This window comes from Euprymna scolopes, chromosome 2, assembly GCF_053919585.1.
Source record: "Euprymna scolopes isolate OS-2025 chromosome 2, ASM5391958v1, whole genome shotgun sequence".
NCBI lineage: Eukaryota > Metazoa > Mollusca > Cephalopoda > Sepiida > Sepiolidae > Euprymna > Euprymna scolopes.
In genome coordinates, this window is record NC_136483.1 from 146,038,770 (window position 1) to 146,293,929 (window position 255,160).

The 255,160-nt window shown below is 33.4% G+C and overlaps 1 protein-coding gene, 1 long non-coding RNA gene and 2 pseudogenes across 15 annotated transcripts; 3 read left to right on the forward strand and 1 right to left on the reverse strand.

The window, feature by feature from the left end:
- Positions 1-30,679: 30,679 nt before the first annotated feature.
- Positions 30,680-233,234, forward strand: LOC145297068 (protein FAM110B-like). Of its 13 annotated transcripts, none has more exons than XM_080143312.1 (5): positions 30,680-30,830; positions 106,332-108,006; positions 203,550-203,685; positions 210,103-210,153; positions 231,634-233,234. In XM_080143312.1, exons 2-5 carry the CDS (start codon positions 107,904-107,906, stop codon positions 232,448-232,450), a joined length of 1,107 nt encoding a protein of 368 aa, XP_079999438.1. In that variant the 5' UTR covers positions 30,680-30,830; positions 106,332-107,903; the 3' UTR covers positions 232,451-233,234. The 13 variants fall into 13 exon arrangements, with proteins under 13 accessions (XP_079999438.1, XP_079999444.1, XP_079999442.1 ...); XM_080143316.1 differs by lacking the exon at positions 30,680-30,830 and adding an exon at positions 41,829-41,846; XM_080143314.1 differs by lacking the exon at positions 30,680-30,830 and adding an exon at positions 56,947-57,009.
- Positions 112,935-113,053, forward strand: LOC145241989 (5S ribosomal RNA; annotated as a pseudogene).
- Positions 221,196-240,602, reverse strand: LOC145297194 (uncharacterized). 2 transcript variants are annotated; one of them, XR_013870112.1, is made up of 4 exons: positions 238,317-240,602; positions 236,504-237,302; positions 229,667-229,798; positions 221,196-222,471 (listed from the first exon to the last, which is right to left on the reverse strand). It is a non-coding gene; the product is annotated as an uncharacterized LOC145297194 (long non-coding RNA). The 2 variants fall into 2 exon arrangements; XR_013870113.1 differs by lacking the exons at positions 236,504-237,302; positions 238,317-240,602 and adding an exon at positions 235,244-236,486 and having other exon boundaries at positions 221,243-222,471.
- LOC145243031 (U2 spliceosomal RNA) lies at positions 231,192-231,410 on the forward strand (annotated as a pseudogene).
- Positions 240,603-255,160: the final 14,558 nt, after the last annotated feature.

Sequence of the window (255,160 nt, forward strand, 5' to 3'; positions counted from 1 at the left end):
CCAAAATTTCGTCCCAATAATGTAAAAGCGCCGAAAATTGTTTTTATCTAATACTAGCGGCTGGGGGGGGGGGTACCCGGCGTTGCCCGGGTGTTTTTGGGGGTGGGGGTATTAATGAAAACCTAAGAATAAGCGAAGTAAAAAAAAACAGAAAAACGAACGTTAAAAAATCTGAAAAACACGTGAAAGATGGCTTAAATAACCCTGCTTCAATATTAAAATTTAAAAAATCAAAAAAAAAAAAAGAAGACATCTCACACCACGATTCGAACCCAAAACGTTTAGATAATGAGGCCACGCTCTAAGCAACTGAGCTAAGACAACGTCGCCAAAATTGTGTCGCTTTTTCAAATATTTAAAGTAAATCAGGGGTTATGACGTCACATGACGCAAGCGTAGAAGCGAACTCGTCATGAAAGGACGGTTTTTGCTGACCCTTCCCTGTAGAAAACTACTGATTTCAGGGTGAAGGAATTAATGTTTTTGGACAATTTTTCGATATTTGTCGGGCGAATGTTGGAAGTTTAAAATGATACCGATCTGGTGAAAATCCGTGACCCGTGTGGAAAGTTTTTACGAGACATACAAACACACATACATACATACATTTTCGCTTTTATATATACCCTAGCGGGGGTACCCGGCGTTCCCCGGGTGTTTGTAGGTGTGTGTGGTGTTAAATAAAAAAGAACCCGGGGGGGGGTAAAAGTTGGTAGGATCGAACCCGAAGCCCTGAGGCGAAGTTTGAAAATAAAATCGGCCAGCCAGAATGAGTTACTGAAAGATATTTGACTTTATTTAAGTAAGAACCAAATTGACAGGTGCGTGCACGGAAGTCGTAGAGCAATAGCTATTCAGCAAATGAGGTCAGGTTTGTTTGTTATAAGCGAAGTAAAAAAAGAAAACAACGTTAAAACTTAAGGAGGGGTAATAAAACATTGAAATAAAAACACAAAAAACACTAATATAAGGCAAACGACGATGCTAAATGTAAAAATCGAAAAAACAAAAAAGAAATGGCTTAAATAAGCCTGTTTCGATATTAAAATTTAAAAAATCGGTGGATACCAGGTTGTTTTTGGGTGTGTGTTCGGTCGGGGGTGGATAAGCGAAGTAAAAAAAAAAAAACCCCAGAAAAACGAATGTTACGTGAAAAATAACACTGGTTCAATATTTAAATTTAAAAAATTGGAAAAAAAAAAGACATCTCAGACCACAATTCGAACCCAAAACGTTTATATAATGAAACAACGCTCTAACCAATCAAAACATCAAAAAACAACAAATGAAAACTAATGTAAGGCAAACGAACGATGTTAAATGTAAAAATTGAAAAAACAAAAACAAAAAATAAAAAAACGAACGTTAAAACTAAAAACAAGAAAAACATGTGAAAAATGGCTTAGATAAGCCGGTTTCGATATTAAAATTTAAAAATCGGTGGGTACCTGGGTGTGTTTGGTCAGTTGGGGGTCGATTCGAACCCAAAACATTTAGATAATGACCCAACGCTCAAACCAACTGAGCTAACACGACGTACGTGAAATTTAGTCAGTTCTTCAACTATTTAAACTAAATCAGGTCATGACGTCATCTGACACATGTGTAGAACCGATCTCGTCATGAAAGGACGGTTTTTGTTGACCCCCCCCCTCCATAGAAAATTGTTGATTTCAGGGTGAAAAAATTAACGTTTTTGGCCAAATTTTTCGATATTTTTCGGGCGAAGGATGGAGCTTAGATATGATACCAAGTTTGTGAATTTTTGTTGTCTGTCAAAAATTTTTAGCGGACACACAAACACACATACATACATACATACACACATTTTCGCTGTTATATATATAGATTAGCGGGGGGGGGCGGGTACCCGGCGTTGCCCGAGTGTTTGGAGGTGTGTGTGGTTGTTAATGAAAAGCTAAGAATAAGCGAAGTAAAAAAAGAAAACATGAAAACAAACATTAAAACTTAAGCGGGGGGTACACGGGATAGGGTAATCAAAACATAAATAAAAAAACACAAAAAGAACTAACGTAAGGCAAACTAAAGATGTTAAATGAAAAAATTGAAAAAAGAAAAAAGAAAACAGAAAAACGAACGTTAAACTAAAAACCAAAAAAAAAAAACACATGAAAAATGACTTAAATAAGCCTGTTTTGATATTAAAATTTAAAAAATCGGTGGGTCCCCGGGTGTTTTTGGGTGTGCGTGGTCGGTCAAAGGTGGGGGTGTTAATGAAAACCTAAGAATAAGTGAAGTAAAAAAAAACAAAAAAAAAACGAACGTTACGTGAAAAATGGCTTAAATAATCCTGCTTCAATATTAAAATTTAAAAAATCAAAAAAAAAAAAAGACATCTCACACCACGATACGTTTAGATAATGAACCAACGCTCTAACCAACTGAGCTAACATGACGTACATGAAATTTAGTCAGTTCTTCAACTATTTAAAGTAAATCAGTTCATGATGTCATCTGACGCATGCGTAGAACCGGTCGTCGTCACGAGAGGACAGTTTTTGTTGACTCCCCCCCCCCCTGTCGAAAATTATCGATTTCGGGGTGAACAAAATTAATGTTTTTGGCCAATTTTTCGATATTTTTCGGGCGAAGGATGGGTCTTCAATATGATACCGAGTTTGTGAATTTTCGTTGTGTCTGTCGAAAGTTTTAGCGGACACACAAACACACATACAAACATACATACATACATACATACATACATACATACACACATTTTCGCTTGTATATATATAGATAGAAGACTAGCGGGGCGGGGGGTACCCGGCATTGCCCGAGTGTTTGGAGGTGTGTGTGGTTGTTAATGAAAACCTAAGAATAAGTGAAGTAAAAAAAGAAAACCGAAAAACAAACGTTAAAACTTATCTGAAAAATAAAGCGAGGGGGTACCCGGTCGGTGGGGTGGGGGATGGGATTGATGGGCAATCAAAACATAAAAAAAAACTAACGTAAGGCAAACGAACGATGTTAAATGTAAAAATCGAAAAAACAAAAACAAAAGAAAACAAAATCTAACGTTAAAACTAAAAACAAAAAAAAACATGTGAAAAATGGCTTAGATAAGCCTCTTTCGATATCAAAATTTAAAAATCGGTAGGTACCCGGGTGTTTTATGGTGTGTTTGGTCGGTCAGGGGTCGATTTGACCCCAAAACGTTTAAATAATGATCCAACGCTCTAACCAACTGAGCTAACACGATGTACGTGAAATTTAGTCAGTTCTTCAACTATTTAAACTATATCAGGTCATGATGTCATCTGACACATGCGTAGAACCGATCTCGTCATGAGAGGACGATTTTTGTTGACCCCCCCCCCCTGTAGAAAATTGTTGATTTCAGGGTGAAAAAATTAACGTTTTTGGCCAATTTTTCGATATTTTTCGGGCAAAGGATGGAGCTTAGATATGATACCAAGTTTGTGAACTTTTGTTGTCTGTTGAAAATTTTAACCGGACACTTTTAACCGGACACACAAACACACATACATACATACATACGTACACACATTTTCGCTTTTATATATATATATATATATATATATATATATATATAGACTAGCGGTGGAGGTACCCGGCGTTGCCTGAGTGTTTGGAGGTGTGTGTGGTTGTGAAAAGCTAAGAATAAGCGAAGTAAAAAAAAAAAAAACATGAAAACGAACATTAAAACTTAAGCGGGGGGTACCCGGGGTGGGGTAATCAAAACATCAAAAAAAAACACAAAAAGAACTAACGTAAGGCAAACGAACGATGTTAGATGTAAAAATTGAAAAAACAAAAAAGAAAACAGAAAAACGAACGTTAAAACTAAAAACCAAAAAAAAAAAAAAATGTGTAAAATGGCTTAAATAAGCCTGTTTCGATATTAAAATTTTAAAAAATCGGTGGATACCCGGGTGTTTTTTTGGGTGTATGCGGTCGGTCGAGGGTGGGGGTGTTAATGAAAACCTAAGAATAAGCGAAGTAAAAAAAAACAACAGAAAAACGAACGTTACGTGAAAAATGGCTTAAATAACACTACTTCAATATTAAAATTTAAAAAATCGAAAAAAAAAAAAAAATCTCACACCACGGTTCGAACCCAAAACGTTTAGATAATGAACCAACATGCTAACCAATTGAGCTAACATGACGTACATGAAATTTAGTCAGTTCTTCAACTATTTAAACTAAATCAGGTCATGACGTCATCTGACGCATGCGTAGAACTGATCTCGTCATGAGAGGACGGTTTTTGTTGACCCCCCCCCCCCCTGTAGAAAATTGTCCATTTCAGGGTGAAAAAATTAACGTATTTGGCCAATTTTTCGGGCGAAGGATGGAGCTTCAATTTGATACAGAGTTTGTTCATTTTTGTTCTGTCTGTCGAAAGTTTTTAGCGGACACACAAACACACATACATACATACACACATTTTCGTTTTTATATATATAGAAGACTAGCGAGGAGTACCCGGCGTTGCACGGGTGTTTGGAGGTGTGTATGGAAACTCCGGGGGTGGGGGGTAAAAAAAAGTAAGTATGAGGATCGAACCCAAACCGTTGAGGCAAAGTTTTAAATTAAAGTGTTAAAAAAAAAGTGCGACGTTAACCATTACCCCACCGCGAGATGCTAACGGAAACACATTTGAATTTATTTAATTACTTGGATTTGGCAGGTGCCCGTTTTAATGAGTTAATGAGGTCAAGTTTGACTGCGGGGTGGGAACGCTTCCCAAAATGTTATAGGAAAAACACTAACCCACATGCGGCGAGCGACAAATGTTGAATATTTATCTTTCCGAAATCGAGCAAATTAAATAGACAGGCGAGCTTCGTTGTTAACTGTGAGATATTACGATTCATATGTGATATAAAAAGTTTTAAAAAGTTGTGAACCGACCGACCGCTTCTCTGAAAAAAACCTTTTGTAGACATACAGAAAAAGCGAACACACATACATACATTTTCGCTTTCATATTTATAGATAAGACTTAACTTAAATTGGGTATTTCTACACTTTATCGCCGAAACTGGAGATGTCATTTTATTTCGCGCACCTGCCGTTAAAATCCAAGGGAGAACTAAGTATTTTAAACTATGGCCGAAGCATGAAATAAATAACAAAAAAAAAATAAACTGGAGAATGATTGCTTCCGGAAAGAATAAATTAACCTAAAATTAAATGAAAAACTTTCCCGTTTTAAATTAATTAAATCGAAACATTTCCAATTAAACAATTATGGATATATGTTCTCTTTCACTTTATTTACTTTTTTCATAGTTCTTTCCGGAAGTTTATCTAGTTTAATTTTTTTGTTATTTATTTCTAATTTCGGCCATAAAATACTGATTTCTCCCTTGGGTGTTAACAGCAAGTGTGCGAAATAAAATGGCGTCTCCAGTTACGGCGGTAAAGTGTAGAAGCACCTTAAATTGTTACATTAAAAAAGTAAATAAATAAAAATAAAGATACAAACATTAAAAAAAAAAAATGTGGCTGACGTACACGGGTGTACCCGGACACCTCTAGCGAAATACGCATCGGCTCCGCTGTTGTACGCAGTTCGACTTAGGAAGCAATCATTATTGTTACAAGGAAAGAATTTTGGCATGTGTGGCCTAGTTTTTATTTATTTATTTTGGCTTGAACTTTGCGCTTTGCGAATTATTTTGTTATTATGATTTTTTTCTGTTTTTTTTTTTCTTTTTTTTTATGGATATTTTTTTTAGCCGGAGATTATAGTTATAGGTAATTATTAACAGGAAAATTTGTGTAAGGCCAAATAAGCACTTGTGGCGCTAAACAAAAATAAACAAAAAGCTTTAGCGTGTAAGTACCTCTCATGGAATGTTGTAGATCGAAACACAGTGAAATGATATTGGGTGCTAATTTTTAAATAGTATTTTCAAGTTTAAAGTTTTATGATACCTGTTTTTATTAAATTGTTAGGTGAAAGTACAGAATAGGTACATAACCACGGCTACTGAGAGAGTAGGCCAGTGAACATGACAGTGTGACGTCATTTCCTGATACACTTGTAGGTATAGAAAGTTTCCGGTGTTCAACCACGTGGTCACGCGAGCAGGCATAAAAAATATGGCTGTGTTACCGAACTTCCATGTATGTTCTAAAGAGAAAGAACAATTCTCCATTTGAATAATTTTTATAATTGCACATTGGGATAATTTTAATCTAATAAAATATAGTAAGTGAACTCGTTTTTTAACTTTTATTTCTATTGGAGAAAGTCGAATATTTCATTTTATTCTATTTTATTTTATTTTTTTTGCTGCAAAACAAAGAGTTTTTATATATTTTTCAGTCCGTTCTTTTAATAATAAATAAAACTTTTCACTGAGTATTTCCAAATATTTTAAAGTTAGTATTTTTCATGACAGCTTTTTTTTTTTCTTTTTTTTTTTTTTTTACGATCGATGAATTTTCAATATTTTAGCACCGGGCGTAATTTATTATAATAAACATGTTACATGAAATAAAAACACTAAAAACATATCCAGTTAGGTAGAAAAGTAACTTATCTTGTCTTTGATAACATTTATTTGTTATATATTTGTTTTTTGGCAACTTTTTCGAATCTATGTGTACCATAATACAAACCCAAAATTTAATTTAACTTGGAAATACTATTTAAAATACATGTGCATACACAACACAAGCACGCTTATTATTATCATAATAATAATATAAAAAAAAAAACTGGTGTAGATGACATTGGCTGACGCCACACCAACTAGTTCTGAAGGGTCAGGTAGGATGGAAAGACTGAGGTGGAAGAGTACTAACCAAATCTCCACTGGAAGATCGCCATGGGCATGGAATATGTACCTAAATTAAAGATGGCTTTCCATGTGGTAGGGACATCTCCAGAGAAGATCCTAACTTACCTTATATGTGCTTCCGGGTTGCACTAGCTCACACTACTGCATTTATATTTACTCCCTATCGCCCCCACAACAGCAGAGTTACTATCTTTAAAAGCATATCTGAGAAAATTGACCCACTCAAACAAGACCGATGATGAGGGGAGGTTCTGTCATGATTTCTCCATTGTTTATGACCTCACTCAGATTGTTCACGAACCCACCCATGTGCCCAACAAATGACTGCCAGTATGTGAGTCTCCTAGACCTTTTTCTCACAACTTGCCCTGAACTATGTTCAGTTTCCGTTCTGTCTCCTCTTGGATCTTCCGGCCACTCTGTTGTATAAGTTAAGATAAAAATGAAATGTAATAAGTCCTCAGACGTACCTCTCCATCGTACGGTATATCGATACCCTATGTCTGACTGGGATAGCTTCCGTACATATATATCGGATCTACCTCTGCGTTCCATGTTTATAAAGGATGTATCCTCTATAGTATCAGACCTGATGGAATGGTTAATTGTAGACAGTCCATTTCATACTCTCAAAAAAGTTCCAGCAAAAACCGAACAGCCAGCCATGGTTCTCTCCAGAATGTGCTGCTGCCATTGTGCACAGAAATCACTTTTTCCACTGTTTCCAACGTAATAGATGTATAGAAACTAAAGCCGCTTTCAGGACTGCCAGCAACTAATGTAAGAAAGTAATAAAGAATGCAAGAAAGTTGTATGCTCAGTCCATCAAGTCCAAAGTAGCTGAGCAGCGGCTTGGTTTCCACCAGTTTTAGCAAATAGCAAACAGAATCCTGAACAGAAGCGTGTACTCTATCCCAACTATCATCAATGGATCTAAGGTAATCTCGTCAGCATCAGACAAAGCCAAACTCTTTGCCAAGAAGTTTGTAGCTAATTCTACCCTTTGCGACCAAGGCCGCCAACCCCCAATATTTCCTCCTGTATCAGAAAACACACTATGTGATGTACAAATATCTGTACATGATGTTGCCAAGCTAATCAAAAACCTTGATTCTAGTAAAGCAACCGGCCTTGACGGTATTCCAATTATAGTATTCAAAAAACTTCAACCAGAAGTAGCGCCTATACTCAAAAAACTGTTTAAACGTTGTCTTAAGGAGAATTGCTTCCCATCACCCCGGAAAATCTCATCAGTATGCCCTGTATTTTAGAATTCAGGTGATCGCTCATCCCCCTCTCAGTACAGACCAATAAGTCTTCTGTGCATCATGAGTAAGTTGCTGGAATCTGTGTTAAATACAGAAGTAATCAACCATCTCAGTAAAAATAACCTTCTTAGTGACACACATATGGTTTCCATTCTGCTAGATCTACAGCAGATGTGCTTACAGTTATATCTCATTGGATTAGCGAATCTCTCGACGGAGGCAACCTTTCTAGGGCAATTGCTCTTGACATCCTGGGCTCAACTCTTTTCCTGATCTACATTAATGATCTTTGAAATCACATCCTTACATCATTCGTAGACATTTATGCTGATGACACTACCATCTATGGTAGCACATCTAAGACAGTAAACGACCAAGTTCTCTCCGATTCTCTCTCTTCTGATCTTGAGCACATGGTACAATGGGGAAAGGAGTGGCTGGTTACTTTTAATGCATCTAAAATCATGCTTCTATCTTTACATCATCAACGTTCGGATCCCCATCTGGCATCAATTGAAATGAATGGCTCTCGTCTTGAGGAGGCTTCAAGCTTTGACAAGCTTCTGGGCTTGACCTTTACTCCTGATCTTAAATGCCAAGGCCACTGGAAAAATGGTTGGATCCTTCTATTGATCCAGTAGAACTTTAAGTTTAAAAGCAACGCCATTTCTGCAAGTCATTACTGGCAGCTTTACCAGATTTCCAACACTCTCCATCTCTTTTGATAACCTTTGCAAATAAATTTGCATTATCGCAACAGCCGCTGGCAATGACCATTTGTTATCATTAGAATTTGGGTGGCAATATTCCTGCCCAATGTCCCAGTCCTCTTCGTAGTCATCCAATGGAGGTCTGGTTAGTGTTTCCTCTCCTTAGTCTTTACATCCTCCCTGACCCTATTTAGTGTGGTGCCATTTGATGCCGGCACTACATTTTTATTTGGGGTTGGGGGGTAATTTACGATTATAAAATCTCAGCTTTCTTGGTTCTATGTAGTGTTTCTGTATCTTTTTGTTTTACTTCTGTTGCACTTATTATTTGTACCTTATGCGTATTAGTCTCTGCATTCAAGAGTTTTTCTTAATATTTCAACCGTTTTCATTATTGCTATTCGTTGTATCTTCTCAGCTATCCCTTTGATTCCAATTTCACCTATTCTTCTTTAAAACATTTTCAGAATTGTTCCTAGTGCTCCTACTATTATTGGTGTTATCTTGACTTTCTTTATCGTCCATATCCCTTTTCAGCTCTCTGGCCAGTTCTGTATATTTGCTTCGCTTCTCCGTCTCCTTAGTATTCAACCTGTGGTCTGCTGGCAGAACTTCTTGTTAACTACTACGACATCTGGTCGCTTTGCTTGGATGAGTTTGTCTGTTTGTACATCCAAGTCTCATAGGATTTTACGATTTCCACTTTCAAGTACTGTTACCGGTGTTTGTGCCATTTGTCTGGATGTTCAAGATGCAGTTGTTTGCATAGTTCCTAATGAACTGCCTTCCTCACCTAATCGTGTCTATTCTTATATCATTTTTATATTATTATTATTATTATTATTATTATCATTATTATTACAAATACTCAAATGAATGTTTATTAACTGTTAGGTGAAAGTTCAGAATAGTTTTTAAAAAAATCACCCCTTCCTCATATTAAAAATGGCTTTCTAAATAATAACGTTATTATTTAGAAAGCCATTCTTAACATGGGAAAGAGGAAAATAATCATAATACAAAAGGGACCGTATCTGACGTGTCATAATCGTTCCATCTGCGGACCAGACTCCAGTAATAAAAAAAAAATCATACAATCTTGACTATAACCATAAAAAAAAAATTGTAATTTAATGAAAAATTTTAACTTTCAACTGAGCTAGATGAGGGTCGAGGAATGCTTTTTTTGTTTATATAAAACTAGCCTGGGTACCCGGCGTTGCCCGAGTGTTTGGAAGCGTGTTTTGAGCAAAAAAAAAAAAAAATATGGTAGTAGGCAGGCTCGAACCCATACCACAAAGGAGGAAAAGAATGTGAAAAAAAACGTGACGTCTTTGCTGTGTCGTCCATCACAAAACCGAAAGTGACAAACGTCAAAATTAAGGATAGGCAATCGAAAAGAGTGAATGACTTTCAAAAATATCTGCGTGAAAGTGACCTCCTCCTTGTAAAAAACTGCCCTGTTGAGGGTGAAGGAATTAATGTTTTTGGCCAATTTTTCGATATTTGTCATCCAAAAGTTTAAAGGTTTAAAGCGATACCAGTTTCGTCACATTTCGACGGGTCTGTCAAAAGTTTTAGGCTGACATACATACATACATTTAAACAGACAGGTGAGATTTGTATTAGACTAGCGGGGTACCCGGCATTGCTCGGGTGTTTGGAGGTGTGTGTGGTTTTGGGAAATCAAAACTCCGGGGGGAGGGGGGGGGTTAAAATAAAAAAAATTTTTGGTAGGTTAGTATGAGGATCAAACCGGAACCCTTGAGGCAAAGTTGGAAATTAAAATGTGAAAAAAAAACATGCAACGTTAACCATTAGGCCACCGTGAAATACTAATGGAAACATGTTTGAATTTATTTAACTATTTAGAATTGCCAGGTGCACGTTTTAATGATGTCAACTTTGACTGCGGGGTAGTATTTCATTTACTGTGGAAACGCTTTTTTTATTTTTGTTTTCCCAAGATGTTGGAGAGGGGGGGACCAGCTCCCTATAAAAAGGGATTGCCCAAATTGAATAGCAATTGTCTGATATAAGGAAAATATTTCCACATTGATCAAATCTGATTGCTTTCGGACATTTCCAGCGAATGCGACCGGAAAAATGCCGCCAGAATTAGTGTCACTTTTATTATACGAAAAAGCCTAATCCACATGTGGCGAGCGAAAAATGTTGAATATTTATCTTTTCAAAGTCGAGCAAATTAAATAGACAGGCGACCTCCGTGTTTAACTCGTAGATATTATGATTTATATGTGATATAAAAAGCTTTAAGAAGTTGTGAGCCGACCGACCACTTCTCGGAAAAAAGCCTTTCTTGGACATACACAAAAAGCAAACATACATACACACACACACACACACACACACACACACACACACACACACACATTTTCGCTTTTATATATATATATATATATATATATATATATATATATATAGACTAGCGGGGGGGGGTACCCGGCGTTGCCCGGGTGTTTGTAGATGTGTGTATGGGGGTGGGGGTAAGTAATAACCCTGTTTAAATATTATAAAAAAGACGATGTTAAAAAATCGGAAAAACCAAAAAAAAAAAAACGGAAAAAAAATGGCATCGGATCGAACCTGCAATCTTAAGATAACAACGCTGTGTGTATAGAGGGGGAGGGGGTAAACTAAAGAATAAGCGAAGTAATAACGTTGCCCGGATGTTTAAAGGTGTAAAAAGAAAAAAAATAGTTTTGATCGGGAGGCGGGATTGAACCCAGAAGCCTTGACGCGGAGGTGGAAACAAAAGCCAACCACTTAACCGTCTCGGCCACGAGTAAGAGCAATTGATTAGGGTGTTAAGTTAAGGCTTATAAAGCGAGTGAAATAGGTTTGATTTGACAGGAAGATGCTAAATGAGGTCATCGCGGAAGCGTTACGATGACGTAGCAGTATTTTTAGTTTTCGCTTCCCCAAGATGATGGTGGGGGGGGGGGGCAGCTCTCCATTTAAAGGGGATTGTCCAAATCGAATAGCAATTGTCTGATATAAGGAGAAATTCCACATTGATCAAAAGCTGATTGCTTTCTGGACGTTTCGGCGCGAAAGCCGAGAACACAAACCGTTTGAATTTAGTTTCACTTTATTTATACGAAAAAGCCAAATAAACAGGCGACAGAGCGAAATAGTGCGAATCTTATAAAAGTCGATGTAAATAAATCTAGACGCAACGTGCGTTCGCAAATCTTCAATATTATTATTTAGACGGTATATAAAATGTTCTAAGACATAGTAACCCCGTCGAGAATGGCGGCGAAAAAAGCCTTTGCGAGACATACATAAAATGATCACACACATTTTGCCTTTTATATATAGAGAGAAAGAGAAGAGAAGACTAGCAGGATGCCCGGCATTGCCCGGTCATAAAATATGCATAACTATTATATTTTAATTAATGCAGAATTCTTATTTATTATAAACAGAAATACCATAGGTATTAAACATAACATTAAATTCTTGAAAAAAAAAATGAAGTAAAAAAAAAATAGAATAAATTGAGACATGTACATGCGCGTACCATATTTTTTCTAAACAATTCACTTCTTGTAAGTAAAAAAATAAAAATACTCGAGCTGAGATCAAAACCAAAACCTAAAGTCAATGCGTCAAGTACAATAACCATTAGGCCAGCTTGATATGACCTTTAAAAGTTGTTTTCAAACCTAACTAATTTTTACATAAGTAATCTGTCATGTAAACGATTCATGCATGCACATTCATCAAACAGTTGACAAAGAGATAAAAATCTGATGACCCGCACATATCAATTTTTCAATTTTTACTCCTTAGCAGCCCCTTTTTCCAGATGAAAATTGATTAGACACAGGGTGTCCAAAAGTTACTAAAGGGTTTCTTTAAATTTGTCTCTTTATTTTGGGGTGACTTTTTTGGACACCCAAAAACTCTTTTTTTGATCTCATCTGTAAGTCTGTTTTCTCTTGATGAGTTAGACTTCATTCGTTGTCTCTGCAAGTTTCTGCTACCCATGTTTTAATTTGTCAATCTCAACCATCCCGTATCTTCAGTCACAGTTTCCAATCCCTTTGAGATCCAAACATTTTTTATGGACGACCTATCACCATTAAAAATAATTTTTTTGTTTTAAAAAAAAAAAAAGTGGTAGTAGGCAAACAGGCACAAACCCGTACCTTGAAGGAGGTAAAGAATGTAAAAAAAAAATGTGACGTCTTTGCTGTTGCGTCCATCGCCAAACCAGAAGTGGTGAAGGTTTAAATTAAGACTAGTCAATCGAAAAGAAGGGTGACTTTTGAAAATATCAGCAAAAAAAGCTACCTCTCCTTGTAGATAAGTGCCCAGTTGAGGGAGAAGGAATTAATGTTTTTAGCCAATTTTTCGATATTTGTTGTCTGTAGGGTTGAGCTTCAAAACAATACCGATCTCGTGAAAATCCGTCAACTCTGTCGAAAGTTTTAGGCATACATACATACATTTAAACATTAAAACAGGTGAGATTTATATTATAGACTAGCGGGGGTACCCGGCGTTACCTGGGTGTTATTAGGTGTGTGTAGGGGGAGGGGGGGGGTAAGTAATAATCCTGTTTAAATATTATAAAAAAACGATGTTAAAAAAATCGGAAAACCCAAACAAAAAAAAATACAGCGAAAAGCAGAAAAAAAAATGGCATAAATAACCCTGTCAGATCGAACCAGCAATCTTAAGATAACAACGTTGTGTGTGTAGGGAGGGGGGCGGTAAACTAAAGAATAAGCGAAGTAATAACCCTGTTTTAATTAAAAGAAAAATAAAACGTTGCCCGGGTGTTTAGAGGTGTAAAAGAAAAAAAAAAGTTTTGGTCGGGAGGTAAGCTTGAACCCGAAGCCGGAAAAAAAAATCACCTACGCCAAACAGACAAACAACTGTGAACTGATAAAATGAAACGTTTAAAAAACCAGCAAGTTAAACTCATATCAACGTTTTCTAGGTCAAACATGACGTCATCGTCGCAGTAGTCGTAGAAAAGGGGAAAATGAAGGAACGATTTTTTGCTACCCCCTCCTTGTACAAAACTGGTCATTTTAGGGTGAAGGAATTAATGTTTTTGGCCAATTTTTCGATATTTGTCGTCCAAGATGTCGGGCTTCAAAATGATACCAATCTCGTGAAAATCCATCACCTCTGTTGAAAGATTTTGCGAGACATACAAACACACATACATACATACATACATACATACACACACACATTTTCGCTTTTATATATATAGATGTTAACGGTTGAAATCTACATGTCAGATGGCATTGAAATATGCATCCTTCAACTCTGAAGTTTATAATTTTAAGAAACCCAAGTAATTGAAATAAAGAATAATAACAAACGAAAATTGGCTAGTCTGAAGCAAAGATGGATTCGTCAATTAAATACTATTTAAGACCAATTTTTAAAAATCTGCCTGATTTTTCTTTATATACTAGCATGGATACCTGGTGTTGCCTGAGTGACAGGAAGTTCGGTTTGGACACAGCTGCTATACTTGAGCAAACCCCCAGAAAAGAACAGAAGCCCCACCAGATATTTTGGCAGTCTTTGCGCTGGTCACTGCTCCCCTCAGAAAAAATAATTATTAATCAAAACAACTTTTCTTTCAATCAAAATAGCAGCAAGTACCCGTGTGACTGAAAAAAAAAAAATTAGCTGCCGTAAGCAGTCTCGAACCTGAAAAGAAGGCAAAAACGTTTCTGGCAACCGGGCCACGACGACAAATGATGTCAAGGCCCTGCAAAATAACGTTTTTAAACATGCTTACAGTTTGCTATGCATGCATGACTTCTGAAAATTACATCGCAAAAAGTGACCCCCACCTTGCAAGAAATGATCCAGTTGACCATCACAGAACAAACCTTTTTTTCTAATTTTCAGATATTATACATCTGAGACATCACTGTTTCAGATGGTACCAGTTTCAACCCAGTCTGATGCGGCTGACAAAAGTTTTCAGTTGACATACAAACACACAAACACATCCACAAACACATGCGCAAACACACAAACTGATGTTTAAGATTTATATAATAGACTAGTGGGGGTACCTAGCATTGCCCGGGTGTAGGTGTGTGTGTTGGGGGGGGGGGAGGTAGATCAAAAAATTTTTTTAAAGTTTTAGTAGAAAGGTAGGCTCGAAAACAAATTGGCCGGGTTAAATATTAAAAAAAAAAAAAAAAAAAAAAACCAGCAAAAAGAGTTTTGGGAGGGAGGTATGCTTGAACCCAAAGCCTTGAGATCAATAGTCTGATGACATAGCATGACGCCATGAAGCCAGGAAATTTAAAAATAGTCGAAAATAAGCATTTAAAAACGAAGGTGGCTTTCTAGGTCAAATCTCACACGGCAGCAGAAGCAGAGAAAACGAATTCACAGCGCGAATTTTGTTGTGGCCGAAATAAAAGAAATTTACAACGTCGTTTCATAAGTGTTAGATATTATCATCTTGGTAGCTTATAAAAAGTTATAAGAATAATCTCTATATATAAAAGCGAAAATGTATGTATGTATGCGTGTATCTTTGTGTGTCTGCTAAAAACTTTCGACAGACAACAAAAATTCACAAACTCGGTATCATATTGAAGCCCCATCTTTCGCTCGAAAAATGTCGAAAAATTGGCCAAAAACGTTCATTTTTTCGACAATTTTCGACGGGGGGGGAGGTCAACAAAAACGGTCTTCTCGAGACGTTCTACGCAAGCGTCAGATGACGTCATGACCTGATTTACTTTAAATAGTTGAAAAACTGAACAAATTTCGATCGTTTTTCTGGGTTTTTGTTTTTACTTCGCACCCCAGACCACACACCCAAAAACACCCGGGTACCCACTGATTTTTTAAATTTTAATATCGAAACAGGCTTATTTAAGCCATTTTTCACGTGTTCGTTTTTCTGTTTTCATCGTTCGTTTGCCTTATGTTAGTTTTTTTTTGTGTTTTTTTTTCCCGCTTAAGTGTTAACGTTGTTTTCTTTTTTTACTTCACTTATAACAAACAAACCTACATCGTCGTCGTCGTCGTCGTCGTAACGCTCAATGACTTCCGGGCGAGCACCTGTCAATTTGGTTCTTACTTAAATAAATTCAAACATCTTTCACTAACTCATTCTGGCTGGCCGATTTTATTTTCAAACTTCGCCTCAGGGCTTCGGGTTAGACCCCCCCCCCGGTTCTTTTTTGTTTAACACCACACACACCTACAAACACCCAGGCAACGCCGGGTACCCTCGCTAGTCTATAAAGATAAAAGCCAAAATGTGTGTGTTTGTGTGTCTCGCAAAAACTTTCCACACAGGCCACGGATTTTCGGCAGATATGTATCATTTTCATGATCGAACCTTCGGCCGACAAATATCGAAAAATTGGCTGAAAACATTAATTCCTTCATCCTCAACGGCTCGCTTTTTTACAAGAAGGGTAGCAAAAATCCGTCCCTTCATGACAAGATAACGATTTACGCATGTGCCAATGACGTCGTTGATTGAACCCGTTTAAATATTATAAAAACCAATCCCAATATCTCTGACGCTTTCTTAGCTCAGTTGGTTAAAGAGCAGCATCATTATCTAAAGGTCGCGAGTTCGAATCGTGATGTAGGATATCTTTCTTTTTTTTTTTGTTTTTCCGATTTTTTTAACAACTTTTAACATCATCTGTTTCACGTTTACACACACACCTTGATTTTTTCAATTATTGAAACAGTTCAGTCTTTCTTTTTCCATCACGTACGTCGTTTGTTTTTTTTTTTTAAGATTTTCTTAAGAAGTTTATCATTGTTTTTTTAATTGTTTTAATTAACCCCCCCCCCAACACACACGCCTCGATTTTTTTTTTTGTTTTCGCTGTTTTGTTTAACATCGTTTTTTTTTTTTTTTTATATTGAAACAACCCATTTTGTTTTGATTTACCCCCCCCCTCCAGCACACACACACACACACACACACACACACACACACACCTCTAAACATCCGGGCAACGCCAGATACCCCTACTAGTGGTTTATAAATCCTTTTTTTTTTTTTTAAATACTTTAATTTAGCATAAAATGAGATCTCATCTATTATATAAAATTCGTATATCTGTTTGAACGTCTAGTTAAAACTTGAAAAATAAACAATAAACACCCACAAATTCTTCACAGACGTCACTGGACAAATAAAAATGAGACTTCAAATAGCGTTTAGTTCAAATATGAAAAGAAATTGCTGATAAAAGTCTGAACTGAACGTCACGTGTTTCTTTTAATTCTTTGGGTTCAGTTTCGTCTCAGTATATTAAAGAAAAAGGATTTAATTTGAACTCTGAGTATTAGACATTTAGTAAGTGAACTCTCTCTCTCTCTCTCTCTCTCTCTCTCTCGCTCTCTCTCTCTCTCTCTCTTTCTTTCTATCTATCTTTTCGAAAACTGTTACTTTATAAAGACTATTCCTTATAAGCCGAATGGACACATCTTGACAGGTAAATTTGTTTCTTTAACCTTCTCTTTTCAGAAAATTGCATGTGGAGATTTGACAAATCACTGTACGGTCTGAGGCAGAACGGTCGAATCTGGAATACAGTATTTCATGATTATATAATTGAACAACAATTCAAACGACGCCCAGTGGACTCCTGTTTGTATACCCATATATCCAGAACCATCTATGGCAGCACATCAAAGGCTGTAAACGATCAAGTTCTCTTTTATTCTCTCTCCTCTGATCTTGAGCACATGTTAGAATGGGGTAAGCGTGGCTGGTTACTTTTAATGCATCTAAAACCGAGCTTCTATCATTACAACATCAACTCAATCAAATCAATGATCCCCCATCTGGCATCAATTGAAATGAATGCCTCTCGTCTTGGGTAGGCTCCATGTTTTGACAAGCTTCTAGGCTTGACCTTTACTCCTGATCTGAAATGGAGCACGTACATCAAATCTGTTACTAAGGTCGCTGGGAAAATGGTGTGATCCTTCTATCGATCCAGTAGATATCTCACTGCTGAAGCAATTTTCTACCTGTATAAGAGCCAGGTACATTCAAGGATGGAGTACTATTGCCACATCTGGGCAGGAGCTGCTAGAAAAGACTTATCCTGCCTTGACAGAGTTCAAAATAGACTTCGTAGCCTAGTGGGGAAGGCCCTTTTCTCTTCCTTGCAACCTCTTTCTCACAGAAGAGATGTTGCGAGCCTGTCTCTGCTTTATCGTTATTTTCATGGCAAGTGTTTGTCTGAACTCCTTTCTATGGTCCCGCCTCACCAAACTTTCATGAGAAACATTCGTCTAGCTGAAAACACTATCAATACTTTCCCCCACTCTTTATCTGTGCCTAAACCTAAACGTAGATTCCATGAACAAAGCTTCTTTTTAAGAACTGCACTCCTATGGAACTCTCTTCAGTTTACCTGCTTTCCAGCTGATTACAATATGGCCGTCTTCAAGTCCAATGTGAACAAGTTTTTGATGAGCCGTTCCCCTTAAGTAATCCAATTTACCAAATTTCCTCTAACAATTACTACAATATTGTTCCATTGACTACTGTACACACTTTAACCCTTATCCTCGAGTGGCCTCTAGACCTTGATAAGTGGTGACTCCTATGTAAAAAAAAAAAAAAAAAAAAAAAAAAATTCAGAATGTAAACTTGTTGAAATATATTGTAGTATTGCTTTAGAAAAGTTTTTTGTGTTCATAATAGCATCCTCATTCCAAAGACATTTTCAGCATATTCCTTTTTTATGAGTAATCTCGTTTTCCATTTTTTTTTAAAGCAAGCTTTAGCACCACATGTTTTTTTTGTTTTTTTATAAACTTTATTGCATGAATTCTCTTATGCTCGTGTAGCATACCTTCACAATTCCTTCCTCCAATATTATATATACCAGAGAAGAAAACTAACCGAATTAGTCCAAACAATCCTCGCTCTCATAGATGATGACTAGGGCTATGACAAGAGAATATTCTTTTCATTATTTGACTCTCGAGTTTATATCAGTTAATATCTCATATGTTTTTAGATAGAGTGAAGTGGTTCTTGATTGATTGACTGTGTCTAACTGTGTTGGATATATACTCGAGAGTCAAACAAAACAATGATAAGAATAATTTGTCATAGGCCTAGTGATAACTAGGGCTATGACAACAGCATATTCTTTTCCTTGATTTGATTCTCAGGTATATATCCATTGATATCTTATATGCTTTTATGTAGAGTGATGTGGTTCTCGGTTGATTAATTGTGTCTGACTGTGTCGAATATATACCCGAGAGTCAAAACAATAAAAAGAATATGCTGTTGTCTTAGCCCTAGTGATAACTACAAGAGAGCAGTTCTTCACGTGTTTCGAACAATCTTCCTCTCAAGAGGATCAGAAAGGATAAGTTTCCAGGTTCCGGCAAAATTTCTTAGTCTTTTTTTTTTTTTTCTGTTGCTTAGAAAACTTCTTCAGACGAATTCTTGATTCCATGTTCCATGATTATTCCTTCGAGGTAATTAAATATTCACATCTCCTTGCTGTAATTCAAATTTTCAACTAATTTTTAGGTTTTAGTTAAGACAGTGTTGCTGATTGTCCTCGATAAGCTTTCTGGTCTCTTTTTCCTTGCCCAAGATCTTGACAAAATATGTCAGGCAACTTAGACGTATTTAACATGCCTTTCTTTTAAGAGATACTTTCAGCAACTAGTTTTTTTTAATTCAAATTCTTCACCGTTGAGCAGTAAAACAAATGGCTTGTCCAATCAGCAAACCAAACGGGATCACATGTTGTTAAAGAGGAGAAAATAAAATAACTAAGAGCGAGGGGGAATAGAAGAAGAAAAAAGAATAAAGGGTGTAAATAAAATTTCTACAAATAAAGCACAACTTTTTATTTCCATCATCATCATCATCATCATCATCATCATCATCATCATCATCATCATCGATGGCATCATCATCATCATCATCACCATCATCATCATCAGCAGCAGCAACGGTTTAACATTTGTTTTATCTGACCGCTTTTAAAAATTGACTTCCAAACTAACCTCTCTCTGGTCAGGTCTTTGTTCATCCCCTGTTTTCTCAAATCAATCGTTATCAAGTTTTTCCTTGGTCTTCTTGTAACGTTACACACATGCAGACCCAACACGTTGTAGCAGAGTATGTCGCAAGGAACATAGGACAAATAATAACTCAACTCCTTTTTTTTTTTTTTTTATAACAACGACATTTATTACCGGCTACTTTCCCCGAATAAAATGTGATCGTGCTCCTTCTCTCTGACCTCTGTCCTCTCGAATGTTCTCCACGTCTTTAATGTGATCGTCTTCTCTAACATGCTTTTTCTCCTTTCTATAGTTTTTTTTTGTTTTCTTCAGTGACGTTATTTCGCACACAGCTCGGTACATGCATATAGCCACCATAAATGCATTCCTGCTCCGTTACATGGTCAACTGACCTCAGCTGTCTTATATCTATTAATCCAAGAACTCTCAACAAATCTGTCAATGTGACCAAACCAACAAAGTATTCTGTTTTGCACATGTCTCCCTATATCCGTCCACATTTATTTTTCTCTGAGATCAACAGATCTAAGGGTCTGTCTTTAAGACTCGGATTATGCATTCATCGTCACGTAGTAAATATTCAGTTCTAGTCAACTAACGTACTTCCTAACTTCTGGTGTGGCTATTACCAGAAGCAGTGAGAAGGCAAATCAGTTCTTTCACTTTTACTAGCATTTCAGCCCGGCGTTGCCCGGGTGTTTGGAGGTGTATGTTGAGCAAAAAAAAAAAAAAAAAGCGGTCAATTTTTTAAATTTTGACCCCTATTATGACACCTTAACATTTATTGTTTTAGGCTCTAATCAAGTTATTAAGTTAGATCCATGTCAAAGGAACGTATATCTAAAAATTTCAAGTGTGTAGACCCAAAATTGTCGGAGGAGTTTGGTAGAGTTCTCAAAGGTCAAATCGTTGAACTTTGACCCTTTAATCGCCAAATTTCTAGCCAAAAACCGATCACATCGATTTTTCCCTAATCTCAGTACCCTGTATATCAAATTTCGAGTCTGTAGACTAAAAATTAACAGAGTTATTGCGTAGGGAAATGTACACACACAGACACACAGACAGACAGACAGACACTTTCACTTTTATAGATATATAGATAGACTAGCATTTCAGCCCGGCGTTGCCCGAGTGTTAGGAGTTGTATGCTGAGCAAAAAAAAAAAAACAGGTTAATTTTTTTTAACTTTAACCACTACTATGGCCCCTTAAAATTTATTGTTTTGGGCTTAAATCAAGTTATTAAGTTAGATCCATGTCCAAGGAACCTATATTTAAAATTTTAAGTGTTTATACCAGAAATTGGCGGAGGAGTTTGATAAAGTTCTCAAAGGTCAAATCTTTGAACTTTGACCCCTTAATCGCCAAATTTCTGGCTGAAAACCGATCACATAGATTTTCCCAAATCTCAGTACCCTGTATATCAAATTTCGAGTCTGTAGACTAAAAATTAACAGAGTTATTGCGTAGAGGAATGTACACAGACAGACAGACACACAGACTCGTTCAGATAGATAGATAGATAGATAGATAGATAGATTATTGTCTTCAGTGTTTCTATTGTGGAGCGATTTATTAAAATAAAATATAAGTAAAGGACATTATTGAAAAGTATACAATAAAAATGAAAACAAAATATGCAGATAAAATTAACAACATTAGTCTTTATTTGCACTTTTAATAACAAAATTATGGAATAAAAGTTTTTATTTTATTCAACATTTTATAAGAAATATATATTTGAATTTATGTAATAAGTATATGTTTATGAAAATATAAAAATAAAATTATTGAAAACAAAATAACAAAATTGCAAGCATCAGAAAAGAAAAAACGTATCTAATACATAATACTCCCAAAATAGTTTTAAAAGATTTTAAAAAGTGTTTTCAATAATTCTTTTTTAAAAAAATGAAACTAATTTCAATAATTCTTAATTAAAATAAGACCGAAAAAAAATTTCAATGATTATTAAATAATAACAAAAAAAAAAAAAAAGATCAGAAAAACGTAGTAAAAAAGAAAGAGAGTATATGCACAGAGGAAATATAGGCGGGAATGAAAAAAAAGCAGGGGAATTGATTTGCCTTGTCACGTCTTCTGATAACAGCACGTCAAAAGTTAGGAATTATGTTAACTAACTATAACCTATATTCTCAATTCTCAACAAAAGGTAAAAAATGAGAAACTGTTATCGTGCAACCAAAAAAAAAAAGACGTGTTCATAAACACAGATAAGGAAAAATTAAGTACATAAAAAAAAGACTCAATTCTTCAAAGGTTATCAAAAATGAAACATTTGACATGTCATGTCTGCTTGGTCTAACTTCGCTATATAATGAGATATGATTAACACAAAGGTCTAGATTTATCATGTGCTAGTTTGTATCATCTTTTTTTTTTACACAGGTGAAACTTAGCCATTGCAACAGGAGAATCTGCACAGGCTACAGTTTTTTTGTTTTTTTTTCACAACCATTAGAACAATAGACGATCAAGGAGAACTAACTTCTTTTCTGTTTTAAGTGGAGTTACCCCCCTTCCTTTCACCTCTTTTATGGGAGTTCTCACGTGGAGACGTGAGAACAGCATAAGCTAGATGTTGGCAGGCACTAATGAAAGGGTGACTTAGAACCTGAGTAAATGAAGATGGAGATATATTACTTCTGTCTACGATAGTTGTGACACACAAGTTCAAGTTATCACTAGGGCTATGACAACAGCATATTCTTTCCATTGTTTTGACTCTCGAGTATATACCCGACACAGACACAGTTAATCAACTGAGAACCACATCACTCTGTATAAAAGCATATAAGATATCAATGGATACTCGAGAGTCAAAACAATGAAAAGAATATGCTGTTGTCATAGCCCTACTGATAACGGACTAAGACTCATAGATGTAATTTGTATCATTCTATACCTCTTTGTAAATAAAACGTTTACATCAAGTCAACTGTGAGTATTCTCATTTCTTCCACTATTTTCTGTCATCCATGTGCTACACACATACACACACATACTTGTCTTCAGGTTTTATCTTCTGCAGGGCATTAATAGTTATGATATGCCAGCATCCCCATTTGTAACAACCGTTTGCATTGACTCCTCCACTTCACACTACTGGATAGAACTTCCAATGTTGAAGTCCGACATCATTGCCACACACATCCTCTCTCTCTCTCTCTCTCTCTCTCTCTCTCTCTCTCTCTCTCTCTCTCTCTGTGTGTGTGTGTGTGTTGCATGCAAATAGATGTCTTCGTTAGTCACCTTCTCTGATGCAAGGAAAGATAACTCATACACAGAGCTATGAATCCTGTCCTATGCCCGGAGAGTGAAAGCATAGGAACAGACAGTTGAAAAATGGCTTGCATTTGTCAAAGCAGATGCAGAAACTATGGTCACCAATGTTGGACAGGAGACTGACTCCAAATTATATAGGCTGTAGACAATCGATCTCAGTGATCAGAGATGTGCTGTATTTTCTGGATGCTAGTTAAACCCACTTTTTTTTTTTTTTTTTACATGGAGGTCACCACTTATCAAGGTCCGGAAGCCACTCGGAGATAAGGGTTATTGTGTGTACAGTAATCAATGGGATAGTATCGTAGTAATCGTTAGTATTAGAGATTTGATAAAGTATCTTTTTTTTTTGGTTGCACGATAAGAGGGCGATTCATCAGGAATTTGTTTATGTTGGACTTGAAGACATCCAAGTTGTAGTCAGGTGGGAAACAGGCAAACAAAAGAGATTTCCACAGGCGTACACTTCTAAGAAAGAAGCTTTGTTCATGGAATCTACGTTTTGAAAACGGATTCAAGTACATGGGAGACGCTTGTTATATTATTTTTTTATCATCTTTATTTGAAGTCCCTCTTCAGTTTTTCTTTGCGTGAAAAAAACTCATGTATGTTTATGTAAGTGATGTGGACCCAAAGTTGGGACATTGGAAGGAAAACACAGAACACGGATTAGGTGTAAGAAAAATATATTAACCAAAAAGGTTACAAGGATAAGATAAAAGGTAAGCGGAGCTTACTATCCGGTGGTGTCCATTATGGGTAGTTGTACATGCTGTGTACTGCTAGTACTTTTGCTTTTACTATACTACTCCCTGAGAGGGTTATCTCACATCATAATATAGAGAAGAGTCTATGATGCAGGTAAGTTTCAGTCTCACAACAGTAAGCAAAGCCAACCATCTTTTTACTATCACCATTTCATCATCATTGCTCTTAGCCTTTTATAGTCTGATCTTGTGTTATCCACAACAATAAAACATATCCAATGTGGCAGCCACTTCTAGGAAAAGGGGCCAACATGTGTGTTGCTATTAAAATCGTCAATAACAATTCCTACTGTTGTCACATGCAAATGTATATAATATATACATACATAAAAAAAAGTTGCTGAAAATGTTGATCACCTCAGACAAATTCTGGTCCAGTCGACCTCCAAAAAATGATTTTATTTTATTTTTCTATGGTAACGCCAATTAGGAATATACCAACTTTGTGAATAAGTTTTGTGTAGTTTTTGAGTTTTAGTTTGATATTCAACAACTATGATCATGTGTGTATGTTCAACTCTAACTCTTACATTTCATCAGATGGTTGCAGTTTAGATGCGACTCACAAAGAGCTCACCATCTTTTCTATTGCTCATAGCATTCGTTATCAGAATAATTTTCAGGCACTATGAAAATAAATCCTATTTATTTTACACATCCAATGCATTCTCTATAATTTGTTTGCCCTGGCAATTCATGTTTATTTCTATTGTGTTTAGAGGAATTAAGCTTTAGCAACTACGTTTTGTTACTATTATCTGTCTTCTTGTCATGATATCATCCTCCTAGGCATTAACTCCCCCTTTATGGAGAGGAGGAGGCGTTCACAATGATACCTTCATCTCAGTTATTAACTTCTTCTTTGGAGGTTAGTATAATTCACGATGACCTCTTCGCAAGTTATCAAAAATATTCAACCAGAGATAGCACATATTTGCTAGTTACTGCATAAATACATATAAAGTTGCTGAAAATGTCGACTCCCCTTCTCAGGTGAATCTTACTCAAATTGATACACAAAGAGTGATTGTTTTTTTTTTTGTTTTTTTTAGATATTATTTTTGCTAGGAATATACCGGCTCTGTATTTTTAATATACCGGCTCTGTATTTTTAATATACCAGCTCTGTATTTTTACTTGTGTCAGTATGGTCTCATGGAAGTTTCATATTGTATGATATTTCAAGAAAAATTTTGCCAAGATCGCTGCAAAAATGGTTAGATCACTCACTTGGGTATCTCACTGCCGATGCAATCCTCTATCTGTATAAGAGCCAGGTACACTCTAAAATGGAGTACTACTGCCACACTTGGGCAGGAGCTGCTTGGCGTGCACTATTCAGCCTTGATAATAAGTGATTCCCTTTTCTTTTCCCTGCAACCTCTTTCCCCACGGAAGAGACGTTGGGAGCCTGTCTCTGCTCTATCGTTATTTCAGTCTTATGTAGTTTTTTTCCTTTGAGATGGACACACAGACACACACACACACACACACACACACACGCACACACACACACACATGTACACATACACACATGTACACATACACACACACATGTATTGGACATGTTCAACTTTAGTTCTGAAGTTTTACAGTGTTTACACCGCTGATACGTTGTCACCAGATTTTGCATTTAGTTACAATTTAAACAGGAATCGCAGACAGCTCATCATCTTTTCTACTGGTCACAGCATTCATTATTTGAATAGTTCCAATGTAGTATCAAACTAAGTATTTAAAGGTCAAAATATAGATTTTAAAACAAAATAAAATTAATTTCCAGGCCAATTCAATTTCTGAGAAACTGTTCACATTTAAAATAGAACCCCTTGTGCACGTTTGAACTAAAGTCTTCTTTTACTTCAGAATCACCACTTATCAAGTCCTTAAGGTCACTGGAGAATAAGGCCACTCGAGGATGAGGGTTAATGAATGTAAGGTGATAGTGTAGTAATCGTTAACAGTGTAAGATGAGTAGAATTTGATTATTTATGGGGACGGCGTAACAAGAACTTGTTTACATTGGACTTGAAGGATACTATGTTGTATTCAACTGGGAAGTAGGCCAACAGAACAGTGTCCCACAGGCAGGCAGTTCTGAGAAAGAAGCTTTGTTCATGGAATCTGCATTTAGGCACAGTTGGAGAGTGGGGCGAGGAATCGTATATAGTGGTTGTAGCTAGTCGAGTGTTTTTTTGTGAAAGTTTGGCAAGGAGGAACCATAGATTGGAGTTCAGTCGAGTACTTGCCATGAAAATAATGATAGACTCACCACTTATCAAGTTCTTAAGGTCACCACAGGCTCCCAACGTCTCTTCTGTGGAGAACAAGGTTGCAGGGAAAAGAAAAAGCATAAAAATAATGGTTCTTCTGAACGTCAACCTTTGCTTTTTCAGCCATGGTGAAAGTGCTCCTTCAGAAAAGCTATGTAAGCATTTGACATCATTTTTACACCTTCTGGGACTCTTCATTGGCCAACTAAAGTACCTCCCATAATCTCAGTCAAAATCATTATTCCACACCCACTTGTTGGTGCATTAAATGCTGATGATGTCGTCCATTTAGGATCCATCCCTTGCTCCAGCCATCTAGGCCAGCAAGAGTGACATGCACTCCATCCCTGAGCAAAACTTTGGAAAAATCTGTTTTCATGTTGTTCTTTGCCCATTTCAATCGGTTTTGTATGTGATGTTGCTTTAATGGCGGCTTTGTCACAGGTTTAACAAACTTTGCCACTTCTTTCAGAAGGCGATATTGAGTACTTTTTGAGACATTCTTTAATCCGGCTTAGTCAAAGATTTCTCGACTTGTCTGGACAGCGTTCTTAACAACTTCACGTTTAATTTGGAGTAGCGAACGACGTGAAACAACTTTAGATTTACCTTTATCAGCTCTCTTACGTACATTTGTAGGGTCCTTTACAAAGTTCTTCACAGTTTGATGGTACCTTCTGATCATTTTCGATATTTCGAGGGTAGTTTTACCTTTTGCTAGCTGTTCTGTAATAGTACTCTTTTCAGAACTACTCAAACCACCTTTACGACCCATTTTATTGACGAAACAAACTGCCTTCTCAATAATTTGACACACCTCAAATACCATGGATTCAGCAATTACGATGGCAAGTTGTTTACATTGCGTGGAACAATATGAAAATTTCACTTTACGCGCAGCTCAGCATTGCCAACGTTTCCGAAGCTTTTGATACGAAACTACCAGTAAGTTTCTGAAGCTGGTACAAAAATGTTATCTCGTGAATAATTTGACACGCAGTGTACATTAACCTGTGTCTAACTCTGCCCTCATGGGGATGAAAATAGATAGGAATTGAATGTAACATAAGCTAGGATTTTTAATCTTATATCTTTTAATCCAAGAACTCTCATCCAATATTTCAATGTGATCAAACCAACAAAGTATCCTGTTCTGCACACGCCTCCCTATAATCGTCCACGTTTAATTTGCCTCTGAGGTCAACAGATCTAACTCTAACCCAGACTCATATTACACGTTCATCTTGGACATCATTACTCACCATGTAATTCATGTTCTGGTTATAGTCCGCTAAACATACTTCCTAATTTTCTACAGGGCATTACCGGAAGTGGTGACAATGCAAATTAGTTCCTTCACTTTTATTGTTCTTCAGTATTTCTATTGTGAAGCGATTTATTGAAATAAAATATAAGGACATTATTGAAAAGTATACAATAAAAATTAACAAAATTATAAAAAGATAAAAATAACACAATTATTCTCTATTTACATTTTTAATAACATGTTTTTATAACATAATTTTTACATATCTTCTTGTGGTGGGGAAACCTCTAGAAGGCTTTAAAAATAGCCTTACCGGGCCTTCCATCATTCCCCAGTTTCGACGCCTAAGGTGATCAGCAATACTCTCTCTTTCAAAGGAAGGTATAATGCCTGAGAGCATGCACCTCCTAGAATTGAATAGAATCATACCTTACTTCTTTTTTTTTTTTTTTAGACTGAATGCTTTATTTATTCAATCTTCTGACATAAGCACGATAGGATGGCACAAGGATGTTTAACATCAGGGTCTCCTCGAAAGGTGCACTTTAACTAAGAATGAGCTCATCAGTACTTCCTAATAGGTGCGCCGGTACTAAGTTAAAATAGATATCCAAAGAATTTCAGTATTTGTGGAGATTCCCAAGTCTTGACGTACATAGCTACACGAACGTTCAGTAAACAGAATAACTGTTTTTGCAAGAAATTTATTGTCTATATTTTTGATTGCCAGAAAAGGGCAAATTTTTAATTGTTTTATTTTTATATTTGTAGTTTTGTATTTATTTAATTTTATTTTTGTTGAATAGGAAGACTGCAAATAGATACAGAGGTCATCGTTGTCATCATCATCAACAACAACAACAACTATTATTATTATTGGCTCACAAGTTTTCACATTGGTCTTCGGAGATCTTTCCCTGAAAACAGCCTGTGGTGTTCACTGGAAGCTGAGTGACAACAACTCTCCCCAGGTTTCCAGTACTCTCCTCCTCTTTTGATAACATTTGCAAATAAATTTGCATCATCGTAACAGCTGCCTGCCATTGGTCTTTGCTGGGATTTGAGTGGCACTAAGCCTCCCCAAGATCCCAGTTCTCTTCGCACTTATTCGGCTGAGGCCTGGTCAGTTCATCGGTCTTTTCTTCCTCCTTGACTATTTGATTATTTGGTCTCGCTCTTTGGAGGTGGGCGATGATGTGGCAATGGGGATATGATTGGGTTAGAGAACTTATAGATACGCGGTTTCAGTGTTCTTGGCTCCATATAGTGTTTCAGGTTTTGCCTTTGTAGCAGTTTGTCTGGCCCGCACTTGTAGCTCCTGTGTGTTAGCTTCCACAGTCAAGGGTTTTTCTTAATATTTCAGCTGTTTTCATGGTTGTTGTTCGTTGTATTTTATTATTATTATTATTATTATTATTATTATTATTATTATTATTATTATTATTTCGAGTTTTTTAGGGGAACTTTGCCACCTGAACTTAGGGTTAGTTATAGTATTCCAGTGTTTTTTGTACGAGAAAGACGGCTGCAAATGGAATTGGAATTAAGTCCACCCATTTACAAAATATTAAAAGCAAAAGTAGGTGGGCGAATGGGCGATGTTTCAAATTTATCATCTACGTGTCTCAGCTACGCCCAGAATTTGTTGTTAAAACTCGTGAATCTTCGTTAAATTCTCGTATTTTTGTTCTACCCAAGTACCTGAACCTATCGGCATCCCTTAGTGTGTGTTCTTAATGCAGATACTGATTGCCTTGGATTGCCTGGAGCCGAATGCAACCCTGACTGGACTGGACTGGACTGGACTGCCAGTGCCGCTGCCGCACTCTCTTGAATAAAGTTGTCATCACGCTTGCTCTATCGTTCGCTTCTGATTTCTTAACTAAATGCCAACAACTATCACTTCAACGATGTGTGGGTGGGGTTCAAGCGAGCACAATAAATTATCGAGTTAGTTTTACTATACACATAGATTCGAAAAAGTGGTAAAAAAAAACAAAACAAATATATAACAAATAAATGTTATCAAAGGCAAAATAAGTTACTCTTCTACCTAACTGGGAAAGTTTTTAATGGTTTTACTCACTTTAAAACGTGTAATCGGTTCGAAAATCATACAATGTTTATCGATATATTTTAGAAAGAAAAATGGCGGCATGCTCGCTGTTGAACATCGTAAGTTTGGGGAAATGAGTTGAAACAAACAAATTATACAAAGTACTGTTAGAAACCTACCGAATATATGTCCGCCTATGTGACGGTAACATATTGATTGAGTTTCTAACAGTATTGTGTACATTTTTTTTTTTTTTAAACTCGTTCACTCAAACTTATCGTGTTCAACATCGAGCATGCCGCCATTTGCATTTACTGTATGTTTTTCGAGCCAAATAAAGATGTTACATTAAATAAAAACACAAAAAAAATTATCCAGTTAGGTAGAAAAGTAACTTATCTTGCCTTTGATAACATTTATTTGTTATATATTTGTTTTTTTGACAACTTTTTCGAATCTATGTGTATAGTAAAACAAACCCACCGCCTTTCGAAGGAGGAGGTAATGCCAGGAAGGATGCACCTCCTAGAGCTGAAGAGAACCATACCTACGAACCGTGCTGAAATAATAACGTTATTATTTAGAAACCGATTCTTTAAGATGGGGGAAGTGGGCTATATTTTGTTAGTTTTATTTAATTCTATTTTTAAACTATTTTGGACTTTCATCTAACAATTTAATAAACAAAAGATACTGTAAAAATTGAATTTAACTTGAAAATCCTATATAAAAAAATAACACTGTCCGTATTCTGCATAAGTATCCCTGTTTTTAACCTGAAGCCTGTACCAGGTAAACAAACAACAAAAAAGTCGTGTCGGACTTGTTAACCAGTAAGATCACTTGTGACAGCAACAAAAAAGTAAATAAATACGAAAAAGTAAACGCCGACAGACACAAGTCGTTATTCTAAGCATGGCTTGAGTCGGGAAGCATCAGTGACAATCGTTAATTAACGTCCGTTAATTCAACAAGCTGTAGTTAGCGAACCAGAGTGAGCTTAATATTTAAGGGTTCCCCTCTACCAGGAGAAAAAGTCAAGATCCGCAACTGAACACAATTATTAAATCTCGGGTAGATCCTATTTTTGCTTCTCTCCATCGATTTATTTAGGTTTGCTTAAGAAGACAGGCGACAACGACTTGCTGTGGCGAGCATTTTTTTTTACTTGCCCCCCCCCCCCCGCTCGCTCTCTCTCTCTCTCTCTACTTTTCCCTCGCACCTGCCGGTAACAACAATTTAGCAACGACACTCGCACCTGTAGTTATTATTTACCTCGCACTTTTTTTTTAATACCTCATATCGACACGGACACAGGTAAGTCGTTTTCTTTCCATCTACTAAAAATAAGAATTATTACTTAAGTTTTTCTTTCTTTTCTTTTCTTTTCTTTAAAGGCAAGTTTTAAACGACGAAACAAACACAGTCTTCTTTTTATTTGATTCGATTCTAAACTTTGATAAATAATTAAACAATAATAATAAAAAAAAAAACTTCTGGTTCTTATTTCTTTTTCTAATGAAACAATTTGAAAAACTAAAAAAAAAAAAAAAACTACAGAAAATTTTTTTCGTCACGGAACAGAAAAGTCATATTCACGTAAATTGATCAAGTAGTTGTATTTTTTATAAAGAAAATCGGTTTTAAACGACCTAAAGCGATTAATGTGAAATCAATAGCATTACAAGTCTGATTTCGTAAGTTTGAATTATTGTGGACTTATCTGCTCTTGTATTTTTTTTTTTCATGACGGCGACGTGAGACAGTTCCTTTTTGCTTAATCATAAGATGTTAGTTAAAATAAAAGTACTTGTTCAATTTCCGTGATTGTTTGGATATGAATTCCGTGATGAAACAAGATTCAAAATTTAGTCATGTTTGTAATTCGGTGTTTCTACAGAATTTGAACCGAACCAAATCAATTTTTTGTCAAACTAAACCTAAAACTTAGTTTTGAGTAAGGATACAATAAAATTAAAAAAAAAAAAGAAAAAAAAAGAAACTGTTTAAATTAAGCACCATATTTTTTTTTTTTTTTTCATATAACTAAAAAAAATGGTTTCCCTTATTCTCATTTCGATAAATATTCAATTGATAGTAAATAAAGTTAAAATAATTTACGGTTAATTTATCAAAGTTACGTACAGGCGAGAAACTCACACAAGCACACCAAATCTTGTTTGATAGTTTCGTTGTGGTGACAATAGTTAAAATAAACACCTATTACGTTCTTTCTTTAATATTGCTAATTATCTGTGACCATTCCAAATGCATTAAACGATTAGCTTCCCCACCCCTCTTTATATATATATATCGAAGTTAAAACCTGTGGCTTAGCAAATGGAGTGTAAAAACAAAACAACAAAAAAAAAATCGTGGCTGGGTTTCAATCTCCCGACCGGCAGGAATTGGCATCCTACACTGATGATTGCGTAAGCATAAAACACTAGTGTTTTTACGTATAAAAGATATAAAAGCATTTCAAAATTTCATCTTTTTTTTTATATTTCAAAAATAAAAGAATTTTAAAATTTCATTTTATATTTTATAAAAGAATAATTACTAAAATATAAAATCAAATTTTGAAATGCTTTCAGATCACGGATTGTATAATACTGTAAACATAAAGTCCATACTAATATTTATTAGTATCACTATTTATAAGGCGATCGCGACCAGATAAAAAAAAAAAAAGCTCAATATACGAGATAGATCAATAATATAAATACAAAGTTTTAATTAAATTATGTAAATTAAAAATTTGTAACAAATATATTGTTTGACAAGGAACACAGACACTTATAGTTTTTAAACTTTAAATTAATTTTCTTGTATTCCTTGTAAAACAACAAATGTGTTTTAAATTCTTAATTTACATAATTTAATTAAAAATTTTCATTATATATATATATATATATATATATATATATATATATATATATATATACTAGCATGGGTGCCCGGCGTTGCCCGGGTGTTTGGAGGTGCATGCTGAGCAAAATAAGAAAGAAAAAAAAAAACGGTCAATTTTTTTAACTTTGACCCCTATTATGACTCCTTAACATTTATTGTTTTGGTCTCAAATCAAGTTATTAAGTTAGATCCATGTCCAAGGAACCTATATCTAAAATTTCAAGTGTTTAGACCCCAAATTGTTGGAGGAGTTTGGTAAAGTTCTCAAAGGTCAAATCGTTGAACTTTGACCCCTTAACAGCTAAATTTCTGGCCGAAAACCGATAACATAGATTTTCCCAAATCTCAGTACCCTGTATATCAAATTTCAAGTCTGTAGACTTAAAATTGACAGCTATTGAGTAGGGAAATTTACACAGACAGACACACAGACACGTTCACTTATATATATATATTGTGACTCCCTGTATTGATGATTTCTGAGGGGATGAAACACTAGTGTCCATAAGTATTAAAACATTAAAAATAATTATCGTAAAGAAATACGTTTCTTATAGTTGAGCACTTTCTGTTGAATAAAAAGTCGGTCAATTTAGCTCTTATGCGTAGATCGTCGTATAACGACTTGATCACTGTCTGTCTGACGTAATGAACATTTAAATTAAAATGTTTAAAATTCAACGATATTTCACACGATTAATGGTAGCCGAATGGATACGGTCTCCGCTAATCGAGCCAGAGATGTCTCGTGTCGCGGGGTTCGAATCGTTCGACTGGTAGTAATTGTGACACCCTGCACTGAAGAATCCCGAAAGGATGAAACACTAGTGTCTGTAGGTATTTAATTATTATAGTAAAAAAATAATTATGACAGCCCCTTTAAGAAATACGTTTCTTATAGTTGAGCACTTTCTGTTGAATAAAAAGTCGGTCAATTTAGCTCTTATGCGTAGATCGTCGTATAACGACTTGATCACTGTCTGTCTGACGTAATGAACATTTAAATTAAAATGTTTAAAATTCAACGATATTTCACACGATTAATGGTAGCCGAATGGATACGGTCTCCGCTAATCGAGCCAGAGATGTCTCGTGTCGCGGGGTTCGAATCGTTCGACTGGTAGTAATTGTGACACCCTGCACTGAAGAATCCCGAAAGGATGAAACACTAGTGTCTGTAGGTATTTAATTATTATAGTAAAAAAATAATTATGACAGCCCCTTTAAGAAATACGTTTCTTATAGTTGAGCACTTTCTGTTGAATAAAAAGTCGGTCAATTTAGCTCTTATGCGTAGATCGTCGTATAACGACTTGATCACTGTCTGTCTGACGTAATGAACATTTAAATTAAAATGTTTAAAATTCAACGATATTTCACACGATTAATGGTAGCCGAATGGATACGGTCTCCGCTAATCGAGCCAGAGATGTCTCGTGTCGCGGGGTTCGAATCGTTCGACTGGTAGTAATTGTGACACCCTGCACTGAAGAATCCCGAAAGGATGAAACACTAGTGTCTGTAGGTATTTAATTATTATAGTAAAAAAATAATTATATATATATATATATATATATATATATATTACATAAGCAGTAATTTGTTGCTACTCATGAGCATGTTACAATCAGCAACTTGGCCTTCGGGACAAGATCAAAGTGTAGTATCTATTCTTCAGATGCTGCACTTCTATTTCTTGTTCTCTTTCGGTGGAGGAGAAATCCTTCACGACTGAGACAATTTTTATTTTTGTACCTTTTCTCCACGTTAAAAAACGACCCTGGTGTCTAACTCTGTCCCGTGGGGAGGCATAGTAAATAGGTACAGTAATGAGCATGTTTTGGTCTTCTAGTATTTTTAGTAATTAGAGACTTCTTCAGGCAACAACGCTTATTTTCAAAATCAGAATTCTTAATGAAAAACGAAAATCAACTTTCAGCAAAAGAAGGCCTTTTTTTTTTTTTTTTTTTTTTAAACGAGTCATGGGGGGTGAAGGTTCAAGGGGTTGATTGGGTGCGAATTTGTTAGTTTATTTATTGTCCTATTTGTTTATTTACTAATTTACCCGTGTCTTTATTCATTCATTTTCATGTTGGTGTTAGGGAATAGTTTGTAGGGTTAGGGGGTTGAGGAGTTAGGTTCTAAAGCCAAAGCGTATGTAGATGTTATCTTAAACAAGTATGTGGTTCGCCTGTCTACTGCCCGTCTGAGACTTCAAGGGTAAGTGTATCTTAAATTCCTTTTTTATTAATTGTTTTATTTTAGTATTCCTATTTGTATCTGCTAAAAGGTTAGGATTTACCCGGATCTGTTGACTATTACTTGGGCTTCTAGTGAACGGTGAAGGGAAGGGGAGTGAGAGGCGTAAAAAAGAAAAGAAAGGAGGGAATAGGGGGGGAGATGGAAGAAGGAAAAAGGGGAAGAAGAAGGAAGAAAGAGAGAAGGGGAAAAGGGAGGTGGCATCATTTTTTTTGGTAGTGGTAGATTTGTTTTCTCTCAATTAAACAAAATCTGTTTTTACTAGACCACCCTTAATGTTAGAGTTTTTTTTTTTTGACAATGTAACTTGCTCTTCTTCCGTATTGAGCACTCTTGTATTAATCTCGTTATATTTCACTGGTTACCCTACTTTTGAAAAATAGCAATCTCAAATTATATATATATAATTCAGTTCAGGTATATTGTTAACATGAACTAAAAATCAATATTTTTCAAAAGTGCTGAATACATGTGTAGAGCTTATGAATAAAAAAACATTGTAAAGAGTCTATGCAGATCGACAACGTTTCAGCATTCCATGTCTCTTCATTCAGAACTCCATTGTGTGTGTGTGTGTGTATGTATATATATATATATATATATATATATATATATATATATATATATATATATATATATGAGATTACTTCATTTAATCACATGAAGTAATATACGAAGATATAATTTTATTTTGAAAGAACAATAGTTGCTAGGAAGGCGTACCTCAACATGCTGAGAAAACTTTTTAATGGATTAAATTGAGTGCGAAAGAGTCTGATGGCTTTATTTTCCAACAGGATGGGGAACCATACACTGGAGCCTCCGGGTTAGACAGTTTCTGACATAACACTGCCAGACGGATGGATTGGACAGTCTGGGTAAGATGATCACAATCCCATTCCCTGGCTTCCCAGATCTCCAGATCTCACACACTGCGATTAAATTTTTATTTATTTATTTATTTATTTATTTATTTTTTGTGGGGATTTGTGAACACGAAAAACACCTGTCTCGCTAAAACCACTGTCAGTAATTTTTCCCCACTCTTTATCTGTGCCTAAATCAAAACGGAGATTCCATGAACAAAACTTCTTTCTTAGATGTGCACGCCTGTGAAACTCTCTTCCGTTTGCCTGTTTCCCACCTGACTACAACTTGGATGTCTTCAAGTCCAACATAAACAAGTTCCTGATGAACCGCCCCCTTAAGTAAGACACTTTATCAGATCTCCATTACTAACGATTACTACTATTGCCCCATTGATTACTGTACACGCAATAACCTTTATCCCCGAGTGGCTTCCGGGCCTTGATAAGTAGTGACTTCCATGTAAAAAAAAAAAAAAAAAGAAGACTGGTCTATGTGCTTCCCATTCAAAGAGATGTAGATGATCTAAAAGCTCAAACAACAGAAGCTGTTGCAACCATTGACAATGCAATGCTTGGACGCGTTTGGCAAGAATTGGATAATCGGCTTGATGTGTGTCATGTGACCAATGGTGCTGGTGCTCACATTCAACATCTTTGAACATTCCATGAAAAACTTGAGTTGTTTACAATTACAAGCTTTCTGAATATACCAAATGCGTTTTTATGTCCTTAATACTTCTCGAGATATTCAATGTCAAAAATGTGCTCAAGACTTTTAGAACACCTTGTATTATATATATATATATATATATATATATATATATATATATATATATATATATATATATATATATAACAGCCGGATTCTCACCATCTTAAGAACCGACCTCGTATTTAAGTCTGCTCTCATGAGGAGGCAAAGTAACTAGGGATAGTCCAGAATTTTACATACCCTCCCCAACAAATTTTTGTGGGTACTTGTTAAGATCGTTGACAGATCGATTTTTTAAAAAAAATATGTCGTTTTAAGCTAAAACAATATTATGTACTTGTCATGGCGAAAATAGTAATATATCCAAAAATTCATAGAGTAAAAAGTTATTTATTGTTGAATGTAATTTTACAGAAAATTAGGTAAAATTGCATTTTTCTTGGACGTTATAAAGTAAACTGTAAAGAGTTCACACACAGGGGGCATAATTCTGAACAAATATTTTAGATTACTTGTTCATGGCATGTAATATTTGTTGTCTATAGTGATAGATTTTTTTTTTTTTTTTAATGAAAACACAATAGCAGTTGTTCTTCTCGATGAATTTTCATCATGGAGGATTTCTCCTCCACTGACCGAGGACAGAAAAGGTGATGTGTAGCATACTACACTGTGATCTTGGCTCAAAGTTGGGCTTTTTTGTGCTTCTATATTATAACGAAAAAATATTAAATTTCAAGTAAAACAAATGTCACCTGCATAATTGCCATGTCCCAAATAGTAACATATGCAAAAATTATGGAAAACAATAAGGTCTAAAAACAATTATTCATGAAAAAGTTTTCGATAAGTTTCATATGGAGAATAACATTTTTCTGACATTTTGAATTACGTTCATCACGTGACCTAAGCAACAGAACTTAATTATCTCCCCTGTCAATTACCTCTTTTTTTTTTTTTTTTTTAATAAGCGTAATACTGTGATTCCATAAATTTCTTTTTTCATTAATAATTATTTTTCTATCTCATCGTTTTTCGTAAATGTTTTATTAGGTTACTATTTGAAACCTGACAATTGTATAGGTACCATTTGTTTCACTTGAAATTCGATATTTTTTTCGTTATTATAATATAGAAGTGCTGTTTTGTTTTTTGTTTTTTTTTTATATAAAAATATTAGCTGACGAAATTAAGTCCTGCTTAATAAATAAAAAAAATCAATAAAAGCAACTAATAAATTACTATTATGTTGGTTAATTAGAAGCAACTGAACAATTATCAGATTGACACCTGTTAATTTATTTTTATTATCTTTGGATTTTCCAAAAACCGTTTTCTATTTTTAGTTTTCATTGAAAATCACTTCCTTGCTTAAAGTTTCAGTAAAATTCATTGGTCCAGTAGTTTGAAACTTAAAGATTAAGTTTCTTTCTTTTCACTCAGTGAAGTAGGTTAATTCTTATTTCAGTCACATAAATTATTTAAAGTAAATTTGTAGATTAACACCATTTGTTGAATATCCAACACCCTCCACACACAAAATGAGATTCTACTTTTTTTGGGGTGAGGGAGTTAATCTGAAAAACTTAGTGAAAAGAATAAACATACACAAACAAACAGAAATACAATTATTTTAGAATTTAGAGTGGGGATCAGTTTCGAATTTGACTTAAGCTTAAAATGATCCTCCATTCAATCTCTTTAGAGCAGGTTACCAAGTTTACTTGCTACTGATGCTGGGTCCGACTGACAAGGTCGTAAAACCACAATAATCGTCCACAAGAATACTAATCCTCTCTCTTAAAAAGCAAAAAAATGAACAAAAAAAAAAAAAACGCATAGAATTTATCCCACCCTCCACATGAAAAACACTAAGTTATAGCAAGTTTCATTGTACTCATGAAACGCCGAAAATAAAAACTAAACTAAAAATTATAGTCACCAATTATATAAAAAGTCTAGAGGATGTGACTAGTTAAGGAAGACCGATAACTCAAGCTTATAATTTTCTGGTTAGAGGACAGTGTCATGAACTTGAGTTATCGTTCTTCCTCCTTAACCTCTTTCTTGACTAGTTTATAAAGATGACGACGAAGATTTTTCATAATTTAGGTGACTGAAATAAGAATTTACCTTTAAAAAAATCTTTGTCCTCTAAAGATACCATTCGACCTTGATAACTGAACTTCATACCGACGTTTCGTTTCAATTTTATTTTTAGATCAATGACTGAAACTTGCAACTTTAGTCAGAACTATTTTTAGAGTTGATAATTTGTTTTGAAGTCATCAAATGGATCTTTCTTTTCATGTTGGACTTTTTAGTTTTAAATATGATTAGACGTACCCATGAGCCGTTGGGTCACAACCGTTACTAATACTATTTATTTTACTTTGCAATATTTATTTGCAGAATATATAAAGTGAAAGTATCTGTCTGTGTACATTTCCCTACACAATAACTCTGTCAATTTTAAGTCTACAGACTCGAAATTTGATATACAGGTTACTGAAATTTGGGAAAATCTTTGTAATCCGTTTTCGGCCAGAATTTTGGCTGTTAAGGGGTCAAAGTTCAACGATTTGAGCTTTGAGAGCTCTACCAAACTCCTCCGCTAATTTTGGGTATAAACAATTGAAATTTTAGATATAGGTTCCTTGGACATGGATCTAACTTAATAACTTGATTTGAGCCTAAAACAAATGTTAAGGGGTCATAATAGGGGTCAAAGTTTTTAAAAATTTGACCTCTGCGGTCTCTACCAAATTACTCAGACAATTTCTGGTCTAAACATTTGAAATTTTACATAAAGGGTATTCAGAGATAGGGCAAGCTTTTTAATCGGTTTGAGTCGAAAATTTGAGCTACCAATATATAAATGCATGTATGTATGTTTGCATGTCTGCCTAAAACTTCCGACAGAGGCAATGGATTTTCACAAGATCAGTATCGTTTTGAAGCTTGATCTTTCAGACGACAAATACCGAAAAATTGGCTAAAAACATTAATTTCTTCACGCTCAACTGGGCACTTTTCTACAGGAAGGGGTCGCTTTTTTCACCAATATTTTCGAAAGTCATCCCCTCTTTTTGATTGTCTAGCCTTAATTTAAATCTACGTAACTTCTGGTTTGGTGATGGTCGTAACAGCAAAGACGTCACGTTTCCCCCCCCCCCCGTTCTTTTCCTCCGTCACGGTACAGGTTCGAGCCTACCTTCCTACTACCACTTTTTTTTTTTTTTTTTTTTTGCTCAACACACACTTCCAAACACCCGGGAAACGCCGGGCACTCATGCTAGTATATATATATATATTTTGAAATATGATTTATCAATTATATTTCATTTTTTCATATATACAAATCCTTGATTTAAGAAGCTCAATGTGATTACAGAGCATATAACAAATAAATGACAAAAGTCTATATTCCAAATTTCATGATGTTGACCATCTTACAATTTATTTCTTTAATTCCATTGACACTTACGGTTCTTGACTAACTATTTTGTAGGACAAAATTATTCATTTAATTATTATATCTATATATATATATCTATATATATATATATATATATATATATATATATATGGTAAGTTATGAAAATATATATGGCAATTAAGCTACACAGAATATTCCACATTCGAATTCTCACGAGAATGAAACGCAGAATATTCTGTGTATCTTAATTGCCATATATATATTTTCATAACTTGCTACCTAGCTCTACCTATGTATCGAGCACTGAAGTAAATACTGAAAAATTTATGCATAAAATTATATCTTTGTATATTAATTTATGTGAGTAAATGAAGTAATCATGTATATATATACAACAACTGATGATCCCTTGAAAAATAAATTATTGGTATTATAGTAAATTCGAGAGCGAGTTGATGCAGTGATTGCAGGTGATTAAATGACTTACTGACTAGATGGTTTTCTAACGAATGATAAAAAATATTTTTTTGTATAGTTTTAAAGGTTAAAAACTTCAAAGACTATATATATATATATATATCTATCTATATATCTATAAAAACAGATGTGTGTGCCACAGACGGTTTCTGATTGGTTAATCCAATAATCACATCGCCTAAAAAAACTATGGTTCCTACGTTCTTAACTTTACCATAAAATATTATGCCCTTATTTATTGTCCATCTTGGAAGGGTCTATTTTTCCCCTAACTTGCCATTTACAAATTACAAAATTACGAAACTTACACCAGCCATCACAATCCAACCTCCAACACCACGTCCGCCATTCTGGCGCTAGCCGCACACACGTACACACAACACGAAAACAAACGCTGTCCTCCAAAGGACAGACTATTAGTACTACTACCCAGCACACGCGCACACATGCACACATACATACGTTCACTACCGTCCTTGTGTACGTCACGTTGTTATGGCAACCAAGCCCGCTGACTTTCACACCATAAACACACACAGTAAATCTGATTTTCTTCATTTTCCCATTTTATTACTTTGGTATGTTCCCGTTTATCCATTCATTTGCTTATACTTTCTTTTACTACATTTTTTATTTATTTTTTTATTTATTAAAGGTAAGAGAGTAATTCGGATATGCATACTAAACTGTTAACCGTTAGTTTGCGTGTTCGATCCTGATCGATTCTACTTTTTTTTTTAATTCTATTTGTTTATTAAATCCTATCCGAAGCGGGGAGGGGCTATACCCTTTCCTTCCACCTCCCCCCAAGGGTGGGTTCCTAACGGAAGGGCGTCCGATCCTCCACCCACCTACGGGCAAGCAGGGGGAGCTGGCCACTATCCCCCCACCAAAAGGGGAAGCCTGGCATTTTCTCACCCGAAAGGGGGGAGCTTGGCAGTTTCTCCCCCTAAAGGAGGGAGCTGGTGTCCTCCCAAGGGTGGTAGGGGGCGAAGAGGCCAGGAGGAGGTGACTTTTTCTCCTTGGGAGGGGGGGGGGAAGAAGCCTCCAGGCACCCTCCTCCCTGAAGGTGGGGTTGGGGATTATCTCTCCCTGAAGGGGGGAGGCCGGCACCAAGCATGTAAATCCAGAGGGGTGACTTTTTTTGTTACCCCTCAGAGTGGGAAGGGGGCCGATCACCCAGGCAACGCCGGGTAACCCCTGCTAGTATATATATATATATATATATATATATATATATATATATATATATATATATATATATAAATAAATTAGATACAAGACCATTCCAAAAGGTGGAAAAATGGGTGTCGTTAGTCATCTTTTATCACCATGCCTAGAAAATATCTATCCTACTCTTAACTAGAATCATGAATCACCATAATACTTCATTTACTCAGGGGGCCGTCATACTTAAAGTTCTCTAAAACGTTCAAAGTTTTATTGGAAATAAATGTGTCTATATAGACATTTATTTTCAATAACATTTTTTTTTTCTTCCAATTTCATTGGTAATGTTTATTTTACTTTGAATGCAATCATTACATTCAAAAATTCAAAAACTGTGACATATTTATTTTTTTTTTTTTCATTCACCTCCAAACAAGACATATTTCGACTGATATGTATGGGTATACTATGAATTAGGCGACATACCTACAGAGGTAAGTGGGGAGTTGTGCACCAACATGTTTTTTTTTTCACATACAACTGAAATTTCTGCATGCTAATACGGTCAGGGAAACGAGAAGCAGGAAGGGAATTTCAACAGTAAACAGCTTGAGCAAAGAAATTCTGAGAGTAGAGGATTTTTTTTTTTTTTTTTTTTGTCAGGTCAAGTTTGGGATAGTTACGTCAAGCGGGGGTGCACAGGTGTAGCAAGTTCGTCAAAGGCCATTTCGTTACTTGTAAAACAAGCACAGGGATGCAGCATGGCGGTGATGGTACAGATGCTGGAGCTTGGTAGACAGTAAGGGATCTAATAGATTCGAGTTTATTGTTTTTTGTCAACTCTTCTTGCATGACTACAAATAAGTCTCTTCACTTTTATATCATTCTTATATAGAAGTAAAAGACTTGCCATCTAATTTACATCTGTGTTCTTGTGGTGTGTACAGATACGTGTATAATATATATAAAATAAATGATCATGCTGGAAAACAAAGAAAGAATCTTGTTCCACTCGTTGGTCTAGAAGTCTCCATCAATTCATTGTTTTAATACCTCGTTGTTATACAACTGCCTTTCCAGTAGCTTCTTTCCAAGGACTGCAAGGTTGTGGAACTCTCTTCCTGCTCCCTGTTTTCCTTCTACCTATAGCCTTGGTCCTATCAAGATTAAGGGCAATAGGCATCTCCTGTCTTTGTAATAATCAGCTTTCATTCTTGTTAGCTTCTTACATCTAGTGGCTTCATGCCTTGTCTTGAGCGATTTCCATAAATATATATATATATATATATATATATATATTCTCAGACATTAAGAAATATTAGAGAATGGTGAGAGAAATACACAGAGAGCAGAGAGGGATTTGTGTCGACTTATTCAGTTTGTTATAACTAGGGATAGGACAACAGCATATTATTTTCATTGTTTTGACTCTCGAGTGTGTATCCGTTGATATCTTATATGCTATTATATAGAGTGACGTGGTTCTCGGTTGATTAACTGTGTCTAACTGCGTCGGATATATACTCGAGAGTCGAAACAATGAAAAGAATATGCTATTGTCCATAGCCCTAGTCATAAATTGCAGTTAATCGCAACAATTAAAGCAGAATGTTTTTTTTATATAAACATAACTCAATCCTAAAACTAAAGTATATTATGCCATGTATTTTGTGTGATAAAAGTATATATAAAAAAAAACACATAAGGAAACAAGTATTGATTAACTCACATTTAGCATAATAATAAAATGGATGGTGATAGATAGTGCAGATGGACACCAAACAATGTGTTTTATCTCCATGTTAAAACGTTAAAGCAAAACATATTTTCTGCCAATAGATTTGCACAGCTTGGATCTTAACGAATTAGGGAAATAATACCTACATTTCTCCCACACACACAAACATCACTGATCAACATCTACCATTGCTAATCACACCCATACAGGCAGCAGTGTACATGATCAAATTAGTTAGTATCTCAAATGACCCATTACTCCTTATGATAACACATATACATGTGCATTTGTCTACGTTACAAACTTTTATTTACATGAGACGAGTTTGAAAGGCAATTTGCCGCCTACAAACAAACTCGTTCATACTCCCAAAATAAGGACCGATATGTTTTTATTAGTAGCACCATCTACATGTAAGACTCAGGACTTATTAAGTGATATGTTATCACAACCAAGATGAGAATAGTAGTCTGATTAATTCAAATTATAAATCCTCGTCTCAAAAATTCCAAAATATAATATCAATTCGGCAAAGATGCAAAATAATATCACAATGGAAAGAAATACAACAAATCAAAAACTATGAAAAAAATCGTTAACCACTTGAAATTCTTATGCAGCTTGAGCAAAAGAAACTCTGAGAGTAGAAAATCCTCCAGTATCTGGGGTGGGAGTGAAGGGGCGTCTAAAGTAAAGGAGATGGGATTTTTTTTTTTTTTTTTTTTTTGTCAGGTCAGTTTGGGATAGTTACGTCAGGGGGTGGGGGGCACAAGTGTAGCAAGTTCGTCAAAGACCATTCCGTTACTTGTAAAGCAACCACAGGGATGCAGCATGGCGGTGATGGTACAGATGCTGGAGCTTGGTAGACAGTGAGGGATCTAATAGATTCGAGTTTTTTTTGCTGTTTTTTTTTGTCAACTCTTCTTGCATTACTACAAATAAGTCTCTTCACTTTTCTATCATTCATATATAGAAGTAAAAGACTTGTCATTTTGCCATCTAATTTACATCTACATCTTATGCAGATATTGTGATTGAATGCTGGTCCCATTAGGCTTAACCTTGAAACTGCCAACTGAACGCAAAGGGCTGCAAGATGGGTACAGCACAAGCATTTTCTTATGTGTACCTCCCCTCTTAATGTCTTACAAGTCAAAAACAACTGAAATATATGAACGCTCATAACATACCTTGCTAGCTGGTTGTTTCCTTACTGCCATCTTGCCCGACCAAGGAAACGCTGCCTACAAAGAAATTCGTTCATACCTAAGAAATAAAGACCAAGAAGAGACAACGGTTAAAGACAGGAAGAAGTTTATTCATCTGAGATCGTTTGTTCTCAATCACTGACCAGTGAGTCTGTTGCACAGAGAGGGGTTGACAATAACTGTCTAATCATATCTTATCCGGGCATTTCTAAAACTCCAAGTTTACACATATGTGCTTCCAAATGAATTGATTTGAAGACTTCTCTCCCTCACTCTTTCCATCTGAGCCATGTCACATCTGCTTCCAACACACAGGAGGTCAATTGATTAAAATGCATAAACGTCTATGACATACCTTGCTGAATGTTCATTCCGGATTGTATCCTTTACTGATTTTTGCCTGATTGAGGAAACGTCGTCTGCTAACAAATTTATTCATATCCCCAAAATAAGGATCATGACAAGACAAACGGTTGAAGACAATAAAAGTTTAATTCCTCTAGGATCATCTGTTCTCAATCACTGACAAGAATAAGAAATAGAAGTCGATAATTACTGCTTAATCAGTTATCAAGACATTTTTAAAGCCACAGACTTGAAAAGTCCTTGAGTTTTGATTTTTGCCTTGAAAAGGCCTTATTTCTCTCATTACCTTGAAAATATGGAAAATGTCTTAAAAATTTCTTGAAAATTGTATTCTTTATGTCCAGTAAAAATTTGTGTTGAAAGATTAAAAAATCGAAATAAATACTATTAATTTTTAAATGTTAATAAAAATAACTTCTACAGAATTAGGATGAGATTTTGTAGTTGATAAATGGAGTTTTCAGATAAAAAACAATGGTTTCAACTGATTTTTTTTTCAATTCTAATAAGTTATAATAGTAGCTTCCAAATTATGCAGTCGAAATTACCTGAATATTACTGAATTGTTAAACAAAATAACTTTTAATCATATTAGCGAATGAAAAATTTCTGTCATCTTGTTTAAAAGCAAAACAAAAAATTACCTCCCTTTTAAATTCTGTGTTTTACGATCATTTTCATCAAATTCTATTTTTTATTTTCTTTGATAAATAATTTTCTACCTTATGGATTTTCGTAATTTTTGCGTGCAATCATCTTAAAAATATGAGGAAAACGTAGTTACCATTGTTTTCGTGTGAAATTCATTATTATGATTTCCGAAATTTCATCCCAATAGTGTAGAAGGGCCAAATATTGTTTTAATATTGAAAATAAAATCGAAATACATCATTCTGACACTGCAAAATAGTATTGTGAATATAAGTTACGTTCCTTTATCACGAAACTACCCAAAATAATAGTTTCATGATAAAATACTTTACTTGCACGGACGGGACTCTCCAATGGCAACCCCCATCTCCAAATAGAAATTCTGATAATTTTAAATTAGGCTGGTCGGGCTAAAAAAAATGGACAAGATGGCAGCCATCTTGCTTGGAAATTTAAAAGCCATAAAGAGAGTTAATATTTTAGATGAATTAAAAGCATTTAAAACTATGTAAAAGCACCAAAAAATGATGCAGGTATGTTGCAAAGTAATTTTTATTGAACATGGTAACATATTTGTTGTATATTTGATTTTTGACCACTTTTTTGAATCGCTGTGGATTGTAAAACAGAATGCAAATTATGTTTTGATGACTTGAATTTTGTCTGGAGAAAGCCTTGAAAAGGAACATTGAAAATCTGTACGAACCCTGGCGATCATTGCCAGTCATGTATCAGTTTTTCAGTGCATTCTGTCCAAACTTTTTCGGATGGATGAAATGGAGACTATGGATTCATAGACAGGTCTGTATTCACTGTCCATGTGATGGAGGCCTGACTTAACAAGTCATTGACATGTTGAGAGACTGGCTTTTCCAAGTTGATATTTAAAAACAGAAGAGTCTGCGTGGGGTACTACTGTTGAGAGCATCCCCACCCCCTACAAACTCGTCATTTAGCTTGTATTTTTTTTCTTTTGAAAAAAAAACAAACAAAAAAACAAAAACAAAAAAAACAATAGCGCCATTCTTTTTTAAACAATGTATATTTCTTTTGAACCGACTTAACTCGCAAGAATATTTTTCTTCAACTAGTTTAAGTTATATTTTTAGAAAAAGAAAGTGATTTATGAGAGTGCATTTCTTTTTCCTTTTGTTAAATCTATTTTATTTATTTATTTATTTATTTATTTTTTACTAGTAGGAGGACAAGACGTTTGAAACCTGGGATTGAATGAGGATCAACAAATGTTCCACCTTCCCATACTTTTATTGTCATCGAAATTGGTGAAATCGATCATTTTTCAATCAAATCGATTGATTTTTTGCTCTAGTTGGGGGTCCACCGTGGTGCATAGGGAGGAAGCTTCACATGCCTCCCCGCAGTGACTTTGTCCACAGTACATTGTAGTCTACATTGCACTGTAGAGATCTTACTATTAATCGTATAAATTTATTTTTATATAATAGCCTGATTTAAAATGCAAAAGTCAAGTATCCTAGTTCAGTTGTACTCTAAGCAGAAACATTCATTTCAAACGCACCTCTGTCTTATCAAAGAAGCTGCGTTTGATTTGATACACCAGGCCCTTCTGTTTGTGCGTTGATAGAACTTTTCAAATGCACTTGTGATATGAGGCTCTATAAGGGTGTTAACATTGATCAAAGTTGGACTGTTCCTTCTTTAATTAGACGTTTTTGATTATCACTTTTGAATATTTAGTGGGGGGGCATTACGATAAAAATCCATGTAAGAACACTCGCAGATGCATAAATTACATTTGTGTAATATTTTTAAAAAAATCGGCCCAACGGTATCGAAATCCATCAGGAACAAACTAACACAGACACAGACACACACACACACAGACACACACACACACACACACACACACACACACACACACACACACACACGAAATGTCTTTTATATATAAGTAGAGATTTTTTTCAAATTTTTTTTACTATTGGATTGCTATTATTTAAAACTTTCTTTTTTTTTTACTATCCACCTCTCTTAAAATGATTGTAAAATGTCTTTTTCTAAAAATTTGACTTTTGACCTTGAGCAATAACTCTTATTTCCCTTATTTTGTTTTAGAAGTAGTTCAGAAGAAAAAGGTGAAAAGTGAAAGGTGAAAATTAGTTCCTGGTTCAACAATTTCTTTATGATAAACAACAAATATGGCTGAAATCTTGAGAAAGTGATTTAAGCAGCTGCCTTTTATAAGACTTAATTCCTGAAACAATGACAGTTTGCAGATATTAAAATGGTACTTGGAAGAGTTACCCTCCCCATGTTAAGAATAGCTTTCTAAAGTTTCACAGAGATGCTAAAATGCACAAGTGTTATTAGTATCTGGAGACAAAACAATATTTTCGTTATTAAATGTGTATGTAAAAGAAAAAGAAAAATATATTGAAGTCAATAACATAATGGAAGGAAAAAAAATAGGTTAGTTCCAATTAAATATCAATGTCAGACTGATCACTATTTGGGTCTGACTTTGAAAATGTGACAAGATAACTTTATATGTTAAATTGCAGATTTAATGAACGTTTAATTTTCTGATTTATGTTGAAGTTTTCACCTTCTGGCTGTATTTATATTGGCCATCTTTTCCCCCCTCTCAGTTGATTTGTGTTTTGCAAGTATGATTAAACTTGTTGTAAACCAAGCTTCTCTCTTTCCATCATAAACTCTCTGACCCCCATTTGTCCCCAATCAAAATGAATGGCTCTAGTCTTGGCACCATGCTTTTACAAGCTTCTGGATCTGACCTTCACTCCTGATCTGAAATGGAGCACATACATCAAATCCATTGCCAAGGTCGCTGGAAAAATGGTTGGATTATTCTACCACTACAGCAGATATCTCATTTCTGATGCAATCCTCTACCTGTTTAAAAGCCAAGTACATCCTAGAATGGAGTACTGTTGCCATATCTGGGCTGGAGCTACTGGACTTTTTATTCTGCCTTTACCGAGTTCAAAACTGGCTTTGAAACCTGGTAGGTGATGCCCTTTTCTTTTCCCTGCAACCTCTTTCCCACAAAAGACATTTTGCTAGCCTGTCTCTACTCTATTGTTATTTTCATAGCGACAGCTTGTCTGAGCTCCAATCTATGGTCCCCACTTGTTAAACTTTCACAAAAAAAACACTTGTCTTGCTACAACCACTATCAACAATTTCCCCCACTCTCTATCTGTACCTAAATTTAAACGTGGATTCCATGAACAAAGTTTATTTCCTAGAGCTGTGAACTTGTCTGCCTGTGGAACTCTGTTCCACTGGCCTACTTTTCAGCTGATTACAATATAGTTGTTTTCAAGTCTAATGTAAACAAGTTTTTACTGAGCCGTCCCCTTAAATAACTAAATTGCACTAAATTCCCACTACTAACGATTGCTATGATGTTGTCCTGATGACTACCGTACACCCATTAATCCTCGAGTGGCTTGATAATGTGAGGACCTCCCCCCTCCCTTGTAAAAAAAAAAAAATACTTACTATGCTTAATGTTTTTTTTTCTTTTTTAATATCAATACATGGCATTAAATGCATGGTAGTTTTACAATGTTTCGGTTGATATAATCTCCGACCTTCTTCAGATATATTTTGCCAAACTTTGGAATTTGTACAGAATTTTGAACTGAATTCTTTATTTAATCTAAGAGGGTAGCTTCTGGCAGGCTCATCGTTGCTTAACTTTGATGATCTGGCGAGAACCAGTGTGTCGACGTGATTGTGCCACTTATTTATCTGGCAAACGTTGCGAGTCTATCTGCTCTATCGTTATTTTCATGGCAGGTGCTCAGCTCAACTCAGTTTCAATCAATGCCCTCCTCCCTGTATAAAACATTTTTTTTGTTTTTTTTTTGTTTTTAGTTGTTTTTTTTTGTAATTACATTTTCATCCCAAACAAGGCACAGTGCCACTTTGATGTAGGGGGTTACTATCAGGGACATAAGTTGCAGGGATACTATGTAGGGAGTTGAGCAGCAAGATGTCTGTTCACAGTACATTTGAACTTCTACATGTCAGTACAGTCGGGGAAGCAGGAATCCGGAAGGGAATTCCACCATCTAGCAGTTCTAGGGAAAAAACTATGAGAGTAGAAGGCTTTCTTACATCTAGGGATCTCAACACTCGTAGAGTTGCAGCTACTCTCTATCTGCGTTTAAAGTTAAACAAAATTTTCATGAGCAAATTTTTCTCTCTGAGAACTTTTTACCTGTGGAACATAATATCATAAAGCTGCTTCCCAGCAGAAGATGGTTGCTTTCAAGTCCAATGTAAAGAAGTTCTTGTTGAGCCGTCCTCTTAACTAATCAAATTCTGCCCAATTACTGATCATGAAGATGTTGACTGATTGGCACCTTACTATCATTAACCCTTATCCCTGAATAGCGGTTACTTCTTTATATATATATATATTTTTTTTTTTATTTATTAAAATAGAAAAAAATACTATTCCCTTTTCTTTCCTACTTTTTGGCTGCCTTTCACTGAATAATGACTTTTTTTTTTTATCAAGAGGTTACTGACCCCTGCTGAACTTTTTAAATCTGTTTAACAATGTGTCATTTTCTTTAATCTCCTCCAGCACTGGATTAGACCAGCTTTCCATACTTTCATGATGAAATCCTTTTTTATTTTTTACTTTTATTCTTATAGGGTAGCGGGACAGCACTACTGTCAAAGGAAAAGTAAGGCGCCTCCTTCCCTCCGCTAGTTTATTTAAGACCTTTGGAAATGGTCAAGAACCCATTTAGTCCCCCCTCTCCCGATTAAAGTAACGTGAAATCATGGAAAGCAGATGACTGAAGGTAACAGAAGCAAACAGAAATAATTCTGTTCATGGTTTCGTATTTTCTTGTGTTGAGCAGAAGATACCTCTGGGTACAATTGTCAGGACAATCACCCAGTATAAGCACTGCTCGGACAGATAGAAACTACAACCTGCAACTGCAAAGAAAACTATGGCAATACATCAAACTCTTTATTCGAGAAACCGTGTTAAAAGGATTGTGAATCAGAACACTTCGCTCGGTAGGGATTACCATGATAAACAGGTGGCACCTGATCGTCATCAAACTACTCTCCAACAACCAGCAAAGAATAAACTAAACAAGATAGCAATGTGGAGCAACAATGAATTCATAAATGCCTTGAGAGAGAGAGAGAGAGAGAGAGAGAGAGAGAGAGAGAGAGAGAGAGAGAGATGGAGAGCCATAACCGTCAATGCCTGTACCAAGCAGGACACCATTTGAATGAATAAATGAAACTCTTATTCACCCCCAAGCAAAGCATATTGTCGCTTGCATGTAAGGGACTACTATATGAGATCGTGTCTACAAGGGACTATGTGGAAAGTTGAGTTGCAAGATGTTGCAGTACGAGAACTAGGAAGAGAATTCCGAAATCTTGCGATTCAAAGTAAGAAACTGCCTTCCGGCATCTAGGAACCTCAACAGTGAAGGGGTAGGATTTTGCTGCTTATTGAGTTTGTCGGCCCTTTCCAAATGACAACTTTAGTCTTAGTAACAATAAGAAAAAAAATTAATGCAAGGTGCTTGACCGAGCTCCAATCTCCAGTTTCTTTTTGTAAGGCATTCACAGCAAGAACTTGATTTTCTTCCTTTGTGTGCCTAACATCAACCGGAATTTCCATGAACAGTTTCCTTCTCAAAAATTCTTATCTGTGTGACACATTACTATGGAGCTGCTTAATTGCAGACTACAACATGGTAAACAAATACTTGTCATAAATCATCCTCATAATTGAATTTTGTTCGTTTATGTCATAATTTTCAATCCTCTCATAATATTCATCATCATTCAATTACTTCGTTAATCCTTATCCTCACGTGGATTTTGAGCTTGATAAGTGCTGACTCATTAGTGTAAAAAAAAAAAAAATAATAATAATAATTCATTTGAGCAACTGTTTAGTATTTTTGTAGTTGTCATTTTTATTTTAAGTAACATAATTGGCTAAGAGTTAATTTATAGTCTAACGTAGGTATGTACATAGGTGGTATTAGATCTATAACATAAAAGTAAGCCTACTTGAGTCTGCTTCTTTTAAAGCTTGATACTGGTCAACAATTCAGAATTCAGTTTTTAAACTGTCATGTTGGCTGCTGCTGTTTGTTGGGTTAGGGTTTACAAAGGACTATGTAGAGAGTTGAGCTGCTGTTACTCCTGCTTTGAATACTCGGTATTACCTAATATTTTTTTTTTTTTTTTAATACTTGATTGGTTGCTAAGTAAAATGAAAGCTTTCTCTGTTATTTTTGACTGAATGTGTTTCACATGCACGTTTAACCTATGAATATGCCCTTGTGTGTTTATTGCACTGACTATGATTGGCCCACTTGTTGTGCCAATCCAAAGTTGTTGCCTTAGGAAGTGTGGAGCCACCCTTTAATTGCCATTGCTCCCAGGTCCACTCTGCCCCGGAGTGCTAGCACCTGTTAGGGTCCCAACTATGGGTTAAATAGAATACGACTTAAAAAAAAAACAAATATACTATATTAAAAAATCGTTCTTCAAAATCACCAGATTCGGCATTAAATAACCTGAAAAGGGTTGATATGCCGTAAAACAAAACAACCAACCAACCATGATCTAGTCAGTCCTGCAACAAAGGAACTTTCATTTCAAAACAAAAACCTTAAGCCCAATTTATAAGCAAATAATGTTGTTTTTTTTAATTTATTTATTTTTTATTTATTTAATTTTTTTTTTGTTTTTGATGTTACAAGTAGTATTCACCTTCTCATGGTTAAATGACAGATTTATGGAATGAGTTGTTTTTTTTTTTTTTGTTTTTTTTATCCCAGCCAACTGAAAACCACTAGTCCAATTCTATAAAACAAATCATCTGCTTCCGGGGAACTACTAAAACGTTCGGCTCCCGCTTCCTTCCCATCTCTTGGAATCTTTTCACCCCACCCTCCTCACTTATTCCGTCTTTTTGTTAGCGGTCACTATTTGGCCACCCAGAGATTGACTACTCAAGACATCAATTGGAGATAATATCTAGACAGTTTCCATTCATGAGGGCGTCTGCAGATAACCCTGGACATAGCTTTTCTCACAAAGACCGATTCCAGCATGGCTTTCCAATTAAATGAGATACTTGTTTTTTTAAACAAAGAAATTATCTCTTGGATGATATGACTCTGACTAGAGATATTTTTAGTTTTCAGTGCCACCTCCTCTTCTCTCATCTACGCATCTGTCATCGCAGTGTATACCTTTGTATTCACCAGCAAAACTTGCTGTGTGGCGCATGTTTACATTCAATCTAATCTATTTTATATCTCATTGAAAGTTTTGTATTCTTGAGAGAGGGGGGGCGCTTAAGTTTGAATTAGCAATAGCAATATTTAAATGAATTAACATCTTATTCACCTTTTTTAAAGTTGAATCAAGATTTTATTTATATTTTAGAATAATTTAAATTTCACTGCTCAAAAGATGTGACATTTTATTAGTGTGTATTTGTATGTGGATGTGAGAATCAAGCTTTAGATAGCAATAGTTTTGTCTTTTTCTTATTTATTAGTTTTGTTTCATTAGTTTCAAGCAGTGAATAGAAATTTACTTTCGATGAGTGACAGCTTTTGAAAAGTAGTTTTTTTGGGTTTTTTTTTTCTTTTTTTACTTACAAGGCAACATTTATTTGTTTTGAAAATTGTATTTTAAACCTCTTTTTTATTGCTTACTTGCACTCCACAAGGTGACACCATTTTTGCAATACTACTGATTCTGTTACAAATATATTACAACCACAGTAGCTCATTCTCAAAACCGAAACTTAAACACAAAACGTTGCAATATTTTTTATATAATTAAGGATAGAGATTTAAATGCTGCCCACTTCAGCATTGTGACACAAGGTCTGGAAAGTGGAGATGTCAACAAACTCCCCTAAAGGAAGGGCACTCTTGCCAAACAAAAATTACCTGGGCATCCTCATCAGCATTCCCCAGTCGGAGCGCTTTAGGCAGCAAGTAATAAATTTACCCCACCCAAAAACCGGATGGCAAAGCCTGGGAGGGTGGACCTCCTGGATGATACTCAGATAGCATATGTTAGTCCAACAGGTATTGAGCCAGTTCCAAGCCCAACACCTGTCAGACTGATTGTCAAGAACAGATTCTTGATTGGTACTTTTCTACCTAGACTCCAAGCAACCGAAGCAGCAAGGAAACTCTTCCCCACAATTCTGAAGAATAGAATGGAGGTATAATGAAGGGTATGATTAAAGAAAATCGGAAGGTTCTATTTATAGACACTGGCGAAAGGAACTGACTAATCAAATGGAGCCACACTCTGCTAGCAACCAATTAGAAACCAGAATCACTCAATAAAATATACTGGATATTTTTAGAATTCCCACACATAATTTTTTGTGTCCACACGAGAATGAATCTTGCTCTTTGTAGGCAAAACTTTTACAGTTCAAGACTTTACAGATTAGCTACCCACCGAAAACTTTATTTTTCATCTCTGGACTTGTACAAATTAGCTACTCATCAGAAACTCTTCTAAAATTAAACATGCTTTTCAATTCAAAAGTTTTGTCTATTGGCCATTGAAAGAGAGGAATTTTACATCTATAATCTCTTTGTTGATTTTATGTAAGATACAAAAGCTTTATGTAAAGCTATGTTTTGAAGGAAGGAAAAAATAAGAATCATAATTTAGGAAAATTGTCATATATTAAACCAACGGAACAAATTAATATCTAGATGCCAACACAGAAATAAATGCAAAATAGCATAATGTTACACACACACACACAATATGCTGTAAACTGGCCTTGTGTCAAGCTTGCCCTGGGGGTGGGGTGGGAGCAAAACAACTGAACACTTTTCTCTAAATACACAACCTCAACCAAATATTATAACCGGAAAAGTCCTGAGCAGTTTTGCTCACTTAAATTCCCAACCCTTACCCTCAAGTGGCTTTTAATTTTGATAAGTGGTGATAAGTTTTCTTGAAAGGTCATTTTGAAGGTTGGCACAGTTGCTAAAGAGAAAAAGACTATCTCTTCTTATCTAACAATCGAACGAATAATGCAGATGGCAAGATCAACACTTAACATGTTGTAATTGTGACTCATCGCTTAGCAAACAACTTGTAGCTTTCATTTTGAGTTGACGGATCGATACACCTCACAAGTCATATTTCATAAGAATCTGACTTTATACTCATAATTGACCCAAATGGTCTTTCTAATCTTGTACGTTTCTCCTGCTCTCCTAAAGCTCATCCTCATCTAATACTAAATCAATAAGCATGGAATCTAAACTATTAAATACAAATTTGTTGGCATAGTGTAGCAAAGTGCAACAAGCCATGTAAAAGGGTTGTTAGGTCATGTATACGTTGAAAGTTTGGTACAAGACGACTTTAAACTTGGATATGATAGGCATCGCTATTTTTTTTTTTTTTTTTTTTTTTTTGGTGCTTGTGCAGATTAGTGATATTCTAAACCAACTCATTTCAGGTGTAAACATTATTACCTACTTGCGTATCATGTCGTAATTAGTATAAATTTAAAAAGTTATGAAAAATTATCCAGTAAAAACAAACTTTATCAAATTATTGAGTTTTATTGTACGTTTTAATATGAAAGAATTGTGTGACCAATTCTACTGATTTATCTCCCTTGCTTTCTTCGAAATCCGTTATTGAAAAAATAGAAAATATCCAACCATTGTATTCAGACGATTAAACTGAAATCACCTAAGGTACAAGTGTGTGTGTGTGTGTGTGTGTGTGTGTGTGTGTGTGTGTACATAAATGAATATTAACATTAATATTTTATATATTCTATAAAAAAAATAATAGTGATAAAGTCCCTTCAAGAAGTTGAGCCCTCTTTAAGGATTTTTTTTTTTTAAAGTGGTCAAACGTATCATTTTGACTTCCTGTCGTTGAATACTCTCCCTAACTACTTACTGTGAATGCCCACCGACATAGCATTCATAAGTACTTAATTTCCTTCCATTCATGTGTTAATTGCCGGTGGCCTGGAGGAAAGACACTAGCTTACAAAGTCAAAGGTGCCTTTGTGACTGGGTTTGGATCTCCAAACCAGCAGTAATTATCACTTACTTTTTGCACTGATGATTGCATAATCATGAAGGACTAGGGTCTGTGAATATAGAAATTGTTAATGTTTATTAAAAAATATCATAGCTATATTTATTATAAATCTGAGTTAAACAGACTTGTATTCATTTACGTACATTCCAAAAAATTCAATATAAGCAGTAGTTTCATGTACAATCATTTCTGAAATGATTATCATGTATATGGCTGTCAGAATGAGAACAAGTTACCTTCATAGATTAAATAAAGAGTCCTGTTCCAAAATTACTTATAAATTTGTGAGTTCAAGAAAGATTTCACAGTACGACCTGATATACCCGAAGAAGGTTGGAGGTTATATCGGCTGAAGTGTTGAGAATAATATCTAAATTGAGAGAAGTAGTCTGAATAATTCAAATAATACTGCATTTGCAAGTTTTCAACCAAAGATATATATATACTAGTTGTCAGCCTGGCGTTGCCCGGTCATACAATACACTTAAACATGATATTTTAATTTATGCAAATTGCATATGAATTATTAACAAATCAATCCTCTATTGAATATCATATATTACAAGGAATAATTTGCCCGGTGGACTAATTCGCAAAAGAAATTTTTTTAAGAAATAATAATGATAATGTCGTTCATCAAATTCCACCTGTGTTTGTTTACAATATCACATCAGCTGATATTTGGCCTTGACGATGAATGCCCTGGAAAAGTCCCTTCTGATTAATGTTTTGTTTTAAAATATGCAAATGAAGAAATGATTTGCAGCGATTTTAAATGGTACCTTTTCTTTTATTGTAAATTGAACTCATTAATAAGAAATGAATAAAATAAAATGGTAAAGTACATCAGGGCTTGAACAGGGGGTTATTCGAACTGTAGTAGGATGCTTTACCACTAATCTATATCTCCAGATGACAATAAATCTGGGGTGGGTTGTTTTTTTAAAGAAATGATTTGCTAAGATTTTATCTTCCTTGGCTGGTGTAACGTAAAATATTCCCTGTAAAATACTTTTTTTTTTTTTTTTTGTCTATAAAAGAGAAAGCTATCTTTAAGTTTGGATTTTTTTTTTTTTTTTTCGATACTTATCAGATAAATTTCTGTACAAAACATATCTAAGAACACTGCCAGACATATAAACTAGCTTTGTGTGAAATTTGCCAAACATATGTACAGCTGTTTCGGAACCTATGAGGAAGGAACTCACATACACACACACACACAGGTGGAAACAGGCATGCACACTGTGACTTTTATATAATAAAATAGAGATATGGGAAAAATAGGCCTTTTCAATTATATTTCACTCTTTATTTATACCAATCCTTTTATTTATGAAGCTCGATGTATGTTAAATTTAACTACAGAGCATATACAAATGGATGACAAAACCGCTATATTTCAAATTCCAAGATGTTATTCATCTTAACATCTTACCATTTATTTATTTCAACATGTAAAAATAACCAATTTTTTTTTTTTTTTTTTTTACAGTACCTGATTGTTTCTGCGCTACGAAACAGGTACTGAAAAGAGTGGACGCTTTGACATGTTGAAAGATATAAATGGTAAGATGAATAACATCTTGGAATTTTGAATATAGCTGTTTTGTTATATATAAGACTAGCCTGGGTGGCCGTCATTGCCCGGGTGTTTGTAGGTGTGTGTTGAACAAAAACAAGAAACAAAAGTGGTAGTAGGCAGGCAGGCTCGAACCTGTGATACGAAGGCGGAAAAGAAAGTCAAAGAAAATCTGACGACTTACCGCAACTCCATGACGCGACCGGAAGTTCGTAATGTTAAAATTAGGCAAAGTCAATCCAACCGATACAATAACTTGCAAAAATGGCTCGCAAAAAATTGACTCCTCCTTGTAGAAAATTGCCCAGTTGAGGGTGAATGAATTAATGTTTTTGGCCAATTTTTCGATATTTGTCATCCGAGATATCGAGCTTCAAAATGATACCAATCTCGTGAAAATCCGGCGCCTCTGTCGAAACTTTTAGGCGGATATACATACATACATACATACATACATGATAATATCAACATCTTGCCAGACGAATGCCACTCCCTCGGGCACTTAAAGTCCATGAGCCCAAATGCCTGAGGGAGTATCTATACAAAGATGATGTTACAGAGTCTTAGCTTTGTACGACAGCTAAATCTCTCTCTCGGTTCAAAATGTTGAGATCTAGCAACAAGCAAGAGCTAGATAGCCAGCAACAAGTTAAACTGCAGACCAGCTTAATGCGGGTACTGGTCTCCCGCTTTATGGTTTTTTAAATCAGAGATTTGCTTCTCCTCGAAAGGTTGCCTTCACCACGGCTTACGGGAGCCCTCTCCACCCCAACACATATATATATACACACAAATATACACAGTGCTAGTTGGCTGTTGACCCCGAAAAAGGGTTCATTCGCCCTTTGAAAGACATACATACATACATATATTTAAACAGACAGTTGAGATTTATATTATAGATTAGTGAGAGACCCCCAGCAGAGTACTCTATTATTAAGAAAAATTTAAAAGATAAAAGCATTAGATCTATTTATATATGTGTTACAGAAGACCAGAACGACACTGGTACCGTCGGTTTTAAATCTTAACAAAGGACGAATATCTCATCGCCTATGTCAGACTTTCTTTAACGTTTGTATCAGTCTTTACTCATGTATTGTTTTCTTTTATAAATAATTGATTTTAAGAAATATTTTTTCATGCTAAGAAACAACAAAAAATATACGAGAGAAAGTAGGGCAAATGTTTACTTTAGGACCCTAAATCGGTAATGGTTTAAGCCCATTAAAAGCCAGTAAAACTTATAGATCATTGACCTATAATGAGTGCTGTATGGCAAATTGATAGTTGAATATGGTTAAACATGTGTTTATTTTTGCATTAAATACTTATTCCTATCAATCCATCGTATGGCTGTCACAATACTTAGTTTGCTGCACCTTATCATAAAAAAGGTTCAGCCTAGTTATTTCCAAGAAAAAGTGGAATGGACAAATATATATGATGTTAAAAGTCCACGTGTTGTTCTAGAATAGTGATTTTTAAAGGTTATGGAGGTTTTTTGTATTTTATATTTTATTTTTTATATTTTATGCCGTCCTCCGCTCTTGGTCACAAACATTTTTGGATACTTTTTGTGACCAAGAGTGGAGGACCGTTTGAAATATAAAAAAAATAAAATATTAAATACAAAAAGTTTCATACTTCAAAAAACCTCCATAACCTTTAAATCACTATATATATATATATATATATATATATATAATATATATATATATATATATATATATATATATGAACGTGTCTGTGTATCTGTGTGTGTGTCTGTGTACATTTCCCTACGCAATAACTCTGTACATTTTAAGTCTACAGACTCAAAATTTGATAAGCAGGGTACTGAGATTTGGAAAAATCTTTGTAATCCGTTTACGGCCAAACATTTGGTCAAAGTTCAACGATTTGATCTTTGAGAACTCTACCAAACTCCTTCGCTAATTTTGGGTATAAACAATTGAAATTTTAGATATAGGTTCCTTGGACATGAATCTAACTTAATAATTTTATTTGAGCCCAAAACAATAAATATTAAGGGATCATAATAGGGGTCAAAGTTAAAAAAAATTGATCTCTGCGGTCTCTACTAAATTACTCAGACAATTTCTGGTTTAAACATTTGAAATTTGACATAAAGGGTATTCAGAGATAGGGCAAGCTTTTAGTTACCAATATATAAATGTATGTATGTATGTATGTTTGTATGTCTGCCTAAAACTTTCGACAGAGGCAATGGATTTTACCAAGATCAGTATAGTTTTGAAGTTCGACCTTTCAAACGACAGATATCGAAAAATTGGCTAAAAACATTAATATCTTCACCTTCAACTGGGCACTTTTCTACAGGGGTGGTCGCTTTTTTCGCCAATATTTTGGAAAGTCATCCTTTCCTTTTGATTGTCTAGCCTTAATTTAAACATAAGTCACTTCCGGTTTGGCGGTGGTCGTAACAGCAAAGACATGTCCCCCCCCCCCCAATCTTTTCCTCCTTCGCGGTACAGGTTCGAGCCTGCCTTCCTACTACCACTTTTTTTTTTTTTTTTTTGCTCAACATACAACATACACATCCAAACACCCGGGCAATGCCGGGCTGAAATGCTAGTATATATATATATATATATATATATATATATATATATATATATATATATATATATATATATATATATATAGTTAACAAAGATTTTTTATGTTAACAAACAACAAAAGATAAAATAGATATATGAGAGAAAGTAGGGTAAATGTTTACTTTAGGGTACTAAATTGATATAATTGGTGCCCTTTATGAACCCAACCATAGGGATCACATATAAATTAAACATAAAATGATTTCGCATTTTGGGGTCATTCCAGATTTAGATTTGAAATCGACGGTACCGATGTTCTCATCACACACACATACACATATATGTGTACATAAAATACTAATAAAATCGATACCAGACAAGTTAATACTTGTTCTATTCTTCCAAGTTCTTTGTTTTTCTCACATTGTAAGGTTTTTGTTGTTTTGGGGGGAGAGTGGGGGTAGGTAAGAAAAAAAATGGTTGAAAAAAAATCATTAAAACCTGCTTTCTTTTTTTTATTATTTTCCTTTTTCTCTCTATTTTTCTTAGCCACTGACTATTATAATTATGTTGACAAACCGGTTACCCACCTCCCCCTCAGCCCCATAAGATCACTTAAAGCAAGTAAAGCCACACTGAATTTGGTCAGTACTTAGATGGGTTAACCTTTGGGAATACCAAATGCTATAATGTAAAACCTGGTCATACTAATTGTGCAAGTCAGAGACGCCAGTGAACTCTAATAGTTTCTGCCCTCCAACTGATAGACTTTAGAATTTCCTCTCTATTTCCTGTTTGCTCGACTGTACTAAGTTTAAATGCAATATGAACAGATATCTTACTGCTCAACTCCCTACTTAGAGTGTCTCTATAGGTATGGCCCCAATTTACAGAAGCCTTTTACGTCTCGATGACAATTTGCCTTGTTTCGGGTGAATATGAGTAAAAAGAAAGATTTTATTTGGGCTTTGAATATTATATTGTTTTGATTATTTGGTCAGGGTTTACTTGTAGGGGAAGCATATTTGTCAGGTTGTCATAATAAACAACTGCTAAGCTATTAATTTCTTAAAATTAATTGTATACCTTAATACTAGGTAGAAAAGATCAAAGACACTCCAGTATAGTAGGTATTCAAACTCTTTCTTGTTTTAATTTTCTTATTTTATTTTTGTTGAGGATGGGGCATCCTACTGGATGCTAGACATTCACCCACAATTTCAGTCTCTCTGAGAGGTCTTTTTAAGATTCTGATATTTCCTTTTTAGTGCAATTGTTTGTATTTCTTTTGCACTTGGTTCACTGGGTATATTCACTAAGTAATTTTGAATTTCTTGTTCCCATAATTACTGGAATGATGAAGATCTCAAAATTCTAGTTTCTTTTTCTATCATGCATAAGGTTTTGGCATTTCGTCATCTTCTCCCTTTCAACTCTATTAAGGCCAGCATCATTAGGGACACTTACTTCAACTAAGTTTATGAATTTTTAAATGAAATCAAAGTAAAAATAATTGGGGTAGTAGTTGTGACCAAACAGGTCACGAGTAAGTCTAATAGCATTATAAATCACTGTATAAATGAAAGTTAGATTGAATACTATTCTATCTAATATTATTGTATACAAATAATTTTAATAAATTAATAGCTTAATAGTAACTGGTGAAAAAAAATTTGCAGCTTTATACAATTCCTAGCAACAGTTATTTACAAGAAATCCTTCAGAACTTTGAACATTGTATGGCCGATCCAAGAGTCTGTGAGAGTATCCACTAGGTTAATTGTGTACATGTCTTTTCATTGATAATTGGCGTGATTAAATCTCTGTTCACTAATCGATGAAATCAAAGAAATACAAAGAACAACACACAAAAAATAAAACCACAAGCAAAATACAAAAATAAGTTTTAAAAATAATAATCGAATTGTTCGTTATTGCAGTTAATGGGGCAGATTGCCGAAACAATCTTTCAATTGGTGATACAAGCACCAAAATTGAAATTTCTCAGGTTTGTTTCTGCAGCCATCTTGAAAACTGGCAGCCATCTTGAATTTTCTGTTGGCTAACGTTCTTTTCTTAAAATGTATGTTATGAACGTCATTTGTGCCAATTTTGGTGCTTGTATCACTAAGTGAAAGATTCTTATGGAATATTGAGATAAGTGGATTGGTAGTGGATTGGTAGCCGACTCCCTGGCTTGCAAGTTCTTTCCTTCTTTTTTTCTTTTTTTAGACTTGGGGAAGTTATATTTTTTAAAATAAGAATCCAAAACAAATGTTTCCTCAAATTAAAACAAAATATTATTCATTTCCTTTTTCTTTTTTTTTTTTTTTTAATCATTTTTCATGGCAAATATAGGAAAATGAAAAGTAAATATATCAACAAACTATTTAATTCCCTCAAATTTAGGCACAACAAATTGCTTTTGCCATCTTCTTCTCCTAAAATCTTTGTAAAAAAAAAAAATAAAATAAACAATATATATATATATTATTTTAAATACGAGTTCAAAACAAATGTTCCCTTATGTTTAGAGAAAATATTATTTATTCACTGCTAGTCTTGGTGGGAGAAAGACAAAAAAAAAAACTTGTTTATTTATTTACAACGATTTTGATCAACATACTACTCCGTCTAAATTAAAATCAGTTGTTTCTTGTTTTTGACATAAGAATCTCCGGTTTAATCTCCAAAAATACCGTTAGGGCTTACAACATGGCCGCCAGAAGAGTCACGTGATCCGGTTGATTTTAGAGAAAGCTACACACGGATTAAAAGAAAGTCACACACTGTTAGTATCAGTTCACAAAATATTAGGGAAATTGTTTGCCAACATTTTGTAGCAGGAGAGAAGAGAAAGAGGTATAGATCTACAAAATTGTGGCGGTTAAAAAGGAACCAGACTTAAAGAAATACTCCCCCTATGTGCATATATATATATATTATTCAATGGATACCATACATTATTTTGATCATACATGGATACCTTCAGTTTTACAGAAACACTGCAAACTCAACGTTAACGGTAATCTCCAAAAATACCGTTAGGGCTTACAACATGGCCGCCAGAAGAGTCACGTGATCCGGTTGATCCAAAACATGAATCGTGCAAATGGAAAACGCAGCCTTGAAGGCAAACTTTGACAAACAATCACAATTTGTTTGTATTTAATTTTTTGTTGATATAATGTTGTTATAAAAATAGGCAAACTTTGAGAAACAATCTTAGGTTGTTTTTAGTTAAAACGGTGTTTATAAAAAGTATTTTATTCAGAACAAACAAGTGGTATGTGCCTAAATATCACCCAGATAGAGAATCATCAGGAGCAGTTGTCATGCTTTGTCGTACATTTTTCGTGCCTTAATTTGCCATAGTAAAACTCGTTATCATTCTTTCATTTATACAGTGATTTATAGTTGAAACGGTGAAATATTTCAAGTTAAATGTATATACACAGGGCAAATGAATAAGCCTGATATTTTGAAGCAGTTTACAAAAGAAAAAAGACAGCTTTTTTTTTATTCTCTTGAGAATCTAAAACGTTAATAATGAATATTTATCATACCAAATCACTCCTGTTATCATTAAGTTAGAGATTAAGAGAAAACTAAATGCGTAAAGACATTTATAAAATGTTTATTACTGTTCCATAATGGAGAGACACGTCATTGAATTATTGGCAAAAGTGCATGGAGAATGGTGGTAACCATGTAGAAAATTAAATTTTTACAGCACAAATGGTTGCTCGTTTTAATAGTACCACTCCCGTCTTTGTAACTCTTCAACTTTTAGAGTTAAAAAAAATATAGAAGGCTTTACTTTTGGAATGATCCTCATAATATGGTGCTATGATCATAATGAAAAAATACATAGTAGTTATTGTCATTCAATTCTGAGCAAGATTGGGTCTTTCTGCTATTTAATTATAATTCTAAGGAAGCCAACGATAAGGTAGACCTTACGATTTAATTGTTGCTTTGTAACTAACGATGGGATGATGTGATCGTGAGATTAAAAGGCCAGCACTCCAAAGGAAGAGCACTCTGGTCTGCAAAGAATGCCTGGGCAGCCCTGTTGGCATTCCCCAGTAGGGGCGCCTCAAACAATTAGCAATAAACTAATCCCTTCTTAAAGGGATGAGAAGTGAAAGCCTGAGAAGGTGGACTTCCTAGGACTACACAGGACCAAAACCATACCTCAGCCAACAAGAAAAAAAAAAAATTTCAACAATGGTCTTGTGCCATTTTGAAAATAAAAAGTAAATTTTAAATTTGTAGGTAGGTATAATTTTTTTTTTTAATATCCCAAAAATTTAAAACTAATCTGCCCAGGCATTCTTTGCAGACCAGAGTGCTCTTCCTTTGGAGTGCTGGCCTTTTAATCTCACTTTCCAATCACATCATCCCATCAAAACAATAACGAAGAACTCAAATTTTTCTTGTGGAATTCTAATTTTCTCTGATAAGTTCAGAATAGTTTGTTTCTTAGGAAAGAAATAAAATCGAATTAAAAAAAAAAAATAGGCATGTAGCTTTGTAATATGACACATTTCCCAGGCTTCGTGTAATTTCACATGTTAATCAACAAAGGAAGAAGCTATTCCACTGAATCCTCCCAGCTTATAACTTGAGTTAAGATTGAAACTGTGTTAAACAAAGCTGAAAAGATCTCTTAGATTTTGTGAGCCTACACTTCAGCTTACTAAACATATAGACAAATTTGAAATTGCCAGACAAGTTTTCCACCACTCAAAAGATATGGAACATAATCATCTTAGGTCATTATTTTTACACACTTCCCATTGCAGCAAGATTAGATGTTAATTCAGTTTGACATGAGGGAGGATCAGGAAATCCAGCTTCCCCTGGGGAAGCACTCTGAAAGGAAACAAAGATTGATGAAAACGGACCTGTTGATATTCCCCAGTAGGGATATCTCAGATGACCAACCAACAATAAACTAATCCCCTTTCCAAAGGAAGAGGTCAGGCCTTGAAAGAACTACCTATTTTTTATTAGCAGCACATCCTTTTATGGATTTGAGTTCTTCGTTATTGTTTTTTCTTTCTTTTTTTTCACAAGAAAAGGGTGAATTTTTTTTTTTTTTCCATTTCGACAGTTCTCTCTGAAAACTGAAAATGAGACTTTAAATGATTTCTGATAGGTTTAGGGAGGATTAGATAAACTTTTATTAAAGAATGCCTTCCTGTCTCTTTTCTTTGGCATGTGAACTCTGTCTTTTTCTTTGAATTTTGAATTTCTCAGTTGACACGGATTGGAGTGTTTTAGAAAAAAGTTGTTTTTGTTTGCTTTTTTTTTTTTTGGTGTGTGCTCCCCTCTCTTCAAGCATGCATGCACACACACACACACACACACACACACACACACACACACACACACACACACACACACACACACACACACACACACACACACAAGGCAGTGTGTAATTCATCTCAATTTCAGCTTATTTTCGATATTGGCTACTCGTGTAAAACTGAAAAAAGAAGCAACCTTAGGAGAAGACAGAAGAAGGCTTGATGACCAATGCTTTAAAGAAGAGGAGTGGTCTCAGCAATGGCAACAAATGCAGAAGTAGTGTGAACCACCTGACCTCACGCTATAAGGTTCTTCTGACAGCTACTATACAATGCACCACAATATACTGTGTGTAAATATCTCCACTGGACCATCTGTTAAAAGTTGAACAGCAAATGCAGTAACAAGTCCTGAAAGAACAGTTGGAAATAAGTTATACACCATCCACAATGACTATGCAATTCTTAAAGCTACATACCTAGAAAATGGAGCCATAAAACCTTAAATAGTAAGATGGGACAAGAAGGAGAAGGAAACAATCTTAGTAGAAGTTAGTGTTCCCAATGATGCTGGGTTAAACAGAGTTGAGAGGTAAAAGGTAAGAAAATACCAGTCTTATGAATTACATAAAAAGAAACTGGAATCTTAGGAAGATCTCCATCATTCCAGTATTCATGGGAGCAACCAGACTCACAAGTCAGAAAGAATGTCCCTAATGATGGAGGTCTGAACAGAGCTGAAAGAGAGAAACAGACCAAATATCAAGGTCTCATGTATGATATGAAAAGAAACTGGAATATTAGGGAAATATCAATCATACCAGGTGCCACAGAGCTTATGAAGAAGAACCTGAAGTCCTACCTAACTGATATTCTTGGTGAAACAAGTGCAAAAGAAATCCAGACAATTGTACTTAAGGGAACAATGAGGGTACTACAAAGAGCTCTCGGTTGATTTCAATAAAAAACAGGGAAATGTTGGCAGCTGGTTTGGCTGCCCCATAACCAGCATTACAATCTTCAAAGAAAGAAAATGAAAAAGATGGAAAAGAATTTCAAAAACTTTCTGGTAAATATACCTGGGGAACCAAGTGCAAAAGAGTAGGATACCTCATTGTCAGCTGGAACAAAATAAGAAGAAAAAAAAATGTATTTTATGTTCTAACTTTTACAGTTGTAGCAAAATGTGTATATTCCCAAGGATGTGGTAACTGTTTGAAGTGTTCTGTCACTGTGGATAACACATGATAGTTCATATGGTAACCCTCTGGGAAACCCTGTGTCTAGGACACTCGCAACACCTTTTATTATTAAAATCAGTTAAAGAATAATAATAAACCACCAGAGTTCCCCAGCCAAAGGAAAGAAATTAGACACTTTTGATTTCATTTGCCTTCAAAAGATTCTAGAGATCAAATAGTGATTAAACTACCAACCAAGAAGTTAGAAACAGCACTAAGCAACAGGTAGCATCGACAATAATCTGCAAACGACATCTAGGCTGATTCAAACATGCCTTAAGATGAACCCCCAGAGAGAATTGCTAATCAAGTGTTCAAATGGATCCCTGATGGAAGATGAAAAAGAGGAAGACAAAAAATTAACTGGAAATAATCGAAAGAGATTTGATCGCAACAGGAAGAAGCTGGGCAAGATGCTGTGGATCTGGCTTCAGACCGAAAATGGTGGTTTACTTCGACTGCCTTATGCATCGCAGAACATGACAGTTGTTAAGTCTAAGTAAATAAAACAAGTTCTTAGGATCTTTCAATTATTGCTTAATTTCCCAAGTTGGTTATTAGGACTTCTCTAACAAACCCAATAATTGCACTACCAGTCATCAACTGTTGACTGTTTCAAAAATGCCACTCTCTCCTAACACATGATCTTTTTCAACCAATCAGTGCCTTTGATATCTTTCACCCTCCTCTTTATTATCTAACATTTAAAACTTGCTTTAAAAAAAATGTAACATTTAAATCTTATATCTATTGATATACCAATCGAGTAGCTCTTACCACCAGCAAACTTTTCGTAGTGCTACTGCCGCCAGAGGCTAATGACATTTCAAGATCATACAAGTGTTGTAAATATTAGCGTCTGATAGTTAATTCAATCAACCTGAGATAGAAAATACTTAACGGGCATAAATAATGTAAAACGACTAATTCAACTGTACTCTAGTACAGAATATACACACTAATTAAATACACTGACACATGCAAAGGACATGCAACATGTCACAATAATAAAACAATACAAATGTTCATTAACTCGCCACCGAGGTGGAATCTCTATCTTAGATGGAACGGGGATTTACTTCCAGTGCTGGAATGTGCTCAGCAATAAGTGTTTTCCACCATGTTTGTTACTTTGGTAGTTTGTCTCTAATTCTCGCTTTTGTGGATCGTTTCTACCACGTAAGGTAGGATTATGAACTAGTATAGCATCACCTTGTTTTCCCCTACATGGATTTTGACTTTTCGTTCGGGAAGCGAACTTTGCCTCGCACTGTCTGAGTCTCCGGTGTCTTAGCAACCTGTGTTCTTCGTTATTTCCCCATGCAAGTAAATTGAACATTTAAAGTTATCTCGTTGATTGAATCTTCAAAGTCTTCTTTTCTTTTTTTTTTTTTAATTTCTCGATAAAAATATTTATATTTCTGCTAACAGATGCCTTTTACCATGCCAAGGCAGCACTCACTCTAAGCAGGTTGAACTAGCTTGCTTCAAAGGAGGAAGTTTCCTGCAAATATCAAATTCACAAATTCCCAGCTGCTTGTATATTTCCCTATGCATACTTAGTAAATCTGTCTTTCAGATTTGCATGTACTAGGTTGGTGCAAAAACAATATCGTTTTTTCACATATGTTACTTTTATATATGATTTCTAAATGAATTCATTGATATATATAGCCATATTATATATCATTTTGAAGCACGTTTTTTTCACTCTATTGAATTATTTGTTACCGTTTTCAATCTCTTCATTCATTTTTTTGCAGGCTTTTTGACAGCATAGACAAAATTCAAATCCAAACGATTTTATTGTTCCAGTTCAAACTAGGCCAAAAATTTGCTAAGACAACTTGTGATATCAATGATACGTTTGGCCCAGGAAATACTAACGAACGTGTGGTACAATAGTGGTTTAAAAATTTTTCCAGTGGTGATGAGAGCCTCAAAAATGAAGATGGTCACGGCCGGACAACTGCGTTTCATAACTAACATTTGAAAGCCTTAATTGAAGCCAATCCTCGCAAAACCACACGAGAAGTTGCTGTTGAACTCAAGGTTGACCACTCAACAGTCGTTCGCCACTTAAAGCAAATAAGAAAGGCCAAAAAGTGTCTTCTATGCTCCTTCTGTGCAACAAAAATGACTCATTTCTCGAGCAGATTGTGACATCTGATGGGAAGTGGATCATTTCCGACAACTGGCGACATTTGGCACAGTGGATGGAAGTGTATGAAACGGTCTATACCTACAATTAACTATTCCATCAGGTTAGATACTATGGAGGAGACATGGAATGTAGAAGGATCTGATGTAAATGTACGAAAGCTATACCAGTCAGCCATAGAGTATCGATATACTGTACAGTGGAGAGGTACATCTGAGGACTTATTACATTTTGTTTTTATCTTAACTGAGACAACTTAGTGGTCGGAAAATCCCAGTGGGAACAGAATGGAAGATGAACATAGCTCAGGGCAAGTTGTGAGAAAAAGGTCTAGAAGGCTTGCATTAGTATTGGGCACACGTGTGAGTTTGTGAACAATCTGAGTTAGGTCAAAAGCAATGGAGAAATCGTGACAGAACCTTCCCTCATCATCCGTCTTGTTTGAGTAGGCTAACAATTCCACATTGTGAACATTGAAGTCACCGCAGACGTGAATGTTAGCTGAAGAATGAGCAGACAGGATATGGTCAATTTTTTCAGATATGCTCTTAAACGATAGTAAGTCTGCTGTTATGGGGGTGATAGAGAGCAAATATAAACAAAGTGGTGTGAGCAAGTATAATCCAGAAGCACATATAGGACAATTTAGGGTCTTCTCTGGAGATGCCTCTACCACATGGAAAGGCATCTCTAATGTAGGCACATATTCCATGCCCATGTCGATCTTAGGGGTCAGATTTAGATGTTAAATCAGAATATCCTTTAATTATGAACTCATTTAGGAAAATTGTTTGTCCAATGCCAGTTTTGATTATGAAGGTTTGGTTTGATCTCCTTTAATTGAATTTCGATCTCTGGAAGGTTGGAACATAGACCCCTGATGTTGGAGAAGGAGACATGGTAGTGGAGTGGGGGGTTTATGTTGGAAGTTGGAGTTCTGGGTTTAATTGTATATTCTTTCTGGAAACTTTTCATGATGGAGTTTTGGGATTTGTGGAATGGGTCGACAGACTCGGTTAGAGCAGGGCAGAGAGGGAAAGTAAGGAAGAAAAAAGAAGAGAAGAATTTTTCTTTTTTTGTAGCCCATGATAAGGTAAAGCTGTAATAATTACCCACTAATTTGGCATCAAGAAGCCCCACCAGAAGCTACTACATGGTCCAGAATCCATTCACCAAATGGCAATACTGCAGCCCCAGTACTTTGCACCTGCTAATAGGACGGCCTCCTTAGTAGTTTGTCCAAGGTTCGGGTCTCTGACTCTCAGGCGGATAACTTCAGCCCAGAAAAATGTTCACTTCTGGCATCCTTATTAGTGACATGGTTACAAGGATAGAAATAGAAACAGAAAATTTCCAACATTTCAGATGACTGCTCACGCAAAAATACTGCCAACCTAGAATACAGCTTTTTTTCTCCCTTTGTCAGAAAAATCACTCGTTCTAAACGAGGATGGAGAGACAAATTAGAAGAAGTGAGAGTTATGGGAGCTGCTGAAAACTCATCCACAATGCATTGTTTACTCTCCAGTAAAAACAAAACAAAACAAAAAAAAAAACTGATAATAATATTAAGTATTCTACTTAATATGAATAAATATAAACTAAAATGATTTTTTTTATTTTCTATTTTGCTGCTTGCCTGAATCTCACTGAAATTTGGGGAGGGGGAGGATCAGTAAATTCTATTTTTAAAAGGAAAAAAATGTGTTTTTCATTAAAAAAAAATGTAGATCTGCTTGAATGGGAAAAGCATTTCTTTAAGATTTTTCGCTGGAGTACATCATGAATCATCAAAATTATTTGTTGACGTCATTTCTTTTTTGCTTCAGTGATCAGCTCGTTTTGTTCAGGTTTAAGACAAGAAAAACGAATAATTTTATTTTATTTTTTTATGGAAATCAGTACAGACAAGGTGTGAAGCAACTTGATGTAAGGAACTAAAAAAACCTTTTTCTTTTTAAATACTTCAAGGTCGAAAACTAGTCTAGAATAAGCATTAAATGGATAGATTTTGATCCAGAAAACAGCAATTCTTTCCCCTTTGTCAGAAACAGTGCTCATGGAATGTGAAGACTAAGGAACAAAATAAAAGTGGGAATTACGATGCTGTCGAAAGTTAACCAACCTCCTCTCTCTCTCTCTTTTTTTTTTTTTTTAATGGAAATCACTCAAGACAAGGCATAAAGCCACTTGATGTAAGAAACTAACAAAAACGAAAGATGATTATTGTAAAGACAGGATATGCCTGTTGACCTTATTTTGGAAAAGACCAGGGCTATAGGTAGGAGAAAAAAATCTTGCAGTTCTTGGAAAGAAGCTACTGGAATAATAAACTGTATTACAATGAGGTATATAACAATGGCCAAGAACACATTACCTGAAAGTACTTCCTTTAAACTCCTCGGCCTAACGTTTACAGGAAACATGAGTTGAAATAGATACATTGAGAGCATTGCCAAGGCTGCTGCGAAGAAGATGGGCTCTCTCTACCATGCTAGAAAGCTACTTATGCCTGAAAGTATCCTGTACCTCTATAAGGCTATATTCGCCCATGTATGGAGTATTGTTGTCACATTTGGACTGGTGCATCTGCTACTTGTCTCTCACTCTTTGACAGGGTTCAAAAGAGAGTTGCCAACCTGATAGATCCTGAATTATCATCTAGGCTTCAGCCTCTGTCCCATCAATGAAATGCTGCATCTCTCTGCCTGTTCTACAAGTACTTTAATGGTGAATGCTCTCACGAACTACAAGCACTTGTACCCCCTTAACGTGAATACCCCCGACAAACCCGACAAGCAGCTAAATCCCACCCCTTCACAGTAGAGATCCCTTGGTATAAGAAAGCCTTCTACTCCAATAGTTTCTTCCCCAGAACTGCTAGACTTTGAAACTCCCTTCCGGGATTCTGCTTTCCCAACTGTACTGACATGCAGAAGTTCAAGTGTAATGTGAACAGACATCTTGCTACTCATCTCCATTCATAATACCCCTGCAACTTATGTCCCCGATAATAGCCCCCTACTTCAAAGTGGCACTGTGCCTTGTTTGGGGTTAAAATTGAATTAAAAAAAAAAAAAAAAAGTTATTAAAACAGTGAATCGATGAAGACCACTAGACTAACGGATCAAACAAGCTGGAACAAAGGAATAAAAGGGAATAGATCAAACAATTCTGAAGAATATTACATTACTTGGGTAATTATCATAATTATTGGTGCACTTCCCAGAAAACATCAATTCTTCCCCCTTTGTCAGAAACAGTACTCATGAAATGTGAGGGTTAGGAGAGCAAAATAAGTGAAAGTTATAAGGCTGCCAAAAGTAAACTAATTTCTTCTTTCTACTCTCCTAAAATCTTACATTCCTTGAGTAATTGTCATAATTATCAATGCACTTCAATAAAAGTTCTTTTTTGTGGGTAAAATAACATTTTAAGATGGTGTTGTGGCAATAAATTTAGAGTTATGCCCCTTGAACAATATTCAAGTTATTTCCTCTAAATTATAGCGGCATCAAGATAGGATGAATTTTCAGTTTTGAAGTACGAAAAAGATTCACACGTATGGTGTAAGAGTGGAAATCAAGTTTGGTCTCTTTCTTTGTTGAGCTTTGTGTGACAATATGTTAAGGTGACCCTACGAAGAAATTGAGATGATTAAATATACTAGTGTATATTTGGAGCAATGCACTCCAGAGAGTGAAACTATTAAGTTGGTGCAAAAATAATGTCGTTTATCAGATATATATACGTCAAAAAAAAAACGACCTTATTTTTGAACCAACCTAATATCAATTTGCAAAACAAACGAGTTTGGAAAAGTGTGAGAAAATATAACATAATTTTTTTTTTTTTTTTTTTTTTAAATTTTTGTTATTTTGTTTTAATTAAAGATAGGCATTCGGATGCCAGACATTCATCGGCAATCTTATACATTACAACTGAAAAATCTTTCTAAGATTCTAACCATTCCTTTTAAATGCAATTGTTTGTATCTCTACTGCACTTAATTCACAGGATATATTCGCCTGGTAGTTTTTTGGTCTGATTGCTGCTATAATTACTGGAATTACGAAAATTTTCCTAAGATTCCAGTTTCATTGGTATTTCATTAGTTTTTCCCTCTAAGATCTTTTTGTAAATTTTAGAAAGTCACGAGTGTTTCCTGTAGTTGGTTAGATTTTTTTAAGGGTGACTTGGGATTCATATATATAATATAAATCTCACGTGTCTGTTTAAATGTATGTATGCATGTATGTTTGTATGTCTGCCTAAAACTTCCGACAGAGGTGACGGATTTTATGTGATCAGTATCATTTTGGAGCTCGACCCTTTGGTTGAAAAATTGGCTAAAAATATTAATTCCTTCACCCTAAACTGGGCACTTTTCTATAGGGAGGGGTCGCTTTTTTTGACGAATTTTTCGAAAGTCATCCCCTCTTTTCGATTAACTAGCTTTAATTTAAACCTACATCACTTCCGGTTTGGCAATGGATGCAACAGCAAAGACGTCACGTTTTTGTTATATTCTTTTCCCAGGCTAGTATATATATATATATATATATATATATATATATATATATATATATATATATATATATATACACACGCCTAACTCCACCCTCTTTGATTTCAACTCTACAAAAATCTTATGACTACAGGACTGGTCATGTTGTGGACGGTGTAACCTGAAATTGTGTACTTTAGAGTTGATTCAAGTCTGAAGTCATATTTTTACTTCCAACCTATAAAAAGTTTTTCAAAACGTTTTTGTTGTTGTTTTTATTCAAATTATTTTATTGTTGTTTAGTTTTATAGCACACAGTGTTATCTCATAGTTCTTGTGTCCTTGTTATAAAGTATTAAAAAAAAACAAATCAACTTTAAATTAGACTAGTGTTTCTTTTTCAGATTCTCCACCCATGTAAATCATGAATCATTGAAATCATTTCTTCACTCAACAATCAGATTTCATGTTGGTCTATTTTAAGTGTGTGGGGGGGGGGAGAAAAGAAAAACACGATTTTCGTTTAAAATATATACTAGCTGTTATACACACCTTATGACGTTGCTCTATCAGCTAGCGCTGTAGACTATGCTGACTACATGTCTGTAGTAAGGTCAGACGCCCCCCCCCCCAAGGAGGCCACCTGTTGGCCATGGGTGGCAAAGCTGTAAGGCATCAGGATGGAATCCTGGTGGTTGAGCAGTCATTGATCCAACAATAGAGTAGTCAATGGTTTGCAAGACACCACTTTGGCCCTTACTTGGTCTGATGGGTGGTCAGGCGGAGTTTGATCCAATAAATCGGCTAGTCACAACATGCCTCAGCTCATATATAGTTATTTTTCTCCCAACTGTATTATCCGATCTGCTTTTGTGGAACCCTTCCCAATTTTTTATATTATATGAGTTAGAAGGCGAGGGCCGAGGGTCAATTGTGTTGAGTGAAAGAACTGATGACTTCTGATAGAATTTAGCAGAGAATCGGATTTTTTCTTGGCACAAGTATATTGGTATTGTATCCCCATCTCAGCTAAGGCAAATGGGTTATCCCCCCTTGGTTCATTCCCAACTGTAGTTAAACTCTGTGGTGGAGCATAGGACCAATAAAAATCAAAACTCAATCCTAGCTTTCTCTTTTAAAAAATCCAAAAGGTATTTATCCAATTCAGATTCTGAAACCGACTTAGACTTCCCAAAATTTATTGACTCATTGTATGAAATGAAACTGGGCAAATTATTTCCTTTTCTGATTGAAAAGTTATATCAAGTAGGTCAAATAAAAAAAATGTTAAAAAAAACACAAAAAAACTTCAAAATGGCAATCTACTAGTTGAAGTTCAAAAGAAGAAAATCTGCTCAAAATGAATACATTCTACAATATCAAATACAAAGCGTATCCACACGCTAGATTAAATACCTCGAAAGGCGTTATAAGAAGCAGAGAACTTTCATTAGCAACACCAGAAAAAATTGGAGTAGCATTAAAAAAACAAGGTTTAAAGAAATATAAGAGAATTACCATCAGATGAAACAACGAAAATATACAGGCACACACTTATATAATCACCTTTGATAAACCACCAATACTAGAAGATATCAGGATTGGCTATATAATAAAAAGGGCAGAGCAATTTATATCAGCTCCCCTGCGATGTTTAAATGTCAAAAATTTGATCATCATAAAGACATTTGTAGAGGACGCCAGGTGTGTGGGAAGTGTGGTGAACGTGACCCAAACCACACACAGAGAATGAGTGCAAAAATATAAATTGTGCAAACTGTCATGAAGATCACACTGCCTTTTTAAGAACCTGCGATGTCTAAAAAGGAGATAATGTATGTACACACCAAAAATTTAGCATTCCCAGAAGTTAGAAAAATTGTTGAACTCTATATAGGAACAAAAACATTTGCCAACGTTATACAAAAAAAACAAATCAAAAACACCACTTAAAAAGATAACTACAAAAAACAAATCAAAACACCACTTAAAAAGATAACTACAAAAAACAAATCAAAAACACCACTTAAAAAGATAACTACAAAAAACAAATCAAAAACACCACTTAAAAAGATAACTACAAAAAACAAATCAAAAACACCACTTAAAAAGATAACTACAAAAAACAAATCAAAAACACCACTTAAAAAGATAACTACAAAAAACAAATCAAAAACACCACTTAAAAAGATAACTACAAAAAACAAATCAAAAACACCATTTAAAAAGATAACTACAAAAAACAAAAAAAACTTACAAAAAAAGTTAATAAAGTTAAATGCAAATGAATCGCCATCATTTCAAGAAAATCTTTTAAAAAAATCTATTCAATAGAAACAAAACCAACTGAGCCTATTACAAAAACAAAATTAAACGTAAAAATGATGAAAGAATCTTCTCGGATGGCTGAATTTACAAGTGAAAGGCGCCAAATTCTAACAAAGACATAATCTTCTCTTCTTCTTCTCTTCTTCTATATAAATAAAATGAACTCATTTTTTCCCGTCTGATTTTGACATTAATAGGATTAAAAATCAAGATATTTCATGCAAATATAATATGCACAAACGGCAGAACAATATCTGAGGTGTGTTATAGGCTTATTATTTCTCAAATTCCTCGATAGTCTTAGATTTCTATACTTTTTCTGCTGAGAAGTCACGGCCAAAATTGGTTAAGATCAATGGAAGTGGTAAAATATTTTCTCTCTAATAAATTCCTCCTCCCCCTGCCACCACTTAACACCGTTTGGGGATCGTTCACAAGGAACAGTTGAGAAGAGAACACCGGTTTGGCTTTGTAGTTCTTTCATGTGAAGTTATTTAAAATCACTAAACTAAGCTGCAGTGCTCTGTGGCGTAGTGGTTAGCGTGCTGGACAATTCACATTATATTTTCACGTTCGCGCCGACCTACCGTAGTCGTTTTTTGTTTTGTTTTTTTTTTTTCCTAAACAACTGGAATGGACTTTTCTTGGTGGCCGAACTGTTAACGTTGCAGATGTTTTTTTTTGTTTTTTTTTCACACTTTATTTTCCTACTTTTACTCATGACTCCGGGTTTGATCCTTCCTACTTACCTACAATAACATTTTTTAAAACTCCCCCCCCCCCGTCCCAGAAACAAACACTCGGGCAACGCCGGGTACCCCCGCTAGTTGAAAATAAAACAAAAGAAAATACAATTAAAAAGCAGAACTCAAGTAAAAATAACACAACCTGCTTTGATAACAACATCAAATAAAGTTGAAGAAATGGAGATTGAAAGTAAAATCTCACAAATAAGCAAAACTCGAAAAAAGAAAATGTATTTAAAAATATGGCTGGTTTGAACACTATTTCACACGTACATATCTGTATGTGTTCCCTACATTCCAAAACTTAGGCCAACGGTATGTGAATTTGATTTTTAGATAACCCACAGTCGTTGATATGCCATAGAACCTAAACACCTAAACTAAAATTGTTTATAAAATGTGTATCTATTAAAAATTTATAATTTGTTAAATACATAAATTTGTTAAATGTATTGATTTGTGAAATATATAAACTTATTGAAATTGTTCTTTCCTTTTTGTTCAACTTTTATAAAATTTGAGTCTGCGTTAAATGACCCGAAATGGGTTGGTAGGCTATAAAACAAAATAACCAACCAACCAACCGACCGACCAACTTTATGACAAGTTCATAAGTAACACGTAACTGCTTCCAGCAAATTACGACATGGTCATCTTCAAACGAATAGATTTCAAATATTTTTTTTTTTTTTACTCAAACCCTTTTTCATATTATTTGGATTCTTCTGACTATTATTCTCATCTTGAGTGTGATTTCTACAACGTTTTGGCTAATGTAACCTCCGACCTTCTTCAGGTATATCTTGTCAAACTCGGGAATCTTTCTGTCGAACCCTGGAATCTGCATGGTATTCCAAACAGAACACTTCATTTAATCCACAACGGTAGCATACCCTTGTTCCATCAGCCATGACTGGGTAGAAATCCTAAGTAATTCACAATTGTACTTTGAGTGTTGCCTGTGGTGAAGGTTGAAACTTCAGTCTCCAGATGAGTGTAATTTTATAACTGAATTTTACCAAAGACTTTATCCACCACACCATGGGTCCAGAAGAGCGACACTGAAAATACAATTGTGAATTACTCAAAACTTCTACGAAGTCATGGCTGATGGAACAAGAGTATGCTACTCCTGAGGATTAAATAAAGGGTCCCATTTAAAATTCTGTGTAAATTCCCGAGTTTGACAGAAAGTTTTCAGAGTTCAACAAGATACGCCTAAAGAAAGTCGGAGGTTACATCAACCGAAACGTTGTGAAAATAACACTCAAGATGAGAAGAATAGTCCTAAGACTCCAAATACAAATAATTTTGATCTAAAAAAAATTTAGTAATCTAATAACAAACATTTCTTTCTTATTTTAATTTACTGCCGGCATTTGCCTTGATAGTTGCTCTCCATATTCGTAATGTCTTGGTGGAATCTTTCTACATGCTTATCACTCGCTGCTCCAAGGTTTGGCGGGAAGAAGTTGAAGTAGGAATGGAGAAAATGAATCTTGAGTGACATTCGGCACTCCATATCCTCATAAGACTTTAGCAACTTCTCAACACATGCTTGGTAATCTGGTACACGTGTGTTACCAAGGAATTCACTACAGACCGACTTGAATGCTTCCCATGCTCTCAGTTCCTTTCCATTAAGTTAAGAAGCTCCTCAAAATCAGCACTTCTCAGATCTGAGGTCCGACAAAGATGCCCTCTTTGAGCTTAGCAGCACTAAGACCTGGGAACCAATTTTACAGTCAAAATAGTGAAAGTAGGCGGTTTTGAGGATAGAAATGGTTTGACACTGTGCAACTGTTGTGGAGTCCCCATACACATAGCAGAAAACTTTGTAAACCAGTGTAATAATCTATCATATAAATCTCACCTGTCTGTTTAAATTTATGTATGTATGTATGTATGTATGTATGTATGTATGTATGTCTTGCAAAATCTTTCGACAGAGGCGACAGATTTTCAAAAGATTGGTATGGTTTTGAAGCGCGATCCTTTGGACAACAAATATCGAAAAATTGGCCCAAAAAACATTAATTCCTTCACCCTAAACTGGGCACTTTTCTACAAGCAGGGGTTGCTTTTTTTGCCAATATTTTCGAAAGTCATCCCCTCCTTTCGATTAACTAGCTTTAATTTAAACATACGTCACTTCTGGTTTGGCGATGGGCGCAACAGCAAAGACGTCATGTTTTTTTTTTTTTTTTTTTTTTCACATTCTTTTCATCCTTAGCGGTACGGGCTCGAGCCTGCCTGCCTACTACCACATTTTCTTTTCTTTTTTTTTTTCTTTCAACACACACCTCCAAGCAACGCCGGGCACTCAGGCTTGTCTACTTGTCTATAATATAAATCTCACCTATTTGTTTAAATGTATGTATGTTTGTATGTCTGCCTAAAACTTTTGACAGACGCAACAGATTTTCACGATATCAGTCTCGTTTTGAAGCTCAATCCTTTGAATGACAAATATCAAAAAAATTGCCAAAAACATTAATTCCTTCACCCTCAACTGGGCACTTTTCTACAAGGAGGGGTCGCTTTTTTCGCCGATATTTTCGAAAGTCATCGCCTCTTTTCGATTGTTTAACCTTAATTTAAACCTACGTCACTTCTGGTTTGGTGATAGGGACAGCAACAAACACGTCACTTTTTTTTTTTTTTTTTTTCGCTTTTTCTCCTTCGCGTTACAGGTTTCAGCCTGCTTACTACTCCTATCTTTTTTTTAATTTATTTATTATTTATTTTTTTTTTGGGGGGGGGGCTCAATCAACACCCTTACACACACTTCCACTTTCTTTTCCGCATTCACGTCACGAGCTTGCCTGTCTACTATAACTTTATTTTTTTGCTCAACACACACCTACAAACATCCGGGCCACACCGGGCACTCAGACTAGTGTATAATATAAATCTCACCTGTCTGTTAATATGTATGTATGTATGTATGTATGTATGTATGTATGTATGCCTAATACTTTCGACAGATGCAAAGGATTTTCATGATATCAGTATCATTTTGAAGCTCGACTCTTCGGACGACAAATATCGAAAAATTGGCTAAAAAACATTAATTCTTTCACCCTCAACAGGCGACTTTTCTACAGGGAGGCGTCACTTTTTTCGTCGATATTTTCGAAAGTCATCCCCTCTTTTCGATTGTCTAGCCTTAATTTAAACCTTCGCCACTTCCGGCTTGGCGATGGATGCAACGGCCAAGACGTCACGTTTTTTTTTTTTTTTTTTTTTTTTCACATTCTTTTCTTCCTTCGCACTGCGGGTTCGAGCCTGCCTGCCTGCCTGCTATATATTTTTTTTTTTTTTTTGCTTAACACACACCTCCAAACACCCGAGCAACGCAGGGCACCCATGCTAGTAATAATAATAAAGGAAGGAATAATTGGATAAGTAAATTTAATTTTATGAGCAAAGAAGAGGCGGTTTCGTCTTAAGAATTTTAATAGTGATATAATAAAAATAAAGGAAATGATTTCTTTCACTTTTAATAGATACACAAAAAAAAATTATCTAAACGTTTTTTTTTTGTGACTAAAATAGGAATTAATTTATAGGCTCACAAATGTTCTATCTACAAATTCGAGAGAGAGGGAGGGGATTTTTTTTTTTTTTTTCAGTAAAACTTATCATACATATATTTTTTTTCTGGTAAAACTTTACTTGTATATTTGTTCTTTAAGTAAGATTTAATTTGGCATCCGTTTTGTTTTTGTAAGTTTTATGTCATTTAGGTTTTCAATTCAATAAATTTGAAGAAAAAAAAATGAAACTAACATGCTTGCTTCAGTTGCTATATAGGGGAAAAATTTACACAGAAAAGGATACAATGTCCAATTTCACCTTGAATTGTTGCATCTTCTCAAAGTTCATTGCAAAGTCCAGGGATCCGGATTGAAAAAGCCCCTACCCCCACGGTTTAATAGAAATCTGCGTTAGTTACTTCAATTTTTTGCAGTTAGATTCACCTTGCATGCGACAACAGTAGGACATCAATTGTTACTGATAAAAACAAAGGAGCTAGTTCATAACTCCCCTTTCTATGAAAAAACAAAATTAAAAAAAATCTTTATGATGTATGTACTTTTGGCAGAAAAAAATATTATACACAAATGATCATGTAAATTGTACGTTTATTTTTATAAAGAAAATTATTTTTTAGTGATTAATGGGAATCCAACATGTTCCACATGTCAGGAAATTCTTTTTAAAATCTTGTGAAGGTTTTAATTATTTGTAAATATCTTTCTTGTCCAGCAAAATAGCGTTGAGAGATCATTGGCCATTGTTCAACTATAGAATTTGATTTCCTTTTTTTTAAAACTAAACTACTTGATCTATTAACATGATCTTTGGTGTACAATATTTTTTTTCTAACACCGTAAAGATTTTTCTTTATTATTTTTTATTTTTTTTCATGTGTGAGCATGTGGGAGGAGGAGGTTATATCCTTGCACCAAAATAAATTCCTTACTACTCCCCGGGCAACGTCAGGTTGCCTTACTAGTTGACCATAATCACAAAGTTAAGCCATCGATTTTCCAACCACCCTGCATAAGATCAGAAAACACTGACGAAAAATGGCCAATTATAATATGGGTTCCATTTTTTTTTTTTTTTTTTTTTATAAAAAGACACACACATCAAATCTAGATTATATTTTTAACCACTTGGCTGAATGCCTAATGACAGGCTATGATATTTAGTTGCCTTAAATCGTGGGTTCCTTTTCTTTAGAGATAATGACTAATTATATGGGAACGCAACTGGGATAATGAAGTATTGGGAATAAATGCAATTTGTAGCTAAAGTCGTTAAAATTAGCCACAGTCATGTGTGTCATAAAAAATAGCAGGCAATAATCACGAGTTTGCTTCCTAACCGACTATAGCATGATCGTCTTCAAATCTAATGTAAACAAATAAAGCAATCCAGAAGAATAATCGACTCTGTTTAAAAATAAGAGTAGCCAACGGTGTTTGGCAAGATGTAGTCTCTGTTATCAAACCTCATACTTTGGCAATGGCAACATCATCTATGCCATACATCTACATTATTACACTTCTGAATTCTTGAGATAAAGATTGGTTATTCGTATTATTTGGATTCTTCGGACTACTGTTCTCATCTTGAGTGTTATTTTCACAACCTGAAGAAGGCCGGAGGTTACATCGACCGAAACCTTGTAAAAATAACACTCAAGATGAGAACAGTGGTCCAAAGAATCCAAATAATATCGACGTCTACATTATGATTGTTAGAAACCTTTAAGAAAAAAATTAATACTTGATTATATTTTTAAAAAAAAACTATTTTTTTTTGTTGTTGTTATTTTGCTTTTGCAAAATAACAAAATTTATTTTTGTAAATCACTATTTTGTTTAAACAAATATTTAAATAAAAAACAAAAATATAGACATTTTATATTTTTCAAAAGAGTTCATATTGCATATGATTATTTTTGTGAAATAAATTATTTAATTTTTTTAAAAAAGACATTATAGTATATTAAGAAAAAAAAAAAATCAAACCAGATATTTTATGACTTTTTTAAAATAAAGAACAAAATTTTTTCTCTGATTTTTTTTTTTTTTTTTTTTTTTTTTTAAATTCTTAACATCTGCTATGTCCAGCAGAAGGTAATTCTTCTCAGCTTATTGCCTGCAACTTAGATAAGAAAAAAAGAAACATTCATGGGAGAAAAGAAAAGGAAAAATGAAGACTAACTTGAAAGAAATGATTTTTATTAAGGAGAAAGTCCTGATAGGAAAAAGTCTGTAATGGTTGGCTGCTAAGAGTTGTCCATCTGGCTTACAAGCAAAATTCTTGTATGTTAACATCTGAAAGGTTAGAGCTGGGAAAAGAGGAAAGAGAGTAAGAAAAAGAGAGGGGAATTCACTAAAGGTTAAGTGGGGTGTTTGACCCGAGGTTAAGAGAGCTCGGATTTCAGGGAAATGATAGAATATGTTTTTATAGTGATATTGTAGAAAAAAAAAGTAGTTTCTCAACTAAATAAAATAAACATTTGGCACCATGGAGTCTGGCTTGACATCCATGAAGATGTTTGTAGTATACCACATGTTTTATGTTAAGTGCTAAGAATTAGCTTGAAAGATGAAAAGACCTCATGAGAGAGAGACAGGGGAGGAGGAGAGAATTAAAGAGAGATATGGATTAAGAGGGAGAGAATAGAAGGAGAGATGTTAATACTGCCTAGAGAAAAGGGGAAACCCACAAATTGATAAAAACCGTTTTTTTTTTTTTGTTTTTTTGTTTTTTTTAAATAAAGGACTTGCTCACTGGTTGCTGGACTGAACACATCAGATTTTGGGCTTTAGCCCAAAGATTTAAATCCTCCCCAAAAGAGCTAAGTGGAAAAGCTCTTCCTCCTCTGACTGAGAAGCTGTCTGAACAAATCTAAGTTGAAAAAGTCGTGCATCTTAAAACCGTTAAAAACCTGAATAATTTAAACTTCCTTTGCACAAAGTGTACCCTGAAATATCTTATGAATAATCATTCTCGTTTACAAGAAAATGATCTCCGAGTTATTATTGTTTATTAAATTGTTTTGATTCGCAAATACAGTTATGTACAGCGCCGACACCACAACCAGACCAGACTGCATGGAGAGAAGCGATATACCAGCCATTCACCAAAGTACATACAAGAACTCAAATCACAGCATCTGATGATGAATGGCCATCCAGCATGTTAAGTGTTGCCATATGGACTTGGGGTCATGCGCGTTTTGTGTGCTCTAAGCATTAGTGCGGTAGTTCCAGTGACAAGTAAGTATCTGGTTACATTTTGAAGGGGTCCATTACTAGATGAAAATAAGAGTGTAACCACAAGGACTTGGGGTTAGCCTCTGCATTTAGGGACTGAAGCCGACCTTGTTATACTAATTGGTCCCATGAGCAGGATTGTGAGATTAACCACCGTGCCTGGTTACATATCACAATATTACTTTCTGAGTATTTATTAGTAATTATCAATCTCATTCAGAATACAATGGACAATATTTTCATAGGAATGTTAAACCCATATTTGCTGTGTTATTAGTTTTTCTGTCCCCCCCCCAAATTTTTTGTTTGCACTATTCAGAAAAATATTTATTGATTAAATATATTTCTATACTTATTATTTATATATGTGCTCCGTCCGTTTCTGTCAAAAAAAAAAAAATTTTTTTTTTTTTTTTTTTGCACCATCCAGAAAAATATCAGCTATATCAAAGCATATTTGTTGATTAAATATATTTCTGTGGACTTTCCACGGATCCTGCTCGTTCTGCACATGAACTTATGTTTTTACTTTGAATTTTCAGATAATTTGGTTCGTCATATACAATGAGTATTCTAATTGCATTATATTGTGCTATTCTATTTTTATTCTAATCATGTCCACTCCTTCGATTTTAACAATACATGTCCATTTGGATTTGGGCAGATTTGCAATTCGAACTCGACTTTCTTTCATTCATCAGCAAGGTTTGGTCACGTGATTTTCAACGATTCGTTGCATAAACACGAATTTTCTTTTGTCGCTCTGAAATGCAATTCGTGTACTTGAAATCATCATTATTGTCTACATTTTTAAAAGGCATAAATCAATTAAAAAAATGGATAATAATGAACAAGAAAGAAACAGCAATCTCTTCTGCATCTGCACGAATGCCAATCTATGAAACCAGTCGAACGGCTTTTTATAATGAAATCTTTTGAATTCTATGTAAAATTTATCGAAGAAACACGTTTTTTGCTTACCTATATGAATTCGTTTATTTGTTTATTTATTGAATCAAAATGTTGAAAAGCACTCATCTTTCTCTCTTTCTTTTTCTTTTTCTCCGTCTTTCTCTTTTTCTTCTTTTTTGTTTTCCTTTCGCCCTCTTCCTCTCTTTTTCCTTTTATTTCTTTTCTCCCTTTCTCTATCCTCTTTCTCGTTTTCTCTCTCTCTCTCTCTCTCTCTCTCTCTCTCTCTCTCTCTCTCTCTCTCTCTCTCTCTCTCTCTCTCATATTATGATTGATTTGCGCTGGTGGAAAACAAAAAAAAACAAACACTATTAAGAACTAAAGTGAAATTAAAATAAATGTGTAAATTCTGGAAAATGACTTCCATTCTTGTTGTGCTCACTTGCCCTCCCCCACTATCTATCTATAAGAAAATATTTAGTCATGTTCATTTAAAAAAAAATGTCATGAAAAATAAGTTTGCTTTTGGTAAATTATAGGGATACGCTACAACAGAATACTGACGACTCTAATTTGTTTGTTTTTTGTTAGGGGGTAATCGAGGTCGCTGACAATGAATCTGATAATCAAACCCGTCGCAAATTTACCGTTTGCATGGTATTAACCCCTGAACCCAGGGACTATTTTCTGCCATTTTACAGCTTCCGCTTACGCTACGCGCGGTACATAAACGACGGCTGTTAAATCTAACTCCGCATAGCAAACGGTAATTCTTTTTTGGCACGCCAGAGCACCAGCACCAGCATGTCAAAAAGTACGCCACGTGCCAAATTTCATTCTGTCATAAAAACAACTCTTTAAAGAAAAAAACAAAAAAACAAACAAAAAAACAACTTATTTTTACATTTTTATCTCGCGAATAAACATAAAATTATATATTAAAAACTGTGTTTATTATTTTTAAAATCCAACAACGGAGTTGTAATCAATGTTTTCGATTGTAAAACAAAACTAATTTTTTTTTATAAATTTCTGTGTGGCGTAACCACTGAATTATTTTTTCTAAAGAATAAAATTGAATAAAGTTTATTTTTATAATAATGTTTAGCCATTTACCTAGCGAATAAGCATGAAAATATATATGAAAAAACAAAAAACAAAACACGTTTATTATTTTAAAAAAAAAAAAAAAATCAAAATTATACACCGGGTATGAAGATTTTTTCTTGGAGTGATTTTCTTCTTTTTCATATTTTTAAATGTTCCACGAAATATTCGTACGCCATGTGAAAAGGCAGTTTGCTATGCGAAGGCACATGGCACATCTAACAGCCACCATTTACGCTACGCGCGGTAGCATAAACGGAAGCTGTAAAATGGCGGAAAATAGTCTCTGGGTTCAGGGGTTAATACCATGCAAACAGTAAATTTACGACGGGTTTGATTATCAAATTCGTTGTCAGCGACCTTGATTACCCCTAAAAAGCTAAATTAGAGTGGTCGGTGTTCTGTTGTAGCATCGCTATATTTATCTTGTTTTTTTTTTGTTGTTTTTTTGTTTTTTAGATGTTTTCCACAAAATAAACATGATACGAAATTTAATATGATGACTCCCCCCACCCTATCCTACAGGATGATCACACACACACACACACACACACACACACACACACACACACACACACACACACACACACACACATAAAAACCTTCACAAATTGAACCAAAAGCCCCTATTTGAACTCAACGTTGACTGGACACTACCAACCTTACTGTTGGAGACAGAATGTCTGAGGCCTCATCATCAGCAAGCACTCTGAAAAACACATTTAGTATCAGCAGATGTAAGAATAACATTTCAAACTCTCATTTTTAAAAAACCTTTTTGCGAAAATATCTGAAGATAGCAAAACAAAGCTTGAAACGCGTTATAAAAATATTTTAAAATAAAAATATGATAAAAGGCTGAAAAACACACAATTGTGGTGCCCGGAAAACTTGTACCGGGAAAACTCGTCTCCGGAAAACTTGTCCCCGGAAAACTCGTCCCATTTCGCTAGGTAGGAAAACTGGTCCCTTATTGAATAAATATCGATTGAAAACACATTTTATGATCGTTCTTGAAGGAGATATATTTTTTTAAAATAGACTAGCCCCCCTTAATATATAAAAAAAAATATTTTTAGTTGTTTAATGTTTTTTTTTTGTTTTGTTTTTAATAAAATCGATTTTCTAAGTGTCCGTTTTCTACCTAGCTGGCTAAGTTCTTAGTGGTTTCACTTATTTTAAAGCGTTTATTATGTTCATACAAAGTTAATTACACATTTTTTTTGTTCTTATTTTAACGATGTTTTTTGGAGTCATAAAAACAATAATAAAAAACAAAAACAAAAAATTAGATTTCGATTCTTCGTTACTTTTTTGTTTTGGTTTTTTAATTATGATAGTTTTTTTGTTGTTGTTATGTTTTTGTTTTCTCTCATACCAAATGCACTTAGCCGTTATTTAAAATTATAATTTTATCAATTATCAACATTTATTGTCGTCCTGTCAAATTTTGCAAAAATTAACTAATAAATTAAAAGCGAAATATTTTTTTGGCGCGAGAGATGCCATGTGCCATTTCTCTCGTTAACTTATTTTTAATTTTTTTAATTTTTACTTCAAAATACTAAAATCAATCATTAAGAGAATAAGTAATCACTAAATAAATTTATTAATTTTATTGAAAACTCCGCTCAAGAATCTTTTTAATTTCATTTTTTGTTGGTTGTTTTTCGGAGGGAGATATAGTTTTTACTCCCCCCTCTCTAAATTATATTTTAAAAAATATTAAAATTTATTATTTTCTTTTTAAAACCAAATCTCCCTCAGTAATTTCTTTAATTTTTTATTTTTTAGCGATTATCAAGACCCCTAAGATGTGATATACCTGACATTATTTCTCGTTCTCACGTAACACTCGACATGTTTTTTGTTTGTTTTCTGTGTTTTTTTTTCTTTACCAAATAAACGATTCCAAATAAATTAAATAACATATTCGGCGAGGTAGAAAAATCGATTTTACCCTTTTATAAACAACAGCAAATAAGTAAATTCTTTTTATATTAATATAAAAAAAAATATGCGGTCTAGTTTATGAACATAATAAACGCTTTAAAATAAGTGAAACCACTAAGAACTTAGCCAGTTAGGTAGAAAACGGACACTTAGAAAATCGATTTTATTTAAAAAAAAAAAAAAAAAACATTAAACAAGTAAAAATATTTTTTTTAAATATTATGGGGGCTATAGTTTATTTTAAAAAAACAATATCTCCTTCAAGAACGATCATAAAATGTGTTTTCAATCGATATTTATTCAATAAGGGACCAGTTTTCCTACCTAGCGAAAGGGGACGAGTTTTCCGGGGTCGAGTTTTCCCGGGACGAGTTTTCCTAAATTCCACAATTGTTGATGGCTACACTCTTTTAAATATATATTTTTTCTCTCGTTGGAACTACACAATCATCACTTTAAATATATATATATATATATATATATATATATATATATATATATATATATATATATATATATATATATATATATAAATCAGAATTTCGAAGTTATGCCTAAATAGATTTAGACTGAACAGTCAATCTTGCATGGAATATTGTTGCCACATCTGGGCTGGGGCATCCGTTACTATTCAAAATCCCACCCCTTCAATTAAGAGGTCCCTACATGTTGGAAAGCCTTCTATTCTAATAGCTTTTCCCCTCAGACTGTTTGACTTTGGACTTCCCTACCTGCTTCCATGACTGTACTAACATGCAGGAGATTAAATGTAATGTGAAGAAGTATTTTGCTTATCTTCTTACATAGTCCCAAATATTAGTCGCTTACGTCCAAGTGGCAATATGCCTTGTTTTTTTTTTTTGGGGGGGGGGGGGTGATTAAGAAAAAAATTAAATTTAAAAAAATTGATTCTAACCGCAATTATAGTTAACCTGATGATTTCTTCTGAAAATGAAACATGAATGCTTTCATATAGCTTACATATCATAAAAATATTTTCATACTTTACTACTAAGCCTTACTCGCATATGTACAGAATGTATGACCTTTTTTTTTTTAATATATAAATGTCATATACTTGTTTACTATTTATTTATATTATTTGGAATCTTCGGACTACTGTTCTCATCTTGAGTGTGATTTTCACAATGTTTCGGCCGATGTAACCTCCGACCTTCTTTAGATGTATATTGCCAAACTTGCAAGGGCCTGTGGCGCTGTGGTTAGAGTACTTGGAAAAAAACAATCGTAAAAATGATATTCTCCTGAAGGTTGATGGTTCAGTTCTCAGTGTGGGGACCGAAAAATACAATTGCGAATTATATAGGACCTCTATCCAGTCATGGCTGATGGAACGAGAGCATGCTACTCTCTTGAAGTAAAAACATTGTAAAAATTACACTAAAGACGAGAACCGTAGTCTGAAGAATCCAAATAAGACGAATTACCAACCCTCATCTCAAAAATTCAGAAATGTATTATTTATTAATTTATTTTTTCAATAAAAAAAGTGTATATATCGCTCTTCATCTGAGGGCCTCACATTAACATTTCTGAATTTTTGAGACGAGGACTGGTTATTCATCTTCTTTGGAATCTTCAGACTATTGGTCTCAGTGAAGATTGGATCAGTGGTAGGAATTTAGGTTTCAATCTGGAGCTCTAAGTTCAGCCACACTGATGAGCCATATGACAACGGAACATGTGTCAGTGGATAATTATAAACATATGAGTATGTGAATAAGAATTTGAAAAATAATATTTTTTATTGCTCCTTAAAATTGTAATTAGCTTATCAAATTTAATACATAATGCTAAGTTCCGCCCTGACGGTTCATTGAACACTGTTTATTCAAAGATATATTTATTTATATAGACATAAATAAACCTTATTTCTCTTCCTTTTACTGTGGTTGTTGTGTTGGCTGCATGGTAAAATGTTGACTTGGATTTGAGTTTTAAATCGTGTGACCAGCAGAACAATGATCCTCCACACTGATGATTCTCCGAAAAGGATGAAACACGTGTATGTGGATATGAATAGAAACATATTTCTTATAGTATTGTGTGTGTCTATATATATGTGTGAATGTCACAGAAGATCAGAACAACATCAGTACCATCAGTTTAAAATCCTAACAAGAGGACTTAATTTATGTTGTGAGACAGACAGATACAGAGGCTGATTAGTTCCACATAGGAGACCAACTAAAGGTCCTCTTTGTTTGGATTTGAAACCGACGATGCCAATGTTGTTTTGATCGTCTGTAATACATAAACAAATAACTATTGCGCTCTTAATTTTTAATTTTTGTTAATGACTGGGCACTCTGCTGGGTTTCTCTCCCAGTTTATATAGATAGATAGATGTTATTTGTTTTTGTTTTTTGCGATACGTTTTGAATGAATTCAATTATTTATGAAAGTGCATTTTTACCTGAATAAAATACTATATATTACATGTGTGAATGTGTACTGACCTTTGACCATTTTAAAAGTTGTTAAAATCCTCAGTCAGCAAGGGGAGTCCATAACTGATCTTGATGATGGACTTAATGGTGGAACGATCACTTTGCGGCATTTCTTAACCATTCAAACCACCAACCCGAATCTAACTTAGTCTCAAATGTCTCAGTTAATGTTTATGATCATGTCACTACTCTTCCATCCATTGCCGAAATTATTAAAACAATCAAAAAGTTCAAAACCAACAAGGCGACCAAAGATGACCTTCCAGCTGAGATCTATAATCATTTTCCTGAAACCTCAATTCGGTTCCATCACCAGATTATTTCCCACGAATCTGAAAACCTTCCCTAGGACTGGAGCAATGCTGTTCATCTCCCCTTTCAAGAAAGGAGACAAACGCTACTGCAGCAAGTACTATTATTGATATTGCCGCTAAAATCTTCACTACGGTTTTGGTGAAGCGATTTCAATTTCAGCGGGATATGTGGGCCAGGTCGAACCAATACGAATTTCGTCCTGACCCATTATACCCTAAGTAGATATTCACTCTCCGTAGCATACTTGAGCATTGATTTTGCTACCAAAAAACAAAAAAAAAACCTCTTATCTGTTTTAGTGACTTTGCTGATTGATTGATTCAATCAACTGTAGAGCTCTTTGACAGATTTTTGCAGGTAGACGGTGTTCCACCCAAACTGCTCAGTCTGCTTAAAACATACTACCTCTCCACTTGCACAAGAGATAATACATATGGTCAGAAATATCAATTTTTCGACATTCACTCTTGGGTCTGTCAGGGATGTATCTTTTCACCGACTCTTTTCAACCATGATATCAATTGGATTACTCCAGAGCTTTGGCAAACTTTACTGGTGTCACTGTGTGTTATGATTTTCAACTGTCAGATTTTGACTGCACAGACGATATTGCCATACTGAGTGAAACTTTCACTGACATCCAATCTGCAATAAATGAGATGCAGTTTTATGCTTCTATGATCAGCATGAAGATCAATACTCAAAAAACTAAGTTCCTCATTGCCAGTTTCCTCTCTACTGAAAAACAACCAATTGCCTCAATAGGGAAATCCTTGAAGAGGTTGATTAATTCAGATACCTTGGCTCTATCACCACAACAGGTCAAGGAGAGGAGGGTATCGACAACTGTATCAGCAATGCTCATCTCACCTTTTGCCGTCTTAGGTCCAGACTCAAAATCAAACTTGGTACTAAAATCTGCATCTATCAAACTCTCGTCTGCACCATGAAAGCAAATTCATTTTGAACTCCATTCTTTGATTTGTTTTTATTTTGTGAGTTGCTGATGATTTCAATGAATTTTTAACAACCTTTTAAATCGTACAAGGTCAATCCGCATCAATGAAACTATGTAACATGGTTTTTAAATAAATATGTTTTTATTTATTTTACTTCAGTAAGTTCTAAGAGATCAAGGGGCTTCCTCCTGGAGCTAACACTTGATTCTGTTATGATTTAAATTTATATCCGAGGGCTCTTTTAAGAATAGATGCTGTTCTCTTTATGGCTGCTATCTGTATTTCTTTACAGCTTGGTCTCCCAGGGATCGCTTCTAAGTATTTCAGAAGATTCTTTTTTTTTTAAGCCAGTTGCTCCTATCATAACCAATATAATGTTTATTTCTTTCAGAGCCTATGTCGTTTTTAGATAATTTTTTAGGTCCTGATATTTTATCTTTTCCTGTTCAGCTCTGTTAAGGCCAAAATCATTTGGGACTGTGGCATCGATAATGAGCGCAGTTCTTTCAGGCTTGTTCCAATTTTTTTTTTTTTTTTTTTTTTTTTTTTTTTACTTCAGTCGAAGTTCTCAGAAATCAAGGGGCCCACAACCTGGGGCTAACACTTGAAGTCTATATGAGATACATAGATATTCAAATGTTCCATTTAAGTTCTTTATCTCTCAAACAGAGTTAGTAAAGAAATTGAGAAGAATTTTCCCTCTCCCCAATTAACCATTTTCATATGTTGAAGTATATCTTTTATTTTGGTCTCTTCATTTTACCGGATTCCAGGACAAGGATTTATCAAATCTGGTGGAGTATCCAGCTTCGTGCTGTTACTTGAGATAACATCACTTGGAGAAGGTGAACCATTCCTCGTAAAAGCTAATGTAAGTTAGCCATAGTGAGGAGATCTTATTTGGGCAGTGAATACTATATGAGTTTGAATATTTAGTCAGCGTTTACTTCTAGGGAAAAGTATCCTCATGCCAGGTTGTTCTGACAAACCCCTGTACAGAGAGACGTTAGACACTCCAGGATAGTGTGTAGTCGGCATTCAAGTTCCTACCAGTAGGTATTCAAGTTCTCACCTGTAGGTATTGTGTGTGTGTGTTGCCAATTTGTGATAGATAAGATGCAATAGAATTGCTTTATTCATTACAAGTGTGTGTGTGTGTGTGTGTGTGTATAAAACTCTGTATACCGTCCGACCATCCTTGCTTGCATCTTGCCTATCAAAAACATTGTTGCTATGGAAACTAGCTTGTATGGCACTCAAATCAGATATATTATTTTACTTTTGAAATCATGACTATGTATTGGGTATAAAATAATATGAAATATCTGTAATAAAATTCACTTTTTTTCGTGGTTCAACCATATTAAGTACACATAAACTCCAGTCTTTGCTTAACTTGTAGACATAATTTCAATCATGACACTGTATTTAGTTATGTCTTGGTTTCGGTTTTGATTCTAACTGATGGTACTCCAATCCTTTTTTTACTTTTGGAATCATGATTAAATTTTGGGTACAATATAATATGAAATAATTGACTCTATAATAATAATATGAAATCTGCGTAAATTAGAATATCATATTTAAGCGTATTTTATAACCGAGCAACGTCGGGCATCCTTGCTAGTATGAATTAAAAATGGAAAGGAAGAAACAAAATGCTCGATGATTCGCCTGTTCAGTGGGTTTTATTTAAACGACTGTTTTCAAATGTGAAGTATATCCCTTCAGCTTCCAGTTAGCGTCATGTATTCAGGATAGAAATATAGATCGTTTTGTCAGCTTCTTTTTGTAGTTATTCCATTCATAAATTAGGTGTACGCTGTTTTTAAATGTGGGGTCTTATACTTTGGTTTCTAGATAATGTCAGGTCATCAGGAGAGAAAATGCACTGTTTCGGGTCAACCTCTTGACAGCATTTTAAATTCATATTGTCGGATTTTTGCATCCTTTTGTTATCACATATAAAATAGAATACATATAAAATATGTTTATAAGCTAAATTACAACACAATATTATGTAAAATAAACAAATATTTATTTATTTAAAAATTATATTTTGGTGATTTATACTATCTCCAGAATTTTATACATTTTTTTTTTCTTCACCATGGTGGTGGGTGTAAGAAAAAGTTAGTATAGAATCCATGCGTTGTTCGTCTGCAGTAATATTTTTTAATGCTGGAAGATTACACTTGGTAAGCTTGATATGAAAGTCAGAGTTGTTTTCTGTAATGTAAGCATTGTTTAAATTTTGAAATAAAATACATAAGAAATACGTTTATAAGCCAAATTATAATGCAATATTATGTAAAATAAACAAATATTTATTTGTTTGAAATTAATATTTCGGTGATATACGCCATCTTCTGAATTTTATACATTTTTCTTTTTTCTCGCCATGGCGGTAAATGGAAGAAAAAGTTACTATAGAGTCTGCGTTATATGTATTTTATTTTAAAATTCGAACAACGCTTATATCACGGAAAACACAACTCTGATTTTCATATCATTCGTGCCAAACCTAATCTTCCTAGAAAATTATCGTGTACATATAATTTGTAATGAACAAAGCAATTCTATTTTGTTTTCCTCTTCAAACAGTGAAGTAAATAGTCAACTTAACACATTTTGGAAATGTGTTATGTATTTATTTATTTACAATCGTTTATTCAGGTGAAACCAGTTTTCAGTTTATTTATTTTCTTACTCATCATGTCTTTCTCTAACTGCAGACTTGTGTACATAGTATGTAATTTTTTTCCTCAAGGAAGTTAGGTAACTAACTCATGCTGTTTGTATGTGCAGCTATACTATCATGCGAGTTAGGAGATACAAACTCCCGACTCTGGATCAGTGACCATTTTTTTATCCAATAAGTAGCCAGCCCCCCCCCCACACACACACTTTAAAAATAAATATTAACATTTTTTTACATCTAGACACTAGTGTTTCATGCTTATGCAATCATCAGTGTAGGAAGTGATAATTACTGCTGGTCAGGAGATTCAAATCCAGTCTACAATAGCACTTTTAGCTTAGCAAGCTAACGTCATATCCTCCAGGCCACCGGCAAGTACTATATAACTGAAAGGAAATTATGAATGTTACTTTTGACGGGCTTTCATAGTTGTCAGCCAGAGTATTCAACAACAGGAAGCTGGGATGATGCATTTACATATATATATATATATATATATATATATATAAGAGAAGAATAGCCATCCCAGGAGTGATAAAATCAGTATTCCAAACAGAGCAGTTTTGCACCATTTTTATGTCCCTTTACAAAAATTAACATATAATAATGCTAAACCTTATGTCTAGAATCCTTATTCCAATTTTGATCAAGATCCATTGGATAATCAGATTTCCGGTATAGTACAAAGATGTCTTGATATCACATTTAACAAAGTCTTTTTAAAAGCTGATTTGGATTCTGGGTTTAGATGTTGAAGTGGATGAAAATATGTGTCAAAAGAAGGCAAGACATTCTTGCAGTGAAACTGACGACTCTTTAATGACAAGATCAGAAAATGATTTGTGTTTGGCTGGGCGTTCTGTTTATAGGAAACGATGATCTTTAATAATGAATTTAATGATCAGTGATTGTAGTATTGGAAAGTTCCTCTGCTCAGTTTGCGGAAAGGAATTCGAGTGCAATTCAATCTTTTGTTGTACTTGTAAGCATTGGGTAGAAAAGAAATGCAACGGAATTACTGGTAGGTTGTGTTTAAGAAATGTAAGATGACGTAGTCAGATGAGAACTCAGATACGGAGAAAGTATATTTGGATGGCGAGGTTATTGAGATCGTACAGAAGCTTGGGAATACCAGGTGTTGTATGTGCTCTCTGCTTATCTCGTCATTGTTTCCAGTCATCCTGGACTTCTCCTCACAACTAGAATCAGGCAATGCCAATTTGTGAGAGATGTGGTCGGACATTGCACAACCCTTACTTCGCAATTATATGCACAGCAGCCCTTGCAGAGGGTATCCATTGTCTCTGGAGGCTTAATGGATACCATCACGATGCTCTTGGAACTATCTTGAAGAATTTTAAGATTTGGCATGGAACATATAAGATACTGTACGGCACAATCACGTTGACACACTGATTTTTGTCAGATCACTGAAGTTAAGCAACGTTGAACCTGGCCAGTACCAGATGGATGATCATTTGGGATGTGCCTTCTGGGAAGGTTGGACGTGGGGCCAGCATCCTCATCCCGAAGAATGGATGGATGAGAAGTCAGAAATGGAGAAAATATATCTGGATATTGAATCTTCTGAGGTTGTTCAGTTTTGTTTCCTTGGTGATATCATTGGAACACAGGATTGAGCAGGTGCTAATGTGATTGCAAGAATTAGAAGTGGGTTGAGTAAGATCGGCTGGGAAGGGGGGGGGCTTCTGCCTTTACTAACCAGCAGTGTATTATTAGTGTTGACCAGCGGAAGAGTCTAGCAAGCATATGTATACACTGTTATGACCTATGGAAGTGAAACCTAATCAGTGAGAGTTGAGGACATGCGTTGCATGAACAGAAATTATATAAGCATGATACAAGGAATGTGCAATATGAATCTTAAAGACAAGCTTAGTGAGCTTAAAGGAAGATCAAATCTGCACAGTGTAGGGAGATTTTTTTTTTTTTTTACATAGGCATAACCACTTATCAAGGCCATAGACCACTCGAGGATAAGGGTCAAGAGTGTACAGTAGTTAATTGGACAATATAGTAATCGTTAGTAATGGAAATTTGGTAAATATGTTAACTTAAGTGGGCTTATCAAGAACTTGTTTAATTTGGACTTGAAGACAGCCATATTGTAGTCAGCTGGAAAGCAGGAAAACGGAAGACAATTCCACAGGCGTGCAGTTCTAAGAAAGAAGCTTTGTTCATGGAATCTACATTTAGATTTAGGCACAGATAAAGAGTGGGGGAAATTATTGATAGTATTTTCAGCTAGACGAGTGTTTCTTGTGAAAGTTTGGCGAGGGGAGACCATAGATTGAAGCTCAGTCGAGCATTTGTCATGAAAATAACAATAAAGCAGAGACAAACTCGCAACATCTCTTCTGTGAGATAGAGGTTGCAGGGTAGAGAAAACGACATCTCCTACGAGGCTACGAAGTCTATTTTGAACTCTATCAAGGCAGGACAAGTCCTTTCTAGCAGCTCTAGCCCAGATGTGGTAACAGTATTCCATCCTTGGACGTACTTGGCTCTTATATAGATAGCAGTGAGATATCTACTGGATCAATAGAAGGATCCAACCATTTTTCCAGGGGCCTTGGCAACAGATTTGATGTACATGTTCCATTTAAGATCAGGAGTAAAGGTCAAGCACAGAAGCTTGTCAAAACATGAGGCCTCCCCAAGAAAGAGCCATTCATTTTAATTGATGCCAGATGGGGATCGGAACGTTGATGATGTAAAGATAAAAGCTTGGTTTTAGATGTATTAAAAGTAACCAGCTACTCCTTTCTCCATTGTACCACGTGCTCAATATCAGAGGAGAGAGAATCAGAGAGAACTTGGTCATTTACGGTCTTAGATGTTCTACCATAAATGGTAGTGTCATCAGCATAAATGTCTACGAATGATGTAAGGATGTGATTTGGAAGATCATTAATGTAGATCAGGAAAAGAGTTGGACCCAGGATGAACCCCTGAGGGACTCCAGCATTAATACTGTGAGCTTATGATTTTTGCCCATCAACTACTACTCTTATGAACCTATTAGAGAGAAATGATTTAATAATTGAGAAGACATTTCCAGCTATACCATAGCTGGAGATCTTGTGAAGTAAACGTTTATGCCATAACCCTATCAAAGGCCTTTGATATGTCAAGAGCAATTGCCCTAGAAAGGTTGCCTCCGTTGAGAGATTCGCTAATCCTATGAGATATAACTGTAAGCACATCTGCTGTAGATCTAGCAGAACAGAAACCATATTATGTGTCACTAAGAAAGTTATTTTTGCTGAGATGGTTGATTACTTCTCTATTTAATACAGATTCCAGCAACTTATGACGCACAGGAGACTTATTGGCCTGTACTGAGAGGGGGATAAGCGATCACCTGAATTCTTAAATACAAGGTATTCTGATGAGATTTTCCAGGGTGATGGGAAGCAATTCTCCTTAAGACAACGTTTAAACAGTTTTGTAAGTATGGGCACTAGTTCTGGTTTAAGTTTTTTAAGTACTATAATTGGAATACCGTCAGGGTCAGTTGCTTTACTGGAATCAAGGTTTTTGATTAGCTTGCCAACATCATGTACAGATATTTGTATATCACATAGCGTGTTTTCTGATACAGGAGGAAATATTGGGATGGTTGAAGAAGAGTAGACTTTGATGGTATGGTCACATTGATAGAATGGATGAGAGTTCTTTGCTTAGTAGATGTAGAACAGTTGAAGTAGCAGTATTGGTTTACAAGGGAATGCCAAGGAAAACATTGCAGGAAGTGACAAAAATGAACCTTAGGAATAAAGGCATGCCTAGAGATAAGTTACTTTTGAAGTCAATTTCCTAAAGTCGTCCAACACATGCCAGTATGTAAAACAGATGTTAAAAGGAATATGATGAAAATAGTTGATGGCACAGATTATGTGACTATTAATTTTTTTTTTTTTTTGAGATAATTTTGTGTGAAAAATGTTATTGCTTTTATTTTGGGCAAGATGTTTAAAGAAGAACTTGTGTTGCACATTAGGGACTCTACATCAGTAACGATTAAGTCACATTTGGTGAATGTCAGGATAACCTTATTCTGCAAACAGAATCGTTTCCAGAGACGAGTGATGTAAATTTGAGGCAGGGGAAAGAGGTCAAGTGACATAAACAAAACAGGGGTCAAATAATGATGAATGTCGTCGTGCTTTTCCAACAAAAGAAAACCAAGGTTTTCAGCTCAGTCTCTCAGTGGAAACCATGCGAATGAGCCCCATGACCAATGTAGGAACTTTGTAATCTAAGGTTAATGTTACTTTGATGTCTGTCCATCTGCGTCATTCATTTCAGGAAGTTAGAAAGTTAAGTAAACAATCAGTTAAGATAATATTAATCTCCCTCTCTCTCTCTCTCTCTCTCTCTCTCTCTCTCTCTCTCTTGGGTTGATTCTCTCCAAATAAAACCGCAAAGAAAACTCGGTGAACGTCTTGTGTATTACTTTTGCATAAAAGAAGCAAAAATGGTGATGAAGAGAAGTGGCAAAGTTAGTCAGTAATGAAGAGGAAAAGAAGAAAAAAGGTAATTCAGACTTATATATATAACTAGCCTGAGTGCCCAGCATTGCCCAGGTGTTTGAAGGTGTGTGTTGAGCAAAAAAAAAAAAAAAAATAGTGGTAGTGGGCAGGCATGAAGGAGGAAAAGAATGTGAAAAAAAAGTGACATCTTTGCTGTTGCGCTCATTGTCAAACCGGAAGTGACGTAGGTTAAAATTAAGGTTAGACAATTGAAAAGAGGCGATGACTTTCGAAAAAAGCGACCCCTCCCTGTAGAAAATTGCCCAGTTTAGGGTGAAGGAATGTTTTTGGCCAATTTTTAGATATTTATCCTCTGAAGGGTCGAGCTTCAAAAAGATACCAATTGTGTAAATCCATTGCCTCTGTCGAAAGTTTTAGGCAGACATACAAACATACATACATTTTAAACAGACAGGTGAGATTTATATTATAGGTGGATATTTAAGCTTCTAGCTGACTATTAAAAAACATGAAGTACAAAAAGATTGAATGAATTAAACGCAAAAGTTTTATAAAAGAGAGCGCAAAAATCTTGTATAAAGAACTTTATTTTTTTATTGAAAATGTTACACCTGGTTTAAGCAATTCTCACTTCTCTTTTGTAAATTATGGAATTTAGTGGTTAAAAGAAAAAATGAAAGATATTTCATATCATGCCAAAAGTCTTTTAATTTTGGAAAACACTTAAGATTTCATATTTTGAGAATGAAATATGAAAGGAAGAGGAAGAGATTTTGATTCCGAGCCAGGCAATTATTTTTTTTTCTTTTAATTTACTGAATTTATATCAAGGATGTAAAAGAGATTTAAGCGATTCCAGACTACACAATGCTTCTGGTCTTGCAAAAGGAATTTGCATGCTAATGATGAAAAGAGAAAATGAAAAAAATGGATTCTATAGCATCCTAGGTATCCAGAATTTTTTTAGATTCACAAGTAAGGAGGGAATTTAAAATTTCACAAAGCAATAAAATATGAGGGGGGGGCGGAGATTTTGGTTCTCAGCAATGTTTTTTTTGTTTTAGTTTGTTGAATTTATATGGAAGATGAAAAGATATTTCAAAAGAAACAAAAGAAGATTTGATGTTTGTGCAATATATCAGATTTTTAAATAAATGCATTTCAGTTATGCGTCATGCCAAAATTAGTATAAATTCTAAAAACTACGAAAAATGATCCAGTAGGAAAATAATTACAATTGTAAGTAAAATTTATCGAATCAAGTTTTAAAATATTAAAGTTGGAGAGTTCTTAAAATTTTGTTAGTTATGACAAGCTGATTTATCTCCCTTGCTTTCCTTGAAATCCGTCATAGAAAAAACTACAAAACGTCCGACTGCTAGTTTCTATAATTTTTTCCAAAAAATAAATCTTGTACATCTTCTACTGGATTATTTTTCAGAATTTTTGGATTTTATACTAATTTCGATATGGCATGAAAGTATGTAAAAGTGTTTTTACATGAAATGCATTTGTTTGAAAAATCACTATACTGCACAAAGATTAAAGATTTTAGGCCCTCTTGCACTTTTAGTAAATGGAAATTAGGAAGATAAAAAAGGAACAGCAGTCGCTTGACACCGGTTGAAAGAATGCAATTTGATTGGATAGAGAAATATTGACGTCATTACTATGAAATATTGATAAAATTTAAAAATTGAAATTGTTGAAAAAGAATTGGAAAACAATTTTATAACTAAGTATTTAATAATCAATAGTATTTTTAGAATTAAATTTTTTAAGTTAAGATAGAATTTAAGAAATTAAATTCTTTTACAATAATTTCAAAAGTACTTAATAATAGTATAAAAATAATTAAATGTAAACGCATTTTTAAGAGTTAAAGTCATTTAAGTAAGAATTCGATCGCTGATTTATAGTGGACTATTTTACTTTTATTTTAAATTAAAAAACGTTGCATAAACAGTTTTCTTTTAATGGTTACTCCCTGAAATGCGCAAAAAAAGTTTTTTCACTTTCTTCGTATTTATCTCATAGATCTTTTTTTTTTTTTATCATACGTGTATTTATTTATTTCTAAAACAATTATTTTATGGTATTATTACCATACATTAACAGGGGTACTAATTAGAGGTTACATTTCGGTAGGCTCCCACTTCGGGGCGCCTCCGATAACAGGGAGAACTGGAGCGCTGAAATAGAAAGAAATACTGGTAAAAGAAGACATTGTCTTCTTATAAAAATGAGGACGTGTAACGCGACTTTGTTATGAATTCATGAGGTTTTATATATCCAATATATATGGGTGTTTTCCCTAAACTCAGGTTACAAAGAAAGACAGTGCATTTTGTAAAGTCTGTATTAATGTTCAATGCTCCTCTTGGCTACCTAACGGGAGCTGAGGAGTGAGGCGTGTGTTCTGTCTCTAGTCGCCGTGGAAGTAAGGACGTTTCCTTCACTCGAATGTCCCATATAAACCGTTCTCACTTTTCATTGGCTGGAACCTCTGATGACGTATAAGAAGAAAGGAAGGAAAAGAGAAAAGAGTAGGGAGAAAGAGAGAACTAAGGTGAGAATACAGCCTAGTCTTGTAGTAGTAGCAGCTCGCTACAAGAGTCCCCCTCCAATTAACGGAGTTAAGTAACTTATACCCAATTATTAAATCTGTTCTTTGTTTAAAAATAAAAGTATTCGTTTTTCTTCTTCCATGTCACCTTCCTTCCTGCTCTAGACTTATATGTGTCAGTAGCAATTCCATCTTCGACTTTGTCGGTATCGTCTGTCCTAATAATCTTATCACTAGTATTAACTTTATCTGTCTGTGACTTTTCCGTCTGTCTAATTTTATTACTAATAGTTGGTTCTATATACGGTTTTAATCTATCTATCGATACGTGTGTGTGAGTACCGTTGTTCATGTCGATTTGGAAATGCTTGTCTGATTGAGTCAAGACTTTATAAGGTCCTGAGTAAGTGCTTCTAACGGTTTTCTAACTCGATCGACCCTGAGCCATACTTTTTCACAGGACCGTAAGGTTTTTGGTATGAAAGTTTTTGAATTGTCGTCGATATGTCCTTTTCCATTGTCGAGTACATCAATTTGGGACATCCATTCACACAAATTACGTATGTACTTATTATTAACTGGAGTCTCTCCTGCTCTCCGTTTGTGTATTAACTGCTGAGGAATCAATATCGGAGCTCCAGTAACAGATGTAAAAGGGGGAAAACCTGATTCGTTAGGGGTGCTACGTATACCTAGTAGAATCACCGGTATGGCTTTCATCCATGATTCTTTGCGAGCTATTATAGCTGCTTTAAGAGTACGGTGTTCTCTTTCGATCATCCCATTACTTTGAGGGTGATACAAAGTTGTCCTCAATCGGTAAAAACCTACTTCCTTGGCTAATTCCTGGAACAACTCGCTCTCAAACTGACTACCTCTGTCAGTTACCACATGCAGTGGGACTCCAAATCTGGATATCCATGCATTGATAAATGCCTCTGCTACCGACTGTGCAGTTATTTCAGTCATAGGCTGTACTTCAATCCAGCAAGTTGCACAGTCGATGCAGGTAAGCAAGTATTTGTAAGGGCTTAGGTAAGGGTCAGACTCATTGCGCGTTAAGGGCAAGGGCCCAACAATATCAATATGTACCGTCTGGAAACGTGCAGATGGTAACTCGAATTCTTGGACCACAGACTTTGTGTGTCTGTGAACTTTTGCTTGCTGACACTCTACGCATTCTGCACAGAATTGCTTAATTGTTCTATCTAAGCTGGGCCAAAAGTATCTGGACTTAACCAGTTTAATAGACGCTCCCGTACCAGGATGCGCTAAGCTATGTAAACTGTTGAAAATAGCCTGACAAAGTTCTTTTGGGATAAACGGTCTGAGATACTTCGTCGAAATATTGCACAGGACTGAGCTGATTTCCTTCGACACACAATATTCTTTTAAATCAGTGTATGACTTTATCTCGTCATCACCTCTTTGTTGCTCTGCTATTTCAGCCAAATCGCATGCATCTATCTGCACAGCTAATGCAGGCCGGGACATACAGTCTGCAACTATATTCTCAGCTCCTTTAATATACTCCACGTCAGCAATATATTCAGCAAGTACTGACAAGTGTCATTGTTGTCGATCTGTCTTTGCCGGTGTCTGACTGTAATATGCTCCGCACAGAGGCTCATGATCAGTGAATAATGTCACATGGCGACCTTCTATGAGGTGGCGGAAATGTATCACTGAAAAATAAGCTGCCAGTAGCTCTCTGTCAAACGTGGAATACTTAGTTTGGGCTTGGGAAAATTTTTTGGAAAAGAAACCTATAGGTACTGGTTTCTTATCTACCAACTGGTGCAATGCAGCACCCGCAGCAAATTGGCTAGCATCCGTGACTAGGTGGTACTCCGTAGTGGAAGACTGTGGATGAGCTAACACCGTTAATTCAGACAACTTGCTTACTATTGCTTTGAAAGCGTGAGTTTCTTCCTCATTAAGCTCGGTCTTTGCTTCCGGATCCAACCTCATTCGTTCAGTTAACGGTAAAACTATGGATGCATAATTAGGGACTAACTTACGGTAAAAACCTATCATCCCCAGAAATCTGCGTAAGCTTTTTGAATCCTTAGGAACTGGAAAATTTTCCAACTCTTTATTTTTCCTTGAAGTAGGCAATAAACCTTCTTTGTTTATGTGGAAGTCTAAAAAGTCTAACTCTGGTACTCCAAATACACACTTATCTAAGGAAATCTTTAAATTGTTATCGCTAAGGATTCTAAATACTCTATCTAAGTCTTCCTTGTGTTGTTGTTTGCTATCGCTAAAGACTAATATGTCATCTAGGTATATAAATACGCAGTCTAACTTCAAAAATATCTTGTCCATAAAACGCTGAAATGTAGCCGCAGCATTCTTTAACCCAAATGGCATGTAATTAAACTCAAACAAGCCAAAAGGTGTCACGACTGCTGTTTTAGGCACATCGTCAGGGTGTACCTTAATTTGATGATATGCTGAGGTTAAATCTATTAAGTCTTATTATACCTAAAACTGAAATGGAATTTTAACGTTCTTTTTCATTTTATGCTTTCTACTGGATGAAACGAACCATGGACTTAACCAAATTGAAGAGTTATTTATGCCATTTTTTTTCTTATTATTTTTGCTTTTTGTTTTTCCAATTTCTTCTTCAAAAAAGATTTACGTTTGTTCACTGTTTTTTGGGGTTTTCCAGTTTTTTTTAAGAAGTTTAACATGTTATTTTTTATTTTTTTTTTTTTGAATACTTGCAGAATCATTCACAAGGGACATTTACGAAGGAACGCCGGTTTCGGTTTTCTGTACTTCGTAGTTGCTTAAAAAACTTGGAATGGAATTTTACCATGTCTTTCTATTTTATGCTTTCTATTGAGTGAAACGCACCATGAAATTAACCGATAGCGACATTCCAACAAACATTAATTCTTATCCCACGCTTACTTTTATATTGCTTAATTACCATTTTTTCTCCAGCATTTTTATACTAAAAAAAAAATGATTCTTTCCATTTCTTTTTTTTATAAACTAAACATATAAAACATTTCCATTTTATTTCGTTTTGTAGTTGCTTAAAAAAACTGAAATGGAATTTTAACGTTCTTTTTCATTCTATGCTTTCTACTGGGTGAAACAAACCATGGACTTAACCGAATTGAAGAGTTATTTATGCCATTTTTTTTTTCTTCTTATTTTTGCTTTTTATTTTTCCAATTTCTTTTTCAAACAAGATTTACGTTTGTTCGCTGTTTTTTTTTTTTGTTTTGGTTTTTCCAATTTTTTTTTTAAGAAGTTTAACATGTTTTTTTTTTTTTAATACTTAAACAGGGTTATTACTTCGCTTATTCTTTACTTTACCCCCCCCCCTACACACACACACACACACACACACCTCCAAACACCCGGGCAACGCCGGGTACCCCCGCTAGTATTTCAGTATAAGGGAGATAATTTAACATGCAGTACCTTTTTAAATGCCCAAACCAAATGATTATTATTATATTGTTTTTAGTTTTATACTGTAAAATAACCGGATCTATTTTTGTCTTTGAATTTTTGAGAGGATTAATAATTTGGATTATTTGGTCTACTGTTTTTATCTTGGGTGTTATTTTTACAACATTTCAGTCGATGTAACCTCCAACCTTTTTCAGGTCTAACTCTTGTCTAACTCTGGAATCTGCACAGATTTTTGAACAAGTCCTTTTCTTTCATCTACAAGGGTAGTATGCTCTCATTCCGTAAGCTATAGCTAGGTAGGAGTCCTAAGTAATTTGCAATTCTATTTTGAAAATCACCCACACTGAGGATTGAACCTTCAACCCCCAGAACTTTCCACTGAATTTGATTCGATACGATGCACCTGAATAAGGCTGGATGTTAAATCGCTCAAAACATTGTGAAAATAATACTCAAAATGAGAATAGTAGTCCAAATAATCAAACTGGAGCTATTGATTAAAAGAAAATATTTGACCTGATAGTTTTTTACCTCTTCCCTTGTTATGCGATCTCTTTCTAACACTTCAGTTCGCATTGTTAGGTTGGACCTGCCAGCAGTGGCATACAGGCAACATTCAATGTACATAATATTAACAAAAGACAACCTGATAGTTGGATGGGTTAAATTTCATCCTCTACAGATATCTGATGTCTGAATATCACAGATGTACTGACACATTTTCATTCTATCTTTTCCAACCAAGTAGTCGTTTCAAATGAATATATCTAATTAAGTGTGCAAGTAATGTATAATGCTTCATGGAGCTGAACCACAGCCAACGTAAATAGAAGGCTGTTTTACTTTAAGTCATGTGACCAGCTAACGTCAGAGAATTAAGTACAAACGGCTAAGAAAACTGACTAATATGAAGGATGGTTATTTTCTGCTTCATTTCTTAAAGAAATTGCCGAAGGATTTATAAAACTGATCCAAAAGTGACTGTGTTTTATTTTCTGAAATGTGTAATTTCGTAATTTTACAGACATCATTCTTGTTTTCGTTTTTTATATTGTTCTTTTTTATGTTTTTCATTCAGTTTCAATACAAATCAAATCAAGTTCCTGTTTCCCTTAAATGCAATTTTTTAACTAAATAATGAACAAATTTTCGTCTTTAAAATCCATGAAACAATGAAATGTCTATTTACTTTTTACATAGAAACAACATAACTTTTTCCGTTACGTTTTTTTTTACATTTTTAATTAATATTGAATGAGTTCAGTTTTCGTATAAATCGTGTTTTCTTATTTTTCTCATTTTCAATACATTTTTAAAAGGTTTTTTTAAATTCTTTTTGCAAAAAGCTCCTAATTATCAACAGTCTGACTGTTCTATACATCTTGCTTGCTTGTACCTCAGGCATGACATCACTTTTCTGTGACCAGGCCTGCTTTATGGTCGCCGTGGCTAAATGCCCTCTGCTTTTCACAGTTCCAGGTCACTTCTAGTCAAGGTGTACTACTTATTAGCCTCCTTCTGATATTCTAGAGGATTATTGTACAGGGAGTAGATGGAGCTCCTTATCCACAGTGAAATCAATTGATCTAAAAGGAAACTGGTGAAAAACCAAACACAAAGAGTTTGTTAACCCTCTAAAGCAATCTTCTACTGATAGTGTCCCAAAGCAAAGCATTCACTTCCAACCTGTCATAAGCTAGCATGGAAGTAGTAAGACTTAGAAAACTGTCACAAGAATGCTCATGTCAGTGCGCAATCTGGTCTGATCGAAAATAGTGAAGCATAAAAAAAACACCCAATTTCCCATTTTTAATCAAAAGATATCAAGATTTGAACGACAAAGAAAAATATATTTTTAAAGAGAATGTTGTAGTTTACTTGAAGCATTGTGTGTAGTGGATAAATAAAATTAAGCCACGATGCGATATAAATTTATGAATACTGAGTTAATTGAAATAATGAGTGAGAAATGAAATAAAGGACACACAGAGAAAATATATAATTGTTCTTGTCCAGAATTGGCCCTATATTAAAAAAACGAATATAAAAAAAAAAAAATATAACGTACATACCCGTGATGAAACGAAGATATATTCCAAAAATCACATAAATTGATAAAGTAATTTTATTTTTATGAAGAAAATCATTTTTAAGCGATTAATGGAAATTACAATACAGAACAAAGTATGCATTACAACATAAATCTACTAACTGTATTATTGCTGAGTTATACCCTTTTGTTTTTTGTTTTTTTGTTTTTGTTTTTTTTTTTTTTCAACATAGCAGGCGAGACGGTCACACCTCGGATACTTATGAAATTTGATTTTCTTATTTAAAAAATAAAATTACTTGATCAGTTTACATGATTTAAAACAAAAAACAAAACAAAGAAAATTTTTATGATGTATGTAACCGTTAAGAAACGAAGAGTAATATTCCTAAAATCACGTAAATTGATCAAGTACTTTTACTTTTATAAAGAAAATCATTTATAATCGATATTAAATGATTAATATGAAATCGTAGGCATTACAAGGCTGATCGCACAAGTTTAAATGATTATCCCTTATGTATCTATTATCTTTCTAGAAGTAGTTTCGACTAGAAAAATATTGGGGAAAGCAATGCCAATATTAGAATCTTAGGATTCATACGATATGATGACGATCATTATATTATGTAACTATTTTCTTTCTTTTCTTTTGCAGATTTCCTTGATCGCACAAACACGCACAAATCCTGCAAGGAATAAAGAGCCAACGGAAAAACAGGCTTGGAATTTCCTAGTGTTGATCGAAAAAATGGACCGGAATTATTTCATTCCATTTTATAAAACCTTTCATCACTGAACATTTTCCAATTTGCTACAACCCGTCATCATTAACCGGGGCTTTTAGTTGTTAGTTTACTTTTCTTTTTTTTTTACTTTGTAAAATAAATAAAATAATATAATAAAATGACAGTAGATTGAATTAAAAACCTAAAACTAATTTTTAAAAAATATTTATAAACTCCAAACTTTTAGATCATAAAGTAAAATTATTATTTTTTTAATCTAAAGTAAATGTTTTTTTAGAGTTTCTTAAAAGAGCGAACAGTCAGCTTATCTTGTAAGTAATTATCTTCATATTGTCAATATTTTAACCACATACATGTGCAAAGAAAATAATTACCTGCTGAGCACACAAAAAACTTTATGCATAGTAAAAGAAATAGATAAAAAGAAGATAAAAGAACTCTTTCTAAAAAAACATTAAGATAATTAAAGGAATACTCAAGATATAGCAAGAGACGGGCAGAAAATCTGCATTAATAAACATTTTAACAGACTCTATTTTGTTTTTCTTTATTGTACATATGGAAAAAATTGCTATTAAATTCCTAATGAATAAATTTCGTTTTAAATAAAATAAACAAGCCTTTAAAGGTAAAATTCTCATAATTTTCCCAGTGAAAAATATAGACATCCGGTTTTCATATAAATAATTTTAATTGAAACTAAATTTTGGAAACTAAATTTCATAAAATTGCCTTACATTCCATAATTTATTTCTAACAACTAAAAAACAAAATCTTTAATTTGTTTGTATATATTAACCAAAACAACTTATTAATACGTCATCAGTATTATATGTATAAAGATTTTTAAAACGATATAAGAATATATTTGTTCCCTAATTTTCATTTGGAAATTCATTTTTGTTTTCTGTGAAAGCACTAAATTATTTTTCATTAAAAAAAAATAATAATTTAAATATTCAAAAATAAAAAGCAAAATAGAAACAAAAAAGATCATTATTATTATATTAATAATAATTATAAAAAAATAACTGACATTTAAATTTGAATGTCTAAAAATATAAAACCTTTTATCTTCATGCCACACCTCCACGACATTTAATGATCAAGTTCAGTTCTTTTTAAACTGCTTCTGTCATAAATACTGAGTCTTTATTTTTAATGAGAACAGTTCATACATTTTGTTTTTCTCACTTTTTAAAATTATCAACGATTACTAAATTTACAGTAACGTTTCCCTTTTTCCTCTGTAATCTACGATTTCTTTCCGTTCCTTTATTATTCAAGGGATTCATATCTTGGGTATTAAATTCCTTTGACTTTTAAGTTATTTCAACTGATTTCCCAGAATTCCGCTTGGAGATCACATGACAAACACAAAATTATGCAAACATTTTGTACTCAACTTTTTTTGGCCATCATGGATTCAATCATATGAGAAAAACAAGTGAATTTCGTTAGAGCAAATTGAACTCCTCCAAATGGCTCTACAAGTAACATCGTGCACCCTAACGAAATCTCCAAGTCAACTGCTGGAGAAAGGACCCAACTATTTCAAATTTCGAACTAATTCAAACATTTTCGGTAAGTCTTTTTATTTTATTTATTTTCTTAAAACTCTGTCTCTCTTTCAGCCGTAAGAGGCAGTTATTAAAAATTCAACCATTATTACTATTTACTTGCCTCCCCATGAGAGCGGAGTTAAACATCAGGTTGCTTTGTTTTGTTTTTTTTAAGATGGGGGAATAACCAGGTCTCAAAAAAGGGGTACTCTGGATTACCAGCTAATTAGCATCATTAACCCTAGCTGGGTTGAACAGGTTTTCCCCAAAGGAGGGAGTATCTAAGGAATATCAAATTCACAAGCCATTCCCAGTCGTACATATATTCCGGTTTGGAAAGATGACGTTATGTTTTTGCAGTTCTTGCAAGGAGGTGTAGACGTCCTCTTATATATAGCACCTGGTATTCTCAAATGTTCACCCATTTGGTACTGACCAGGTTCAGTGTTGCTTAACTATAATAAGTTAATGAAAACCAATGTGTCAATATGATCATGCCATATATATATATGGATGGCGGAAGTGAGGAAGCATGGCTTTGGAAATCTTTTTACCCGAATACAATGTTCAGCATGTTAAAAATATGCCTTTTGTTGTAAAAATCTAATGGAAAAACATCTGAAGAAGTTGGTGGGGACAGGATATTTTTATGGACACATAAATCGTAAAATTGCCTTCCCACTAATTAAACATGGAAAAAAATCCAGGAAATAAACGAAGGTTATAAAAAAAGAAAACGTGAGTTTCAACAAAATTTTGCACCATATATATATATATATATATATATATATATATATATATATGCTTAACTTCAATGATCTGGTGAGAACTAGTGTGTCAACATGATTCTGCCGTATTATATGTAATATAGAAATTTCCAGGTTGGTATCTGGGGGTGCATTAATTCACTGGGGGAGATGCATCTAGGAGAAAGAAATTCTGATGTAAAAACCTGCTATCTACTGTATACTCTGTCCTGTGGCAGTCATCTGCACCAACAAAGGTTAGCAGTAATACCAAAAAATGTGGTTGATTCTACACAAAGCCTTCACCACTATAAATAAATCATCTGTGTGGATTTCCAAGCAACTTAGTTGTCGTAGCGGAAGCTCATATGTTGAAATCGACAGGAGAGTCCATCATATATTCTAGATTGAGACACATATGAAAATTGCTTCTGTCTAGTAGGATTTCTCCTTCACTAAACTAAGAACAGAAGAGATACCATACTTTGCATGTCAACAATTACCAACAAATTGGGAATGTTTATAAAGTCTATTTCTTGCATATTTTCATTGCTAATTTTCTAACACCTACATCCACTCTATATACTATCACCATTATAGAAGGTATGTATCTCCCTCTTATCACAAGAAAATGTAGCACAAGGCTGGAAGTGGTGATGGCAGCTCAGCACACAAGAGGTAGCACACCCTGGCCTTGCAAAAAAAATAATAACGATGTTTGAGCAACCCCATTGGCATTCTCTAGTAGGAGCACTTCAGGCAATTGGCTATAAACCAAGCCCTTCACAAAGAGAGAAGATAATGCTTAGGAGGGTGAACCTCCTAGGAGTACCCAGGACGGTACTTCAGATTGACAGAGCTGTAAGAAACTACAACCACCCACCTTCTCTCAAACTGATTGTCAAGGACGTATCCTTGACTGGTACTTCTGTTGAGACATAGAATACTATTGTAGAGTTAACGACAAAATCCAATTCTACATTTTCTACTGACTTTTATTGGTTATTTTTTATTTTATTTAATTTTATTTTTATTTATTTGTTTCCAATCCAAACAAGGCATATTGCCACTTGGAACGTAAGGGTTAGGGTTTAGGATCATGTCTAACAACAGGCAGGAGTTGAGCAGCGAGATGTCTGTTCATATTAGATTTAAACTTCTGCATGTTATTACAGTTAGGGAAGCAAGAAACTGGGAGGGAATTCCAAAGTTTATCAGTCTGAAGACCAGCATTTAAGGATCTCAACAGTGAAGAGGTGGGATTTTGCTGCTTTCGACTTAGTCAGGAGTATGTACGTCAAGGGGGCACAAGTGCCATGAGTTCATCAAAGCATATGCCATTAAAGTACTTGTAAAACAGGCAGAGGGATGTGATGAAAAAAGGTTGCAGCTTGGTCGACAGTGCAGGATCTATTAGATTTGAAACTCCTTTTTTTAGATTTTGTCTAAGAGTGAGAGATTAGTGTTAAATGTACCAGCTCAGATGTGGCAGCCATACTCCATGCATGGATGAATTGTTGCTTTCGAAAGATACCTAATACTCTCTTGTGAAGTAGTTATATACATAATTATAATTTTCTTTTGCACTTCTATGTTCTCAGTCATAGAATGATTGATATGCTGTTCGGCTAAAGCAATTTTGTGCAAGATAGCATTACCGGCCAGCACTTTTGCGCTTTTTACGAGCAGACTTCGAGCGTCATGTTTACAAGACATCATCTCTCTTGCTCGCCTTGACTCTCCGGCCATCATCATATGTTAACCAATTTGATCTAGGTTCATTATTTTCATACACATAATATACTTTAGTTCTGGGATTGAGTAATATTAAAAAAAAAAACCCAAAAAACTTCAGATTCAATTGTTCAATTGGCTGTAATTTATAATTAGCTGAACAAGTAGTGTATCCATCCTTTAGCTATCTATGTATTAAAAAAAATTTTTGGTCCCCCTGACAAAAGGAGGGTGGACCTGTAAATTCACCCTTGTCCATCCGTTCACATTTTTCTCAATAGCTACGCCTTGGAATTTTTTTAAATTTTGCACAAACATTAAACATGATATGAGTAAAAAAGTAACAGAACAGATTTTCTGGGGAAAACTCCAGTACCCCCTAGGGGTGCCTTTCAGGTTAAAATGGCTAAAATTGACACTTTTGTGCTTATTAAAAAAAATTGATGCCTTGAATTTTTGTGAAACTTTCTAAAAAGTTGTAACAAACTGATTTCTATATAATTTTGTTTGTCTATACTTCACGATAACTCTTGGGTGTGCCCCAGGGGCTCTTTTAGGCTAATAAAAAAAACTCCCGTTTTGGGACTATTTTACCATATTTGTCTAAAATTTTCTGTGTATGTCTATTTAGCAGTTTTGATTGGTGCTGAACTCAAATTTAAATATGTTAAGGCCTTAGGGACTTTTGGGGCTAAATGGGGGGGGGAGCAAATGCTGAACTTAGTCATTTTTTTATGACTCGTTCACTGTGTGGGACCATGCATGCTTCACTTGTTTTTCATGGAAATCTCTCCAGACAAGTTGTGAAGCCACTTGATGTAAGGAGCTAACAAGGATGAAAGATGATTATGGCAAAGACATGAGATGCCTATTGGTTTTAGTCTTGAAAAGATTAAAGCTATAGTTAAGAGGAAAACAATCAGCAGGAAGAGAGTTCCATAAGTGTGTAGTTCTTGGAAACTAAGCTATTGGAATAACAAGCTGTTTTACAATGAGATATCCAAACAACAAATTGATGGAGACCACCAGACCAACGAGTCAAACAAGCTGGAACAAAGGAAGCAGGGAATAGATCTGACAATTCAGAAGAACACATGCCATCATAATATTTGTAGAAAAAACTGAGACTAGCAACATCACGTCTGTAACAGAGAGGTTGCAGTGAAGAAGAAAGTGTGGGGCCAATCAAATTATGAATACATTTCTACAATTTATCAAGAACCTTCAAATGGGACACAGATTTAGCAGTTGCTACTCACAGCTATGCACACACTAACAAGAACAAGGTAAACCAACACACATACACAATGCCACGCTGCCAAATACTCGCATACGTATATTACTTACATATGCATATTATATATACAATGAACATTTTGACTTGTGACTTTTTTTTTACCAAACATTTTTATGACTGAAAACTTTTATATACTTATAAAATTTTAGATTTAAAAATGTTTTGTTAATATGAATTCTATTCGTTGTCTTAATTTTTGCATTTACAAAGCTTCTGTCTATCTTTTAGTTAGCACTTGCTAACTGGTGACCCTTTTATTTTTTAATGTTTCATTTATTTCCATTATATATATATATGCACGCCCATATATATCCTTCATTTTCTCCCTTTACTTATAACATAATTTTTATCCCCAATTTATATTAAACTAGCTGTGCATAACTGGCATTACCAGGTAAAAAACATATTGCTGAGCGGAAGGTTTAGTCACATACTATTTAAGATGCACCAAATATTCTAAGTTGCTAGGATTTTCCTGAAAGTTGACCATATTTTGGATTTTTGGAAGCATAAAACATAGTCATCTTCATCTATGAAATTCAAACGGGGAAATAAAATCTTATAGCTTAAAAGAAAATAACTCGTAGGTCAAACGAAAACTTCTGTTTTTAAATGCAGCTGATGTTGGTTATAATAATTAAAAATAAACGTAAATTAAAAACAAATAAATCAACTTTATATAATATTTCTGAATAGAATACTTTAAACAATTCTATTACTAATTTCCATTAAAGATTTAGAACTAATTATTAAAACAGATTTTCTTTAATGTAATATGCAAATGAGATAACCTATTGAATGTTGATTCTTTTTGAATAAATAGTATATATAGAAATCCTACAAGAATACCCCGTTTTCAGTATTAAAATCTATTCGTGAAATAGAGTATTTTTTGTATACATAAACCAAATTGTGAAAAAACAAACAGATAGAAATATGACTTTATAATAATAGACACTGTTGCGAGTTGCATTTCAGTGAAAAGAGAAAAGGAACTGGAACAAAGATTTGAAGGAGGACACAAACACGCGTGTGACGAGTATAAAGAGAAGTATTTTTTTTTTTAGGACAGGAAGAGGAAGCAGGGAGTAAAAAGGGATTATGGGATTACAACGTAAAAGGGAGGTAATCATAAAAGGGTCCATGATAAGAGTTGTTGTACTTACTGTCAACAGATACGGCATAATCACGTGGACACACTGGTTCCCATCAGATCATCGAAGTTAAGCAACGTTGAGCTTGGTTATTACTAAAATGGGTGACCAATTTGGGAATTCCAGGCGCTGTATGTAGGAAAACGTTGACACCTCCCTGCAAGAGTTGCAGAAACCTAACGTTGTCATCTCCCTTAATGGGGATATATATGTGACTGGGGACCGCATGTGAATTTCATACTCCCATAAAACTTCCTCCTTTGGAGGAAGTCATTTAAACTCAAATAGGGTTAGTGCCAACCGACCAACCGACCAACACATTGTAATAGATATTGATGTGATTCTTAGCAATATCCAAAAAGGCTGTTGTCAAAAATGACCCTGCCAATGCCATAGACTACACCACAATAGCAAGGGTGAAAGGCATCCAAGTTTCAGGGAGAGCTTTTTTTTTTTTTTTTTTTTTACATAGGCATCACCACATTATCAAGGCCAAGAGGCCACTCAAGGATAAGGGTTAAAGAGTGTACAGTAGAAATTGGACAATATAGTAATCATTAGTAATGAAAATTTGGTAAATTTGATAACTTATATGGAACGGCTCATCAAGAACTTATTTACATTAGACTTGAACACAACCATATTGTAGTCAGCCGGAAAGCAGGAAAACGGAAGACAATTCCACAGGCGTGCAGTTCTAAGAAAGAAGCTTTGTTCATGGAATCTACGTTTAGGTTTAGGCACAGATAAAGAGTGGGGGGAATTATTGATAGTGTTTACAGCTAGACGAGTGTTTCTTGTGAAAGAGCTTCAAAGATCTGAGCATCGACACTGAACATATGAAGATCTAAAGAATGTTTGAGGCTTTTTTTTTCTCTCTTAAAATTTTGAAATTTTTGACAAATAAATTCATTGCTGTTTCAGTTGTCTCCCTTCAAAGTTTTTGAAAAACTACATCGTCACAAGAAATTGCATTCTAAAGTCAATTAAAAAATGTAAAAAATTAAACATTCAGTGTAGTAGCAAGTCCTGGGAACATCAACCGGAAAGAACAGTTGGAAATGACTTATACCATACATTACGACCATGTAATCCCTACAGTCACCTACCTTGAAAATGCTGCTGTAAAACCTGACATAGTTATATGGAATAAGTTGGAAAGAGTGGCAACCTTGGTTGAAGGACTGTCCCTAATGATGGAAGTCTGAACAGATCTGAGAGAGAGAAACAGACCAAATATCAAGGTCTCATGTATGAGATGAAAAGAAACTGGAATCTTAGACAGATATCAATCATACCAGTTATTATAGGTGCTATAGGGCTTATGAAGAAGAACCTGAAGTCCTACCTAACTAATATTTCTAGTGAACCAAGTGCAAAAGAGATCAATTGCACTTAAGGGAACAGCGAGGATACTAAAAAGAGCTCTCGGTTAGTTTCAATAAAAAGCAGGCCAATGTTGGCAGCTGGTTTGGCTGCCCCATACCCAGCATTACAATCTTCAAAGAAAGAAAATGAAAAAAAAAGTCAATATTTCAATTTGTTGTAGTAAGCTATAAAGTAATATATGTATATCTGTATTAATTCACACTTTAGATTAGTTTGATATTCCATCGATACTCTCGGTTTCACAGTAACATTGGAAACTCAACCCACAAGGTTACAGATAACAAAAATAATCTGTTCTTCAGTCAATGTTTTGGTTCCCCTTAGACTGTTTTGGCTGTTATTTTGGACAATTTTTTGTATTTATTTTTATAGAACTCCTTTAAAGGGGAGATAAATCAAAACGACTCTATCCGAAAATGTCAAAGTTTTGCATAATTTTAAGGTAAAAACAAAACAAACACACTGGAGTAATACAAAAACACAAAATAAAACATTATCTGAACATTTATTGAATTAAAATAAAATAAAGAAAATTCTGAAAGTATCTTTATTTATTATGAAAGTTAAAATTTTGTAAAAAATGTTTAAAAAAAAAAAAGAAAAAGTCCTACACATTCCAATAATGACAAATGTTAAAACTATTTTGCTATGACAACTTTCACTAATTTCAGAATTTTCTTAATTTTATTTTAATTCAATAAATTTTCAGAGAATTAATGTTTTATTTTGTGTAATTGTATTACTTTTGTGTATTTATTTTGTTTTTGCCTAAAAGTTCTGCAAAACTTTGACATTTTCAGATAGGGTCTTCTTGAATTGAATTTAAAGAAGTTCTTAAAAAATTAAAACAAAAAAAAATATCCAAAATAACAGTAATGCCTAAGAGCCACTGTTTTTACCATACTGAATAGAGAATCTGCTAGTGTGTTACACTAGCAAAAATGTCGGTTGATGAAACTGAGTTTCTAACATTTCTGTTAACCTGGAGGTATTGCTGGAAGATTAAATTAATGGCTAGTATCAACTGAAATAAAAATATATGCACAAGTAATATATAGGCACTGATAAAAACCCCTTCATAAAATAGATGTCTCTTTTGAACATTCTGTATATCTTGAAGATATACATGATTGTGATAGGCTGAAACAATTGTATGTAAATATAAATTGTCTTTTTAATGAATTTATGAAAATTTGCTCCCTATGTTTGTTGATATTTGTGCTCTAGTTCTACATTATTGAGCTATTACAAACGCCTTTTTGTTGTATATATATATAATCTATATAGCTACACTTTTTGATCATTAAAAACTGTAAAAGCCTGCTGACTTACAGTGAGTCGAGTGTTTCTAGAGTAAATGAAATATTGTGGCGACTAATCCCTATTAATCCGTAACTCTGCATCGACGAGATACCATAATACTTAGCACCTTATTACGACCAATAACTGTACAAAATTTCGTCCAGATTGACCCAGTAGTTTCCAAGAGAAAGTAGAACGGACAGACACACAGATTAAGAGAAATAGATATAAATTACAGGTGACTGGGACCGCTTGTGAATTTTGTATTCCCAGGACCTTTCTTCCTTTGACGGAAGTCAGTTCAACCCACCTAGAGTGAGTGTCACTATTTTTATTATATATATAATAAAATTAGTAACACTCACTCTAGGTGGGTTGAACCGACTATATATATATATATATATATATATATATAGGAAATGTTAATAAACCCAAACAATTCTTTAATTACCTTGATAAGAATTATCTATTTATACTTTGAACACTCTGCCCCGGTGTTTATTCCCTTTAATAGATTTTTATTATATAATTTAGTTTCTAAGAGTTTTCTTGTACTTCTCAGGTATTCTTTTCCAATCTTTTTTTTTCATTTCTGCAGACTTGATGGTATCTGCTTCCACAACTCGCAGATATTTGTAGGCATCATTTGTGAGGAACACCCTCACCTCCTCTTTTCTTGGCAGTTTTGTGACCTTCACTGTCTCCAGTTTTCTCCTTTTCATTTCTAGTAGTGTACACTTTTTCATTCTGAATTACATTTGAATGTCCTGACTGAAGATTTTGGTCACGTTTATCAGCTTTTTTTTGCTTTTTTTTTTTTACATAGGCATAACCACTTATCAAGGCTCAGAGACCACTCGAGGATAAGAATTAAGTGTACAGTAGTCAATTGGACAATATAGTAATTGTTAGTAATGGAAATTCTGTAAATTTGTTAACTTATTATTTGTTAACTTTTCTAGTTCTCTTTTTTGTTTTTTGTTTGGTTTTTTTTTGCAAACAGCTTAAGGTCATCCATCTACATGAGGTGGTTTATTCTTTGTTCTGTGTTTGTAAACTTGTACCCAGCACCACATTTCCTTCGTATGTAGTGGAGGCACATCATGATTATGATAAACATTAGTGGTGATACTGAGTCTCCTTAGAAAATGGATGTCTGTATTCTTATACCAGTTAAGTGCTGCCCTCCAGCTGTCAGTTCCAATCTCCATGTTTCCATTGCTTTCTTAATAAGCTTAATAATCTTGTCAGATATCTTGTACATTCTTAAGCAGTTAATTATTCGTACTTGAGTTATTCTTTGGTAGGTTTTCTTGTAATCAATCTTTGTCATGGCTATGTTCTTTTTTTCTTCTTTTTAATTTCCATGTTCAGAAAGGCTTTTCTAAATAATAATGTTATTATATAAAAAAAAACAAAAAAAAAACATGTTTAACATGGTGAGGAGGAAACTAGAAGTGAAATGGAAACAGTAGTCATAAAGATAACCCTTCTTTCATTAAAAACTCTTAACCGGGATATTAAGTCATATTAAAAATGGAATTGAATGACTAACCGACAAAAGTCGTTGGTTCATTAAATTAGGCTTGACTGAGTAAACACTGTTCTGATCCTAGTTTTAAGGTACGACGCGGAGAGAAACTGGAATCCTAGGAAGATTTCCATCATTCTAGTAATTATAGGAGCAACCGGACTCATGAAAAATAATTTCCAAAACTACCTGGCAAATAGACTTGGTGAATCAAGTGCAACAATTGCGTTTGAATCTTAAAAAGATGTCTAAGGTGAATGTCTGGCATCCTACCGGATGCTTAATCCTTAGCAAAAACAAAAAGCTCAGAAAATAATAAAAAATAAAAGATTGTTAAAAATTGTGAATTTAACAATTTAAAGTTGTTTACATGGGTTGGGTGGGGGTAGCTTAAAGAAGTAATAGTCAACAATAACTCGATCTTATACCATTGTTGCTAATATCCCCCCCCCTCTCTGTTTCCCTATTTTCCTCTGTCTATGTTTCTCTTTGTCTTTTTCAGTCTTTCTCACTCACTTTCTCTCTCTTTCTCTCGCATTTTCTCTCTCTTTCTCTCCCACTTTCTTTCTCTTTCTCTAACTTTCTTTCTCTAACTTCCTTTCTCTCACTCTCTTTTTCTCGCTCTCTCTCTTTCTCGCTCTCTTTCTCTCTCACTTTCTTTCTCTCTCTCCCTCTCACTTTTCTTTGTCTATGTAACATTTTCTCAATCTCTCTTTCTCTCTCACACTCTCCCTCTCACTTTTCTTTGTCTATGTAACATTTTCTCAATCTCTCTTTCTCTCTCACACTCTCCCACACACACTGGGCAACAGCAGTCGTCTACCTGCTTACCTGCTCTACCCCTTTTAACTGGATTACTTCTCATCAGCTTCGTTATTAATGCCTTCAGGTAAAAATCCACCTTCCATTTTGACTAATAAATATTTAATCCCTTTACCAGATGTTGTTGTTGTTGTCATTGTCATCAGTTGGCCATTATTGTGCGCGTCCTGTTCGAAGCAGGGTGTGTTCAATTCGGCTGAGCATCGTCCGCTACCAGAGCAAAAAAAAAAAAAAATGAGTTGTTGCAGAGAACACGCACCTCATCGTCATTTCAACCACCACCAGGTTGGGACCGGACACATAACCACAATGGCTTACACCAACGATATCATGGACAATTGTACAATAAACAAAAACTTGCTGAGAATATGGGAACGACCGCGTTCAGGTGAAAACATATTTCTTGATATACAAACACAATTCAAACCAAACTGGTGACATTGATAAAGTGAAGGGGAAGGGCCATTCAACTTTTTAGATTGGAGCAATTTCGTTTCGTTTATTCTTCGTTTTTTATTGTCTCCTCTTACCGATGTCAAGTTTTATATATTTTTAATACCTTCAACGCCGATATGTTTTTTGGTACTTGTATAGTTTAATCAAGACATTAAAAAAATGAAAACATTTAAAAAAAAAAAAAAGAAAAGAAAAAAGTTATACGTACTCGTTATGGAATAAAGTTTTCATGCAAAAAAAAAAATCACTTAATTTGATCAAGTAGTTTTTTTTTTTTTTGAGGGGGGGGTACTTTTACACTTTATGGCCGAAACTGGAGACGCCGTTTTATTTCGCGCACCTGCTGTTAAAATTCAAGGGAGAAATCAGTATTTTAAAATATGGCCGAAGCATGAAATAAATAACAAAAAAATTAATCTGGAGAATGATTGGTCCCGGAAAGAATAAATTAACCTAAAATTAAATGAAAAACTTTCCAGTTTTAAATTAATTAAATCGAAACATTTCCAATTAAACAATTATGGATATATGTTCTCTTTCAATTTATTTACTTCTTTTCATAGTTCTTTCCGGAAGTAATTAATATCTAGTTTTTTTTTTTGTTTTGTTTTTGTTTTTTTTTGTTTTTTTTTTGTTATTTATTTCTAACTTCGGCCATAGTTTAAGATACATTTCTCCCTCTGATTCTAATCGACAGGTGCTCGAAATAAAATGGCGTTTCCAGTTTCGGCGATAAAGTGTAGAAGCACCTTTTTTCTTCTTTTTTTTTTTACAGAGGAAAATCAAATTTGATAATTGATTAAACTGTATAAGTACCTTTCTTCTTTCTTTATTTATTTTTTAATTCTTGTTTATTTTCCCATTCGGAAATGTGGGATTATTTTACGTTAAATTTCTATCACCTTAACTGGTAGCCATTTGAACTTAGAGTTAGTGGTTAAAGAAAATAATAATAATAATAATAATAATAATAATAATAATAATAATAATAATAATAGAAACTTTTAAAGTTAACTGCCTTTAAAAGTTACAATGGCCCGGAAATAATGGAAAAGTCACTTTACGTTAAATTTATGTACGAAATTCATACTCTACTCTAAATTCAGCACTTGTCCAACCCCTCTCCCCCACCTAAAAAAAGAAAGAATAATCTCTATGATAAACGCACCTGTGACTGATAAACAGTATCGTATACAAAACATCACGCAATTTGATCATATAGTTTTATTTTTATGACGAAAATAATTTAAAACCCCATCTGAGTTTTTCCAATCTCCTCTCACCATGTTAAGAATGGCTTTCTAAAATCACGATTTGGAGTTATCTCGCGTGTTCTTTCAGAATGCTTTTAAGATGGCATCGCGAGATCGTCGCCCGTAGTTTGCCCATAAGATTTGATTTACTTATTTAAAAATAAAACTACTTAATTTATGTGATATTAGGTGTACTATATTTTCTTTCCGTTACATACAAATTTGTCTTCATTTTTTTTTTTTTTTTCTAGGGGAGGGTATTCTGGATTAGCACCCTAAATTCTAAAATAATGAAATGACCGCTTGCAAAAAAGTAAGATCTCATTGGTGGGGGTATCTACAAATGTACAAAAAATGTTATTTTATATATATAAGAATTACAATTAAGTTTACCAAGATAATCCAAAATAGCAAACTTAAAGTATATTATAAATATTAAAGACTTACATGTTTATAAAGTTTCGAAACTCTGTAAAATAAGGACAATCCACTAAATTTGTGTTTCCTTTTTGAAAATTAAATATGTTTTTAACTCTTCTTAAAGTGTTTTTAACATGTTTTTTTTAAAATTATTTGTTCTTATATGTATACTAGCATGTGGGGCCCGCCGTTGCCCGGGTATTTGGAGGTGTATGTTGAGCAAAAAAAAAAAAAAAAAAAGAAAGAAAAAAGCGGTCAATTTTTTTAACTTTGACCCCTATTATTACCCCTTAAAATTTATTGTTTTGGGCTCAAATCAAGTTAAGTTAGATCCATGTCCAAGGAACCTATATCTAAAATTTCAAGTGTTTAGACCCAAAATTGTCGGAGGAGTTTGGCAGAGTTCTCAAAGGTCAAATCGTTCAACTTTGACCCCTTAATCGCCAAATTTCTGGCCAAAAACCGATCACATCGATTTTCCCAAATCTCAGTACCTTGTATATCAAATTTCGAGCCTGTAGACTTAAAATTAAGAGTTATTGTGTAGAGAAATGTATACACACAGACAGACAGATGCACAGACACGTTCACTTTTATAGATATAATAGCATTTCGGCCCGGCGTTGCCCGGGTATTTGGAGGTGTATGCTGAGCAAAAAAAAAAAAAAGGATTAATTTTTTTAATTTATCCCCTATTATGACCCCTTAACATTTATTGTTTTAGATTCAAATCGAGTTATTAAGTTAGATCCATGTCCAAGGAACCTATATCTAAAATTTCAAGTGCGTAGACCCAAAATTGTCGGAGGAGTTTGGTAGAGTTCTCAAAGGTCAAATCGTTGAACTTTGACCCCTTAATCGCCAAATTTCTGACCGAAAACCGATCACATAGATTTTCCCAAATCTCAGTACCCTGTATATCAAATTTCGAGTCTGTAGACTAAACATTGACAGTTATTGCGTAGGGAAATGTACACACACACACACACACACACACACACGTTCACTTTTATAGATATATAGATATAGATAGATAGACATATATTAGGGTTGGGACGATTAATTTGGAATCGGAAAAATCAGAGCTTTTTGGGGTATCGGAATCGGAAAAATTGGAGCCTACTTTCCAATGCCAAAACCGATTTCTTTAATTATCTTTTTTATTAGATTTTGGCTTAAGAAACGCCTTCCACTGCTTATAGTAATAATAAATATTTATTGATTTAAACTTCCAGCAAGACTAAAATCTCTAGATCATCCCCTCACAAGTGTTTAAGAAAATACATGCACATTTAAGATGTGTTTTTTCGGTAATCGGGACAAAATAACATTTAGAGATTTATAAAGAATCAGAATCGGGAATTTAGTCTGGAATCTGTGATTGTATTGGAATCGGGAAAAATATTGGAATCATCCCATCGCTAATATATATATATATATATATATATATATATATATATATATATATATATATATATAACACCGCAATATGTTATATGCATTATATGACAACTTAACCTAAACGAAATTGCTCCAGTGAAGAAAGCTCAACAATTCAAAATAGTACTTGTGGGTCAGTACAACATTTTGGTTTTCAGTTGGAACATGGGGAGAGTGCATAGCAGATGCAGACAAATGCAATTTCAGAACCGAATCGAAAAGAAAAAAGGGTTTTTTGTTTTGTTTTTTTTTCTCCGTTCTGAAATTGCATTTGTCTGCCTCTGTCCTTTTGTCTAACAAAACCAGAATTCTGAAATTTTTGAATGTGTGTGTGTTTCTTTTTTTGTTATTGTTTGTTTTGTTTTGTTTTTGTTGAGAAGTTTTTGTGTTCTTTTTCTTTTTAATAAATATAAGAAACTTATAATGACACAGAATTGAGTTGTTGTTTTTAGAACAAAATAGACATTTTTTTTAATAAAATATGAACATAAAAGTTTCCGTAGCACATTTCTAGAATTAAAATAAATATAAGAAACTTAGAATAACATTAAAAAAAATTTTGTTAAACAAAATAGACATTTTTTTATTTTTAATAAAACGTGAACACGCATTCTTGAAATTATTTTTGCTTTTCAATTCGGTCCTGAAATTGCATTTGTTTGCCCCTGCTGTGCACTCTCGCCATATCCCAACTGAAAAAAAAAATGTGGAACAGACAGACTTACAGAAATATAATATAGATTTCTGACTTGTATTAAAGTTTAAAACAAAAGTCAAGTAGCATGGTTGATTTGTGTGCTTCTAAATGGCCGGGGGGCGGGGGCAAACATGAATTTTCGAATGTGCTCCTATAATAATAATAAAAAAGAATCATTTTATTATTATTATTTTTTTTTTATTTATTTTTTTTTTTTTTTAGAAATATACAGGACTAGAAGAATATTCGTCCCAAGACAGTTAAAATAAATTTCTCGAGCAGTATAGTTTTTCTGTCTCATTACAAAAATTAAAATCCAGATATGCTACTAAACTTTATGTCTAGTATTTTATTCCAATTTTCATCGAAATCCGTTACAATATTTTGAAAAATTATTCATTTAAAAAAAGATGTTACATTTATCAAAACAAATTAAGCAAAGGGCCTTTCAAAAGTTTGGAGAGGAGGAGGACTCTATGGTCATCCTTGTCACTGTATCTAATATTTACCTAACATTTTCCAAGCTAGAATCCCCAATCACCATAATACCACATTCACTCCAGAGATCAAACTACTTAAGATTCCCAAACCGTTTTTTTTCTTTATTTTCTTTTTTATTTTTCTTAAATAAATATATACATAAATAAATCGTTTTTAATAAGAATGACTTCTTTTTATCGTGGCATGTAGAAATAAAAATTCTAAAATTTTAAGGCTTAAGCATAAAAGGAACTAAAGAAGAAATTGAAATTCAGGGAATCTTACTTAATTGGTGTTTAATAGCTATGGTTCAAATTTCATGCAAATTTGAAATATTTGAATTTTAAAATGGCAGATTGCACCAATATTTTGCCATCTAAAAAACACTTTAAAATACTATAAAGAAATTTAAAATTTTGGTAGCTTTGTAGAGATATAGGATATTCTCTGGTGTGAGTAAATCTTCTAGCACAATGTGTAATGGTTAGCCACTCAAACAAGACAGATGATGAGGGGAGGTTATGTGATGATTTCTCCATTGTTTATGACCTAACTCAGATTGTTCACAAACCCATTCATGTGTCCAACACTGACGGTCAGTATGCAAGTCTGGCAAATAGCAAACAGAGTCCAGAACAGAAGCCTAAACGTAGATTCCATGAAAAAAAGCTTCTTTCTTAGAACTGCACACCTGTGGAACTATCTTCTGTTTAATTGCTTTCCTGCTGACTACAATATGATCATCTTCAAGTCCAATGTAAACAAGTTCTTGATGAGCCGTCTCCTTAAGTAATCCAATTTACTAAATTTCCATTGCCCACGATTACTAGATATTTTCCCATTAGCTACTGTACACTCAGTAATCCTTATCCTCGAGTGGCCTTTGGGCCTTGATAAGTGGTGACCCTTTTGTAAAAAAAGAGGGGGGGGGGAATAGTCAAAGCTACCCAAAATAAAATGGAGATTGGTGGGGGTGGTAAAAAATTTTGTATACCATATCCCGGTGTACTTGCATTGCAGAGTGCATATTAGATTTATTTAGACTTTGGAACTCTCGCATCCTGTAACGTATGAGACGATCAAAGTATACTATTGTTTTTGCTCTGAAGTTAGATCCACAGCGTCCCTCCAGTTTTTTTCCTGTTGCAGTCAAATCCTTCATGATTATCTGCTTCTAGTTTCTTTTTAGTTTTTCCCCTTTTCTTTTCCATCAGGCGTATATTGGAGCACTTGGGTGGCAATTCTCTCTAGGGCCAATCTTAGTGTACACCCAAGCTAGTCTAGACATTGTTTGTAGATTATTAATGTTACTACCTGTTGGCTATAACTTCTTAGTTGGTAGTTTGATCGCTTCTTTTGATCCCTAGATTCTTTCTAAGGCACTTGGGATCAGATGCACCTGATTTTGAGATGCCAATTTCACTTCCATATAGCAATTGTGGACAAAACATTGCTGTTATAGAATATTAATTTAGGTCCGAGGATGAAGTTTTTTTTTTTTTTTTTTTGTAGATCTTGCAAAGCTGATTAAATGATACTAAAAACTTAGCTGCACTGCGCTGTAACTTGTAGACCATACTTCCTCCCCTGTTTATTGAGCTTTCCTAAGTAGGTGAAATTGTTGAAGGAGTACACAATAAACAGTGATGAAATAAAGACAGGCATCGATAGGAGTTACAAGCTGATGGTGTGAACTCTTAGTATGGTTCTATCATAGCTGTATACGGTTCTAAATAATTGGCTGCAGAGCGGTTAACAAAAGTCTTATTGAGTGACGCCAAGTCACTGTTGCACTTCTTGACCATTTCAGATTTTTGTGCTTTTGTCTAATGATCGCATTTAGAAGAAGATATCTTGATATTAATATTTTGGAGAGAGTATGTGGATGATGCTCAATAAAATGTATATAGTTTGGAGAAGATGTAATTTAGAAATTGTTGCACAAAGAAAAGTGTGGTTGAGCCAATTTCCACCCTTTTGGTTTTGTTGAATTTGAAAGAAAATCGGGTATCAAGTTTGGTTATAACGACAAGCTTCTCTCATCTACCATTCAAGCAGATTTCATTGATATGGTTCCATAAATACATGAATACAATCTCGTAAGAATTATGAAAACAGGAATACAAGATATGTTGAGTCAGGATTTTTCGTCCCTCTTAGCCAAGTCATGGCTGGAGATGAGAAAAGAAACATGCCCGGTAACATAGACATTGCCAATCCGACTGTTTGTAAAATGATGACGTTTGGCCGGAAGTACAAGTTGCCTTTCTTATAAAAACAGCGAGTTGAAGTTTTATGTAAAAACTGAAGCTAAAAGAAATCCTTACTCCACAAATAAATTATAAAGATAATTGTCCGTAAGAAAAGTTTATTTTGCTCAAAAAATGAGTTTTTTTTTATATTGAATGACAAAATTCATCATTTGAATATTTCCATCCCCAACCATCAATTGACAGGCAATAACGGTTCAGTATACATGGTAAATTACAAATTTCACAGCTCCTAGAATTGGCTATTAACCGATGTTTGGCAATCTCTTGAATCATTTCAAAATTGTCAGCCAGCTTCATGACAAATTGGAATATTGTTATTTCTTTATGCCATATGAAATCATTGTCATAAGCATCTTTTACGAGACTTGTTGAACGCATTCTAAAAACACAGCGGCCATTTTCTTTTTAGGCCGCTGTGTCTACACATTACCAAAACAGTGTTCTTACTAAACAACGTATCAATCACTCCGTGAATGAGAACAGGCACATGCAAGAGAAAATATGACAGTCATAAATGCATGGTGGTTCAATTTATTTTAACATTTAATTTGCATGATTCTTTCAACCGAGACGAAGAGCGCGAATATTCAACAATAAATTTACTATAAGTATTTCCTATTCTTAATCTATCCAAATTTCAAACAGTCTCCTTTGTTATATAAAGATAACAAAAGTATTAAAAAATAAAACCTGATTCAAAAGGATTAATCCATTTTAAGCCTCAAATAAACATCGAATTACATTACTTATGAGCTAAGTATTAAAAAAAAAAAAAAACAAACAACTGCGCTAAGCATTTACAAAATGACAATACAATAAGCATGTGTTTTGACTTATTTGGATTATTCAAACTACTGTTCTTATCTTGAGTGCTATTTTTACAATGTTTTGGTCGATGTAATCTCTGACTTTCTTCAGGTGTATCTTGTCGAACTCTAGAATCTTTCTGTTGGTTGAACTCTGGGAAATCTGCACAAAATTTTGATCCATGGGGGTAGCATGTTCTCATTCCATCAGCCATTATCTTTATTCCTTTTTCTCAAGTTCATTTTTTATAACTGAACTGACCCTGCTACCTCAGCTGTTCTACATCCGCTAACCTAAGAACTAATCCATTCTTTCAACGTGGCCACATCATCAAAGCCTCCTGTTCTTTATACATTTCCTTATTGATAGATGTCTTGTGAGTCCTCTTGGTGTAAGCTCTGTGCAGTCTGTCCACTGAACTATATCTCTCTCTCTTGACATCTACAGAAGAACATTGCTGACAATTCCATTCTGAGCTCTCCGGCAGTGACCAGCAATTCTAGTTCTTCTTTTTTTTTTTTTGACTAGCAGGGGTGTTTGAGGGTGTGTGTGTTGGGGAGGGGTAGATCAAAACAAAAATAATAAGTGAAGTAATAACCCTGTTTAAATATTAAAAAAAAACGAACAAAAACAAAACAAAAACAGCTAAAAAAGTTTTGGGAGGGAGGCGGGCTCGAACCCGAAGTCTTGAGGTTAATAGTCTGATGACATAGCATGACGCCACGAAGATAGGGAGTTGAGAACAGTCGAAAATAAGCATTTAAAAACGCAGGTGGCTGAATGTCAACGTATGGTCTTCTAGGTCAAATATCACGCCGTAGCAGTAGTAGAGAAAACGAATTCACAGCACAAATTTTGTAAGATAAAAGTCGCTGAAATAAAAGATATTTACGACGTTGTTTCGTAAATCGTAGATATTATTATCTAAGGAGTATATAAAAAGTTCTAAGATATAGTAAACACTCCGGAGAACTCCTGCGAAAAAAACCTTTGCCGGACATACAGAAAAAATGCACACACACGCACACAAACACGCATTTTGCCTTTTACATATATAGATTAGAGCTGAAATCTAAGTGAGGTGTTAATAGAATTGCTCCTTCCTCCAGATGTTAAAAGCCGCTTTTAGCATTCTTATACACTCAATATCAAGTTTCTTAAGTGCAGGTGCAACTTCCATATACAATAACTTTTTCTTTTTTTTTTTACTATATGTCACCACTTATCAAGGCCAAAATGCACTCGAGGATAATGGTTAAATGAGTGTCAGGTGGATGGTGAGACAACACTGTGATGATTGGTAATGATTATGGTGATTGGGTAGAATCTGATTATTTTAAGTAGGCAGCTCAACAAGAATTTCTTTACATTGGACTATCATGTTATAGTCAGCAGAGAAGCAGTACCATGGTAGTGTGTTCCACAGACAGCCAGTTCTAGGAAAGAAACTTTGCTCATGGAAGTTTTGTTTAATTTTAGACAGAAAGGAAAACTATTGATAGTGGTTGTAAGTAGACAAGTTTTTTTGTGAATGTTTTGCATGGGGGGAAACCATAGATTAGAGCTCAGTCGAGCAACTGCCATGAAAATAACGATAGAGTAGAGAAAGACTAGCAATGTCTCTTCTGTGAGCTAGAGGCTGTTTCGAGATCAGTTTTGTACTCTGTCAAGGTAGGAAATAGTGCTGTGATTGTAGACTCCTTAGCAGTGGCAATAATACTCTATCTTAGGGCGTATGAGAACAGATGTAACAATGGTTTCAATTTAAGTTCCAGTAAAGCAGATATTAAACTTCTTTTGATATGCTAACTAGCAGGACTCGTGTACCGGCGTTGTCCAGTATTAAACGTAATTTTAAATTCCTTTAAAAAATGAAAAAAAAAAAAACGGAAAGAAACTGAGACATGTGCATGTAAGTATTATATTTTTTCTAAACATTTCACTTCTTGTAAGTAAAAAACAGAAAAAATCCTCGAGCTGAGATTGAAACCAAAACCTAAAGACATTAAGTCAAGTATGATAACCATTATACCTGCATGACACGATCTTGAAAATGTGTTTTCAAACTACTTATTCTTAACATAAGTAATCTGTAATTTGAATTATTCACACATGCGCATTTGTGAAACAGTTAGCAGACAGATAAAAATCCGATGATTTCCACATACCGATTTTTCAATTTTTACCCCTTTGCAGCTCCTTTTCCGGATGAAAACTGATTAAAAAGTTTTCCACATGTCTGAATACACCATATACCAAATTTCAAATCTTTAGATAAAAATTTTTTGAGTATATAGGTTGAGAAGTGTCCTCACACACACATACACACACACATTTTCACAATAATAACAGGATAAAGATTCACAAGATAATGAGTTGGTGATGAGCAATGCCTTTGAGAGGATTGGAAATGATAAGCAAAATGGTTAATTGTCAACATTGGACTTAAAAACGACCACGTTGTTGTAGTTGATTGGGAAGCAGCCCTGCAGTATTATATCTCATAGATGGGGAGATTTTGGAAAGAAACTTTGTTTATAATATTTCCAATTAGTTTTAGGAACGCAGAGGAAGAAAGGAAGAGTTTTTTGTTGTGAATGTTTTACAGGTGACAACCAGAGATTAGAATTTAGTCAAGCACCTACCATCAGAATAAAGATAGATCAGAGAAAGACTAGTAATATATCTTCTAATAAAGGGACTGTAACAAAGAGAATAGATCGTTTCCCCACTAGATTTCAAAGTCGATTCTGTACTCTGTCCAATCAGGAGAGAGTGCTCTAAGTGGCACCTACCAAGATGTGGTAACAGTACTCCATCTTATTATGACTCTCAGGCAACATTGAGTAGATATTCTTGTATAAAATAGTGTAAAAAATAATAGGGATGTTGTTTTTCCTGAGCAATGCGGTCTTGAAACGTACCTGCTCTATCCAAGATATTGAGCATTTTGGACTGACTAACGTATACCACTAACCAAATAGTAATAATATTTACTGCTACTGAAACCAAGCAATTAAACTTTAGAAGTGTTCCAGAGCATTTCTAAATCCAATATTACTGTGTTTCTCTTCCTCCCCACCTCCACCATAATTTGAAGAGAAATGGTTTCATTTCCGGAAGATTTCCAGTAATGACTCAGCGGTTTTTCCAAATTAATGCATAAATACATTATTTTCTTTCAAAATTATTACATAATAACATTAAAAATCCAAGAAAAAACGCACCCCTCCTGCAGAACAAAAACTGGCCCAGTTGATCCTCACAGAATGAATTTTTTTTTTCTAAATTTTAGATATTATACATCCAGGTGCACACTCTTTGCAACAATACCAACTTGATGGTGGCCCATTTTGTATTCTTTTACTTTTAGTTGGATATACAAACATACACACAGACATCTGCCTTTTATATAATAGAAGAACAAGTCTAAGTCGCACATACCCAGATGTGGTAACAGTACTCCCTCTTAAGACATAATTGATTTATAAGCATTTGAAATTTGAGGTCATTCATTATTGTATTACAAAGCTAATAGGATTGCAAGTAATATTACCTATTGTGCATATATATATATATATATATATATATATATATATACTTAATCCTTCATATAACTTGTAAAAGGGTTTTATCTGTCCGACACAGGCCAAACATAATCCTCTACTCCACTAACCACCAATATATATATATATATATATATATATATATATATATATATATATTACATTTAAAATCGAATTCTCTGTTTTCTTCCCTCCCCTCATCCCGACAAGGTCAACATTTTATGGCTGTTATCTTATGGATCTTATTGGAAAATATACATGATACCCTTCAGGTTGCTGACTCTTTTAGTTATGAATATTCAAGGGCAGCTTAGATATATGTGGATGAACAAACACTTGTCACAAGTAGACATCTTTTCATCTCATCAGCTATACTCTTTTTTCCCTTGCTATCATCACCACATACACACACACACATTACACTAAGGAAGATCGTAGAAAGTGACCAAAAATACTGTTTGTTTATTTTTAGACACATGTTGCATTCCCATATGTGAACAAATCTAATATATAAACGGTTATGTGTCTGCCTGTCTGTTGGTGTGTCTGTAGGTGTGTCAGTCTGTCTCCAAATTTTCAAACTCTATCTCCTCCAAAACTAAAAGGTCTCAGATCGGCGCTAGGCGCCTCAAATGATTGCATTCTTTACAGGCCATTCTTTTATGGGTCTTTAGGCAGTTAAAATTGTTTTTAAGGGGTCAAAAAGTAGTCAAAATTGAAAAAATTATTAAATATTTTGTACATTTATCTATGTTTATTTTTAATTTTTAATCGGTTTATATACATGTCACGTTGGTACAGTGGTAACATCACCAGCTTTGAATGCTATAGTTTCAGTTTCGATTTCAGCTGATGGTACCGAAATACTTTTTTTTTTTTTACTTTTGAAATCATGACTATAATAATATATACGAAATCTGGACAAATTATTATATCATTTTTAAGCGTATTTTAGGCCTGGGTAAAGCTGCGCACCTCCCTCTCCACTAGTAAGCAATAAAGAATATATAAAGATTAATATATATTCCACATTAATTATATATATATATGCTAGTAAGTATATATATAGCAAACAGTTAATAAAACATGTTAAAAAAACACTTTGAAAAAGAGTTAAAAAATATATTTAATCTGAAAAGGAAACACTTAATAAGTGGATAGTCCTTAATCCGTGGAGTTTCGAATAAATATTTTCCTTCTCATCAGGGGTATTGTTAGAATTAAGTTTTTTAATTAAAGTGGTTAGAGAAGTTCCTTGGTTATTATTAGAATTATGGTTGTTAAAAGAAGAAATGTGGTTTGATATTCTTTTCTTAATTAATGTTGAAGTAGCGCCAATATATGTATGTACTTTATCAAAAGCTCAAGGTCTGGTATTAATATTAATTTGCTGATTTGTATTAGTTAAATGGTTTGAATTTTGGTTAAATGGTTTGAATTTTGTTCATAGTGTTCAACAAATTGTGGAACAATGTCTGTATGAGGACTATTTGGGGGGGGATAATGAGTGTTGTTAGTGTTAGGATGGCTGTTAGGAGAAATATTATTATTATTATTATTATCATTATTACTAGTTGTATGATTGTAGATGGAGGGGCTACTCGAGTGGTGTATTGGATTAGTAACTATATCAGATGGAGGATGGGAAGAAGAATAACTTGAAGACAAAATATTAGTGTCTGTTATGGGAGGATTGTGTGGGAGCTCAGTAATAGTGCGAGAATATATAACATCGTTATGGATGCAATCATTATTGAGTGGGCAAAGATGTTTGTTATTACAATTACAGTTAGTTTTGGGTTTAATTGGGAAAGGGATTTTTTGGGCTGATTTAATTTTTTTTGTTATTAGATGTTAAGATTCTTTGTGCTAAATTAGGCATTGTTGAATAAGAAATCCTGATTGAATTTTTATTGAAAATAGAACTATATCTGTGTGGGTATTTGAAAGAGTTTTGTACAATGTTGAAGAATTCCTTAGGTATATTAGTTTTGACATTTAGGCTAAATGGAGGATTAAACCAAATACTTTTCTTTCTCCTGATGCGACTGGGTGAGTTAGAGGTATTGTGATTAGTATTTTGGTTTGGATTATATATGTAGACTGGTTCATTGTTATTAATAGCGGCAGATCTTATTATTTGAACCGGTTTCTTACAAGTCATATTGTGTGTGATTACAGATTTAAGGCGGCCTGCAGGAGGAGCATAATTGTTGTATTTAATCTTTTCCTTGTGTCCTTAGTTCCATAAGGCATTATTGAAGAAAGTAGCATTTTGATTAAAAGTTTTTTTATCAGCAGAAAGAGCAGAAATTCTTCTAGAGACGGATGGTGCTATAGATTTTATAATTGAGTTGGGGTGGTTAGAAGATTTATGGACATATAAAAGTGTAAGATTAGGTTTATGATAGGGGCTATGAGTTTCTGTGTTAAGATTAAGTGTAACATCTAGAAAATTTGAAGTTTTTTGTTTGGTTCAATAGATCTTTGACTTACTTGTTGTTTCATCAAATACTTTTGCATGCAAAATCCGATCCCACATTCTGCTAATTCCTACCCTCTGATGAGAAGGAAAGTATTTCTTCGAAACTCTGTGGATTAAGGAGTATCCACTTATCAAGTGTTTCCTTTTCAGATTAAATATGTTTTTAACTCATTTCAAAGTGTTTTTTAACATGTTTTATTAACTGTTTGCTCGTATTATAAGCTCTATCTCCTATTTGGTTTTATCAAGCTTTTACATCTGGCTGAAATAACTTTATAAATATTAATTCTTTAATATTTATAATATACTTTAATTTTACCATCTTGGATCACTTTGATAAATTTAATTGTAATTTTTATTTTATATATATATATATATATATATATATATATATATATATATATATATATATATATATATATGCTAGTAAGTATATATATATATATATGCTAGTAAGTATATATATATATATATATATATATATGCTAGTAAGTATATATATATATATATATATATGCTAGTAAGTATATATATATATATATGCTAGTAAGTATATATATATATATATATATATATATATGCTAGTAAGTATATATATATATATATATATATATATATATATATATATGCTGGTAAGTATATATATATATATATATATATGCTAGTAAGTATATATATATATATATATATATATATATATATATATATATATATATATATATGCTGGTAAGTATATATATATATATATATATATATGCTGGTAAGTATATATATATATATATATATGCTGGTAAGTATATATATATATATATATATGCTGGTAAGTATATATATATATATATGCTGGTAAGTATATATATATATATATATATGCTGGTAAGTATATATATATATATATATATGCTGGTAAGTATATATATATATATATATATGCTGGTAAGTATATATATATATATATATATGCTGGTAAGTATATATATATATATATATATGCTGGTAAGTATATATATATATATATATGCTGGTAAGTATATATATATATATATATGCTGGTAAGTATATATATATATATATGCTGGTAAGTATATATATATATATATATATGCTGGTAAGTATATATATATATATATATATGCTGGTAAGTATATATATATATATATATATGCTAGTAAGTATATATATATATGCTAGTAAGTATATATATATATGCTAGTAAGTATATATATATATATATGCTAGTAAGTATATATATATATATATATATATATATATGCTAGTAAGTATATATATATATATATATATATATATATATATATATATATGCTAGTAAGTATATATATATATATATATGCTAGTAAGTGTATATATATATATGCTAGTAAGTATATATATATATATATGCTAGTAAGTATATATATATATATATATATATGCTAGTAAGTATTTATATATATATATATGCTAGTAAGTATATATATATATATATATGCTAGTAAGTATATATATATATATATATATATATATGCTAGTGAGTATATATATATATATATATATATATGCTAGTAAGTATATATATATATATATATATGCTAGTAAGTATATATATATATATATATATGCTAGAAAGTATATATATATATATATATATATATATATATATATATATATATATGCTAGTAAGTATATATATATATATATATATATATATATATGCTAGTAAGTATATATATATATATATATATATATATATGCTAGTAAGTATATATATATATATATATATATATATATGCTAGTAAGTATATATATATATATATATATATATATATATATATATGCTAGTAAGTATATATATATATATATATATATATATGCTAGTAAGTATATATATATATATATGCTAGTAAGTATATATATATATATATATATATATATATATATATGCTAGTAAGTATATATATATATATATATATATATATATATATGCTAGTAAGTATATATATATATATATATATATATATATATATATGCTAGTAAGTATATATATATATATATATATATATATATATATGCTAGTAAGTATATATATATATATATATATATATATATATATATATATGCTAGTAAGTATATATATATATATATATATATATATATGCTAGTAAGTATATATATATATATATATGCTAGTAAGTATATATATATATATATATATATATATATATGCTAGTAAGTATATATATATATATGCTAGTAAGTATATATATATATATATATATATATATATATATGCTAGTAAGTATATATATATATATGCTAGTAAGTATATATATATATATATATATATATATATATATATATATATATATGCTAGTAAGTATATATATATATATATATATATATATATGCTAGTAAGTATATATATATATATATATATATGCTAGTAAGTATATATATATATATATATATATATATATATATGCTAGTAAGTATATATATATATATATATATGCTAGTAAGTATATATATATATATATATATATATATATATATGCTAGTAAGTATATATATATATATATATATGCTAGTAAGTATATATATATATATATATATATATATATATGCTAGTAAGTATATATATATATATATATGCTAGTAAGTATATATATATATATGCTAGTAAGTATATATATATATATATATGCTAGTAAGTATATATATATATATATATTCTAGTAAGTATATATATATATATATATGCTAGTAAGTATATATATATATATATATGCTAGTAAGTATATATATATATATATATATATATATGCTAGTAAGTATATATATATATATATGCTAGTAAGTATATATATATATATGCTAGTAAGTATATATATATATATGCTAGTAAGTATATATATATATATATATATATATATATATATATATGCTAGTAAGTATATATATATATATATGCTAGTAAGTATATATATATATATATGCTAGTAAGTATATATATATATATATGCTAGTAAGTATATATATATATATATATGCTAGTAAGTATATATATATATATATGCTAGTAAGTAAGTATATATATATATATATATATATATATATATATATGCTAGTAAGTATATATATATATATATATATATATATGCTAGTAAGTATATATATATATATATATATATATATATGCTAGTAAGTAAGTATATATATATATATATATATATATGCTAGTAAGTATATATATATATATATATGCTAGTAAGTATATATATATATATATATGCTAGTAAGTATATATATATATATATATGCTAGTAAGTATATATATATATATATATATATATGCTAGTAAGTATATATATATATATATATATATATATATGCTAGTAAGTATATATATATATATATATATGCTAGTAAGTATATATATATATATATATATATATATATGCTAGTAAGTATATATATATATATATATATATATGCTAGTAAGTATATATATATATATATATATATATATATATATATATATATATATGCTAGTAAGTATATATATATATATATATATATATATATGCTAGTAAGTACATATATATATATATGCTAGTAAGTACATATATATATATATGCTAGTAAGTATATATATATATATATATATGCTAGTAAGTATATATATATATATATATATATGCTAGTAAGTATATATATATATATATATATGCTAGTAAGTATATATATATATATGCTAGTAAGTATATATATATATATATATATATATATATATATATGCTAGTAAGTATATATATATATATATATATATATGCTAGTAAGTATATATATATATATATATATATATGCTAGTAAGTATATATATATATACATATATATATGCTAGTAAGTATATATATATATATATGCTAGTAAGTATATATATATATATATATATATATGCTAGTAAGTATATATATATATACATATATATATGCTAGTAAGTATATATATATATATATGCTAGTAAGTATATATATATATATATATATATGCTAGTAAGTATATATATATATATATATATATATGCTAGTAAGTATATATATATATATATATATGCTAGTAAGTATATATATATATATATATATATGCTAGTAAGTATATATATATATATATATATATATATATGCTAGTAAGTATGTATATATATATATATATATGCTAGTAAGTATATATATATATATATATATATATATATGCTAGTAAGTATATATATATATATATATATATATATATATATATATATATATATATATATATATGCTAGTAAGTATAAAAATAATTGTTAATATTTATTTTAAAAATATTCTAGTTATAAAGCCTCTTTAAGAAATTAAAGTTGAATCCTCTTTAAGGAATTAAGAAAAATGCAGTCAACTTTAGTGTGAATGCAACATTCCGACTTTTGGTTACTGAATACTCGTTGACTGTTTACTATGAATGCTTGCTGACATGGTATTTATAAATACTTAATTTCCTTCAATTGTTGTGATAATTGTTGGTGGCCTTGAGGTAAGATGCTAACCTACGAAGTCAAGGTTGGGTTTGTGACTGGTTTTGAATCTTCCCTACCAGCAGGCCCTGTCGGTGGGGCATTAGAATACGCCGACTGCCCCCCTGCAGAGGGTAAAAGTCCCTGGATATGACCTTAAACTATATCCATTGTTGAGGCCCCAGCTTGTGGGCTTTGGGGAGTGTGGAGCCACCCTTTAATTACCATTGCTCCCAGGTCCACTCTGACCCGGAGTGGTAGTACCTGTTAGGGTCCCAACTATGGGTTAAATAGAAACCGACGTGAAAACAACAAATATATTCTATTAAAGCCATTTTTCTTCAAAATCTTTGGATTGGGCATTAAATAACCCGAAAAGGGTTGATATGCCGTAAAACAAAAACAACTAACCAACCAATCAGATTTTCCTGAAATTTTCGATTCATTTTAAACTAAATTACATATCAAAAGTAGCTTTCGTTAAATATATAAGGGGACATACTTTTTAAGTGTTTACCCCCCCCCATATGTCAAGTTACAAAATCTAAAGAAAATAAATATAGGCCCATAAAAATCGTAACATTTATTTTAAAATTAATTAAAAAATAGTTATTTTTTATATATGCATATAAAAATCCGTTATTTATTTTACTTACCTTGAAGTTGTAAATAAAACTGGACATAAAATCGATAACATGATGATAATAATATATATAATATATATATATATATATATATATATACTAGCATATATATATATATATATATATATATACTTACTAGCATATATATATATATATATATATACTTACTAGCATATATATATATATATATATACTTACTAGCATATATATATATATATATACATACTTACTAGCATATATATATATATATATATATATACTTACTAGCATATATATATATATATATTATATATATTATTATACAAAAAAGAAAATCAACGTTTTTCTCGATAATATAGTAGTAATATAGTAGGGTCCCAACTATGTTTTAAATAGAAACCGACGTGAAAACAACAAATATATTCTATTAAAAAAAATTTTTCTTCAAAATCTTTGGATTGGGCATTAAATAACCCGAAAAGGGTTGATATGCCGTAAAACAAAAACAACCAAACAACCAACCCTACCAGCAATAATTATCACTTCTTACATTGATAATTTTGTAAATATGAAACACTAGTCTGTAGGTTTAAAAATAATTGCTAATATTTACTTGAAAAATAGTTTTTATATCTATCTATCTATTTATACTCCTATAAATTCGTTTCTCTTTTGGTGTGTATTGATATCCATATTAAAAACCCTCCTTTCTATTTATTTAAAAAGATTACAATTTTCTTATATATATTGGTTCTTGAATTGCATTCACTAGCAAAAGATCTAGCTAACTTGCATATTCTTTTAAACATTCATTTTAATTAATTCCCCATTAGTTTTTTCGGTTTTCTTATGGGATGATCATCTAGAGTTAACTATTACGTGTAATTATATTCATGCAGATATTCTACATGATTTATACTTGCATAATATTTGCGTACAATCTTTAAAGTAAACAAAAAATGTTTCCATATATATTTATGTATACATATATATTTTTGTTTAATCTATTAGTCTATCTATCTATATATCTATAAAAGTGAACGTGTCTGTGTGTACATTTCCCTATGCAATAACTCTGTCAATGTTTAGTCTACAGACTCGAAATTTGATATACAGGGTACTGAGATTTGGGAAAATCGATATGATCGGTTTTTGGCCAGAAATTTGGCGATTAAGGGGTCAAAGTTCAACGATTTGACCTTTGAGAACTCTACCAAACTCCTCCGACAATTTTGGGTTTACGCACTTGAAATTTTAGATATAGGTTCCTTGGACATGGATCTAACTTAATAACTTGATTTGAGCCCAAAACAATAAATTTTAAGGGGTCATAATAGGGGTCAAAGTTTTTAAGAAATTGACCTCTGCGGTCTCTTCCAAATTACTGTAAAAACAGATTGAAAGTATACCTTGCTCTACTCCGGTATTGAGCACTCTTGTATTAACCACGTTATATTTCATTGGTTACCTTACCTCTGGAAAATAGTAACCTGATATATCTATCTATATATCTATAAAAGTGAAAAGATCTGTGTGTCTGTCTGTGTACATTTCCCTACGCAATAACTCTGTCAACTTTCATTCTCGAAATTTGATATACAGGGTAGTGAGATTTGGGAAAAACTATGTGATCGGTTTTCGGTCAGAAATTTGGCTGTTAAGGGGTCAAAGTTCAACGATTTGACCTTTGAGAACTCTACCAAACTCCTCCCACAATTTGTGGTGGAAACACTTGAAATTTTAGATATAGGTTATTTGGACATGGATCTAATTTTATAATTTGATTTGAACCCAAAACAATAAATGTTAAGGGGTCATAATTGAGATCAATGTTTTAAAAATATTTGACCTCTGCGGTCTCTACCAAATTACTCAGCCAATGTTTGGTCTAAACATCTGAAATTTTACATAAAGTGTATTCAGACATAGGGCAAGCTTTTTAATCGTTTTTTTTTCTGAAAATTTATCTTCCAAAGGGTCAAAGTTCCAAAGATTTGACCTTCCCGGTGTCTAGTAAACTATTCAGCCAATTTTGGGTCTAAACATTGGAAATTTTACATAAAGGGTATTCAGACATGCAGAAAGCTTTTTAATCAGTTTTTGGGACAAAAAAAGGCCGAAGTTGAAAGAGTTGACCTTTCCAAACTCCTCCGTCAATTTTGGGTCTAAACACTTGAAATTTTAGATGTAGGTTACATGGACATGAGTCAAACTTTTTAATATATATATATATATATATATATATATATATATATGCACATAAAGTTATGAACAGTACATAGGACCCGAGCAAAGTCGGGCTGAACTGCTAGTGTATATATATATATATATATATATATATATATATATATACATAAAGGGTGGAGCAATAAATTTGCCACCCTAAAAAAAACAACACTGCAGCTTTATTTTAAAACTTTTAATGAAAAAACTCAATTCAGTTAACTTGATTATGTAGTAGAATTGACATCTATTCAATGTAGCCGCCTTCAGCTTCAATCACCACCTTAATACAGGTCCAGAACTGAGAGCATGCCGTTTCCACAAGCGCTGACAGGTGCTTGGCAAATACTTGGCGAATGGCAACGATCAGACTGGCTTTGGTGTTGTGAGAGATCATGTTGGTGATGTTCTTCTCGATGTATGATAAGATGAAGTAGTCCAGCGGGTTCCGGTCAAGGGAGGGGGGGGGGCAGTGAGAGAAAAGTACAAAGTCATAGCACTCCTTCTGAAGCCAAGCCTTGGTGTCTTTGGACTTGTGGGCTAGCGCTGAGTCCTGCTGCCATACCCAGTCTGCCAGTGGCCACCTGATTGCACCAGAGAATCACCACACTCTTCAATACATTCAGGTACACTCTGGTGTTGATTTTCAAGCTGATTTCAAAGATGTGAGGTGGTATGATGTGATCCTCACTCAAAACCACACTGAAGACCATAACCCTGGCCAGAAACTTTGTTGAGCTGTGCCCTCAAGCGTTGAACTGTTCGGATTTGGATTTTGAGGGTGCTGACAATGGTCCTGTTGTCATAACTTAGATCAGTAGAGAGCATGAGTTGTACAGCAGCATATCTTCGATCTCACTCGTTGAACATTGTGTCACTTTCAGACATGATAGAGGGCTCTTATTGCTCTTTGGATTTGTACACAACTGGCCAAATAGTGGATGGTCTGCAACAAAAAAAAGAAAACCGGTTTTCATCAAACCTATAGCGACAATTTTACTATTCCACCCTGTATACACACAAACACGTGTGTGTGTGTGTGTGTGTGTGTGTGTGTGTGTGTGTGTGTGTGTGTGTATAATACATATATTTTTCGCTCTTCATTTAGAATTCCGTTTTCAAAAATGAAGGTTGTTGCCTGATGAGGTCTCTAGTTAGTAAATACTAGTAGACCGAAACATGCTCATGACTGTGTAGCAACAAACTACTGCTTATGTAAAGACAAATCTAAAATATATATATATATATTACTGAATAATATAAAACCTTAAATTTTATTGGACTCTATTGGGTTTGTGTACGTTACTACTCAATTCCACTCTACCATTTTTAATTGCTTCTTTGAATATCTGCAAGTTGAAGATGACAAATTCTTGGACCGCATCATCACTGGTAACAAGACATGGTGTCACCACTATCAGTCCAAACTATAATTGATGGAATAGCACCACTCATGCTCCCTAACAAAGAAGTGCAAGATGCAGACATCTGCAGGTAAAATGATGTGCACCGTCTTCTGAATTTCTTGGAACCAGGATTGACTGTCAACTTTAACCGTTATGTTGAAACGCTGACAAATCTCAAGACTTTAATTACCCATGTAAGGCCAGAGAAAGAGAAACATTCCATTTGCAATATGACAATGCCAGGCTACACACGATTTTGACATCTACGGAATGTGTGACAAAGTTTGGTTGGACGGTGCTGTCTTACCCACTTTATAATCCCAACCTGGCACCATCAAAAGGACGCATTACATGGGCAACATTTCCTGGATATAACACTATAATTGCAGCCATGAAAAAAAGGACCGCCTATGACCAAGGCATCAAGGCTTTCATTCATTGCTGGCAAGAGTGCATTGAGAATGGTAATGACTATGTAGAAAAATAAATTCTGGAGCACAAAAGATCACTTGTTTTAATGGTACCACTCCCGTCTTTGTAGCTCTTCAACTTTCGAGTAAAAAAAATAGGAGGCATTACTTTTAAAACGATCCTCATGTAAAAGTTAAAATTATTATATTTATGTTTGTAATCGTTACTTTTAATGGAAATTCCTATCGATCAGCATGTATGTGTAAGACTAATAAAGTAGTTTTAACAAGTCTGATTGAATGAGACGAGAAAATCCTATTGTTTTAATCTTAGTCAAAAAGCTGAACAGGCTATGAGTTGTAGATTCAGCTTTTTTTCTTCTTTTTTTTTTTTTTTTTTTGTATCAGTACGAGTGATACCGCATGAATAAGAGGATTGTTTCAATTCAGTTTATAAACATTCATTGAGCCATTAATAACAGGGTTTAAGGCATTCAGAAGAAATGCAGCAAACATATCTGCCAGACACGGTGAACGCTGAATATTTCAGAAGAAAAGTTTTTTTTTAACTTTTTCGATAGTGTACCGGGTGAGAAATTAGGAGTCTGTAGAGAGGAGCTATACTCTGCGGACCCTGACTGGATTAATACTACGATTTTTTATCCGGAATTCTTTACAATTCAGAACTTCTCTGACTGGATTGATACTGTTAAATTTTGCTTGGGACAACTACATTTAAGATTTGCAATTGTTTCTTTTGTCATTCACGTTTGGTTCAGTTTTTTCTGTCACAAGAATTGCTCTACACTCAAGATATCCATCGTTAGATATTTGAACCAAACACAAAATATATTATGTTTGATTTTATATTTTGAAGCCAAAACATTTTTTATTTGATTTAAAACATAAACTTATTTTTTGCAGGAAAGTTCCATTGATTAATAACTCGAAATCAAATAATTTTTTTTTTTTTTTTTTTTAATTAAATTAAGAATATAATTAAAAGGCAATGAAAAATGGCCACATTTCAAATGAATTTTGTAATTATTCCTGTTACAATTTTCAGTAAAGAAAATTAAACATTGGAATGTTTCACAAATTCCTTGAATCTTTCTTTTCGGGCATCACCTGCCAACTTTGTGTTTTAGCATTCTTTGTATGAAATATGGAAGAAAACCAGGCGATCAAAGTTCTTATTTACTAAGGCGGACATTTCTTGTAGAATAATAGTGCTTGTTGAGTATCAAGGCAGGAGATAACCACTTTGCTGAATCTGCCGTGTTTGTATGTATCTGACTAAAAAAAAAAAAAAAAAAAAAGGGGTGACCAAAATTTGAAAGAAAAGATCCCACCTCTTGATTTTTGAGGTTTCCAAATGTCGGTGGGGGGGGGGGGCTTTCTACTCTAATAGCTTCTTTTCTTGAACTGCTAGCTTTTTGGAATCCCCCTTCTGCTTCCTGTTTCTGTGATCATACCGACACGCAGAAGTTTAAATATAATGTGGATAAACATCTCGTTGCACAACTTTCCACTTAGGATATCCCTAATTCACACTAGCATTGTGCTTTGCTTGTGGTGAACAAGAGTGAAAAAAATGTCTTCTCTAAAATGATGTGTTTTATCTAACTGAAAAAAAAAGAATAGAGGAACGTAGACACGTAAGTGTATTTTATGATCGGGCAATGCTCCTTGCTAGTACTGTATATTATAGTACAAACGGAAGACTCAAAGACAGCTATTTGACTGCCTAATTTGCATAACTATTTAAAAAAAACAACTTAAAATAAATTAATGTACAATGTTATTCATTTGTGGTCTTATTTTTCTTATATATATGCAATACTTTTGTTGATATTAACAGTAATCACTCAGAAAGATTGATTTCTTTTTTCTTTTCATTTCTTTATGGTCATATAAATTACCAAAATGTTAATGCCTATTGATATGAATAAATTACGGAAGTTTTTGTCTTGTATTTATGAAAAAACTTAAGAATAAAATGTGTATTATATAAAGTTTTGGTTGAAAATTTATTAAGCACCATCCAGCAAGTATTATATATAAGGGACGGTCCCAAAATAATGCCTCCTATTTTTTTTTTTAATCCGTCCTAATGAACAAGATGTGAATTGCCAATTGCATTGTTAAGATGACTGAACTTATACATCCATGACCTGAAAGTTTCATATTTGTGTTGCAGATATTGACGGTGTGAGACTCTAAGAAAGCAACCCCTGTCATGGACGTGCATCAGAATCAGAGATTCGTGATTGAATTCTTCCATGCAGAAAAAAAAATTTGATTCACCGGCGCCTATTGAATGTTTACGAAGCCGATGCAGTTGATATCCGCATAATTAGGAGATGGGTTTGCTGATTTCAGAATGGTAAGAGAGATGTAAGTGACAAAGAGCACTCCACGCTTTTACGATTGCGGCATCAAAAGTGGCTGACAGAAGTGCATTGATAATGACGGTGATTATGTAGAAAAATAAATTCAGGACCCAAAAAAAGTTGCTCGTTTTAATGGTACCACACCAGTCTTCGTAGCTCTTCCACGTTTTGTTTTTTTTTAGTTAGAAAATAGGAGGCCATACTTTTGGAATGACACTCATATATTTATCAATCTAAGTCTTCAACATACATAATAGCAACAATGGATACTGTGTGTGTGTGTGTGTGTGTGTGTGTGTGTGTGTGTGTGTGTGTGTGTGTGTGTGTGTGTGTGTACCCAATGAACTCTTCTTGCAAATATAATGTAGATTAATTTCAAGCGTTGCAGTAGCAGAATTTCCTTAATTTATAGCCCCCACCTCCTTTATCTCTCCCCTCCCTCTCTCTTTATGTGTGAATGTGCATGCAGGTATTTCTTTCTCTCTTTCTCCATGTGTATCTTCTTCACACGTGTGTGTGTGTGTGTGTGTGTGTGTGTGTGTGTGTGTGTGTGTGTGTGTGTGTGTTTTGCGTAAATGTCTCACTTTAAAATTTGGGATAATCCAGTAAACCAAGGTCTTACAGGAAAATACATGGCAGACACGCCTTCTCCCTAGCACTCAACCTTGAAATTGTCTTCTCTTCTCTCCTTCTCTTTCCCCCTCTATTTCCTCTTCCTTCTCCCTCGTCTTTTTTTCTTCTTCCTCTTTCTCCTCACAAACTCATTTACTTCTTTTTCTCCCTACCCTCTCTTTACACCTCTTCCTCCTCACCACTCTCTCCCCCCCACTCTCTATTTTCTCCCTTTCTATCTTCCTTTGTCTTCCCCACCTTCTCTTTAGTCCCTATCTTTTGCCTTCTTCTTCCTCCTTCTTTTCCCTTTCTTTTCCTTTTTTCTTTCCTTTTCTTTCTTCCCCTTTCTTTTGACTTTTATCTCTTTCTCGCTTTCTTCGTTTTTCTTTCTCTCGTCCTCTTTTTCCTCCTTTTTCTCTAAATTCTTGTACCTCCACCACCCTCTTCCCTACCTTTTTTCCATCTGTCTCTTTCCTACCTACCCACCCAACAGGTCTTTTCCTTTGTTCCTATATACCACTTGTCTTTCTTTTTTTTTTTTTTTTGGCCCCACTACCACCCACTCAGTTCTTTACCATTCCTTCTCCCATTTATTTTTTTGTCTTACCTTTTCTCCTCTGCCTCTTTAGTCTACCTTCCTTTCCAACCTTATACCCTCTTTGGAGATCTATTTTTCACTCTATACCCTTCCCTCTTTTCTTCGTCTTCACTTTGATATTCTATATCTTAGTTCCAACTCTTCAACCACCTCCCACTCTCTAGTTCTTTTCTCATTCTCTATTCCCCAATCTTCCATCCCCACCATTTCTTCTCCTTTCCTACTCTCTCTCTCTCTTTACACACCCTCCACTTTTATTATGCCTACCACCGTTCCCCACTGCATCTCTCCCTATCTCCTTTTTGACAATCATATCAATTACCCTCCCTCCTCAGAATCTCACAGATTCTGCACATCTTTGTACAATGATTTTATCTTGACACTAAAGGTAAAAAAAAAAAAAAATTAATGTGCATATGAAGGCGTAAATATGAAATAAAATGTTGGCTTGCTTATCCACTATTCCAGAAACTAATTATATATATATATATATATATATATATATATATATATATATATATATATATATATATATATATATATATCAAATGAAACATAAGGAATAAAAGTTATCTATAACTTTATTATATCATCAGAACAATAAAGTAAAGTGGAAAATTAAGAAAAAAACTTTTTTTTTCATTTTCTTTCTTTTAAGATTGTAATGCTGGATATGGGGCAGCCAAACCAGCTGCCAACATTTCCCTGCTTTTTATTGAAACCAACCGAGAGCGCTTTTTAGTATCCTTGCTGTTCCCTTAAGTGCAATTGTTTGGGTTTCTCTTACACTTGGTCCACCAGGAATATTAGTTAGGTAGGACTTCAGGTTCTTCTTCATAAGCTTGTAGCACCTATAATAACTGGTATGATTGATATCTCCCTAAGATTCCAGTTTCTTTTCATAAGAATGTGTGTGTGTGTGTGTGTGTGTGTGTGTGTGTGTGTGTGTGTGTGTGTGTAAATCATTTACTTAAAACGTACTCAGTTAGTATATACCAATCGCAATGGATAAAAAATTTTTCTAATAAATAACCTGCTTTACATAAACCTTTTTTAAAATATAAATTTAGAAAAAATCCAAGCTCAATGAATGACTTTTTATTGGTTTCCAGAGCATATATATTGTAATATAATAATTCTGCAAATTCCAAATATCAAGTTTTCTCAGTTGGTCATTTATTACTTTTCAAAAGGTATTCATTTACAATATTGTTTCGTATTGCAACTAACAAGTCTGCAAAATTATGTCTTTGCTGCATTTTTAGTCACATACTCATCAGATGTTTACCTTAAAAAACTAAGAAAATATACCATTTTGAACAACTAACATGGTTTGTGCAACCGACACACTCTGCCATTTTTTCTCATTTCAAAGATTACACACACACACACACACACACACACATATATATATATATATATATATATATATATATATATATATATATATATATATATATATGTTATATCTTCCCTCTTTGGTTTTCATTCATAAAGTAAATTTCACAGTGTATAAGGATTATTTGATATTGGAGATATTTATAATCGTACACTATTCCAATTGACTGCCTTTTAGTTATTTTCCACAGTGTCTGTCCTTAAATATTCTTAAAGGGGCTTGATAATTATAATTAAAAAATAATTATTCTTTATTTCTCTCTCTCTCTCTCTCTCGTGTATATATATATATATATATATATACATATATATATATATATATATATATACATATATATATATATATATATATATATATATATATATGTATATATATATAATGTTAGTAAGTTATAAAATATATATGACGATTAAGCTACACTGAATATTCCACGTTTCATCCACTCTAGGGTTCTTCAGGCTTATGCATAAGCCTGAAGAATCCTAGAGTGGATGAAACGCAGAATATTCAGTGTAGCTTAATCGCCATATATATTTTATAACTTACTAACTAGCTCTACCTAGGTATTGAGCACTGTTGAAGTAAATACTTAAAGTTTACGCATAAATTTATACTTTCGTATATTAATTTATGTGCATAAATAAAGTAGTTATATATATATATATATATATATATATATATATATATATATATATATATATTAGATATAGATATATAATGTATATATATATTTGTATATTTTGGCAGCAAGTCATTATTCAAGCACGTCTGATTGAACACGATAGTTATTCTTCTTTCGAATCTTTCTGGATATCTTTTCTATTCACCTAGCAGTCTTTTTAATTTCAGCTGGCATATTATATATAAAATGGCGCCCAAAATTTGTTGTTTGGCCATATTCTTCTCAAGTGCTTACCTCTGAAAAATATAGATAGAAAGCTATTGAGGAGAATATGGGCGAACAACAACTTTTAGACGCGATTTTATATAACATGTCAGCTGAAATTAAAAAAAAAATGCTTGGCGACTAGAAAAGATATCCAGAAAGATCGGCAAAAAGAATAACGCAGTTGTGTTCAATCAGACGTGCTTGAATTAATATATATATATATATATATATATATATGTGTGTGTTTTATTTTTGTATTACCGTTTCATCTGTTTGGTTACATATGTTTCGGATGTTGTACCATGTTTACGATCCAACAGCCTCGTCAGACAAGACTGTTGGATCATAAAGATGGTCCAACATCCGAAACATATGTAACCAAACAGATAAAACGGTAATAAAAAAAATAAATAAATAAAACACATATTTGCTCTGCAATAGTATTGAGGACTCTCTTCAGGCTTTTACTAATTACCACTTTTACCATATATATATATATATATATATATATATATATATATATATATAGTTTTTATATTTAAATTTCATTCAGGAAAAAATATAATTTTCAAAATAAAATTTATTGTTTAGACAAAGAATACAATATTTAAATTAATTTCCTTTATCCATGGATTTTCAATGTAGGCTCATCTCCTCAGAGGAAAAATCATTAGCAAAATATTAATTCTGGTTTGATATAATTTTGCTATTTAGCATGTACATAGAAAATATGTTTTAAAAATTAAATCTCTTTAAGGAACATAGAGAAAGAAGATAAGGGTTGCAACAAAAAATGATATAAGATTTTGGTATCCAAATAGAATATGAATCCTTGAACAGAGTAGTGTTATTAACACCATCCTATTCTCATATCTTACATCCTATTTTTGTTTCAACCCTATTTTCTTTCTCTATGTCCCTTAAAGGGATTTAATTTTTAAAATATCATATTTAAGCGTATTTTACGATCGGGCGACGCCGTGGAATAACTATTATATATTGGGTAAAATATAATAATTAATAAAGAATTGACTCTATAATAATAATAAATATGAAATCTGCATAAATTATAATATCATATTTAAGCATTATGACCAGGCATTGCTGGACGGTCTACTAGTATATATAAAAAAAAAAAAACACAAAAACTTTGTGTTCGTTTCTATGGACTCTTAAACAGCTGAGCCGATATTTTTTAAATATCACACAAATCTACTTTATGTGCCTGGCAGTGTTCTTAGATAGGTATTGTATTGGAATGTTTTCGATAAGTATCGATAATCAAAAAAATCTGAAAGAAGGAACAAACGATTCTGACCAAAGTTAATGCCTTATTCAACCTAACATCACAAGTGCATTTGAAAAGTTTTCTTACCACACAAGCAGTAAGGCCCTGCATATAAAATCAACAGTAAATACTTTGATACGACAGAGGCACTTTTGAAATTAATGTTTCTGCTTAGAGCACAATTGCATTATCATACTTGACTTTTGCATTTTAAACTTTAATTCAAGCTATTATATAGAACTAATTTTATAAAATCAACAGTAGATTCTCTACAGTACAATGTAGATTGCAATGTAAGTCACTGCCAGGTGGTACGTAAAGCTTCCTCACCACCAGGGTACAATGGTGGGTCTCCAATTAGAGCAGGTAATTAATCAATTTGATTGAAAAATGGCCGATTTCAATGACAATGTGTGTTGTGTTGTGTGTGTGTGTGTGTGTGTGTGTAATATATATATATATATATATATATATATATATATATATATATATATATATATATATATATATATATATATATATATATATATATATATATATATATATATATATATATATATATATATATAAGCGATGCTTTTGCGTAAACAAATTGAGCTTAGGCGTTTGGACCATGTCAAAACATTGTTAAATCACTGTCCGGCATCAACCGAATAGCATAACGATTAGAAACTCTGTCGGTCGAGTTTCAATCTTGGCTTGAGGTAGTTGCTTGTCTAGCCGTACTGATGGAGGTGTACTGTAGGTGTGATACAGCGAAACACTAAACAGTACTGTATGTGGGTGGGGTGGCTGACTAATATATATATATATATATATATATATATATATATATATATATATATATATATATATATATAATTTCGGTAAATAATTTATTTTAAGCAATTTGTTTAATTATTTACATATAATAAAATCAAACTGTTTTATTTTGTTTACATTTTTTATTTACCAATTCAGAATTTCCGAGCTCAGATATGACGGCCATGATGAAGTAAATAACTTTCTATTTTAACGTTTTTTTTTTTTTTTTTTTTTTTTTTTTTTTTTTTTCTCCGTTCAACGCTTTCTGAATTCTGGTCTTCGTATTTACGACTATAAGCATTGTTACTACAACTGCTATTACTACCGTTGTTATTATTACTTGAAATGAGTGAGTGGTTACTGCGTCACAACACAGACTACGGTCAATGCTTCTTCTTGGGTTGCCAGTTCTCCGTCGACGGCGAATCAACTATAAACATCAACAAAAATTAAAAATAAAACGGCCACCTGTGCTAAGAGTGGAGGCAGGGACATGTGCGCTACAAATGGACCCCGACAGTTACCCTTAAAAAGAAAGATTTCAGAAGGTTCTTCATATGTTCCATTTTTTTATTACTATTGTTTACAGCATTTATTTATTTAATTCATCTAATTATAATGATTAAGGTTTATTATTTATTTGCGTGCATGTAAAATTGGCACATTAGCATTAAAATGGAAGGGGAATTTTATTAAGATAAAGTTGTTTTTTTTTGTTTGTTTGTTTTTGTTTTGTTATTTTAAAGATGGTCTCTTAATCAAAAGAAAGAAAGTTTCACTTTAAGCTTCTGTTTTATAGTAAAATTTTATCAATATTATTTAGGGGGGGGTGTAGATTAAAACTCTCAGCTAACCCCCTTCCATGAGATTTTTCTTTTTTAGGCGATTCCGTGTGAACACCTAGAAAAATTTTGCGGAAAGAAAAAAAAAAAAATTTTTTTTTAGAATTTAAAGTGGAAGATCAGTTTCGTATATTAAATTTATCGTGAAATGACGCCCCCTTACCAATTTCCTGGCCGTTCTAACTTTTTAGAGTAGTTAATTAACTTTTTTTATCACTAACCCTAAGCATTAGTGGCAAGGTTGTAAAACTACACGTAATCATTTAAAAAAAATAGACACACCCACCCATCCATCTCAAAATATGCACAGAATTTACCTCCCATAGAAGCAAAAATGCTGGGTCTGTCCGAAAATGAGAGATCATTTTTACGTTAAAATATTATGCGAACTTGATCCCCCATTCTAAATTCGAAAAGGATTTTTTTAAGTCCTTGTCTTTCTGACAAGTTTTTCGGAGAGTTCATACGTAATTGCCTTCAAAAGGTAGAATCGCAGTTTTTTTTTTTTGGGGGGGGGGGGGGAGGGGTAGTTTCAATACTACTAAAAGTTTAGTTAAATATATATAAAAAAAAAAAAGAAACGTTACTCAATGAATGCATTTAGTTGGCTTTATTTTTTTGGTGCTTGTACAAAGAAAGACGACAGACCAAATTTTAAAAATAAGCTTGCAGAAACAGTGGATATAACTTAGATTCCTTGTTTTAGAAAGTATATTTTAGATTACTTTCACGTTTTGCTTATTGTTCATTATTTAATTAAATTACTTCTTTTATTTAAAAAAAAAATATACAAAAATTGACGAAAACAACTGGAAATTATTTAAATTTTAATTAATTAAAGTAGCTTTTTTTGGGGGGGGGTTAACTAAATTGGTCGCGCTGAAATAATTGGGTTATCATTTAGAAAGCCATTCTTAATATTGGGAGGGAGGATGTTTTATAACTATTCGGTTCACGGTTCACCTAACAATTTAATAAAAAAGTACTTGTACAGTTTAGTCAAGACATTAGAAAATGAAAATAGCGAAAAAAAAAAAAAAGGTTATATTATACGTATCTATTTTGGACTGAAGATCTCCGAAAAAAATTTCATTTAATTTGATCGAGTAGTTTTTATTTTACAGCAGAAAAAACACGTTTTTATGAGAGCGCGTTGAAGTCAGCCATTACGAAATTTGTTGAGCTCGCCAAAGGGAGATAACTCCAGTTAAAGCGCTGACACTCCCTCCCCATCTTTAATACTAGCTTTTCTTCCTAAAAATCGAACCTTTTGCTCGGTATCATAAATTGTTTTTTTTTTTTCGCTGTAAAATAAAAACTACTTGATGAAATTAAGTGAAATTTTTTTTCAGAGAACTTACGAGTACGTACAATATAACTTTTGTTTTTCAATATTTTCATTTTTTTTAATGTCTTGACTAAACTGTATAAGCGCCTTTAAAAAAAATGGCACTTTGTGCACTAGTGAGAAGATAAACTTTTGGGGGTTTTCAGTTGGGATATTTGGAGAGTGCGTAATTTCAGACAAGCGTACATTAGGAGCAGAAATCTATTTTGTGATTATAATTGTCTTATATTTATTTTAATTCAAGAAATGTGTAACGAAAACTTTCTAAAAAAAAACAAACAAAAAAAAACGCATTCGAAAATTTCAGAATACAAAAACAAAATTAGCGTCATACTGAATTTCACATGAAAACAATGGTATCTCCGTATTCCTCTTATTTTTAAGATGGTAATATCCAAAAATGACGAAAATCGATAAAGTAGAAAATTATTTATTAAAGAAAATAAAAAAATAGAATTTCATGAAAACGATCGTAAGACACAGGAGAGTTCAAAAGGGAGGTAAGTTTCCGTTTTGATCCAAACAAGATAGCGGCAATTTTTCACCTGCTAATACGATTAAAGTTGTAGTTTTTTTTTTTTTAATATAATTCAGTAATATTCAGGTAATTCGGACTGCATAATTTAGAAGCTACCATTGTAACTTATTAGAATTGACAAAAAAATCAGTTGAAACCATTGTTTTTTTTTTATCTGAAAACTCCATTTATCGACTACAAAATCTCGTCCCAATTCTGTAGAAGCGCCAATTTTTTTATTATTATTATTTAATTTCTAATTTATGTTTAAAACTGTATTTTGTGTTATTATAATTTTCTTAAATTTATTCTTAAAAACAGAAAAAATAGATAAAATAAACACGCATTTATTGTTGTGAGATTTTCGATTCGGTCCAGAAATTGCCTTTGTCTGTCCTTGCTCTGCACTCTCTAAATGTCCCGACTGAAAACTAAAAAAAGTTGGGATGAATCCAAAAATTCAGTACTGGAAGTGGACTCTGTTGTTAAATATGGAACTAAGCATGAAACGAAATACGAAACCATATGGAAACACTCCTTATTTCATCATGAAACAATAATAATAAAAAACTTATTATTATTTTTTTTTTTTTTTACATTTCTATAACTATTTTCTTTTAATATTTAAAATATATTCACATGGAAATATTTTATTTCAAAAAAGTAATTTAAACTTTCATAGTTTACATTTCTCTAAATATATATTTTTTTTAATATTTAAAATATATTAATACGGAAAAAATTTAAAAAGTTATTTTTTACATTTCTGTAAATAGATTTTTCTTTTAATATATATTTTGTAAATTCTTAGAATGTCTTTCAAAAATTTTATCACATCATTTTGTCAAAACAAGGTAGCTACTATTGATTGAATTCCAAAATCGAAGTTGTTTATTATTATTATTATTATTATTATTATTATTATTATTATTATTATTATCCTTAGAAAACCCCTTGATCTTTGAAGCTCCTTGTTTGGAGCCGGAATTAAGGGAAACCCTCTGGAAATGAATCCCATCTCTTTCCAGAGAGACTTTGATAAACGAAATCAGAATTATTATTATTTGTTTCATAAATAACACGAGAAACTAAAGTATTTTTTTGAAATAATTTCTACGTGGTTTCGTATTTCGTTTCATGTTTAGTGACTTCCGTTCTATATTTTAGCTATACCGCCTCAACTTCCGGCGTTTTAACTTTGTGTACTGAATTTTTGGACTTAACCAAAAAGTTGTACCATCGCACTACGCACTAGTGTCAAAATATGTCAAAAATCCTTTGTTTTATGATTGATCTGTCGCCTTTTTTGTGCAAGGAAACAAAAAGTACAAACAAATACATAAAAAAAAATAGCCTTCAGGCTAGGAATCAAAGTACTTTTGTCCTGTCCTATTGGTACAATTTTTATTTTTGTCACATTAAGAGTATTTATAAAACTTAATATCCCCCCCCCGCCCATCACAAACACCGACCTGTAGATCCATCCATCCGCATCTAATTAATGACATTGTTTGCAAACAAAACAAAAAAATGTGGCACCAGTGCAGTTTCACATCCCCAAGCATATTGTTTTTATTTTAGAAGAGTTCCGTCCACGCAAAGTAAAAGTTAACCAAGTTGCACCCCCCACCCCACTCCTCATGTTAAAAATGGCTTTCTAAATTTGCTTCGGAACGCCAGAAAGTCAGTTGCCGTTTTTATAGCAAGGTTATTGATATTTGAAAAATTGTTCCCCAATATTTGTTGCGTGACATGGCAAGAAAGCATAGCACGTCGATATCTCATTTGTGTTTGAGCTTCCTCCCTTCGTCTCATCTTCACATCTTCATTATCGTATCTATAAAATCATCGTCATACTAAAATATTGAGGACATTTTGTACTATCGGCAGCAAAACGAAAAAAAAAAGTGGTCGGCGTTTATTCAGATTGGCACTTATAGCGAAAAACAAAGAAAAATTGGGACGAAATTTCAGAAATCGTAAAACTGAATTTCACATGAAAACAATGGTATCTAATCTACGTATTCCTCGTATTTTTAAGATGATTATATCCAAAAATTACGAAAATCGATAAGGTAGAAAATTATTTATTAAAGAAAATAAAAAGTAGAATTTGAAGAAAGCGATCGGAGAAAATAGGAGAGTTAAAAAAGGGAGGTAATTTCCCGTTTCGATTTAAACAAGATGGCGGCAATTTCCACCTGCTAACACGATTAAAGATTTTTTTTAATATATAATTTAGTAATATTCAGGTAATTCCGACTACATAATTTGGAAGCTACCATTGTAACTTATTAGAATTCACACACACACACACACACACACACACACACACACACACACACACACACACACAGTTCCTATTTACAATTCCTCCCCACGGGACAGAATTAGACACCGGGGTCGTTTTTTAACGTGGAGAAAAGGAACAAAAATTAAAATTGTCTCAGTCGTGAAGGATTTCTCCCCCACTGACAGAGAACAAGAAATGGAAGTGCAGCATGCAGCATCTGAAGAACAGATACTACACTTTGATCTTGTTTTTTGTTTTTTTTTAATCTGAAAACTACATTTATCTACTACGAAATCTCATCCCAATAATGTAGAAGTGCCGAAAATGTTTATATAGCACCTACTTGTCACGGAATCAAGATTGTATATTCCAAAAATTGATTAGGTCGTATTTTTTTTATTATTATTATTTATTTATTTATTTACCATTTTTTTTTTTTCGAAAAGTGACGAACGAGGACATGTTTAGTAAATTTTTATGACGTGCCCCAACGTATTATAAACACCCCAAACCTCCCTATGTTAAGAACGGCTTTCGGGGTGGGGGGTTGTTTATTCCGAAAGCCGTTCTTAACATGGGGTGGTTGGGGGTGTTTATACTACGCTGCGGCAGGTCGTAAAAATACCCCATGTTATGCTAGAGAACATAAGGGAAGATAATCTCTTACAATATTCTCTAGTAAAATAATAACTGATTACTAATCAGACTGTATTTTGAGTTTCCGCGTGCATTGCATCAGGGTTGTCTACCCTTATTCACTGATTCATCATCGCTTTTTCACCTTCATCGAAAGAGTAATATTTGATTTTCTTGAATAAAATAAAACTACTTGATCAAATTACATGTTTTTTTGTGATTTTTTAATTTTTTTTTATATATATTTTATCCTCGTTCCCTGACTGGTACATACATCATACGGGCATTTTTGTATTTTCTTAAATTTTATTTGCCGCCATAAGTGCCAATCTGAATAAGCACCAACTGATAAAAAAAAAACAAATATATAACAAATAAATGTTACCAAAGGCTAGATAAGGTTTTTGGCGTTTTAACTTATTTTAAAGCGTTTATTTGCTTTGAAACTAAAGTAGTATCGAGTGTCCCCCCCAAAAAAAAATCGAGGACATGCGACGGTCATTTTTGGAGTCTTGATAATCGCTAAAAATCGAAAATTAGACAAAATACTGATATGAAACCCACCCAGTAAATATCACCGCGACATTAATTAGGTAGACATATTTTGACATTTATTTGTTTTTTTTCTCTTTTTTTTTTTTAACAATTTTTTCGTTTTGTTGTCTACTGCAAAATGGCCAAATACTTGAATTTTGATTTTGTTTTATTTTTTCAAATCAATCATCTCAATTAAGTCTTCAAATAAAGACGAAACGTTGGTGAATATATAAATAATTTTAGATTTTCATCTTTCATTTTTTCCAAAATTGGTTGCGTACGTTCATTGAAATTAAACAAATTAACTTACGGTTCTTTTGATCAGCTGTGTATTTGCCTGTTCGTTTTTATATGTTATTACTAGCGAGGTGGGGGGAGGGAACACCCGGCGTTGCTAGGTCGTAAAATACGCTTAAATATGATATTTTAATTTATGCTGATTGCGTATATATTATTATAGGCAATTTTCTATCGAATATATACAATCTAAAGTAGTAATTTTAAAAGTAAAAAAAGAAGAAAAAAAATGACTTGGATGACAACAGCTAGAATCCAAACCGAAACCAAAATTTTTACCGCTACGGCCCTACAGTCTGAGTCATTACCGTTTGAGCTATCGTCAGTTAGAAAAGAAATAGCTAAAAATCAACTAACTTTAACGTGTGTGTGTGTATATATATATATATATATATATATATATATATATATATATATATATATATATAGTCAGTAGAGAGAAAAAATGAAGGTATAAAAACTATATAGTAATATATATATATATATATATATATATATATAGATTCATTCATTTATTTAATAAGGATATACATCAATTGAGGGTGTTGGGTAAGCTCCAAAACAATTTATTGAGCTTTGTATTATCCCGATAAGTCTCCTCTTAAAGAATTGATTTTATTAACTCCCCCATTTATATATATATATATATATATATATATATATATATATATATATATATATATATATTTTGTGTGTGTGTGTGTGTGTGTGTGAACTTGAAATTGTGAGTAAAAATGACTGAAACGTAGGGAAAGTGTTAAATTATGTTTCCTAGTGGAAAACATCCCTCCCCCTCTCAATTACAGCCAAGTTAGATACGAGGTCAATTTAATATGGGGAAATATAGCCCCCCCCCTCTCCCTAAAAAAACAATGGAGAACACTCTGGATGGGTGCAAAATTTGCAGCGATGGTATCGATCAGCATTCTCTCGTTGGGGCGACTCCGGCGATCGGCAATTGATTAATCCTTTCTTCTCGAAAAGGTGGTAATATCTGGGAGGGGAGCCCAGCCCCTCCCTCTCGACACCCAGCAGAACCGCACTCCAGTGCCACAAGCCTGTGAGGGCTGTATAGTTACCGGAAACCTGGTCTTTGTGTCGCATCTCGAATTAGTATGAATTCGAGTCCATATTATGTTAAAAACAAAAACGAAATTTGACCAGTAAAAAATGAATGTCTACACAAGGAAAGAGAAACCGGAAGTTGATTTAAACGGCTACTTTCATTAATTTGGGACGCTATAAGCGTACTACACTGCCCCATGAATCCGACCTCGAGTGATAAGTATACATAGCAGGTGTGTGCTACAGTGCTACTACGTTTCTACCTCTTCTCTACCTTCTCCTCCTTCTTAGTTGCCATTCATTGTTTTTGTTGTTGGTGGTTACCCCCTTTCCCTGTCTATCTTTGTATTAATACACGAGAGAGAGAGAAAGAAAACAACCACTGCCGCATGATTTCTTTCTAAACATCTACTCGTATGTATTTATTGTAATAATTAGTGTTTATATACGTTTCTGCTTCATTTCGACTCCAGAGTTCCAATGAAAGAAAGAAATATAATAGCTTACAGAGAAGAAAAACGAAATAAGTAATATTGTTTTTCAATATTTGAATTTTAAATATTTTTTTTCATTATCATATTAAGTGTATTATTTTCTGCAATTTTCATACTTCCTCCTCATCATCATCATCTCAAACTCTACAAAAAAAGCAACATCTCAAAATTGAAAACTGTTAAAAAAAGTATTAACCTTAAATCAGAATCATCATCATAATCATCATCATCTTTAAAACACATCAGGTACGGATAATATTTTTTATTTTATTTTAATTTTTATTTTTCGTCTCTTTTGTGTTTGTTTACATTTTGTGGTACTCATGCTGAGAGTGATCCGTGCTGAAATAATAACGTTATTATTTAAAAAGCCATTCTTAACATGGGGAGGGGAGAGTGTTTTGTACCTATTCTATACTTTAACCTTACAACTGAATAAAAAAAACATCTCATAAAACTTTAATTAAACGTGGAAATCCTATTTAAAAAAAAAAAAATAGCGCGGACCCGGACCAGACCACTCTCTGCATTAGCACCCGTTTTGTTTTGTTTTTTTTTGGGGGGGGGGGGATTGTAAGATTTTTTTTTTTTCTCTCTATGACAAATTTTTTTCATTAACAAAAAAAAAAAAAAAAAAAAACTTGCCATTTCGTTTTTAAACTGATTTTAACTTGCATTATTCGAGCTACTATTTTCATCTTAAGTATATAACAATCACAACGTTTCCACCGATATGTGGCCTCCATTCTTCAGGCGCATCTTTTCGAAATAACTCGAGGAAAACTATGAAAGTTCTAACTCTGTCCCGTGGGGAGGCATTGTAAATAGGAAACCAAACACTCATGGACACACGGCTTAAGAGTACAAGTGTTATGGAAGTTGAAGGTGCAATCCTTACTATCGGTGATAATAACCAAGAATAACATAAAAATAACGCTTCCGTACCGACATGGCTGATAGGACAAGAACAATCTACCCCCGTAGAACAAATAAAAGGTTTGGTACTTATGGACCGTGCTATTTTTAGATAATATTTTCCAGTTGAATTCAGTTTTTATGGTATCTTTTGTTTATTGAATTGCTTGGTGAAAGTACAGAATTTTTACAAAACGTCCTCTTCTTCTCTGTATTAACGGGTTTCTATTATTATTATTATTTATTTATTTATTTATTTATTTCAGAACGGTCCGTATTCTGCATAAATACCAAGGGAAGGGTTTAGTTGGAAATTTCCGCCTATTATTAATGCTTGAAAAGAAGGCCGGGGTTGCATCGGCCAAAACGTTGTGAATATATTCAGGTGAAAACAATGGGCGAAATAATCCACATTAATTTTTAATCTTCATCCCTCAAATTGTGAAATATAACTTCGCTCGATTTAATTTTCTCATATTGTTACAAACACGGCTATGAAAAAATTGGTACTAAAATTGGTACTAGAGCTCTAGTAGAGCACTTATTGATCCGTGCTGACTGCTGAAATAATAACGCTATTATTTAAAAAGCCATTCTTAACATGGGGAGGGTGTTTTGTACCTATTCTATATTTTAACCTTACACTTAAATTAAAAAAATATATCAAAACTTTAATTAAACTTGGAAATACGATAAGCAGCACTAAGCACCAAAAAAATTAAATGAATAAATAAAATAAGATAAACCAAGACCGTCTTAAAAGACAACGAAGGCCACGGATAAACCCACTCCTTTTCCTCTCTTCTTCGTAACAAAGTTATAAGACATTTATTTTAAATCTTATCTTAATTTCTAACCTTTGAAATGATCCGTTCTTTCTGGAAGTTGGGACCAGCAGCGATACACAATCTACACGTTTTATTTGTTTATTTTTACAAAGAGCATTTCGTACGAGTCGATTTCTGTTTCAGTTTCGTAAATTATTTTAGAATGAAATGGGTTTCAACATTAATCCCAAACAGCTTATCTTTTAGTTAAACTATGTTATTGTAAATTAATAAATAATGATAATCAGCACTTACGCAGATATACGTACCGTGCTGTTTCTTATATAGGATTCTCGAGTTAAATTCAATTTTTACGGTATCTTTCGTTTTTGTTAGAGTAGTTAACAAAACGTTGTTAGTACAGAGTAGTTACCAAAACGTTGCGAGTGGGTTTCTAAATAATAACTCTATTATTTCAGCACGGTCCGTATGCTGCATAAGTACCTAATAATGGAGATGTTGGTTTCTGTCTGAAGCCGAAACTATACTATGCTCAATTTAGGGGAAGGGGCCGATACCCATTTTCCAGGGTGCGATGAGATAGTGCAACTGCAACAATGTTGCAGTACTGTTGCACTGCAACATCAGTTCTGTTTTCATAAGACCCTGTCCCCAAGCATTTCCTCCTCCGTTATGGGCAGTAATGTAATGTACTATTTCGTTATCATGCCATTATTCTCTCAGATAATACTCCCTTCTTGGGAATCGGGGGCACTCATTCGACACTAACAAAAATATGCGACCGGTGGTAACATATTATTGCGAATAGTAGCAGTTTAATAAAGAACATTTAAAAATGAATTTGGAGCAAGGGTAAAACTTGTCGAGAGCGCTCGCCGCTCCGCTCTGTTTTTGGATATGTTTTGGAAAAGGGAATAGAAATTTAGATGTCGTTCCGTTTTATTTTTTTTAATTGCGCATGCGCCAACAAAATCGAAAACTCACCGTTGACATTCGAAATGTTAACTTTTATAGGTTTTCGGGTATGCTGACAGACAAGGTTGTGGGTGTTTATTCCGAAAGCCATTCCTAACATGGGGAGGTTGAGGTTTTTTATTCCGAAAAAAAAAAAAAGGCCGTTCTTCGTTGTCAGCATACCCGAAAAACTACAAAGTCGACATTTAGAATGTGAACGGTGAGTTGAGTTGGACTTAATTTAGAAAAATACCAACAATTTTACCAAATTGATATTTTTTTCGTTTAAAAATTAAATTATTTCGTTTTTTATAATAAAATTTTATATATATATATATATATGTATATTAAAAAAATCTTTCGTTTTCAAAAAGTACAATTGTTAAATTTTATTCTTTCAATTACTTTCGATTGTATTGGCGCATACGCAATTAAAAAATAATAAATAAATAAATAAAACGGAACGAAATTGAAATTTCCGTTCCATTTCCAAACAACCCCAAAACAGAGTGCTCTCAACCACCAGTCACCACCACTCTCGGTGGCCGTGTCTCAACACGTTTTATCGGAACAAGTTTCATTGTACTCGTGAAACGCCGGAATGAAAACTCGATCCCTTCCAATTCATCTATTACAAAGAGATTCGGAAAGATGCTAGCAAAAGAAGAACGATAACTCTAATTCATAACTCTATCCTTAATCTACAAAATCATGAACTTGAGTTACTTTTCTTCCGTAGCTAGCCTTTTTTCTCGACTCCTTAAAGACGCTGACTATTTCGGCTTTTTCCACGTGTACGATGAAACTTGGTACATAAATTGGTGCATGGTGCGCTTTCTTTCAGAATAACAAAATTGAAATATTGAATTCCAATTAAAACTTAATGGTATTTACTTAATTGTCATGTCGAAATTAGTAAAATATCCAAAAAATGACAAATTAATTTTTATTGAAAATACATTTTGAAAGAAATTGCAAGATATACTTAAATAACAAACAGGGAAAGTGACTGCAGTTTCACCCAAAAATAATGGCGGATGAATGAAACGTGAAAGTACATGTTTTATCTAATAATGCAATAATATGTTATAAATTCCGATATGATAATTAAATAATATTGCTTTTAGTTGAAATTGACACAAAAATGACATAGATAATTTTCTTTTGTTGTTTTTTTATGAAAATTATTTTATAAATTTTTTACTTACTTTCCACTTAAACAATCACCTCTAAAATGATGACTCTGTAGGTTTTCGGGAATGCTGAAAACGAATATCGCATTTAAATTTGCCGCAAACAAGTACTTTTCCGGATAATGTGGTGGCCAGTTTTGTAGGCGCAAGCGCGCATACAAATGGCCACCAATCTTAACACAAGGAATTACATTGCTTAATATCCAGAAAACTACTTGTTTGTGGCAAATTTGAATACGATATTCGATTTCAGCATACCTGAAGATCTACAAAATTTGTCATTTTAAAAGTGATTGTTGATGTGAAAAGTAAGTAAAAATTTACCGTTTTTATATTTCATATTTTTGTTAAAACAAGGTTTATGTAAAAATAAAGGTAGAAGTACAGAATAATGCCCTGACCTTTGGGAAATTAAATGTAAATTAAGTTTCATTTTTTCTTTTTCTTTTTTTACAAGAACTACTACCATAATTTACATTTTCGGGACTGTTCCTAGTGCTCCTACAATTATTGGTATTATATCGATTTTCTGCATGTTCCATTTCCTTTCAGTTCTCTGGCAAATTTCGCGTATTTGTTTTGTTTCCTGTCTCTTTGATCTTCACCCTGTAAATTGCTGGAACGGCAAAATCTACAATTTGGCAGTTTCCTTGTTAATCATAACGTTGGGTCTTCTTGCGTGGGTGACTTTATCCGTTTGTACCTCCATATCCCAAAGAATTTTGTGGTTTTCATTTATTTATTAATAATAAATTATTATTATTATTATTATTATTATTATTATTATTATTATAAATAGATTGTTACAAAATTATATAATAGCTTTTATTTTTCTATCATAATATCATATATTCTTAAATGGTGCTAAATTGTGATTTTTTTTTTTTTTTTTTTTGTTATGAGGGGCGCAGAAGACTAGAAACGATTGTACATCAAATTTTGTTGTTTAACTTCTTGGAACGAATATAAATAATAGGCTAATTTTCTTTATCTGAACTTACTTTATAATAGCTCTATTTGATCTACACATTAGAGCCCCGGGATACGGTGGCTATAGGATACTGTTTTTCCAGGTTACGATGTGGAATACAACGCTTTTCCAGACCCTGTTTACGTTATTTGCCCCACCCTACGGTGTTATTTATAATATTATTTGATTATATATACGTGTATTATATACTGTACTGTATTTTGTTACTCATTTTTAATGCCGTATCCCGAGGTTCTACTGTATATTCAACCATTGAGCTAATATAAATAACTATTATGTGGAGTACCCAAATGTCTTCTTTTTTTTTTTATATTACCTATATTTTGACTAACCAGCAGCATTCACCCTAGGCAGGTTAAACCGATTTCCTCTGAAGGAGAAAGTTTCATGGGAATGTTAAGTTCACAAGTGTCCCTTAGTCGCATGTGTAACATGATCATGGAAAATGACAACATTAAGGTTTTGCAGTTCTCGCAGAGTGGTGTCGATGCCCTCGTCTGGAATTCCCAAATTGTCACCCATCTGGTATTGACCAAGCTCGACATTGCTTAACTTCAGTGACCTAACGAGAACCGGTGTGTCGATGTATTTATGCTGTATATTTCTCTGTATTTACTATAGCTAGGTTATTCTATTGTACTGCTGTAAATATAGATTTTTAATTGAAATTCTATTTGATAGATTAAAACCATATAATTTCTTTTTTTAATGGATTTGTGCATTATTGTTTTTTGTTTTATTCATTAAAAAAAAAAAAAATTTTTTAATTTTCTCTTCTTCACATTTTTTTTCTTTTTTCTTTCTTTTTTTTCTTTCTTTTTTTTCTTTCTTTTTTTCTTTCTTTCTTTTTTTTTTTTTTTTTTAACCAAGATACTCTAGCATAAAGATGAATTGATGAATATTCCTAGAGGGATGTGGCTATACGAAATTAGTTGTTCAAAGGTGGAACTGTCAGATTTATTTACACTATTTTGACAGATAACTTATTTCTATTCACATAAATGGTAAATTATGACACGAAACCAGTTTCAAGTGGAGATCTCAGTATCTTGAAAATCCTCTGGAGTCATTGTAAAAATTGATCACAGCTCATTTGGCACTCTTCCACTTATGAAAGCAACACGCACATCCAAGATTAACTCTGACTCAGTCTCTTTGGTGCGAGGGTGAAGATGTTACCTAGGATAGATAATTTTCAGGGGGCTGGGTCTCCAATTAAATCCCACTGAACCCCTATCGTGAATAGTAAAGACCCTCTTCCCTTAGAACCATAGTTCTTGGATTCTGTTGATATGGCATTGACAAGTTTTGAAAATAACCAAGTATTATTGGAGTGCATAATTTTTGTAATCAGCCATACTAGATTCAAATCCCATCAGGTCTATTTTTTTTTGTGTTGTTTTTCTTGTTTTCTTTGCTTTTCTAGTTTTTTAAAAATTTTTATTTATTATTTGTTTTGTTGTGATTACTTTACCTTCATTTTATCCATCCCAAACAAGGCATATTGCCACTGGCATGTAAGGAGCTACTGTGAAAAGGTTCAGATTTCTAGGGGGCAACCAAAGTGGGGAGTTGGGAAGCAAGATGTTTATTCATATTGTATTTAAACTTCTGCATTTTGATACAGTTGGGGCAGTAAAGAGGGAATTCCCACTACAAGCTAAGAGAATATGGAAGCTGCGCGAACTTTTAGAATAAATTTAACATTTTTCATCAACATAGTATCCTTTGAGGGTGATATGCTCGTTCCAACACTTCTCCTAATTCAGTGCCTTCGTGTAGAATGATTTGTCTTTGAATTCAAAATACACCTCACTTTCCAATAGCACTTCTTCATTGGAACCAAATTTTTTTCCCCTGGGACATTCTTTTGAGGTCTGCAAACAGCCAATAGTTGCCGAGGGCTAAATCTGAAGAATAGGGGGAAGTGTGAAAGCAAATCATGTAGTTTTGCCATCGTTGTAATCGACTTGTGACATGGTGCATTGTCTTGGTGAAAGAGCATTTTTTTTCTTCTTCATTTGTAACCGTTCTATGGTACAATTTCTTCCTTCCTTCAAACACACTAATAATATAATATTTGCTATTGATGGTAGTTCCTTTCTCAGGGTAATCGATGACCTAAATATCTTGTGTATCCCAAAATATGGAGACCAAAACCTTGCCTGCTGATATTTGTATTTTTAGTTGCATGGGACGGTTTTCATCCGCTGTTGTCTACTCTGGAAAAAAAACATCTTTTGTTGTATCGGAACATTTGCAAACAATATTCTGAATCGTTTATGTATTGTTGTTCTTGATCAACTGTGTGCAAATGCAGCACCCACTTTAAACACAGCTTTTCTCATTGACAGTTATGCAAAATTGTGAATACCTTGCCGTTTGATAGCTCCAACTGATCTGCTATCTCATGCAGCTTCAATTTACAATTGATTAAAAAAAAAAAAAAAATTGTAGACTTTTTTTTTTTTTTTTTTTTTTTTTTCAGTTTTCTGAGATAACTGCAGAATTTGGGTGACGTGAGCATTCATTACCATTGGTGTCTGTACAACTGCATTTAATATCAGCATACCATCTTATAACCCTTGTTTCTGATGGAACAGAGTCTAAATAACATTATCCAGCCATAGCTTCCCTTGAACAGTACGTTTTCCTAACAGAAAGCAATGCTTTATCAACTCATGAAACTCAGATTTTTTTTTTTTATTGTTTAAAAAATTTACAGCAGTAGCTTCACTTGAACGACTGTAATTTGTAAGCTAATAATCCAATTAGGCTTAAATTTTGGCATTTGCCATTTAGAAGGTTAGTACTTTATAAAAATCGTGGATTTTTATTAGTGGTGCAATATAAGTCAGACCCGAGACTTGTTGAGTGATATGTTAGTGTGCTGGCCCAAGGAAAATTCCGGTTTGTACTGTGTTGGGTGAAGATGCCTCTAAAATGAGCAAATATTGAAATTTTTCACAACAATCTAAAAGCTAGTATTATTTGGGGTATTCAGACTACTGTTCTCATCTTTAGTTTTATTCACACAATTTTTAAGCTGATGTAAACTCCAACGTTCTTTATGCATATCTTGGTATGACAGATAAAGTACTAGGTAAAATTCAGAGGTTGAAGGTTCAATCCTCAATCCAAAATTACTGGATTCAGTATGAAATAACCTGAAATAGAAAGATAGGGAGTTTTTGATATAGAGATCTTGCACATATTATTTAAGTTCTATTAAGTTTTTTTTTTATAGTACCGGATAATGCTGGGTAGCTCTACTAGTGAATGAATAATTGGAAGATATAAAGAACTTGAAGCAGAAAAAACTGTTACCAAAGTGACCGGATTTGGCATTAAGTAACTTGAAAAGGGTTGATATGCCATAAAACAAACCAACCAAACTCCATCACTATTTGTGATCAGTGCTTGTTTATATGTTTCAAGAAACATATCATAATATGACATGCATATGAATTGATTAAAAATAAAAGATGTATAAAGTGTATAACAATTTTTTGAATTTTTACCCATTTTTGACCCCTTAAAAACTATTTCAACCGATTAAAAACTATTTTAACTGGTTAAAGAACAATAAAAAAAAAAAAAAACATTTGTAAACAATCCAATCATTTGAGGCCCCTAGCGCCACTCTACGACTTTTAGTTTCGGAAGAAATAGTTTGAAAATATGGGAACAGACAGACAGACATATAGCCTTTTATATATTAGGTATAGAAGGAGAGAGAAATAATGTTACAGAAGTTGTCAACTAGTTTATAATCAATACTTGTCTAGCTACAACAACTATCAAAAATTTCCCTCACTCTATCTGTGCCTAAAACAAAACGAAAATTCCGTGAGCAGAGTTTATTTCCTAGAACTGTCCATCTGTGAAACAAAATGCTGTGGGGTTGCTTCCCGGCTGACTATAACATGGTCATTTTCGAGTCTAATGTACATAAGTTTTTGTTGAGCTGTCCTCTTAAATAACTAAGACCTACCCAAGTTCCACCATTACTGACCATCATGGAATTGTCTCACCATCTACCTAACACTTACTAACCCTTATCCTAGAGTGGCCTCCTGGCCTTGATAAGAGGTGACCCTTAAATAAAAACAAAGATTTATACATTTGTAATCACATTAAGGAATCCTAATATGAAAGAATCAACCACTGAAATGTGGATTCTATTTGGATTATTTAAACTACTGTTCACATCTTGGATGTTATTCTTACAATGTTTCAGTCAATGTAATCTCCAACCTTCAAGTGTGTCTTGTTGAACTCTGACATCGGTACGGAATTTCGAACAGAACTTATTTACTCGTCGATTTTACTTCCCTTTTTTTTCTCCATGTCCAAGGGTTTGAAGTTCTGCCAGGCGGACCAAGTCTGATGTTCATTTTCCACCACTTTTGGTCCATTGCTTGTTCATGTTTGAGGCCGGTTCTTTTTAAATTCTCATTGATGCAGTTGGTCCATGTTTTTCATGGGTTACCTCGACAAAAGAAGCCAGGGATGATGATGCTCTCAATTTTTCAATGCCAAACACTGTGATCCATGTGTGAAAACGATTGTACCAGCGCAGTCTGCTCTACCAAAGTACCTCCCAGAAACTAAATCTAGTCTAGAATATATAGGATCTCTGTCAGAGTTTCAAAACACAGATCTAGCGGGTCATAACCTGGTCCTCGCATGGTCACTACAGGCTAATCTGGCTATATCCTCAGATGTATATATCCAGACTAGCTCATAGTGAACGGAACTCTTTTTTTTTTTTAATCCATGAGGATAATTTACTCCAATTTAATTCCGTCAACCAGGATCTGTGGTGTAATGAATAAAAGTGTTTAGTAAATTGCTTCTAAGTGACAGTCTTTTGAAGGTTTAATCCTTTGTACTGGCGATACCTAAGAATACAAATACAAGTGTCTTAAGATTTCTATCTGGTCTTGGCTGACGAAATAAGAGAAAGCTGCACACGTGGATTAAATAATAGGTTCAGTTCAAAATTCCATACAGACTCCAAATTCGACTGAAGAAGATCATATCAACTGAAATGTTGTGGAAATAACATCCAAGATGAGAACAATAGTCCAAATCTGTCAAAATATGAAAATGTGTTTTTATAGGAAAAGGGTGATTTATGCATAAAAAGATTTTTTTTTTTTTTTAATTTTCTTGTCTTTTGCTTTTGCTGGAGATGATGCATTCTACCGGTATTTCAGAGATTTCAACCAAGAGATCTTTTTAGGATTCTGACTGTCCCTTTAGACACAGTTGTTTGTATTTCTTTTTTACTTGGTTCACTGAGTATATATTGTTTTTCACGCTTTCTTGTAACGCCTATGACTACTGGAATAATGGAGATCTTCCTAAGATTCCAATTTCTATTCATGTCATACATAAGATCGTTGTATTTTATTATTTTCTCTTTTTTAACTCTGCTTAAGCCAGCATCATTAGTGACACTGACTTTAACCGAATTGCAGCTCCTGTTGATGCAAAAATAGTATAATTTTTTCACATATGTTACTTTTATATATGATTTCTGAATTCATTGATATATATAGCCATGTTATATATCATTTTGAAGCGCGTTTTTCACTCTATTGAATCATGTTATTCATTACCGTTCTCAATCTTTTCATTCATTTTTTGCAGGCTTTTCGATAGCATGGACAAAATTTAAATTCACACAATTTTCTTGTTCCAGTTCAAACTAGGCTGAAAAGCTGCCAAGACAGCTCGTGATATCAATGATGCGTTTGGCCCAGGAACCACTAATGAACATGTGGCACAACGGTGGTTCAAGGAATTTCGCAATGGTGATGAGAGCCTCAAAGATGAAGATGGTTGCGGCCGGCCAACTGCAGTTGATAAGGAACATATGAAAGCGTTAATTGAAGCCGATTCTTGCAAAATCACACGAGAAGTTGCTGTTGAACTCGAGGTCAACCACTCGACAGTCGTTCGCCATTTTAATGCAAATAGGGAAGTCAAAAAAGTTGGATAAATGAGTGCCACATAAATTGAACAATAATAAAAAAACATCATTTTGAGGTGTCTTCTATGCTGCTTCTGTGCAACAAAAACGGCCCACTTCTCGATCGGATTGTGACGTGTGATGAGAAGTAGATCCTCTACGACAACCAGTGATGTTCGGCACAGTGATTGGATGATGAAGAAGCTCTGCAACACTTCCTGAAGACGAAATTGCATCAAAAATAGGTTATGACTGTTTGGTGGTCTGCGGCCGGTCTCATCCATCACAGCTTCTTGAATCCGGGTGAAACAATTATGGCGGCGAAGTACTGCCGACAAATTGACAAAATGCACCAAAAGCTCCAACATATTGCCCGAGATTGGTCAATATGAAGGAACAAATTCTCCTACATGTTGCTTAACTGACCATGCAGAAGCTACCTCATCTGCCATATTCACCAGACCTCTCACCCACTGATTATCACTTTTTCAAGCATTTTGATAACTTTTTGGGCAAAAAATGCTTCAAAAGTCAAGATGATGCCGAATCAGTTTTCAATGGCTGCATCACTTCCAGAACTCTGGATTTCTATGCTAACAGGATAAATAAACTTGTTTCTCGTTGGCAAAAATGTGTCGATTCTAATGGATCTTATTTCAATCAATAAAGTTTATTATGAAAGGAGTTATGATCTTTTGAAGTTGAAAGTCAATAACAACATTATTTTTGCACCAACCTAATATTTTCTGCTTCTTGTCCCATATCACTATGTCAGGTTTAACAGCTGTGTTTTCTAAGTACGTATCTATACAAGTTGTGTAGTCATAGTGGATGGTGTATAACTTATACTAGAAAGGACTGCTGGAAATATGTTCCCAGCACTTGTAGCTAAACTGAATATTCAATTTTTTACTCATTTTTTAAAAGTTTTATTCCCATGTAAGTTGTCAGAAATTAAGTGACCCTCTTCAAGAATTCATCTAGTCTGGTGGAATATCCAGCTTGGTGGTGTTACTTGAGGCAACATCACTTGAAGAAAGTGCACCATTTCTCGTAAAAGCCTGTGTGTAGCCATACTGAGCGGATCTTATTTAGCATTCGAATACAATTTTATTTTGAAAATATATCTGTATGCACGACTGAGTTTATAACGAGATTTATGTTTTGGAATTTTTTTAGATGAAGATTGATTATCTGTATTTGGATTCTTTGGACTACTGTTCTCATCTTGAATATTTTTTTGTTTTTTTTTCACCACGTTTCGGTTGATGTAACCTCAGACCTTCTGTAGATGTATTTTGTCAAACATAGGAATCTTTCTATCAAACTCAGAAATCTGCACAGAATTTCAAATGGACCCCTTTATTTAATCTACAGGATAGCATGCTCTTGTTCCATCAGCCATGACCATAATGTATTTTGAGTATTACCCACACTAACGATTGAACCTTCAATCTCCAGAAGAGTGTAATTTACCACTGAAGTTCACCAATTACTTTATCCGTTATGCAATGGGTACTTACGCAAGGACTTGTGACATAGTAGACAATACATAATTGCGAATTACTTAGTTCTACCCACCCATAGCTGATGGAACAAGAGCATGCTACCTCCCTAGATTAAATCAGAGTTCTGTTCAAAATTCCATGCAGATTCCTAAGTTCAACGGAAAGATTCCCGAGTTCGACTAGATATACCTAAAGAAGGTCTGACGTTAAATCGACCAAAACGTGACAATAATATTCGTGATTGCAAGATTGCTTACGTAAATTATATAAACCTCAATTTGAATTTGCTCTAGAAAATGTTTATCAAGTTATAAAGGATCAGTTTAGATGTGAAAATGAGGCTTGACTCTAATTTTTATATAGTTTCAACATGTTTTATTATTAAAGTTATTGGATTTAATATGAAAACCCAGCTGTCTGATATATATATATATATATATATATATCGCATTTAGGTAAAAATGCACTTTTGTAAATAATTGAATTAATTCAAGACGTATCGCAAAAACAAAAACAAATAACATATACGTAAATCGCAATATATCCGAACAGTCAGCGAGGTGGACGAAGGGTAAGGGTTTAGGCTTCTTACCATGGAGTCCGGATTTCGAATCTCACTAGATTCAGCCACTCTGATGAGTCGTAGACGACGAAACACGTGTCAGTGGCTAATTATATTTTAAAAATGATATATATGCAGCTCCCCATGTGGGGGTACCAAATTGGTTAAAGGGAACATTATTCCCAACTCGCATTTGGGTAAAAATGCACTTTTCTTAAATAATTGATTTCATTTCAAAACATATCGCAAAAACGAATAACATATATAGATATATAATTATCGTTGCTTAACTTCCATCTATGATGAGTCTGGCCAGTACCAAATTGGTTACCATTTGGGAAGGCTAGGCACTGTATGTACCGCACCGATTCGTAGAAATTTCCAGGTTGGTATCTGGGGGCACAATTATTCACTGGGGAAAGAAGCACCCCGAGTCTAGACATGCATCTACGAGAAGGAAAAACTCTGATGTAAAAATCTGCAGTCTGCTGTATGCTCTGTCTTGTGGCAGTCATCTGCACCGACAAAGGTTAGCAGTAATACCAAAAAGCGTGGTTGGTTCTGCACAAAGCCTTCACCACTATAAGACAAATCATCTGTGTGGATTTCTGAGCAACTTAGTTGTTGTGTTGGAACCTCATACGTCGAAATTGACAGCAGAATCCATTTCTTTTATTTCTTTTTTTTTTTATATACTATTATATAAAAGTTACTATGTGCGTGTTTGTGTGTGTGAGTTCCTCCTTCATAGGTTCCGAAATGGCTATCTTTTGCAAATTTCATACAAAGGTAATTTATATGTCTGGCAGTGTTTTTAGATATGTTTTGTACAGAAATTCATCCGATAAGTATCGAAAATCGAAAAGATAGTCTTTCTCTTTTATAGATAAAAAAAAAAAGAAGAATTTTTACTGGGGAATATTTTACATTAGATCAGCCAAAGGAAATAAAATCTCAGCAAATCATTTTTTCTTAAAAAAAAAACAGATTTATTGTCATCTGGAAACCTAGCTCAGTGGTAAAGCATTTGACTACAGATCAAATGATCCCCTGTTCAAGCCCAAGTGTACCTCACAATTTTATTTTAATTTTTTCCTATTAATGAGTTAAATTTACAATAAAAAAAAGAGGTACGATTTAAAACCACCACAAATCATTTCTTCGTTTGCATATTTTAAAACTAAACATTAATTAGAAGTGACTTTTCCAGGGCATTCATCGTCAAGCCCAAATATCAGCTGACGTGATATTGTAAACAAACACAAATGGAATTTGATGAATGACATTATCATTATTTTATTTTTAATTTTTTTGCGAATTAATCCACCGGGCAAATTATTCCTTGTAATATATAATAGTCAATAGAGGATTGATTTTTTAATAATTCATATGCAATCTGCATAAATTAAAATATCCTGTTTAAGCGTATTGTACGACCGGGCAACACTGAGCAGTCAGCTAGTACACACACACACACACACACACACACATCATTAGTCTAAACTCATAGCAATATGGGCCGTGAATGGTTCAAGTAACCATCTTTAGATAATGTACTTTTAAATCTAATCCTTAAAAAATTTGTTCAATTTTCAAAGTTTGGCTTGTAGTTGCAGTGGCTCTTAAATGTTACTGGTTGAAATCTTATAAAGGAAAGATAAAATTGCATGTTTTATTATTTGCTGTGTAAGATAGGTCTCTACAGGGACGACTGTATTACTGCTGATTTTGTTTTGGGTTTTTTTTTCTCCACATTTAAGTAATCCTTAGAAATCCATTAGCTTGATTGAAAATGAGACTTTCTCTCATTTATTATTTTTGTTTATTTATTTATTTTTTTTTTGTAAATGATAGAACCTTAAAGACGTCTTCATTGAACTGCATATTACACAAAAGGTGCAACCTGCTGCATTCTATCTTGCATGTTTCCACTCACTTCTTGGTTTCATGGATGACACGAGTGTCTACGTTTTTGTACATTGCGCATGCTTTCTTCCATTCTTCAAAGCATTCGGTTGTAAATGTGCCCTCCTCCCTTCACATGTCATGCAATTATATAATCTTTATGAACTAGTGTATTGATCGGGGGGGGGGGGTCCTCTTTTTTTTCTCTTTTATTCTCTTTTCTCTCTCCTCTTTCTTTTTATCTCTTTTTCTTCCTCTCTCTTTCATCTCTCACTTTCTTCTCTTGCTCTTCTTTCATTATCTCACTCTCTCTCTTTTCTCTCTCTCTCTCATCTCTTTCTTTCTCTTGCTATCTTCTCTCTTTCTCTCACTATCTTCTCTCCTCCGCTCTCCATCTCTGTCTTTTTTCTTTCCCTTCTCTGTCTTTTTCTTTCTCTATCTCATTCTGTGATCTCTTTTAATCTCTCTCTTCTCTCCCTACTTTCTTTTCTCCCCCTCTCTTTTTTTTTTCTCCATCTCACCATGGGAAGAAAGGGTTACAGAGAAAGTGATAAAAACCTAAAAAAAATTAATGATTATGAATTTCGTCCTGCAAGATCAACTACTGATGTGCTGACTGTAATATCACACATGACCAGTGAATCAAGTGATGGAGGCTTCAGCTCTAGAGCAATATCTCTTGATATATCAAAGGTTTTTGATGGGGTTGTGTACAAACATTTGTTTCACAAGCTAGCTATGGAATATCTGGAAATGTCTTTTCAACCACCAAATCCTTTCTCTCGGATAGGTTTATAAAAGTACTTGTTTATGGGCAAAAGTCTGAATCACATAGTATCAAGGCCTGTGTGCCTCAGGGATCTATTTTGGGTCCAACTCTTTCCCAAATCACATTCTAAATTCATTCGTTGACGTTTATGCAGATGACAGTTATCTATGGTAACACTTCAAATACCATTAATGATCAAGGACTCTGTTTCTCTGTCTTCTTAACCTATTGCAGTGGTGAAAAAGGTACCACATCTAAAACCATACTTCCCACCTTTCATCACCAACACCCTGATCCTCACTTTACCCTAACTAAAATGAATGGCTCTCTCCTTGAAGAGTCTTCCTCTTGGATAAGCTCTTAAAACTGATGTTCACACCAGACCTCAAATGGAAGACTTACATCAAATGTTGCTAAGGTTGTTGGAAAAATGCTTGGATCATTCAACTACTTCATAAAACTTTATCTGTATAAAATTCAAATACATCTTAACATGGATTACTGTTGTCACATTTTGGGGAGGTGCCACTCAGGACACCTTTTCCTGCTTTGAAAGAGTACAAAACTGACTTTGAAATCTAGTGAGGGGGATATCCTCTTCTATTCCTTACAGCTTCTTTTTCACAAAAGAGACATTGCTAGTCTTTCTCTACTGTTATTTTCATAAGTGGCTTGACTGAACTCCAATCTTATGGTCTCCTCCTCCCTGTAAAACATTTACAACAAAAACTTGTCTAGCTACAACTATAGAAAATTTTCCTTCATCTCTAAAAGTAGATGGAATTTCCGTTAACAAAGTTTCTTTCCAAGAACTCTGTGGAACACAATACTATAGGACTGCTTCCCAACTGACTATAGAACAATCATTTTCAAGTCCAATGTTAACAAATTCTTGTTAAGCTGTCCTCTTAATCTAATTTCTGTCCAATCTTAATCATTGTTATTAATCTTCACGTTGTCCTTTTGTAATCTGGACTTGACATTATGTATAAAAGTCATGCAAAGAAACAAAAAAAAAAAAAATCGACACAATTTTTTTTTTTTTTTTTGAAAGGAAAGGTATTTATTGCCGGTCGTTTCAACACCAAGCCGCTAACATGTGTTTTCAAAGCCAACAGAGTATAGTCGCATACCTGCATTTCCTTCTCGGAGTACATTAAGTTTCTTAGCCTGCAGATATAATTAGTTGTTATGTGTGTAATTTGTTTAACGGTTCACGGTCGTCAGACATCTTGCAAAGGTTCAGAGGATTGACAGACAAGTTCTGCATCTTGTTCGGTTTCTTTAGCGCCGACATGTGCTTTCTTTCCTCTTTTTTTTCTCCTCCTTTTCCTCCAATCCTGATAACATCATGCTCGCCCATGGCTTGGTCATTTGCATACGTGTTAGTGGCTTTATTACATTTCACTGTTCTTCTGACAAACTCATTACACCTTATCCTAGAGTGGCGTATTTTAATAAGGTGTTGTACTTTTTGTCAGAAAATATCTCTTCTATGGACCTTTGGTTTCAAAGCAAAACAAGGAGACTTATAATTGGTGTTGAAGAGAGTTCGGTAAAGTCTCTTTTATTTTATTTTTAAACTGATGTTGTTCTTCTGTAACACATATATATAAATTAGTATTATGCTGATATTTTTTTTAATTTTTCTTCATAATTGAGCATTTTGCTAAAGTTCTCTCCCACTAACCTGTTGTCTGTTCCATCTTTTTCTCGGAAAAATGTTTATATATATATATATATATATATATATATAAGATCCAAGATGGCGTAATGGTAAAATATAAAGGTAATTGCAGCTTCTCTTCCGGATTCTCACCATGTCGAATCACATTTTAATTCCTTTTGATGGATTGATTGTTGCTATTTCTTCTGAGTTAAGGGCATAATAGATTCACTAATTGATATAATTATTAAGTGATTGATTTTGCGCTACGAAACAGACACTGTCAAGAACTGTAAGGATCAATTGATGTAAAGGAATAAAATATAAAATTGTCAACATTATGTGTTTTGGAATATAAATTTTTGTCATTTATTCTATTTATTGCTCTGTATTCACATTGAGCTTCTTATATAAGGATTGATATATAATAAGAAAAAAATATATTTCTACAGAAATATATATATATATATATATATATAGACATATATGCATAGATATATATAGTAAGTTATAAAAATATATATAGCAATTAAGCTACACAGAATATTCCACGTTTCATCCGCACTAGGATTCGTCAGGCTTATGCAGAGAGTTGTGGTTGTCTTGTGTTTTTATATACGCACATTCTATTGACTTTTTAGTTAGCCAATTAGCTTTCTAGTTTCCACCGCTCTCTTCCTAATCAGCCAATGGGCAGGCACTTATAGGACAAAAACCCAGTTTACCTTGGGTTCAACCCTTCCTTTGTGTGTGCTCTTTTAGCGGGAAGTGTAGATATCTAGTGATCTGATCTATTTTAAACCTAGGTGTAGTTAAATGTGTGTTTTTGGTTTTTTTTTTAATATTATGTTATATATATATGATAATTTATGTATATTTGTTTATTTATCTTCTATTGTTATTGTTAATTTTAAAATTATTTTGTATCGCTATTCTAGAGTAAAGTTTATCCTTTAAACACAGTTGTTCGCTATTTCTCTTCTACAGTTTAATACATGTTGGGGTTCTTTAAAGTATAGGATAGCAAATTTTTCATGAAGGCATAATCTACATGGATCGTCTAGGTCTCTACATGTGTTTGCTTGTCTTACTATTTTCCATTCGACTACCGGCGAACGTCTGCTTTCTTATATATATATATATATATATACATTTTACTAGCAGGGCATCCCACAGTCTGTTCATAAAACAGTTTAAATTAATAGGCTTTGCTCAGGCCCTATGTACTGTTCATAACTTTATGTGCATATATATATATTAAGAAGTTTGGCTCATGTCCAGGTAACCTACATCTAAAATTTCAAATGTTTAGACCCAAAATTGGCGGAGGAGTTTGGTAGAGTCTGCAAAGGTCAACTCTTCCCTCTTTTGACCTCTTGGCAGCCAAATTTTCACCCAAAAACTCATTAAAAAGCTTGCTGCATGTCTGAATACCCTTTATGTAAAATTTATGATGTTTAAACTCAAAATTGGCTGAATAGTTTGCTAAAAGCCACAAAGGTCAAATCTTTTGAACTTTGAATCCTTGGCAGCCAAATTTTTGGCCCAAAACAAATTAAAAAGCTTGCCTTATATCTGAATACACTTTATGTAAAATTTCAAATCTTTAGACCAAAAATTGACTGGTAGAGACCGCAGAGGTCAACTGTTTTTTAACTTCGACCCAATTTTGATTCCTAACACTTATTGTTTTGGGCTCAAATCAAATTAAAAAGTTTGATTCACGTCCAAGTAACCTACATCTAAAATTTCAAGTGTTTTAGACCCAAAATTGGCAGAGGAGTTTGGTAGAGTTTTCAATGGTCAAATCGTTGAACTTTGATCCCTTGACAGCCACATTTCTGGCCGAAAACCGATTAAAAAGATTTTCTCAAATCTCAATACCCCTTATGTCAAATCTCGAGTCTATTGACTGAAAATTGACAGAGTAGTTTGGTAGGGAAATGTACGGACACGCAGGCAATTTCACTTTTCTAGATATATAGATTGATATTTTAATTCATGAAGATTTTATATTTATTATTATATAGCAAATTTACTATTGATTACTATATTGTACTCAGTATATAAAACATATTATTTTGGTGCCATCAGCTGAAATCGAAACCAAAAGATTCAGCACTCCAGCCTTAATCTTTATTTAGTGGTTCAACTTTCGTTGTTACCATTTAAGCTATCGCCAAATGGATACAAAAGCTAAAAATTAAGTGAATCTAAAAAATGTATATGTATGCATGCTCCAAAAGTTAGTCGATTTATTTCTGCCAAGATCAATTGCTTTTCTATTTTAAATTTTGACCCCTTAGTATCCATTTCTGCCAACTAAAAACCAAACCGAAATTTCAAGTTTGTTGATCAAATATTCAGAGGAGTTTGGTAGAGAAATTTCGCATACGCACAGATGCAGCCACTCATATATAAACAGGTCCGTGTTCGAGAACGTTTTCATCGTAAATTTTACGCAATTATGCAGAATGTAGAAACTATGCATAAATAGAATTCAGCATAATAGTGAAATGAAACCAATCATATAATGAGAAACCATAAAAAATGAATAATTAATTAATGAACGCTCGTTTTTCAAAGGAATATACAAATTAGTTAACCTTCATGAAGTCGCTAACATATTTATGACTGAGTATATTAAGTTAGTTTTAATAATTGTTAAATAAAAAAGTAGTCTTTTAATATCAATGTCAGTGAGAAAAAACTCCTCTATATATATATATATATATATATATATATATATATATATACTAGCAGAAGTACCCGTCGTTGACTGGGTTCAAAAACAGCCTACAGAAAATTGATGAAAGTATGATAGGTTATGAAAAGAAGGGGGTTGTAAAGAGATGGGTTTTGATACTCAAAAATTTTACCCTAAGCAAAATATGATGAAAGTAAAGATAATTTTCACGAAAATATATTTTTTTATATCAACTTTGTTTCCATTCGTAGCCAAGAGTGACCAACAAAATGATGTTCCCTTACAAAGAGAAAATGTTATACATATAATAATATAAATATACAAGAAATAAATGTTATGATAGTCAATAAAAGTTACTTTTATGGTAGAAAAGTTCATTGGTTTGTATTTTTAAGTAGTTTGTAAAAAAAATCTTTTTTTTAATTCACGAACCAGTTTAAAAAAAAAAATCAAAATGGCAGCGACTTTGAAATGAAGAGCCCCGTTTTCAATCTGAAGGAGGAGCACCTGAGCATTCTGTGTTAACAATTTAAGAGAGTTCCGTCAACGTAAGGAATATTTATAAACATATTTTAATGTTTTCCGTTATTTTGTGCTTGAGGAATATTCGATTACGGCATATGTAGTTTATATAAAAATTCATTTAAGTAGTTATCGCCTCAAATTTCGTTTTAATTTCGGTTCGCTGAAATTATTTCAAGTAAAGAGCATTAAAAATTATTTCAAAAAAAAAAAAAAAAACATGAACTGAACTTTTATTGACTATGGTAACATTTATTTCTTGTATATTTATTTTTTCGGATAGTCGTTTGTTGGCTTTTCTGCTAAACACTCTTACTAAATAATATCGACGAAATATCGGAAAACAAAGAAACAAAAATAGTTTTGAAAAATAATGAAGCTTTACTTACTTTAGTAAAATAATCCGAAACGGCCAAATGGAATATTAAAAAAGTAAACACGTAATTACTTTAGTTTTTTAAAGCAAAGAATCGATATTAATATAAATAAGAAGAAAATGGCGCCCTTTTCAAGCAGAACAGCTTTGTTTCAGTTTTACAGTATTGAACAGTGTAGTATTGTGCCGTCGGATTCAGGGTTATACTATTGTAATGTAAAGAACATGCAGAAAGGGTTGCAATCAACTGAATTCCTTCTAATACACTGACAAAAAAAGCTTAAACAGATATATAAATAAAAATAAAAAGGTTATGTAAATGTTTTTAAAAAGACACATAATTACATGAGCAGGATTTTTTCCTTCTTTTGACACGATAACAAGTAACGTTCTTATTTTTTATTATTTATCTATTTTCGAAAGAGTGCCACGTGCAAGTGGAGAAGGAAAACAACAGAGTTATGCAAAATTTGTGTCGAGAATTGTCTAAAGTTCCGACTCTTTTTTTTTTTGGCTTTCACTTTATTAAGAATGTGAATTTATGAGGTGAATTTATTCGACACAATATGATTCAACTCAAAAAAATAAATAAAAGCTAACGTGAATTAAGATTAAAATTAAGGTGTTATTGTGGACCCTCATCCCTTTAAAAAAAACCTTGTTAAACTTTGCGACATATTTACATTGTATGGAGGTCAGGCGCGAACGAACACCCAATACTTTTACTATACCATATTTCTTCGAACTAAAACATAATTATCAAAGTATACTTACGCAGATAGATATGAAAAGTCTTTGTTAAAGTTTGTACCATATTTCCATGGAGTACAGGCGCAAACGCAGACCCCACAATTTTATTATACCATCCCTATTTAAGTTAAGAATACTTTGATAAGTATGTTTCATATACATCTATATCAAAAACACTTGTAAACGTTTTTTTTTTTTTTTTTCATTTTTTATTTCCATACTTTAGAGGCCAGGCGAGAACGCAGACCCCACAATTTTTATGAACCAACGTTCTGCCAGATCAAGCATACCCATTCCTGATCTTCGATACATCTTCTATCATTATATGTAATCATTTTTAATCATTTTTTTAAAATAGTCAACCATATAGGAGCCTATTCGTGACTACACACAGACGTTCAGCTTATATATATATATATATAACTTCTCTCTTTCCGCTGTCATCAACTTAAATCTCATTCCCTCAAATATAAAACAAATAAAAAAAAAAGGGTAACGGATGAGTTGCGTATTTCGTATTTCGTAACACACCCACAAAAGGTATGCCTGCCATATTTCTCAGAATATTCATGTGAACTTGGCAATTCTTTTTCTTTCAATAGAAAATGAGCCTGCCATTTTTTGTTCCCTCCCATTTTCTTTCTCATCTAAAGAATCATATGAGAACCCTTACCCTTCCTTCACCCCCTTCCACAAAAAAAACCCTAATCTATTCAGTTTGAAAACTGCACCCCTTTTCTATACCTCGTCCCCTTCCTTGCCCCCCTTCCTTGCCCCCTTCCTTTTTCTTTCATATATGCAACTAACGATATTTCCATGTGATTGTCACTTGTATTAATGAATAAATATAATTAATTTTCTTTCCTTTCTTTTTTTAAAAGTCACTCACATAGGAATAATAATGGTACAAGTCGCTTTAATTGCTCCTCATCATTTTTTTTTTTTTTTTTTTTTTTTTTTTTTTTTTTACTTCATTGTGAAATCTCAGAAATCATGAGACTAACACATGATTCCTATATGAGATACATAGATACCCGGGTGTTCAACTAAAGTTCTCCTTTACCTCCCAAGCTTTGAATTTTTGGTCCCCCTCCCCTCCAACAAAGGAGAGATTGGACCTAGTAATTCACTCCTGTTCGACAGTTCGTTTGTTCGCACTTTTCTCAATAACCATTTCTTGGATTTTTTTTTTTTAATTTTGCACAAACATTAGTCATGGTGAAAGTACATTTTTGGCAGAACGGACTTTCCGGGATAACTCTTGTTTGAGCCATTATAGGGGTAAAATTGCTCCCAAATCGTTCATCCGTTCGCACTTTTCTCAATAACCACGCCTCCCATTGTTTGTGGGTGGGCTGGAGTTTGTTAGACAGTGTGGAATCTATTAGATGAAGACACTTTTCTGAACCCTGTCCAGTAGAGAGAGACTAGTGGCTGATGAATCATCGAGCTCATCCAAATTTCTCTCCGCAACTAATACAACACCAAATGTCATGTCTCATACTCCTCAATGAAAAAATCCTTGATCTGCCCGAATAGCAGCAAAATTCCACCCCTTCACTGTAGAGCTCCCTAGATTTTCTACTCGAATATAGCTTCTTTTTTCAGACTGCTTTCTTTTTGAATGTCCTCCCTGTTCCATGTTTTCCTGGCCATACCCACATGCAGAAATTTAAACGCAATGTGAACAAACATCTTGTTGCCTAACTTCTCACCCAGATTGCCTCCCTATAAATCCTGCTCCTGTCACAGAATGCCCTTATGCTTCAATGGCAGTATGACTCATTTTGGAGTGTGAAAAAAGGAAAAAAAATTGAAATATATTAGTCCACTGTTAACCCTGATCCACACTTCACCTTTTCTCCCGAAAGGATGCTACCACCAAGCAATATATGACCATACTATACTGTGCTAAAAATACTCAGTTCTGGCAGTATCCTATATCTCTACAAAACCACCATTCCAAGATCAAAGTGTAGTATCTGTTCTTCAGATGATGCACTTCAATTTATTCTCTCTCAGAGGAGGAGTAATCCTTCACGACTGAGACGATTTTAATTTTTGTTCCTTTTCCCCGCGTTAAAAAAAACAACCCTGGTGTCCCAACCCTGACCCGTGGGGAGGCATCATAAATAGGAACCACCATTCACCCCTGTATAGAGTATTGGTGTCCACATATGAACTGGTGCATCTGCCACTAGTCTCTATTGGATAGGATCTCAAAATAAGAGTCTCCAATCTAACGTGTTGCATTGTAAAACAAGCTCCAACCCCTGTCCCATCACAGCAATGTTGCATACCCGTGCTTTTCTTTTCTTTTTTTTTTTCTCAAGTACTTTACTGGAATGTGCTCTGAACTTGTAGCATTGGTACCCCCTCAATGTAAATATGCTTGACTAACCCAATAAGCAGCAAATTCCCACGCCTTCACTGTAGAGGTCTCCCAATGCTTGAGAGCATCATACTTTAATAGTTTCTTCCCTCAAACTGCTAAACTTTAGAATTCCTTCCCTGTTTCCCTGACTGTACTAGCATACAGAAGTTTAAATAAGATGTGAACAAACATTTCGCTGCTCAACTCACTACTTAGTGTCCCTATAGGTATCATCCCTAATTAACAGAACCCCTTGAATCTTGGTCGTAATTTGCCTTGTTTGGGTTGAATATGAGTTTAAAAAATTTCTTTTTCAAATTGCTAACAGACAGAAAGACAAACGTAATCTTAAACCAAATTCCAATTTTCAGTCTTGAAACTCCTTTGCATATAAACTCTTCTCATTTTTTTAAAATCTTTTCTTTCATTTTTTTTTTTTTTTTTTTTTTGTATTTAAACTCCCAACCTATACACTGTCCCAGTCGTAAATCCTTCTCTCTTCCACCCCATCACCACTCTGTTTTCCCCCCTTCTTTCACCTTCCAGCCCTCTTCCTCACCGTCATCACTACCCCTTACTCTACTTGATTCTCGAAATAACAGTTGTCTTAACAAGGAATCGCTTGTTCTGAAACTCAGTGTAAAGCAGATAAAAACCCAAAGACATAAGTTGTTAAAATGAAACAAGCAGATGTAATGATCTAGACGCAACTTTGTGCAACATACACTGTTCTGGATAGGTCCTTGACAATCAGCCCAGCAAAATCTGGGCCATAGTTGAAGTTGATGGCCCGGTTCCTGTTGAGCTTAGGTATGGTTCTCTGCATTTCTCAGAGGTCCGCCCTCCCAGGTTTTACCTTCTCTCTCTTTGAGAAAGCGGTTAGTTTATTGCTAATCGCCTAAATTGGCTCTGCCATGGAATGTTGATGGGGCTTCTTAGATATATTTTGTAGGCCAGAGTGCATTTCTTTTTGTCCACTGGCTTTTCAATCCTCTCTTTCTGTTTAGCTTAGGTATAGTTCTCTGCAGTTCTAGGAGGTCCACCCTCCCAGGCTTTACCTTTTTCTCTTTGAGAAGGGATTATCTATTGCTGATCGCCTGAGTTGGCCCTATGAGGGAATGTTAAAATGTGTATGGGGCTACTTAGGCATATTTTGTAGAGCAAAGTGCATTTCCTTTTCTCTCCTATCTTTTCAGTATCCACTTTCTGACCTTGTATCACATCCTCCTACTGTGGGAGAGGAGAGGGGGGTTAATATTAACTCCTGGTTGTAAGAACTGCATTCGCATCTTTATATGTCTTTATGTATTTAAGAGCTGTTCTTAACCAGCGTTACCCAGGATGAATTAAAGAGATATTAGTTTTTAATTTTTTTTATTTGTATGTACATCTTAAAACTTAATGGATCTTGTATTCATCATCATCATCATCATCGGCCATTTTATCGTCTTATTTCATCTGGTGCTATCATATCAGGCTATCTGAGGATATTGGCTTCTTGATTAAAGATGCACCAAACATTGATGTTATTGTTTGTTTGGTTTTTTTTTTTTCATTTCTCTTTGCAAAACTCAATCATAAACAATTTTCCTCTAAAAGAAAAACAAAAAAAAAAAAAAAAAAAAACAAACACTATGAATAAATATTTGAAGATATAAAGAAATTTAAGCATTAAAACTTTTTTCCAAAATTACTGGATTCAACATTAAATAACCCAAAAACGGTTGATATACTGTAAAACAAAACACCAAACCCTTGATCAGAGGTCTGATGCTTTCTGGCAGCCCTGCAATCTGTCTCCAAGCATGACGATCTTGAAGAGTGATTCTGTTCAAATTGCTCTAAGATCCTTGTTGATGGTTTGCATTCAAATTTTGTTTGGTTGTCCAACTTTCCTCTAACCTTTCGCCTATTTTATTTTTCAATTTAAAGTGGGTTATCTCTCTCGTAGATTTTTATTGTTAGGTGATTATTTGAAAATAATTTGTATTAGCAGCTGTCTGGGTCAGACTAACGTTTTAAATAAATTCTGGTTAAGTATGTTATATTGCTAATAACATGGAATAACATTATTATTTTGCCAATAAGATTGTACAACAATAACAAATGAAAATTGGCTAGTCAGAAATAGTTTGATTTGTCAGATTAGATGTTATTTGGGTCTGACTTTGAAAATACAAGATAGCTTTATATGTTGGATGAGCGATCTTCCATTTTTAACTCTTATAAAAAATATTTGTCTGTATTTTAGAGGATGAAGAATTGTTATTCTCAAACATATTTCTTACTGATTTCCTCATTTTGGTTGATTTTATCGCAGCATTTCGGCTGATTTAGTCTTCGGCCTTTTTCATGTGTTTTATGTTGAACTTAGGCATCATTATGAAATACATGCTTAGATTAAAAATTCCATGATAGTTAAATGATTTTAATTCTAGAAAATGTCCAAAATTTAAGGCTTAAAAGAAGTCTTGAGAAGAAATTGAAATTAAGGAAATATTGTGTAATTGATGTTTAATGACTCTGGATGAAATTAAATTCAAATCTGAAATATTTAAATTAATGACAAAACTATTGCTGTATATATAAATAGCATAATGTAATTAGGGCTGAATAACACCAAACATTAATTTATTCTAAACTGTTTAAAAAATAGGTAGGCAAATTAGGCATTCAAAATAATATTTTAGAGTGTTCATCCGTACTATGTAAAGTGTATCTACAAATACTGTCTTGTATTATTGATTTGTTTTTTGTTTTTTCAGAGTTTCTTCTATATTAAAAAATATAAAGAAAAGCGTATTTTATTTTTCTAAAGATAATCATTATTAAGATAATTTAAATTATTGAGTTATCTCCCTTTTTTTGTCTTTTCTTTTTATTGTTTTCAAAAGAGAGGACAAGATGCCCTCTCTTCTATTACTCATAAAATTTGATTTTTTATTTAAAAATAAAATTACTTGATCAATTTGTGATTTTTGGAATACGACATTTTCGTTTCGTCACGGATACATACAGGATGCAGATTTTCTTTTCGTGTTTTAATATAGGGAGGTTTCTGGACAAGAACTATTGATTTTAATAACAGTAAACCTATTTGATCGTACTATAGGAATGGTAAATGAAAAACTTTCGCGTTTATTCATTTTGGTGATAATTTTCCACTTCCAAACTTTAAATAAAAGTTAAGTTGTTTATGAATTCAAATTGGGAAAAAGTTCGCCATTTTGTTGATTAAAAAAAAAAAAAAAAAAAAAAAAAATCTTATCACTTAAAAGTGTCATAACAAAGTTTTTGAAAATGTTTTTACTTTTTCTTCTTTTCTGTCGTTATCTATTAAGCCAGACGAGAGAAAATACTGGCATTTACTTTAGCTTACAGCAACATCTGTCAACGTTTAAAACATGTGAAGCTGTTTGAAATTCTTTATTTAAACTAGAGAGATGGGCATACATGACATACAAATGCAGTACTTAAGTTATCCTATCTCTATGCTAGCTTCATTTATTTATTTTTTTTTTCAATTCTTTCGACTGAACGTGTTTAATAAAATGTTAAAGAAGTAAATAATTTGGATTATTTGGACTACTGTTCTCATCTTGAGTGTTATTTTTACAACGTTTCGGTCGATGTAACCTCCGATATTCTTCAAGTGTATCTTGTCAAACTCATATCTTTCTGTCGAATTCGGGTATCGTTCTAGCACTCTGGAATTGTTCTAGCGAACTCTGGAATCTTTCTGGCGAATTTGAGATTCAGCACAGAATTTCTAACGGAACCCTTTATTTAATCGATGGAGGTAGCATGCTCTTGTTCCGTCAGCCATGACTGGATAGAAGTCCTAAGTAATTCATAATTGTATTTTGAGTGAGTAGATAATTATGTTTTGGGTTGACGATTTGGATTATTATTCTAATCTTGGTTCTTTCCACGTTTCAGCCAATGCAACGTCCGACTTTCTTCAGATGCATCTTTTCAAACCTGCAAATTTTTTCACGTCGAGTTCAGGAACCAGGACAAAATTTCCAATTTAACCCTTTTGAAATTCCATCCACGTTTCAAAGTTTGAAAAGATGCACCTGAAAAAGATTGGAGGTTACATCTGCCGAAACGTTGTGAATCTAATAATTAAGATGGTAATAGTAATCCAACTAATACAAAGTGAATAATTGTACTTTACTCATCATCATCATCATCAGTTTAATGTCCATTTTTATTGCTAGTTCATGCATTAAATGACTGAGATTTCCAAAGTAATCTTCTTTGGCCAAGTTCGTTTTTATCATTCCCTCCTGTGTTTTCCCGGAATCCCTCCAGTGAACTGAACATCTCTCATTCATTCTTTCACTGTGACCATACCATGAAAGTCTACCCTTCTGCATATATCTCAATATACTGTCTAGATTTAATCTTCCTCTTAGGTCATCAGAACTAATCCTATCCTTGAGACTCGCGTTTATCCTCCTCCACATGCCCCCCCACCCAACCCTCATTTGCCAGGCTTCATTTCTGTACACATGTTTGATAAGATTGTTTTAAAAATTAACTTTAATTTCATTTATTTATGTGTTCTAATGAAAAATTGTTGAAAGTCACATTTTGAGGAAGGGGTGGGAGCATCTTTATTGGATTATACAAGGTGCCTTAAATAAGTTTCCAGGCTTTTTTTTGTACAGGCATTTAAAATTGTAGTAGATTCTTGAAAATTTCTTGCTATACATCTTATGATGTGACTGACTAATTTTTATGATTTCAAGTTCAAATGAACAGCTACAGCAGGAATTGGAATATGCTCTACTAAAGCCTGATTGTCACAGCTGGTGAATTTCGAAAATGCAATTTGAACGTAAGGACACTTTATAAAAACGATATGCAATAAAATTCTGTTTAAAACTTGGAAAAACAGCCACAGAAATGTATGGAATGCTTCCGACTGCTTTTGAACCATTTTGCATGAATCGAGCATTAGTTTTTGAGTGACATAAGAGATTCAAGGAAGGCAGTGAGTCTGTGGGGGGATGACGAGAGGAGTAAGGAAGTCGGAACACATGAGTTGATTGGCCAAATAAAGAATTTCACGGATAAGAACCATTGTGTGTCTATAGAGTCAATAAGTGCACAGTTTGATGTTAGTGTGGGAACTGTACGCACAATTATTCATGAGGAACTGAAGATGCGGAAGATTTCCACAAAGTTTGTCCCAAGGGTGCTCAGAGAAGTTCAGAAAGAAAGACATTGTCATGACAGCAGGGAGATGGTCGAGCTGATCGATTCAGATCTCTATGGTCCAGACCTTGCTCCCTGTGACTTTTGGTTATTCCCTAAGCTCAAGGAAACCCTTAAAGACTGCCATTATGAGACAATTGAGGAGATGAAAGAGGCTGTGACAAGCGGGATTGACACGTTTACACAAGAGCACTTTCACGGAACCTTCTAGAAGTTGTTGGAATGGTACAACAAGTGCACTGCAGCCAGAGGAGATTATTTTGAAGGGGGCTAGAGTTTCATTTTGTGTACTATCAATAAAAGTATCCATATAAAAAAAAAAAAGTCTGGAAACTTATTTAGGGCACCTCGTAAATGAATTTTCACGATGTGTAATAATAGATTAAATCATATTTCGATTGTTTCGACTTCTGTTCTCATCTTGATTATTTTCACATTTTTCTAAACCTTCACTTCTTGTAAGTAAAAAAAAATATATATATATACTCGAGCTTGATAAAACTCAAGAATTAAAACGAGGTTATTAAAAGTGCTCAATAAAAAAGAACAAAATATAATATTTATATAGACAAATGTTACATAGTCGCTACACTGAACATACTAATGTTTCAGACAGTCGGTTAGCAAGAATCAAAAGTCCTCGTCAGGCGACGGAATGAAGCTTATATACCATCGAAGGATGTACATAAGCTTCATTACATCGCCTCAACCAATTGTCCGAAACATTAGTATGTTCAGTGTAGCGACTATGTAATATTTGTCTATATAAATAAAAATATCATATTAGTTTTTTTTTTTGGGGGGGGGGAGAAATCCAGCAGAATGTTCAATTATAGGGCAAATCCGAAAATAAGAGCGTATTTATATTTTGTTTACAGAAAGTTTTTAGATAAGACAAGTCATTGGTACTGTCGGTTTCGGTGTCGGATATAGGGGTCTAAAACGGTCCTAATTATCGGGTTTGAAACCGACGGTACCAATAACTTGTTTCATCTAAAAACTTTCTATAAGCAAAATATATATATTAATACTACATATAGATATATGTACTAATAAATAATGATATACAATCTTTTTACTTATTACTACATGCCTAGAAAACAAAATAGGTTTAAGGCTCATGATAGAACTATTTGCAATAGTGAATAAAGTACTTGGTAGAGTTCAGTTCTAAATGAAACTCTTCTGGAGGTTGAAGGTTCAATCCTAAGTATCGGCGACACTCAAAATATTAGTGAGAATTACTTAGGATGTGGATCCAGTTATAGCTGACAGAACAAGAGCATGTTACACTTGTGGATTAAATAACTGGTTTCGTTTAAAATTCCATGCAGATTTCCAAGTTCGGCAGGAAGATTCTAGAGGTCAACAAAATATGCCTGAGGAAGATCGAAGGTCACATCAACCGAAACGTTGTAAAAATAACACTCAAGATGTGAACAGTAGTCTGAAGAATCAAAATAATATAAATAACCAATCCTCATTTAAAAAATTAAAATTAATGTTAGTAAAAGTAAAAAATTAATGTTGATATTTTTATAGTGTTGATGAGTAAAAAATTAATGTTGATATTTTTATAGTGTTGATGAGTAAAAAATTAATGTTGATATTTTTATAGTGTTGATGAGTAAAAAAATTAATATTGATATTTCTATAGTGTTGATGAGTAAAAAAATTAATATTGATATTTCTATAGTGTTGATGAGTAAAAAAATTAATATTGATATTTCTATAGTGTTGATGAGTAAAAAAATTAATATTGATATTTCTATAGTGTTGATGAGTAAAAAAATTAATATTGATATTTCTAGTGTTGATGAGTAAAAAATTAATATTGATATTTTTATAGTGTTGATGAGTAAAAAAATTAATATTGATATTTCTAGTGTTGATGAGTAAATAAATTAATATTGATATTTCTATAGTGTTGATGAGTAAAAAATTAATATTGATATTTCTATAGTTTGATGAGTAAAAAATTAATATTGATATTTCTATAGTGTTGATGAGTAAAAAATTAATGTTCATATTTTTATAGTGTTGATGAGTAAAAAATTAATATTGATATTTCTATAGTGTTGATGAGTAAAAAAATTAATATTGATATTTCTATAGTGTTGATGAGTAAAAAATTAATATTGATATTTCTATAGTTTGATGAGTAAAAAATTAATATTGATATTTCTATAGTGTTGATGAGTAAAAAATTAATATTGATATTTCTATAGTGTTGATGAGTAAAAAAATTAATATTGATATTTCTATAGTGTTGATGAATAAAAAAAATTAATATTGATATTTCTATAGTGTTGATAAGTAAAAAATTAATATTGATATTTCTATAGTGTTGATGAGTAAAAAATTAATATTGATATTTCTATAGTGTTGATGAGTAAAAAATTAATATTGATATTTCTATAGTGTTGATGAGTAAAAAAATTAATATTGATATTTCTATAGTGTTGATGAGTAAAAAATTAATATTGATATTTCTATAGTGTTGATGAGTAAAAAATTAATATTGATATTTCTATAGTATTGATGAGTAAAAAAATTAATATTGATATTTCTATAGTGTTGATGAGTAAAAAAATTAATATTGATATTTCTATAGTGTTGATGAGGAATATAGTGTGAAGAAAAATAATGTAAATAAAGAAAACTGTTTATTATAAAAAATCTATTGTTTGTGTTATGAACATTATATATCAAGAAGGATTATATTTATCTATGAACATCATGAAAATTCCATGGATAAGTTTATCTGTCTATCTTTTACTATTATATAAAAGGAACTTTTGTATGTGTGTGTGAGTTTGTCTCCTATGGACTCTGAAATGGCTGGGCCGATTTTTATGAAATTTCACACAAATGTACTTTATGTATCTAGCAGTGTTCTTAGATTTTGTATTGGAATGTCTTCAGTAATCTAAAAGATCCGATGAAAGAAGGAGCACTCGATTTTTACCAAAGTTAACACCTTGTACACACCTAGCATAAGTGCATTTGAGAAGTTTTATTACCACACCAGCAGAAACGCCCAGCATATAAAATCAACAGCAGTTTCTTTGATATGAATAAATATTGTTTCTTGTAATGAAACAACTTTGTAAAATGTATCAAAGCTTTGATATTTCAGAAGAATTGACTGGTAAAGTAAATAAAACCTTGTTAATCATTTGTATATGCTCTGTTGTTATAGTTAACTAATATAGAATTTCTAAACCAAAAAAGGATTGGTATACACAAAGGATGAAATATAATAATTGAAAAGGCATATTTTTCCAAACATACACGCATATATATATATATATATATATATATATATATATTGAAAAAGCATATTTTTCCAAACACACACGCATATATATATATATATATATATATATATATATATATATATATATACAATTATATAAAAATAACTTTTTCTGTGTGTGTGTGTGAGTTCATTTCCTATGGACTCGAAAACAGCTTGGCCAATTTTTATGAAATTTCACACAAATGCACTTTATGTATCTGCCAGTGTTCTTAGATAGGTTTTGTATCGGAATGGGATCAATGAGTATCGATTTGGTGAAAAAAAAAAAGGAACAGGCATTTTTGATCAATGTTAACACCTTACACAGTCTAACATTATAAGTGCATTTGAGAAGTTTTATTACCACACAAGCAGAAAGGCCCAACATATAAAATCAACAGTAGGTTCTTTGATATGACAGGGGTGTGTTCGAAATGAATGTTTAAAGCACAATTGAATATTGATACTTGACTTTTGCATTTTAAACTTTAATTCAAACCATTTTATATATATATAAAATAATTTTATAAAATCAACAGTTACTTCTTTCCATACAATGCAATGTTGACTACAATGTATTGTGAACTAAGTCATTGCAGGGAAGCATGTGAAGCTTCCTCTCGGTGCATCACAATGGGTCCTCATCAGACAATCGATTTGATTGAAAAATGGTCGATTACACCAATTTCAATGACAATAAAAATATAGGAGTATGAAATATTCATTGATCACCATTCAGTCACGGGCAACATTGGGTTTCCTTGGTAGTCTAATATATAAAGTAAAGCCAGTCTCTTTATCGTTTCTTTGTCATCAATAGCTTTCTTCCTACAAAATCAATATTTGATTCTAGTTTGCCAGTGTTTCTTGTGGATCATTGCAGTATGTTTAAGAAAAAAAAAATCTTAGATTTAATTTTTTCCAGAAAATACTTTTTAAAAAGTATTTACTATTTATGGGCAGCCATCTTTGTTTTATGGACGACACTACCATATTGTTTATATTTCATTTAAACTTAAATTATTGGGTATTTTCCTAATAGTTACAAGGTATAAAATGTATATATTTAAAATATAATGATATTAAAATAAATCAATATTGTCTATTATAAGTCAATCCATATGAGTATTTACATAAAAGAAATTTTTTTTTTTCCTAATGAATATATGTGAGAAAAAATCTAATACTGACATATAAATAGTAATTGTTCCCATGTAATGAAACACATCTGTAAAATGTACCAAAGTTTTGATATGTTGAAAGAACTGACTGGTAAGATAAATAAAATCGTGGAATATAGCTATATTATTTATTTACTAGCGGGGGTACCCGGCGTTGCCCGAGTGTTTGTTTCCGGGACGGGGGGGGGGGAGTTTTAAAAAATGTTATGGTAGGTAAGTAGAAAGGATCAAACCCGGAGTCATGAGTAAAAGTAGGAAAATAAAGTGTGAAAAAAAAAAAAAAAAAAACCATCTGCAACGTTAACAGTTCGGCCACCAAGAAAAGTCCATTCCAGTTGTTTAGGAAAAAAAAAAAAAAAAAAACGACTACGGTAGGTCGGCGCGAACGTGAAAATATAATGTGAATTGTCCAGCACGCTAACCACTACGCCACAGAGCACTGCAGCTTAGTTTAGTGATTTTAAATAACTTCACATGAAAGAACTACGAAGCCAAACCGGTGTTCTCTTCTCAACTGTTCCTTGTGAACGATCCCCAAACGGTGTTAAGTGGTGGCAGGGGGAGGAGGAATTTATTAGAGAGAAAATATTTTACCACTTCCATTGATCTTAACCGATTTTGGCCGTGACTTCTCAGCAGAAAAAGTATATAAATCTAAGATTATCGAGGAATTTGAGAAATAATAAGCCTATAACACACCTCAGATATTGTTCTGCCGTTTGTGCATATTATATTTGCATGAAATATCTTGATTTTTAATCCTATTAATGTCAAAATCAGACGGGAAAAAATGAGTTCATTTTATTTATATAGAGATGTTCTGTTTATGCTTCACAAGAATAGAGCTTCTAAACAAAAATGATATGTATAAACAAGGAGTGAAATATAATAATTGAAAAAGCATATTTTCCCCTACACACACACACACACACACACATATATATATATATATATATATATAGTCATCCACATACAGTACTGTTTCGCTGTTTCACAGCTCATCAGTGCGGCTAGACAGGCAACTACCTCAAGCCAGGATTGAAACCCGACCGTTTATACGGCAGTCAAGGCTTCTAACCATTACGGTATTGGCGGCTGCTTGAATGAGTAGTGAGTTTAACGATATATATATATAAGAAAGTTGCATTCCTGTCTGCTTGTTTTTTATTCACTCTTTGGTTAATATAAACAAAAGGTACACTGTTTCACAAATAGATTTTAATACAAAAAACAGATTTTTATATACTTTTATTCCTGCATGATTTCTATATATATACTATTTATTCAAAAGGAATCAACATCCAAGAGGTTATCTCACTTGCATATTGCATGAAAGAAAATCTCTTTCGAAAATTAGCTCTTAATTTTTAATGGCAATTAGTAATAGAATTGTTTTAAGTATTCTATTTAGAAAGATTATATAAAGTTGATTTATTTAATTTATTTTTAAGTCAATTTACATGTAATTCTATTTATTTTTAATTATTATCATAACCAACAGAAGTAAGTTTTTATTTAACCTATGAGTTATTTCCCTTTTAAGGTATGAGATTTTATTTCCCTGTTTAAATTTCATAGATGAGGATGTTTTATGCTTCCAAAAATACAAAATAAGGTCAACTTTAAGGAAAATTGTAACAACTTAGAATATTTAGTGTATCTTAAATAGTATGTGATTAAACCTTCCACTTGGCAATATGTTTTTTACCTGGCAATGCTGGCTATGTACAACATATATATATGGTGGCTGTCCTCTGGGTTTCGAGCGCAACCATCTCCTTTATTTCATGTCCTCTGTATCCCACTCTAATTGGATGTGTTCCCAAGTGCCTCTTCAGGCCAGCTAAATTGTGACAGATTTTGGCACATCCAATCCATTTTGCTTGTAGTGTCATTATTGGGGTGCAAAACAGGTTTTGCACTTTTGCACAAATGGCTTTTGAGGCTAGCAAGGGATAGGCATAATTTTCTGCATATGTCACAGTTATATATATATATATATATATATATATATACACACACACACACTAGCAAGCCATGTTTGGTTAAACAACAATAACAATTCCTATTTGTTTCTTTACTGATCTATCTTTTCAAGTTGACGGGTCAGTGATCTAATGTTCTTCTAGAGTGTAATAACCTAATATCTTGTTTGTTCCTCCAGCTCTCCTAAACACTAGCCAAGTCTAATAATATTAAAAAAGCAGTGACAATGGCATATATATAGATTCTGCATGTTACATCATGAACTTTTTTTTTTTTCTTTACTCATTTTTGCATTCCTGATGACTCTTGTGAATGTTGGTCCTAAAGAAGAAAAAAATAATCTCGCTTTTTTTTTTTTTTTTTTTTTTTTTTTGTGAACAGTTTTATATATAAAATGAGCAGTTGTATGTTAATACCTTTCTGGCCCATATAGATATAAACAGACAAAACGAACCCCTATAACTCATCCTCTTCTATATTTCATGCAAATAAGAGGGGTGGACATGTTTTTTTTAAATATTTATTTACTTTTTCTTCTCCTTTTCCTCTACTTTCTTTTCTCTTTCTTCTCTATTTTTTCCTTTCTTTTCCTACTCCTTTCTTTTTTTTTTTTTTACTCTCCTTCCTTTTCTCTTCCACTTTTCTTTTTTCTTTTTCATTTCCTTCGTTTTTCCCTCTTTCTTTCCTCTCTCCCTCCTCCTTTCTTTCTTTCCTCTCTCCCTCCTCCTTTCTTTCTTTCCTCTCTCCCTCCTCCTTTCTTTCTTTCCTCTCTCCCTCCTCCTTTCTTTCTTTCCTCTCTCCCTCCTCCTTTCTTTCTTTCCTCTCTCCCTCCTCCTTTCTTTCTTTCCTCTCTCCCTCCTCCTTTCTTTCTTTCCTCTCTCCCTCCTCCTTTCTTTCTTTCCTCTCTCCCTCCTCCTTTCTTTCTTTCCTCTCTCCCTCCTCCTTTCTTTCTTTCCTCTCTCCCTCCTCCTTTCTTTCTTTCCTCTCTCCCTCCTCCTCTCTTTCTTTCCTCTCTCCCTCCTCCTCTCTTTCTGTCCTCTCTCCCTCCTCCTCTCTTTCTTTCCTCTCTCTTTCTTTCCTCTCTCCCTCCTCCTCTCTTTCTTTCCTCTCTCCCTCCTCCTCTCTTTTCACCTTTTCTCTTTACCTCTCTTCACCTTTTCTCTCTTTTCTCCTTTGTTTTCTCCTTTTCTTCCTTTTTCCCTTCAAATTTTAATTTCCTCTCTCCTTCTTAGCTTTCTGCCTCTTACTACTATTAATCAGCAGCAAATTTGGTGGGAGTGAGGAAGGGAGACAATCAGTGATAACTAAAATGAGTCATCATTCTCTCCCACTGCCCTTCGCTGGGTCAGAGTCAGCCTTGAACGATTCCACCTCCACCCAGCTACACACAACATTCATGCAATCCTCCCACCCATCAATCTACATAAGCATACTGGCACAATGCAATACATACATACATACATATGTTATGGATTTGTTATATGTAAATAGAACACATTTTATGATAACAAAATAAAGGCAACAATATCAACGCTACTAAACATGTATTTCACTTCTATGTAAACAAGATTGTGTTGATTATTAATCAGAATTCTATAAATTGCTTTCAAAAACAGATTTTGTTTAATTAGAAATAAAGCTTTCTCTAAACAATGTTGGCCGAGAAACTTTTATGTTAATTTCTGTTTCGTTTCAAAACATTTTTTCTTACTAAAACATTACCTGTTTTTAACAGTTTTGTACCAATTTTATGTCCATTTATGAAGATTGAAATCGAGATACAATACTACTAAGGTTCTAGAATATGTCTCAAATTTAAGACACAAGTGTAAGTGGTCTTGAGAAGAAATTGAAATTCAAGGAATCTTGTTTCATTGGTGTCTAATGACTGGATAAACTCTAATACAAATCTGAATAATCTTTGAAAACATGATATATAGATAAATTGAACACAGAATTTTGAAAAAATGATCAACAGATCAAATAGACACAGAATTTTGAAAAAATGATCAACAGATCAAATAGACACAGAATTTTGAAAAAATGATCAACAGATCAAATAGAGACAGAATTTTGAAAAAATGATCAACAGATCAAATAGACACAGAATTTTGAAAAAATGATCAACAGATCAAATAGACACAGAATTTTGAAAAAAATGATCAACAGATCAAATAGACACAGAATTTTGAAAAAATGATCAACAGATCAAATAGACACAGAATTTTGAAAAAATGATCAACAGATCAAATAGACACAGAATTTTGAAAAAATGATCAACAGATCAAATAGACACAGAATTTTGAAAAAATGATCAACAGATCAAATAGACACAGAATTTTGAAAAAATGATCAACAGATCAAATAGACACAGAATTTTGAAAAAATGATCAACAGATCAAATAGACACAGAATTTTGAAAAAATGATCAACAGATCAAATAGACACAGAATTTTGAAAAAATGATCAACAGATCAAATAGACACAGAATTTTGAAAAAATGATCAACAGATCAAATAGACACAGAATTTTGAAAAAATGATCAACAGATCAAATAGACACAGAATTTTGAAAAAATGATCAACAGATCAAATAGACACAGAATTTTGAAAAAATAAGCAAATCTGAATAATCTTTGAAAACATGATATATAGATAAATTGGACACAGAATTTTGAAAAAATGATCAACAGATCAAATACACAGAATTTTTAGAACAAATAAGCAAAAGATCAAATAGACACAGAATTTTGAAAGGAATGATCAACAAATCAAATAGACACAAAATTTTGAAAAAATGATCAACAGATCAAATAGACACAGAATTTTGAAAAAATGATCAACAGATCAAATAGAGACAGAATTTTGAAAAAATGATCAACAGATCAAATAGACACAGAATTTTGAAAAAATGATCAACAGATCAAATAGACACAGAATTTTGAAAAAAATGATCAACAGATCAAATAGACACAGAATTTTGAAAAAATGATCAACAGATCAAATAGACACAGAATTTTGAAAAAATAAGCAAATCTGAATAATCTTTGAAAACATGATATATAGATAAATTGGACACAGAATTTTGAAAAAATGATCAACAGATCAAATACACAGAATTTTTAGAACAAATAAGCAAAAGATCAAATAGACACAGAATTTTGAAAGGAATGATCAACAAATCAAATAGACACAAAATTTTGAATAGACTGATAAACAGATAAAAATAGACACAGAATTTTTGGAAAAAATAATCAACAGATTAAATAAATACAAAATTCTAAAAAAAATAATCAACAGATCAAATGGACACAAAATTTTAAAAAGAATGATTAACAGTTTACATCCATACAATGTGTGTGCACAAGTTAAGATTTTAATTGTCATTTCATATAATACATATCGATATTTATTTATCTGATCCTGTTCGTATCTCTTTTTACATACACATATATGAATATGATAATGAAAATAACTCGCTATCAACATCACTGTTTGCATACAATGTATTTACATGAATATGTTATCATAGAATGTGTAGATGTTGATATTTGCATTTGAATGTAAACATACCAACCACCTAAGACGCACGCATACAGTAGCGTCCAAAACTAAGGGACAACCTTCCTATTTTGAAAATAAATAAATAATTGTTATAATTCTTTTTCTATCCTTTGCAAATGATTCAAATTTTAGTATGTTATTATGGATGATAATGACTACCAGTTGTCAAAATTTCAGCTTTTCACAGTTGTTATTTCTAACAAATATTAAGTTTAAAATTTTCTCCCTTAGTTTTGGAGGCTACTGTATATACATCTATATCTACACCATCAGACTAATCTGTTAACTGATACTCAATTTGTATTTCCACTTTTGGTTTGAATCTCCTTTTAAAACTATACAAGACACATCCCTTTTAATCATATCTTCACAATCTTTAGCAGTTGGATTTGGTGTGTATATATAATTATTTTTTTACTATAATAATTAAATACCTACAGACACTAGTGTTTCATTCTTTCAAGAATCTTCAGTGCAGGGTGTCACAATTAACAACAGTCAACAGATTCGAATCCAGTAACACGAGCCATCTCTGGCTCAATTAGCAAAGACCGTATCCAATTGGTTACCATTAAGCGCGAGAAATAACATTGAATTTAAACATTTTAATTTTAAATGTTCTTTATGTCAGTCACGTTATACGATGATCTATGCATAAGAGCTAAATTGACCGACTTAATTCAACTGAAAGTGCTCAACGATAAGAAACAAGAGGCTGACATAATTATTTTTTCACTATAAATACCTACAGACACTAGTGTTTCATTCTTTCAGGAATCTTCAGTGCATTAAATGAATGACAAGTCTATATTCCTAAATTCATGATGTTGACCATCTTCTAATTTACTCCTTTGATTCAGTTGATATTTATAATTCTTGACAGTATCTGTTTCATGGCACAAAATGAATCACTTAATTTTATATCAATTAGTGAATCTATTTTGCCCTTAACTCATCTGAAGAAATAGCAACAATTAATCCATCAAAAGGAGATAAGTGCGTTTTGACATGATTACCAATCCGAACATTGGAAGATAAGCTGTAAATACCTTATGTTTGCATTACGCCATTTTTTTGTGTGTGTGTGTGTGTGTGTGTGTGTGTGTGTGTGTGTGTGTGTGTGTGTGACATATCATAAAATGAACAGCCCTGAAAAAAAAAAATGTGTGCAGAAAGACAAAAGGGAAAACAATAAATCATCAAAAGCGGTAACTTTACTGGTTTCATTCGACTCAAACTTTGAATCCGGTGGAGCTCTTGTTTTAGATAATTTGTTCTTGCATTTAATTTAATTAATTTTCACATACACACATGCATGTACATATATACACAAAAATAACAAAATCAATCTCTTATAATCAGAATAGGTCCAATCCAAAACAGCAGATTTGCAAACATGAAGGGCCCAATATTGTTTTGAATAGAGCATTATAATAAATATTTTAAAAGTACTTATATTAACACTTTACTGCAGTTTCATGATAAATCTGGTTCTCAGAAGTGAATTTCTATTCAATATGTCTGAATATATTTCAGTGCAAATTCAATAGATGATAATGGTTTTGCTGAAAAAACTTAAGAATTAAATGTATTATTTTTAAAATCAAATACTATTCTTGCTATAATAAAAATAATGTATGGTTCCATATACCCTATATACTGTGTGTGTGTGTGTGTGTGTGTGTGTGTGATACACACATATACATTAGACTGGTTTAGTCAGCTATTGAGCAGTTAAATAGTTTGAATCCGAATAAAACGAGTTTGCAAAACCAGTCAAATTTTAAAAAAATAAAGACAAAATCCTGAAGTAGTCTCTTTCTGATCATTACCTCTCCCCAAACTCACTCTATTTCTCTCTCCAGTTATGAGTTACATAGTATTATTACATGTGGTGATATTTACGTTTGTTCACAATAGACTATACCAGTCTTGAGTTTTATAGTTGTAGTCATCAACGCCATTGCTGATAATGCCCTGTGATTTTGCATTTTTCCCCTGTCTCTCCTCGTTAATCAAAAAAAAAAAAAAAAAAAAAAAAAAAATGAAGGGAAAAGGAGGAAGAAGTGGATTAAAATAATTAAAGAAATTGATTGCATGCTGTTTAATAAACGCAGAGTGAATTTCACATAGAAAAATAGAGCATATAAAATAAGTGATGGGCCCTTTTAGCTACTGACAAGGTGTAGCATCTGTTTTGATGCTACACGTAGCCTATGTCTTAGGCCAGTGAGACTGAGGCAACTTTTATTTTTGTTCCGTTTATCATGCCTATATTACTATCAAAACGATTTACTGTTATTTAAATCCATAACACAACATAATTGCTTGAAATATTCTCTCTCTCTCTCTCTCTTTCTGTGTATGTATATATATATATATATATATATATATATATATATATATATATATATATATATTTAACACAAACAATGCAAAGATGCATTACAATGCATTAAAAAGTTCATAACAAATTAATCTTTTTGTTATAATATATAATAAATATTAGTAGTTTTAATTTATCCCATTATATTTATTTATTTATTTATTTATTCCAGGTAGAAAGGTATCCAAAAATTAAGAATAATTAAATTTCAACAAGGGGCGTTGATAGTGCTCAATCAAAGAGAGCAAATTATATTTTTGTAATTCTTTATGTAAATACGGTCATATCTTGCTACGATTTGCAGACCGTTTCAATCATATTTGATTTCATCAGGCAGGAAAAATTAAAAAGGTTCCAGACCTTTTCAAATTTCGAGGGAAGAAAAAATGGCATGACTGGCAGGAAGCAAAAATTAAACAGAAACTTGATTTTTGTAATTAATTTAAATCCATAAGAACTTTAATTTTGGCTTCTTGCCAGTCATGGCATTTTTTTCTCTTCTCAAAATTTGAAAGGGCCTGGAACCTTTTTAATTTTTCTTTTTTTGATTTTTCTTGCCTGATGAAATCAAATATGATTGAAACGGTCTGCACATCGTAGCAAGATATGACTGTATTTACATAAATAATAAAATATATATATATAAATATATTTCCGTGGAAATATATTTATATATAATATATACCAATCCTTATTTAAGAAGCTCAGTGTAATTACAGAGCAATATAGTGAATAAATAACAAAACACTATATTCCAAAGTTCATGATCTTGACCATCTTATAATTTATTCCTTTAATTCAGTTGACATTTACAATTCTTGACAGTATCTGTTTCGTAGCACAAAATCAATCACTTAATTATTATAGATTTACTGACTGATATACTAAGCGATTGATTTTGTGCTACAAAACAGATACTGTCAAGAATTGTAAATGTCGACTGAATTAAAGGAATAAATTATAAAATGGTCAACATCATGAACTTTGGAATATAGTGTTTTGTCATTTATTCGTTATATATATATATATATATATATATATATATATATACACACACGAGGCGCATGCATTAAGTAATGCCCCTGACCCACTTCCCATAGCAGTAGAGCAACGAAACTTGGTACAGTTATTAGTCTTTCTCTACATATGAACCACCCAGAGTTATGCATTTCTCCCATCGTTTGATGCAACTCTGGAGACCGTTTTTGTAGAACACCCCAGGTTGGTCTTGACTTCAGAAATCAAGGCTGCATCATCTGGGAAACGCTTTCCTTTCAAAAACAACTTCATGGCTGGGAAGAGCTGAAAGTCAGAGAGTGCAAGGTCAGGAGAGTAGGGAGGATGGGGGAGAATTTCATAACCACACACCCGTGCTTCTGATCTGGTGACATGCGAGTTGTGGACAGGAGCGTTGTCCTACAGGAGGAGGGTACCTTTACTGATCTTGCCCCACCTCTTGATTTTGATAGCTTCCCTTAATTTCCTCAAAAGTGAAGCATAATAGGCTCCTGTAATTGTGGTACCCTTTGCCAGGAAATCTGTCATCACTACTCCGTCCTGGTCCCAGAAGACTATGAGCATGACCTTGCCAGCGGAGGCTGCACCCTTGCCTTCTTTGGAGGTGGTGAGTCCAAGTGCTTCCACTGCATTGACTAGGCTTTGGTCTCTGGATCATAGTGATGGAGCCAGGTTTCATCCTGTGTAATCAGTCTTTTGAAAAACTTTGACTCATCTTCTTGGCACATCTCCAAATTCATCCTCGAGCACTCGACGCGTTCTCACTTCTGGAATGGTGTGAGCAACCTGGGAATCCATCTGGCATACACCTTATGCATATGCAAATGGTCATGAATGATAGTTTCCATAGACCCTGTACTAATCTTGACATCTTGGGCTATTTGGCGAATAGTAATGCGCCGATCTTCCAAAATGGCAGCCTCAACTTGACGGACAGATGCCTCATCAATGGCAGAAGTGGGGGGGGGCGACCAGGTCTTGGAGCTGTTTCCACAGACTTCCGGCCATGTTTGAATTCACGATGCCAGCGTTTTTTCAATGTCATATGATGGGGCATTATCATCATAAGTTTCTTTCATTTCATCAAAAGTCTCCTGTGGTGTGCATCCTTTCAAATACAAAAACCAGATCACTGCTTGACATTCAACAGGCTCCATTTCACACCTGACTCCGTTCAAACACCTGTAAAACAGAAACCACAATTAGTTCAGAGCTGTAATTTGCCACATAACCCATAGAGATATAAATCATTGCACATACAAAATGTCAGCTAGATCAGACAACTGGAAGTGGGTCATGGGCATTACTCATTGCACACCCCTCATATATATATATATATATATATATATATATATATATATATATATATATATATACTATATTGATAAAAACCTTTCTTATTAAACTAATATCGCTTGCTAGAAAGAAAAATATTGACAAGGCATAAGGAGAAAAAGGAAGAGGTGAATGACTGGCTGGTTGAATGGCTTGCTCACTTTGACTCATGCGTGCTCTCTTTTCTGTTAGCAACAACATATTGTTTTTTAAATTCAACCTTGTAGACAAAACGTTTCACATTTGTCTTTCCAATATCTTGTGGACCTGACTTATAACAAGTTGCTATCTCTACTATTATATAAAAGTTACTTTGTATGTCTGTGCGAGTTTCTTCCTTATAGGTTCCGAAACAGCTGAGCCTATCTTTGCAAATTTCACACAAAGGTAATTTATATGTCTGGCAGTGTTCTTAGATATGTTTTATACAGAAATTCGTTCATTCAATAAGAATCATAAATTGAAAAAAAAAATCCGATCCTAAAAATAGTCTTTCTTATAGATAAAAAAGAATTTTACAGGAATATATTTTAGGTTGCACCAGCAAGGGGGATAATAAAATCTCAACAAATAATTTCTTCTTAGAAAAAAAAAACAGATTGTTGACCTCTGGAAACATAGGTCAGTGGTAAAGCAATCAACTAAAGATCGAATGATCCCATATTCAAGTCCGAGTGTACCTCATCATTTTATTTTAATTTTTTCGTATTAATGAATTTAATTTATGATAAAAGAAAGGTACCATTTAAAATTGCAGCAAATCATTTCTTTGTTAGTGTATTTTAAAACTAAATATTAATCAGATGTAAGTTTCCAGGGCATTCATCGTCAAGCCCAAATATCAGCTGATGTGATATTGTAAACAAACACAGACGGAATTTGATGAACAACATTATCTTTATTATTTATTCTATTTTATTTATTTATTTATTTTTGCGAATTAGTCTACCAGGTAAATTATTTCTCGTAATATATAATATTCAGTAGAGGATTGATTCTATAATAATACTTACGCAATCTGCATAAATTAAAATATCATATTTAAGCATATTGTACGACCAAGCAATGCCGGGTGTCCAGCTAGTCCATTTCTAAATTATAAGTGTATAAAAGAGCCCCCTCCTCCACATCATCATTTTCATCATCGTCGTCATCATTCAGACAAATTGATTTATTCTTTCTTTGGATTTCATTACAATCTTATTTGTAAGATAATTTGCATCAAAATTACCAAAATGTCAATTTATTCTGGTTTTGGTGCTATGGCTCTTTTGGTGTTTCTTGTTCCCCTTAATGATTTCAACCATCATAGAGTTTGTGTTGCCGTTGTTGACAACAGATGTAACATTGAACAGAAAGTGTCTTGGATTCATATCATGTTTTTTTAATATGAATCTGCAGTTGAACGTCACATCATTATTTCCTGGCCTCCTTCCAGGCGATAAAATTAATAAATACAAAAGTTTTGATCTTGTGTTTGTAAGAAACAATTTTTTATAAATTTTTATTTCCTATTAAAATAAATGCAAAATCAAACTAGACTTTCTTTGCCATGATGCTTAAAGAAGCGGGCCCTATTTTTTTTTTTTTTTTTTTTAATCATTTAATAAGCATCTGGCACTACTTTTCATGTCCATTGCTATGACATGAGTCCATCAGTCCCCCAGTGTGATAACTTCCACGTTTGCCATCTAATTTGTTTGATGCCTGGACGTTTATGTTTCTCGGTCACTTTGACACATTAATTTAATGTCATAAACATTTTGACACATTAATTTAATGTCATAAATGCAGCGACCCATCTCCACACCCCCTAAATCAAACTTGTCTCTTTTCCATAACTCTACTCTATAGCGTGGACGCACTATGCAAAAGTGGGCGAAATGATGTCACCAGTAAAGAGAAAAACTATAAAGAAGAGAGACGTGGAGCATTGAATGAGATAACGTTCAAGATCATGGGAGAGGATGGATGATATCCAAGATTATGATAGAGAAGATGACATCATGACCATAACAATGAGGAAATAAATGTTGTTACAAAGAAAAGGCGTTCTTTTCTATTCTTGGTCTCCTTTGTGACGTAGACTGCGTACAACATGTTGGGTAACGTTACATACTAAACTACCCAGATCTTATCCATCCTATAAAAAATCTACCTTTAAAAGCCGTTGCTTGAATAAAATAGGTTTCAAGGACCCCAGAAAATAGACAACATGAAAAGGATGATTTTGCATCTACACTGGTTGACTTTTGACACACGTGGCATCTGTAAACATACAAATAATAAACCAGAGTTGTTATGACTTTTGTTACGGTGTAGACCTGAAGTTGTCCCTTTCTTTTTGTTTATTTTTTGGGGTCCTTGAAACCTATTTAATCCTTTTGCTTTTAATATCAAGAAAAAATGTTGGGTTTTTTTGGGGGGGGGCGTATTGTATAGTTAATTGGTCTACGTTTTCCCTCCCCCCGCCCTAAAAATGCAGAAAGAATCTGTATGCTTTGTATTAATTGTGTTTTCTGTGTGTTCTTCTGGCAGCCACCCCAAGCAATCGTCGAAGTGCTGTGGAACTTCTTGAAGAAAGTAAGGCCCAATATGTGAAAAGTAGCAGTGTGTTGGACCAGAAACAAAGTTTTAAGCACATGGCGATGGATAATGTTTCGTCCAATCGCAGGTAAGCAACTAAAAATGATTTTTAAACTAACTTGTTATAAAGCGGTAATGTTTTAATCTTTATTTATAAAAATGATTGGATGTAAATGGCTGCGGAAACTTAATTTTTAACACGTGAAGATTTGCTAAATAATTTAAAGCTTGAAACAACTTTCTATTTGACAGTTTTTAATGTTTCTAAATTCTTTTCAAAATAATTAATTCTTAAATTAAAAGATTCAAGTGATTGACTTTTTTATGGAAATTGCTTCAGACAAGGTATGAAGCCACTTAGTGTAAGGAGCCAATATATATATATATATATATATATATATATACACACACTATTTCAAGTTCAAAAACTATCCAACAATAAGTGTTAGATGGATAGATTCCAACCCACAAAACAGCAATTCTTCTCCTCTTGTCAGAAATATGGCTCTAGAATGTGAAAACTAATGGAAGCAAGAGTTATAAGACCACCGAAAGTAAACACAAGGACCACTTTCTGCTCTCTTTACTGTTTACAAAGAAATGGAAATGCATCATGGTTGATTTAATTTCATGATTTTTTTTAAATAGGATTTTAAAACATTCGTTTCTTTATTATCACGATTTCATTTTTTATTCAAATAAATAATCGATTCATTAATTCGTTTTAAAAGTCAACTTAGCTTATTACAGCATCGCTTGATCATCAAAATATTTTTCATTGAATCAAATTATTATAAAACTACAACTACTTATTATTTTTTTCTTTTCTCCCCGAAGAAGAGATAAAAAAATTAGGGATATCAACACTTACCATTCGGGTCAAGATCAAAGTGTAGTATCTGTTCTTCAGATGCTAGACTTCAATTTCTTGTTCTCTGTCAGTGGAAGAGAAATCCTTCACGACTGAGACAATTTTTATTTTTGTTCCTTTTCACCACATTAAAAAATGACCCTGGTGTCTAACTGTCCTGTGGGGAGGCATTGTAAATAGGAACACCTACCATCTTGAACAACACATTATGTTAGTAAATAAACGTGATATAATTGAAAATTATTGAAAATTTCTTTTGATATTGTCATTATTCTTCTATATACTAACTCGTGTCCACAGTGTTTCCTACAAACTGCCTTGACATAACCTTCAAACACAACTCCTTTTCAGATGATGCACAATACTGCAAGCAAACTACAACATCCTTCTGTTAAAGTAGGTATTTATTTGCTTCCCCACAAAAGTAAATTAGACACAAGGTCGTTTTTTTAATGACGGGGGTTGGGGGGGTTGGGGCAGCTCTGGCAGTGTCCAAATAAATAGCAATTGTCCGATATTAAGGGTTTCCCCCACATTGACCAAACCTAATTGACTTCAAAACGCCTTGGCCCAGAAGGCCAGGCGTTTGCGTTACCTATGTCAGGTAAGTTATAAAATTATTTGATGAAAATGGCTTCTAAAACTTTCACTCTTTTAATAAATGAGGATTTGATAAGTCAGTTTAAATGACTTTCTATTCAATAGTTTGAAAGCTTTCAATTCTAAAAGTGTCATGTAGCAATTAATTCTTCTAATCTTTCTACATATTAATAAAATATTGAAATGACTGACTTGTTTACAGAGGGACAGAAATGTATTGTGGTGTATTTAATTTCATTCTTAAATTATCTTCATTAATAAATTTTTTTAAATTTAGTCTTTAGTACCTTTAAGTTATAGTATTTTTATTTGAATAAAATAATCGATTAATAAAAATGATTAAAAAGTCTATACTTTTTAGCCTGTTAAAAATGAGTAAAAACTAGAGCAAGTTGACTTAGAATGAGTTCTTTATGCCAAATTGATAATTAAGTATGGTTAAATTTGTGCTCATTTTTACATTAAATCCCAATCCCCATTGATCCTTAACTGTGCCTCAAATGAATACCATAATATTTAGTTTACTGCACCTTATTATAACAAAGATTGATAGAAAATTTTAGCCAGATTGGCTCTATAGTTTTTGAGAAAAAGTGGAACAGATAGACAGAATAAGACAAATATAAAAAATAGAATAAAAACGTAAGTCACGTAGAGATGAGAAATACATATACACTGAAACACTAAAAGTTGTAATAATTTCACTAATATGGAGATTGTTTGTATGCATATGTATTGAAAAACACAAATATTTATTATTTTTTTTTTTTTTTTTACTTTCTTTCAACCCAAACAATACTTGCCACTTGGACTATTTCAGATCATATCTAACATGGGTCTGTGGGGAGTTGAGCAGCAAGATGTCTGTTCACATTACATTTAAATTTTTGCAGATTAGTACAGGGAGGAAATTCCAAAGTCTAGCCATCCAAGAGAAGAAACAGTTTGTGGCATCTAGAGACCTCAACAATGAAGGGATGAGATTTTGCTGCTTGGCGAGTGAGTCATGATTATGTACGTCGAATAGGCGCAAGTGCTTTAAGTTCATCAGAGCACATTTTATGAAAGTACAGGTATAGGGATGCAACACTGCAGTGATGGGACAGAGGGTGGAGCTTGGCTGATAGTGCGTGACCTATTAGATTTAAGATTCTTTTTGGACCCTGCCTAATAGTAAGAGATTTGTGATAGATGCACTAGCCCAATACTCCATCCATGGGCGGTTTATGGCTTTGTAAATATATAGGATACTCTCTGGTGTGAGTAATTTTCTAGCACGGTAGAGGGAGCCCACCTTCTTTGCAGCAGCCTTGGCAATATCCTTAATGTATTTACTCCAATTCATGTTACCTATGAATGTTAGGCTTAGGAATTTGAAGGATGAGCTTTTTTAAGTAGGGTATTATTTGTTATGACAATTGGTGGCTGAGAAAGTTTCTTGTAGTTAAAGGAAAGAAGCTAAGTCTTAGTAGCATTAAATGTTACTATTCATTTATGTCCTCATTCCACTACAGACTGGGGGTCGTTTTCAAGGGTTTTTGCCATTACCTTGAATATGTGTATATTCGTTTTTACCTCGTATCTATTATAAAGTTGATATAATTAGCAAATATACCCATCTCGGACACAATTTTATCATTGAGGTAATTTATGAATATTAAGTAAGGTCTAAGAATGGACCCTGAGGCACGCCTGCATTAATATCATGTTGCTTAGATATATGGTCATTAAAGATAACTTGCATTTTTCTCTTGTCTAGGAAGGATATGATTATATTAAAAGATTTTCATTAAAAACTTCTTTTTTTTTTTTTTTTGAAATTGTATGTTTACAAACAAATGCTTTTTCACTGTACGTAATTGAAGGAAAATAAATTTAAAAAAGAAAATACTAATTCATTTTTTCATTGCATTCGTCATAACTAGGGCTATGACAATAGAATATTCTTATTGTTTTGACTCTCGAGTGTATATCCTATACAATTAGACAATCGAGAACCACACCACTCTATCTAAAACATATAAGATATTAACTGATATATACTCAAGAGTCAAAATTATGAAAAACATATTCTCTTGTCATAGCCCTAGTCATAACATCCATTTATTGACTTCTAAACAAACTTATCTCTGACCAGGTTTTTATTTATCCTTCTTTTTCTAAAATCTAGTCTTTTTTACATTTTCTCCCATGTTTTCCCTAGCCTCCCCCCTCTGGGAACTAAACCTTTCATCCCACTTGTTCTACATCTACTAACCCAGAACTCTCATCCATTCTTTTGGCGTGACCAAACAAAGTCTCCTGCTCTGCACAATTCTCCTTATACGTTTCACATTCTTACATCACACATCCACTATATTATTTTTGTATCATTTCTCACGATTTAAAAAATGTCCTCGGCCTTAACTTGCCACGTTTCACTTCCATGCATCATCACACTACATACACATGCCTGACAGACACTTCCTGTGATGTTCATCGAAGAAGCAAGCGGTCACGCATTTGTGCTTTGTGCGGCTGTACAAACGATAAATAAATAATCAAAACTCACATCGGAGACATTCTTCTGTCCTGCAGACTGAGAAGAAAGAAAAATCCAATGGTCCAAGATGACATCCGTAGTCTTTTAAGGCCCTCAATCTCGCACAGTTCTCACATGGTCACATGACACACCTGCTAATGAGGCATGCCTGGACACTATAAAAGCAGGTTAGGGTTAGGGTTAGGGTTGCTGGGGGAAGTTGAAAGAGCGTTCAGACCTGCGTACCATGAACAGTGCTCCACGTCGCATCAGACCTTTTGATACAACTCATGTCGTGAAATTTGCTTTGCGTCTCGTTAGACCTTTTCTTTTTTGTTTTTCTACACTTCCCTTAGTCAACAGTGGTAACGCTCTGCTGGTTAATAGTGGCAGAAGTTCTCCAAACTTAGTTCATCCACTCCTCACTCTTGCAATCACACTAGCACCAACTTCTCCTTGTGTGCAAAGCCTAAAACAAAAACAATAATTTTCCTCTACAAAACAATCAAACTAAACACCATGAATAAATATTTGAAGATATAAAAAATTTGAAGCATAAAAACTTTTACCATTAACTAACCCAAAAAGGGTTGATATGCCGTATAACAAAACAACCAAATCAAAACACTGTGCATAAATATTTAAAAACTAGTGGGGAGGGGAAGATCACCCGGTCTTGCTCAGTCATAAAATACGCTTAAATATATTTTAATTCATGCAGATTTTGTATTTATTATTACAGAATCAATTCGCTATTGATTATTATATTGTACCTAATATATAGTAGTGATTTCAAAAGTTAAAAAAGTAAAAAAAATGACTTGGGTGACATCAACTAGAATTGAAACCAAAAAATTTACCACTCTGGTTGCATTCCCTATTGTTTGAGCTAACCCGACAGATAAGAAAGATTTAAAATTAAGCCAATTCAAACTACGAATGAATTTGCACATGCGCAAAAGTAATAGAAATATGTTGACAAGTTGAAATGAATATTTTGCATTTCAACTTGCCAACATATTTTTGTATGCATTATTCAACCATCCAAACAAAGATTTTACTTGTTATAAACCATCCTTGTTATATGATTACTATTTCCTGTTAATCTCAGTGTTACGTGACCAGTAGTTTAACAGTTTATCGTTAAATATTTGCACACACACACATACATGCACACACCTTGGTTGGAGTGAGTGTCCCTCATAATGGAGGTCTGAACAGAGCTGAAAAGGAGAAACAGACCAAATATCAAGGTCTCATTTAAGATATGAAAAGAAACTGGAATCTTAGGGAGATATCAATCATACCTGTTATTATAGGTGCCACAGGGCTTATGAAGAACCTGAAGTCCTACCTAACTAATATTCCTGGTGGACCAAGTGCAAAAGAAACTCAGACAATTGCACTTAAGGGAACAACGAGGATACTAAAAAGAGCTCTCGGTTGGTTTCAATAAGAAGTAGGGTAATGTTAGCAGCTGGTTTGGCTGCCCCATACCCAGCGTTACAATCTTCAAAGGAAGAAAATTTATAAAAAAAAAAAAAACATCTACTGTCTTATTTATGTAGATATAAAGAACTTGAAGCATAAAATCTTTCACCAAAATACTGCTGTATGAAATTGATATATTTGAACGACACATTAAAAAAATTTTCAAGGAAGTCAGCAAGTAGTTTCGCTTCATGATAATGTCAATCTGGCCATAGAACGTGTAATGGCACTAAATATCTTTAGATCGGATTGGTAACATGTTTCACATACTCTTATAGTCTCCAAAGTGTTCATCCTCGTTTGATTTCTTATTTTGTTCAATGCAACATTTCATTATGCTGCAAACCATTAGTATTCAAGTATATCCAGTATAACTATTGGTCAGTTGGTACCATTAGGAATAGGGTCTTTTGTATTAAAATTCTTCAACACTGAGAAGAGTTCAACTATATGTTATTGACCTCAAGAATTCATTAAAGTCTGCGCTAAAAAGAAAAGTCATCACTACACTTTCTTCAAGATATGTTCCATCCTCGTATTATTTGGATTCTTTGGACTACTGTTCTCATCTTGAGTGCTATTCGCACAATGTTTCGGTCGATGTAACTTCCAACTTCCTTCAGGTGTATCTTGTCAAACTCTGGGAATCTGCACGGAATTTCAAACAAAACCTTTTATTCAATCCACAGGGGTAGTATGCTCTCATTCTGTCAGCCATGACTGAGTAGAAGTTCCAAGTAATTTACAATTGTATTTTAGTATCGCCCTTATTGAGGATTTAACTGTCAACCTCCAGAATAGTGTAACTTATAACTGAATTTCACCAAGTAATTTATTCACTACGTCATGGGTCCTTGCAGATAATTCTATAGAATACACATGAAAAGGTTGGAAGGTACATGAACCGAAACGTTGTGAGAATAACACTGAAGCTGAAAACACTAATCCAAATAATATAAATTATCGATCTTCATCAGAATTCAATTCAGAAACATGTCCCATCTTCGATTTTTTATTATTAGATTGTCAAAGCAAGATGATTCAAGTTGGAAATGTAACCACAATTTTGAATTGTGAGTACATTTTTATTTTTTACTACTAATAATAATTTTATCACTTATGAAGGCTAAAAGCCACTTAAAAATAATGATTAACAAGATGGATGAATTGTCAGTTGTGAATGATGAAGAATATTATGAAAGGATTGAAAATGATGAAACAAAATTTGATTATTTATGGTGACTATTAGACTTGAAGATGGCCATGTTGTGATCTACAGAGAAACAGACGAAAGTGAAAAGAAACTATTTGATATTCCGCAGATGTAGGAAGAAAAGAAAAGTTCTTTGTAGTTGTGTAGGAAAAGGAGTTATTGCTGTGACTGTTTTACAAAAAGAGATCGAGGATTGGAGCTCAGTCGAGCACCTTGAAATAATGATAAAATATTTACTGCTTCCCATTCCTGCAACTAGATTCCAAAACGTCAATTTCTGAGGTTTCGATTTTTATACTGTTACAAAAATGTTTTCTTTTTATGCACTACTGGACTATTTACTTCCTCTGATGAAAAAGTGTAAAGTTTCAAAACTCCATAGAATAAAGAAATAACCTCGAAGTTGATGTTAGTAATGTCGAATACCAGGTTGTTGAATTGACGTATGAACAAAAACAAATGAATGAACGTCTTGTTGATTTTATAAACCTTCATATATCTATTTATTTTTCAAAATCATTCACATATATAGATGAATAAATATGGACTTACTGTTAAATATAACCAGGATTGTGTGTATATATATATATATATATATATATATATATATATATATATATAAATTTTTTTCCTTTTTTGTAAAGATACGAAAATAAGTAGATATATAAATCTTTAAAAAATACTTTACAAAGGATGCGACAGAAGTAAAGTGTTCCCGCTTGTTTTCTTTTCTTCATAAAGGAAATGTTTCTTTTTCCTTAATGTTTCATTGCTAAAGTGTTTTTTATTTAATAAGCCGGAAGAAAGGCTGTTCTTGTGAAAATTTTCAAACAACATATTGTTTGAATTTGTCAAAATGGTCTTGGAGCAATTGTAACTAACTATGAAATACACTTTTTGTTGCTATCAACCCATTTCTTGAAGTCTTGGTTTTTGTTAAAACAGTATGTGTGTATATATATATATATATATATATATATATATATATATATATATATATATATATATATATAAAGGATAACGTATGTGTTATTTTCTGTGTCGCGCTTACATCCGGGTCATTTAATTATGTACTTCCATTTCTTGTAATAAATTTTACCAAGAATTCTTCATAAGTTTCAGCTGATGGCATTCAAGTCATTTAATTTTTTTATAAATAATTTTACTAAGAATTCTTCATAATTTTGGTTTCAGTTTCGATCAGAGCTGATGGCACTTAAGTCATCTATTTTTTTTTATAAATAATATTACCAAGAATTCCTCAAAAGTTTTGGTTTCAGCTTTGATTATAGCTAATGGCTAGGTGTATCAGAATTTTTTGGGAATTTTTGACACCCCTAACACGAAATTGCAAATAAAATATGAAAAACTCATAATTTCTCTTTTAAAAGTGGGTTGTTTATTTTCTTTATGGTTTATACTTCCAAAATAAACTATTAAAGTTGAATAAAAAGTAATAGAAATATTATTTTTTATTTTTTTAAAAAACAGTAATGAAATCAATTAATTTTTACGAGATAAGTATTGTTCAATTTTTAAACTTTAAAAATCTATCAAAATTTTTCTATTGATTTAATTTTTACGATATTTTCAGGCTCGATGTGAAATTTTATGCTCTTTCCAATAAACCGAATATAATATTTTAGACAAACGTTTTTAAATTCACGCCCCTCCCCTATTTTGAAATGTCTATTAAAAAGTAAATAATTAATTTACGCACCAAAGTTTTATATATCACAAATTGAAGATAAAAGATGAATAAAAAATATATTCAAATTTAAAACAAAAAAAGAATAGTGTTTTTTAGAAATTTACCTGTAAAGTCAGAAGTTTAAAACCTTTTTTTAAAAAAACTATGCTGTTTTTTGGGGTTTTTTTTAATGAAACCTTGGTCCTTGCTCCTTTAATTGAAAAAAATTAGGGTTTAGATTACATTTTTCGAGTAGTTATAAGCTTGGAAAGACAGGGGGTCGAATTATTCAATATATTTCACGCATTCGTAAGGTTAGTTTCTGACACACCTAGCTAATGATCTATTTTTTTAAAATAATTTTATCAAGAATTCTTCCTAAGTCTTTGTTTCGGTTTGGATTTTAGCTTAGTAATCTATTATTTCACTTGTTTGTTTTTACATAAGCAGTAATGTCTTGCTACACAGTCATGAGCATGTTTCGGCTAGCTAGTTTTTTAGTAACTAAAGACCTCTTCAGACGATACAGCTTATACGAAAGCAAAGTTTGCAATGAAAATATCAGGTCCTCTACGTCACCGGAAGTTAATATCAGGAGGTTCTGGTAAATGTTGTTAAAAAAGGATTTGGTTGTATATAAACAAGATTAAAAGAAGTGTAGATTAGGTTGGTGTTGAGATATAGGAATAAAGTAGAAAGGACCGAGATGGAGATAGTGAAAAACTGGAAGGAAACGGTGTATGTATGCATGTGCGATGTCCGCCTCAAATCCTAAACATACTAGTGCACATAGGGTCGATTAGTAGGGGAGTGCAAATTTAACAACCTTTTTGGAATATCTATATGAAAAAGTGTTCAGATTTAACCAGAATCATTCCTCATTCCATTATAAAATGCTTTTAATATGACCTGAATTTGCCGCGGTGAAAAAATATACAGCTTGCGTTCCCTCCTGCCCATTTCCCGCTCCATCACTATTAACCCCACATAGATCTGTAAAGAAATAGGGAAGAAAAGGTATATATATATATAAAAATTAATAAAGACTAGCAAGGTTTCTTCTTTGATAAAAGGGTTGGAGAGAACAGAAAAGATCACTCCCACTAGATTGCGAAATTGATTTTGTACTTGGTCAAGGCAAGAAAGAATGCTCTGAAAGGCATCACATTATCTGACTCGTATATAGGTTGAGGATTGCATCAAGAGTTGGGTATTTTCTGGAGTTGTAGACTGATCCAAGCATTTTCTAGCAACCTTAGTAGCAAATTGGATGAATGTGATCATGTGCGAAGTTTCATTAACTTTGTCTTTTTATTGACTAACTTTTCTTATCGATTAGTTTTGTCTACTGTTATCGATTAGTTTCATTTCAAGTTGTGACTAAGAATGAAAGTGTGAAACGATAGCAAGTGGACAAAGCCAGTTGGTATATTCATCAAAAAGTTAGTACATTAATAAAAGTAGGTGCATTAAAAAAATGTAGTACATTAATAAAAAAGTTGGTACATTAAAAAAATGTAGTACATTAATAAAAAAAAGTTGGTACATTAAAAAAATGTAGTACATTAATAAAAGTTGGTACATTAATAAAAGTTGGTACATAATTAAAGTTAATTCATTAATAAAAGTTGGTATATTAGTAAAAGTTAATACATTAATAAAAGGCATTCATCTATGGATATGGCTTTTTCGAAAATCTTGTGTGAAATAACTGTATCTTTAAATTTCGATTAATATTAGATTTGAGAGATTTGATAAAAGACACTAAATCTTCATTTTGTTAATATCTTCAAATCTTTTTGTGAGAAAGATCATCTCTACTGAGACTTGAATTAAACACTCGACGCGCCTTCTTTACCCAATGGAATTCTCATAACAGCAGAGTGCAATGGCCCCCAAATTGGCAGCTGCCATATTTTGCAACACGCATTCTCTAACCGCCATTGTTCAGCAAAGCAACCAGTGGAATTGATTAATAATAGAAATTCTTCGCCGGCGTTCTCTTTCTACACGCATTTTAAATGTGAAGTCCATTTGTTGCCCTAAAGAACTCGTTTCTGTTTTTAAATAAATGTCAAGAGTCTTCTCCAATAGTCTGGTTCTATAGCATCCCCCACCCCACCCAACCGCCAGATTTTTTAGAGTCTTCATTTTCTTTTGAATATTTCTTCATTTCTTTTTTCTCATTCTCTTTTGTCTCTTCATTTCTTTCTTTCGTTTTTCTGTCCTTTTCTTTCTTTATTCATTCTTTTATTTTATTCTCCACACTTCTTCTCTCTTTCCTCCCTTGGCACTTTCCCATATCCTCTCTCTTATTCATTCTCTTTTCTTTCCTTTTCCTCATTCTTTTTTCCCCCTTCCTTTCTCTTTTCCTCCTTCCTTTTTTTTTCCTCCTTCCTTTTTTTTTCCTCCTTCCTTTTTTTTCCTCCTTCCCTTTTTTTTCCTCCTTCCTCTCTCTTTTCTCTTTCTCTTCCTTCTTTTCTCTTTCTCTTCCTTCTTTTCTCTTTCTCTTCCTTCTTTTCTCTTCTCTTCCTTCTTTTCTGGTCCTGGATATGACCTAAAACTATATCCAATGGTGAGGCCCCCCCTTGCGGGCCTTGGAGAGTGTGGAGCCACCCTTTAATTGCCATTGCTCCCAGGTCCACTCTGACCCGGAGTGGTAGTACCTGTTAGGGTCCCAACTATGGGTTAAATAGAATCTGACTTAAAAAAAAAAAAATACTCCATTAAAAATCGTTCCTCAAAATAACTAGATTCGGCATTAAATAACCTGAAAAAGGTTGATATGCCGTAAAACAACCAACCAACCAATCCTTCTTTTCTCTTTCTCTTCCTTCTTTTCTCTTTCTCTTCCTTCTTCCCTTTTTCCCTTCTGTCTGTCTTTCTCCTCCTTTTCTATTTTCATCCCGTTTTCTTTGCATCCTTCCTGTTTTTCATCCTCTTCTCTTTTTCTCCTTTTCTCCTTCTTTCTTTCATTTCTTCTCACTTTCCCTCATCCTTTCTCTTCTTCATTCTCTTTTTCTGTCATTTTCCTCCTTCTCTCTTTTCCTCTTTCATTTCTGTTTTCCTCCTTCATCTCACTTTCTCCTCCCTTTCTCTTTTCATCCTCTGCTCTTTACCCTTCTTCTCTATTTCCCTTCCTTTCCCCCTTTTATTCCCACTCTGTTTTCGTTCCCTTCATGCATAACTTGCCCCTCTTTTTATCTTCCTCTCCCTTCCCACACTTTTTTGTATCTTGATTTTTCTAAATTTTTTTTTTTTTTTCTCATTCTAGTTCTTATCTTGGGGGAACTAATCGATAGCCAAAGTTTTTGAGTCATGAAAGAAAAGAATTCAAGGGGTTGGAGAGGGGGAGTATCTCTGGAGCTGCGTTCACACCTTGCATAAGGGTGGGGTGGGGATGGGGTTACTTTCTCCCATCCACCCAAAGTTATTGGCAACCAGACACAGGGATGCTGATGAGAAAGAGGGGGAAAGGAGATGGTGGTCTTCATTTTTCTGACTCATATAACAGACTCTCACCCTCACCCCATTTTTACCTCAACCTAACCTGACCTCACCTCTGTCTCTGTGGGCCGGTGGCACCAAGACATATTAGGCTCACTTAATAGAATCAGGTGGGCAGAAAATTAGGAATAATGTCCGGGGAAACACTGCATGACACACAGACAGAGAGAAATACATTTTGATCTTTTGTTTTTATCCATAATTGAGTTAATATGGCTTTTTGGGTTTGTATTACTGTACACATAGATTCGAAAAAGTTGTCAAAAAAAACAAATATATAACAAATAAATGTTATCAAAGGCAAGATAAGTTACTTTTCTACCAAACTGGATATATTTTTCGTGTTTTTATTCAATGTAACATGTTTATTCAGCTCGAAAAACATAGTGTTTACCGATGTATTCGAAAATTCAAGATGGCGTCTGATTCTCTCTTAAACACGGTAAGTTTGGGATAAGGTGTTATAAATAAAAAAACTATACAAGATACTATTAAAAACGCCGAATATATGTCAACCTATGTCACGGTAACATATATTGAGCGAGTTTTTAACAGTATTTTATCCGGTTTTGTATTTATAACACCTTATCCTAAACTTACCGTGTTAAAGAGAGAATCAGACGCCATCTTGAATTTTCGAATACATCGGTAAGTACTGTATGTTTTTCGAGCTAAATAAACATGTTACATTGAATAAAAACACAAAAAATATATCCAGTTTGGTAGAAAAGTAACTTATCTTGCCTTTGATAACATTTATTTGTTATATATTTGTTTTTTGACAACTTTTTCGAATCTATGTGTACGGTAATACAAGCCCGGCTTTTTCAATATTTTTATTCATTTTCATAACTAATTTGCATTTAATCAATGGAAAAAAAAAATGAAACTATCCTTACTTTCTTTAAGAATCTTCATCCAAACAATTATGGCATACAGTCTTTTTTTTTATATACTTTTATATCAAGTTAGGCTTTTATATTTCTGTGTACAAGGGTCGTTACAAAAGTAAAGCCTCCTATTTTTTTAACACAAAAAGTTGAAGAGCTACGAAGACGTGAGTAGTACCATTAAAACGAGCGACATTTTGTTATCCAGAATTTATTTTTTTACATAAGCAGCACTATTCTCAATGTATTTTTGCCAAGAATTCAATGACACCTTTGCTACTTATGCACGTCTTTGGCAGGGGTTGTTTTCTTAGTCACACACTGTCAATATCTGCAATAGGGAGATGAAATTTTCAAGTCATGAATGCATAAGTTCAGTCATAACAATGCAATTTGCAATCCCATTTGATCCATGCGAACAGAGTAAAAAAAAAATAGAACGCATCATATATATGATTCACTCTTAAATCAATGAACAGACCATTATGTTATGTTACACATAAGGGTTGGTAATGTAGGCTATATTCAGTTTAATTTACTTTTATGCAAAGGGGATAAAGAAGGAGTGGAAGGATCATTGTTAAAAATCACATCTGATTTTTGTGAAATTTTAACAATGGGTATTAAATATCAGTTGATAAATATTCCCCAATTGTTCAGTTTTTTTTTAGTAATTTAAAGGGTTGTTAGAATATGTTTAAATTTTAAGGCTCAAGTTTAAGGGGTATTAAGAAATTGAAATTCAAGAAATCTAACTTAATTAATGTCTGCTGACTATGGATTGAATTTAATGCGAATCTGAAATATTTGAATTTTTAAATGGAGGTTGTGCCCATACTATGCACCTCTAAAATCCCTTTAAAATGCTCCCGACAAATTGAAATTTGAAGAATATTCATAAATTAATATTTAATACCTATTATTAAAATTTCACAAATAGTCGGAGATATCTAAATTTTAATGAAGGGCTTCCATTAACTTTGTATTCCTTTTGCATAAAACTAAATTAAACTAAATATAGTACACATTGCACACACTTGTTCAAAAATTCATAATTTATTTATAATTGCAGAACTGAACATTTAAAGACTTTATTTTTATTTTTTTTTTTTTTTACTTATAAATTCTGTTTGGCTGTCGGTATCTAGGTTAGTAGTGATGAGACGGTTAATTAGTTAAGGAGTGAATTCTTTTCATACAAATATATAAACATATACACATACATAACATAGAGATATACTAGCTTTCCTGGCTCGGTGTTGCCCAAGAGTTTCTTTTTACTTTTGTTTCTGTTTTGCTCTTTATTTAACTATGTCTTTATTACTACTACTACTGCTACTACTACTACTACTACAGTATCGTTTTATCTATTGATAATTATAATAGAAGAGGAGACAAACATAAAAAATATATGTAGATATGCTGATACATACCTACTTACCTAACTACTATTGCTGAGACGATTAATCGGAAATCAACAAAATCGGAACTTTTCAAAATATAGGAATCGGGAAAATGTGTGCCTATTTTACGAGACCAAAAACGATTCTTTTATTTTATTTATTTATTTTTTTAAACAAAATTTTTTATTATTGATACTAATGACGAATATTTATTCATTTTAAACTATCAGTTAAAACTAAAATCTGTAGATCAAACCCACCTCCAATACATATTTGCATTTGTGGAATATATGCATATATTACATAGGTGTTTAAGGTAATTTGAAAATTAAAGAAAACCTCTATAGCTGTGTGTGTGTGTGTGTGTGTGTGTGTATATATATATATATGTGCGTGTGTGTGTATATATATATATATGTGCGTGTGTGTGTATATATATGTGTGTGTGTGTGTGTATGTATATAAAGGGCGAATGAACTCTTTTCTGGGTCAACGGCCAACTAGCACCGTGTATATTTGTGTGTGTGTGTATTGGGGTAGAGAGGGCTCCTGTAAGCCGTGGTGAAGGCAACCTTTCTAGGAGAAGCAAATCTCTGATTTAAAAAACCATAAAGCGGAAGACCTGTACCCGCATTAAGCTGGTCTGCAGTTTAATTTGTTGCTGGCTATCTTGCTCTTGCTTGTTGCTGGATCTCAACATTTTGAACTGAGAGAGAGACTTAGCTGTCGTATAAAGCTAAGACTCTAACATCATATTCGTATAGATACTCCCTCAGACATTTGGGCTCATGGATTTTAAATGTCTGAGGGAGTGGCACTCGTCTGACAAGACGTTGCAATCATCATATATATATATATATATATATATATATATATAAAATCAAAATTGGTAATTGTATTTGTAATTAGAAAAATATTAGAAATGTCTTGTCGTTACTAGCTGCCTACAGCTAAACAGAATTTATAAATAAATTTTTTTTAAATCCTGAAATTTTCACTACTGCAATTATAGATAAAATAAAATTATTTTAAAAAATAAATTCTTCTAATATGACTTTTTCAAATGTTTTATTTATTTTTTTAATTTATTTTGATTTATTTGCAAATATGTTTAAAAAAATTTTTTGTATTATTAACCAATTAGAAAACGGAAGGAATGAATTGACTGTTGATGCTTTTTTTTTTTTTTTTTTTAAGAATTATGGGGAAGTGGTTGAAAAATTAGAAGTTTTCTGAGAAGGGGGTGGCTAACTCACTGAAATTAATCTGATTTTCATTTTTTTTCTCTTCCTTATCACACTCCGTTGGCCATAAAACGCTAAGCCTAAAATATTGCATCATATGAAGGTGTGACTTCCCTGGTTTTACAGAAAAAAGAAAAAAAATATTTTTTTCTTTCATTTTTTTTTAAATGAAATAAATTACAAATTATAATTAAAAAATTAAAACCTTTTAAAATCTTTTTACAATTTCAATTCCTGGAAAACGCTATTTCATTCAATATGAAATAGCGAAACTACATGGAAACTTTACTGGTATTTTTTTTTTTTAGATCAATCTGTATAATTTACTGTTTATTTCATTTGAAATAAATCTCTGTAAGCCTCTAACGAAAAAAAATTATTTCTTCTATAAAAATAATAATTATCAACTAAATATTTTTTTTAAATAAATAAAACTCATGTTTATTTAAAATTATAAAGGTTTAATTTTTGTTTTTGTCCCTCCCCCCCCCCTCCCGACAAAAGGAGGGTGGACTTGTAAATTCACCCTTGTCCGTTCATCCATCTGCATTTTTCTCAATAACTACGCCTTGGAATTTTCAAAATTTTGCACAAACATTAAACATGATATGAGTAAAAAAAGTAACAGAACGGATTTTCCAGGAAAACTCCGGTTACCCCCCCCCCTCCCTCTAGGGGTGCCTTTCCGGTTAAAATGGCTAAAATTGACACTTTTGTGCTTATTAAAAAAAGTTGATACCTTGGATTTTTATAAAACTTTCTGAAAAGTTGTAACTAACTGATTTTTTATTACATTTTCACCCCAAACAAGGCACACTGTGGTGTAGGGGGCTACTATCAGGGGCACTATGCTGGGATTTGGGCAGCAAGATGTCGGTTCACATTAGACTTGAACTTCTGCATGTCAGTACAGTTGGGGAAGCAGGGACCTGGAATGGAATTCCAGAGTCTAGCGGTTCTGGGGAAGAAACTACTGGAGTAGAAAGATCTTTTACATCTAGGGATCTCTACTGTGTGGGGGTGGGATTTAGATGCCTGTCGGGTTTGTCGAGGGTGTCTACGTCGTGGGGGCACAAGTGTCTGCAGTTCGTCAGAGCATTCACCATTAAAATACTTGTAGAACAGGCAGAGGGATGCAACGTTTCGTCGATGGGACAGAGGCTGAAGCTTAGATGCCAGTTCAGGGCCTATCAGATTGGTGACTCTCTTTTGAACCTTGTCTAGGAGTGAGAGACTAGCAGCAGATGCACCAGCCCAAATGTGACAGCAGTACTCCATACATGGGCGAATGGTGGCCTTATAGAGGTACAGGGTACTTTCAGGTGTCAGTAGTTTTCTAGCACGGTAGAGAGAGCCTACCTTCCTCGCAGCAGCCCTGGCAATGTTTTCAATATAATTGTTCCAACTCCTGTTTCCAGTGAACGTTAGGCCAAGCAGTTTGAAAGATGTACTCTCAGACAGGAGTCACTGGCCATTGTTATTGGTGGCAGAGAAGGTTTCTTGTAATTATTGAAGGAAACCAGTTTAGTCTTGGCAACATTGAATGTGACCATCCTATTTGTCCCCATTCCACTACAGATTGGAGGTCATCCTCTAGTGTTTTTGCCATTTCTTTAGTTATGTGTTCATTTGTTTTCCTGTCATGGCTGTTATAGAGTGTGGTGTCATCAGCATATATACCCATCTCAGAGGCAGTTTTGTCGGGGAGGTCATTACTTTGCGATAACTTTTGGGTGTGCCTCAGGGGCTCTTTTAGGGCTAATAAAAACACTCTATTTTTGGGACTATTTTGCGATATTTGTCCAAAGTTTTCTGTGTATATCTATTTAGCAGTTTTGCACGGTGCTGAATTCAAATTTAAATATGTTAAGGCCTTGGGGACTTTTGGGGCTAAATGGTGTGTGTGTGGGGGGGGGTGATGGACTTAGTCATTTCTTTTTTTTGCATGGTGCAGAACTCAAATTTACGTATGTTAAGGCCTAAAACTGCACTGTTTGTTCATATTCACCAGGATTTGACATCGCCTGGCCACTTTTGGGGCTAAATGGAGAGGGGGATGCTGAACTTAGTCATTTTCTTTACGTCTAATGACGGGGGGGAGACCATGCATGCTTCACTTGTTTTTTGTTTTGGCTTTTTTTAACAGTAAATATTCTTTCTTTCCTTAAAATAATGGCCTATAAAATATTTCTCAAATCATTTAAGCAAATGTAAGTTTTTGCAATGTATTTATTTAAAATTGCACTGTTTTAGTTAATTAAACAGCAATTTGATTTCGGAACAATTAATTTTATTAAAATGGGTAAAGTCTGAATTGTTTAATTAAACGATATAAAATTAATTGCCAGTCTTTTGCTGATAGGACGGTCTCGTTTTTATTTTCAAATATGTGTGAATACTGATAACTGGGTCTATGACAACAGCATATTCTTTTCATTGTTTTGACTCTCGAGTATATATCCGTTGATATCTTATATGTTTTTAGATAGACTGATGTGGTTCTCGATTGATTAACTGTATCTATGCCGAATATGTACTCGAGCGTTAAAACAATGATAAGAATATTGTTGCCCTAATGATAATGTATGCACAAACATGAAATTCCTTAATGTTAGTGTATTATTATAGAGATAGAAAAACATTTTATTTAATGAATTTGCTGTGAATTAAAACATGAGAATTATTTTCCGAAAGTTACTAAGATTGTTTTCATTATTAACCTGCGTTGCTTGGGATTCAGTGAAATAATTTTAGTTTTTAATTTCTATTTGTTTGCACATTTTTAAACTCAAGGTAGACAATTCTTATTCTTTTATATATATATATTTATATATAGTTATCCACATACAGTACTGTTTCGTTGTATCACAGCTCATCAATGCAGTTAGACTAGCACCTTTCCCTAGCCAGGAATTGAACCTATAACCATCGCGTTGATAGTCAGCAGTTCTACTCATCGGCCCATGGGATCAGTGCTCATAAATGCTCTCAACAAATGTCCATTTAAATAAAAACTCGCCCACCGCTTTTACAATGCTCAAGATGTTTGCTTACAAACAAACAGCAAACCTCCTTTATAGCCGTTTAAGTATATTTAAACAAATGTTGTTGAAGACAACAGAAAGCTTTGATTAGACCTTTTTTTTTCCTTTTTCAATTTTTCTGATGACATTTTAGTGTGTGGATCGAAATAATTAGTATAAGTTCCATGTATAGTTCGAAGTTAGCCGTAGTGTTGCTTTTCTTGTTTCAAAGAAGACATCGTCAGGAAGGTTGTATGAATATTATTATGAGGACAGCTGGGAGTTTTTTTTATACATAGTAGCAGCAGTTTGAACTGTGAGTGCCCAGTGGAGGGAGAAAGAGAGGTGTCCAGTTCTGTGATCAGGGTCAGCTAGGGGGCGTCATCTATAAGTTCAAATGCCCCTTGGAAGAGTGCAGCTCCTATAACAACAATAAAACAAATAGTTACGTTAGTTACATAAAGACTACCTTGTCACATCGCCTTACCATGCATAATACAGAATCAAGTGCAATATTACAACATTTACAAAAAACAAAACTGCCCCTCTTCTGAAGTTAGAGAAATTCTTATCAGTGACGCACAAATAATACACCATGAAACCAACATCACGAGATTAAAAATACTTGAAACTATATACATTAAAATGCAAAAACCTACTCTTAATCAAATCACATTCTAATCCAGCAAAAACACACTCAAATGCCTGTCGTAACACCCCCTCCTCCACTCTCTACTTATCCAACTCTGACCACAGAACTGGACATTCTCTCTCTCTCCCACACTGGGCACTCACAGTTCGCACACATTCACTGTTGCTACTATATATATAAAAAAAACTCCCAGCCTTCCTCACAATAATATTCACACAGTCATCCTGACGATTTCTTTGAAAGACAAAAAGCAACACCGCAGCCAACTTCGAATTACACATGGAACTTATTTTTGAACCCTGTCTAATAGCGAGGGAGAGAGTAGTGGTAGATGCATGAGCCCATATGTCGTGACAATAATTTTTCAAGTTAAAATGAGTTAACCCCATTTTCTGATTTTTATTTTTAAGTGATTATTTAAAAAATGTTTCATAATAGCAGTCGTCTGGACCGGAATAAGCAATTCTTTAAATTGTAACTTAAGTAAATTATTTTACTAATAACATGGTAAAATAAATTAAAAATGTGGGAAACAAAGTTGGAATTGTCACTTGAAATGCTATTTTGTCCTAGAAAAAAATTAATTCTGAAAGGAATTCTGAAATCATGACAATAATTAAATAGAAATTATGTAAAAAAAAAAAATTTAAATAGAAAAAAATCCCACATTGAAATAAAAATCACACAATAAAATATGACAGTAGTCCAAATAATGCAAAACCTTCATCATTACATTTCTTTTATATATACATAATAAAAATGTGACAAACTATCATCCCTACTTGATGAACATATTTGTTCCATGGTCATCCCTATAACATTTGGAATATCTGGCTGGAGGTCAGTTTTACAGTCGAAAGAAATCTTTTTAGCTGCTAACAATTTATCGTCATTGTTCCTAGAAAGTTTCATTCTGAAAGGATTTTAACCATGGCCACGGTTAAATAGAAATTATGTAAAAATAAAATCCTACAATAAAATATGGATCTACCTTTGTTTAATTCAAAGTCGTCTCTTTTTATTTATAGGAATTTGTGAATAATTGTCAAATTAATCAATTAGTTCATTGTGGTTCTTATTATTTGGTATATAAAACATAAAAAAACATACTAATCTTACAGGGAAATTTCTATACATAATTTTTAACTGTTAATCTTATAAACTTCACATTGCCACCAGTAAAAGACCCTAGTTGTGTGATTGCTTGGCCTGTTATAGGGATGTCTTTGCATTCATTGGTAGCATTAGGAAAGCTATGCTCAAATACATCTTGTTTGTTATAGGGATGGCTTTGCATGTGTCCCAAATAACAAAAAGAAATAGTTTTGTGTAAATATTTGGTTGTAAATCTAAATAATGAATGTCAACTTAATTAGTCATGACACTCAACTTTCTCTTCTAACGCCCCCCCCCCCCCATTTCCTATTTATTGTAAACTTTCAACCAAAACAAAATGAAAACAAAAACAAAACTTCTACCAGTGTAAATGATCGGTGAAATGACAAATAAAATTTGCTAATATTCAAGATTGTCTTTCTTTTTTTTTTTTTTTTTTCTTTTTTTTTTCTTTTTTTTTTTTTTTTGGTGGGAGGGGATCAGGTGACAGATAAGTTAATTTTATTATCTATAAAAGGAACTCTGTGTGAGAGAGAGAGAGAGTTCATTCCCTATGGGCTCGAAAACGGCTGGGCAGATTTTTATGAAATTTCACACAAAGGTACTTTATGTGCTTAGCAGTGTTCTTAGATAAGTTTTGTCTCAGAATGTCTTCGATAAGCATCGATAATCGATAATCAAAATAATCCAATGAAAAAAGGAACAGACTTGTTCATGACAAGTACATTGGAGAAGTTTTATTACCACACAAGCCAAAAGGCCCGACATAAAATCAACAGTAGGTTCTTTGATATGACAGGGGTGCATTTGAAATTAATGTTTATGTTTAGAGCATAATTGAAGCATGATACTTAAATTTTCCATTTTAAACTTAAATTTAAGCCATTATATATAAATAATTTTATAAAATCAGCAGTAGGTTCTCTACAGTGCAATGTAGATTACATTGTACATTGTGGATTAAGTCATTGTGGGAAGACATGAAGCTTCCTCCTGCTGCACCGTGGTAAATCCCCAATGAGAGCAGGCAATTAATTGATTTCATTGAAAAATAGGCCAATTCACCGATTTCGATGACAATAAAAATATGGAAGTTTGAAACTTTCATTGATCATCATTCAATTCCAGACAACGTCGGGTCTCCCTGCTCGGTTTTTTTTTTTTTTTTTTAATGTTTTAATTCAATAACATTTCTTTACCTCTTGTTGTTTATCTACACATAAAAGCAATTTCATAATATACATCACTAATCATAATAATATGCGTTATCTCTATTTTAAAAATTGTTTATTTATAATTCATAATCATATATGAGAGAGAGAGAGGGGAAATGTCATCTATTTTTTTATTTTACCTGCGACATTTTTGAACAGAAAGCACTCTACATAAATGCTAATTGAGAATAATTTTATATAACTAATGTGATACTCTCAAATGGGGAGCAATATATATATATATATAATTAGTGATGGGACAGTGTCAATATTTCTACCGATCTTCATACAATTACTGATTCCGTACTAAATTGCCGATTCCGATTCTTCATAAATTTCTAAATATGTAACTATAAAAAATATTTTGTTCCAATAACCGTAAAAAACCTCTTAAATGTGCATATATTTTCTCAAATGTAAAAACGCGCTTGTGAGGTGGGATGATCTATAGATCTTAGTTTTATTGGAAGTTAAAATCAATAAATATTTATTATTTCATTATTCATTACGAACAGTGGAAGATTTTTCTTAAACCCAAATCAAATAACAAAAGATAATTAAAGGAATCGTTTTTGGCACCAGAAAATAGACACAAATTTTTCCAATTCCGATACCCCAGAAAGTTCCGATTTTTCCAGTTCCTGATTCCAATTAATTGCCCCAACACTAATCTATATATATAAAAGCGAAAATGTGTGTATGTATGTATGTACACTTTTCCTCGATGTCCACAAAAGGCTTCTTTCAGAGAAGCGTTTGCTCGGTTCACAACTTAAAACTTTATATATCATCTATAAATTGTAATATCGCAGAGTTACCCACGGAGCTCGCCTGTCTATTTAATTTTAATGACTTTCAAACGTTAATTATTCGACATTTCCCGCATCGGCACGCGTTACATTCGGTTTTCGGTATAAACAAAAAGCGAAACTCTACTCTAATCACAGGCCGAAAGCCAGTTGTCTCAAGAGAGCTAAGTAACGTTTGTTCAATGTCGCTTTCATTTCGCTCCTCCTAATAAACAGGGAGCGGGTTTTTAAAAACAAACAAACCGATTTATTGACATCATTAAAAACTGTCCCGCACAAAATGCTAACTGCTGAATACCTATCGCAGTCACGTCAATCAAAAACGCGCACCTGTTTTTTTTTTAAACACTTTACTATTTTCCAACTGCGCGTCGTGAAGGCTTCATTTTTTTTTTTTTTTTTCACGGGCACCTGGGGTTTTTTTTTCACATTTTCGGGGTTTTTTCACATACCCCAAAAAACACCCGGGCAACGCCGGGTACTCCTCGCTAGTATATATATAAAATACAAAGATGACATAACAAAATGAAAAAATAATTGCAACTTCTCTCCCAATTGTCAGATTTTGTAACTATGTCCATATTTTCAAGTTGATAAATGTTTTTTTTTCTTCTGAAGAGTTAAAGGTGGAATAAATTCAAGAATTGACATAATAATTACATGAATGATTCTGTGCTACGAAACAGGTGCTGTCAAAAACTGCATGTCAAACATACTTAAAGAAATAAACGGAAAGATAGTCAACATCTTGGAATTTTGAATATCGACTTTTGTCATTTGTTTGTATATGCTCTGTAATTACATTGAGCTTCATAAATTAAAGGATTGGTATAAATAAAAGGTGAAATATAACTGGAAAAAAACATATTTCCACAGAAATATATATATATATATATATATATATATATATATAAGGTTGGTGCAAAAATAATGTTGTTTTCAGACATGAAGTTGAATTTCAAAGAATTACATTATTTTTGCACCAACCTAATATATTAAATATAATTAATCATGGATATGTGTTTCATCATTCTATGATTTATCATCATGGCTGAACCTAATGAGATTCAAAACCAAGACTCCAGAGTCCACATGATTCAAATAGATGCAAAGAAGTAAAAGCTATCTAACTCCTACCACTGACCATTTTTGCAAGCAAGAATGGTGCAAAGGTTCAGAAAAAGAGATAAACCACCGGCAACATGTTCCTGAAATCAGTAAAAGTCAGTTTAACAAAATATACAGAAACTTTTGGGGACCGTTAAAGCATGACGCAGCGAAAATGTTTGCTTTTGAATCCTGAGGTGACGATCAATAATTTGTACCGGAATTAGTTGCCCAACTGTTCTCATCCTGGATGTTAATCTTCTTAATGTTTCTGTCAATTTGACCTCTGACCATCTTCGTGTGCATCTTTATCGAGTTCTTGGAATATGTATAGAATTGCAAACATTTTCGTATTTTATTTAATCCAACTCAACTCGCTCTTGTTTCAGCCATCTATGATCGGATTGAAGTCTTAAATAATTGTATTGTTAGCATCGTCTGTGCTGAGAACTGAACCATCAACCTTCAGAAGACTCACCTGAAGAAGGTCAGAGGTTATATTGACTAAAAAGTTGTAAGAATAACACCCAAGATGAGAACAGTAGTTCGAATAATCTAAATAATGCAAAACATTTGATGATCGTCATCATCATCATCATCATCATCATCATCATCATCATCATCATCAAGTATTTATCTTTCTCTCTATCCTTGAATGACTTTTTATTTATTATAGGGGTTTGTGAATATGTTTGAACATATCTGTTGATTCACTTGTTTTTCTTCTTCAATGTTATTTCATCAGCTGTAATTGTTTAGTTTTTAAATGCACAAGTCGTACAAAAGATACTAATGCAGACTATGGGATTGGGGAAGCTGAGTTCAAATTGTATGGCATCTATTCATAATCATCTCTGTAACAGCTATTCTTAGTCTTAAATAATTCGTAATTGTATTGTTAGCATCACCTGTACTGAGAACTGAACCATCAACCTTCAGAAGACTCACCTGAAGAAGGTCCGAGCTTATATTGACTAAAAAGTTGTAAGAATAATATTCAAAGTGAGAACAGTAGTTCGAATAATCCAAATAATGCAAAACATTTGATGATGATGATGATCATCATCATCATCTTTCTTTTATATGTACGTAATAAAAAAGCCACAAACTATCATCCCAACCTGATAAACACATTTGTCCCAGATAACAAAATAATTGTTCCTGTGTAAATATTGGGTTGTAAACCCAAGCAACAAATGTCAACTTAATTAGCCATGACACTCAACTCTCTTTTTCTCCCAACGCCATTTTCCATTTCACATTTATTGTAAGCTCCCAACCAAAGCAAAACAAAAACAAAACTTCCACCAGTGTAAATGGTCTGTGAAATGGCAAATAAATTTAGACAATATTCAAGGTTGTCATTCTTTTTTTTTTTCTTTTTCTGTGATCACGTGACAAATAAGTAAATTGTTGAAAATCACTAATGCACAAGTATTCAACTCTTTTTTTTTCCTTTCACCAAATTCGACTTTTCCTTTTTTTTTTGTATCAAAGAGTTGAATACTTGTTCATTAGTGATTTTTTTTTCTTTATTGTTTAGAGTTTTATCAAAATGTTTTTTATTCCTTCTATTTTAATGTATTTAGCAACCTTTAAAGCTGTAATATTGAATCGGTTTAGAAAGTAGGGCATTTCCTTACAATCATACAGTCTTTTATGATAGACATCTTCTGGTGTTTCAATAACCTAAGCATTGCAATGACATTTTCTTTTCTTTCTCTACAGGGTTTGATTATATTTCTGTGAGCATAATACACAAAATTTCATAAAAAGATTTCACAAAAATTTTTTTTTCCTTTTATTAAGCCACTATTAATTATTATTATTATAATTATTATTATTATTAATTATAATTATTATTAGTTAATAATTATTATTAATTAATTAAGCCATTATTAAAACCGTTAGCAATAGACAGAGGTCACTAAACTAATTAGAGAATGCATAAAACTTTGGAATATCACGATAGTTAAGACAGTACAGAACTCAAAAATTTGTGCAGCGATACATGTTCATCTACACAATTCTGAGGCAGCACGTTCAGGATTGCAGAGCACATTGTGAAAGGAGATCGCGGGTACATTGAGAAAACACCAGTGTGATTATGCAGAGGGTCTAATGTGAAAGTATATCGTCGCAGGCTTGGTCTGTTCAGCCGTAGCACAGTGGTATTTAAGCATTGCAGTGGGGCAAGAACCATGTCGTGTAGGCGACAAAAGCAACTTTTACATTCTGACAACAAATGTGGCACAAGGCCAAATTGGGTAAGGTGAGGTGGATGTCGGGAGTCATTCTTTTGCTCTATCTCTTAAACTAGTTCCAGTCACCACAATACCGTATTTGCACTATAAGCAAGCCTACTTAATGTTGTCCCTAGGTTTTGACGTTTTTTGTTTACAACGAATATATGTACAATTTTAATTCCATCAGTTGGAGGGGGGGGGTGCTTAAAAAAAAAAAATCAGTATTATTTACAGTAAAACAAAATAAAATGCTAAGTCGTTAGTAGGGTTAGGACAACAGCATATTCTTTTCATTGTTTTGACTCGCGAGTATATATCAGTTGTTATTTTATATGCTTTTATATTGAGTGATATGGTTCTCTGTTGATTAACTGTGTCTAGCTGTGTTGGATATATAACTCGAGAGTCAAAAGAATGAAAAGAATATGCTGTTGTCAAATCAAATTGATCAGGAAAGAAATGAGCTGCTTACTGTTTTCTAGGGTAAGTTCCTAGGTGAAGATAGGGTTTACGTGGGATGAGGGGGCTAGAACAGGGTGTCTTCCAAGATAGTTGCCAGGTCTGGTGCAAACAAAGCAAATATAGTGACTGGGAATCTCGGAATCTAGAAGTAATAAAACAAAAACATGTTTCATTTGATCCAATTTCTTCAGAGTAAATTTTTACTTTAACTGCAATTCAACACTCGCCATTAAAATGGTGTTTTTGGGTATGCTGAAAATGAATATCACATTAAAATTTGAGGCAGACAAGTAGTTTTTTGGATACTAGAACATTTTGGTGTTCTTAAGATGAGGAGGAGAGAAGTGCTTTGTAACATGCATGCACATTAGTATTTTTCAGTCAGAGAAAAATATGGCCGCTAGTGAAAACATAATGAATTATATTGGATAATAAAGATTCTAATATTCAGAAAACTACTGGTCTATCCCAAATTTGAATGTGGGCCTCAAATGATTAGATTTTTTATGGACTGTTCTTTTATAGACTTTAGCCGGTTAAAATAGTTTTTAAGGGGTTAAAATTGAAATAATCGTTATACATTTTGTACATTCATTTTAGTTTATTTTTAATTTTAATCAGTTCATATGCGTGTCATGTTGGTACAGTGGTAACGTTACCAGCTTTGAATGCTGCAGTTTTGCTCCGTTTAATGTCTAGCTGTATGCTAGAATATATGAAATCTGGACAAATTAAAATCGTATTTAAGCATATTTTACGACCGGACAAAGCCGGGCAACTCCCCCCCCCCCGTTTTATATATTTAAAAGTTAAAATAGGTTGTTTATTTGCTAATATTTTTTTATTTGCTAATATTTTTTATTTGCTATTTAGGACACAACCGCTCTCCCCTCCATTTAGAGGCTGCTCGTGAAACCCTGGTTCCTTTACAAACCAGAGTGAAACGAATGGTCTAGCATTTCAGATAGGGTGGGGAGGGCCTTACTAACCGAGTTCCCCCCCCCCCAAGTCCCTCTGACACAAATGAAATTTTATTAAGATTGTTATCTTTTTTGTATTTTTTGATATAAATAAAAAATGTTTTAAAATTGGGCTTAAGTAGGACCCCCTCCCACCACACACACATAAATACAAATTTAAAGGGGTAACCATGATAAAAGATGCTGGCCGAGAGAAAAATCATTTAAAATTTACAACAGAGACGAGATGGATCAACCAACCTCACCATCCCCCCTTCTTTTTGAGTTGGCCTTGTGCCTAAGTTTTTTGTTCATTTTCCCAATTGTATTTTTTTCCCTGTGAATAAAAAATTTAATATAAAGTGTAGTATCTGTTCCGGCAGATACTGCAAGCAAAGATCCTATGTGGGGGCGACCCCACATATAAGACCTTGGTCAATGTAGGGGCAACCCTTCATATCAATTGTCACTATCCAGCTCGCCTACTCCCCGGGGAGTTGGTCCCCATTTCCCTTTCACTCCTCACATTAAAAATCGCCCTTGTGCCTAATTTGCTCGGTGGGGGAGCAAATAAATACCCTTTTCTTGGCCTTTTGGCCAAGATCAAAGTGTAGTATCTGTATTACTACATGCTATACTTGTGATATAAAGTGGGGGATCACTTTTCTTTAGTAATTTAATGTAAAATGATCACCCACTTTACAACCAGTCTGGCTCAAAGCCATTCAAGTCATTCTCCAGATCATTCAAATTGTTTTTGAAGAATTCCACTTATTTTTTTTAAGCATTCAAGTCATTCTTAAGGTCATTCAATTCATCTTTAAGTTCATTAAAGTCATTCTAAGTCATTTACTTTTTATGTATTTAAGTCATTTCAGCCCATTTTTCGGTCATTTTAGTTTATCTTTAAGAATTTCATGTCAATCCTACATTCACGCATTCATTCATTACACGAGAGCATGCGACTAATGGCTACCGGCCTTGTTTTATTTGCTGATATTTTTTATTTATTTTGCAGGTTGTCTCACCCAGTGACAAGTCAGTCTATACGTACCAAATCTGAATATGATTTATCCGGGTTGAAAACATCCGATGAGTTCAGTCAGCCATCGTTTCCCACCTGCAGCAATCCATCACTTATGGACATTGATTGTTCCACTACTGAATCTGATGGTCAGCTCAACCAAAAGTCGGTAAATGGAGTGCTTAAACTGGACACTTGTATCAAACCCTCCACACAACAGGATGAAATGGGGTCAGCCATCCTTAGTAAATCTCAACCGATGACGTCCTCTATGATGGACCATCTGCAGAGTTTTCCCCTCCCACTGTCAGCTACAGTCGACGACATTGTAGATATGCTGCCAGAAAGAATTACCCAGCATTTTCAGAACCCACCATTGCAACGAAATTCTGACGGGGTGGTTCTCCGCCGTCAGAAGCGTCCCATTCACAGGTCACAGTCGGATGTGACCTACTTGCGCACGTCAGACATTCCCGGTATCGGATCTCGTTTATCCAGAGCTAGCGTCGAACTGGAAAAGTTCTTCAACGAAATGGGCATCGATCGAACGATACTCGACCCAATGCTCCGGCAACAGGAAGAGTCGGTGCAAAAGGATGCAGATTTTTTCGAAACCCTTAGCTCCCTAGATTCTCCAGACACTCGAAGTATCTGCAGCGGAATATCCCGAAGTGAGAAAGGGCAGTCCGATGCAGATATGCTGGATCGGCAGCAGAACTCTCCGCAGAACAATTCCATAGTGGAGCGAAATGCACGGATTATCAAATGGTTGTGCAATGTTAAAAAAGCCCGGTCGCAGTCTGCAAACTAATAAATTTTTTTTTTTTTTTTGTAAACATAAAGAAAAGAAAATCAGAAATTTAACGATTATGAAACTAAACTTGTTTGAGTTTACAAGAAAACTCGAAACTGCTTCATTCACATTTCTGTCACAAATAAAAAAAAACATGTCTACATTCTTCGTTTACCAGCTAGACACTGATTTGAATCAAGATTTATAAAAAAAAAAATTATTTAAAAAAGAAAATGGTAAAAAAAAAAAAGAAAAAAGAATAGACTTTCTTTTTCTTTGTATTGGTCCCAAACTCCACACAAGGACCACAATGATGGATATTTGCCTCCACTTGATCTCATCACGGACTTGGTCTGGATGAAGGCCGTTTTAACAGAAATCATTTTGTAAAGCATCTGCTAATCTCATCATCTTTCGTCTTGGCGACTTCAAATTTAAATTAAGGTTTTACAACAATGTCATCCGGCTTCAACACCAGTTCGAACCATCTGAACTCCTGTTCCTTCATCTTGTCCTTGATTGGTCAAAAAATAGACTGGTTTATTTAAACACTAGCAATCAGGAAGAAGAAATAAAAAAGAAATAAAAAAAAAAAAGATAAAGTCTTATGAAAATAAAATTAAAATCACATTCATAAATCTTTTTGCTGTAATAGAAGAAATAAGAAATCTGCACAATTTTATCAGGATAAAATTGAATTTGAAAATGTGTTCAAAGTAAGAAAAAATATGATTCATTGAATAACTAAAATAAAATTGACTTGGGGGTGAAATATAATTTTTTTTTTTTTTTTTTTTTTTTTTAATTTATGAAAAAAACAAATCTTTTTTTAACTTTTCTTTTTTGTCCAACTAACTGGAGAAATTTTTAATGTAAATTTTTTTCCTGGTGAAAAAAATTCAACTTTTATTTCATTTTCTTTTTTTTTTTTTTCTTCATCTCCCACAATGGGAAATCATGTTCAAAACATTTTTGTCTTTCTTCCGTTTCGTCTTTAACAAAAAAAAAAAAATCACCATTTATTTTTTTTTTGTTTGTTTTATGTCCAACATTTTGTGTTTGCTTGAAAAAAAAAATAAATTTAAATGAAAAAAAAAAAGTTTTGTTTTTTTTCATTCATTTTATTTAAGTTAATGTTACCTGGGTGCTAACATCACAACGCGAGGTGCAGCAGGTGTTAGTATGATTGCAAAAGTTAAGACTGGCTGTAATAAGTTTTTCTGCCATTACTAATGAGCAGAGTGTTACCAGAGGAAAGAGTTAATCAGGCATGTGTATGCAGTGTGATGATGTATGGAATGAAACCAGTGAATTTCAGTGAGAGTTGAAGATATGCGTTGCATGGAGAGTAGTGTTGGGACAATTAATCAAGAAAAATTATGATTATTTTTTCTGATGCCAAAAATGTTTCTTTTGTCAGTTTTTGTTTTTATTTAAAACTTAATTTTCCATTGCTGGTACTTATGATGAAATAATAAATATTTATTAATTTGGAATTAATACTAAAACAAAAATCTGTATATATCAATGTTAATATAACCACGTTATATAAGGATTTTATAAGCACATATTACATAGGTTTTTATGAGCACATATTACATGGGTTTTTATGAGCACATATTACATGGGTTTTTATGAGCACATATTACATTGGTTTTTATGAGCACATATTATATTGGTTTTTATATGCACATATTACATAGGTTTTTATGAGCACATATTACATAGGTTTTTATGGTAATCTAAAAAAAAAAAATATATACCTTAGGACTTCTATCCAGTCATGACTGACAGAACAAGAGTATGCTACTCCGGTGAAGTAAATAAAGGGTTCTGTTTGAAATTCCGTCCAAATTCCCGAGTTTGACAAGTTTGAAGCTCGGAGGTTTCATCGACCGAAAAGTTGTGAAAATAACATTGAATATGAAAACATAGTCCAATGAATCCAAATAATACAAATAATTTACCGAATTTCCATTACTAACGATTACTATATTGTCCAATTGACTACTGTACACTCTTAACCCTTATCCTCGAGTGGTCTCTGGGCCTTGATAAGTGGTTATGCCTATGTAAAAAAAAAAGAAAAAAAAAGATAAATCATCATCTCCAAAAAAATCACTAAAAATATACCTCTATACTTAAATATTTTAAGATTTAAAAAGAATCAGAATCTGGAATTTAGAATAGAATTAGTAATTATATCCGAATCGGGCGAGTGGGGGTTATTCGAATTGTCCTATGACAAATGGAGAAAAAATTATATGGAATGATACAATGCATATGTATGAATGAGAACTCAGGTGTGGATAAAGTATATCTGGATGGCAAAGCTGTTTAGGTTGTTCAGAATTTTTATTACTTGGGTGATACCATTGGAGTACAGGGTGAACGAGGTGTTTGTGTGATTGCAAGAGTTAAGAGTGGATGGGGTAAGCCAGGAGTAGCTCGGAAAACTTCTGTTGTTACTAATGTTCACCTTGTGGGAGAATCTATCAAGCACATGTATGATGATGTACGAAGTGAAACATGGCGAGTGAGGGTTGAAGACATGCGTTGCATGGAGAGAAATGATATGAGAATGATACAATGGATGTATGAATACAGCCTTGTGCGTTCATTACACCGGCCATGGTTGCCCCATTTGTTGGACCGATCCAAAGTTGTTGTTCAATCACAAAATAATAAATATTTATTTTAAACTACTAGTAAACCGAAAATCTATAGATCACCTCCACAAGTGTTTTTATATTTCTGAAATAAAAACCACAAGTTTATAAGTGGCATCTCTCTTCATGTTGTGCTACTTACCAAGGATCTTGGAGTGCCAAAGAATCTTGACAAAAGTGTGTTATGTACATGTGCGTTGCCTTTGGAAGAAAATAGGAGACAGAAAACGCAGTGTTTGAGTTTTTTTATATTATGTGCTGGAATTCACATGGTTAAAGTGAATTCCTTGAACATTTTTTTTTTTTTTTTTTTCATTTTTCTTTTGTTCTAACATTCTACCAAATTCCAGAAATTAATCCGCTATCACGTACATTCCAACCGAGAGATCTTTTTCAGATTCTAACTGTCCCTTTAAGTGCAATTGTTTGTGTGTCTCTCTCTTGCACTTGGTTCATCGGGTATATTTGCCAGGTAAGTTTCTGAGATTCTTTTTTATGAGTCTGGTTGCTCCTTTAATTACTGGAATGATAGAGATCTTCCTAAGATTCCAATTTCTTTTTATGTCATACATAAGACTTTGGTATTTTGTTATCTTTTCTCTCTCAACTCTGTTTATCCCAGCATCATTGCGGACACTAACTTCTAAAGTTTCTTCTTTCTGTTTTTTGTCCCATATCGCTATGTAAGGTTTAATGGCTCCGGTTTTTTTTAGGTACGTAGCTGTAGGAATTTATCAATTTTGTTGCGATCTGTAATTTATTTCTTCCCGCCTTTTGGCTTATCCGTCGACATCCGATATGTAACCCTTTTATTTCTTACTCACTAGAAATTCTTGCAATCATTTGTCGGCCAAAACAGATGGTGTTCCCTGTTAAGTAGAAAATTTTAAGAGACATTTTACAGAAGAGTGTTGCTTTATGCTAAGTGGAAACCATTATTTCTTCCATCATAGTGTTCCACTCATATGAGAATGTGTCTGTTTTGGAATTTCTGTCTCACTTGAAGATTCTTGATAAGGTACAGAAATGAATCAGTGTTACATATAGGGTTTCATTAAAAAAGTCTTAGTGAGTTTGTCTTGAGAGATATGCTTAGAAGGAGTCTTATTACAGTGAGGGATGTTGTAAGACTCAGAGAGAGATTTTTGTTGTAAGAGACTAGAGAGGGATGTTGTGAGACTCTTTAAGAGAGAGAGATGTTCTAAGAGACTTAGAGATATTTTCATGTTATGAGAGATTCTTATATATTAAAAATGTTCATTCCTTAATTGTGTTTATGGAAGCAGAAGGGGAAGAAAGCTCTTGGAGTGAAGGGATATTGTTCAGACTGTTCGGACATGATGATGTTGAGACGTGTATGTAAATACATATAACACAAATATATAATACAATTGGACTTTACCTTTTTTGGTAAGAATCATAAGACACAAGACGAGCGTTACAAAAAAACACTTGATGGTTTATTCTTCACATGGCCGTGTTCCATCACCAAGAATTCAAAGTCTCACATTTTTCCTTGAAGTGACGTCCCGCTTCCAGACGTCTGACTCCCCCTGAGTTTTCTCACTGACTGTTTTCTAACTAAAATTTTTCTCTATTCCTAGAACTTTCTATTTTCCGTGACGTCATACACATGTTAAAACATGTGCCTTCTTTCACGTGTCCTGGACATACGTGTCCAAAACTTTTCCTATTTCTACAAAAGGAATTTTAACCTATTTTTCCAATATGTTAAAAACATTATCTTACAAGCTGCATTCTTTCAATTTAAAATTTCATAACAAACTTGAGAGTTAACATTCTTCCTTGAAATATTTATCTATATTCTAAACAAATGTTTTGTTTTACATTTTGAAATTCTCACACGTAATCTATTTCTACACCTAGATTATGAGGTTCGAATTTCGCCTATGCCATTTCATTTTCATTTTAAACTAAATTCTCCATTTTTATACTTACATGAAAAGGGGACAGCCCTTATCATGTAACATCAGTAATTTGATTGTCTCCACCCTTTCTTCTTCTCTGCACTTTCTCTTTCAAAGATGTGATGTTGTTAGTCTCAGTCTTTTCTATAAATACTATTATGGCATGTGTTCTTCAGAGTTGTATGATCTATTACTTGCTTCCTTTGTTCCAGTTCGTTTGATTTGATGGTCTAGTGGTCTCCATCAGTTTGCTGTTTTGATACATCATTGTACCTATTTACTATGCCTCCCCACGGGACAGAGTTAGACACCAGGGTCGTTTTTTAACGTGGAGAAAAGGTACAAAAATAAAAATTGTCTCAGTCGTGAAGGATTTCTCCTCCACCGAAAGAGAACAAGAAAATGAAGTGCAGCATCTGAAGAACAGATGGTATTTATTTGCTCCCCCACCGAGCAAATTAGGCACAAGGCCAATTTTTAATGTGAGGAGTGAAGGGAGGGGGAAGGGAAAAAGGGGACCAGCTCCCGAGAGGTGGGAAATGGGAGCTGGTTAAAGGTCAGGCATGTGGGGTTGCCCCCACATCTGGTCTTTGCTAGTCATAGCTAGTCATAGCTTGCAGCACCTGCCGGAACAGATGGTATTTATTTGCTCCCCCACTGAGCAAATTAGGCACAAGGCCGTTTTTAATGTGAGGTAAAAACCAGCTCCCCTAAAAGTAGGCAAAAAGGGGGCACTCTGGTTACCAAAAATAATAATTGTCCCAGTATAGAGGGTTTCCCCTCCATTGACTGGTACAAATTATCTTAAGTGCAGCATCTGCCGGAACAGATGGTATTTATTTGCTCCCCCACCGAGCAAATTAGGCACAAGGCCGATTTTTAATGTGAGGAGTGAAGGGAGTGGGAAGGGAAAAAGGGGACCAGCTCCCGAGAGGTGGGAAATGGGAGCTGGTTAAAGGTCAGGCATGTGGGGTTGCCCCCACATCTGGTCTTTGCTAGTCATAGCTAGTCATAGCTTGCAGCATCTGCCGGAACAGATGGTATTTATTTGCTCCCCCACCGAGCAAATTAGGCACAAGGCCGATTTTTAAAGTGAGGAGTGAAGGGGAAATGGGGACCAACTCCCCGGGGAGTAGGGGAGCTGGATAGTGACAATTGGTATGAAGGGTTGCCCCTACATTGACCAAGGTCTTATATGTGGAGTTGCCCCCACATATGGTCTTTGCTTGCAGTATCTGCCGGAACAGATACTACACTTTGATCTTGTCCCGAAGGCCATTGTAATACAGCTTTTTACTTCAGCAGCTTCTTTCCAAGAACTGCAAGTTTGTGGAACTTTCTTTCTAGTCACTGTTTTCCTCCTACGTATAGTCTTGGCGTTTTCAAGACAAAAATCAATAGGCATCTCTTGTCTATGCGATAATTATCTTTCATTCTTTTTAGCTCCTTACATAAAGTGGTTTCATGTCTTGTCTGGAGTGATTTCCATCTATAAATATAAAAGCGAAAATGTATATATGTATGTACGCTTTTCCTCGATGTCCACAAAAGGCTTCTTTCAGAGAAGCGCTCGCTCGCTTCACAACTTCTTAAAACTTTTTATATCATCTATAAATTGTAATATCTCACACTTAACCACGGAGCTCGCCTGTCTATTTAATTTTATTGACTTTCAAACGTTAATTATTTCACATTTCCCGCATCGGCACGCGTTACATTCGGGTTTTCGGTATAAAAAAAAGCGAAACTCGACTCTAATCACCGGCCCAGAGCCAGTGGTCTCTAGAGAGCTAAGTAACATTTGTTTAATGTCGACTTCGTCATATCAGACGGTAGCTTTCATTTCGAGACGAGGGAGCGGGCTTTTAAAAACAAACAAACCGATTTATTGACCTCATTAAAAACTGTCCCGCACAAAATGCTAACTGCTGAATAGCTATCGCCGTCACGTCAATCAAAAACGCGCACCTGTTTTTTTTTTGTTTTTTTTTTCACACTTTAATATTTTCCAACTGCGCGTCGTCAAGGCTTCGTTTTTTTTACACGGGCACCTGTTTTTTTTTTTCACATTTCGGGTGTTTTTCACACACACCTACAAACACCTGGGCAATGCCGGGTACCCCTCGCTAATTAAAAATAAATAAAAAAATATAATCATCCTTACACTTTCTATCCATGCAGTCTGGTTGATATCAGCCAGGTTGCATTATTGCACTTTTTACACATTTTTCTTCAGTGGGATTTCCACACATCTTCTTCTTCATCATCTTCTTTTTCTTTGTTTTCTACGTTTTCTTCTTCATTTTCTTCTTCTTCTTCATCTCTTTCATCTTCTTCTTTGACTTCTTTTTCTTCTTCATTTTCTACGTTTTCTTCTTCATCTTCTTGTTCTCCATTTTCTTCATCTTTTTCTTCTCTTCATCTTCTTCATCTTTTTCATCTCCGTCTTCTTGTTATTATTCTTTGTCTTATTATTCTTCTTCGTCATTTTCTTTATTTTCTTCTTTGTATATCTTTGAAACATTTGGTCATACAAGAGTTTCCCACATTTTATGCAGTTCTTTGTGCAAAATCTTTCAATCTGCACTAGAAAGCAGACAAGGCAGTAATTGTATCGTATGGTCTTCCTCTTCACGTTCAGAAGGCTAGGTCCATTTTAGTAGCTTCATCTGGTCATAGCAACTTTGGATCTCCACATTCCTGTTCTCAGGAAGTTCAGTGTTTTCCAATGGAGCCAGGATGCTTCCGAATAGATCATACAACTCTGAAGAACACATGCCATAATAGTATTTATAGAAAAGACTGAGACTAGCAACATCACATCTTTGAAAGATAGAGCGTCAGAAAGGGTGATTACCATGTTAGGATCATTCTCTAGTCGTCTGATCCACACTTTATGGAGTTGATGTACATGGCTAAGATGCCAGGCGTGTAAGGCATCTGTAATACCAAGTTTTTGATGAAGCACAATTGATGGTATTCTTTCTTCCAATTTGCAGCCGTACATCCACCTACGTATTCATCTGAGGAGAAAATGGTCAAATGTTACTCCCATTCACATCTATTTTTATTATTGTCAAAGTTTAAAATTTTAATACATTGCATTAATTATAAAGTCAGGCATGTTTTTTTTTTTTTTTGAAACCGAAAAAACAACTGTCAAAATTGACAGCTTTAGTTTATAAGAAAATTTTTCCATGAAGCATAATCTGTACATTTTAATATATTTGTGACAAAAAAAAAAAATAGTAAAAATAATTTCGCTTTACCTCAACAAAGGTTTTGCATTCTGTGTGCTGTCTTTAGAAAAAAAGTACAGAAACATTGAAGATAATTTTTATAAACTTTGAACAATTTTTTATGCATACCTGTCCATTGCAACCAATCATAAACAACCTTATTTTTTATAGAAAAACTTTGTTTCTGAATTTTTGAGAAAATGATTGATAATTTGGTTCTTATGGAGTTGTTGTCTCCCGCATCTTACGTTCACTTTTTCTCGCTCACAGGACCCTATTCCGAATTCATAGCAGTGGGCTGACATAAGTGGATATTTCTTTTGTACCAAAACAGTCATTAATGTTTTTTTTTGTTTTGTTTTTTTTTGTTTTTTTTTTGTTGTTTTTTTTTGTTTTTTTTGTTGTTTTTTTTTTTTTGTTGTTATTTTTGTTTTTTGTTTTTGTTTTTTGTTGTTGTTTTTTTTTTTCAAATTTAATCTATTTCGAACAAACTGATATAAATTATTGCACGGTAAAAATAATTAAAACAAAAATCATTTTCCTTATTTCAAATTATTTAATCAAATAAAAATTCCATTTTTTACTTGATTACTAAATTTAAAAAGTTATTCTAGCAAATTATCTAATAATTTGACAAACCAAAAATATCGTAAAAACTGAATGTAACTTAAAAATTCTCTGGAAAACAAAATAGCTTTTTTAAATTTAGTAATCAAGTAAAAAAAAAAAAAAATGGAATTTATACTTGATTAGGAAATGATTTTAGTTTTAATTTAATTACTTTTATTGTGCAATCATTTTTATCGGTTTTTGAAATAGGTTGAACTTAAAAATAAAACCCAAAAAACATGTTAATGACCGTTTTAGTATTAAAAAAAAAAAAAGATCCACTGATTCCAGCCCATTGCTAGAATTTAACAATAGGGGCATGTGAGTGAAAAAAAAAAGTGAAAGTACAATCAGGGAGACAACAGCTACATGAGAACCGATAATTTGTCATTCTTAGATTATTTGAACAACTTTTCTCATCTTGAGTACTAGCATTTCAGCCCGGCGTTGCCCGGGTGTTTGGAGGTGTATGTTGAGCAAAAATAAAAAAAAAACAACAGTAAATTTTTTTAACTTTGACACCTATTATGACTTCTTAACATTTACTGTTTTGGGACCAAATTAAGTTAGATCCCTGCCCAAGGAACCTATATCTAAAATTTCAAGTGTTTAGACACAAAATTGTCGGAGGAGTTTGGTAAAGTTCTCAAAGGTCAAATCGTTGAACTTTAACCCCTTAACAGCCAAATTTCTGGCCGAAAACCGATCACAAAGATTTTCCCAAATCTCAGTACCCTGTATATCAAATTTCGAGTCTGTAGACTTAAAATTAACAGAATTATTGCGTAGGGAAATGTACACAGACACGTTCACTTTTATAGATATAGATTATTCTCGCAATGTTTTGGACGATGTAACCTCCGACCTTCTTCTTTTTGTCAAACTCAGCAATCTGCACGAAAATTTCAGACAGAACCCTTTATTTAATGCATGGAAGTCAATCAACCATGACCGGGTAGAAGTTTGAAGTAATTTGCAAACGTATTCTTAGTATCACTCACACTGAGGATTAAATGTTCAACCTCTAGAAGAGTGTCACGTGGAACTGAATTTTACTGAAGTACATTCGTTATGCTATGGGTCCTAGCGGAAAAAAGATTCCCAGGTTCAACAAGATATATCTGAAGAAGTTAAAAATATACAAATCGGCCAAAAGTTAAATATTTGTCCGACTGGTAACAGTTATTTGTTGTAATTTTTTCAGATGCTAAACATAAGCCAGCGAAACTTTCACATCAACTAATAAAACAACATTTTAAATTCCTTTTTTTTTCTTTTTTTTCTTTTTTTCTTTTTTTTTTTTTTTTAAACACGCCTTCTTGGAAACTCTACAAAATTTGGAAAAAAAAAACAAAAAAAAACTTATATATAAAAGTTCCAAAAGTGAAAAAGTACGAACGTTGATAGAAAATTAACTTTTCTTGCATTTGGTAACAGTTACATGTGATAAATTTTTTTATTTGTTTTTTACACCTGTGTTTTTCTTGTGAACTATCTTTTTATTTCGAAGAAAGCTATCTTATCGATACACATAAACTAAAATGGTGACTGATGTGATTGTTTAACTTTAACTATATTAGGGCTAAATTTGGAAATTTTCATTAAAAACAAAGTTATCTCCTTATTTTTATGTCAATTTCAACTAAAATCAACTACTTAATTGCCATGTCTCTATTAGTTAAATATTACTACATTATTAAATAAAACAAGAATTTTCAAGTTTTATCGAAAAACCCCTTCACCCTATTTGTTTGAGACACGTGAACTAAAAACCAACGAAAGTAACTCATAGTTTGGAATATTTCAAAAACTCCGGAATTGGCCTAAAATTTTCAGTTTTCAAAAAGTAATTACTCCCCCCCCCCCCCGTTACAATACGAACTCTTCTGTTTCTTTTTTTTTTTTTTTTTTTGTAGCAAAAGTTTAAATTTTTGCTAATTTTCTTTCAAAAATACTTTTATTAATAATTAATTTTGTACCTTATCACTTTTCGTAATTTTTATACGTTCGTTATTGTGACGTGACAATTAAGTAGATACCATTCATTTTACTTGAAATTCAATTTTTCGATTTTCGCTCTAATAACGGTGAAGTACCGAAATTACTTACTTTGCCACTAACCCTAAGTCCGAATGACAAGCCTTTCCCATCTTAAACTGTCGTAAAATCGTTCGCGATCAGCAAATCGCCTAAGTTAACCGAAGGTATGCGGTTATCTTGGCTATGACTTTGGCTTTTGTGTTTCGATAAGAAATAAAAATTCTGAAAAAAAAAAAAAAAATTGGTAGTGGTATGGCTTTTGATTGTTTTTTTTGTTTTGTTTTTTTTTCCTCTTCAAAATTTCTACCAGTACTAAAAATCCTGACAGTTTTCACGTGTAAAGTAAACGGGGTCGGTAGAAAATTTAATTTTACTGCATTTGCTATAATTTATCTGTTTTTTTTTGTTTGTTTTTTTTTATTGAATTATTATTTTTTACTTCTCGACTGTTAACTATTCTGTGCTTTAAGCAATTTAATATTTTTTTTTTTTTTTGTCAAGAAAATTTTATTTTGAAAGTGTCTTCTATGTTCTCTCCAAGATTGATTTGAATTTTATTGACGTCAGCTATTAATTCAAGGTTAGAGATTTTCTCTTATAGCAACTAATTAAAAAAAAAATGCCGGGGTGGAGGGTCTTTAGATTTGCAATTTTATATGCAGACATATCTACAGCACAAGAGAAACAAAATGAATAAGAAGTTAGAAAAGAGTTGGGTTTTTTTTAATGTCAAGTTATAGAGAAGATATTCTATGTAGGACATAAATTAAATGTAATGAACCTAAAGAAATGATTCTGCAAAAAATATTTTAAAAAAAGAAAAACCATTTTACTGTTTTTTTTGTTTTTGTTTTTTTTTATTTTATTATTTTTTCTTTTTTAATTTCTGTTTGCTCATTATTTTCCGGTTTTTGTTTTGTCTACGTTTGCTGAAGAAGAGTTTGGTATGGGGTCTGAAAGGTTCTTTTTTTTTTTTTCAGTTTTCAAAAGAAAAGATGCAAATGTTGAAACAGCTATTTTTGTTGTTGTTTTCATTACTTTTATCATGATTTTTTACTATTTATTATTATTTGAAGAAACCATTTCTTTATTATTATTTGTGTATTTATTTCTTTGAATTCTTTTTTCTTTTCTTTTTTTTTTTTTTTTTTTCATTAGTTCTGTGGATCCTGTTTATTTTGATAGCAATGAAACTAATTTCCTCAATTCCTTTGAACTTGGCAGAAAATAAAATGAATAAGAAATAAAAAAAAACATACAGATAAATCTCTCTCTCTCCTCCTCCTCTCTCTCTCAAGTCAATAATGCTGGAACTTTACACACTGTTATTCATGAGGAACTGGAGATACAGAAGATTTGCACGATTACACAAGTCCACAACTCCATCCTTGTCACAGACCAAAATGAGCATCAAGACAGTTTCTTACGCCCCCCCCCAATAGTCCAGACCTTGCCCCCTGTGATTTTTGGTTATTCCCTAAGTTTAAGGAAAACCATAGAGGCTATCGTTATGAGACAATTGAGATGAAAATGGCTGTGATAAAGGTCATTGACATGCTCACACAAGAGAACTTCCATGGGGCCTTCCAGAAATTGTTGGAACCGTACAACAAGTGCATCACAGCCGGAAAAGATTACTTCGAAGGGGAGTAGTTTCATGTTTGTACTATCTATAAATGTGGCCACAGGAAAAAGTCTGGAAACTTATTGAAGGCTCCTCGTAACATGCTTATATTGAATATTAACAGTTTTAATTCAAATGTAGATGGATAGTACCTTTCAGAGTTAGCTTTCAGGTTGGTGACCTCGACTTGTCTCTATGCACCTTAACACTATATAGCACCCAAAATATCGCTTCTTCAGAATGAAACATCATTCATGCGTAGTGAGTAGTCATATCCTTCTCAAGGTTACCATGTTATGACGAGGGTCATTCCAAGAGTAATGCATTCTATTTTTTTTACTAAAATAAAAAAAAGTTGAAGAGCTACCAAGACAGGCGTGGTACCATTAAAACAAGCGATCTTTTTTTGCTCCAGAATTTATTTTTCTACATAGTCACCAACATTCTTACTGCACTTTTGCCAACGATGGGGTGGTGGCTGTGCATCAGCACACTCTGAAATCGATGTGCTGACATCAACTGTCTCGGTTTCGTAAACGTTCAACAGGTGCTAGTGATGTTGATCGGTTCAAATTTTTTCTGCATAAAGGAATTCAATAACACATCTATGCTTCTGATGCACGTCCATGACAGAGGTTGCTTTATTAGAGTCTCACACCGTCAATATCTGCAACAGAGAGTTGAAACTTTCAGGTCGTGAATGCATAAGTTCAGTCATCATGATAATGCAATTTGCAATGCCCTCTAATCCATTCGAGCGAAATTAAAAAAATAGGAGTCATTACTTTTGGAACGCCCCGTGTAAATTTGAGCATAAACAGAATATGACCAATTTTGAAGAGTAAACCTTGATAAAAACTCATGCTATAACACAGGTTGCATTAATCAACAAAGTAATGATCTCGTTATGATGATAGAATGGTTTGTACTTGATAATGGGGAGGTACAACAGCTCCCGTTAATGAAGTACTATAGACTATAAGCAGTTTTGGTGTGCAATATATTCATTCATTCAAGTGGTGTTCTGCCTGGTACAAGTATTAATGGCTATGACTTTTTTTTTTGTCTACTTCAAAAAATTCTGAAAAAAAAAAATCGGTACTGGTATGGCTTTTGATTGTTTTGTTTTTTTGTTTGTTTTTTTTGTTTTTTTCCCCCATCTTCAAAATCTCTACCAGTACCAAAACCCTGACAGTTTTCACATGTAAAGTAAACGGGGTCGGTAGAAAATTTAATTTTACTTCATTTGCTATAATTTATCTGTTTTTATTTTTATTCTATTTTATTGATTTATTATCTTTTAGTTCTCGACTGTTAACTATTCTGTGCTTTAAGCAATTTAGTATTTTTTTTGTCAAGAAAATTTTATTTTGAAAGTGTCTTCTATCTTCTCTCCAAGATTGATTTGAATTTTATTGACGTCAGCTTCTCTAGTCATTAATTCAAGGTTAGAGATTTTCTCTTATAGCAACTAATTAAAAAAAAAAAGTGTCGGAGGGGGGTCTTAGATTTGCAATTTTATATGCAGACATATCTATAGCACAAGAGAAACAAAATGAATAAGAAGTTAGAAAAGAGCTTTTAGAAAAGAAATGTCAAGTTATCAAGAAAGTATTTTATGTAGGGCATAAAAAAACAATCTCTCTCTCCCTCGAGGCATTCATGAATTCATTGTTGCTCATCATTCAGAACCCTATGCACGCTGTTTCTCAAAATTGTTTTTTATGTATTGCCATAACTTTCTTTGCAGTTGTAGAGACAGTAGGTTGCAGTTTCTTTCTGTCCGAGCAGTGCCCATACTGGGCAATACTCCTGACCATCGTACCTAAAGAAATCTTCTGCTCAGCACAATGAGATACAAAACCATGAACAGAATTATTCTTGCCTCTGTATTACATAAGTCACCTGCTTTCTATAACCTCAAGTCAGCGGGCTGAAGTGGGTTCTCAACCTTGCCTAAGCATCTTCTACAGACTAACGAAGGGAAGGAGGCGCCATACTTGTCCTTTGACAGTAGTGCTATCCCGCCACCCTATACAATACCTAGTATTCCCAAATGGTCACCCATCTGGTAGTGGCCAGGCTCATCATTGTTTAACTTCAGTGATCTGGTGAGAACTGGTGTGTCAATGTGATTATGCCGTATGCAATCAGCATAATTTGTCTCACTGTCAACTGATAGATAATTCAAGGCAAAGTATTCGTCCATTCTTATGTATGAACGCAAAATGTTTTAACCTCTATAATTATGCAATTTTGTGTGTGTGTGTGTGTAAGAGAGTTCTTTCTCTATAGATTCCGAAATGGCTGAACATATTTTTTAAAAAATTTACAGAACTTTAGTGTATAAGTCTGGGAATAATCTTAGTTAAGTTTTGTCTCAGAATACTCCCAATAATCACAGATAATCGATAATTGAAATCATTTTTTTAATTTATCTATCATCGGTAAAGCCACATTTTTGCCATGTCGTCACTTAGCAACAATGATAGAACAACGGGCTGTGAAAATTCTACTGTGGGACGTTAATAGCATGTTTTTTTTTGTTGTTTTTTTTTTACATTACATGGTTTGTAGGTTCAAACTCTGACCTTAAATTTCTAAACTTTTCTTTTCATTAACTGCAAAGATTTTTATAAGACTTGAAAATTTATGTGTTTCTTTTTTTGTTTTTTTGTTTTGTTTCTTTTTTTGCAAGATGTGGTCTGTAGGTTCAAACCCAGCACGTAAATTTCTTAATGTTTTATTGTTTTTTTTTTTTTTTTTTTCATTAACTGGAAAGAAATTTATATAAAATAATTTTATAAAAAACGAAACAGTAGGTTCTCTAGAATGCAATGTAGACTAACATATATTTTGGACTAAGTTACTGCATGGAGGCATGTGAAGTTTCCTCCCGGGCGATTTCACTGATTTCGATGACAATAAAACATATAGGAGTATGAAATATACGTTGATCATCAGTCAATCTTGAGCAACGTCGGGTCTCCCTGCTAGTGTAATAATATTCATAAAAAATGTTTTAATGTAATAACATATTGCATTAAATAAAAAAAAGATTCGTATTCGTGACGTCAAATTTGAAATATTTATTACTAGCTGTCACTACCCAGCTTTGCCCAGGTGGAGAAATTACTTTTATATTATTTTGTTTTGATCATAGTATATTATATATATTTATATTATTTGTTTTGATCATAGTATATTATATATATTTATATTATATTGTTTTGATCATAGTATATTATATATATTTATATTATTTGTTTTGATCATAGTATATTATATATATTTATATTATATTGTTTTGATCATAGTATATTATATATATTTATATTATTTGTTTCCTTTTTTTAAATATTTTAATATCGATTAAAAATGAAACGAAAGTTAAATTGAATTATTACAGTATTATGTTTCTGAATTTTTGGAGATGAGGATTGATAATTCAGATTAGTTCCATGGCAAGTGCTCGTCTGAGCTCCAATCTATGGTTCCACCTCGCCAATCTTTCATGAAAAACACCCGTCTAGCTGAAACCACTGTCAATAATTTTCCCCACTCTTTATTTGTACCTAAATCAAAACGTAGATTCCATGAACAAAGCTTCTTTCTTAGAACTGCACGCCCGTGGAACTCTCTTCCATTTGCTTGCTTCCCAGCTGACTACAACTTGGTTGTCTTCAAGTCCAACATAAACAAATTCTTGATGAACCGCCCCCTTAAATAATCCAATTTACCAAATTTCTATTACTAACGATTACTACAATATTATCCCATTGACTACTGTACACGCTATAACTATTATCCTCGAGTGGCCTCTGGGCCTTGATAAGTGATGACTCCTATGTAACAAAAAAAAAAAAAAAATTGCATTATTCCACAATAATCCGTGGTGTAACAGATAAAGTATTGGTAAGTACTTGAATTGTAAGTAAGACTTTTCTGGTGGTTGAGGGTTCAATCCTCAATGCAAGCGATACTCAGAATACAATTGCAAATTACTGAAGACTTCTATCTTGTTATGGCTGACAAGACGAGAGCATGCTATTTCCACAGATTAAATAAAGGGTTCCATCTGAAATTCCATGCAGTTTCTGAGTTCGACAGAAAGACTCCTGAGTTTGACAAGATATACTTGAAAAAGTTTTATATAGTTTATATAGGCTGATATGTTATGAAAATAACATTCAAGGTGAGAATAGTGGTCTGAATAATCCAAATAATATCTATTAGAGAATCGTTGTATTTGTACCTCTTGCTATGATATCTAAGTAATTTTAAGAATGAATAAGTTTATATCTATTTTAAAAATATATAATTGCATATCTAAAGTCAGACGTAGATAAAGAAATGTAAAAAATGTTTTTTTTTTTATGTAAAAAATCGTAAGCGGCTTGTATTGTTTAAAGTAACGTAGTATGGTGTTACGCTTAAGTAATTCACAAAAATAAAACTGGAAATAAACAAATAAATAAAAATCCAGCTATGCATTTTTTTTTTTTTTCCGCTTTTAACAAAAGTTTTATTACCGTTAACTTTCAGCACTACTTAAAATGTCTTTCGCTGCCACCTATCCATTTTAGCCTGGCACGCGTCTCTCTTTCTTCTGACAGCATGCTGGGCACAGCCAGCCTATTCTCGATCTCGACTTTATACGTCTATTTTCTTCCATGTTGAATTTCTTTCTGCTCACGCATTTTTTCCTTTTTCTTCTCGCGCACACTTGCTAATTTGTATATGCCTTTATTTTTGCTGCTGCTGCTAATCTCTCCACAGCCAGCCATCCTCTGCTGCTGCTGCTGCTGCTGCTGCTGCTGCTGCTTTCCCGCATGCTCATATGCACTATCTTACATTAAGTCATAAAGTAAAAATGCCTCCATAGAAAATAATGTCTGGATAGGTGAAATTTTTTGTTTTCTTTTTTTTTTTTAAAAGAAAGAAAGAAAACTAGAAAGTTTTTAAAAAGAAAAAAAAAAACCCAAAAAAAACGTATATATCTGTATAAAAAACTTCATTAGATCCTTTAATACTGGCAATAAATTCGCCCAGCAGTTTATTTTTTTCTTGCTAAGTTTTTTTAGATGTATATAAATGAATACATACCTAAGCATATTTTGATTTATCACACATATATTACCATCAAAACAGATTACTGTTATTTAAATCAATAATACAACATAGTATTTATATATATATATATATATATATATAGCGCGTTAGGAGGCGATGAAAAAATCCAATAAAGTGTTCGATCGTAAATGTGAAAGCTGAAAATACAATATTTATTTCAACACTATATATACATATTTCAAAGGCGTACCATTGGTTTCATTGCATTGAATCAACCATAAGATGTTGGAAAAAGTCAGCGCAAATTTATCAGCGACTTTGAAAATATATATATATACTAGCAGTTCAGCCTGGCTTTGCTTGGGCCCCCATGTACTGTTAATAACTTTGTGCATATGTATATATATATATTAAAAATTTTGACTCATGTCCAAGTAACCTACATCTAAAATTTCAAGTGTTTAGACCCAAAATTGGCGAAGGAGTTTGGTAGAGTCTGCAAAGATCAACTCTTTCAACTTTGACCTCTTGGTAGCCACATTTTCTGCCCAAAAACTGATTTAAAAGCTTGCTGCATGTCTGAATACACTTTATCTAAAATTTCAAATGTTTAGACCAAAAATTGACTGAGTAATTTGATAGAGACCGCAGACGTCAAGTTTTTTTAAACTTTGACCCAATTTAACCCCTTAACATTTATTGTTTTGGGCTCAAATTAAATTAAAAGTTTGATCCATGTCCAAGTAACCTACATCTAAAATTTCAATTGTTTAGACCCAAAATTGGTGGACGAGTTTGGTTAAGTTCTCAAAGGTTAAATCACTGAACTTTGACCCCTTGACAGCCAAATTTCTGGCCGAAAACCGATTAAAAAGATTTTCCCAAATCTCAATACACCTTATGTCAAATCTCGAGTCTGTAGACTGAAACTTGACAGAGTAATTTGGTAGGGAAAAGTACACACACACACACACACACACACACACACACACAATTTCACTTTTATAGATATATAGATTTATTAGGTTAGTGCAAAAATAATGTCATTTTTTTTACTTCAACTTCATGTCAAAAAACGACACAGAGACAATTTCACTTTTATAGATAATAGAATCAATAGAATCACAGCTGTTTACATAACTATTTTAAGCATTTCATAATAAATTAATATTTGGTGTTATTCATTTATAATTTTATTGTCCTATTTTTCCTATATATGCAATAGTTTTGTTAATATTGGTGTAATGAATACAAGTACATCCGAGTTTCTCTTCATAAGAATATGATTGCCTGGTAAAGCCATGAATATTGATTATTAGAGCAGCTTCGAAGAGATGTGGAAAGATACACTGTAAGCCTCACGCTTAAGAATATCCCAGCTCCGATCAAAAACAACAGTTTAGTAAGGCGACTTACTAGATTATTATTTGAATAGATAGCCAAGAACACTCAGCTACTTTAAACGAATATATCCTTTCTTACATCATTAGCTAGAAAGAAAGGTATATGGTAATTGAATCGTGAAGTAATTCCTACTAAGGTTAAAATGAAAATGGCTACGATTGCTTAAAATTTTACCTTCTGGGCTTTGATGGAATTCGTTTCTCTTCACTTCCCAAAGTTAACAGCTTTTAACATGGAGGCGTAAAAGCAAAATATTTTCAGCCAATTAAAATCTTTCCAGGCTTCAAAAAGTAACACCTACACGTGAAAGTAATAAGCAAGAGGCAAGCAGTCTAAAATATTCAGACGTCACCAGCTGGCACAACAAAACTAAACCCCCAAGAATACATTCTATACAAACCATCCCAGCACCCCGTCTGGGTTCAGAAGTGGTTAAAGAAAAAGGATTCCACGACTCATAGTCCAGTTTCATCTACACACGCACTACAAGAACAAAGGTAACGCACACACCTACACAATGCCACACTGCCAAATATTTCAAATACACACATATTCACACAATGAACAGTTTAACTTCGATTCATTCAACCTTTTTATCTAAACACGTGTTGTACAATGAACATTTTTTATTACTGAAAAAATAGCTTTTATGTTCTTTTGCTTCTTATCGAATTTCGTTTTTCTCAGTTTCTCATTCACAGAACTTTATTTTAGTTGACACTTGTCACCTGGTGACCCTTGCATGCGCATATCATGTTATAATCATAAGATCACTCTAGCCGTCTAGACATTTGTATAAATGTTAATTTTAACACTCGTCTATCTGAAAACACTATCAATAATTCCCCCCCCCACTCTTTATCTGTGCCTAAACCTAAACGTAGATTCCATGATCAAAGCTTTTTTCTTAGAACTGCCCGCCTGTGGAATTGTCTTCCGTTTTCCTGCTTTCCAGCTGTCTATAATATGGTTGTCTTCAAGCCCAACGTGAACAAGTTTCTGATGAGCCGTTACACTTAAGTAAACAAGTTTATCGAACTTCCATTACTATCGATTACTATATTGTCTTTTTGACTACTGTACACTCTTTAAACCTTATCCTTGAGTGGCCTCTCGGCCTTGATAAGTAGTGACGCCTATGTAAAAACAAAAAAACTGTATTTCTCGTGGTTACTGTTGGCCGTGTGGTTTGTTCCTTGCTAATGGAGTCAGAGATGGCTTCATGGCTGGGTTTGAATCTCCCAGCCGGCTGTAATAACTGTAATAAACTCCCTCCACTGATGATGCCTGAAAGGATGAAACACTAGTGTCTGTTGGTATTAAAGAAAATAATAATCATAGTAATGATTATATATATTAGTGGCCTGGCAAGGCCACGGGGGAGACAATCGAAGCAGCAAAACTGAAGCTGGCCTGCAGGACATTATATATACAAATATAAGCAAATTTGGGCATATTTTATTGGTTTGAAAATATAGCTACTTTTTTACCAATTGTCATAAAATTTTAAGCATAGAATAGTATTACAATCTTCAAAAATCTTGCAAATTTTCATGTAGTGTAAATAGATATACCACCATTTTGGGGCAATTTTATAAGTTCCAAATTTCAGCGACTATTGATCAGAATTCAATAAATGAGGGCTCGTTGGAAAGATAATAACCTGAATTGTATAGTGGGCTATGTGACATTTGCTCCAATTTGAATTAAGGGGGTCATCCATCATCGAGAGCCTATTTTTGGCACTTTTTACAGCCACAAAATGTTTCAATCATAGTCATTTGTTTTCCTAGTTTTGCATATGAATTACAAAATATCTAATATTTCTTCAAAACCTCTAGCCTTGATGAAGGGGAGACTAAAACTTGCTGCTATGGTTTCAAATGATCTGAAATAAGAGCAAGGGAGACTTGATTCCAAATATTTCTCGTATGTTATATCTCCCCGCTTTGGTTTTCATACATAAAGTAAATTTCACAGTGTATAAGAATTATTTGATACTGGAGATATTCATAATCGTAGCCTATTTCCAAAAGAGGGGAGTATAACATATGAGAAATATTTGGAATCAAGTCTCCTCTTCCTGTTATTTCAGATCATTTGAAACTATAGCAGTAAGTTTTAGTTTCCCCTCTGTTGCAATATTTTGGAGTTGAAATGGGGTATGATCCCACAGTCGGACGATTCTATTTATAAACGATGCTGCTAAGAACTGACGAATCAAATTAATTCACGTTCTGCTACCAACCAATCAGAAACCAGAATTGCTTCATAAATATTAAACCTTTTCTGGAGCAATTTCACATGTTCTTTTCCCGGGTTTCGACACGGTAAGAATATTTTGTTCTGTGGAACTGTCTACTACAAACAAGTCACCTCCCAGGACTTGTGTGTAACAGCGAACCATCTGAAACTGTTCTGAAACTCAAAATGGCTTACACTTCTTCTTATTTGATACTGGAGATATTCATAATCGTAGCCTATTTCCAAAAGAGGGGAGATATAACATATGAGAAATATTTGGAATCAAGTCTCCTCTTCCTGTTATTTCAGATCATTTGAAACTATAGCAGTAAGTTTTAGTTTCCCCTCCATCAAGGCCAGAGGTTTTTGCATTAAATGAAACAGCACTTTATGATGGTTGATCATAAATTGCAAAAACAAAACAAAAAAAAATGTGTGTTCATGTCAAAATGTGAAAATAAGGACAAAATGGGGTAAAAACAAACCGGGAGTGCATGAAAACTCACTTGATGATAAATCCAAAAAGCGAAGAAATTTAAAAAAAAAAAAAAAAAAATAGTCAGAAGTTCAAAGTCAGTGGAACACGCAATTGAGCTGCAGAGTGAAAAATCAAACTCTTAGACAAGGTTCAAAAGAGAATCACCAACGTAATAGGTCCCACACTGTCAGCTAGGCTTCAACCTCTGTCCCATCGACGAAATGTTGCATTCCTCTGCCTGTTTTACAAGTATTTTAATGCTAGGTGCTCCAATAAACTACAAGTCCTTGTACTTCCACTATGTAAATACCCCCAACAAACCTGACAAGCAGCAAAATCCCACCCCTACACAGTAGAGATCCCTAGATGTAAGAAAACCTTCTACTCTAATAGTTTCTTCCCTAGGACTGCTAGACTTTGGAATTCCCTTCCGGGTTCCTGCTTACCTGACTATACTGAGAAGTTCAAATGTAACGTAAACAGACATCTTGCTGCTCAACTCCCTACATAGTATCCCTGCAAATTATGTCCCAGACAGTAGCCCCTACATCAAAGTGACACTGTGCCTTGTTTGGGGTGAAAACACAATAAAAAACAAGCAAAGCATGCATGGTTCCCTATGAGTGCACAGTGAACGAGGCATAAAAAAATTATTAAGTTCAGCATTTGCCCCCCCCCCACCCCATTTAGCCCCAAAAGTCCCCAGGGGACGTCAAATCCTTGTGAAAAGGAACAAACGATGCAGTTTTAGGCCTTAACATATGTAAATTTGAGTTCTGTGCTATGCAAAAAAAGAAATGACTAAGTCCATCATTTGCCCCCCCCCATTAAGCCCCAAAAGTCTCCAAGGCCTTAACATATTTAAATTTGAGTTCAGCACCATGCAAAACTGCTAAATAGACATACATAGAAAATTTTGGACAAATATGGTAAAATAGTCCCAAAAATGGAGTGTTTTATTGCCCTAAAAGAACCCCCGAGGCACACCCAAGAGTTATCGCAAAGTATAGACAAACAAAATTATATAGAAATCAGTAAATTACAACTTTTCAGAAAGTTTTATAAAAATCCAAGGCATCAACTTTTTTTTAATAAGCACAAAAGTGTCAATTTTAGCCATTTTAACCTGAAAGGCACCCCTAAGGAAGAGGGGGTGGGGTAACCGGAGTTTTCCCGGAAAATGCGTTCTGTTACTTTTTTATTCATATCATGTTTAATATTTGTGCAAAATTTCAAAATATTCCAAGGCGTAGTTATCGAGAAAAGTGCGAACAGGTGAACGAACGGACAAACAGACAAGGGTGAATTTACAGGTCCACCTTCCTTTTGTTGAGGGACCAAAAACTTTTAAACAGTATAGAATTTTAGAAGTTTTATAAATTACTAGACCACCCGTGACCCGTTGGGTCAGTACGTTATA

Coding starts and splice junctions, on each gene's coding strand:
- LOC145297068 (XM_080143300.1), top strand. CDS start 118,194: ATGAGTTGTTGCAGAGAACACGCACCTCATCGTCATTTCAACCACCAC. Junction 203,686..210,102: donor AATGTTTCGTCCAATCGCAG/GTAAGCAACTAA, acceptor TTTTATTATTAG/ATTGTCAAAGCAAGATGATT. Junction 210,154..231,633: donor TGTAACCACAATTTTGAATT/GTGAGTACATTT, acceptor TTTATTTTGCAG/GTTGTCTCACCCAGTGACAA.